This window comes from Rattus rattus, chromosome 4 (assembly GCF_011064425.1).
Source record: "Rattus rattus isolate New Zealand chromosome 4, Rrattus_CSIRO_v1, whole genome shotgun sequence".
NCBI classification, from domain to species: Eukaryota; Metazoa; Chordata; class Mammalia; order Rodentia; family Muridae; genus Rattus; species Rattus rattus.
In genome coordinates, this window is record NC_046157.1 from 36,472,692 (window position 1) to 36,761,049 (window position 288,358).

At 38.6% G+C, this 288,358-nt stretch overlaps 1 protein-coding gene across 2 annotated transcripts; it reads right to left on the bottom strand.

Annotated features, from left to right (window-relative positions):
- Positions 1-44,060: 44,060 nt before the first annotated feature.
- On the bottom strand, positions 44,061-238,146 carry Alcam (activated leukocyte cell adhesion molecule). 2 transcript variants are annotated; one of them, XM_032900289.1, is made up of 16 exons: positions 237,505-238,146; positions 93,851-93,951; positions 90,321-90,540; positions 81,723-81,787; positions 80,464-80,551; positions 79,819-80,001; positions 75,844-75,971; positions 73,786-73,918; positions 69,026-69,138; positions 66,446-66,581; positions 66,204-66,337; positions 62,920-63,052; positions 61,076-61,114; positions 60,659-60,776; positions 48,399-48,510; positions 44,061-46,604 (listed from the first exon to the last, which is right to left on the bottom strand). In XM_032900289.1, the coding sequence occupies exons 1-15, from the start codon at positions 237,575-237,577 to the stop codon at positions 48,423-48,425; spliced, it is 1,752 nt and encodes a 583-aa protein (XP_032756180.1). In that variant the 5' UTR covers positions 237,578-238,146; the 3' UTR covers positions 44,061-46,604; positions 48,399-48,422. The 2 variants fall into 2 exon arrangements, with proteins under 2 accessions (XP_032756180.1, XP_032756181.1); XM_032900290.1 differs by lacking the exon at positions 61,076-61,114 and having other exon boundaries at positions 237,505-238,145.
- Positions 238,147-288,358: the final 50,212 nt, after the last annotated feature.

Sequence of the window (288,358 nt, forward strand, 5' to 3'; positions counted from 1 at the left end):
TAGATAATGAATGGGCATTTTCTGATTAGTATTAACATCTGTTCTTTAAAATCTTTGCATTTGTAATCCCTAGATATGACTTAGTGTATATGGTGGGGCAAACAATGGAGATTTAAAGTAGGAAGAGCAGCCATATAGAGAATAGTTAAGAGTATGGAAGTGTCATTGACGAGTAAATGCAAAGGCCAGCAAATCATCAGGTCAGGGGTAGCTGCCATTATGAGATACCCTATTCAGGGAACTCATTCTATAACAAGAATCAGAGCAAAATGTTATGAAGTTAATTGGAACCTGCCAAATCTCATATGCCATAATATTCATATCCCCTGAATTCACACACTGAGATGTGTGTGTGATACACATTAGTAATTCCACACAATAAATACTGCATGTTACCACTTCATAACTACTGCACATGCCCTTAAGACTTCTGTTGGTGGCTGTTCATTGTATGCCTCTATTCTCTCCAAGTACAGCCTAAGTATTGCCCCTGTGAAGCACGTTCTGCCTTCCTCTGTGGGCTGACTTGAATATGCCATCTTTATCATACAGCACCAACATTATGATCAACCATGAGGTTGAAGTTACCTCACATTTAAAGAAGCACAGTTGCTTCATGGCAAATAGACCAACTTAGTAACAGGTTTCCAGTAAGCGAGCAACAGTCCCGAATTGCACTCGTAGCCATCTAGGTAAAAAGACCTCTCTTCCCTTTACCCTTGTTTCTTCACTCAAGAACTACATCATGAACAAAACTATTAACATGATTGTTCATGCTGCCTTAATTTTCTTTAGACAAAGAGCAAATAATAATAATTATTATTATTATTTAAAAGCTATTTTTAAAAATCACTAAGATTTTAAAAGCATTCAGACATACTGGGATTCCTTCTCTATTTGACCAAAGCAAAATAAAACTAGAGGAGAGACAGCAAGTATTTGCCAAGTATTGCCACCATTGAAGGGTGAGACTTGATCATATTCCCTTGGGGCCCATTGAGCTTCAAAGGCATTGAGCTTTGAACCATCTAGATAAGGTTTCAACAAGGCGATCTGCCAGACCCATTCACCCAAGGGGTTTTATGATGTGTATCAGTGAGCAAGACTGAACAGCTTCATGACAAACATGCATGTGAGCTTAGTGTCCATATTTGAAGACTTACTACGTAGACATTTTGGAACAAAATCCAAGTCATACTACAGTAGCACATATGAAGGGGAAGGAATACTCCTCCCTTTGTGAAGCTCTTCTTGCCTTTTCCCAAACCCAGAGAAGCAGAAGCATACAAGTGATGAGGGGTAGTGAGAGAAAGGGGTAGATCTTCACTCTGCTCCTATGTCCTGAGTTGGAATAGTAGACAAGGCTGCAGAAGAGTGGAAAGGCTATATTAAATTAAAATACAGATGACTAAACAAGGAACCATAGGATCAAAATCAGTGACTGGAGAACAAATGAACACCATTCCCCATGTTGGTACTCTATCAAGTCAAAAGTGTAGAGTGAATACTGGACAGCTTGTCTCACATGGGCATTGGAGATAGTCATTTCTTATAAGAGTTACCTAAAAAGAGGCTTGCCCTGAAAGATGCTATGTTCTGGGCAGCTCCATTTAATTTCTCTGGATATATTTTTCTCTGACAGTGTCAGTTGTTTCCAGCCCTTGAGGAGAAATCCTAGTTGATCTCTCCAGTCCCTTAAGGGACAAGGAAACTCCTTCATCCCTTTTCATGTCAGGTAGCAGGTCACAGTCTACCTCATCTCATTCCTCAACTGCAGTGACTTCTCCTCCTTGAGTGAATTCTCTCTGCTTTCGCAGTTAGCTTATTTATGAAATAAATATGGAGACCATGAAGTAAAACAGCTGGTTACCGAGAGCATCAATGATCACCCTGTAATTACTCTCAAATGGTACCTGTCTCCCTAAAGAACCATTTCAATTGAAGATGCAAGGTATTTTTGTAGAAAATAAAACTCAACCGCAAGTGCCTAGGCCTAAGGCTATTCAGACATGAATCAAAACTAGCAGTGCCAGTATACTTATTCATATAAATGTTTAATCAGGTGCAATGCAGAATGTCTACCTATCTGGAATTTCCTACAAAATGTGGGAGGAAAAAAGTGGTTGACAGCAAGACTAATGTATCTCTATTGGGCACTTTAATCTACACTGACAATGAATCATTTATTCAGTAGTTGTGGCTTAGGAAAGTTTATATTTTGCTTCCAAAATTCTGAAACTCAAACCTGTGACTCAGACCCAATATTCGTCATTCCTTCCCTTTACACATGGAGGAAATGAATAATCCAGAGATTCCCATGAAATGCTAAAAACAGACGAGAGTAGATCATCCTCTATTGTTACGTTTATTAAGCTTATCCCACACATTAAACGTGAGAGTGAAGCCCAGAGAAATGATGTAAGAACTAGATACTCTCTTGACAGACAAGAAATGAAGTTGAGAACGAGTGACCTTTAACTGCATCATAGCAGGTGTGACTGCAAAATGGAAGTATATATTTCTTTGTTGAAGCGTGTATCTCTTCAAGTATATTTTGTTAATTGGTCAGCAGATGGTAAAACGGACACGGGCAGGTGAAGAGGTGCAGACAGCACCTGTGGTAAACAGCTAAGGTTCTTGAAAGCGGGGATGAATCGTGCTTCATGCTAATCAAACTGGCTTACAACCATTGGCCTTTCAGCAAGCCACTTGGAGCTTGTAGGGACACCTACTTCAACATTTTTATTTATTGTGTGTCCAAAGAATAGCAAAGGGAAAACATGTTTCAGTCTACAGTTTCTCAGCAAAAGGAAAATCATCTTAATTGCTTCGCTCAGCGAAAACCTAATACAGAAAGGGGAACAAATATGTATTCTCACAGGTTAAATCAGAAAACATCTGTTTCATTTGTGAAGCTTTATTATGTAGGCACAGAAGCACTTTTGGCAGCTGTGCCATTAATCGGTAAGAGGCTATAAACTTGTCACGGTAAGGACACTGCAAATTCAGCTTGAATACAGTTTGCTTTTCACATTAATGACACGTAAGGACACTTGTGCCTCTCATCATCACTTCAGAGCTTTGAAAAGACCAATGCGCTTGTTCCCATCTCAAAGGGCCACTGGCACTTCAGCTCATGACCCATCAGTTCTTTGTGGCATTAACCCTTAGATTAAATTCAATCAGAGTTGAAGATGGCTTCAAGAGCACTTACTTCTCTTTTAAAGATCACATGCATTCTTTCCACCTGGAAATTTCAAAAGTAACCAGACCCTCCACTGTTGATTAAAATCGGCCCAGATATCAATAAGGACATTCGAGCTTCATTTGCTTAGAAGGATTGTCAAGATGTTTGCTCTAAAGTAGACTACAGGAAATATATTGAATCTCACAAGAGATCCAGGACGGTCGATGGCCCTTGCTCACTTTGTGCTCACCAGCTAAGGTAAGCTCTAACATTTGTGTTGGATACAAAAATTGCTTCACCTTGAAAAAAATTAGCATATGCCACAAACCCTTGGTCTTGTGAGGATCCACAGGTAAACTTAAATAACATCACGTGGCTTCACCCACAGTCCTTCATATTTTAAGAGAATAATATTCCTAAGATGAAGAGGCAAGAGGGCTGAGAGGAGGTACCTGGCCATCACTCATGATCATAAGAGCATACCAGCCACCCTAGTTGCCAGAGAATTCCATAGTATTAATAAAATTTGCTACCTATTTGGGGGGCTGACTAGTATAAAAATAACTAGTCTGCTCCATTCAGTGAACTCAAATCTAGCTAAGAATCATTGCCAGAAGCCATTTTAGCACAGGGACAATCAAAAGATCACATGGTCCTCTAAGAAGCCTTGGACTGGTAAGGAACTCACTGGAAAGATGACAGCACCCTCTGCGTCCTGTTGCCTGAGGTCAAGAGCTACAGAGGCCCCAAGTATGCCTGGCAAGAACTAGGAGAGGTCTCCTGAGGAGCTGATGTTGCTATGCCTCAGTTACTCCTCAGCCCTGTGAGGTTAATAAACATACCAGGAAATAAGGATTTAAAACAGACCCATTCTCAAGTAGACGAGAATGTGAAGCCAACATTGTCTTCAAATACTATATGATTATTTTATATAGTAAAAAGCCAGAGTCATGAATACTCGAGTTCATGAAAATCAAACCCACTAATGACAATCTTCTACCCTGCTCTGAAACCAAATTATGTCGAGTAAGAGTGAGTAGACATATGAAATAGTCACTGAAATAGCTTACAGTAAGTTTTGCCTGACTGCAAAAACCACACATTCACTACTGAAAAGCCTAATGTAACAACAAGCCATATATTTCATGCAGGCCTCCCTACCCATCTACTGATGCTGTAGAAGCTATGCCTTTTAAGTGTTTCATTTTTGTCTAAGTGATCATGAGTATCTTCCCCTCACACTGAGGTTGTCTGCTCTTCTAATAGTAGAAGAGACTGAAGACTTGAAATACAGCCATTGTTCCATAGTCATGAATAAAGGCTCTACATATTCCAGCCCAGCCGAGCCCTGTTGCTCAATGAATGTGGTTACAGTTCTCACCTATCCATACATCTCCTAACAGGATCAAGAGAAAATGTTCTTTAAGCCTTTGGACTGAAGGTGTTTGTATAAATCACATTAACATGGATAAACTTGCATCTGTAAACCAAGGAAGGAAGATCATCTGTGTTCTTTAGGTCGTGGACCATGAGGACCAAGGCAACCATGTTGGTATTGTGTGCTGTTACACACACAGTAAATAAACAATTAAATAAACAAACTAATAATGTAAAAGACATAATAATAAGAAGGACCACCAAAAAAGGAGTTAGGGTTTTGTTTTGTTGGAAGAGTAATTGATTGACACTAGCTAGTAGCTCCCGCTATGACTGGGAATAATGCAACTAAAAATGGGCTAAAAACATCTGAAAAACAGGGAGCAAGGGAGACTTAGCAACTGCCTCTCAGAACCCAACATAGGAAACTACTGTGTACAATTACACTTAAAACCTAAATGGAGTGGTAGGTTCTTGAACTTAAATATCCTGTCAATACAGAATTTTTAAAGCGAGAAAGTATGCACAAATAATAGTAGATTGAGATTGAAACAGTAACTCAAATGCCCCCATCTGAAATATTTCCAGGATTTGATGCTTTTCATAACGAACTCCAAAATACTAGTTGAAATAGAACTGACCCCAATTTCCAAACTTTTTCTGAGCAAAACAAATGGTCCTGAATGCACCATAAATACTGATGGCCGAAAGTTAAAGAAACTGAAAGAGTTGTATACTGACTTCAAAAGTCTACAGACTTTTGAACCCACAGAACTTTTGAAGCACAGAACGGAGAACCCAAAATGAGCCCATGTTAGTCTATCTAATCGATTTTGGTAAAATGTACAATGGAGGGGGAAATCTCCATAAGAAAAGTGCTCTGTAATACTAGATATGAAAAATTGTAAATGTGAAACTTGTACACAGAAAACTGTACACAAACATCAACTAAATGTGGATCGAATACCTGCTTGCTAAGCTCCCATATATGAAATCCCCACAGGAAAAGATAAAATAGGCCCTTCAACAAAATAATGTAAGCATTGATGTTTTACCTAGGACCCTAAATGCATAGAAAACATGTATATTCATACCCAGTGTTTGTACCCCAAAGGAAATTATCAATATATTTATGAAATAATATGGAAATGACTTTCAATTGATTCATCTGAGAAAGTATTGGCATCCAAGATACAGAAAAACAATTTGCGATGAATATGGGAAAAAAATAGGCAGCCATAAGCCATGGGCTATGTAAAGACTTAAACAGACACTCCCTAAAATGACAAAAAATGGCCGAAGTTTATGAAAAATGTTGAACTCACTAACAAAAGCAAGGTAAATCATAACCATAATTATGATTGTAAAATGAAATCCTAGAAATGTTTTGCAGTCAGCATATGGAGCAGTATAGATTCCTAAAGGGAACTAAAAGTGGGGCTACTATATAACTTAAAAATCGTTGTGTAAGGGGGTTGGGGATTTAGCTCAGTGGTAGAGCGCTTGCCTAGGAAGCGCAAGGCCCTGGGTTCGGTTCCCAGCTCCGGAAAAAAAGAACCAAAAAAAAAAAAATCGTTGTGTATAAAATCATAGGAGGCGAATTATTATACTCAACCTACCTTCTAATGCTTAGTGGATATGAGAATACATTCTATGTTAGTATTAAAATACAGTATTTGTGCATCCTTGTCAGGTACATTATGCTTCCAATAGCTAAAGTGTGAAACCAACAAAGATGGCATTCAGGGGATGATATATGTATGTCACTATTATTTGATCAAAAATGAAACCCTGTCCTTTGCAACAACATACATAAACTTAGATCTCATCACATCAAGTGGAATAAGCTGGCCACAGAAGGACAAATACCACATTTCACATTTGTGGGAATTAGTAAGGCAATGATGTAGAAGAACTGAGTGACATAGTGGTCAGAGGAAACAGCAGGAGAAGTGGGGGGGGGGAAATGGAGACAAATTCAATATGGGTCCCTGACACAGAGCGGAGGGAGAGGTTCTTATTTCCCTATGGCATTGGAATTAAATTATAGTTTAAAACTACCCTTGAGTTTCCTTTAAAGGGCTAGAAAAATAGGAGATTCCCAACACAAAAAGCTGATTAATGTTTGGAAACAGAAATACTTATTACTAGGATTGGAGTGTTACAGGTTGCAAATGAAGTACTGGATTGGCATAATGCAGCTAATGGGAATGTGTGAGTGCTTTATCTCCAAATGACACAGAATATATTCTTACAGCCTTTAAATATTTTACAAGGAGCAGGAAGCAGACCTTATCACTGATTCAGTTTTATTCTCATTTCCCCAACTTCGCTTATTACACTCTTCCCACATTTAATTCTGTCCTGGGAACCTTCTTCAAGAAATTTAATTATCTAAGTTGGAAAGTTCCCACCAAGTTTCTGGCCCCTTAACATTATTTTGTAATTTTTCTAAAAGCCATTCCACTAATAACTTTGTTGTTACATAAAGCTATACCATGCATCTTCCCTCAATGAACTGTGGCTGGAGATGGACACTATATGTTGAGCCACAGTGACAAGTGATGGGATCTCCAGGACCCACTCTCCATCTACATAAGAACTTTTTTTTTTTTTTGTTCTTTTTTTGAGCTGGGACCTAACCCAGGGCCTTGCGCTTCCTAGGTAAGCGCCTACCACTGAGCTAAATCCCAGCCCTACATAAGAACTTTTGACTGATGTGTCCTACACTTTTCCAAATCCAGACCTACATGGGAAAAACATCACACATAAAGTTGTTGCTCAATTGTAGTTGTGAAGATCACAAACTTAACATTTATTTACCTTTAAGAACTCGATAGCAAACGAATGTCATATGATAGAGATTCTTAAATCTACCTTGTGATATCCTTTCAATAATGCCCCAGAAAGCTGCATTTAGACCTCTAGTATACTTTTTGACTAAACTTCAGCGACGCAGGGATATGGAAGTTCGCGCGGTTTCATGCAGAATTTCTTGGCGGCCTCTTAACCAACTTTCGGCTTACCACACTGCTGACTTTCATGTGTTATTAGGGAGATTAACTTTAAGCACTTACTGGTTTCATTCTGAGCGAGATGAGTGACCTTTTATTTCCATCAAGGCAGTCAGCTTGCTCTAAATCCGTTGGTGTTAAATTCTGGAAACCTAAAGATTAGCCAGTGCCTCCGGCTTTGCACTCTCGCCTGTTATCTTAAGGCTACAAAATCTCCCTGGTTGGAGAAGCCAGTGGAGCCCATGTGCCAAGAGCGAACTTACTGAAGAGACATTTTCATAGATAGAAAGACCTTGAAAGGCCTCCAGAGGGCCGTCCTTTCATCTCCTTGACTCATTTTGTCCTTAAGAGATAGGCATAGAGTGCTATGCAGACCCAGGCATGCCTGGATTTCTAAGGGACCATAGACGACAATGTAAAGTACTTATGGCTTTTTTTTTTTAGTTATACAAATTAAAATTGAAGCTTATTCTTGACATCTTGTGAGACAAGATCACATTCAAGTTCTGTTCTGAATGTTTAGACACAAGTTTCCTCCTCTCTCTCTCTCTCTCTCTCTCTCTCTCTCTCTCTCTCTCTCTTTCTGTGTGTGTGTGTGTGTGTGTGTGTGTAGAGAAAAAGTTAGAGTCTAATTAGCTATAGATCAAATAGTATAAGATTATGTTAAAATTTTAGCCCAAACTAGAAGTTTAGTATGGTAACACTTATAGCTCCATACTTTTCCTTTTGGGAAGGCAACCTTTACTGTTTAGGGGCCCAAAAGAAATGGTATCACTCAAATAAAGCTAACTTGGGAATTTGGAATTTAATAGACTGGAGTACTTGCACTCACCCAACAAAACTCCCAATGAACTATCATTATTTGCAAGCTTTCATGTTATCTTTAGAGATAGTTCATTGTGAATTAATATCTACATCAACTGTACGTGTGTGCTATGGGATGCATTGTATGAATTGGTTGTACGGAACAATACTCTGTAATTCTGAACTCTGCTCAGCTATTGTTATTCATAGTGACTTAGAGAGATGAGCAAACTAGTCATTACTTGTTTACTGGTCTGTAAAAAATAAAAATAAAAAACTAGCACTGTGACTCTTTTATTTTAAAGAACTTGGAAACTCTAATTGTCTTGAAGAGTTAGGAAAATTTGGCAGTTCTGAATCCGTGGGTTACAATATGATGTATATCATGTATTTTTTCTTCTGCTTCCTCTCCACCCAGTCCCTTCCCCTCAACCACTCTTCCCACCCCCACCTCCTGCCCGCCCCCTCATTCACTCTTCCTCTGTTTCTTCAGAAAAGGGCCAAATTCCATAGATATCAACCAGCCATGGCACATCAAGTTGCAGTAAGACCAGACACCTCCTGATATATTAGCGCAAGGCTAGGCAACCCAGTAGGGGAAAGGGTCCCAGAGACAGGCAACCAAGTCTGAGACAGCTCCTACCCACACGGTGAGGAGACCCACAAGACTATCAACCTACACAACTGTAATATTTTTTCAGAGAGCCTAGGTCAGTCCCATGGAGGTTCCCCGATTGTTCAATCTCTTTAAGCCCAGGTTAATCAATTCTTTAGATTTTCTTGTGGCGTCTTTGACCCCTTTGGCCCCCTCAGTACTTTCTTCCCTCTTATGTGAGATTCTCCAACATCCGCGTAACGTTTGGCTGTGGGTCTGTACAACTGTTTCCATCAGCCATTGGGTGAATCCTCCCTGGTGACACTTAGGCTAGGCACCAATCTGTGAGTAAAGCAGACCTATCATTAGGAATCTTTTCATTAAATATTTTTTTTGCCAGTCAGATAGTTACAATATGATTTGTACCAGTAGCAAAATTACAGTAGCAGCAAAATAATTTTGTGATCGAGAGTCACAATAGGAAGATCTATTAAGGGGTCACAGCTTTTGGAAGGTTGAGATGCAGTGCAGTTTGGAAGGATGGGTTGCTTTGTCCATTATGAATGGTTGCTTTAGTGTATGGTTGGCGATTCTGCTTCTAAGGGAGAAATTGAGCCATTGGGGGAGAGTGACTTCCTCATTTGAGTCATCCCCTCCCAATCAATCAGCACACAGCAATCTGCTCCTTAGTTGCTGTTAAACTGTGGCAGCCTGCTGTGCCTGCTGTCTTGATGCCGCAATTACAGCGGGAGAACAAGACGTTATTATCAATCACTGGATGCCGAAGTGCTGACAGGGCCCCGAAAGGAAGTAAATCAAAGGAAATAGAAGGAAAGGCAGGGAGACAACCACACAGAGAGCAAGGGGATGGGGCATGCAGGAAATAGATAAAATGATACTCTGCAGGAGAGCAAAGACATGTAAAAAGCAAAAACAAATACAGCACCAAAAAATTTGATCTGCGATCAAATTTTATTTCCAACAGACACATTTGGAAGATTTGGCACATTTGATTAATATTGATGAACAAACCCTACAGAAACTGAGAGGCATCATGTGAGGCTATAATTTAGTTTGCACTGCTCAGTCACTGTTTAAGCCAGGTCTACTATCTAGCAACCAAATGGAAAGACGCCCTGGACAGTTTAGAAGATTTGCCAAGCATTCCACTGAGTTCCTTTGGTGTCATACTGTCGTAGTTCATTGTCCATCGCTAATAACACATTACAACAGGCTTGGCAAGTTTTACCACAGAGTGGCTTACTCTGCCCCAGGTCCTAGACATGTAAACAAACAGGAAACATTTGGGTATAGCTTTTTTAACAGTCAGACTGGGAGGCAATTCTGGCACCACATGGCAAGGGACAATGGGTAGATCTACACGTCTCCTCAGGGTTTCCCGTCTTATTAAGTTATCAGCAGTGAGTAAAGGGGCTCCATGCTCCTGGCCTTTATCTTTTATGAATTTATCCCAAAAGGCACACTCTCTAAACACTGCGGTGAGGTTAAGTTGCTGTTCTAATGTCTTGAAGTAAGTATTCAATTTCAACATGAACTTTGGAGGGAATAAATCCTATTGAAACATCATACGAGGGGAACGTGCATCACTAGTTCTGATGGTGGAGTCAAGGACAGAAGTGTGATCAGTCTTTCTATTGCTGACGCTTAGCACAGGATAGAGCTACTCGGTTACCCAGCCTCCCCCACTGCCTTAGAGAAGTGCTTTTCAACACGCTTTTTTTTTCTGGAAAAAATCAAACTCAGGAGTTTTCTCTTCTTTAGTGCTCCAGCTTAAGAACATCTTTTGGCAATATCTGCCATATCATGGCTCTCTGCTAGGTAACACGCAATTAAAAAATAAAAATAAAGCACAAAAGCAAAGCCAACTGTGGGATGGAAAAACACTGGAGTCAAACGGCACATGTGTAAATGACTGAACTGCACATGATGACTCTTACAGCTTGGATCTTAAATATAGCCCTGGTTCATGTACAAAAGCCTTTTGGTGCCCAGCCGATGATATATGAGAAATGGTGGAAATGTTGGGAATGAGGGTCTAGTTGCAGAAGATGGTCACTCTAATTGTGCCCTTGGAAGCATATTAGGATCCCAGCTCCTTTGTCTATCTTTCTTAATGCCTGTCCACCATGACAGGAGTATTTCTTCTCTCTTACACAGTTTTTACTTTGCCATCCTATTTGACAGCACATCCACAATGGCATGGATAAGCTACTATGGAAATAAATCTCTGAAACCATGAATCAAAAGGGGCATCTACTTCTATTAAACTGATGTTTTCATAGTAATGGGCTACTCACAACATCAACAAAAATAATAATTATTTTAAATTAGTGATATAGAAAGTATGAAATAAAAACATGCCATTCTATCTCCTTCGGTTCCAAGCTCACAATATTCAAACAACTATGAATAGAAAATATTCTTTAAAAAATTTAAATTGCATCTGTACTAAATTTGAACATGAATTTTTAATTGTTCCTTTGACCTAAATAATGTAACACAGATATTTAGATTGCATTAACATTACATTACAAAATCTACACATTGCTTAAAAGGCACAGGAGACCCTTATGTAAGGAATTTAAGTGCACATTTTTATATCCACTAGGACCCTGGAAATAGTTTCCTTTAGACACTGGTGGACAACTATATAGTAAGCACTTCTAATAGGATTTCCTTTTAAATTATATTTTGTTAGAATATACTAATTGGACACACTGAGTTTTTCATTAGGACATTTCATAGAAGTATATAACATATTTTGATCCTATTTACTCCCCTAATTACATTCTCTTGTCCCCCTCATTCCTGCTGCTCCTCTCCCATTCTTACCAGTCTTTCTACTTCCGTAACTTTTTGTTGTTTTTATTGTTAATTGGTTTTGTAGCTAATGAGTTTTTTTAAAACATTGCTTAACTGAATGTGGGTGAGGCATTAGCAAAAGTATAAACAGCTTACCAGTTACCAGGTGTAACTTAGCAGCTACACCATTGAAGAACATCCCTTCCTCTTCCCCAAGGGCCATTAACTGTCAATAGCTCTTCTGGGAAGGGAGGGACCATTAAGACTCTCTTCCTTCCATGATGGAATGTTGACTGGCTTAATTTTATGTTTTATCATGGATGCTTTTTTTGTCTTGATGTGCAACAGCAATAAGATGCCTAAAAAATAGGAGTTCAAAATACTCTTCCCTTTCCACTGGCTCACGTATTCTAATTGGTCCTTCTTCCATGATTCTCTGAACTTTGGATGGAGTGACATTGATGTTCCATTTGGGGCTTAGCATTCAACAGTCACTTATTCTTGGCACTTTGACCAATTTCTTCAGTAACCATGGCCAAGTATGAAAAGAAGTGTACCTAACCAAAGCTGAGGGCAGTACTAAATATGACACGACCAAAAATATTGGAAGACAATTTGGTAAGTACAACTTAATCCATCTAGAAAACAACATTGGTAACTTCCTTTGTGGGGCCTATCTCTTGCTCAAGCTTTTTGTATTTGAACAGGCTCACAATACCTAACCTGGATATCTTCTTGAGGAATGGATCTTTAGTCCAATAAAAAAGCAGTTAGTTATCCACAGAACATGCATGCATTGGATGTTGTACTTGGGCTAGTTTTGTCCAAAGATTGGGAAGGGTAGGGTCAAGGTAGAGTCAAATGGACAGTCTTGCAAGGATGAGAGACCACAGGATGAGACTGGGCCTGAGGGCTGGATATGGCATGAACGGGATATGGTCAGGAGTACATAGGCTAGGGTGGAGCACATGAAATGTGATTTTAGTATGGAAAGATAATATACTGAAGGTCAAACTCATGTATTTCTTAAAATTTACAGTGAAGGAAAACTCATAATTCATAGGGAAGTCTTCTATAACTGAGTGCCGGGTGTTAACCTGTTTTTTCTATCTTCTATCTCAGGTGAGTAATAACTAACAAAATAATTGTAAAACAGACCACGCTTATACCAATATACTTGTGCTTTTTAACATGATATATTTTACTTTGTAGACATGAAACTACTTGCCTTCCCCCTTTAGAGGCCTGATGATAAAAATCTTCTAATATAAACTCACAGCAGATTATAAGGGGGGATGTATATAAACATCTCATCATGGCAACATTGAAGGATAGTGAGTACCAATGAGTGTGTCAGAAATGTGAATGTTTTTTTCATAGGAATGAGGGATATGGAGAAAATGGAGTATTTTAGAGGAGGTTTATGGTCACAGAGAATAGCAGTGTTCTGGGCTTTAGGTATAGTTCTGAATCTAGTATTTTTTCTTATTGAATATATCCGTCTTTCCTAACTGATAAGATGTCAGGGAAGAGATTCACCACAATCAATTGTCATCTGGGTGGCTCTGTGATTTCAGGGAGACAGGAAACACCAGAAAAATCTCTTCGCTGACCTTACTACTCCCTGCTTGTTCTCTTTGGAATTCAAAGCAGTTAATTTCAAGATGTCATTTGCTAAACTCCAATACTATCAACAGAATATTTTAAATGGCAAATGGAATTTTGAATATTACTACATTTCAACTGTAAGATCTATGTGCTAGAATGGTTTTTCATAGATGAATCTGAAGTTGCAATATACATGAAGGATTCATCAACCCTAGGACCTGAGTCACTTATAATTGAAGCAGAACAGAATTTCACGCCCTCCACTGTCTACTCGTATATACATAAATGTTCTGGTCTTTGGTTTGGTCAATACTTCTATAATACTCATTGAATACCTAAGGTCAAAAACTGAGCTGGAAGCAGAAGATGCACCAAAAAAAATCTATACATTTGTCATAGATATTGTATTTGGGGAGGAAAAATGTAACACAACCAAATTAAGTACATTACATCAAAGATATAGCAGAAATGAGAAATAGGAAGAATAATATAGTAGGGGATGAGATAATGCATTTGTCTCTAGATCAGCAGAAATTTTAGAACCCAAAGACAAAGAAGACTAAAATGTCAAAGGTGGCAAGTTAGTGACTACTTAATTGAAACAGGAACTGATCTCATGTATCCATAGTGGGAAGACATTACACCACATAACATGGCATTTAGGATTAAGTACTGTCAGACCAATTATCTGATCCAGTGACCTACGAAGTATGGTTTAACTTGACTAGGTCATTTACCGCCAACACAGTCCTATTTATCTTCTTATGTGGCTACACATTTCTCTATAACCAGAATCCAGTTCACTTATAAAAAGCAAGTATCATTTGATCCTCTTAAAAAAAAATACCTTTCCTATTTTCAGTATTTCTTCAATGGTTTTATTAATCTATTCTTTGACAATTTCATACATGCATGTCTTCCTCCCTTCTCTACTAACTCATATTCTTCCTCACATCATGTCTGCCTACCACTTTCATGTCTGTTTTGTTTTATTTTTGCTTTCTGACCCAGTGCATCTAGCTAAGACTACCTTCCAGACATGGGTTATGACTTGGTCTACTAGAACATGAGTAACTCGCGTGTGGCTACATTACTAAAGACAGTGACTTCCTTTCTTCTAGTAGTCCTGACATGACCTTATGTCTGCTTCATAGATCAAGACCCCATTAGCTTCCCTCCCATCTCTGACTGAATGTTTACTACCCCAATCTTATGCAGGCTCTTATGCAAACAACAGCAGCTGTGGTGCGTTCATGACTACAATAGTCATGTTGCACCCATATGATAGCAATTGAAAGCTCTTCTCCTATTGGTTGAATCAGCAATTTTGTTGCTTCCTCCTTATCTACAGTGTCCGCAAAGTCTTGCAGGGAGGTTGGTATGAGTATCTAGTTTAATGCAGGACAATTATCAGTGAGTTGTGCCAGCACCTTCTCGGGCCATGAGTTTCTTCACTAACTGTTGTTAGCTGCAAAAGAGATGCTTCTTTACTGAAGGCCAATGACAGCACTAGTCTGTGATTATAAAAATAAATATTGTAAGGGCTATTTTAACAGCATATTCATTTACTATAACAACAGTTCAGCCCTAGGGCCTATGGCATCCCCAGCAACTGGCCTTTGATCGGATCCACAGCATCCAGCATCGACCAAGAACTGTCTCCCACCGAGCATGCCTCAGATCAAATTGAAAATCAGTGTGTTGTCCCAACAACAGTTATGTCACCATAAGCATGTTTTCTTTTTCTTTCTGACAACTTGAAATGGTAGCATGTAAGTCCTGAAGCTGGGTGAAAACCTTCCCTAACTTTTCTATTCTAGCTGTCTGCAGAGTAACTTCCAGAATCATGAAAACTATTCAGCAAAATAGAAGCTCCCAGCTCAATTCTCTGTATTCTACTAACAAAATATATGTTGTCTCCAACCATGGGGTTATAGCATACAAATGTAGAAGACAACCAATTCCAGTGCACATAACATTTAAGGTTTCAATGACCTTTTGGGCCTTATTTATCAATATATCTCACTCTTGGCACGGGAGTTTACATTTAATAACCCAAGTGTCTTTATTTTAAGTGTTGTTTTCTTTTAAAAAATTATCTTATAAATCAATCAGTTTCCATATGATGTCTCATCACTTATTAGTTTAATTATTAGCCTTAAAAACATCCTATATTCTAATCCATTATCCATCCCAGTCATTATTTAAACTTTACCACCCCTAGAGTTCTTTATATGTTATAGCATATGTATTGAACAACACTTAGCCTCCTTAAAGCCTCTGCCATGCTTATTCACAATGGCCACTTTCTCATTTCAAGGTCTTTCTCTATTGATTTTCCAGTTTGAACAAACAAATTAAAAATTTGAAGTTATGATCCACATATGAGAAGAACATGCGATATTTGACTTTCTGGACCTGAGTTACTTTACTCAGAATAACTTTTCTAGTTTTATCTGTTTGCTTACACCATTCATTTATTAATTTCATTGCTATTTGTAAATTAATAAAGTCCCATTGGGTATATGAACCACATTACAATAATGTTTAAGAGAAAAGAGCCTAACTGTGTTGTAATTTTCCCTGAATCTTATTGCAGTACTGAAGCATCTTGAGCCATTGACTAGAATATTGTAGAGTAGATAGATGGATACCCATAAAAGTTCTGTCTATGATGCCTTGGAAATCGACCAGGAGGCCTAATTCATAGTCCCATGGCCTTGACTAGAATGTTTGAATCTCACACTGAGTTGACCTACAGCAGCACAGTTATAATTTGGATGGAGCTGTCATTTGCGCATGTCTTTTGTAAATAACCACATAGTCTTTTCTGATTGTATTGGCCTATTATGACCCTCAAAGAAGCCAAAGGAGATCCCTGCTTATTCAACTTTGTTCCCAACAAGACAAATAATCTGCTCTCACATACTTTGCAGACTTAAACCATAAGGAGCAAATTACGGCTCCACTCAACCATCATCTCAACTGGGCAGAGCATTCTACAGATTGTTCCAGGGAGGTCCTGTGACTTTACATGGAAACCTGTACTTCCTACCCTGATAATGGGCACTTGTATAGTTCATGAAATACGGTGTTCCCACCCTCACATAATTCATAAAAACCGATAGGCACATTATATCTACAGGAAGTACATCATGGTCAGAGCTGTCAGGAAATACTTCCCACCTAAAGAAGCTACATCCTAGGCAGGTGATGTAGTTTAAGCCATCAAGATGCTTTTGAGCATCACCAAAATTGTTTATAGTTTAAGAAGTTACATAGCTATTGATACTAAAACATTCATACGGTACCAACTCAACTCTATCCAAACAAACATGAAGAACACATCAACAACAGTCTAAACCCAAGGACAATCAGCAAGACTCTCACAATCAGAGGCATGACATAGGAGGGTGCTTCTTTTTCAGCACATCTTATAATAATGTCTCAATACAAAGCACATGATTTGGTCTCCCACTTGGCTCCTGCAGCACTTGATAAGTAGATTGGTACATAAATAGGTGTCAAATTGGTGTCCTTATAGTGATCTAATGAGTGGGTGATCTTAATCACAAGAATCAACAGAATATCTTACTTTATAAAATATCTTACTTTTAGGAGAAGCAACTGTCTAACTTTATGTTAAAACAAAAACAACAACAACAACACCCAGAGGACAGAAAAAGCAAAATTGTGTGACACTCCCAATGGGAAACGATAATTATCTAGTGACAGTTCACAAAGTAAGGGAAGTTGAAATCTTGTCAAAAAAGAATCCAAAGAATGTTATTTAAACAGAATCCAAAGAATGTTATTTAAACAGAATCCAAAGAATGTTATTTTAAAAAAAAGATATAAAAGAACCAAGATTCAAAGAAATGAAGATGATTCATGACATTAATGAGAAAGCTAAATAGATGATAAATAATAGATAGATGATAGATATATAGATAATAGATGGATTCATAGATATATAGGTATGTAAATATTGATACAAATATAACAGATGTGATAGATGATAGGTAGATATGCATATACATAGATGATAAACAGAAAGGTGATAGAGAAAGAGATAGATACAGATAAATAGATGTAGATAGATGATAGATAGGTAGATAAGATACATAGATACATAGATAGATAGATACATATATGAGAAATATATAGGTGATGTGCCAAGTCCTGCATGGCCATGTGGAAAGGACAGTATAAGGTTTCCCACACCTGAAGCATTGCCAGCAGGACGGGGGATTCTACAAGTGTTGACAGTTGTTATGGGCACAGGACTTTTTTTTTATATAATAATGTACATAATTTACTTTATGTCCCTCCTTTGGAAAACATTCTCCCTGCCAAAGTTAATGACTCTATCATAATTGAAACAGCAGGAGCCTAGAGGTCAAGTGTGTATCTTTGCTTTTCAGAAAAAAAAAAAAAAAAAAAGGTAAATGCTGTGACCTTCAGGACAGCCCTTTAGGCACTGGGAAAGGATTCTGAAAGCATGAGCTTAAAAATATACAATTTCTCAACAATGCAAAATATAAGGATGAAATATCAATTGTATGAGGGCCTTCACTGGCTAAAAGAACAAATGCAGCTGCTTGTCAGAAAGATATATATGCAGGCAGATTCCTGAGTTCAAAGTCAGCCTGAGACAGAGTGAGTTTAAGGCCCAGGTATGGTGGGAATGTTAATTTCAGGAGGGGATCTAACCCAGCTAGTAGAGGATCCCACTCAGCTAGCTTATGGTCTGTGCTTACAAAGATAGTCATATCTCTGAGTTTAATTGCTATGTTTAAAAAAATATGCTTGCTGCATTTTCTAAGAATCAAGGGGCTAGGCCATATGATGCTAATTCATCATATAATCAAAGGGGAACCTGGAGTGGAAGATTAAGTTTAAATGCAAATAAAACACAAGGTTTTTTGTCTGTGAGAGCTGAGCTATCTAGATGAGCTGGTTGGAGAACCAGCAGGAGCAGAGCACAGGGATGTCAGCTTGTACCCATGATTGACTTCAAGTCCTTTCTTTCACCACTCCCAAATACCCCTTCCTCAGGAATCCCTCTCCAAGCAAGGCTGGTCCTTGGCAGTAATAGATGATGATAGATAGATAGATAGATAGATAGATAGATAGATAGATGACAGAAATAGATAAGATAGATAAACAGATGATATTGATAGATGATAGATAAATAGATAAATAGATACATATATGATAGATAAATGATAGATAAAAAGATGATATATAAAAAGATAGATGATAGAAATAGTTAGATAGATGATAAATAAAAGGACAGATAGATAGATGATAGATAAAGATGATATGTAGATAAATAATTTAGATAGGTAGACAGATGTGTGTGTGTGTGTGTGTGTGTGTGTGTGTGTGTGTGTGAAGATAGATAGACAGATAGGACTTAAAGAAAGGAAACTGAGAGAAATGCTGGAGAAATGGCTTAGATATTAAAAGAACTTGCTCCTCTTCCTGATAACCCAGGTTGAGTCCCAAAACCAACATGACATTTCACAACCCTCTGTAACTTCCAGTTCCAGGGTATTTGATGCTTTCTTATGCCTTCAAGAGGTACCAGCACACACGTGGCGCCATATGGCACACAGATATGTTTGTAAGCAAAATACATATATACATTTAAAGAAAAAAACTGGCCAGACTCAAAAAGGTAAATACTTCCTGCTTTCCTCACATATGCAGGATCTAGATTAAAGTATGCGTGTGCACGTATGTATGCACATATGAAGAACATAATATAAAGGTAATCATGTGAGGAAAAACACCTTATGAAGGTGGAGAAGAGAATATATTGACATGTATGGTAGGAAAGCAGATTGAGATATTATTTGGTGCAGGAAAGGGATCCATAAGAATGGGAAAGGCATTTGGTAATGGAATGAAGATGATGTCACCAGGTCATGAATCTAACTAAGGGAACAGGTAGATCAGTACAGAAGAAAGTGAGAGAATGCTGAAATGACAATAAATTCATTTGAAAATGACATGAGGAATTATACTTATCTATTTATACTTTACCTACCAAAAAACCCTATAATACATGTAAACATATAGAGTTTAAATAAAATTTTCTCATCTGGACAGGCAATGCTCCCTTTAAGAGCCAAAGAAACTCGCTAATGAAAACCCAAACAGGCATGAAAAGCCCTCTTTTTAATTGTTGGTTACGGTTTTCTAAAAGATCCTCTCTAAATTACAGGCTATTGTCCTTGATTATCCCCAGAGGTAGAAGCCAAGTCTCTATGACTGAAGACACCATGTACTTCTGGCATAGTGACTAGAAGGCCCTGAATTAGAGCTGAACTGAAAACCCCACCCCACCACCCCAGAGGACTAGCTTTCATGACACTGGAAGGCACCATGCAAGCTTCCGAAAGAGGGAAGCAACCGACATTCCTATCTCGTGTAAGCATCCATGATTCACCAAAGAATGAGATACCAGATTCAAATAGTATGTAAACGCAAAGATTGTTTTATTCTCCAGAACTCCAGCATGCTGGGGTCTCCCCATTACCAAGATAGAGAGACAACCAAATGAGCTTGCAGGCTAGATTTGAAGTACCTTAGGGGATTCTGGAGTAGGTGACCTCTATCTTATGCTATCTCTAAGGGCATTCCATTACTGGGGCATGGGGGTTGGACATTGTTACTGAGGAAGTCTGGGTTAGGTAACCTTTATCTTACTCCATCTCTAGGGACATTCCATTACTGGGGCATGGAGGCTGGAACCTGTTACTGGGGAAGTCTGGAAACTTGTTGATCCATTGTTCTTGCTTCAAGCTAAGTGGGTGGGCACTTTCTAGTTTCTGACTAGTGGCCTGAAGCCTGGGGTTTTTTGAAGCCTGGGGTTTTTATAACTGACTTGCCTAGACTTGCCTAGTTCTTAGAGTTATTCTTCTAGATTGCTAATTTTAAATGGAGTTAGCCTGTCTCAACTACCTATAACTCTTATGAACTATAACATTGAACACCATGGCACGATAACCATAAATTGCATGCATTTGAATATTGGTAATAAGCAATAGTTCTCTAATTGGACTCAGGACCCACTCAGTAAGGAGGAAATTTTGCCTGCTACTGGAAATCTAGCCAGCTACCCAAGGCTAGTGAAATCATGAGTTTTGGAGGAGAACTTATAGCTGCCATTATACTAAGCTAACATAACTTATAACTACATTCTAAATATTTGTGTTTATACCCACATGTAAGTGTACTCCTTAACCACTATTTAGGAAACTTCTCTTAGCAACAAATGGAGAAAGCATTGCAGAAAAGCACAACCAACCAAAATGTACATTTTTGGAGCCTACTCCCCATGGATATATCTGCAAAACAGCCCTGTACCTAAGATTCATGCATCATTGCAGAAAAGGGAGTAGAAAGCTTGAAGATCCAGGAGATCAGAGAGTTTTCTGTGAGACTGTGTCTCCTACTATTATCAGAAGCTACACCCATAAAATCCCATCAGCATGTCTATCTAACCTTGAGCTTACCAAAGACAACAACAGGTTACAGAAGCTGCAGATCCAGTACTCCAGACTCATAGACTCTCATTACCTGGTCCAAAGACCCAGGAACTCTCACCATGTCTCCTGAACACAGTTGCATTTGTGTGTCCTCACCTTCACCTGTTGGGAGATTTCACATCCCCCCACCCCCCACCTTTGAATAGCAAAGTTCTTTTCATTCCTTAACCAGGGTCTTTTTTTTCTCCTATGAATATTCTCACCCTTTATCCTCAAAACATCCCTTCTTAGTAGTCTGCATAGTTACAATGTCCTGCATAATAATGACTACAATGACTTTATTACTTATCCTGATCTTCTTCTTCTTCTTCTTCTTCTTCTTCTTCTTCTTCTTCTTCTTCTTCTTCTTCTTCTTCTTCTTCTTCTTCTTCTTCTTCTTCTTCTTCTCCTCCTCCTCCTCCTCCTCCTCCTCCTCCTCCTCCTCCTCCTCCTCCTCCTCCTCCTCCTCCTCCTCCTCCTCTTCTTCTTCTTCTTCTTCTTCTTCTTCTTCTTCTTCTTCTTCTTCTTCTTCTTCTTCTTCTTCTTCTTCTTCTTCTTCTTCTTCTTCTTCTTCTTCATTGAGGCTGGCATTGAACTCATGTCCTTATCTGAAACTCCTGAGAGAATCATTGTGCTCTGCTTTGCATTTGTGTTCTCTCTGTATCTTGATTGGCATTGTTCCACTTATGGCCAAGCATGGTACAAGTCATAAAATTGGATCAGAGCATATGTTTTTAGAAAGGGCAATTAAATGCAGAGGAATATAGAGATTCCAATTTTAATCTGAATGGGGTCTTGGTTTGGTATTTTGATTGTTGGTTTGTTGGTTGGTTAGTCTATATTCTCTAGTTTTCAGATATTGCAAATGTTCCAAATGCCATTTATTTGTAATCTACAAAAATCATCGCATGCAGAGAAAAGCTATTAAATTACAAAAGTGATATCAGTAGTAAACGGCTTCATGTAGTATGTGGTAGAAGCAGGGATCAGATCTATTGCCTTTAATGATTATGCCATTTCACTTATGGCTGTGGTAAAAGGAAAATACACTTGAATTATTAGCAAGTAGAACCAGAGACATATAATGCAAATGACAATGCTAATCTTATAAACATTGCATTAGACTTAGGTCTATGGGGATGAAATTGATGGTCAATACTGTAGCATTTCGGATACATTTTTTCTTATTAGCATGACAATGAGAAACAGTGAGGAGTTTGAGTCCCATTTTAATTGATAAGCAGATCACTTTCTGCCAAGTATTGAGCTCTAATGGCCCAAGGTCTGCTCACTTTTGCAACATCGTCTGTGTGCAATTGAAATAAAATGATCAATTTGTCTTTTAAGCACAGCATCTGTGTTTTGAGGGCAAGTTGAGAATGGAAGCAGAAATCAATTTCATGGATGGAATCTCAGAGGGGTGCTGGCTCTCTCCCTTCGGGAAAGTTCTCATCTCTGAACAGAAGGTAGCTTCCAGAATAGAAGAGAAATGATAGATAAATGTAAGTTGGTGCCCAGCCTGTGGTGTAGCTTTAATTGAATAATAATAATTGATGTAACAGGATGCAAACCTAGAGATCACTTAGTAGAAAAATACACCGTGACCTAAGAAGAGCTTTAGCTACTCAGCGTTATTCAATGAAGGAGAAAGAACTCTGCCATTTGATCCTTTCACTGACTGATAGACCGCATTGTAATATTACAAAGAAGGAAAAATCTCCTTAGAAAAGAATCCTTCTCCCTCTTCTAGGCAATAGCTTTGACAATTCTCTGGGCTTTGTAGTATGTACAAGTCCTTACAAGTATTTGGAGTGTTGTTCTTAATGAATGCATACTTGGAAAATAACGTTCCAGAACATTCATACTACTATACAAATGTACACACACACACACACACACACACACACACACACACACACACACGATGAATATAATACTACAAGACTACAAGATATGATCTGTGGTAATTAGATGAGTAACAAATGAACAAGACAATCAAAATATGAATATCAGTATCCCAGATGATAACTCTATGCAGCAGCATAGTTTGGTAAAGTTCCATTGACACTGCAGATTTAGGATAAACATATTTTCTCTTTCATTTCACTTCAGTGATAGAATTCCCACTCAGTAGATGCATTCCTTGCCTAACACCACTGGACCATGCAGACAACTGTACCTCTCCCCCAACACTGCACGTAGATGAACTCACTTGACTTCACCCTCATGAAAGGGTAAAATTCTTGATGATTTGAGTTATAATTTCAAAAATCACCTCAGTTGCTTGTCTTGGCCATTAAAGTCTTTACATAATGTCCAGGACACAAAAATGTGACCAAAAAGATGCCCATAATTGCCACGGCTCCAGGGTTTCTTTTGTTAGGGATGATGCTCCTGTTGGGTTCCATGGTAATAGACAGCCTGGGGGCTAAAGCATAGAGAATATGAATCTCATATGGTAAGCCAACTTGGATTGAGAGCTGTAAAGTAGGGATGTGGTATTTAAGCTCAAGAGATTCATATAAGAAATTAATGGTAAACATCTAGGGAAGGAGATAAGTGAACAACCACGACTTTGTCATTTTCTGGTAAATCTCCACTGTAGGAGTCTTTGGTCTACACAGGAGGATGTTATGCTTGATTAAGTGAGCTGTAGTCCCAGACACAACTTCCTACTCTGAGTGATTGTTGGCCACTCATTATGTCCTTCCAAGTAGCAGCTGGTGTCAGTTGGCACACAGTGTCCCCTGGAATGTTCTGTAAGCAGATAGGGGTGCCTTATTGCCCGCAGTCAACTGACCATTTCTCTGGAGAAGAGAAGAAACTCAGATCATGTGTGTGAGCTGACACTGCTAGCCTATTTAAGATGTTTCCTGATGGGACACATATGGTCACAACCTTAACTGGCTCATTTCCTGCAGCTCCATGATCTCACACAGACCTAAAAAGCCCATTGTTACATCTGTAGGTTGTAAATGCACTACCGTCTGTGCTTATCTTTAAAGCCAACTACAATCTCAATCAATGGTCAGGTTTTCAGACAGGATATTTCCAGTCATACTCAAGATTTAAAGTATTGACATTTACTTTTACTCTTTAGTTCCATGATTCTAACGCATCATATGCTGTGTCTCATCCTCCACAGAAAGTGATTTTTGAGGCAAAATATAGCATGTGGATATGGGTTATACTGTGTGATGTGGTTCTTGTTATCTATGTGAATTTACATAATGTAAGCCTCACTTCTCTAATTCTAACATGGAGGTAATAATACAAAAGAGCAATGGATTATTAAAGTTTTAGTGACAGAACAATTGAAAATACTTATCATATAAATGGTACACAGCACTGTTTAATATTCTGCTACTCTTAGTGAAGGGCTCTGGGAGGTCTTGTCCTTCCCACTCCCCTCTCCCTTGCTAAAACATCAATTACATTCCTAAAGCTAGCCTGCCAGGTCTGTTCCCTTACTTGACCTCTTTGTTATGCTCCACTCATTCCTGTGGCTGATCAAGATCAAAAAAAAAAAAAAATCTCCATTTGGTTATCCTAATTAACATATCCAATCAGCACTCACCAACCCATCCTAGCTCATTAATAGAGACTCTCCTCTTTTCCCTCTTAAAATTAACACTTACAAACTATTTGCTTTTTCAGATTAAGCCACCTTGACCCTTTACCTTGGTTAATAAAGGATCTTTTTGTGTTGGGAAATTGGTATTGGAGTGTGGTCTGTGTCTAATCCGGGGTTCAGAGGGGAGCACGCACAGTGTGCAGGTGCACTGTCGGCCCCCTATATCTTCGGCAGAAATTCTTACTCTAAACGTTTGGCCTGTTTTAATTCTGTCTCTGTCCCAGCCCTGCAATCTGCCTGATGATACCTACCCTTAGTAAAGTTGACACAACTTTAGAGGATCAAGTAGCTGTGGAAATATCTCCAGCAGTGTTAATTCCCTATGCCCGGATCTTGGAGGCGGAGCCTGAATGCATGGAGCCTCCCTATGGAGGAGAAATCACATCCTGACAAAACCACTAATGGTAGAAAATACCAGAGCATTTCCTGGATCTCACTGGGCTTCCAGACCTGATTAGGCTCAGTGAGGGATGGCAGAGTTGAGCTGTTTGTCAGGTGACTCTGTCTGCCAGCTTCTTGAGAGAACAGGAGAGTCAGGATGGCGAGTGGGACAATACCACAGCACCATTCATCCTAACTCAAGAGAGCTCACTGCTGGCTAGTACTCTTTCAGAAGAAAATTTCCATTCCTGGAGTGTAGGGATTGGGAATTAAGCACATCTGGGTGGCCAGAGGATCTTGTAAATCCATGAACTGCTGAACAACCTGAACAACAGCTGTAAGAGCAGTCTGAGCAGTACCTCACCCAGAGGGCTACAGAAGCCTTTTGTACACAGGAGTGGGAGTTGGGGGCGGGGTGGTGGTGAGGGGGATGCGTAGCACTCACAGAGAGGACAAAATCTAGGACCAGTTGCTACAGGAGTGCCACAGAGTCCTCCTATTGTCTCCGTTTACTGGGTTCTTTCTTTACAATGTTTTACAGAACGTTTTGTGGTTTGACTTGTTGCTTGCCGTTTAAGGGCATAGTTTGATCCTAAGGTGAGAAGGCTAGGCTGATTACATGACAGGCTTCACTTTGTCAGTTAAGGAGACGAGGCCTACATCTCTGCTTCCAAGAACTGGGCAATTGCAGGCCATTGCTGGCCTCAGAAGCTACTCCACCTTGCGGGAGGCAAGGACAATGGGTCAGCAGCAGTTTCCAGACTTCCTCAGCCAACAGTTTCTAGGAGCCCGCAGCAAGTATCCAGTCCCCACACCCCATAATGGACCCAACAGATTAACATAGAGGTCATCTACCCCGGAAATACCCTAATGACTTAAAAATCAGGACTACAACCTCACTTGGGTGTCTCTCCGTCTTAGTAATGGGGAGACCCAGCACGCTGGACTTCTGCAGAATAAAACCCTCTTTGTGTTTTTGTACTATTTGAGTCTGAGGTGTCATTCTTCAGCGAATCACGGACTATAACAAAGGAACTTTTTATTCACCAGAGTTTGTGACTGGGGTGGACTAAGGGTGAGCTAGGGGACACCCGTCCTTGGAAGCCAGAATGTGCTCTCTTTTGGTTCTGCTACAGATCCGTCCCTATATCTGGCCATGAACTCCAAATAGTATTTTGAGCATGATCCCCAGGCTGTCCCAATCCTTTCAGAAATGCCACCCTGCAAACCCGATTCACGTAGCTTGCACTAGAATCTAGGAGCAAAAAAGAGCCCTCCCACACAGGCATGGGCTTCTTCCTGGCTTGCTTTTGTGAGTTTTATGTATAACTAGATTCTCATGAAAGACTAAACTGAAGCTGAAACATTAATACAAGTGCTAGGCATTTCAGACAAACCATCGAAGGGTGGTTGTGTGACAGTCATTTCTAATTATTGATAATAACATTTTTATTACTGTGGCTCTTTCCTTCTAAGCAATCTTTGGTTTTAGGGTGTTTTAGAAGTCCTCTGCTATTTGCCACAGTTTATTTATTTAAAACCGAGCTGAAATGATATAGAAATAAGCAACCAAGCTTTCTTTTTTTAAAATTACGCTTAACACGCTTTTGTATTGTTGAACTTTTATATTATCAACACTGAATACCTTCCTGTTCTAGTTGAATTATATTTACTCACTTAAAGGTTAATTTCAAAGCTGTAAGTTCAAAGTAATTAATAACTACCAACAAATTCAGTAAGACTGAATGTCAGCTTAGGTAGGAGAAAGAAAGCCATACACAGAGCAGAAGCCCCAGCCTATTCTAATGCACCACTCTATAAAACATAAATTATTTTACTATAATTAATAATAATAATAACAATAATAATAATAAAGGATAAGGACTGAAAGTCAGGTAAGGGCGATTCAAGGACACAGCAATTGTTTACATCATGACTTGTCATGGTTGCCTGGTGTGACAAGTGTGTGCTGTGGATAAAAAGGATCCACTCCAGCTCTGTCTTTTCCAAATGTTCCCTTTCTCTGTTCTCTGTGGGTGCCCCCTCATCCTGCTTCTCTCTCTGTCCCCTCTCTCTGTCTTACGGCTTTGCTCCCATTTGTCTGCCTATCTACACATCTACTTGTCTGTCTCTGTCCCTTTCCAGGTGCCCGTGTCTCTCCCTTCATCCAATAATCTCCTTTAAACCTGGTCTGTTGCAAGGCATAATTTTCCAGAGCACTCCTTGGCACGGGCTTGTCAAAGGTACCCCACTCATGTCATTATATTTCAAAACACTGAGTGTGATCAAGTGAATAAAAACTATGAAGTAAGAAGGATAATAGTTCTATTTTTCTTGATAATTAGATCATAGAGGCTAATCATCACAGAATGGAAGCCAACAGTAAGCTGAAACTAAGGTTTTGATGATGAACTTTGATCAGAAAGTTCCTGAGTTTCCATGAACTCCCTGAAGTAATCTATAAAACTGGTGTGCTTGTGCATATGTTAGGAATCATGATGCAAATCACAAGAAATGAGCCAGAACAATTTATCTCAAGGGAATTTAAATAAATGAGAGGTGAAAACCTGGGTATCCTGGGGAAGGTGGTGTGGATCTGGAATCACCAACAATAAGAAAACTGACTGGTTAGCTATGCCATCTTCCTTGGGTTAGGCTCTATGTAGTTTAACACAATCAAATAGCTTCCTTATATTTGGTACCTTGACTCAGTTATATCATCTATAGTAGAGAAAAGCTAAAACTGATCTTTTTCAGGTCAAAGATCATCAAATGTATACAACTCCTTCTATCATGGTTAGAAAGCTTCTATTGTGGCCAGGAAATATCTGGGATAAGAGATGTGATCACATGTAAGATGGGAAGTACAAACCCTTCAGAGAAGCATAAAGGCAGCCATGGTTGGCCGTACACATTGATGATCTCCAATATAAGGGGAACTGAGGCAGGAGGATAGTAAATTTGGACTGCTTGGGGCACATCATCAGTGAGTTCAAGGCCAGCCTGTGGTAAATCTGTGAGACACTGTTTCAAAGTAAAACTCTATAATAGTAAGAAGGATGAGGGTATAGCTCAGCACGCAAGTGCTTACCTACTGTACTCCAGGTCTGGGTTCAATCCAAACAGTGTGAAAAAATAATAACAGTGATTCAGCATTGCTCCATGGGAACAAAATTCACACATAGGGGCATTTTGTGAGGATTTTCTCTCAAATTTTGAAGTATTCATACATACTCTAGATGAGGTAACATATATATATATATATATATATATATATATATATATATATATTGATTTGAGAGTTTAAAAGATGTTCGATCATGACAGATACTTGTTAAGATTTCTATGAATATGTGCTTGTTTCCTTCAGTTCCATGATGATTTAAAAAAAAAAAGCAAAGTGTGATTATGTATAAACTTCAGACGTCAGTTAATAAATTATCAGTATTAAACAAATCATTATTATTCCGATTGCATTTCCAGAAGAACACCGAGGTTTAGGAGTTCTCAGAGTACTCTGTAAAGCTGGATAATGCTGTTTAACAAGTGCCAATTAAACCCAACAAATATTTGAGTTGTTTCTGCAAACGTGATTTGAAATGGCCAATGTCAAAAGGTAGTTGTAAGGGAAAAGACCTCTGTTAAGTGTGATGGTTAATATAATAATGTCGCTAGGGTGTGGGCTCCATTGTGTGGTCACTCCTCGGTGTTTGGATGCAATTACATCTAAATACATAGCTGCAAGAAAGTAGTGAGCCACACTTCTCATAGTGTGGCCAGTGTGGTAAGGTGTTCTTCTTCATAAGAATCAGTGCCTCCTGAAGATTAAAAAACAAAACAAAACAAAACAGAAACCTCGCCCCAGTTTCTATCCCACAGACACTGGATTCTTCCCGAACTGCTAGCCTGCTGGCCTTCTCTACAGATTTTAGACCTATTAGTTCCCACAACTGTAAGAAGATCTTGAGCCTTTCATATTTTCTCTCTGTGTGGGACACCTGCTGCTGATTGCTGTGACAGAAACGGTGAGTTAAGCACCGTATAAACACAAGCTTTATTTTGCCTTATTACTTTGGAAGCTCCAGTACTATTCGTTGGTTCTGTTCCTAGTGAGGCAGCACGTCATGGGGTATCACATAGCAAATAAAAAGTGCACTCCATGAGCTTTTGAATCAGGGAGACAGGGAAGAGATAAAGGGAGAAGGAGAGTGTTGTGCTTTATTAAAAAAAAAGACTGGGCTGTGTTTTGTAGAGAGAAGTAGGGTGAGGTGGTGAGGTGCGAGGGGTGCCTGAGGTACCAGCTAAAAGGCCAGGAACACGTGGGGAGGCGGGGGGGGGTAAGGGGAGAAAGGTAGAAAAGGGTCTGGGAGAGAAAGGAGCCAGTGAAGGGGCAGAGAGAGCTAGGAGGGGCCAAACAACCACTTTTACAGCAAGCCAGGGCTACCGGACTGTTGCCAAGTAACTGTTGGGCGGAGCCTAGAAGGATTGCCAACAGACAGAGGGAGAAAGGGAGAGAGTGAATTTAGGGTTCAACAATCAATAAGGGCAAACCCCATTACATCAGAATCTCAGCCCTGACTCTCAAAGATGCAGCCACTTCCTGTGATACTCTGTTGAAAATGAGACAATGAAACTTTTCAGTATCTACATTGTATCTCTGTCAAAAATCTTAGAAACACAAAGTAAACGAACTGACTAACCAAAACCAAAACCAAACCAAACCAAACCAAACCAAACCAAAAACAAAAAACAACAAAAAAGTTAAGAAAGTATCCAATACCCAAAGTTAAAATTATCATTATATTGACTGAAATTAGCATAAGAAAAGTTAAAGGATAAAACTAAACTAAGAAATATGTCCTATATATTCAAATAGCAAAAGTAAATATTGCATTACTTGGCAATACTCTGTTTAACTAAGTTAAGCAACAAGTTGAGATCTGAAATGTGAACTTATACTCATCCTTTTCTTTGTCTCTTTGTCCACATAAATGTTCCAGTAGCAATGAAAACCCATACGGTTTCTAAATAAAATTTTTCAATGAAAATATCCCATGATAGTGGTGAACCAGCTGATTCCAGCAAGGTGTAGGTCAGTAAATGAAAACATAAATAGAATATAGACACAATATCATCATAGGAATTAATGATTCTTCTAGAATACTGGTTACAAAGCACAAGAAAACAAAAGAAACTGAAATTAGCATAACTAGAAATTCAAAACAAACAACTTACCGGAGTTAAATACACAAAACATAAAAATACCATTAGTTCCTGTGAGTCACACAGAAAAATTTTCCTTGGTCATTGTTTGGAGCTCAAGAGATGCAATTTCATTACTGCCTAAAGGGATACAAGAAGAGGCTAACACCCTCAGGGTCTCTTCTGTAGAAACTCCTGTTTGAGATGTTTCAACAGACGTGCATTATTTTACATACCAAAGCAGTCCTGGCCTCCGTGCTCTCCTAGTATCTTTCATTCCTTACCTGGCATACCCTTACCCTAACCCTGAACTTCCCAATCCAGGGACTGGGCTGTCCTTCCTCTAAAGCCTCTTCCCTACATAATTCAGACATTTTGGTCTTTATCTCTCTTCCTCTCTTTTTTTTTTCTCTGCCTGATCATCCTTTTTCTGTTTCTCTCCCAACCTCTGGCTTGAATTGGCTCATTTCTCTTGTCGTGGAGAAATAATCTATCAAAGATAATTAAGTAGGGTGTGTGTGTATGTTTTGCGTATGTGTGTGTGTGTTGTCTGTGTGTGTTGTGTGTATATGTTGTATGTGTGCCTTTTATATTTTGAAGAACCTCCTCTAATATGTAGAGCAAAAATAAGAAAATCATCACTATTCAATTTCTAAATTATGAATGCATCTGGTCAATGATGACCAATAGTTGCTAAACTAACAGTGAAAACACTGGTGAGAAACACCTTAATTAAAGGATAAATTTGCCAGCGCTTTGAACCCCATATCTAACCGAGCAAGACAATTAGGTATTGCAAGCCTTCTGATAGGGTCCAAAAGCAGTAGATAGACAACCTCCTCTAAGGCATAATGCACATTCGTCTATGTAATCACACCCAAATCCTTCAAGCATCAAAATCTACCTACAACTTTACAGAGACCACAGAGAGAACAGGGAGAGAAATGAGCTGAATCTATAGTTCTGGGCTGAACTTTCGAGTTTGACCTGAGGAGAGATGGGGCAGGGGCACATTGGAAGGGATAGAGTCACAGTTACAGAGAAGGAAAGTCATTTCTGTGGCAACCCACCTACACTACATACTGGATGCCCTGCGATATATTACCAAAAGCTGTGGAATAGCAAACGGTTGCAAAAAAAAAAATAATTACTGTTCATAAATAGTTTTCAGAGATCGGGCGGTAAGTTTCTGGTTCTCTCTCGTATCTACAAGAAGCCTGTGTTCAGGATTACTTATGTCATTTCAGAAGTGAAGAACGCAAGGCACCAGGAAAGTGTAAGAACTTCCTGGGAGCACCCAGAATTTCCACAATCCAATGCCAATGAGTTCTCTACTTCAGAGTAGCAAATTCACCAATAAGAGTATTATTTCTATTTCTCTGGTTGTTCATTCATTGTGATTTGTCCTTGACTTGTTCTGCAGACTAGAATGATTTAAATTTCAACAACTGTAAGACTCACAACTATTTCATATACCAGAAAGTAAAAGCTGTCAATCAATTTATAAACTGTGTTTCCTATCTAGTGAAAGAACTCCACCAGTATTATTTAGAAACCCATTTTCAAAATGTGAGACTTTTTCTTTGTTTCCCAGATTAGCTCTGAACTCCAGATATAAGCAATCTTTATGCCTTTGTCTTCCAAGCAGCCCTATAAGTATATACCATTTTTACATGGATAGGTATGCATCTTTAGACATATAATACTAATATCTTCCTTAAAATAAATCAGAGTTGCAGAGTAAGGTTCCTAAGAATTCGTGAACTTTTATAATCCAAACTATGAATTTCCTACCTTGCTTTTCATGCAAAGCCATCAAAGTCTGAGTTTCTCTGCACGTTGTACCTTGTCTTATCAAAGGTCTCACTATATTTGAAGTCCATTAGTCCTAGGTTCTTCAGTCAATTCTACAATGAAATAGAGGTATTTCACCCTTGAGCTCCATACAGCTTGCACAAGGCAATAGCATCCTCGATTTCACGTGCAACATACTCAAATTGCATTTTGCAAGTTTCAATGCTGGAACTTTTGATATTTTCATATAAAATGATAGCATTTTCATGGTGGCTGTCATCAAAGAGAGAGGTCATTGACCAGAACTACTGTCTCAATTACAAAGATGATGAGATGGAAGCATGAAAAATGATTGCTTTAAGATTGCTGAAATATTGTTGCTGGAAAAATTGGCTAACTATCGGAGGCTGGTAGAAATAGAATTGTTAGTAGATTGCATGGCTGACACTCTCCAATGGGAACCACGCGGCAGCAATGCACTATGCTTTACTACCTTTCCTATTTCCTCTCATCTTCTCCTGCTCATGTTCTAGGAGTATCTGTTATAAACCCAATATTAGTGTTTAGAGATCTTTACAAAATAAAACAATGACCATAGGCTGAATAGTTGGCTCAACAGTTAGGGCATTTGTTGCACTTGCAGAGAACCTGGGTTTGATCACAAGCACTATTTACAGCCATCTAGTAATCCGGTTCTAGAGGATCTGATGCTCTGTCTGACCTCTTTGGATAACAGGTACTCATCTGGTGCATGTACAAACATGCAGGCAAAATACACATGCACATAAAATAACTCATTAATCCAAAAAATAATTAGATGAGGATTATATTCTCATGGTATTAGATTTTAAAGAAAGAAGATTTAAAATTATATAAATGATTACTGTGAAGTGGAAGACATTTTAGATGAACAGTTTAACATAAACAGGCTGACCATGTTAAAATATGCAACATTGTTTTAACTACTAACATATTATCCAGAAAGTTCATGTTTGAGTTGAAATTCCTGTGTTCATACAGTACCTAATTAGCTTATGTGTATGTATGCTACTTTTAAAAACCAAACTACAGCTGGAGAGATGGCTCAGTGGTTAAGAGCACTGACTGCTCTTCCAGACGTCCTGACTTCAAATCGCAGCAACCACGTGCTGGCTCACAACCATCTGTAATGGGATCCAGTGCCCTCTTCTGGTGTGTCTGAAGACAGCTACAGTGTAAACTTATATATAATAAATAAATCTTTAAAGGAAAAAAAAAACAAACTACAGTGGAAACCATTGTTTATAAACTATTTTGTATTCTTCAAGGTGAAAGAGAAAAATGCTATGTCTGCTTAAGATGTTGACAGAGGGGTTGGAGAAATGGCCCAGTGGTGAAGACAGAGGTCTTGAGTTCAACTCCCAGCCACCACATGGTAGCTCACAGCCATCTGTAACGGGACCCAATGTCCTCTTTTGGTGTTTGTGAAGACAGCAACAGTGTACTCATATACATAAAATAAATCAGTAGATCTTTTAAAAAAGATGATGACAGAGAAATATGGAAAGATAATTTACATAGAAAGTGAAGGATAAATGAAATTTATAATTATCTTTTTTATATGTCTCTAGGGTGTTGTCTGTAGCCCAAATGACCTTTCATCTTAAGATGTGTCTTTTTGGCCAACTAAGCCACCTTGACTGGCAGTCAAGTGTGTTAGAGATTTTGCTTTTCCTCTGTTAAACCCTCGGAGAACAAAAATGCATTTTGAATACAGTGTTTCCCTGTATTCTTCTATGGAGAAAAATTTGTTATTTTGTACAAGAATATTTTTTCCTTTGCTTGATCTCTCATGGTAAAGAGTTTGTCATTCCTCCGCAATTTAAATTTAAATGAATTGGTGAGCTCACTTTGGTTTGCCTCTTTCCCTCCACTGTCACATACAATAGTTTGCATTAATCAAATTAATAATAAGGGATTAAAGTTGCTAGCTTCTAGGGGAGGGATGTGTCATTGGTATTAATATTTGCATTTGGAATGATTGTCCTTGCGTGTTAATTATACACTGTCTGGAATTAAAGAGATGTTGAAGGAAGGCGATTTTTACTGCGTGTTTTTTTTTTTTCTTTTTAATTTTAAAGGAGATCCAATAAAGGTTGAATTGCATTGTAATGTCTTTTCTAATCAAACCGGGCATTGACTCAAATTGACTGAGACAACAAATCCTTTAAATCTACTATCGGCAGCAGTAAGCACCCGGATTTTATAAGGTTGTTTACTAAGTTACGTATCAAGTCACGATAGAGGATGGAGTCCCTTGCAAGCTAGATTTTGTAACATCCACAGTATGAAGATGGTCTCATCAGTTACAAGGTTCATTGGACGATTACGTCATTGACAAGCTGGTTATGTCTGGAGAAAATAAAAAGAAAGCCAGAAAAAGATTAACAATGACTTTTTTTTTTAAGTCTGCTGTCTCTTATGGATGTCATATCTCAGTCGTCCACTTTTCCTTTTTTATCGCTATCTGAAAATACAATAATGTGATAAAAATAACAATTGTTTTACTTGATACTGTCTATATCTGGACTTTTATTTCAAATAAAGACCCTTAAGCAGAAGTCGGGCTTATTTTGTATTCCTGCTCTGTGTGGAAACCCCAGCTGGCCACATACATATGAATCTCTCCCGGATAGCACAAACTTTAGTCTCATGAAATTCTGAAACCTTCGCTCGCTTCGGGAAGAGTCCCAGGCTGGGTCCTAGTCAGCGGCATCGCTTTCAATATAAGGGAAGGTTTTGCTTTGTCTGTTCTGGTCTAGGTCTCTGGCACAAATAGGGAGCTTGGCTATGTTCTCTCTGTACCCTTTCACCCTTCCTTTGTGTCTGAAGCTTCAGTTTTCTATGAAGAGAGCCTGGGGAGTGCAGAAGGAAAAGAGAAGAAAGCTAGGGAGATTCCTATTTACTGATGCCTTCAAGGTTCCTGCCCTGGAAGGTTAAAGCTGCTTCATTCAGTTAATTTTTTCAGAACTTAGAACACAAGGTGATAGAGTTACTTAGAATAGAATCCAAAGGAAGCCAGCAAATCAACTGAAAGAACCAGAACAAGATTTCATACTGTGTTCCACCATGAATATTAGCTGCTTTGAACCTTGTATTACCACATGATTGTTAATTGCAGCAGAGAGAAGAGCTGAGATAGGCGCTGGATACCTATGATGAAGACCATGTTGTGAGATCTTTACCCACAACAAACTTTGCCAACAAACTTTGCCATTACCAGACAACAGCACCTTAGACATGACTTTAGATAAAGTCAAGATTGTCCGTCTATTGAAATCATTCCCAGAAATAACTTTGAAGAGCTAGGCTTACATCAGCACAAGAATTAATCCACTGGAATAGTCACTACCATCAAATCAGCAGTTTACTGACACTGCCTCCCACTATGGAACCTACTTTCGCTAGAAGTAGGCATCTCTTTTTCATGGTAACCTAATGTGTTCTTCATAGTGAACTCTAGAGCCGCTTTCTCTTCCATGTGTGCACACGCATTCTTTTTTATTGAAATTTTTCATGAAACATATTCTGGTCATGTTTTACCCCTCCCCATCTCCCCACACACCCTTCCCACTTTCCTACCTAGCCAACTCCGTGTCCTTTCTTTCTCTCTTGCGTTCAATAACAGAACAAACAAGCAAAGAACAAAGCAAAATAAAAACAAGCAAACGAATCAACACTACCCCCACACTCCACTCTACACACACACACACACACACACACACACACACACACACACACACACACACGGGGAGAGAGAGAGAAAAGAGAGAGAGAGTCCAAATTATATATGCAAAAGACCAATAAGACAAAAAAATGTGTAAGGAAAACAATTTGAAATGAAACATACACCAAAATACCACTGAATTTGGTTTACATTGGATATCTACTACTGGGCTTGCAGCCTACCTGGAAATGTGATTAATATTCTCAATGAGAAAGAAACATAGCCAGAAAACGATTCCCAAGGCCACTCTACTGTACCCACAGATCAGTGTCTTGCTCAGCTGTCAGCAGAGAACCTGCTTCTTTTTCAATAATTTCTTGTGTTTTTTTATTGAAACTATTTTTTCATGCTTATATTCTGATCATAGTTCCTCTTTCTCAAGTCCTCTGAGAACCTACTCCCCACCTATCTGATGCCTTTTTTCTCTCTCTGGAAGAAAAGAAAACAAACCAGAATTTTTTTTTTTTTTGGTTCTTTTTTTTTTTTCGGAGCTGGGGACCGAACCCAGGGTCTTGTGCTTCCTAGGTAAGCGCTCTACCACTGAGCTAAATCCCCAGCCCCACAAACCAGAATTTTTAAAAAGAAAAAATGCACAAGAAATATTCATACACTCCCCACCTCCAAGCAAGTAAAAAATAAAAACAAAGCTAAAACTCCCACAGAAACATAAAACTGTAACTATAGTGTACCAGCAAAAGTCTCCTAAAGTAAAACATGCCCAGACAAAGCATATGGACCAAAAGACTCCAAAGGTGCCTTACAGTATATTGTGTGCTGTCTACTTCTAGGCATGGGGCTACCCTTAAGTGAGACTCTGTTGGAGAAAACTAACTTTCCCTTGGCAAGCAGTTATCAATTGGAGATAGCTTCTTGGTTATGGGTGGAATATCTTGTCCACTTCAGTCTCTTAGTGCTCAGGCCCCATCTGGCTTGGCCCTGTGCAGGACCTGTGCATGCCGTCACAGTCTCTGTGAGTACACGTGCGCATCAGTCCTTTTGTGTCTGATGTCCTCTCCTTGATGTTTTCCATCCCCACTGACTCTGAGAATCATCGCCTCCTCTTCAGCACAGTTCCCTGATCCCTGTGTGGAGGGGTTTCATGAAGACTCCCCATTTAGGACTGACTGATCGCCCTCTTTTCCCTCACATCATCATCACCATTATGATATTTAGGATATGGTATAAAAGGCAGAATATTTGAGTATTTTGGGGAAATTTTGGTGAGCGTTTACCCATGGCTGGGCATGTTTTATAGCTCCTTTACAGCTGTTTGTCTTTTCAACAGTGCTATCCTAATTTATTTTCACCCCTTTCTTGGACCTTACCACTGCATGCTTTATAGGACGGGAGAGAGGTATCTGATGTGTGCAAACCTAAGGAAAAGGTCAATGAAAGCAAGGAGAAAAATTAGGAGTTTTCTTGCACGATCTTTTTGCTTCACGTTTGGATTTAGTGGTTGGGGACCCGAGTGCTTGCTGACTTGTGTGATTGTCCTAATGACCAGTGGCATGAATTACGGAAAACCTAATTAGGCCTTTTGAGCTGAGAATATTTTTCGAGACACTGACATTTAGTGAGGAGTGTGGTGTCAGCAGAATATCTGTGCTGAATATAATTTCTAATTTGAGGAAAGGTATTGGCATGCAATTATGTAGGCAGATAAAAAGAGCAATTATACAAAACTATCTTGAGTGATGAACTTTGGAACAATGGGAAAGGACAAAGGCAAGTCACAAACCCTACTATCACAGACTTGTATATGTAGACAGATCTCTAGATAGTTAACCGGTAGGACTAAAACTGATTTTAAATGTTAATTCAAAAGGATAATAAGAGTCTACTGAAGGTAAGGGTAGTAAGTCCTTGTTCCAGAATGTTCAGAAAAGAGGGGAACATTTTCAAAGTACAAAATGACTCATCCGTATGGAGTCAATTAAAATATACGTCAACTTTCTAAAAAGTATAGTTCTGGTAACTTCCTGACCTAATAAGCAAACCAGGAACTCAGTTGACCCTGAAGGTAGATTCGAGTTAGCTATTACTGAGCAACAATAGACTCAGATCTCAGTGACCTAGAACACTAATTAATTATTAACGTACCACACACATCTGTAGGCCATCTGTGAGCCAGGTTATCTGCATTGGGCTCAGATGGTCTTTTGTGCAACTCTCATGGTGTACCTAACCTGGTATAGACCTTTGATGTGCCTCTCCCACCCCTGAGGACTCAGCTGGCCTTTCTCATGTAATGACCGAAGCACAAAGAAGCAAGAGGAGAGACTTGGTGGACACTTAGACTCAACTAGCCAACCACACATGATTTTATTGGCTGAGGCAAATCACTCTGGTCAAGGTTAGGAAGACAGGCTCAAGTCCTTCTGAATAGGAACGATAGTGTCAAAGAAAAAGATTATGGACAGTGTAGAGTGAAGAATTTGGACATCCAGTACACAACATGGAGCATACAAACCCAGAGTAGAACTTTCTGCAAAAATATTGAAATTGGAAAGGGGTCTTTTGGATTCTGCACAGAGTGGTACAGATGAGAAAGAGCAATACTGTGGTAGCTTCTTTTTAAAAGATATTGTGAACCAGGGACAAACATCAAAGACTGTGTAGGCTGGGGCTGATGATGGGATTTTTGTGCTTCATCCATGAAGGCCAGCATTTATCAAACGTTCAACTAATTGTGGTTATAAATTCACATGACTTACAGCTAAAATCCCTGGTTAATTGTGAGACTCAAATCATAACCTGAGTTCCCATCTCTCTAAACCTCAGGTGCTCCATTCTGGTCTTTCATTGATAACGTACAAAACAAAGCATTTCATTTCATTTGTACCAATGTGATTTCCCCCACTGGATAGAAAGTTAGAAATCTTTTAACTTAAACTTTAAAGTTAAGATGGCAGCTGGAAAACAGACACCCAAGCACCCAACTGGCCATTCCCACCCAAGTAGGAAGGCGGGAAGAAAAAAAAAAACAGTGAAACACCGGCTGCAGGAACCACCATAATGGATGAATGTATGGTGAAGTACAAGTCAGAGAGATGGGAGAGAAAGAGAAGCAGAGGGGTTCTTGCTCTTGGAGAAAGGCGGAACTGGAGACTCAGTGGTGGTGAGCTAAAGGCAGATATGAGGAGGCCCTGGTGAAGTACTGGCCTGGGCTGCCACCAAGAGCCTTGTCTTGGACCTTGGTCTTGCTGCAGCTGGGGTCTGTGTAGATGTTTGTGGCCCAAATTACCACCAAGGGTCAAGCAGATGTCTGTGGTCTGGGCTGCCACGAGAGACCAAGTGGGTATCTGAGGGCCATGCTGCTGTGAGGGTCATGTCTATGATCTTATGTCAGTTGGGGTCTAGGTTGATATACCAAGGCCTGTGTTACCATTAAAGGCCGTGCAGATATACCTGGCTTGGACTGCTGCCTCAGGCATTGTGTTCAGCTGTCCCTGTCCCTCACTGGCCACCACAATCTGGAATGCTGGCCTTATTCCTATTTTGGGCAGCGTGGTAGAGGTGACCCTGAGAGCAGGGAAGCTGGGAAGTCGTCTCCAAGGACTTGGGAGAGCTGGCTCCATGCCTCATATACCATGGGGTGGTGTGGGCAAGGGAAAGATGCCCTCTAATACCTCTTGCCGAGTAGGATGAGCTGTGAGCTATGATGACAGGTGAGCTATCCCTAAGGCCATGAGAGCAGAAGAGCTGGCTCTGCCTTTCACTGACTGTAGCACTCAGGAAAATGGGTCCTGCAACCCACCTGGGTGGCACAGTAGAGCTGTCCCTAGTGGCAAAGTCAAGGCTCCCACTCCTTAGTGGTTGTGGCACTGGATGAGCAACCTGGAGCAGTACTGGAGAACTCGACCTGGTGGTGTGAGTACAGAAGTGGGCTGATCAACTCAGCAACCTCCCATCACATCCAGGACTCTGAGTTGGTCCATCCCTAAATGAATTGGGGATTGGGGTGCATCACAAAAAATTTACAAAATTTTGTTTTAAAGAGTAAAAGAATTAAAGTTAAAAGGCAATTATGTTGATGTTGTTTATCCCTTCCTTTTCTTCCTACCAACCCCTCCCATGAATCTCATATAGCTCCCAGAAATCATGGCTTCTTTTTCTGTGACCCAGACCCAGACCCAGACCCAGATCCAGACCCAGACCCAGACCCAGACAGACAGACAGACAGACAGACAGACACACACACACATACACACACACACACACACACACACACACACACACACACACACACACAAATAAATTCAACCTGCTCAGCTTACTAACTGTTACTGACATGTATATAATTTTAGAGCTGGCCACTTGGTATTGGATAATCTATTAAAGGGCTCATCTCTGGGGAAGACTATTTCTTCTGATGTCAGCATTCCTCAGTCCCTGTAGTTCTTTGTTGAAGAGTGGGGCTCTATGAATTGAAAAGCAGATATTCTGCCTCAACACACCCACATATCCATAGCCCCCTTCTAATAGTCATGATCTGATGCAATTGGACTGAAGCCACATAAACTACTCTCTATCTGGGTGTCAGGTGACAACTGGACAAGCACGCTAAAGGTATTAATAGAAACACCACATCTTCTGTGTTTCAGAAACCTCACAAAACAAGACATTTTTTTTTATTAACTTGAGTATTTCTTATATACATTTCGAGTGTTATTCCCTTTCCCAGTTTCCGGGCAAACATCCCCCTCCCCCTCCCCTTCCTTATGGGTGTTCCCCTCCCCATCTTCCCCCCATTGCCGCCCTCCCCCCAACAATCTAGTTCACTGGGGGTTCAGTCTTAGCAGGACCCAGGGCTTCCCCTTCCACTGGTGCTCTTACTAGGATATTCACTGCTACCTATGAGGTCAGAGTCCAGGGTCAGTCCATGGACTTTAGGTAGTGGCTTAGTCCCTGGAAGCTCTGGTTGCTTGGCATAAACAAGACATTTATTAACCAGTCAAATTCTTTGTGTACCAATAATAATTATTATTGTTGTCAGTAAGACAACAAGAATATAATACTGTGGTGGTGACAATTGTGGAATATGTATTTGATTATACAGGCAGTTTATTCAAGAAAAATCAGGGGTTAGGGATTTAGCTCAGTGGTAGAGCGCTTGCCTAGCAAGTGCAAGGCCCTGGGTTTGGTCCTCAGCTCTGGAAAAAAAAATCAAACCCAAATGAATGGAATAGTAGCAAAGCCACTGTGGGAAACCTTTAAGTTACATTTTTCGAAAAAAAATTCTCCAGCCAGCAACATGTGGGAAGATGAATTTGTTGTTTGCCTGAAGCTGTTATAAATGTGAAGAAAAGCCCATTATTATGTAAATGGTGTGTATATAACGATTAAATATGAAAACAAGGGCCCCTAGATCAAGAAAAATGGGAGGGAGATTACTACTGTAAGTGAATCCAAAAAGTGCAAAATAATAGCCATTTCCCTTGAAATCAGAATCAATAAATGATGCTTTTTTCCCATAAAAGACTATTTTAAAGCTAACAGTGGACAGACTATTAGAGCAAGAGGGAAAAAAATCACCAAAAGCCTATTTTTATCAGCTATTTTGCCTTCAGGACACCATAACACGTGCTGTTTAGAATATAAGACTTTTCCAGATTGTAACACCTTGTAGTGAGGCCTCAATGATGTTGAGTCCTCAATATTTACCGATCGTTTAGGGCTTACACACTTGTGTTTACTTGTGTATATTTCATTGCAACTGCTGGCCTTCAAGTAGCCTTGGACAATTGTGGAATGCCAACCATGAAAGGATTAGGAGAGGCCAAAGAGATGGCTCAGCGGTTAAGAGCACTGACTGCTCTCCCAGAGGTCCTGAGTTCAATTCCTAGCAACCATATGATGGCTCGCAACCATCTGTAATGGAATCCAAATGCCCTCTTCTGGTGTCTCAAGACACCTACAGAGTACTCATATACATAAGATAAATAAATAAATAAATTTATAAAGAAGTATGTTTATCTCCATGCCTTTTCTGCTTCCTATGTTGTGATCATTCGAATACAAATCCTTTTTTTGATAATCAAATTGTGTTTCCTCATCCATACAATAGTACTAAAATGTTCCCTCTCCTCCTCCTCCTCCTCCTCCTCCTTCTTTCTCTCTCTCTCTCTCTCTCTCTCTCTCTCTCTCTCTCTCTCCTCTCCCTCCCTCCCTCTCTCTCTCTCTCTCTCTCTCTCTCTCTCTCTCTCTGTGTTCACATACATGTTCGTGCATATCCATAACTGAAGCCATTTTCTCTCATTCTCCTGGCCTTCTGTTGCAGAGGAAAACGTTCCTAAGAGAGAGCTAATAAAAGGAGACAAGACAAGTAACCTGAGCACGGGATGCGCTTTTGAAGTTCTATGCCCGTCCATTTGTTTTCTAAGGAATATTTTTGCATGGAAAAGGCATTTATAAGGAAAAATGAGGAAGGCAATTTGGGGGGAAATGAATTGGATTTGAATGAGGATGATGAATTGGTGAAGACAGAGAAGCAAGGGAAAATGAGCTCCAGGTTTCTGCCTTCATGTTTCCCTAATAAAGTGCATTTTTAGGAAGAGTTTTTATAAAGGAGCTCACATAAGCCAGCCATCCTACCCTTAACTGAACTGCGTTCTTTTGTAAATGCAGGACGTGCATAACGCCAAGTACACTGCACCCACTTCAAAAGTAAAGACGCCATTGGTATCGGATTCTTAGACTTGGGACTTACAACTTGGGACTAACTTTTTCATAAATAGCTATGCTTTCTGAAGAAAATGGCACGGCTTTTATTTATTGACTTAATTTCAATGAGCATCTGATATTTAATAGAGGAAGCATTGGGTATTGAATGTTAGTCTGTTCTTTTGGGAGTCTTCAGAAGTACTGAGAGATGTATACTTCCATAAAAGAGGTAGTAAGTATAGGATGGGTCCAGCCTGCCTTTTGGAATCTTGGCCATAAGTAGTGTGTCAATGCTGCCCCCAACCCAAACATTCATTTTGCCCCCATCTGTGGGCTTAGGATAGGATCATGTCTATTACGATAATGAGAGAAAAAGCCAATAAATAATGAAATAATACATGTACTTCATGTCTGTCTTATAGCTACTTAAATAGGATGCAATGTGCGTGTTTCAAATGCACTGTTGAATGGGGAGCTGAAGAGGCAGTCTTCTCCAGGGAAGAGCACGTTGAATGATTGGCCCTGTAAACACACATACTAGTGACGTTATACAAACTGAGCCAGTTATATTTAAGAGTATGTATGTAAATACATATTCACATGTGCATGCAATAATGACTAGTGAAAAAAGAAGAGGCCATGAGTTTGAAGGAGAATGTGGAGGGATATATAGGAATAAAGGGAAGGGAGAGATAGCACTACGCTAAATTGTAACAGAGAGACAAAGCATCCAAGTGCATTTCACTTACAGATGTGAAGGATTACATGATACCGACAATTATGGAGCCATCTTAAAATAATCTCTTAGGATCTATCGACTGATATGTCAATCACGATCTTCCCATTTCATTAACTTGAAGGAGGGTGTTTCCAGAAACTTTGAGATTTACCAGTAGTAGCCTGGATCAAAGCATCAGGAATCCATTTTGCAGAAATGTGCTGCTGGGGGCCACAGACCTCACCCCTGAGCTTCTAGCTGGGAAGTGAGATGTGTGATATTATCGGTGACTGGCGAGGGGATGAGTGAATGGCCTCAAAGAAGCTGCTCCAGACTTTGGTTTTTTTGTTTGTTTGTTTGTTTGTTTTTTTGTTGTTGTTGTTTTGTTTTTTAACTTTTGGCGATACAGCTTTACTCTGTAGTCCATGCTGGCTCAGAGATCATGGTGTAGCACAGATTAGCATGGACCTCCTCAAGCACCTGCCTTAGCCTCCCAAATGCTGGGATTATGTGCTTGTGCCATGGCCAGTTTGACTGTCCCCAAAGCATTCATTGTCACCTCTGATGAATATAAGTAGCTCCTTTTATTGGAAAGACAGCACATTTCTGTGAAAAACCATGCATAGATGATTTCAAATGGTGATCTAAACAGAGGTTTAAAAAAAAAAAGAAAGGAAAATATGCCCTTAATCAAAAGCTAAGGATAGTAACCTGGTACCGTAACCCTAAGAGTGAAGACAGGCACCTTTAGAAACTCCTGGGTAAAAACTCAAGGGAACTCCCTCCAGGAAGAAGTCCCGCTAGTTTTATTCTTTTATAATCCATTTTCAGAGCGATGGACAATCACAACAACATTTCCACCTTTTATTAAAGAAAATCACTTCTTGTACATGAACATCCTGTTGCAGTCAAGAGGCAGACAGCTATGAGGGATATGTGAAGACATATTTTTTATTTTTTTTTTTAGGCATAAAGGGGTATGTTAATCCATTGCCACATACAATTCCTATAATTACATATAGGGGGTGAACCGTGAACCAGTTAGAAACCTGTATCTAGTTGCCAACGAGTGCCACTGGAGAAAAGAAACTCCACAAGTTGAAGACTGGGAATTAGCTTCCTTCCAGTGTGACGCGGTACACGGAGGTGCTCTCGAGCAGAGTGAGCTTCCTCCTTTTGCAGACGCTAATGCAGTAGTAGCAATCAATCTTGTCCTCTCTTGTAAACATCTGCTGGTGGTCCAGAGCTCTGAGCCAGTCATGCTGCTGTCTAGGTTCTAACAGCTGTTTGTGGACTCAGTCACCATTGCAAGTGAACACCTTACCCGACTAGAAATAAACATTTTCCCTGCTCTCCTGATGCCCCGTTCCTTCTTTCTGCAAACACATCTTAGGAGTAAGACTTTAAACCTTTGATCTCCCACACCAAAAAAAAAAAAAAAAAAAAAAAAAAAAAAAAAAAAAGAAAGAAAAAAGGAAGGAAAGAAGGAAGGAAAAAAAAAGACCAACCAAACAAAAAGAATTAACAGGGAACTAATCTCACTGCTCACTGTAGTGTTCATGGCTTATTGTGGAAAGCAGGTGTTTAAAACTTTTAGAATTTCTTTAACAAAATTCTAAAGAGAAAACAAAAAGAAATCATATTATTTACAGAGATATACTGAATGGCGTAACCATGCAAAACAAAGAACTTTGGTTTGGTTTTGGTTTTCCCTTTTCCCTTTGGTTTAAATATTGATCAAGATTCAATTTTTTTTCTTGCCTAATAAAACTTCAATAAATCAAAGTTTAGAGGCAAAATAACGTTTTCTTCCCCCTCCCCATATTTTATATAGCATGGAGTCTAATAGAATATTTTATCTGTTTAATCCATACCAATGTACTATAGGAAGCTTTTATTAAACTGAGACACTACTGCTCAGATATCATATGGTTACAAATGTACAACGACACATCTCTCAGTATGCAGAAGTGGCAAGACGTTATCCCCAACCTCGAGCAGAGATTAATCTTTGATTAGTTTCTCATCGCCTTCATAATAGCTTTATTGTTTGAGTCTAAAAGGAAACACCATATTTCCTTTCCCTCTCAAAGAACACAGTTCTATACCTGGAAATCTAATAGGCATATTTTTTTCTTTTCTCAGTTAAAGTTATACACATAAATCTGGGACAAAATTGCGGTGCAGTGTGGTCCCAGAACTGAAGCTTCCACCTGAAAGACCAAAGTTTAAAGTCTAGTCGCAAGTCGCTACTGGCCCTTATCCAATCTACTTCAAAAAGGTCTCATGTACAACACTACCTCCTTAAAAAGTACCTCAGGCAGAAAACATGTTTATAAAGTTACAAATCTGAATGTAACTAAAGATACATAGACATTTTATTATTACACTTTCATGTACTGCTTGATAAATTATGTACCAGTTAAAAACACTAAATTATCTCAAGGTGCATTCAATATCTGTAGCGTAGTTAACAAAAACACACACGAAAAAAATATATATTCTATATTCTGTGGAAAATAACACAGCTTTAATAATGACCACTGTTAAAAATCTGCAATTCTGACTGATATCTCTTCTTTTCTTTTCTTTTTTTTTTTTAAGGAAATAAGTGTCATTTTAAGGCAGTGGATAACCCAAAGGATTTAACACCAATTTTAATTACAGTGATTTACATTGTGATCTGTGACTATGGGGATGCGAGCTGTGATTTGTTTCCACCTTTCTCTGACATATTAGATATTCTTCTTTACATTTTCCTTAATTTTTTTAAAAACAGAATGTAATTTTTTAGCAAGTGTCGTTAAGTAAAATGTTATACAAACTCTGTGTATGTCTTTCTCAGAGAAGATGAAATTGTCAGTTTAAAAGTATCATTCACATGTGGTGTTGCCGTATGTGTTTGTGACTCGCTTCGGGGAACCCGTTGGCACATAGAGACCATCATATCTTATGGTGCTCCTGACTCTCCAGATTTAAAAAAAAAAAATAAAACAGCTTCCGATTGGGCAAGATCCGTGTCCCAATCTCACAACTGCCACCTTTGGGTTTCAGATCCTCACAAGAAAGTTTGGGGCATTACTGATAGCAATCAGAATCAGAACCGCACCTGCTCAGACTACCCATATAAACAATTGAAATAAACATTACATTGTACATCCAATTAACAGCCACTCCCAGAACAAAGCTTACAGTGTATAAAAATAGCTACGTAAAAAATTTACATAAAAGGCAAACTGAAAGAAATCCTCAGTGCAGACATTTACAGAAAAAAAAATCAAACGAAATACAACATATGACCTATTATCATGGCTGCCAAATCTTGTTGTAATTTTATAACTTTATTTCATTGTTTTACTTGAGATAATTCTCTAAGATCCCGGGACAGCTTGGTAGGATGAACATCTTAATACTTGAACCATGAATTGCTGTCATTGTCTTTGTATATGTCTTAAATACAATCCACGTTCATGCTTCAATTTCTTTATATGTTTTTTTCTCTGCAATGATGAAAAAACATAAAAGGAGATAAGTAAGTTACCATAACAATCATTTTTCTTCCATAAACAACAGATCCTTTGTACTAAAAGTGACAATAATTACATCATAGAGGGGATTGTTTAAAGAAACCTCATGCCCTGGGTCCACCTATAATCACAGCCCTATTCATTTTATGAAATAGTTTTGGAATTCATGACTCCTTCATTTCTTCTGTCCTCACTCCATTCTTCCTCCTTTGCCCCCTCCCTCGTTCTGTAAGACATGGCTAATTCATATAAAGTTAGGGGAATAAAGATGTTTCACGGCAACATTTCATTACATTTTTCTTCAAATTTAAAATTCATCTATCCCTATAAATCACTGTCCAATTTGGGGACTTGTCTTCAGTTTTACAGTGAGATGGAACTTAATCCAATTTTGAGGGAAACAGAGAGTTGAGAATCAGTAGATTGCTTACATGGAATTGAGGAAAAGAGGGTAGAGAAGTGGAGAGGAAAGGGTAAAATTGCTACTAGGTATTTGGGTCTCACTGAGCAGAACGGGGGAATGAAATCCATTCTGATTCCTCAATCTTTTTGCCCAGCTGTCAGACTTTACGCACTGACCTTACTTCAATTATCCTAGATTTCTCTCCTAGGTACAGCATTCCGAAGACAATTGTTTCCCATGTCCACCATCTTTGGTATGAAATTAACTCAAATGACTCATTCAGATTGTAACTTGTGGTTAATGTATATTAAACCTAAAGTTCACAGAAGTTGGGCTTTTTACATGTTGTTAGTAGTAGCAGTTACATCCACGAAACACAGGCTAATTAATCCCAAGGGTGACTTTGTTGGTGTCAAAGGGCACAAAGAAGAATGGTAGAGTTATATTTGGTGATACTATTGAGTCATACACCTTTGTGGGGCAGCCTTAAAAATCATACTGTACAGTTAATAAATGTGAATATAAGCAACTTTCACAGCACTCACACATATATTATGCACACATATGTGAATATGTAGGTACTTGTATGCATACATACACCAACATACTATACGTGTACCCTCAAGAAGACAGCCTGTGTGTGTGTGTGGAGTGGGTCTGTCTGTCTCTCTGTGTGAGTGTGTCTGTCTGTCTCTCTGTATGTGTGTCTGTCTGTCTGTCTGTCTGTTTCTCTCTGTTTGTGTGTGTTTGTGTTTGTGTGTGTGGGTGGGTCTGTCTGTCTCTCTGTGTGAGTGTGTCTGTCTGTCTGTCTCTCTCTGTGTGTCTGTGTGTAAGTCTGTCAGTCTCTGTGTGTGTCTGTCTGTGTCTCTGTCTCTGTCTCTGTCTCTGTCTCTGTCTCTGTCTCTCTCTCTCTCTCTCTCTCTCTCTCTCTCTCTCTGTGCACTAGCTTGTCAGTCTTTTCATTAAATTGACTTGGGAGATAGCCGTATAAATATACTCACAATTATGCCACATCCTTAGATTAAAGTATTTATATATTAAAATTTATTCTAATGGATTTTAAAAATAAATTTAGAGTTTGTGCTTACTGAACCCAAATACCAACTTAGAAAATAAAGCCTCTTCGTACGCAGCTAAATTTTTGGCATTAAAAAACAAAATGCAAATAAGATGCTAAGAATCTCAAAAGTGGGTTCCATTATTCAGTGGATAATAATTATGCAGGGGAGGTTATGGATCCTAGGAGGAGCCCACTAGGGAGCTCTAATTAAGAAGTACCTGCAGGTGAAGCTTGGGTTTCATCCCCTAGGGCTTCCCCACTTCCTAGGAGTGACTTCTACAAACAGCCCCCCAATTCCACTTACCAGGACATCTAAACAACTCCTCTCTTAGGCTTCTGTTTTGTGATTGTTTTCTTCTAGCTTTTTATTCTCCTCCATATTACCAAGGTCCTTGTTTACATGTTTTGATGCAGTTCTACAAGAGAAAGAAATAAATATCTCACAGTCACTCAAAACAAAACAGTGTTCTAGTTTGAAAATATTTCTGAAAAGTAAGGGTCAGGATGGGAAATTACAGATCTGTAAAGATTGGCTGAGAACAACACAGTGGAAAGAAAAAAGTAAGTAAGTCTTTAAGTTGAATAGTATTAGCTAATCTTGAATTCAGATTTTACAATTTTGTTGCACTCTGGCATAAGTTGGGCTGATTTTCCTCATGCTACCAGAGAAGTACTTGTTATCATTTCTGATCAGATTTTTATTCTTGGTGTAAAAAAATATTTTGATGTGTCTTCCTTATCCCAATAAACATGCCTTGCTATGAATTTCAACAGGCCCAACGCAATGAACCAAGCCAATGATGGATGAAAACTCTAACTAGAGGGCCAAATTAAGTTTTTCCTTTTTTCTTGTTTATCTCAAAATTTTCCATGCCTCCCCCAAATCTGACTAATATAAATTATAGATATAAAGGTGGAGAGGTGGGTTTGGATGATTTCTCAGACTTTGAGTACATCTGTGTATCTGTGAAAAAGTACTATACTGAACACATAATACCCACCCAAGCCAATGCACCTATCTGAGGAAAATTTGGTGACTTTTGAAAAACTACCTATATAAATATAAATAGTACTGAATTCAAGAAATCAAACAGTGACAGACCTTTACATTCCCTCAGCTACTCCTTCCTCCCCAAGGAGCCATAACTCAGTTTCCACAGGATAGATTTAGCTGTTCATGCAATTTATAGATTAATAGGATCATATCCTACCTATTCATTGGTATTTGACTTTTTAGTGAAAGTCAGCTTTAAGTCTGTTACCTGACTCATTGAGGTAAAAGAAGTCTGTGGGGTAATGGATCATGCCAAGAAACTTGGTAAGGTTGAGTGAATTTAAAAAACCCGGCACCCACCTGAGGACCATAGGAGTTTGCTTGCTTCTGACCAGATTCCTGGCCTAGAGCAAGTGTTTTACTTATATTTTATCCACAACACATAACATAATGGATGGAATATGGGTGGGAACAGAGCCATTTATTCTATTGCATTGACCAATCCAACACACTATACTTTAATGTCCACCTTCTCATCTTCCTGACATTATCGTCACATCATACTCCTGTCGCATGTGGAGGAAGTTAAAACTCCTATACTCTATTGACAGAACTAGAATGATATCATACTCCATGATTTCAGGAGCTGCTGTGATCATTCAGACAGGGTATCCCGAATATCCTATGAGATATTAATCATATATATTAATAACTGCAGTTTTTGTACAGTCAAGAAATCATGGCAATTGAGAGAACACATCTCATAAAATTATTGCTTTTATATTTTGATATTATGATATAATTATATCATTTCCCCATTCCATTTCCATTCTATTCTAATGAGATGCTTTTTAAATGTAGAGTTAAATGACTGAAGATAAACAAAATGAAAAATGCAAACTTATAAAAATACAACGTGGTTAGTATAGCTGTGCTAATATCAGACAATCGGAAACTCATAAGAAGGCACATTGGTAGGCTATATTTTATCTGCAATAATAAATTTTGATACATCAAGAAGACATACCAATTAAAAGGCTATGCACCTAATAAAAGTAAAAATAAAAAAGTAATATAAAGTAAAAATTAACAGAACTACAGGGGTGAATAGATAGAGAATAGAATTCAATATCTCTTTCAGAATAATCGAACGGATGGTTAGATGAATAGTGTGTGTGAGCATGCAGAAGTGATATGTTCTAGGCTACCTCTCTGCTCACAGATATTTTAAAATATTAAAACATAAAAGTGAGCACCTCAATTTTCCGCTGAGGGGGTGGGAAACAGGAATAAAAAAGGTCTGTGATTTCTAAGAGAAGAAAATCAAATGAGCTGTCTTCTCTGATCACATGGGCTTCTTGCCAGTAGGCACTGTCTGGACTGTGTTTCAAAAATGAGGGCACAAGCAAAGCACAGATCTCGGGAAAAGTCCAATTTGGGGCCAGAATGAAGTCAGGGGACTTACTGGAGACAGGTGAAACTATGTAGAAATGAATATAGGGAATTCATAGGGGGCGTTCCTTGATTCCTTGTCTGTCTATGACATCGGATGTGCCTATCCTAATGGCATTTAAGATGAACCTTCAAAGGTATTAAGCCAATTCATAAATAGTTTGAATGTGACTCTAAACAGAAATCAGTGCATAACAACAAAGCGCCAAAGTGCACACCGACTAATAGAAAATTACTGAAATTAGGTAGAACAGACGTCATAGTAACTATGTGAACCTGGGTGAATACAGACTCAGTAATTAAATTGGCAGTCATGCCTGATAAAAGGGGGAATTAAAACGTTTTCAAAATTGTAAAGAAAAAGATGTATGGGAACCAGGAAATTCTAAAACTAAATCAAACACCTTGAGCCAAACTGCAAAATCATTGTGATTCATCTGATAAGCTTATTAACACCTCGAGCACTAAGATAAAAAAATTACTTGAAAAAAGAATATAACTATAAAAATAGTTCAATAGAAATTCTAAAATGAAAAAGGCAAAGCTTTGTGGATGTGTATGTGTGTGTGCGCGTGTGTGTGTGTGTGTGTGTGTATGTGTGTGTGCTTGCAGGTGAATGCATGTGGAGGCTAAAGGAAAACCTGGATGTTTCTACAGAAGTACCATTACCTCTGTCTGTCTGTCTGTCTATCTGTCTAAGCCTTTCACTGGTCTGGAAGTCGAGACATCTTTAAATTGTTCAATATTCTGAAGATTGAAGGCTTGAAACTCTCTACAAAAGAGAATATATCCAAAGGAACTGAAAGTGGAAGACTAACATCATTCTGAAGAACAAATCTGTCAAATTTGAAAACCTTCCTGTCAGCAGACGTGAACTCCGGTGACGTCACGGTTTTAGACTGCAGCGGTGGATCTCAAACTTCCTCATGCTGGGCCTCTTTACTACAGTTCTTCATGTCGTGGTGACCTCCCAACCACAGAGTTATTTTCCTTGCTACCTCATAACTGCAATGGTACTGTTCTGAGGAGTCCTAATGTAAGTATCTGATGTGCTGGGTGTCTGATATGTGCCCCCTATGAAAAGGTCATTTGACCCTCAGAGGTGTCATGACGCACAGGTTGAGAACCACTGGACTAGAGTAAAGTGATACCACAAACATCTTAGATCCATTTAAACTTACTACAGCTCTAGAAGGAGGAACTGAGAAGGAAATTGAAAAGGATACTGCTCATTATTCTAAGAAACAATAAACTGGACATGGTGGAACACAGCTTTGATCTCAGAAATAGAGATTCTGGGGCAGAAGTGCACTAGGCCAAGATCAGCCTGTGCTACACAGTGAGATCCTACTCTAATGACAACAAAAGAAAAAAAAATGTTGGAGCAAAAAAATTTAAAAGATTGTGAAGATTATAAATATGTTAACATAAGAAATACCCTAAAATACCATTACAAAATATGTAATGGAAACACGAAAGCACATGCTTGAGAATTTCTCACATTACGCAGCATATAATTTCATATATTGGAAGACACATAAAGGACTAAGATGATTTAAATGGTTATTTTTCACTTGACCCCGATCATTCCAGAAGACTTCACCCATCCATCACAAACGCACTTTTGTTTCAAGTGCTCTCAGGAATCATTTGAATACAAACAAATCCTAATGTAGTTCATACTAAAATGCTTACAGGAGCAGACAGTGTTACCAACAGTAACCAAAGTTATATGACTAATATGTGGGACTCAATAGACCGCTAGTCATGTGATCACAAAGAATGCACTTAGGGATTCAAAAAATATTTTAAACCTAATAAATAGAAAAACATGATATACTGCTATGTACGGAATGTACGTAGCACAGTGGTGGGCTGGAGCGATGGCTAGGCAGTTAGGACCACTGCCAGCTCTTGCAGAGGACCTGGATTTAATTTCCAATACCACATGGTGACTCACAACCATCCATAACTCCAGTCTCACACCATCTTCTGATCTGTATGAGGACCAGGCACACACACGATACACATATACACGCATAAACAAAATACCTGTATATTTAAATAACTAAAAATTAAAAACAAAACACTTAAATAATAAGTGGTACATTACACCGTGTGATATTGGCGCTTTAAATGCTGTGGTATGAAACACAAAAGCTTAAAAAAAAAATCCTTGTCCTCTATTTTTATTTCAAACACTTAGGGAAAAAAGAGCATGTTAAATCTAAATAGCATAAAAAGCAATGGAAAGTGAAGAACTATCTACGCATGAAAAGAGCGAAATCGAAGGAACCGGGAAAGGTACAATAAAAAAGCCAATGGGATTTTAATTTCCATCCTGTTTACTTTATAGGTGGTAACAGTTGCCCGGAAATTCATTGCAAATTATGTGAAATCATAAAATATGAAAGAAAAGAAAGAGGCGCCAAGATGAGAGTGCTGAAGTGATTTTCTGGAGGGAAGTTACAGTCCTCGGGACGATTCTGGGCTTTCTTCAGTGTGCCAATCCCGGGCAAAAGCAGATGGAGTCATCCTTGTGTGACGTATGGGAAAGGGGGCTGCCACATATAACACAAAACTTGAAGTGTCTTTATGGAATATGTGTTGGTCAGCTTGAGATCGATGGCTTTAAAATTTATAAAGGGATAGGAAACAAACCAATAAAGAAGGGCAAAGAGATAGAAGTTAACAGCAAGGACTTCATGTCTTAGTGCCACTTGCTGACACTGTCACCGCTACCTCCAAGGCCAAGTGCTTCACACGAACGACGCTGTTTATTCTCAATACATTCCATTTTTACAAGGAAATCAATAAGCCTGTCTGCAGTCACACAGCTGGCAAGTAGCAAAGGCAGGAATCAGACTTGGATCTAGACTCTCTACACAGTGCTGTCCAGTTGTGCTACCCTGCTAAGCTCTACTACTGTCAGGTAGGCTGATGGTAGCGTAGGAGGAGTGGGAAGAAAGGAAGGAGGACACCGTTGAGTGCATGTGTACAGGTAAGGTTCACACACACTTTAGTGAGAACTTCTCTCATCTTTAACAATTTTTATTTTATTTTTGAGTTTATAATATAATTGCATCATTTCTTTCTTCTCTTCCTACAAAATTTCTGTATGTCTCTCCTTAGTCTCTTCCAAATGCATGGCTTTTTTTTTCATTAGATGGAATTTTTGAAATATGTATCTTTTAATCTTGGAAAGTTTCTAGAGATTGGAAAGAATTACATGGTTTAGATCTCCATTTCCAACTAACAAAGATAAGATTTTCTTTAAGTCACTCTCTTTAGTAAAGTATATACTAATTGATTTGAAGGACAAAGCACTTCTAAAGCATTTGTCCTTTGTAAATGGATTAATCTATAAATTACAATCACTTCTTGTATTCAATATTTTTTCATCAATAACTTTTTGGTAACTTTGGTTGTAAGAGAAAATTAAAATCATAGAATTTTTTGATATATATTTATTTACATTTCAAATGTTATTCCCCTTCCTGGTTTCCCCTCTGGAAATTCCCTATCCCATCCTCCCTTCCCCTGCTTCTATGAGGGTGCTCCTCCACCCACCCACCTACCCACTCCCGCCTCCCCACCCTGGCATTTCCCTACACTGGGGCATTGAGCCTTCCCAGGACCAAGGGCCTTTCCTTCTATTGATGTCGGACAAGGCCATCCTCTGCTATACATGAGGCTGGAAATCATGGAATCTTAATAAATGAAGATGGGAGTGGAAAGAAACTCTGGCTTAAACCATGAAGGGTAACTTGTGAGGCAGAGAGGGGAAGCATGAGCTTCCTCGGTGTCCTGGCTAGTTTTACGCCATCTTGACACAGATAAAGACATCTGATGAAGGAAACCTCAACTGAGAAAGATGGCTACATGCAAACCTGTAGTGGTGGATGCCATGCAGAAGGATCTGCATTGGGTTGGTGAGCTTCCTGGAGATAGCTCACTCTTGGACAATTTTCCTGCAGATAAATATGAAGATAAACTTTCATAAAAAATAATATTGTCTAGGTGAATTAATGATTTTACAGAACTCCTGATTTGATTTAAATAGTTTTAGGAAGATGGGGGTAATTGATAGAAAATTTAAGTAGATGGTTTAAGTTGTTTTGCCAGAAACATATAATAAAGTTAGAACTAAGAGCAGAAAGTCCTCCCTCCTTTGTAGAACAGTAAGGGCTGCATAGGTCAGTGAGCTTCCATGCATCGCGGTCACATAATTGTACTAGGAAGAGAGACGTAGGCTTGGGGCAAGTTAATGATCAAAGGAAAGATTTCATTCTAGGTTGGGTCTGAGTTCCTGGATTTTGTGATCTAGGGATGTGGTCACAGGCTTTGGTGTGCATCGTGAAAAGGCACGGCTGTGAACAAAGACTAAATAATTCTGAGCACGGCATAGAGAATGGGTGTTCAGTCTAGCTGAACAAAACTTCAAAACTAAGATGTAAGATTGATTATCTTTTTCTTGGTAAATACAAATTGTTGTCAGGTAAGCATAGGAAAAAACTTGCTACTATAGACTTGGCTTGCTTAAACTTCGTTAATCAGTGACAAAAGAATTGTTGCTCTGGAGTTAGGATGAATTTGTGGAGAGAAAGCTAGACGGGAAATGTTTACTTAGGTATGAGTTTCAAAGGAGGATTACACAATCAATAATCCTGTTGTAGTTTCCTTTCATGTAATGAGTTAATCTTTTTTTGAAGAGTATGCTTTTGTGATTGTTTTTTAGAGAATATGTAACTTGTGGTATGAGGTAACCGTTTTCTTCCAGAGAACATTGTTGTGGATGCTATAAAAAGGTTAAGAGAAAAAAAATAAAGTTGTTGGAGCCTGTTGAAACTTTGCTCCATACATCCATACACCAAATGTATATAGGAGCATGTATGCACAGTAGTTAGAGTTTCGCTCCATCCATGAAATGTGAGTATGTGTATATATTTATATATGTAAAATGGCTGGTGTTTGCCCATTGGAGCATGCTTCGTCCACCAAGTGTGTGTGACTGTGTGACTACTTTACACCATAGCTGACCCCACATTCCTTCCTTGGATCACTGAACACATTGTTAGAGCTGGTTTTGATGCTATTTTCTTAATTAGTGATTGATATGGGAGGACAAAGCCCACTGTGGGTGGTGCCATCCCCAAGGCTGTGGGGTCTTGGGCAAGCCAGTAAGCAGTTCCCCTCCATTGCCTCTGCATCAGCTCCAAGCTCTAGGTTCTTGCCCTGTTTGGTTCAGGTCCTGGCTTCCTTTGATGATAAACAGTGACTTGGAAATGTAAGCCAAATGAATGCCTTCCTACCCAAGTAGCTTTGGTCCTGGTGCTGCATCCTAGCAATAGTAACCCTAACTAAGATAGTGAGCATTGGTGTCCATTTTAAGTTATAAGATCCTGAACATATCCTTCCTCCTAAACGATCTCGTTCTCTATAACAGAGGAAAGAAACAGCGCACACAGATGGTGTGCAGTTCCAACATGAGTGTTCAGGAGAAATGTCTAGTTGAAGAACAGATCCCAACAACTGAGGTCACAGAGCTGTTGCCAAAGGCCATATGACTACTAGGCAGACCAGTCTAAATCCACATCTCATGTCGCATCTGAAAATGCAGTGCTGTGAAGAATCTAAGGATGTGCTTTTAAGAACTTCTCAGGAAGCTCTTTCCAATGATATCATTAAGTGATTACTTGGTTTTAGAGTTCTAGGAAAGAAGGTAGAGAGATGATGTGTGCTTCCCTCTATGGGTGGCTTCATTTTAGCAATAATTTAGGTGGGGGTGGGGGAGTGGGAAACTGAAAAGAGGTTCTTGAGCATGTAAAGTCAACAAATACAGCCTAATGCTGCGAGGTATCATTAAAATAAATAAGTAACCCTAGAATTTTATGTTTGTATAACAAAATACTTCATACTAAAATGATTTAATGGGTTTTATAGTTTTCAAAAATAGGCATGCATGTGTCCAATGCATGCAAAACCCTCTTAAAGAGAGAAGAAGTCTTAACTCTTCCTGACCGCAGGGTTAAATCCTGTGATTTATATTTTATGCTATGCCTAAAATATACCACATAAAGGTGCCAAAGCTGTGAGTTTCAGGGCAGGCACCTCGGCATTGGAAAATTGCCGCTGCCAGCAGACTGACCATTGACTCCTGTGCAGGTGATTAGGGGCATAGCCAAGATGATACTTATTTTCCCCTCTTCCCTGGTCCCAACTGTCAGCAGAATGAGTCTGCTCTTGGGTCAACCTTAATGAAAAAACCAGACGTGGAGGAGAGAGCGCTAATCCCAGCTGAGAGGGGGCAGCAATTTCTTGACTTAGAGAACAAACAGTGGGTTTATGGCTACCGCTGTCAGATTGCTGTCCCTAGACTTTGAGACTGTTCTGAGAAATTCCTCACTAAAATAAGGAATGTGTATATCCTCTGCTTTAAAGAAAAAAGAAAAAAGAAAACATCAGGAAAATAGCCTTCCCATTTCAGCTAACAGTGACTACTTGGACCTTACAGCGAGCAGAATATTGGAGGATAAAAATGAAGATAAAAACCCTGAGTCTGCATGAAAACAAGAAGATCCTATTGCACTCCACAGCATGACTGTGTCTGTTACTGTTCTAATACTGATAGAGAAAACAGCCTGGTTCACGGCAGGGAGAGATATGCTTTCCTTACCTTGGAAAAGATAACGAAAACAACAATGATTTGCTTTTTTCTGAGAGCTTCATTTATAAGTTTACACAATACAAATCCTAAAAGGCACCTATTTCTTTCTTGCTACAGAGGTAGATATTGAGTTTGTGAGATATTAATAACTTCAATTTCTTCCAAATACACACGGATCCAAGGTTACTCATGACAGGGTCAGGTAGTTATAGTTTTCCTCACAAACACACTGTGATCTTTTAAAAATATAAATGCTCTGTTTTGACGTGAGTCCTTCCCACTGAGGCTTTTCGGGTCAGAACGATATTAAGAGAGGAGCCCTGGCTCTGCACTTAGTGGTCAATGCCACTGTAATTAAGAAGACAGGCCAGCATATCCTCTTCACCCCATTTCCCTTTTCCTTTATGATTTATGATTTATGGTTGGAAGGAATAACGGGACACTTTTTTTTTTCTTTTTCCTTCTGGATGCTTGCCAAATTGTAAGTAGAAAAAAAGAAAAGGCCAAAGTTGGATGACCCTGTCTTTTAATGCAAATGGAGAGGCCATGCCAACCGCGAATGTGTGGCATGTCCCTTCCTGTGGCACGATGCTAAATGTACAAAGGCAAAGTCCGATGAGGCATCTTAATCGAAAAGCAGTACTACTGAGGCCACAGCGTGCATATGAATTTGTATAAGCATATAAATATATAAATGAATGTTCTCTTCAAACCCACTTGGTAATAATTTTTCCCCTTATCTTTCCAATGATGTTTACTGTAACTAATTCAAAGAACATCCCTCAGATGTTGCTAAGCCTCCACTGCTTTGCTAAGTGCATTGCAAAAAGCTGGTCTTAGAGACTGAACTGAAATCTCTCACCTTGGGTCTGCACTTCCTCTGCCAGTATCTAAAGGGTTTCAACACTCACTCATATAGCAAGAATGTCAGCTTATTCCAGAGGATCAGGCAAGGGATTGAAAGCATTTAGAAATCTGAAGCATCCCACACATTTTTTCAGAAAAGTCTCTTTGCTACATAAGATGAGAGCTTCTGTTATTATGATTACCGATGATATTAAGTCTATCAAATTTGTTACACGTTTCAGTTAAGTAGTAGTCAAGGCTGGACCTTAACTTAAAGGGAGTGCTGGAGGCTTGAATTAATGACAATATTAAAGAAAGTGTCCAGCATTTTTTTTTATCTGTGATTTGAATTTGCGGTTGCCATATGGTAAGAGTTAATGTAACACAAGGACACATTCCTTTTAGTTATAGAATATCTGATGTCTGATGAGCCATTAACAGAGTATGATTAAGATGTTGAGGGTTCTCTTAGGACTTGGAATTCATTTACCCCTAATGCAGAGGATCAAAGTCCATGTCTCAGCTTGTTTTTCTGATACAGAGACTTTTGTGTCGTTTTTTAAATAGGAAGTCCTAGAAGAAGGAATGAAACCTAGATCCTAGGCTTTCAGATGTGTTTCTCATTGTGCATTTATGAGTTGGGATGTATTATTGATCATAAAGAAACGTTTGCAAATACAGGGAGAATTCGTATAAGATTACTATATTACTGTATTAGAATACTACTTCATGGCAATTTTGCATTTCTTCTCACATGGTATAAGCACTCCTCTTTAGGTTTTCCATAGATCCCCTACCTGTAGCTCTATTGGTATATTTGGAGGTTAAATGTTCATATATAATATTCATCATCAACTGCAATGGCTAACTTTATATATCAACTTGATTGGGCCATGTCATATCCAGACATTTGTCATACTGTATTCTATTGTGTCACTGGGTGTTTCTGGATGTGATGAACATAGTTATCAATAGACCTGGTAAAGCTGATTGTTTTCTCTTATGTGTGTTTGTCATCCAACCGCTAAAGATACCAAGAGAATGGGAAGGCTTAGCAGGGAAGGAGAACCACCTCCAGCCCCAGCACTTACTTTGGAACTTGTTCTACTCTCTAGGCTCAGGCTGAAACTCTGACCCTTCCCACTCTCCATCCCATTGGGTCTAGATTGAAACTTATCCCATCGGTTCTCCTGGGCCTCAGCCTTTTGGACAGAGGCTCGAGCTGGACACCTGTTCTCATGCACCTCCAGGTTCTGGCTTAAAGATCTGGAGACTGCAGCTTCAACGACCATGTGAGGTAATTCTCCACCCTGCCTCTTTCCCCTTCCTCTCTCATTCCCTCGTACATACTTCCTGCCTTCTATCCCACCTATGTCTGAACACACATTCCATTCTCTGAGAAAGTCTAACCAACATACCACCTTTCCCAGCTGTGTCTCCCTGCCAGGAAACTCCACTCAGCTCTGGAGCTCACACAGTTAAGGGGTGAGATTAAGATTATGTAGGTTTGAGTTCACTTCATCTCTTTTACTAAGATGTATGTCTTGATATTTTTAGACAGATTAATTCAGACATAATAAAGCATAAAAAAATAAGTTCCAGATTGGTACTAGCTACAGATATTCTGTTGTGGAATATCTGTGTAGTTTATTCTCTTAGAAGAGGTAATTTTAGAGTCCTTATCTGAATCCAGGATTGTGTCCTAGAGTCACCAATGGGACTTTCGAAGTTCCAAAAGGCAAGCCAAACACACAAATAAACTAAACCAAATCAAACCAAAACCAAAATAAATAGTAATACAAAATTCCACATTCCACTTTTCCCTTCTGCTGGCAATGTAGTCACTGTGAACTCACACACAATGTTATCAGCCTAATGAGGAGGATGTGTCTGTCTTACAGAAATAATGCGTTTCTAAATCTTGACATGTACTTACCAGTAATCATCATTAGCTTCACCAGATACTTACTATAAGCCCTGTTAGAAGACCTTAAAGGCCCATCCTGCATGCCGTACTTTATGATTCTAATCATTTTTAATCTACCCTTATCTAAAGTGTTTTAAAGGCATTTGTAGTATTTTATCTAATCAGTGTTTTCATTAGGGCCAAAGTAATGATTTTTTTCCACCTCTTAATTAGGTTCTTACATGGGATAAAGTCATTTAACTAGAACATAGATGATCTCCTCAGTTCAGTGGCAATTTTATTTCTGGCCAGTTCAGGCACTCCTCAGTCACAGGTCCCGGACTATGGACCTTCTTTGAACTAATCTTTATGAACTTCAAACAAAAACTTTAAAATGTTTTACATGTAGGTCATATGTGCTTTAAAAAAAATTACCTAGGTAGAAAACAACAACAACAAAAATAACTGGTCTCAGAACGTTGACTTAATGTTAAGGAGACATGAGCACAGTCCAGGTCACATCCTCGATGGTTGGTCCTGCACTCTCTATGAAGTAAAAGAAAATATGGTGTGCTCCATTTGGTGATGTGTCCATATTAGTCTAGAAATTATATCCACAGCAGGGGCAAGCACACTCTGCATGCTGGACTGGTTCAGGTCGGAGGCTATGAAGAGCAAGAACCTTTCTGTACAACTTACTTCGATTTCTTCATGTACAGCCAGTAGACGACGCCGGCGACGAGGGCGGCGAGGAGGAGACCAACCACAATGCCCACAATTAGTTTGGCCTGGTCATTCACCTTTTCTCTGTTTTCATCTACGACAAAGAAGAAAAGTCCGTGTAGCTATAGCCAGTGCTACGGAGTTTAAAAGGAAGTTGGTGTTGTGTTGACAGATTGTTAATGACAGCTAAGGATCACTACTGTGGTTTACATGCAAACTTGTGATTTTTTTTGAAGGGTAAAGTTTATTCTTTAGAATTTTGACTATCTTGTCTCATTTGGTATTGAAATTCAAGTCAAATTTTTGGACAGCTAAGAGAGTCACTCAGACAAGGACACTTCGTAAGTCTTGAGCTGATAGTCAAGGAAGGAGAGTCTGTGGCATAGTACCTACCACTTATATCGTCTGCCTCATCGTGTTCTGGAATACTTACTGAAATGAAAAATGTTAATATGAAATTAAAAACAAAATCTGCTGATAAATGAAAGACACCTTTACCATTATAGTATGATGTAATAATACTTAGATAAAACAGCTATTCTAGAGCTAAGGGTAAAGAAAAATCACACTTCGTACAGCAAAAACTTCCCTACAATGTTCGTACAGAGGAATTAATCTTAAGGACAAGAGTTAAGAATACACGTGTTTTAATGTACTAGAGAAAATTTATAACCAACAAGCTGCGGTATTTATCTAAAATCTATATTAATTCCCTACTGTCCGTGTCTTTCACTAGAATTTCTTTTTGGGAGGAACAAGAAGCCCCTGTTCTTAATCTATAATACTGTGTTTCTCATCTGTGCTCGACTTTGTCTGCCCCTATTTAGGAGAATTCATTTCCATTTGTTGGTGTCGAGGGTTAGTAATGACGTCCTCAAATCAGGAGTTGGGGTTGAGGTTATACGTAGGGTGCTCTGGGGATTACATCGTCCCCTATATGATATTTGCCAGACTTCCAGGTTGCTGATTGTGCTGTGGTTTTAGGTTTCATTAAAACTCAGTGCGCTCCTGGACTATAGTTAGATTACATAAATATTCTTTAGTGTGCCTAGGAATGCATCAGAATTCTCCGTGGTGTTAGATTACAATTCACTCCTACATTCTTCATCTTAAGTGCTCAGATAGGACAAAGTTTGAAGATGATTGCTTTACATATTGAGAAAGCTGAACTATCTCATTCAACAGGTTAGTGTTTAAAAAAAAAGTTCCGTTAAAACAAAAGAATAAGGCTGGGTTCTCTCTAGGTAGTGCAAATCAATACCCAGTGAATTGCATTGTGAGAAGTCAATGATTGTATTTTAAAGTTAATTTTGTTTAGCTCTTCTCTCCAGCTCATCCACTGGGCCTTTATATTCCAGTAGAAATGTGAGGGACCATTATCTTTTGAAAATGTTTTGTCCTATAAATTCCTAGCCATTACATTCAAAACATACCAAAGTAAGGATTCCAACTGGTCAAGAAATAAACATTTGGCAGCAGGTCAGTTAACATCCTGTGTAAAAGTGAACCTTACTCTAGGTCAGTCCTGGTTTAACGTTGCCATGGTAACATAGCAATGGGAATAGTAACGGGCCTGAAAATGGTATCTAATTTTCCAATAAATCATGGTTTTCAAAATGTTTTCTCTCTCTCAAAAATATATAAGCTAGGATTTCAATATTGACAGATACTTTAATTTTCTCTAAGATGATTTCACCTATTTTCATTATGATTCAAAATCAATGAGAGAAGGGAAACTTTGCAACCTGATTTGTATTAATTCTTGTAACATTTTTGTTACCAATTTGTTAATTGGCCTAATTTGTGGCATTTCTGTATAAAATAGGGGTAGGATAAAGATATAACAAACTGTAATGCAAACTAATGGGAGAACTAAAAATTTATTGATTGTATACCTTTTCCAAAATTATTTTAAAATAATCATGGAATTCTCTGACTCTGGATCCATAGTGTGGATTAAGTACGGGCAACTGGTTTCTTATTTTCTCATCCTATCCTGGGAAAAGTGTCTGAGTCCTAATATATGAAGTGACTTAAACTGTGAAGACAAGGGTAATAGAAAAATGGAAACCAGGAAAAAAGAAAACAGAACCTCATGGCGATGATATCAAAAATGCCAAACAAAAGCGTGAAACTTACCATGATGCAGTACAGGGAGATGGAACTGAAGATGTTAAGCTAATGAAGAATAACTTCAAATTTTCTTACAGTTTTAATGCCAGAAATGAAATACTCACTCGCAGAGACATTCAGGGAGTTTACTGTTCTCTCCAGTTGGTTTTCTGCTGTGCAAGTTAATGTAACATTCTCCTCAGGGGAAATGATAATTTTACTATAATACCTGCCATTAATATAAGGAGACTCCTCTGTCTGGAAGAAGAAAGGAGAAGAGTTTAGAGATGGAGATGCATTTATGAGTCTGGGAAAGAATAGTGGTGGATGCCACGGGCAAGTGCAATGTCCTACGGTCTGTTTTTAAGGGAGTGTGGAAACCATAGATAAGGACCGTCCAGGTCATCTACAGCTTTATAGTGGGCAGAAATGAGATTAATAAAGCAATGATGGCATCTCACTGTTTATGATTCTTTTGGGAATTTTAACACAGCAATCAGCCCCCCTCCCCCCACTCCCATAGATGCTCAGTGTCAGTTAAATTTTTCATGATACTTGTTCCTAAGCATATTATTAATCTTGTTACCTTCGGATGTGTTTGTGAATGAGGTCAGTGGTTTATTTTTTTTTTGAGGGGGGTAGACATGTATCCTCTTATATCAATTCTCTACAGAGGGCATCTATTCTCTTATCTCATATCTCTTAATCATAAGATGTTACATCCAAGTGCAATATATATAGGATTTGTTTTTGGGTAAATAAAACTATTTGTTTCTCTTAGACTTTTTCTTTGTCAATAAAAAAGGTGGATCTTTCAATGATGGCTTAAGTGCTTTTGGTTTTTCTGAGGTACAAATCGGGGTGTTTCTGAATGTGATACACTCAAATGTAAGAAACAATGCAACAGTTTTGATTTGTATTTCCTTACTAGGAACATTTCCTTAAGTGCTTCTCAGCTATTTCTGTCTGATCTCTCAAGAATTCTCTGTTTAGATTTGTACCCCATTTTTGAGGTTCTTTTGTTTTTTACTTAACAGATTTTTCACATATATATTATGGTTTCCAAGTTTGTATTTCTATGGGACCTTTGAGGTGAGAACGTATGTATTTATATGTTTCTTGTGCCTTTTCTTTCCCATATTCCAGTTTGTTTTTATCTTACTTTATTTCTTTTTAATGCTTGTTTGTTTTCAAATGAGAGAAAGAAAGGGTATGATTTCAGTGGACATGGGAGTAGGGAAACCGCAGAAACCGTTAGAACATATTGCATGAACATAGTTTTCAATAAAATAAGGAAAAATAAAAAAATAAAGGAGTGCACATATTGCCTGAAAAGTTTTGAAAATATTTTTAAAACATTAAAAAGGAAACAATGTAGTTCGGTCATTCTTAGGATTAGACACAAACACAATGCAACTCAAGCAAGTACGACTTCATACCCTTTCCTTGGTCACTTATTTTGACTATATCATCTGTTTTTCTGTCGTGGCTTTGTTTTTTAACTGTACTGTATGTGTCTTGAGGATAAGTGTGCAGTAGCCTCTATTCCTGGGAGCTACCTCATGGCTGTAAACTACCAGGTTCATCATACCTTGGAGGGGGGAACAAATAAAACACTATGAATGAACCAGCTCAGACCTAGAACAAGGAAAATAACACATCGTCCCTCAGGCCAGACTCAAACCTTCTCTGTGACAATGAAGAATAGCATTATTATTTCTATCCTGTGGATGCATGTACCTGCTGTATTCCCTGAGTCTTTTGGCTTGCTACTTCAGTCTTTACAAAATATACTTGCTTATTTCTAGCACGTTCTTACAGTTTTATATTCATTCATTCATCAGATTTATATTTTTATATTCATTCATTCATCAGATTTTCATTTTTATATTCATTCATTCATTCACTCATTTATCAGATATATGAATACTTTTTAAAAGTATACTTTCCAGGAACTACCGGTTCTTATCAATCACACTTACCACTAAACTAGAGAGATTAAAAAAAAGTAGTGTAGGAAAGTAACTTTTATAATCATTTAGCATTTCACTTTTAGCATTTGGTGCTAAAAAGTATTGCTGCACATTGTCAGCAAGTCAAAACTTTATTCCAAATAAGGAATCATGCATCTTCTCATGTTTGATGGCCTTCTTGCCTCTCTGTGCTCCGGGGCATGGGCTTTTTACCAGTGTGTCTTTAATGTATTTAACCCAGTCATAAGTCATTGGCTTCAAGCGGGAGGGGACTGCACCGAGGAGTCCCATTGCTTTAACATATGCAAATGTATTTGTATGAGTCCCAGGCAAGAGCCCGGATCCCTCACTCATGCTTAGCAAATGACATTATATGAGCTGAGCTAGTGGTTCACGTTTCCACAGAGGAACATGTTGTAAAACTTAAAATTAACTTGCTTCTTTTTGCTGTAAAGGTGTCTGCTAAAACATTAAATGGAGAGTCTATGTCTGTGAACTGGTTCTATGTCTATGACTCTTCAACTGGTTCTAATGATCGAAGGAGACATGAGGACCACTACAGAAAAAAATTTAACGTTATATTAGTACACCAAACATTGATAAGAGGGATTAAAGTTCTGAAATCTCAGCAAACAATTGTTTTTTTTCTCTCTCTCTCTGTCTATATTTCTCTCTGAGTGTCTGACTTTGTATTAAGAATGAAATATTCAGGGGTTGGGGATTTAGCTCAATGGTAGAGCGCTTGCCTAACAAGTGCAAGGCCCTGGGTTCAGTCCCCAGCTCCGGAAAAAAAAAAAGAATGAAATATTCATAGCATTCATAAGCTGCAATACTTTGTGGCATCCAAAGTACTTTACCGAGACTACAGATATTAAGTTTAGATTGATGTCCTCTATTGTCCAGGAGGGTATAACCGAGATGCTACACTTGAGGCAGCCTTCTTCTGGTCCTAGCCCTGTGACGAGCAGACTAGAGCATGTATTTCCAAGCAGTGACTATGTTGGTTACTATTCATAGGGCCCAGGTTCAATAAGGAATAGCCTTTAAACACTAAACAGGCAAAGTCAGGGCATCTACTTATAGTTTGATGTCCAAGTTTGTGGTTCAGAAAAGTGTACATATAAATGATTTGATTACTTGTGTCTCAGAAATTGATGACCATGGAGAATCACCCAAGTTTAATTCTTTTAAAAGAAGATACCACAGCACAGTATTCTAAAAAAGTTTTCCATGGGTCTCTGATTGTAATTTTATTTGAGGAATGATCTCCTTCAGAAAAAAATGATGATGTCGGCAAGCACTTTCTCTGAGCTTTTGTTGCATATTCTATGCTCGATATTCAGGATTTTATATTCTACATTCCAACCAAACCTACCTACATTTCAAGTATCTAAAGAAAACTCAACTTAGCTCAGAGCAAGAATTAAAATACTTGCTTGGTTTATGACGCTTCCACTGCCGGTAATGGTCCACTGTATAGCTGGCTTTGGAAACCCTTCCACATGGCAGATTATAGTCTTAGACAGTCCACTGGGGTCAGTTTTCTTGGTCATTTTGATTTGAGGTTTTCCTGAAATATTATTGCAATTAGAATCCTACTTTGGGAATATTAAAAGCAGCCCGATATCAAATTCTTGAAGAGCAAAATAATTACTGCTAAATCATTTCATTTCAGTACCTTCTACGATGAGCGTCAGCGACTCCCTTTTCTTCAGTCCCTCAACCTCCTGCAGAGCAGTTTCACAGACATAGTTCCCAGCATCCTGATAATGAAGACTAGAAAAAGATGGACTCGATCGGAGCCTGATGTTATCCTGGTGAAACACATAGCACCATTACTTCAGGGGGGCACAACAATATTTTACTTATTACAGCTTTAATTACTGTGTATGACATTGTGTGCATGCGCATGTGTGTGTGCGTGGTATATGTGTGAGGTGCACGTGCCTGCATGTCTGGTTGAGCACACCTGTGCATGAGTGTAGCATGGAGACCAGTGTAGGTCATCTGGGGTTTCCCTCTACCACCTGCCCCATTATTGCCTTGAGACGGGATCTTTCATTGAACCAAAATCTGTGTCTGGATCCCAAGACTGGGGTTTCAGACACTCCTTGAAGTATCGGGTGGGTGCTGGGGATTTATTCAAGGTCCTCATGTGTTGAATGAAGGTGAGTTCTTTCTAAACTAGTTATGTCACCTCACCTCACAATTGTGACTTTAGCTGTATGTGTTCTATAATAATTAAACCTAAGATTATTCTGTGGGTCTTAAGAACCTTTTGAGTCAGACAATGTAGAGCTATAGTGCATAGACCCCTATCCTAGTGTTGGTAATTTGGAACAAGTTCATATTTTCCTTTATATGGAGGATGAGGTCTTCTTTTTACTGCATCCAATTGTTTTGAGGGTTAACTAATGAGTAGTACAATAGATTTACATTGAGCAAAAGTCTTAATCGTCAGTTCCTACTACTGTGTTAACACTCACCCATAAGCATGGAACAGAAACAGTGCTGGGCGAAATGCTCCACACTTAGTTTAGCTGAATGGCTGTCAACACTGGAGTTTCATTATAAAATCACAAGAACATTAGGAAAAAACACAATCAGTAAGAAAGTCTTACTACTCCAATTTCAAGAAAGAAAGGGAAATTATATCTTTATTAGAAAGTTACTTGACATCATCAGAAGATAATCATATTTCCAGGACATCAAATTAAAAAGCAGCTAATATGACCAGAATTCTGAGATTGCAGGTCTTTGGATCTAGGATTATCTTTTGTCTGCTCCCTCATCAACAAGTGTTGAGTAGGGATGTTGCTTAGCAGTACCGACATTAGTGATTAACCAATAACAGGGACTGCATTTCATGTTTACTGTAGCAGACTTATTTCTCAAATAGAACACCATTGTGTTTTGTACAGTCATTGACTGCTCTACATGCTTATAAATCATTTACCTATTTGTTAAGTATCATACATAGTATACATATTAACTAAGGGTGATGACGAGCGATGTTGTAATCATTTGGGAGAAGAACATTTGTGGCAAGGTTGTAACCAAGAGAAAGTAAAGGAAAATGCTCGAAGAGTGAGAGGATGCTGCATGTGGTAGTGACAGATTCAATTCCAGAACTCAGAAGCTGGAGGCCAGCCTGGTCTACATAGCTAGATTGAGGCTAGTGAGTGCTACATAGTGAGACCTTGCTTCAGAGAGGAAAGAGAGGACAGGAGGGGAAGGGAAGGAGTGGGAAAGACAGAGAGACAAAAACAGAGACAGAGATTGGGTGTTTATAGTTTTATTTGTAGTATATTGCTTTATACAACAACAATTTGCCCAGAAGTCTTAGTAAGAAATTTCTTCATGATTATTATAAAGATAATTTGAACTCCTGTGTCAAATGACATAGAGATTTATTTTCTCAGATTTTCTCTGGTTAGCTGCTCCTGTCCATTTTATACTCTGAACGTTGGGAAACAGTAGCCAATGATGTAAATGGTGATTTCATGGTCAGAAACTTCTGCTTTAAGGATAAGATAGACTCAAAACGCCAATTATATACCCTCCTTTCTCATTCTAAGAAAGAAATATTGGGCCTCAAGTCACACTTTATTTTAGAGTTATGTGACTACATGAGCTTACACAGGGGACCCCAAACAAGACTTTAGAATGTTCTAGTTGTTTCCTAAGGGCTAGAAGTGAAAAGATCTTTCTAGCATCAAAGACCTCACAATTACAAAGAACCATCTTTTAGTGACTGAAACTTCCAAAGAGGAAGAAGGCATGGGCTTGAGCTTCTATCTTACTTGTGAGGTTTCTGATCGATCTGGTGTGATATCATTATAAATGATGCGAAAAATAATCCACAGCTACATTTTCCACAGAGATACTACAGCCAGGATGTCAGAAAAATGTCAGCTAAAATCAACTCTATAAGGTTTGTTCTTAAAGTATTTAATTGTCTGTGCTTGTGTGTGCATATGTGTGTGTGTGGATCCCTTTTCAAAATATGCTTTACTCATAAAGCAATGCATCACACTGTGCCACAGCCCATCTATTAACGACACCATGGTGTGACTGAATGCCTCTACAAATTACTGTGATTTGACAAACGCTAGAAAGGAGAGGATTGAAAGGGCACATGGATGAGGGCATACAAACCAAGCTGAAATATCCATATTGAGGTGTGAAACAAAATACAAAAGGATGCTTCAAGAACCCATGCTAAGGAGCAGGACAGCAGTGGAAGACCTGGACTTACCTTCATCCACACCACAGTTGCGTTCCTACTTGCAGATATTGTGCAAGACACAGGCAGGGTATCACCGATCTGCTTGGTCACTTCCCCACTTGGGTTTAAGGATAAATCCAAATCTGTGAGACAGGAAAAAATGTTTGAAATGAAAACTACCAGAAAGCAAGACAGTAATAATATTTTGGATGTGAAAAAATGGAATAAAAACCAATACCACATTTTTCATCTATACCTGAAATATTAGAATTGACTTATATGAGTAAAGAAACTAGATTGGAGAAGATGCAGCTTAGCCTTACAAGGTAGCATTGATGTCAGCTTGGACAAGCATGTGGTCGATCTAATTGATTTCACATTGATTTTCTGTTACCGTAACGATGTTTGGGGTGGATATAAATATTTCTTTGGGAAGTATCGCCTTAAGAAAAACAAACCAGCTCACTTCAAGAAGGAAATAAAAATGAGTAGATAAATATTATAAAAAAAGAGTTGATAAGACATAGCAGTAGAAAATCACACATATTTAGACAGCAGGTGATAAATGGAAAAAGTATCAGATAGTGTAGATGTTTCTTCAGAGGAAATTGACAAATAGTTGAATTATTTCTGAAGTGCTCTTCCATTTTCTGTGCAGTTGAAATTTTGAATAAGACCTATTATTGGGTATACTTTCAACAGATAATTTTAAAAATTATATAGGATAAATATGTCTAAGGATGTAGAGCCTTTCAGGTAAAAAAATGACTTTTAAAATGTAAACTTCTAATATGTCTTGTAGGAAGAGAATGCAATTCAATGGAACAAATAATGTCATAGGGCAACCATGTTCTAGGCACGATGGAAGCTCTCTCTGTACACGAGTGCTGACTTGACATAATAGTGTGCAGGTCCACGCACTCTACCACAGTCCATCGCCCATGAATTCAGAACCTGGTATCAAACTGATTACACATTCAGAGATCACTAATTACTTGTTAACGTCTTAAGTAATTCCATTAGCAAAAACTAAAGGAGTAAAGAGAACAGAATCAAGCTGAGTTTCAAAGCAGAAAGGCTTTGTATAATAGACACAGTATTGTCATAGCCTCCTGACAGCTAAGTGCTTTGGTAGGTGGGGATCTAAGGTCAACTTTTCCACATGGTCAAAATAAAAACCAACAAAAAAATGAGAGTGATCATTAGGCTGTTCAATGTTGCATCATTCGGTACTGCTATCTTAACTCATAGAATGTATATCAAGCTATAGAATTAAGTCAAGGCTACAAAGGTTTTTGTGCTTTTTGTCTCTTTCATGATTTGGTTGCAGCTTGCCCATCATTTTCTGTGTCATTTTCAAAAATAAATAAGTATGATATATGGATGTGTACATATAAGTATGTATGCGTGTGCACTTGTGTACATATGGAAGCCAGGTGTCAATATCAGTTGACTTCCTATATCATTCTCCACAAACCCCATCCTATACTCTTCTCCCCCTTCCCCTTTGCCTGTATGAGGGTGCTCCTCCCACTCCTGCCTCACCACTCTAGCATCCCCTATGCTGGAGCATCAAGCCTCCTAAAATTGTCTGTCCTTATGTACCAGAGGCTTACCATTTTTCTCTATACTGGCTGGCCAATAAACTTCAGAGATCTGGCTGTGTCTCATTTTCCCTACCCACCCTCTCCAGCTCTGGGCTTACACACTTCTACCTATGCATGCCTTTTTCCTTGGTTGCTGCGGATTGGAATCCAAGTTCTCACAATTGTGCAGTAGGCTGAGGACTGACTGAGGCGTCTCCTGAACCCATCAGTGTTAGTCTCAGTAGTTGTCTTTGCTGTTGAGCAGTATCCATCATGGCCATGAATTGATTTTCTCTATAGAGCCACAAGACCTAACATATCAAGGCTCAGAGGAGACATGATTATTAAAGGAGTGATTTAAGTATACTTTCTAGTTTACACTAATATTAGCAGTGAACCATCTTGTAGAAAAAGTGGTTTTGTTAGAACGTGTATGTTTATTACATTTGTATGAAAATTGTAAAAAAAAGAAAAAAAGAAAAAAAGGAAACTTAGGAGCCTTTTCTCACGGAGTCTAGAACCTGTCAGGGAAAAGACTCAAGTCTGTAAAGGATAAAGATGGACTCTGAAGGCTATAATGAAGAATTTGTCCGTAAGATGGGGCAGAAGCTGTTTCAACAGTGACTCAGGATCTGTAGGAATATGGTCACATTGCGAGGTCTGTTCTGCATCCCTGTGTATGCACTGGTGCAGCTTTTCTACTGACCTACACTTTGCCTAAATTTTATGAGAAAAACAAGGAGCTTTTGTAAAACAAGGAGCCAAAAATGGGCAAGATATAATTTTCATGCATTTAATGGAGAATAAAATGAGGATGAATATTATAATTCATTAGCTCATAAGGAGATAGATATTCAGGCTTTAGAAATCAAAGTTATAGTCAGTCTGTCAAAACCAGAATACATTGGAATCTAATGCAATGCACCGGAACTCAATTACCTTTCCCGGTACTTTCTTTGATTTATTTCCCTGTTACTTCTTATCATTGAAGTATGATGTAGTTGCCACCAAGTCTTCTTCCTTGGAATGTGTGGTCTAGCCATCCCTGCATGTTCTACCACCATATGCAGGATAGCTCTCCCCTCTTTAGAGCCTGTGTACTCAACATCTCTTAAACATAAGCACATGTCTAAGGATCTGGAATATTGGTAATTAGCCTCAAGATATGATGGACAAGGATATCAGAGGACTACTCGTAGACATTTGTATTTGTTGTGTGTATTCCTTTGCTTTCCTTCTTAGAACAGGGTTAGATAAATGGCCCCAGGACTAACTGGTCCCCAGAAGGGAAAAATAGCCCTATTGTTCTACGTAGACATCATTGTTTTCGCGCTAATGAGCTCCGGATGGCAGACACACTCAAACCCGTGAGCAGGAGGGCAGAAGAGACAACAAACGGGCTTGGCTGTTAACAGTTTTCACCACTTCACTGTTCCCACAGGGCTCCCCAGGGTACATGTGGAACATCAATCAAAAGCAACCATCTGGTCGCATTCTTGCTCACTGTGCCCTCCTGTGTCTCCTTCCAAATTTTGCTTCCATGCCTACATATTTTCCAAAGTTTGAGATAGACAACACAGCACCATGTGCTTAGAGCAGTTTCCCTGAAGGTTTTCTGGTCTTGCTTCCTTCTTCTCTTCTGTCTAATCAAATTTCACTCCAATTGTATGGGAGCTCCATGCCCTCCATATTGCTCTCTGGTGATAAGTTTGGACAACTGCTTGGTGTTTGTCTCCAGGGGACATAGTCAAGATGGTTAGCTCAGGTCCCTTGCTTAAAGCTTACAGATGTTTCAGTTCCTCAGAGCCCCTGTGCTGCAGAGGACCCTTTACCAAACATGCAGGGCATTCTCTCTGATGACCTTCAATAGCTTTGCTTCACTACTGTTCAACCTCATTTAACTAAAAAAACAAAACAAAACGACCACCTCCTGTTCTGCTGGATTACAACCGCTCATTTCTAGGAGAAATCTTTCTGACTGCACCGTTGCGTGAAGGGTTCATTCAGCCTACAGCCCCAAATAAGTCTCACAGTTATCCAAAGCAATGTATGAATTCTATTCTTTCCAGGGGGTCATGGCAATAAAAGAATAAATCATTACTTTTAAGAAGCATATGATATGTTAATACTATGAGCTTTCGTGATTTGCAAATTAATGAACTCAAGGTTCCGGGCTATTCTTTTTCTGTTTGGTAGATTGCTCTATTTCATTGTTTTGTGTGGAGGAGAGGTTTGCCTGCATGTATGTGTATGTAATATGTGTGCCCTTGGTGCTCTCTGATGTCAGAAGAGAGTTGGATTCTCTGGGACTAGAGTTACAGGTAGTTGTGACCCACTATTTGGGTGCTGGGAATTGAACCTGGGTCATCTACAAGAACAATAAGTGCTCTTAACCCCTAAGCCATCTCTCCAGCCCCCTACATGGCTGTTCCTAATAGATCACTCCTGCTATCCCATCATATTCTTGGAGACTAAATATAATTTTGGAGTCCCTGGAGTCCTCCAAGAAGATTAAAATTTAACAAAAGGTGTCACTCAAGGCGATTTTGAAGAGGTTCTCTTTCCTTCAATTCACATAGGGTAAACTCAGCTAATAAATGGCCTGTAGTCACCTCACTTCGTCTTCCAGTGCTGAATCTATAGTAACTCCGTGTTGCCTGAAATGACTGCTAATATTATTCTGTTATTTAAAAATGAGATATATAATCTAAATTCTTTGTGGTAAAATGCAAATCCTGTTAATATCAACACTATATAAAAAGAGCCTGAGGGCACAGCTCAGTGACAGAAGGCTTGCTTAGCATGTACAAAGCCCTGGGCTCCATTTCCAGAACTGCATAAAATAAATTATGTATATTATACATACATATATTTATATATTCTGTATACATATATTTAAATATATAATGAGTTATTTAAGGTTTATATGAAAATTACTTAGTGTTACAGTTGACTGAAGACATTTAGAGGAAAAGGTTTTTTTTTTTACCAATTACAAGTTGGCAGTTCCCACTCTCATGGAAGGATTCAGTATCCTAGTGGTTACCTGCAAGAAAGCTCAGAACTTTTTCTGATGGTTTTAACAGAGTGCTTAGAAAAGTTAGCCAGGTTATATTATTAAAGGACATTGAGGTAAAGCAGGTCTCTAGGAGGTGACTTACATGAACTGTGATGGCTGTTGAAGCCATGGAGGAGGTGACTTACAGTGAACGGTGATGGTTGTTGAAGCTGCCATGTTTCTTTGGTCGATGAGTGAACATTTGTAGTCCCCGGTGGCATTGCGTCTCACGTCTGTCAGTGTGTAAGTGTTTGAGCTTCTTATGCCTTCAGCCTGCCCCTTTAGATGGAGGCAAAATGTCAGATGGTTACGTTTGGTAGCTACAATGAGAACGCTTACAATTCTTGAGGAAAGATGCCATTTTCTCAGCTGTGAGAAAAAGGCAACCAAATTTCAGATAAGACATGAACAATTAAAATCTGTTCAGCAAAGCTTTGAGAAACAATTCATATTTTGGAACTGAATTTTAAAGAGATATTTCATATTGTGTTGATGACATCCGTTTTCTGAGAGTATAGAGTTAGAATTTTAAAGCGGGTATTTAAGATATCCATTATCATTTTTTTCTGCTGCCTTATCTACATTGACAAAAAGACTTGAGAAATCATAAAAGAAAACATGAATTCGGTCTTGGTATACATGCCTAGACTTGCGGGCACTCAGGATTTGAAAGCAGGAGGATTGCATGTTTTAGGAAGGCTGGGTGGCATAGTGAGTTCAAGGTCAGCCTAAGCTGTGTAGTAAGGCTATGCAGTGACCATGGAATGGGGGTGTAGATTAATGGCAGAGAGCTTGCCTGGCATGTGCAAAGCCCTTAGTCTCACCCCAAGTATGAGGTAAAGGGAAGGAAGGAGAGAGAGATGGAAACAGAGTAAAAGAAGAGAGAGAGAGAGAGCTAGAGATAGAGAGAGTCAGAGATGGGGAGACAGAAAGAGAGAACAAGAGAGATAAAGGGAGGGGGAACGGGAGGGAGAGGGTTAGGGGGGAGGGAGGAAGGAGGAGAGAGAGAGAGAGAGAGAAGAGAGAGAGAGAGAGAAAGAGAAAGAAAGAGAGAATGAGAGAGAGAGAGAGAGAAAGAGAGAGAGAGAGAGAGAGAGAGAGAGAGAGAGAGAGAGAGAGAGAGAGACAGAGAAACAAGCAAGCAGATGGGTAAGGCAGCCGTATATCCAAACAGCAGTGATAGACAGAAATGAAGGAAGAGAAGAGAAGAAGGCAAAGCAGTAAAAGCCGGAAGGAGGAAAGTGATTCAAAGAAAGGAAAGGAAAGGAAGGAAGGAAGGCAAACACAGATGCCAAGAACAACGAAGAAAAGCAGCAGACACGATATCTAAAGCTAGAACACGAGCTCGGCTCTGTCAACCCTGATGGCCAAAGTGAAAACTCGATTTCAAAACGTTTCACTGTAAACAAGAAAATGTTAGTATGTACATTTAACAGGGGACAATGCTGTCTGCCAACATTTTAAAGAAGTTCTTTCTAACACACATCTTCTAAGTAATGCCTTGGGTGATACTGTGAAATACTAGCAGTCATGTGAGCAGTAAATTCATAATTTTCCCACGATTGAAGGAAATTCAATCGAAATTCAATCATGCATTAGAGCTCCCCCCACCCCCGCCGGAAGAGGATGGTGGAGAGGCTGCTCTTCCCGTTAGATCCCCCATCACTAAGAATGCAAATATTTAGAGGACTTTCCCAAAGGATCCTGCATGCAGACCGTTTCTTTCAATGACGATTAATACTGTGATAAAGAGCCCACATGATTATTCCACGAAGCAAGCTAAACTACACAGCTTCAAACGATCTGCGCATGCTCAGAGACTCCGGTGGGCGGATCCACATTAGTTCTTTGCGAGCATCTCTTGATTTTTACAGTGATCTACTTCTGCAGAGCAGACGTTATGTCTTATTTAGATGATTATACCCTGAGCTTCTGCAATCATGGTTTCCTGTGGTTGCCTCTTTTTCCTCTTTGTCTCTGAATTCTCTAAACATTGAGAGAGAGAAAAACCCAGAGGATTGGTGCCACAGAAGCTTCAATGGCCATTCTACAGGTGGCGTTTTCTTTCTTTTTCCATTCCCAAGAACAACACTTTTTTTCCTCACTTAAGCTTCCCAAGTACATACAATTGTTAATGTCAGTTAGAAGCCAGACAATAGGACAAAATGATAGTAGTCAGGTTCAACTAATGCTTAAGCACTCACTGGTAAGTAAAACATGAACTCCTCGGGAGGTGGGTTGCCATTCCCCAAGCACTGAAGGGTGATGTTGTCCCCTTCTTTGATGGCATTTTTTGGTGGCAGTACTTGTATTGTCACCTGCTCTGTAGGATCTGCAAGAGTCACAAGCAGAAGTTAACCATTTTTGTCAAGTACCAAATTACTCTGTGCATACAATGTAAATGACTAAATTATACACAATTTTCTCAAGAAGCTAGTAATGGTAATTACTTAAATGTATCTTTTTATGGAGGGATTGAAGTTAATAGCCACTTGCTATACCAAGTACTAATCTTGGTTAGAGCAAACTACAAAGAACTGTGTTACATAAAAATCAATTTCTTCCTAGCAAAATGTCTTTAACTGAGGTGGCAATGACTGTAATTATTTTATGTGTAAAAGACCAGTAGAACAATCTCACCGTGTGACTTCATTATAAGGAAATTGAATGGTGTTATATGAATCTTATAGCTGAGAAAGACTAAATCAGGTAGCAAAGTCACTAAAGCTACTGGATAGAATTGCACTCTTACTATAGAGTAGTAAAAATAGAATGAAGAGACATGAGCTAAACAATACCAGCAGTGTTTTTGGCATGCAGGAGAATATATCTACATGTAAAACATAACTATGGGGGGAGACAGAGACAGAGAGAGACAGAGACAGAGAGAAAAACAGAGATAGAGGCAGAAACAGACACAGAGAGACAGAGAGAGACAGAGAGACAGAGACACAGAGACAGAGACACAGAGAGAAAAACAGAGACAGAGACAGAAACAGACAGACAGAGAGGCAGAGAGGCAGACAGAGAAACAGAGGAGGACTGGGATTGAGACTGAAATTGCTATATAGTTGTCAGGATCACAAATATGTTGTCATTTTATCCTGCTTTTAGAAACAAGTAAGGATATACCTTCCATTATACCCTGGTTATTTTTTTTGCAGAGTAAATAGAGATATTGAGCATTTTAAAAATACACATTCCTACCCAACACTCAAGTGCCAAATGAATGAAATGTTCTACACATTGGGACATTATCTAGTAAACAGGATGTAAAAGGAGGTAGTGATGGCTTTACAAATGTTTGAACGTCCATGCCTGCTTTACATTGCTGGACAATGCCATGAAGGATACATTTTGAAACTGTCTGATTCAGAAGGATAGCCAAAAATGAATAGTGACTGAGTTATTTGTCTGTTTTCAAATTTGCGAGCAAATTCTCTACTTACAAAAGCCTATTTTATTATTAGCTAATAAAGTGAAGCTGACGAGTTGTGGTTTTAGAAACACCCTCCATTTCTTGCAGCCATTTATGTACCTCCTACAGTTAAATGGCAGAGGAAAATTTAAAACAATTGTTGTACATTGTCTCTTTGACACTGATAGTCCTCCAGCCAGCAGGCTCTTGTGGAATTGAAGAAATGAATAACGCTTGCTTTTGGCAAGCCCAGAAATCTGTCATTTCTGGGTCCCCCACCACCATCACCACCTCTTCCTACTCTTTCGTTTTTCTTTCCCATTATTTGATTGTACACCTTAATTGTATGAAGCAATGGGACCCATCATACGCTTTTCTGTAAAAAGACTTAAATCTTTTTGAAATTTAATGTGGCCGTTCCCAGAGTGTGACACTGGCCCATCTCTGATCAAGGCTGAAACTAGGAGAGCCAAAGCCACTTCCTCCTCGATTCCAACTTTCCTTCTCTACTCTGCTTTTCAATCTGTTCTTCACTAGAGAGGTGAAGAACTAAGGTGTGATCACAGGATCATTGTGACATATTTACATTTCTATGGTAGTATTCTGGTCTGTCACATGTAACAAAACTGATGAACACTTGTGGTCCTCTTGTTCTGGACTTCGGGTTTTACCCTGTTTCTCAGTAATAAGTCATCATTCTCTCCATCACTCTGACTTTCTGGTTAGCCTCCTCAAGCCCACTCTAGCCTACTCTAAGTCTCAGTGGTTTGTGCTTTAGTGTATTTTACATTTGATTCTCCCCACTGATTCACACTTAGCACTTTCCTAGGCTATGCCCCAATTAACCTATACTCAAGACATTGACATCAATTTTATTTGCCCCCTCACCCTGTGCCTTCCTTTTGTTCTCTATAATTCTATAAGTATTTCCTCTAAATTAGTTTTCTAAGACAACTATTTGACTATTATAATGATATTCAGATTCCTTCATACTTTTCCTACACATAAACATTTGAAATGAATACTCCTTTAGAATACATGGTTATATGGAATTTACATCAAGTGAGATGGTTGTGTTTTCCCACTTTACATGAATCCCTGCCAATATAGTCTATTAATTTTCTTCCTTCTACCTATTCGTTCACTTGTCCTTCCACCCAGGTAAAGACTTGATAGTTGGTAACAATTCACACTGTTACATTACGTATCACAGGAAGAGTAAAACAGATGTGTGAGCTTAAGAGGCACCTAAGGAATTAATTCCTTCCAGAGCTGTGTTTTAAAGAATAAGTAGGGGCTTGCTACATGATAAAGGCAAGGCACGGAGAATGCGTGGAAATGGATGGGGATTGAATTCTCCCAGAGGAATGTGAACAACAGACAGGTATGAAGTGTGTATCCTGCGGAGATGAAGGTCGACACCCAGTGCATGGTGGTGGCTGACACAGACTCAGAGAAAGCAGCAGCCAGAAGCAGGGCGATGAATCTGAGCATTCTGAGGTGTCAGTGAAGAAGGTCAGTCACAGCAGGAATGCTACAGCTGTGGGTGTAGAAAGAGATTTCCGGTGGCAGCTTCATGGACAGTTTGTTCATGGTGAGCAGAGAGAGGTAAACAGTAGTGAATTCCATTTCGTCAACTGTTGCCCAAAACACTGGAAACAGGGACGGCTGGGTGAAGTCAGTACCAGAGCAGAAGTCAGATGAACACAGACACTGGAGTGGAGGAGGACTAGTGCATCACTCTGAGGCCCTCTCAGGTTGAATTCTCCCATCCATCTTTCTTGAGTGTTTTCTTCTATCAGTTAGCTCTTGCTCTTCTCTGAAGTCCCCCTACTGCACTGCTTTCCCATCATTAGTAATATTACAATGTTATTTTTTTTACAACAAATTCACCGTGAAGCATCTCTTTACATCCACTGGGTTGTTGTACTTGAGTGACGTCCAGTAATCTCTGTACTAGCCACTCCTTCATATTCCACTAATATTTTCAAGAGTCTCAGAATCACTGTCTTTGGAACCTGACCTTTGAGCAATGGCCCTTCTGTTCCTGTGGCATTTGTCACTTGCAACATCACACTGACAAATTCCTTCTGATGTAAGTGTCTTGATTCTCAGCTGGAAGAGTAACCTCCTTAAATGTGCTATGTTGTATTATCATCAAGAGGTTCGATAGTGTCATTGTTGGCTTTTTCTTGCCAAATACTCTCCCCACACGCCTGTGGCATTTCTGTGTCAATCTCATGCATCTGAAGATTCATCCAGCAGCCTGTCTGTCTTCCTGGCAATCACACACACACACTAGTTCCTTCTGAAACCAAATTTCACAAGTCTTAGTATTCACCTTAGTGATACTAAACTTAGGAAGTTAACCAGTCATAAAGCAGTATTCTCCATTTTTCTTTTGATCTAGGAAATGGTAAGGAGGCATTAAGAATTCCTATAAGACTCACAGCAATATGCTATGCTGGAGAGAGTTGGAAGGAAATGGTCAAGTTAGAGGACAAATCTACAAGGAAGATAACACCTCAAAGAGTACCAAACACATATTCATAAATGATATAGTAAGAAATGGAATCTATTCTTAAGTGGTGAGCAGTTTATTTTTCTGTAGGTTTTCCAAGGAAGAAGAGATAATTTGTATATCAGAGTTTTGTGGTGAGGATTGACAGTAGAATATTAAGAGAAATTGAATGAGGATTTTGAAGATTTAAAGTATTTGAATAGAATTTCTAATAGATAAAACTGTAACTTGGTTACTTACAGTAAATATCAAAGATTGCTTGTTCAGAATAAATTGTTTTCTGGCCCGAGGGTCCATAATATGTCACAGAACAGGTGAATGGCATTTGTATGTCAGACTTGGTTGTCTTGTACTCCAAGGAGGAAGTCATGGTATACAACTGAGTACCTGGATCAATTTCCTTTTTAAAAAGTATGGCCACCTCTAAAGAAAGTAAAGAACATCGATGATAACATTTTTTCACTAGAAAAATCACAATCCATAATTAAATATCCCAACGCCCTTGAAATGTGAGTTCGTCCTTCTAATTGTATTTAGCAGGAGAGAAAGCTGATACTCAGGGAGGTAAGATGTCATTTCAAAATGGTGAATCAGAGACATAGGCAAAAATAGAATCCTGGAATCCCATCTCCCACTCAATTTAATTAACTTCCAGAGCATGCCATATATAGAAATATTCTATTCTGCTTTTGACTCTTCCACACAAAGGATAAAATGATGTCTAAAAAAATTGCCCAATGAGTTAAAGGGCACTTAATCTAATTGAACCGTAGAGTTGTAAATAAAGAAAGGGACAGCATATTTGATTCTGGACAGCTGATAGAATGACTAGCCTATACAATATACAAATAGTTCACAGGAGATCATTGTCTGCCCCAGACTCACCTCCATCAACAGGCTGTAGCACTTTCCCGTTCCTGTACCACGTGATGTTGCCGTCTGGGTAACTGTCTCTTGAAATGCAGTCACCTAACTGAAACATGTAACGGAAAATTTCCCCACTTTAGTTTCAAATCCTTATTTCAACATGGAAGCCACAGAATCTCCAGCCAAAGATCTTCAACCATTTATTTTCCAACTCTAAGAATCACCCCACGAACCTTATATAAAACTAATGCTTTGTATTAAATATTAAAGTCACGCCCATTTTGAAATGTACAATAAAGCTTCCCACTATGCATAAAATCACATCCACTTAAAGGCATTACCAAATTCATTTTGATGCTATCCGTTTTTAATGTTAACTAAATGACATTATAACTATATTAATATTGATTATTGCTGTGGTTCATAGATCTTCAAATGCAAGAATCACTTAGTGTTAAAATGTGGCACCTCTCCAATTCGATTTTCATTTCACAGTATAAATACTTGCCACATTCTATAATCCTCAGTTCAGTCTTCGAGTGAGGTTTTAACTATATTATTCAACATTTGTCAAATACTGGGTAATAAAAATAAGTAGTACTCAAAAACACTTGATCTTGTGCCCTACACAAACACAAAGGAATATCGAGGTATTTTAGTTAACGAAGATGAAATTATTATCCAGTTGATGTGCTCACAAGTGGGACTCCTATTTACCTGCCTATTAATTTGACTTCCTCTCACACCTGTGATTGTATCTGCTGTCTTTCCCCATGCTCTTCAAGCTTTCAGTGATTTACTTTAATAAAGTCTAAGTGTTACACACAAGTCTTGATTAATCTAAGAACTTTTTATGCCTCCAAGTTTATTTCCTAGTGCCCTCTCTTGCCTTGAATTTTCATGCCCAAACTTTCTGAAACACCCAATGCCGATGTTCGCCAGTCAAATCACGGTCCCTCACATCAGATGACTCTATCTAGTTAGAAAGCCTCTCCCATGTTTGGACTGTAGGAAATCCACTTGCTGTTCAGTGATTCTAGCAAGCATTTGGTTCATTCACGAGGTTCTCCTCATGAGAAACGACTGTGCCTCCTTCCACATATCCATTGTCGTGAACAACACGAGTGGTCACATTACTCACACTTTGTGTTTCTTCCCTCTCTGACTGGAACTGAAGTAACCATAAGCAAACTCCACAAGAGCAAGCACATCCTGTTTGTCCGGACATCTAGGGGCACCTAGATCGAGCAAAGCAGATAACGAAAACAACTCCTCACCTTTTTTAGCTGCTCTGTTTCAAGAAACGCTGCTCTGTTTACAATTTCAGGTTTAGATGGTTGCTCTAAAGTTAAATAGAAAAAAAGTTTAAGTAGACTGGAAGAGAAGAAGGGCATGCCTGATTATGAAGGAAAGAGTCCTTATCCTCAAGGCAAAAGCACAAACAATACGGAGTGGATTATTCCCAAGCATTCTAGATTTATGGAATACAGTAATATAACCTGTGAAGTAAAGTATTCGCTTTATGACTCTAAATATTGTTTTTAAGAGCTTATAACTCCTTTGAATAAAATATCTCCAGTGTTCTCTAGATGTTTTATGAGGTGAATCTAGGTTTGATGATAAGCATAGGTCAATGTTCTAATTAGGATACATTATTTCTAGTTGCTAAGCATGGCTACTTTCTGCTTATTAAGGAGAAGGCCTCCAAGTCATTAGTTGATGTTATGGTGCATAAATCCAAATCACAAAGATTTTTATAGGAAGCCCAAATTTCTGAGGCTTAAGCAGCTCTAGGATCTCCAGGAAAAATTCCACTGGTCTCTACTCTATACCAGGTTTTTAGGGGATTCCTAAGCACAACGAAGCGCAAGAAACATGAGTATAAACAATTGAGAAAGCCGTGCAGAGAGGCTCACGCCCCGATTTCTCAAATGAATCAATGCATATCTCTTCTCTCGTCCAGTGAAATTATGAAAATATGAGAACATCTTTCCAATTTGGGAATTGAGATGGCAGACAAAGAGTGGGTAGAAAGTTCTACCAACAAATTCTAGATGTCGCGTCAGGTGCAGTTGATTAAAATTTCAGCAACGATTTCTCAAACTAATTTAACTAATCATACTTCTATTAGTATATACTCGTTGTTCAATACGATAGAAACTTTCTTTGTGACATTTGCAAACAACTCTGTTATGGAATCTGATCCCGCTTACCCCATTGTCATCTTCTGTAACCCCCACCGGTTATTTTCCTTTTTCTAAATAGTACCTTCTGTGTCTTAAAATCTTATGCTTTTAAGTATAGATTTCATGTATGTGAGAAACAGCACTCCTCTTTCTTAGTGTACCTTGTTTTGCTTAATATGATGACCTTGAGTTTTTCCATTTTCTGCAAACACAATTTCTGAAAAAACTAACAATCTATATCTATATCTATACCTATATCTATATCCATCCATCTATCTATCTATCTATCTATCTATCTATCTATCTATCTATCTATCTATCTATCTATCTATCTATCTGATTGTCAAGTGTTGGTGGACACCTGAGCTGAATCTACAATTCACCTAAGGGTATAGTGAAGTGATCAAAATGGTTGTTATGTACCTTTGTTGCATTTTAACGTGAATTTCCATTGAGTTCACACCTAAGGATGGCACAGTTACATCCTATAGTAGTTCTGCTTTCAATTCTTTGAGAAACCATCATTCTGATTGTCACAGTGCCCTAATTTGTATTCCCACCAGTTTTACTTAAAATTTTCTTCCTTGTAGCCATGAGAATTTATTGTATGATTTCTTAAAACAGCCATTCTCACCTCAATAGGAGAGAATCTTAATGTGGTTTTGCTTTTGAATACCCTCATGGCCAAGAAAGTAAAATCTTTTAACCTAATATTTATGGGCAGTTTGTACTTCTCAGAACTGCTTATTCTGTTTGTCTAGTTATCATACTAGAGTTTGGTTTGGGTGTGTGTGTGTGCGCGTGTGTGTCAGTGTGTGTGTGTGTGTCAGTGTGTGTGTGTGTGTCAGTGTGTGTGTGTGTCAGTGTGTGCGTGTATGTGTGTGTGTATGTGTGTGTCAGCGTGTGTGTGTATGTGTGTGTGTATTTTGAGCTTTTTACATAGTCTCAATATAAGATGTATATTCTTCTAGTTTTCTATAAATAATGAGTTTTATATTTTACAATCAGATCATCTAATCTGGGAATGGTGGCACATGTCTTTAATCCCATGACTCCCAAGGCAGAGGCAGGTAGATTTCTGACTTCAAGGCCAGTCTGCTTTACAATGCAAGTTCCAGGACAGCCTGGGCTAAACAGAGAAACTCTGTCTCAAATATCAAACAAGCAAGCAAGAAACAAACAAGAAACAACTCAACTGTTTGCAAACCCACATTAATTGGAAAAAAAACTTGATGGGTAATTTTGTTAAATTTTACTACTTTTCAATTCACAAGTAGTTTAAAGAGGATATAAATAGACTCATTTATCCTTTATAGTCAAATTATTTTCATTTTATATACACATGAAACTAATTATTTTTCCATTCATAGTTTTAATGTTTATATTTTCAAATATTTTTGATTTCCACACTAAACTAAATTGACTTTTGGATACTTACTACTCAACTTGGAATTCAGTTGAAAAGACTTACCTAACCAGACTATATAGTAATAGAAGACAAAAACCTTTTGAGTTACAACATAGTTATCACTAGAATGTATATTTAAAAAGTTACATCTCTTAATCTAAGTGACTAAAAATTAGAAAAAGTTAACAAAATTTCCTCTCACAATAGTGACTAGTTCGTGGGAACATATAGTATGAAGTTAAATCCTTTTGCATGTTAGTACAACTTAATGCTGCCAGCATTTTAATGGAATACTACAAATTAAAACTGAATTATTGATCAAACATTGACTTTTGCTTAGAACCCATGCTATCAAAGACAAACATTTAATATATTTGAGAAATGAATGCACCCAGAATATTTAAACAAATGAAAAGTCTTGGATCTTAATTAAATAAAGCAAAGTTTCTAAGACCCAGAAGCAAGCTCTTAAGTGACACCAACCTTTAAAACTCAAGAGACAGAACATGTTAATTAATTTACTTAATTTTTAAAAAACGTGTCAAAATTAAGAGAAATGAAAAGACAAGTGACATTTAATTTCTTCATCAGTAGTAATATGTTTGGAAAAATAAGGAGTGGTTTGCAAATCACACAAATTTAGGGTTTTAATAAAAACTTACTGGGTTATTTTGCCAAATTTTACTACTTTTCAGTTCACTAAGTAAAACAAAAAAATTTCATATTTACTTCCTCTTACTATGTAGAAAGTCTAACTCTTATTTCGTATTAATCCTGGTGGTCCTTTATCAATAAGGCATTATCACAAATACTGTTTGTATGCCAAATTTATAAAATACTTTGCATTAATTATTTCTAAAATTCATCATTGTTTTACTAAATTTAAGCTATAGAAAACAAAAGAAAAAAGAAGACCCAATGAAAGGGTGCTTAATTTTAGTCCTTAAATTTTTATTCATCTTTTCTTTGGAAAAGTCACTATGAATTTTGTGATTTAATGACAATTTAATAATAGCTATTCTATTTCCTTGAGTTATTTTCTCATAGATTCTTGCTTCAAATCCTTTGCATTAACTACATTTTTTGTATGTAATTTTCTTTTATATTAGCTTGCAACAATCAATGGATATTAGTTGGAAGACTATTAAAAGGACACATACTATTTTAGCAAAATTGCATATCGATTCCCAAGTAGTGTTTTTGTAAAACGAATAATTCATGTGAATTATGTCTTAATATGATTCAAGGATTCATAACCAAGGATAAAATCAAAAGAAAAAGCAGCACTACAAATTTGTTTACAGCTTTAATTTAGTCAAGTTGACTTATTTAAAATTAAGCCAAAGTTTACCTCAGAACTCTCCTGAGTAATCTGTCTAAAATTTTTTACTGGACCACGTATCAACTATAGAATTATGTCATAGTTCATATTTTCCTTCTTTGATGGCCTGACTTAATTGAAGTAGCTAGGAGTATATTATTGTAGGGACAACTGTGGTGGTACATTAGAAATTATAGGGCAGGAAGATTTTAAAAACAAATCATGTAAGTACCAGAACAATACAATACAATACTAATACAATAGTTTGTTGCATGTGTAGGTTTGTGTGTGTGCGTGTGCACAAGCATGTGTCTGTGTGTGTGTGTGTGCCTATTTGTGTGTTTCTCTGTGTGTCTGTGTGTGTCTTGTGTGTCTGTGTATCTCTGTGTGTGTCAGTATGTGTGTGTGTATGCCTATTTGTGTGTTTCTCTGTGTGTGTCTGTGTGTGTATGAGTATGTGTGTGCCTGTGTGTGTTTGTGTAAGTATCTCTGTGTGTATGCCTATTTGTGTGTTTCTCTGTGTCTGTGTATGAGTATGTGTGTGCCTGTGTGTGTCTGTGTGTGTCAGTGTGTGTGTGTCTGTGTGTGTGTGTCAGTGTGTGTGTGTCAGTGTGTGTGTGTCAGTGTGTGTCATTGTGTGTGTGTGTGTGTCAGTGTGTGTCGTGTGTGTGTGTGTGTGTGTGTGTGTGTGTGTGTGTGTGTGTGTTTAGGTTTTGGCATCATGTGTCATATAGCAGTCTCTATAACAATAGAATACTATTCCAAGCCTGAAAAAAATGATTTCTTTTTAACTAAAGACATCACAGGCTTTCATTAATATGCTTTGAACGCGAACCACAAACGACTAAAAGCTAAGCTAGATATAAAATGCTGCATAATTCCCAGGGTTTTGGAAACAGAAGCTTTGTTTTGTAACAGGTTTTTCTGAGAAGAAGAAACTGGTACAGAGACAAGGACTGATCAGGAGTAAATGTACTAAAATAGATACCTGAATCCCTAGCTCTTACTCTCAGGCTGTGTAGTTAGTGAATGCTATGAATATTGATTTTCAGAAAAAAGTAGACATCAATCAATACCTTACTAAAAGTTACAGTTTGGGCACCCAGCCCTGTCATAGACAGATCAAGATGTAGTTCTGGGTAGATTTGCTCTTTATCGTCTAGGATGACCTTGCCTTACTCTATAGACCACACACAGACTACTCAGTCAAAGAACAAGAAGAGACAAGTGCCCTGGCAGGTTTGTGCAGGGCCGAGACTCTCAGTCCCTGTTTACAATCGAATTCCTAATAAGTTACCAAGCAGTTAAGCTGGTGCATCTATGGAAGAATGTTATGTTTGTTCTCATTGTGTTGGGAAATGTTTTTATCACTAATTTTTTTTTTAGTAATTAAAGAATCAAAGTGACTTGAGAATAGTGATACATGTATGATTTCAATACTTGGAAGATGAAAGGAGGAGGAAGAATTCAAGGACTGCCTTGGCTATAAAGCATGTTTGTGGAATAGCCTGGGCTGTATGTGACCGACCATGTTTCAGTCCCCTTGATTTATCTCCCCCCTGCCAAATGGAAGAATAAAACTGTAACACAGTTTAGGTCTTATTTGTTAAATAGCTCATTTTCTATTTCTTTCCCCTTGAAAAACATTTCTTTACTATTTTCTGGTTTAACAATTTCTACTGGAGGGAGGAGAGATTCTCAATTTTCCAATTCGATGAAGCATTAAGAGTCATATCCAAGTAGGACCTGTGAAATTAGGTGTGGAGCCAGCATTGGCCAACCCCTTGAAGAATGGCCCCACTGTACAGAGACCCAGTCCTGGAGACAGGCTTTCATCTAATACCAAAGCACACCAGCAGAGCAGAGAGAACTGGAAAATTAAGACCAAAGGTTCACCAAGAGCTGCTATACATCCTTAAAAGAGCAAGATTGGTCTTTTTATGTTCCCCATGCTGACTCTGAATTTGGACTTGACCTCCTAAATGTCTTAGGCTGCTTTTCCTTTTTCTTTTCCTCAAATAGTTATTGCAAATAACGGAAACACCGAGAAGGATTCTAACAGCTTGAATAGAAGCAGCTCCTTACCATGTTAGACCCCGTTCCTTAGTTCCCGGACAGGGCTCTAATAGCAGTAGAGAGCATCCATTCCACTCAAGAGGCTGTTTTAACCCCAGGCAGGTGAAGAGACTTGCCAAGGTCAAAACTTAGTGGCAGCCCAGACAGAGCAAGGTCTTCTGGTGACTAACTTACAGATTTTTCCGTCACATCAATGACAGCCATTTGGCTCTCTTGGCACCTGTTTGACCTCTGAGCCTTTTGCAGTCATTGGAATGAATCTCTGGGAACTTTCTTGCTTCCAAACAGTTTTATTGCTCTCAAACGCGCACTAAATGCAAAGGCAGTTTGATTTTGATGCCATTCACGAGCTAGTTAGTGGTGACAAGGCACGTTACTCGCTTGGACTGGGGTTGGCTTGTGAATATAATTTCTTACATCAGAGGTGTAGGTTAAAACAAAACAAACAAACCTACATTGAAGGTAAAATCATCAGTCAGGCCCTCTGGCTTGAATAAAAGCAATTTGATTTTGCTCCTGGCGCTGGCGCTGGCAGCCTGCAGACGCTGATCTGAGATTGGCTCATATGAGCCACACTTGATGCAGGGGTACATGGTTCGCGTTGCTAGGTGATTCAATAGAGGGAAACAGAGGACTGATTGATGAGCACAGTAACTCCTAAGTGACTGAAATATACACACGCATAGGATGAAAATCTGCCTGCCACAGCTGCTGCCCGATTCACAAAATGTGGCCTGAGGTAAATTCCTGATTCAATGAAAAGAAGCGAGGTTCCTATAGGATCTTGCTGGACTGCCACAATCATCAGGGTTGTCATTAGTTTTCTTAGATTTGGAGGGGCTTTCTAGGCTTCTCAGATGCAATGCCATTTCCAAGACTGTGTAACTTGCTATGTAAATTCTCTCTGGCCCACAGCCTGGAATGCAAATTCTGTTTCTGAGAATTGCTTTGTTTTCAACAGCATTCAAAAGAGCAGGGGGCCTGGGTTCTGGAGGTCTGTGGCACATGACTGTTTTAAGCACAACAGAAAGCTTCTGCACTTTAAAGTAACTTACAAATTTTATTAAATTAAACCAATTGGATTTGTACTCTTAGATATTTACATAGCGATATTTTTTTAAGAAAGAAAACTTGGGAAATGTCACAAATGACTCTTATAATTATGAATCGGAATGCGGTTGACTTGTTTGGGTACTACTGTGATGTTCGATAATTTCAAGACAATTTACAGAAAACTGAAGATGGCAAATTAATTCACATAATGGTTAGAGTTATGAGTTAGCCTACCCACATTCTTGGTATTCAAGATATCAAAGCCTATGGGAATTTTTATAGTTGCTATTCTGCTTTTAGGGGAAAAATGCCATTAGCAAATTTACTGTCCATCTCTCTAATGAAAGTAAAACAGAAGAAAATAAGAGAAAAAAGAAAACTAAAAAGCTGACATGGCCAATGATAAGTTTAGAACACTAGTTCTTCATGTATCCTAGGGAAGAACGCTAGGCTGGTAAACAGTTGGGACTGAACTTGATTAAAATTATAATAGAGAAGTGTAGATGACTTCTAGAAAGTACCTTCTAACCTAAAAGGCAATCAACTGAAGCATGTACTACACATTTACAAGGCTTTTCTGGAGAACAAAGGTTTCCTCTGACAGTGTTAGTACTCTTTGAATCCACATCCTGAACCCAACAGAGCTTTGAAGTCTACATAAATACTTAAGGGACAGCCCTACTTAGCTGCATAGGTTATTAAAGAGAAACACGAAAAATCCATGGTTGTTCACTCCAGTTGGAGGCCTCCAGGGTTTCTTTCTTTACTATTTATTTGAGTCATTTCTAGGAGCTGTCAAACCATCAGAAACAAGATTGGGAGAGTGAGAAAGTAAGATCCACCCCCCTTTTTTTCTAATTAAGCAAGACTGATATTCTGAAATATTTAAGACCTGCTTTTTCCTCTGCAGTTTCTAAAGCACTATGATGTAACTGAGGTGGGATCTTTTATTTGAATCTTAAAAGAAGATCTCCCTTAATTATACATCGCAAGGCACTCATTTGCTGTTTGCTATTTGCACAGTAACATTAACTATATATAATTAGGTGAAGTTACTGTGTCATGGTAACTATAGTAATTACGTCGAGTCTCTTCTACTAGTCTCTTTTCTTCTAACCCTACCTTATCTTTTTGGTGTATCCCTCCCTCTGTAATCCCATGCACATTCTCAGTGTGGTGAGTTTTATTATTTTAGGGAAATGTTATTAACCATTTTAAAAGGTTAAAGACTAAACCAATAAATGTTGAAGGTCAGAAAATACACACCACACACACACACACACACACAAACACACACATACACACACAAACACATTACATATATGCATGTACACAAATCAAGATCGTTAGCTCATAGAATAGCTTAAATTTGTATTTTTTCATTTTATATATCAAGATGACAATTTTATATGATTCACTCTAACATTTATATGATATGCATGAGTAGGTATATATCTTATATTTATATAAAGATTACTACTTTTTTTCCTTTGAAAAAAATCAATGGAAGTCAGAGGGCATATGACAGTTGTCAATGGCAGCACTTCATATCCAAGGGAAAGTTACATGGCAAAAAAAAAATCCAACCAACCAACCAAACAAACAAACAAACAAAAAAACCAGAACATTGTTCCAACTCTTCACTGTTCATCTCCCATTAATGCCAGACGTATCTTCCTGCTAGCGGCATGCACAAGTAGTCTAAAGAGCTCTAGAAACTCCCTATGAAGAGGCATTGCAGAAACTCAAGCCTCCCCCTGGAGAACACCTTCTAACACCAGCCATCACTTAACATCAACCCCACTTAACAGTTTTACTGCAGTCTACTTACTGAACACCTTGACCACGGTAGGTGCCTCAAACACGTTGTCCTCGGTCACTAGCATGCACACAAATCTCTTTTCGTCACTGATCTTTGCATTGTTGATAGACAGAGTGTAGTTTTCTGAGAGGCTCAGTCTGTCCTTGTACTCTGGTACATCATCATACTGCACACTTTTCTTTGTAGAAGATCTGAATGCAATAAATACTGGGGACCCATCAAGCTTTTCCTAAAAGTTAAAATAACAACATTGAAAATCAACATAATTCATGTATTTCAGAGCCATATTATTCCCTTCCATGCTCTTTTATATGGAATTTTGTTGCTGGTGGTGTTGAAACGCGATGGTTTTTAGGTACCAGAATCACTTAAATCTTTGATTACGGAAAGAAAAATCACACTTCACATGGAGTGAAACTGTTGGTTCCCTCACAGGTTCATACAAATGGGGGAAATGAAAAGACCGAGCTCTCAGAGTTGGCGCTCAACTCACACCTGTGGGACATCAATGGCTGTTTTGAATGGGTGTGATATGGTCTTGTTTAATATACATCTAAAAAATAGATAAAAGACAAACACAAAAATAAAAAAAAGTTCAGAAAAAAATTGCTGAGGTGGTCAGTCACACAGTTGAGCTTGATATATGGCAGCTCTATCAGAAGCATTCGTTTCTTTAATTCCCACATTTTAAATGTTCATATCTGACACCTGGCCTTGATGTGGTTGCCCTTTACACCATGTACTCAATTTTCATGGAGGAACGACATTCACCCTGACAAACCATCCTTTTCACTAAACAAGACTGAGATTAACCACTGAAAACTCGAGTGTTGCACCTAAGGTTTAAAATTGGCTTTGAAAGATTATCCTGAAAACATCAATGTAAGATGTAATCTGGCATGGGGAATGGTGCCAGGAACACTGGTCCATATGGCACCTTTTCCCCTCTGGTCTCACAAAATTTCCCTTACCTAGGGAGCAAGTTAGTCTAAGATAGGGGCCAACTATTCCCTGTTATTTTCCTAACAAAGGTTTTGAGAACCTAACGTATGAAGAAACATGGTTAAAGGCTAAGCAAATATTAATATTCTATAGAAGCTTATTAGTTTGATTGGTTTCATTTTAAAGTAACTATTAGTTTTGATTGCCAAGATATTTTTTTTTTTAGGAACTCAAAAGTTTTAGTTTCTTATGTATATATGCACATATGTAAACATATCAAGAATATTTGTCTTAAATTTTTAGTCTTATCCCAGTTTAACAATACAAATACTTGCTTTAAGTTATTCCTTTATTGTGGGATATATGTTATCAGAATACCTTAGGTTTCCATACTCATTCTCTTGGCAAAAAATAATAATTGTTAATATTTTAGCACTTAATTACATGCCAGGTACTTACTTCAGGTTATCTGTGAAGCGATTAGTGGTTATAACATTTATAAAATACTTGTAAATTAGATTTATATATCAGTCTTACTTGTAGATTAGCCAATGAAAGTCACATTTTGTAGGATGACTTCTTAAGGTCCCCACCAGTAAACCTCACTAGTGCAGAGATTTGAGAGCAGCCTGGCTGCCTTTAAAGGACACTGCAGTAATTCTGACAGTGGTGAGATTCCTCTTCTGTATCAGTCATTGTGGTAGATATTCAGGAAGAGGTTGAGGGAGGGGTAGGCTGGGGAAGGGTTGACAACCATTGTCCCCACCCAAGGGGAGTCTACAGTGATGGGGGAAGTCTAGCTCTCTTCTCCTTATGTTTGCTCACTTTCAGTTTTTCCAAACATTCTGCTCTTCTTCCAGCTGATTGCATTAAATTAGAGCATGCACAGTGTTTCTGCAAATCAACGCTGACTTGAGAGTCACTCAAATGCATCTCATTAAATTATTCCTGGAGCTTTGTGCTTAACTAACAATTTGAAAATAGCCATTATTGATTGGCTTCCAGCACTACTGTGTCAATTCAGCTTGTGTGGAATCTGGTTCCTACGTTATTCTTAAGATGTGCTTTTCTCTAACACGAGTTCATTTTTCTCTCAGTTGATTCCATTTAGTTTGGTGGTCAATTTGTTCCTTGAGAACATGACATGGTAGAGTCGACGACTTGGAACTTGAGGATTTTGAATAGACTCTTTCCTCAACATCGCTCTTCTGCCTTTACAGAGAACAAGGAGTTCAGAATGACCTTGAGTGACCCGATAATGAGCACATACTAATGACACAGTAGGATGTGTTACCTACTTATCTTTTTTTCTGACATACATGCACGGCGTGGCTGGGTAGATGAACCCCATAGTTATAGCTGCTGACGTCTTAAGTCCGTACTTAGCAGTCAAATACTGCTACTGCAAAGTAGTTCGTTATGAATTAATCACTTAGCCCTCACACACTGTGAGGAAGATATCTCATTTTCATAGTGAGAAAATATGCTTAATTCACCTGTCAACGGATGACTCCATTGGTCCAATTTCAGAGCTGACTTTATAAATGGCCACGACTCTTTATTCCTTGAGTGTAAGCTTAGGCACTTTTGACAAACTGTATTTATTATAACACTTTTTTCTAATAAGAGATATTTTAGGTAAAAAAATGTTTGTGGTCAAATAAACCTAACAAATTAATCCGATCAAGGTCTCACACAATTCACAATACATTTAAACATAACTACTACTCTGAGAAATGTTGTAATAAACAGTTAATAAATCACCTGGTAACCAACAATGTTCTCCTTATGCAAATGTCTGCAAATATTCAGGGACTAGGGAAATATGCTATTGTATTCCAGTAAGTATCTATGTACTTGAACCTTACTCACTGCCACAAGTCCCTTGTGACCCTGCCTTGGGAAACTGGACCACAAAGACCCCGTCTGTTGATCTGTGTTCAACATTAATCTATGTTAGCTTAGCTACCACCGCCACCTTCCAGGATCTGTACTCTCCATTTCTAGACCCATTTGCACAGTTTTATGAAGAACCTAAGTGTAAGCAATGGATAAGATCAGCAGTTAAATGTACAGTTGATCTGTGATACCAACACAGAGAAGACTCAGCAACAGAAACAAAGTTGCTTGCCAGCTCTCAAGGGAAATTTGAGTTCTCTAGGTTCTTGGATTCTAGGTACTAGGCTCTCTAGGTTCATCTAGCCTTTGCAGTAGCTGCACCACACAGAAACTAGTGAAGATGAAATGATCTCCTCCATAGAACTGTACTCTACACTCCCCTGAGAGTATTCCAGAACTCTGCCTTTCCTTGTGCCTCTAACACAGATGGGCGGTTCAGACATAGATGATCTATGACTTTTGAGTTATTTGTTAGATTCATTTAAAATAGCATTAGTTATATAAGCATGGGTTTTATCAACATATTCAATGCATTACATTTTTATATAGGTATGTACAGAGAAATATTATCATTATGTCAGTATTATATACTCATATATTCTCAGAAAATAAAAAAAAAGAAAGAAGGAAAGAGGGAGGGAGAGTTTTATTTTAAAAAACAGAGGAAATTCATCAAGCCCCAGGAGGCTCATACTTACATATTTCCATTTGCCAAACATGAGGTTCTGAGGTACATCCAGTCTGCAAGGCATGATAATGGTATCTCCATATGCTGAGTTGACAGTGTACCATCCGAGGCCTTAGGGCAAAAGGGAAAAGAGATCATGAGAGTTGTCCTGAAGCTATAGTCGAGGAATGCAGGAGAATTTACAAGCTGATTATGGCCTTTGCTGTATTTACTAGGAGTATATTTCAGAGAAACACGAAGCTGTACCAAAAATAGCATGCTCAGAGACCTCAAAATAGTTTGAAATACATTTTCAGGGAACCGATTATCAAATTTACCTCTTACAAAATTAAAATTAGGTGTCGAGGTCTAAAAAAATAGCTCAAGTAAGAACAAAACTCAACTTTATCTGGATGGAGAAAAGCTAGCATTCAAGTAGCTGATTTTATAGACAAAAAGAAACCCACTAAATTTTAACTTCTCATAATATATTAACATGATAAAATTATAATACAAAAATCCCGTCCTCACAAAGAGATATTCACAAAGTGGCTAGCTGTTGCATTAGGGCATCAATCTAATTTATAATGTTGTTTGTTAGTCTGATACAGAAGAGAGAAAGAAACAGGTCATTTCATTCTTTATTCAGCTAAGTAATAAAAAATTAAAATGTGAAAAGAATAATTTTGATTAAAAATGTAAAATGCGCTTTTCATAACCATGGAGTTCTGAAAAACCTTAAGGCTTCACAGGCAAAGAAAAACAAATACCTTATATCCTTCCCCCAAAAGGACCCTGTGAAAATACAGTAATAACCTAGAAAGAGGAAGTTGGAAGAGGGAAGGGTAGGAGGGCGATTAAAACAAAACGAACAAACAAAAAACAGATAAGAGGGAGAATTTCCAGTCCTGGGGAGCACAGCAGTGTGACTATAGCTCACAATAGCTTGCCATATGCTTTATAAGGAACTGGATGAGAGGAGCTTACATACATGAAACTGTTATGAAGAAACAGAAGTGCCTGTTACCCTGATCCCATCGGAACATATAGATACACTACATCCTACTCTGTAAATACATAACTCATATGTGCTTATTAAAGAGAATATCACTGTGATGTTTTCATTGGCAATAGTGGCAAGGAAGCATCTCAGATACTTCATCTTATTAGGCTTACAAATCTCTTTAAGGTTGAAGAAACCCCCAGGTGAGAATCCATTAAGGAATGCCATAGGACCGAGCATGAAGGGGCTATTTTTCATCTGCAGGGGGAAAGCATAAGCAGATGTTATTTCATCCAGCAGGTGGTGCTAAAGGGCAAAGCTAAGGCAATCTGCGACACTCAATAAATAAAACCATCTTGGGACTTTCTGAACAGGGACCACTGGTAGATGGATGGTAACTTTCACTGTTACCCATTAACTGTGTAGTATACAATAAAAGCTTTACACCGAGATAGAAATCACCTACGTTATTAAGTGAGGAAGGTGACCAAATTCCTATTCTAAAATTCAATTGGTCAAGAGGCGGCTCCTTCTCTAAACATGTCTCTAGGAACAAGAATACATGGAGCAAATGGGTAGCACAGACTGTTTAAGCACTTTTTACCACTGTTAAGACACAGGATACTATGCAGAAGCCGCAAGACTATATTTTCATTTGGTATTTTAAAATAAAAGAATACATAAAATTGTTCATCATATAACCATTATCTGTTAAACTTTCCCATATTCTGTTCCTCATACTGAAATTATAACTCCCTTTGACATTAAACTATCAGATGTCAGAGGATCATAAAAGAACAGATGATATTTTATTCTTTAGTTTTCATTTCATATATTTTGCAATGAGAAGGATTAAACTCAGGGCCTCAGGCATGCTAGCCAAGTGAGCACACCAGGTCTAATACTGGACGTTCTTTTTTATTTTATCATCTTTTTAAGAATTGAAAATAGATTTTTTTCCTCTCATACAATACATCCCAAGTCCAGTTACCCATCCCTCCACTCCTCCTAGCACCCCAACCTCCCCCAGATCCACTCTCCTTCCTTTACTTTTTCGGAAAGAACAGGCCTCAAACCACAGCCAAACAGGACAAAAACAGATCCAACAAAGTGAAAGCTGTCACACCAAGGCTGGCCAAAGCAGACCAATAGGAGCAAAAGAATCTCAACGGCATGTATACTGGCTTCCGTGGTGAGAGGTCCCACAAAAACACCAAGCAAACACCCATAACATATATGCAGAGGACCTTGTGCAAACCCACGCAGGTCCTTGTGCTTGCTGCTTCAATCCTTGTGGGCCCATGTGAGCCCTGCTTAGTTGATTCAGTGGACCATGGTCCCTTGGTGTCCTCCAACACCTCTGACTGCTACATAACACTGGACTTTTACATGTGTGATCTCTGACACGCACACTAGCATTGACTGGACTGCTCTAATCAAGACCCAGCTCTGGTTTTCTGCATCAGGTTCCTGCACGTGGGAATTTTCCCATGCATTTTGATTTGAGGCTAATCGTAGATACAGACCAACAAAGCCGCAGGAAGCCTGCGATTTCACCTTTTCTGGTAAAGCACTTGAGGGCAATGAGGAGTTGGCATCTCACCTTCGTCTGTGTCAGGTTGCTCCCTGTTAATTGGCTCCTGATTAGAAGGCGTTTTTAGGAAACACCTTCTTTGACAATTGGTGCTGATTCCAAGGTGGGGAGCAATGCAGTTTGCAGAGCTTGGCATCCCTTTGTGTGAATCCTTCATAAGGTAAAGGGGAGTAAGCAAAGGCCTTTTCCAAAATGGCGGTCATTGCTCTTCCCAGATACTATGTTTCTCTCCTACCCTTATGGAAGCTTCATGTTGTATACATATGCCAGAGTTTGTGACAGGTTTTAAAGCTGCATGAAGCTGAACTGTATCTTGTATTATTGCCACGAGCAGAGCACAACTGTGGCAAAGAACACACATTTTCAAATTTAGAACGTGATGACATCCTTTCCATTTTAATTATCTAATTAATGTATTTTGAGATCAGAAATAACTTATGACAATGGAACCTTGAGATATTCTTATTGCTTCCTCATATTTTAAAGGCATATTTTGCATGGGTAGAGAACATGGATTTTATCCTCTTAGGTTATTTACTGTCATGAGGAGGAAAAACAAAGCCTAAAAATAAACACAGTTCATAGTAGTTCATGGAAGCTTCTCCTCCCTCTCCAGTGAGATTAAGAACTATTTCTGCTTTCTGCTTTACAAACGATACAAGAACATGCCCCTTTCGTCTCTCGAGACCTCAAAGCAAAGAGTCATTGCTTCACTTGGTTTGAAAACTCCTGGATCTCATCGTGTAGTGACAATGCTAAATTGAAATCAGCTAGGACAGAACTCTGATAAAAGAAGAAATGCAAAGAAAATAGGACACACGACAAAAACAGGATGGTAGAGAAGGACCAACAGTCACAGACAGGATCTCTGTTCCATGGGCTCAGAAAAGGATAAGTACATTGGACCTCATGAGGAGCCATAACAGTGCTTACCTGAGAATCAATTTTCAAGTTGGCTACAGTCATCAACTTGCTTCTAGTAAGTGCATGACTTCCTGGTTCATCTGAGTGAATGATGAAAAGATGTGCCTCTGTGGGAGAGCTGAGGTGTCTAACCTCCTAGAGATACAGTAACTGCCAAGGCCATGGCGATTTGGTGGTGAATTAGTGTCCTAACTCCTACAGATGTCTAAATCTTTGAGAGAAAGGGGCAGCAAGACCCAGAAAAACCCGTCACCCTGTGTGATTCTGTTTACGCCTTCTGTAGAAGAAAAAGACTTTTATCTTTAAACTACCAAATCTGAAAATTGAGTTCGGCTTACTGGAATTCTCCTGCAGTTTTCTTCCTGTAATAGTCATTAACTAAATTATTGAATTTTGTGCTCTACAGGTTATTTGGCACTATTAAAGCTATAAACCCTTTGTCATGTACTCTTTCATGAAGAGGCTGAACATACAACATAACACAGTAGACTGTGGACGTGCACAAAATGCTTGCATATGTACATGCATATCCATGTGTATATGTTTTTGTGCCTGAAGGTGCATCTGGGTGTGAATGGATGTGTATATCTGGATAAAGGACAACCTCATGTGTCTTTCTTCAGGTGCCATCTTTTTATGATGCCAACATCTCTCAGTGGACTGAAACTAAACAAGAAGAGTAGACTGGCTTGTCAGGGAGCATAGGGGCTATACCGATCCCCATCTTCCTGGTGCTGATATTACAAATGCTCAGATGAACCATGGTACCTAGTTCTTCCTAACTCAGGCTCTTGTGCATGCAGGATAAGCACTTCACCAACAGCATTCCGTCTCTAGCCCATTATGTGCTGGTATACTCAGTCCATGTCATGTCTACACATGCAGTTTAGCTGGGTTAGAATGGTCCCTATGTAACGTGCCCTACCGATTCAAGACACTTTGCTGAATACAATAGCTTGCAAAATGTCCTGACATAAAATAACATAATTTTTATGTCTGAGAAGCAGTGTATAATTAAAGCACTTTTTATAAAGTAGTATTATCCAACAAGCAAGCAAACAAACACCCCAAAAGCAAAACAATAGAATTGGAAAGAAAGTAAAATGTAATAAACAAAATTTAAAAAAGGCCTCTTGACCAAATAATCCTGACCCATAACATATCAAGAAACTGAGTGTAAAATGCCCACTAACTATAACTGTGTTTTTATAAAGCAAACAGTATGAAGCATGTATCAAAAGAGAAATACTGAATTGTAAATTAGGTGAATACTTTTGACTTCCAACAGAAATAATCATGAATGTAATGATTTTTATCATATTGGTGGCAAATGACTTTTCTATATAAATGAATTCTAAAGGTCAGAGTAATGATTCTCTTTGTATCACTGATGGAGTTCAGACTCCTCTCTCATATTCTGGACAGAAACAGAAGAGTATAGAGGACAGAATGAGACGCAGACCCAGTATACTTCTGCATGCTCTAATTTAGCACGTGTAATTATTATTTGTTACTCTGATATTTTAATAGCATCATTGTCCTTAGAAGCACTCACTGAGCTTTGAAGCTCTGTGTGGTGCTATGAAAGGGCTAAGCTGAGTTATAATGGGTTCAGAGCTTGCGATGTAAGAACTAAATCATAGTTTCACTGAAATTTCGCGCTTAACTTGAACAAATTGCTGGGGTAGGGATTAGGTAGAAAGATGTTTGTTACTGAAAACTTCCTTTGTGCTTACTTGGTTGATTGTGATACGTAACTGTGCTGATACTCTTCTCTACCATAGCAATACTGGAACTGAGCAGCTCTAGATGATGTGTAAATACTTTGTGATTTTAGTGTATAGCAGTTTTGGTAAATCTGACATTTTAGGTTAGAGCTAACTTCATTATAAGAGAGACTGGACTCTGTCTTTTGAGGTTCTTGGGGCACCTCTAACAGTACTCTTCTTCCCCCTCTATGAAAATTCAAAGCCTATAGAAGTGATAATTGTCATTTCATACACAAAATTACCCCAAACCCTATCCACTCAGAAACTTGGGTTGATCTATAGCTATTGTTTTTTCCATGAAACTATTTTTTTTTTTTGGTCTTCTATATTTGGTTGTTTGTTTGAGAGTCTCTCTGTATAACCTTGGTTGACCTGAAACTTGCACTGTAGATCAGGTTGGCCTAAAACTCAACAATCCATGTGCCTCTGTCTCCCAAGTGCTGGGATTAAAGACTAAGTTCTGTAAGGCAAAGGACACCATAAATAAGACAAAATGGCAGCCTGCAGAATGAGAAAGATTTTGACTAAGTCTACATCTGATAGTGGGCTGATATCCAAAAATGTATAAAGAACTCAAGAATCTTGGCATCAACAAATCAAATAATCCAATTTTAAAAATGGGGTACAAAAATGGGCTACAGATCTAAACAGAGAATTCTTGACAAAGAAATCTTTAATGGCCAAGCAGCACTTAAGAGATGTTCAAAAACCTTAGTCATCAGGATTATGAAAATCCAAACAGCTCTGAGATTCCAAAATCTTAGCTAAGATTTAAAAAACAACAGATAGCTCATTCTGGAAAGGGTGTAGAGCAAGGGAACACCCCTCCATTTTTGCTAGAAGTGCAAACTTGTACAAGCACTAAAAATTTGGGGGTTATCAGAAATTTGGGAATAGATATACCTCAACTCCCTGGTATACCACTCCTGGGCATATACCCAAAAGATGCTCCACTATACCACATGGACACTTGTGCAACTATGTTCATAGCAGCCTTATTAGTAATAGCAAGAAACTGGAAAAACCTAGATGTCCCTCAATTGAAGAATGGATAAAGAAAATATAGTACATTTACACAATTGAGTATTAACCAACCATTAGAAACAACAGTATCATGAAATTTGCAAGCAAATAGATGGAACTTGAGAATATCATCCTGAGTGAGTAACCCAGACAGAGAAAGACAAACATATGTATTCACTTATAAGTGGATATTAGCCCTGAAGTATAGGATAACCGTGCTATAATCTACATATTCAAAGAAACCAAATAACGAGGAGGGACCAATGGGGGGCACTTGAGTCTCTCTAAAGGGAAATACATTAGACACTTGGGTTGGATGGAGGGAAGTGACTGGATAGGGAAGGGGTTGGGAATGTGAACAGGAGGGATGAGGTCTGGGGAGGATGGAGATAGAGAGTACTGGGAAAGACAGCTGGATGTTGGAGTACTTCTGGGATGAGCTAGAACCCTAGGACAATGGAAAACCCCAGGAATCTATGAGGATGGCCCTAGCTAATACTTCTAGCAGTGGCGGACAAAGAGCCTGAACAGGCCATCTCCTGTAACCAGGCAAAATTTCTAATGATTGGGACACCAACCCTGTCATGAACCCTTAGACCTATGATTTTTCCTGATGACAAGACATGCAGAAATAAAGATGAAGCATTAATTGAGGGACTGTCCGAACAATGAGTAGCCCGACTTGAGAACCATGCCCTGAGAGAACCCACTGTGACACTAGTAATGATATTCTCCTCTGAGTGGAGACAGGAGCCTAGCGTAACTGTTATCTGAGACAGCAGCAGATGGGAACAGATACAAAGACCCACAGCCAAACATTGAGTGGAACTTGTGGATAGAAGAAGTCGTAAAGGTAAAGAACACTGTAAGAAAACCTAAAGAATCAATTAACTTGGGCATAGAGGTACTGAACTGTCAAATAAGAAGCATGCATGGGTCCAAAGTAACCTTCTGAACATATGTAACAGTTGTGCAGCTGGGTCTCCACATGGGACTCTTAAAGCAGGAGCAGATGCTCTCTCCGACTACATTGTCTACCTTTGGATCCCTTTCCCCTAACTGGGCTGCCTTATCTAGCATCAAAAGATAGATGTTCCTAGTCTTACTGCAACTTGATATGTCAATGCTGGTTGATATCTGTGGAAGACCTCCCCTCTTCTGAAGAGAAGGGAGGAGGTATATAAAGTAAATAAATAACTTAATAAAGAAAAAAACTAGACATGTGCCACCTCCACCCACCAAAACTGGCTCCAATGAAACTGTGGTTTTCAGCGAAGAAATTTTTGAAGTAAAATAAAATCTTAATGTAGGACAAAATAATGACTGAATTCAGGTGGAGGGATAGAGGTAGAAGTGGCATACAGAGACACTTCCTTTCCACCAAATCTGAACTCCCCACTTATTGCTTTCCAGTGGACTGCAACTCTAGGATTTGATTTCCAATCACTTTATAGAAAAGACAATTTTTTAGAATTCACAAATCAAAGACAGCATGGATCATACCACTAATGAATTATAAACCATACATACCATACATATTTTGTTTAATATAACAAAATATCATAGTTCTAATGGTAGAGTGAAGCTCACATTTTGAAAGTGCTAGCTAACCCTACTATTTTATGATTTAGACATTGGTAGTTTTTCATCTTAGAATTACTCTGATAATCCTTTACATTGAAGAAGAATTTAAGATTTTCTTCACAGTTATATATATATATACACATAAATTAATTGTCAATATATACATACACGGTCAAATATGTGTGTGTGTGTGTGTGTGTGTGTGTGCGCGCGCGCGCGCGCGCTCAGGTGTGTGAATTTGCAGTGGATGATTGATAGAGTAGAATAGTTGATAAAATCTAATGTCATTTTGACAAACAGAGTGAAGAACTTTTCCCTCCCTTCTTCATTGTTTTTGTCAACTTTCCTTCAATTAACTTGGGAACTTAGAAATTGAGTTGGGTCTTTCAATATCAGGAAACCTTGCTCAAAGTTGACCTTCAGTGTGGCCTATCACAAATGTCACATCTTATCACTCACATACAACTGAATTATGCCCGTGAATAAGAAAAATAGCAATTTTCTCCTCCCTTCCCTCTCCACTTCCTGTAATTAAAAATATGTCACAGTAGACATGTTAGAGTAATGATCAGGCCACTGTGGAATAATACTTGAAAGGAAACGATTATCCCATTAAACTATAAATTAGCATTAGTACTGAGATTGTATTTTAAGATGTATACTTTTCATTTTCACCTGCAAAATTGGCAGTTTATAATACTCTAAGTAGTCATCACCTCATCAGATTATAGGTCAACATAATAATCCTTGTTATGTGACAGGACCACGTAAATGAAGTTCAAAATATTATATTGGGACTTGCACTGCTGTGCTGACATTACCATTTGTCTACCTGCACATGTATATCATAAGGAAACATGGACTGGCCTGTATTGCTAGGCAATTTGGGATTCTTTCACTATTAAGGGTAATGACCTATTGCTTCCTCTTTTTATTTTTTAGCATTCTTTGGAGCCATCCATTCTGACTGATTTTTCCATGCATCTTTCACAAGGCCTGTCTACTCATATATTAAGTCAAGCATCAAGTCTATTTCAGGCAGAATGCTAGGTGTGCTTTGTGATCGAAATAAATAAATGAAATAAGGGGGCTGCTTCCTTAATACGGGTGCATAACAAAGCCTGTGCTACAGGAATGTGAACAAGGAATCCCAACAATGAGCCTGAGGATATTGCTTAAAGCTCCTTAGAGGAAATTCCACTGGACTGGAACAGTAAAAAGTTTTCATAAGTGGGAGATAACAGACTGCCTCAGAGGTGCATGAGGCAGGGCAGCAAGAAGTGCTGGTGGAATTTTTGGGGTCACTTAAGTATACAATCATATTACCTGCACATAGTGATATTTTAACATCTTCCTTTCCAATGTCTATCCCTTTATCTCCTTTGTTGTCTAATTGCCCTGGCTAGGACTTTAAGTACTATATAAAATAGGTAGGGAGAGAATGGGCAGCCTTGTCTAGTCCCTGATTTTAGTGGTATTGCTTCGAATTTCTCTCCATTTAGTTTGATATTGGCTACTGGTTTGCTGTATATTGCTTCTACTATGATTAGGTTTGGGCCTTGAATTCCTGATTGTTCCAAGATTTTATCATGAAGGGGTATTGCAGAGAATTCCTAAACCTGATAAAGAATGACAGTAAAGAAGATGGATATAAAATTCACTCAAACAAATCAGTAGCCTTTCTCTACCCAAAGGATAAACAGGCCGAGAAAGAAATTAGGGAATTGAAACCCTTCATAATAGTCACAAATAATATAAAATACCCTGGTGTGACTCTAACCAAGCAAGTGAAAGATGTGTATGACAAGAACTTCAAGTCTCTGAATAAAGAAATTGAGGAAGATCTCAGAACATAGAAAGCTCTCCCATACTCATGGATTGGCAGGATTAATATTGTAAAAATGGCCATCTTTCTGAAAGCGCTCTACAGATTCAATGTAATCCCTATTAAAAATCCATCTCAATTCTTCATAGAATTAGAAGAGCAATTTGCAAATTCATTTGGAATAACAAAATCCCAGGAGAGTGAAAACTACTTTCAACACTAAGAGAACTTCCAGGGAAAACACCATCCCTGATGTCAAGCAGTATTACAAAGCAGTAGTCATAAAAACTGTATGGTATTGGTACAGAGGCAGGTAGATAGATAAGTGGAATAGAACTGCAGACCAAAAATGAACCCACACACCTATGGTCACTTGATCTTTGACAAAGGGGCTAAAACCATCCAATGGGAAAAAAGAGCATTTTCAACAAATGGTGCTGATTCACCTTGCCATCAACATGTAGAAAAATGCAAATCGATTCATTCTTATCTCCCTGCACAAAGCTCCAGTCCAAGTGAATCAAGGACCTCCACATAAATCCAGTTACAATGAAACTAATAGAAGAGAAAGTAGGGAAGAGCCTTGAACACATGGAAACAGGGGAAAATTCCCTGAACAGAGTACCAATGGCTTATGCTCTAAGATCAAGAATTGGCAAATAGGACTGCAGAAAATTACAAAGCTTTTGTAAGGCAAAAGACATTGTCAATAGGACAAAATGGCAACAAACAGATTGGAAGAAAGATCTTTACCAATCCTAAATCTGATAGAGGGCTAATATCAAATATATACAAAGAACTCAAGAAGTTAGACTCAAGAGAACCAAATAATCCTATTAAAAATGGTGTACAGAGATAAACAAAGAATTTCCAACTGAACAATATTGAATGGATAAGAAGCACCTAAAGAAATGTTTGATATCCTTAGTCATCAGCAAAATGCAAATCACAACAACCCTGAGATTCTACCTCACACCAGTCAGAATGGCTAAGATAATTAACTCAGGTTACAGCAGATGCTGGAGAGGATTTGGAGAAAGAGGAACACTCCTCCAATGTTGGTGGGATTGCAGGCTGGTACAAACATTATGGAAATCAGTCTGGTGGTTCCTCAGAAAACTGGACATAGTACTACTCAGTTATACCACTCTGGGTTATATATGCAAAAGATGCTCCAACATATAACAAGGACACATGCTCCTCTATGTTTATAGCAGCCTTATCTATAAGAGTCAGAAACTTGAAAGAACCTAGATGTCTTTCAACAAAGGAATGGATACAGAAACTGTGGTACATGTACACAATGGAGTACTACTCAGTTATTAAAAATAATGAGTTCATGAAATTCTTAGGCAAATGGAATGAACTAGAAAATATCATCCTGTGTGATGTAACCCAGTTGCAAAAGAACACACATGATATGCACTCACTGAGAAGTGGATATTAACCCAAAAGCTTAGAACACCCAAGGTACAATTCACAGATCACAGGAAGTTCAAGAGGAATGAAGACCAATGTGTGGATGCTTCAATCCTTCTTAGAAAGGGGAGCAAAATTCTCAAGGGAGGAAATATGGAGACAAACTGTCGAGCCAAAAGAAACACCATGCAGAGACTGCACCACCTGGGGATCCACCCTATATATTGACACCAAACCCAGATACTATTGTGGATGCCATGAATTACTTGCTGACAGGAGCCTGATATAGCTGTCTCCTGAGAGGCTCTGCCAGAATCTGACAAATAATACAGAGGTGGATGCTCTGAGTTAACCATTGGACTGAGCACGGGGTCTCCAATGGAGGAGTTAGAGAAAGGACTGAAGGCATTGAAGGGGTTTGCAACCCCATATGAAGAACAATATTATTAATGAACCAGACCTCCCAGAGCTCCCAGGAACTAAACCAACAACCAAAGAGTACTTATGGAGGAACCTATGGCTCCAACTGCATATGTATCAGGATGGCATTTTCCGGAATTAATAGGAGGAGAGGCCCTTGGTCCTGGGAAGGCTTCATGCCCCAGTACAGGGAAATGCCAGGGCATGGAGGCGGGATTGGGTAGATAGGTGGGGGATCACCTTCATAGAAGCAGGGTGAGGGGGGAAAGGATAAGGGCTTTCCAGAGGAGGGGAAATGTAAATAAATAAAATATCTGAGAGACAGAGAGAGAGAGAGAGAGAGAGAGAGAGAGAGAGAGAGAGAGAGAGAGAGAGAGAGAGAGAGAGATATGCTGGTGACATGGCTTTGTCTCTTAGGGCAGACTCAATTTTATTATTATTATTAATTGCCACAGAACAGATCTTTAGTTTTCACAAAGAACACGTCCTAACGCAGGCACTTTTCCAGATTCACAAATCATATAAGGCTTCTCTAGTATAATGAAATGAGATAGTAGAGATTGTTACTTTCTTTCTTTTGTTAGCAGCATTTGCACTGACATTTTATTGAGAGCAGGTTAAGAATTTTATTTAGAAAAAATCCAAAATCAATATTTAAGAAATCATTTTTGTCATTATGATAAAATTATATAATTTTCCCTTGCCTTTCATTTGTCCAAACTCTTCCACATAATCCTCCTTGCCCTCTCTCAAATTCATGGCCTTTTTTTTCATTGATTTGCGTTGTGTTGCATGTGCTAATGCACACACACACACACACACACACACACACACACACACACACACACACTACACATTCCTAACATTCTTAAATATAACCTTCTCACTCTCATAATACCATTTCTATGCATACTTTTCAGAGCTGACCATTTGGTGTTGGATAACCAAGGGATGTGCTCTTCCCTGGGGAAGTGAAGTCATGGATCTTGCAGGAGATCTGCAGCTACCCCCTTACTAAAACAGCATAATCTCTAACTACTCTCTCATGTTTTTGTCCTTGTACTCACAGTAGTTATCACCCATCTGAGAAGGAACTTCTTACTGCGACAAAGTCCATCACAGAAAACCACAACCTATCATGGTACAGAGTTGGGGAGCCCAGTCTCAATGAATACACCAGAAAGCAATCCCTTCACCCTTAGAAGGTTCAGGAGCATTGTGCAAGATGGAAAAGAAGAGTCAGAGGTTCAGGAAGTTTGTTGTAAAATTATGTTTTCTAGGTATTTCAGGAGCTATACCCATGAAGTTTTATCAACACGACTGCCTAAATATGAGCTGAAAAGGATACCAACATTAGCAAGCCAAATTGAACTGGGAATACAGGCAACTAAGGAATGCTCACAGAGAGACACCAACAAACAATCAAACAAACAGAAAGTAACTTGTGGACCATTCCTTTATTGAGAGTTATCTTTTGGACTTTCAGTCCAGAAATTTTTCTGTACTTGTCATAATTCCTTAATTTGGGGATCCATGAATAAGATTTAAGACATCTGTAAGTCCTCTTAAATAATATTCAAAAATATGTTAGATTATGAAATAGTAAAATGTATATTTTATAGGAAGAGGACGTAAATAATAAATTAAATTGCCAAAGGTAACGTAGATGAAGAATAGAAACTTGAAGTTTGCTCTAAGCTGAACAGAACTTAGAGAAGCACAATTATCTACATAGAGATGCCTAGCATTTCCCTTCCTGGAAATCTGTTCTACAACAGCGTGCACATGTATGTACAATCATACAGAGCAGCATTACTACAAATGCTGGACACTGAAAGAACAAAAATGTGGATTAATATAAAAGAACATTTTTTTAGACAATTACCTCTATGAACACCTTGGGAAGAAATGAGGACACATATAACATTTTTCTTCATTATGTAAATGTTTTTGTTTAATAATTTAAAGTAAACAATCATTAATTTATTTATTGAACAATGGGTAGTCACTTGGTGCCAAGTGCTGCTGGAGGTGAGGTGTTTGGACTTATGTATTTTAAATCCATTTTAAAAAAAGGATTTTAAGAAAGGGAGAAATTTCCATTTTATTTCTTCATTATCCTGACAGACATTTGATGGCAATTCCAGTGTTTTATTTTGAAATTTTCTGAAATATTCTAAAGTTTGGAGAACCACAGTCATAATGTTTAAGCTAGCCTAACTGTGTGTTATACATGTGTAATCCAAGAATTTGGGAGATGTATCTAGGAGGAAACAAGTTACACTGTAAGTTTTAGGCTACCCTGGGCTATGGGAGATCCAGTTTCAACCCTATCCCCACACAGTGTACAAGTTGAAGTCCATGTATACAAAACTGAGAAAAATCTGTAACATCAATTAGTCCACATCTTTTCTAACAGATGTGAACTTACTTTTGCAATGTTACTAATGACTCTAATATCTTGGTATTTTTTTTTCTTTCTCCAGGAACTCCATACATTGTTTTGTTCTGAGAAGGGAATTGAAATGATTGTGTTACAATGGGATCTTTGTTTTACAAGTCATCACTCATTCTTAAGAGATGAGTTTTTGAATAAGCAATAAAAGCCATGCCAATAGACCAAGGTACAGGTTCTTAAACAGTTGACCAGCTCAAACACTTAAAAATGTTTCTTGCTCTGATTCTTTGTAGGAAGAGGTATACAGTGAGCCAAAATATTTAGATTGCATATATAAAATCTAAATTTTATTTTAAAGAAAATTCCCACAATGAATGAAAACAAATAGAAGAAATTATTGTGTTTTCTTTTTTTTGCATTTACTCATGATAAAAGTAAAAATTATGTATGTGAATTAGAAACTTATGTGAATTGGTTACAGGCTATTTTTTTTAATCCATCTAATTATTTAGACTTGATGATACATCTTTAAGACTGCATGAAAAGATTCTCTGCTCAGAGACTTGGCCCATATAATGAAAATAATGAACAAAATCTTACTTTTCATTTGTCCATTCCCTCAATTCATTTTCTCACATTAGATTGTTCCTGTCCAGGGTTTGTCTGTTTGTTTGCTTAACTACTTGAACTAAAGAAAAAGTGGAAAAAAAATAAACTTATTTTGAACACTCCCTGGGTTTAAATAATGCAATCATTTAGGCATTATCTCAGCAGGAAACACCAGGTTAACTATTAGCATAGTATCATTGCTATGCTAGTGGATAGAAACCCTGTAGAGTTTACCATGTAAGTAATTTGAAGTTGTGGATACACTTGAATTACTTTAGCCAGAAGAATAGCGGTACTGTATTCACACAAACACAACCAACAGAAAGCAGCCCTAAGGCTTCACAAAGGACTTTAAGTACATCATGTGAAGTAATGGAAACTTCTGGAATTTAGGCAAGTCTGTCTTCAGAAAGAGTTCACAGCTATTATGACATGATTAACTTTGTTTTCTTCAAATATTGCAATACCATGACAACAAAGGACATCTTGATAAGAGAAAGTCAAAGGCTTCCTTGATAGCTAAGTCAAACTTCCAAACAACAAACTTCTAATAACCTTAATAGTTCTTAATATGCCTTAGAAAAAATATATCCCAAAGAGTTTTAAGCAGTAAGATTACCATTGTTGTCAGACAGCATTCTCTAATAAGAGCTTGTTTTGTTGTGTTGCAATAGCATTTTTAGAAAGGTTCAACCCCATTGGAATAACAGACATAAAGAAGTCAATTTTATTATTACTAAGGCTAACGAGTGGATTGATGGGGCTTCAAATAAACTTAGTAGATTTCTGCTTCTGGGTTGGTTGAACGATCTGTTTTAGGATACTGCATTTTGCATATTTCACATTAAGCATGTAAGTTAGTTTGAGAAATGTCTACATTGGTTGAAATTGATCTTTCTTGTTTTTTCCTCATGCATCCCAATTCACATTTTCTGTATCTCTCTTAGTTATAGAGCTGTGTAATCAAACATGATAAATCACAAAGTTTAAAAGCTATTTATTAAGTTGATCAACATAGCTGATGAGACTACTTGATGATTCCCAAACTAAGATGCTTCTAATCAGTATATATCAGGGAATTTTTCCATGTAAGTTAAAGTCTTAGGAAGAAAATTACATTTCTGTGACTTTTTTTCTATTCCTGATAAACCAAACCCAAATTATTTTCAGTTTCAAGCATGACAGAAAAGTGTAAAGTGTGTCCAAGATATGTTTTTGAGAAAGATTAAAAGCACAAAAAGGACAGAACCCCCCCCAGCATTATACATTATGAGAATTTATATGTAGTTGAATTCTTTTTTTTATCTTAGGAGATCTTCGTAGCCTCAAGGACTGAATGAGAATGAGAACAGACAATGTCCATTGTAGCTTTTCTACAATGTAGCTCAATCGGGCAATACTAGGATGCATGAACTTAGAGATATAATGCTGACATCTATTAATATTTTAACAATCACTTTTCATATATTCCATTTTCTCTGACACTCATTATTCTTAATTGATGAGTGGGAGGAAAAGTGGGAAAGAACAAGATAATTTAGGAAGGTGAAGAGTAGAATAGGAAATAGAAGAAGTTCTATTGAAAGGTAATTTTATCGTTTGTAAAGGTGTCAGAATAGAGAAATGCTGTAAGATGGGTGAAATTTGCCCCTGAAGTTGCCTCCAGCTTTGAAACTTTTCCTTATTCCTCAAAGCTTTAACTCTTTGCAAACTTCTTCTGGCCCCAGAATCCAGGTCTTGTTCATAACTCACACGTACCTGTCCTATGATTTCAGAGTGACTTAATATTCTCTCCCATGAAGAATCTTTGGACTCCTGGCTACTATAGACAAGGCACCAAAACAAAAGCAAAAGTAGAGAAAGGAAGAAATTTGGAAAGTAAAGAGGGCCTACAATCTGTGGTTGCAGTCTGATGAGCATGTAGACAGTGCTATCAAGCCCCATCTGTGATTTCTGCTTACCAGGCCATGCCTGCCTTTAGCTAGATTTCTGTATAGCAGCATGGCATGCACTATTTGTCACCAGTTTTGATGTCACATACCAAAGTTGAAAACCTGGCAATATAAAGAATTCATATTTTCTGCTGTTATTTAGGGTATACTTCTGGGGTGTAGTTGATATAAACTGTGCACCTCCAATTTCTACCATCAGGAAAGGCTAACTTACCAAGTTGCTATGTCTGTATACAAAATATGTATGCTAATGCCACGTTTTCACCTAGCTCTACTTAGTATAAGGCTGAAGAACAAGGATACAAAGATGGCAAGTTCATGAGAAAGAGGTTTCTCCCATGTCGACGACCCCCTTGCTCGCTCTTCAATGTTCCATGACACCTCAGTTAGAGCACTTTAGAGGGCTTTCCCTTAGCCTTCTGCCCCTGTTTTCAACCTTGGGTTATATTTACACTGTTGTCTGATGATTACTCTAAGGCTATGTTTCCTCCTTTATTTTCACACAGTTGTCATCAATATTTGACATCTGCCATGGAGAGCACCTCAACTAAAACATGGGAGAAACCAGGATGCTGATGATGATAGTGTTTTGTTGAAATTAGTAGGGTAGGTGAACATATTCTAGAAAACTACAGTTTCAGTATAAAATAAGTGAGGGTAAAAATATATCAGTAGAATTAAAATTAAATAATACACTCACAAAAGTAGTTCAAAATAGTTGAGAGGTTTGAATGTAATACCCAAAGCCATTACACCCATAAAGAAAACAGAGGTGAGACATTCTTGATGTTGGTTTTGGCAAACTACTTTTGGATTTGACACCAAATTCCAGGTAAACAAGCCGACAGGATTATATTAAACTATAAAGTATCTATCAAAAATCAGCCATCAGGGAGAAAACCTTTGTAATGAAAATTAATTCTAAGATTTAGCAGAAGATATTTTAAACATTATATTTAGTACAAGATTAATATCCAAAATTTAAAAAGAACCACCCCTCTAAAAAGACCCAACAATTCCCTAATCCAAAATCCAGAAGTGATTCACTGTACATTGTAAAGAAAATGGTAAATTGAAAAAAGGGGAAGAGGCTACAAATAGACACTTTGCCCAAAAAGACTTAGAAATGACCTGTAGGAACATGCAAAAGTATTTAATGTCCTAAAGAAGGGAAATGAAAATCAAAGCTACTAGAAAGGATATTAACTCATATCTATATAAAGTGTACTGATAACTATAGTTAGTAACATTATTTTTTAAAACTGTATTTTATAGAAAGAAAATTTACAGAGGAAATATCAGGTATTCTTATCACACACCAAAACAGTAACTAGTGAGGTGATGAAAATGTTCATTGGTTTGAAAACAGAAAAACATATATATATTTCAATGTTCTGCTGTATCAATATGTACAAGAAAGAACATATTAAATAATCCTAAGGTATTTTAAATAATTAGTATGTAATTTATCAGATTTTCTAAGTTGTAACATTCTCATGCATTGCAATTTTATTTACTTTATGATTTATTAATTAAATAATTAAGTTGCATCAAGTAACATCTTTTAAAAATATAATTAATCAACTTTCATTTATTCATTTCATATCCTGCTCATTGCTCTGTTCACAGTCACCCCTCCCACAATCCTTCCCTTCTCCTCTAAGAAGGTGGGGAACCTCCTGGATATCCCCCACCCTGGCACATCAAGTTCCTGAAAGGCTAGATACATCCTCTTCCACTGAGGCTAGACAAGGCAGTCCAAGGAGAGGTAACAAGTTGTGGGGTAGCCCCCACTCCAGATGTTTGGAACCCACATGAAGACCAAGCTGCATATCTTTTATATATGTGCAGGGAGGCCTAACCCCAGCCTGCATATGCTCTTTGGTTGGTAGTTCAGTCTCTGAGATCCCCAAGGGTCCAGGTTAGTTGACTCTGTTGGTCTTCCAGTGGAGTCCCTAATCCCTTTGGGGTACGTAATCCTTCCCCTTATTCTTTCATAGGAGTCCTCAAGCTGTGTCCACTGTTTTGTTGTGGGTGCCTTCATGCATTGTAACTTTAGGGGAGGAGTTGTCATCACAAAAATCCTGTGAGATGAGCAAAATTGCTTGCATAGCGAACAAATATGCCTAAAATCTACATCACAAAGCCCAAAGACTATACCACCATCATCAAACCAGGGTAAGGTATATCTAGAGTTCAAAAATAAAAGTTCAAGTTTCCCATTGATGCCAGACAAGGCCATGCAGTTTTTGGAGTGGAAACTGGGAAGGATGATAACATTTGAAATAACATTTGAAATGTAAATAACCAAAATAATGAATAAATTTTTTAAACTACAAGTCTCATATTTAACAGAGAATAATTCAATGTTATTGATCCATTTTCTCTTATGGACAATTAATTTATACCCTTCAAAGGTATTTAAAATATATACTTATTTGCAGATAGTTTTGAAAACTATGGATGTAAGAAGTTAGAAAGGAATTTAGTTATTTCATGTGATCACATTTCTCAATGGGATGAGTATATTTGCCAGTAAATGTAAGTCTTGCTGCAAGCAGTTCATCTAATTAGAAGGCAAGACAGAGCCCTTACCTGATCAAGCTTTAGACATCTTCCTAACAGGAATCAGAGAACTGATAAGGCACAGGAATGTGGAAAATACAGTCACTGAACAGAAGATCCTTGTATGCATTTGTAGCACTTACATCACCAGAGACAGAATGGCTGACCACCAGGAAAAACCCTGTAGGATCTAGCTTAGAATTGGAACTAGAAGTTTCCAGTTTCAAAGCCTACTGGTATTCCTGTGCATCTAAACTACTGCTCACGATCGTGCCTTTTAAATGACTTGAAATTATATGTGCTCACATGAACATGTACAAACCTTTCATAGAAACTTTCGTTTTAGTTTCCCACACTGGGAAGCCACCAATTGCAGGAAGTATTAAATGATCTGTGTGACATCTACCCAGGGGCACACTACTCAACACTGAAAAGGGATAGGCAGTCTTCTGTGGAAAGACATAGAACAACCTGAAATATACATGGGTAAATGAAGGAGGCCACTTGGAGAGGCTGTCTATTTATTGCACAAAACTGCCGCGTGACTTGCAGATAAGACAAAGCCAAGGAGAAAGTAATGAGTAGATTGGTAGTTGATCACTAGGTTCCTGGGAGGATGAAATGAATGACCAGATCAAGCAGTGGAAAAATTTTTTAGGGCACTGAAATTCTTTGGACACTGTAAGATACATATATGCTATTAAATATACATCAAAGTCCTAAATGGTTCAAAAAAAAAAAAGAGAGAGGAAAAACTATGTACCTATGGACTTTAGTTAATAGTATTGCAATGATATTGGGTCATGGATTTTATCAAATGTGCCACACTAATGTGAAGCTGACCATGAGAGAGAAAAAAAGGTAATAGTAGAGTGGCTGAAAGAAGTTTATGAGAACCTTCACTTCCATTCACGTTCTATACGAAATACTTGATCAGGGTGAAAAGTGATAATGGACATAATTCCTTTATCTTTTGAGATATAGTATATTTGGAGAGTCTGACTTAAATTCTTTTACTCTGGGGAGGGAGAGCTCATCATAGATGAACCTAGTCCTAGCTGCTGAACTTGCAGGCAATGAATGTTGACATCCAACAGCATCCAGACCTATCTGGTGGGAGGGGCCTGGTAGTGCTCTCTCCACTGCTGTTAGGAGGCTGTTTCCTACACATTACCTATCCCACTGAGGTGATAATAGATGCACTTTAGATTTCCATTTAAAAGAGACAATGTCTTTGCAAATCTACTCCTGGTTACTGCTTAGGGAGATAATGACACTTGAAATTCCCCTAACTGGATATTATAATATTGCCTCTTTGGCACTGCTATTTTTAACAGCTTTTAAAGGCAATGGTGTCATTTAGGTTAAATAAAAGTTCACTGTTTCTTACACGTTCAAAGCATGCCAGGTTATAGATATGACCTATTAAGAGTTCCAGGAAGGACTGCAGGTAATAGCATGTTTTGTTTATGAATCTCATCAGGAAAGAACTAAAACTTCCCCCAGGAAATGATTCACTGCAAACCAAACAAACCACACACAGAAGAAGAGAATGCTTGGACCCTGCCACTCTGAAAGATCCAGTGGTGCTTTTCAAGTTACCTCTCATCTATCTATCTATCTATCTATCTATCTATCTATCATCTATGCACTATAAAATTTTTATTCTGCCTCAGTATCTCCTATGTTCAGAACAGATAAGAACATCCCTCATATAGGTTAAAGTCTTTTCTAAAAGAATCCAATTCTTAACTTATAAATCTGATAATCACTGTATGTCTGTTAATATGTAAAACAGGAAATGTCTTCTAGGTCATTAGTATGTCTTCAGAGACTTGTTTGTGTACATATCTGGTTTTGTCCCTAATTTTATTGTTTTCTTTTATTCAAAATAGATATTTTCCTTGCATAATAAATCCTAATTCCAGGTTTCCTTTTCTTCAACTCTTCCCAATTCCTCTCCACCTCCCTCCCATCTACATCTACTTTCTTTCTGTGTCTCATTAGAAGACAGGTTTCTAAGTGACAACAATGCAAAATAAAACTAACACATCTCAGTTGGATAAGACAAACCAAATGAAGAAAAAGAGCCTGAGAAAAGGCATAGACTCAGTGACCCACTGGTACGCACTCTCAGAAGTCCCATAAAAACACTAAACTGAAAGCCATATTACATACACAGAGGACCTGGTGCAGAACCACGCAGGCCTGGAGCACGCTGCTGCGGTCTCTGTGAGTTCACATCAGTTTTGCTCGTAACGATTATTATCTTGATGTCCTCCAGTCCCTCTGACTCTTAAACTCTCTCTGCCTCCTCTAATGTGGTCTAAATTGAAAGCTTGGGAGACTTTCCATGAAGAAATGCGTAGCACAACATCTCTACTAACAGCTGTCAATTTGAAAATATGTTCTATGAATATAACAGACTTGAATCTCTGAAACATATAATCGTGGAAGTTTGCTATTTTCTCCTAAACCTTTGTAACATTAAACAATTTCTGACACACACACACACACACACACACACACACACACACACACGTGTGTGTGTGTGTATATATATATAAATATATGAAAATATGTCTAAAAAGGAAGCAGAGTAAGTGTATGTTAAATTTAATGGCATTTGTTGACGTGATAAAAATATTGCAGTATATGTCATTGAAATGAAAGACATTTTTATTATTGATCATGGTAAATATTCCTCAATTCTCAGAATTTACTGCACACACTACTACAGAGATGCTTGCTTATCCATGCTAACCATTGCTTGGTTTATAACAACAAGCAATTAGAAGCAACCTAGATGTCCCCCAGCTGATGAATGGCTAATGGAAGTGTGGTACATTTACACAGTAGAATATTATTCAGCTGTTGAAAACAATGATATAACGAAATCAGCAGTTATATGGAGAGAGCTAGGAAAAAAATCATCATGAATGAGGTAACCCAGTCCCAAAAGACAAATACTACATGTTTCCTTTTAAATATGAATGTTAACTTTTAACTTTTAGTTGTGTGTGCTACAAACGAAACACGTCTCAATGTTAAATATCGAGTAAGGAACCTGAGGAGGAAATCTCCCAAGAAAGGAGAAACAGAATATAGTGTTAAAAAAAGACTGGGTATGAAGGGCTGTGGAAGAGAGGGGTGAAGAAGAAAATATAGGGAGGAACAGAAAGACTAAAGGCTTCTTGAAAGATATATGGAAGCTACAATATAGTATTTCAGTTAGATATACTGTGCCACCAAGTAAAACCTCCAGTTCCAGACGCATTACGTTCTGTTGAGTCATTGGCCAAGGGGTTGTCCCATGGACTCCTCAAACATCATAGGTGGTTGCCAAGGCTCTCAGATGCTTCTCACAACCTGACAGTAAGCCCCTATTTCTAAAGGCATCACTTACACACATCATTGAACATGGAGAAGTCGAGCTGGTGCACAACTAGAAGCTTCGTTCCTCCCGATTATCATCCATAGTGAAGGGAAGTACTATGCATGCTACCGGAGGAGAAAGGTAACAATGAATATCACCCAGATACAAGTCATGAGAGCTAGAACAGAGACCTGCCTGAGAGATATGCTGGTGTCATAGTGGTGCAAAGGGTGTGGGAGTGACCTACTTTGTTTTGATTGGATTTAAGGACCACTAAAGGAGGTTACCCATATCAGACAATACTAAAGTGGTCACTGACTTGGAAAACCCCACTGCTACCATTAAGCAATCTTAGCAATCATAGCAATTAAAGGAATCATAGCAATAGAATGATTACTAGTGACATTCTGCTATTCCCATAGATCAGTACCATGCTCGACCTTCATCAGAGAAGTTCCTTCTCAGAGTGGAGAGAAATGAACACAAAGGCCTACAACTGGACAGGATGCAAACAAATGAAGCATTCAGTCCTACATGGGATGTTGTCATCAGAGTCCTCCACTCAAAGCTCAATGGTATCTGTGGAAGAGGAGGCAGAAAGATTTTAAGAGACAGAGGTGAAAGGTAACTCAAAGGTAACACAACACGCGGATACATATGTGATCTCCCAGAGACTGTGGCAGCATGCACAACAAGGTTTTCATGAGTTCATGGGTTCAGGGCCAAGAAGGTGGTTCTAGATGAGAGAGAAAAGAGAGAGAGAGGGAGAGGGAGGGGGGAAGAAGGGAGGGGAGGGAAAGGGACAGAGATATTGAGAGAAAGAGACTGACAGAAAGATAGAATGACACAGAGAGAGACAGAGAGAAAGAGACAGGGGGAGAGGTGTGGGCTACGGGTCCCACCTCTAACAAGTTGCTATCTTGAATTGATACCTTTTGGCAACAGGAAAACTAGTTTTCTTCAGTTCTTCAGTGGAATTTTATTAGGTATATTAGCCACTGTCCAGATCAGGAACCATGCTGAGAAGTAGTTGGCCAGCACAAAACAAACTCAATGACTTTTTTAAAGTAAGCTTTTGTTTTGTCTTATTTGGGCATTTGGGCATTTTGCATCATTATCATCATCATTATTGTTGTTGTTATTATTATTATTATGTGTGTGTGTGTGTGTGTGTTTGTGTGTGTGTGTATGGATGTGTGTGTGCATGTGTGTTTGAAAGAGAAGGGGTGGGGAAAGGTGACATAAAGTTGGGTGGGTAGAGAGATGGAAAGGATCTGGAAAAAGTTGCAGAACGCACTGTAGACGGCCACACCAGTCAAACTGCACTTGCAGCTAAAGCATGGTCCTTGCGCTCAGCATGTGTGGACCTGTACCAAGCTTCATTCCACACAAGCCAGACAATCTCTAGTAGTTACTTAGCCAGTGTGTATTTATATAGTCTGACTATAACATTAAGGCCAATGATGGTATCAAGTCCACAATGTTATCACTAATGTACAGATAACTATGCATTAAGTTTTGTTAAGAAGTAATTGTCAGGCACCATGTCCGCACTAATTGCTAGCCACTGTACCTGCCTGGCTTATATTTATTAGGGTAATAGAAACAGTGCACCCAGCATTGTAGGATGAGGGACTGATGGACAGGATGCAGAAGGCATTGCCCCGAAAGGACCACGTGTATTGAGTCCTCTCAGATGAAAACCCCATCGGGTGGAAGAAATCTGGATGAAACTCAGTGAATTGGGAGCACAGGTTCTCATCTGTACAGCCAAAGCTGGCTGCGAGTTGGGTCTAGTTAGAGACAATGGAGGAAAACACACCTGAGAGAAATCTGAGAAAGCTATCTGGAAAATGGTTAAAGCAAAGCTTAAAGAATTTAGATTTTCTTGACCTCTTGCTCTTGCTCTCACCTCTTGTTCCTGCTCTCCCCCTCTCCACATTCTCCTCCCCACTCTTTCTCCATGTGCTCAAGGTCATCCTCTCTCTCTCTCTCTCTCTCTCTCTCTCTCTCTCTCTCTCTCTCTCTCTCTCCCTTTACCCTCCCCTCTTCTCCCCTCTCTGCCTTTCTCTCAATTCCCTTCACCATGTTCTGAATAAACTCTATTCTATACTATAAAAAAAAGAACTTAGATTTTATCCCACAATGACTGTAGAGGTAAGGAAGGGAATGGTGAGTGATTTTGAGGATAGCAGTTATGTCCACAGGTTTTTAGCACTTGATAGTTATTGTTACTAGCAATGGGGAGCAAACACAGCTAGAGAAGGCCCAAGAGTTCCAGAGCCCCGTGCAAAACTTCAATTTCCTATATAATTGTGAGGAAATAGGGCAGTGGGGACAAATAAAGGTAGACATAGTGAATAAAGAGACAGGATGAATGTTTTCAAAGTAAAATCGGTAAGAGTTTCCGTACGTCTGCTGACTCCTCAAGCTCCAAAGTTCACATTTCCCAACATAGCTAAGTACACTGCTCACTTGAAGAACAGCTAATACAGAGCCTCTGTGGGAGTGTACCATACACAGTGTGTGAAATCACACACTAGCTAGGCAAACAGGAATGCGGACTTTTGTGTTAGTTCTTTGGAGAAGCTTGAGACTAAATACGCAGAACAGTCCAAAGCAAATATTAACACGGGCAACGTTAGGTGCCTGGGTTTCTAAATGAAAATTGTTAATGTAAAATGCTTTAACACCTTCAGGCCCTGTTTATTGTGTGCTTCAGATTATGGAAATAGGAGAACTAAAATGGGGAATTTAAATAATTCCCTCTCTGTTTTTTTTTTTGAGCTTTGTGTGTTTACTAGTTGGAGCATTTGACCAAGGGGCCACAATTGAAATGCACAAAAAGCCCCAGACTTTTGTCCTTGTAATTTATAGTTATTTTCCTTTCCTTCTAGAAGTCTCTAAATTAATTGGAGCATCCGGTGTTTTGAAAATGCTTCTGTTTAAATGGAGGACACCGCAAGTCTCTGATGTCAAGTGTAAAGACCTTGCAGGAGTGTGGCATCTGTACTCCAGTTCAAGGTGTCATATGACCAAGATAGTTGCCAATGACAACTGTTGCCAGCCTCACTTGCTAGAAATCTTCAAGGGTAACATGATGCAGAGTGCATTTCCTGTATGGAGAGCATGGAGCGGTTTATTTTTGTATCTCTAACAATGTCTTTGGAATGTTCCTTGTAACTGAGGCTTAGAGTCTAGTCTGTTCTTGGGTTTCCGTCCAAGCTGCACAAAAGGGTAATTGAGCAAACTGTGCTCTGCTCTGCCTGGAAGTCAATCCATCTGTCTAACCTGCAGCTGCCTGGCTGATGGCCTCTCTTCCATTCACCAACTTGGTCGCTTTTGTATGCTCTCCTCAGATGCCCTGTGCTTGAGAAGTGTTTCCAAAGCGTAGCATCAAGCACCCACCATGGCAGATTCTGACTCTCTTGTGTATGTTCTTTTCTGAAATGTCTGCCATTGAGGTTGAATAACAGATAAGATATCTTTATTAGAAATCTACCATAGGGGTTATAGTGATGGTTCAGTGGTTAGAAGCACTTGCTGCCCCTTCAGGGGACCAGGGTTCCAGTCCTAGCACTTTCACAGTGGCTCCCCACTCTCTGAAACTTTACTTCCAGGAATCCATCACCCTCTGCTAGCTTTGATTGGAGGCAGGCGTGCACTAGGATGAACACACACACACACACACACACACACACACACACACACACACACACGCACGCACATCTGTAACACATACATACATGCAGGCAAAACCTGCACACACCAAAACCTGAAATCTTCCCAGCAACACAACAGGAAATATCAGTTGTTAGCCTACAGTCGAAAAAACACCGGCATAAGAGAGCAAACAAGCAAGGTTTTCTCATTAAATACTTGCTTCCTTGCAACACAGCTAACTTTTGGTTTACAGAACAGAAAGCTTAAATGTTCTCCAATGCACACTCCCCACTATGAGGAAAGGAAAGGGTTAATATTCTGTTGAGATCTGATACTTCATTGCTTTTGTTACCTTACCGTTACTCCGCTGACAAATGCTCAGAGTACAGTATGTCAGGCTTCTTAGTTTACCATAGGAGTTTCCTATTAACAGCTTAGTAATGCTACTGAAAGCACATTAGTTTGAGTTTCTAATTGGTGCTGTATTTAATATATATATATATATATATATATGTATATATATATGTGTGTGTGTGTCTATGTATGTATGTACATATACACACATAAATATATGTTTGAAAATAAATATATAAATTAATAAGAAAAATAGAGTATATATTCTTTTTGCTTATTTGTTTTTCATGTGTGTTTGTGTGTGTGTGTGTGTGTGTGTGTGTGTGTGTGTGTGTGTGTGTGTGTTGAGTGCTTTTGTGTGATGGTTCAACTAGCAGAAGTCAGTTCTTTTCTTCTACCATATGGAACAGGCTTAGGTGGTCAAGCTTGGCACTGAGAACACTTATCTGCTGAGACATCTCAGTGGCCCTGACGGTGCATCTGCTGGCTTTGCGCTTCCTTTAGATTGATTGTCACTATCTCTTACAAATTATTAAACATTTAATTCCATTGCTGAAGCATAGCGCATGGTTTGGACGTTAGCAAGCCCCATGGTTTTTAACTTTTGGATTGCCTTGTGAGGGTAAGAGCACGTTGGAGAAAGTCCTACCACAAGCAGAAGACCACTGGGTCTCAAACGTAAGGAGACAGATTATTATCTTCAGAGCCGTCGCTGGGGACAATGAAAATTTGACTTCACATTTCAAAACTACACAGAATATTTAATTATTCAGGACCATGTAGCTATAATTTTCAAAGAATTTAAAATGTAGCCTATCTTTTGTGTCATTTGCATTTTAGTTCTTTAAGGGGCGAGCACTTGGGCAAGCTACAGGTTACACGTTTTCCTGATGTCGAGTCAAACGGCATGATGAGGATGTTTCCAAGTGCATAGTCTCTTCAACCAATATTTTGCGGGCTGGAAAGGAGCCTTACCATGATAACCCAGTCATTCCCACGAGCATGTACTAGGCTACAGATCTGGGACTACCTTGGAAACGATCAAAGTGAGTAAACCCATTCACTGATGTTCTGAGAAGCCCACCCAAACAGGATTTGGAATTCCTGTGCTGTCTCTGACCCGATCTGTTAATCTTTTCTCTCACAGTTCCTGCCAGGTGTCAGTCATTCTGGCTAATGATATCCACTAACATCTGCCAGCAGCTCAGAACCTACAAAGTACTTTCCCATATATCGCTCCAGTCTGTTCCCTCACAGTCCCTCTCCAATTTGCCACTAATGTGCCAGGCCTTTGAAAACAATATAATCAAACATAAAAGAGAGGCTATTTAAAGAGTAAACAGACGCCTAGTGAGAGGCCCCTGGAGTTTCCTTAGAACAAGGCTTAGTTCACGAACATTAGCATTTATTTTGGCTACTCAGACATTTGTGTTTCCCAAGGACTCTTGGCTATGCCTGGAATGGGTGAGGTTGGTAGATAAGAAAATGCTAGCTTTATTAAATATTTTTATTATTGTGCTTTCAGAAGGGCTTGGAAATTAATCATTGTACATTCAAGTGAGACATGACTTAGAGTTTATTTAATGTAGGTTGCTCACTGTATAATTAAAGATGTAGAAGACTAGAAAATCTTAAGTGTTGAAGTCAGAGCTCAGTCAAGAAAATGAATCTTTCAGCTCTTAGTCTCATATTCTTTCCATTAATATTCCCAGCTTGCAATCTTCTAAGTTGCCTTGATTTTTTAAAAGTAGTCCTCATCGGGAGGTTATTTAATACTTCCTAGGGGCTGCTTAAATCTTCAGGTGATACCAACTCTCTCTCTCACACACAGACACTCATACAAACACAAACATACACGGATATACACACACAAACGTGTAGGCATGCACACGTCCCCACACACATGTAACTGTGATACAGCTTACTTTGTAAATAAAGCCCTATAAGAGATTATTAACAATAGTATCTAAGGATACTCTTGCTTGAACAATTATAACAATGTGCTGTCATAAGACCATCACCACTACTCCTGTACTGATAAAAATAAATAAGTGTTACCGAACATAAATACTAGGATATGCATAGAATGACATTCTTGCATTGAGACAGCATTGCTGCACCACGCAGTGTGGATACTGTACACAGCTTAGGCGTGCTATGCACAAGCAACGGTCATGTCCTGGGTAAGAAGGAGCAAGATAGCTCAAGACTTTACCATGGTGCTCACCAATGCAATTTAAAGTTTGCGAATTGTTTGTTCCTGAAAATTTTAACATGCTACATTTGAATTTCTATGGTCCATGATTAACTTTAACATGGGAAACCGTGAATAAGAAGTTGTACTCTCCCAAATATTGGAATCTTTGACAATGATGTCATAATGACGGCAACGCATTTCAAGTACAGTTGTTACCATAAACAATGAGGCCTGTATGAAAATTACCTTTTATTTATTGGCTATTTTATTTATTTACAGTACAAATGTTATCCCCCCTCCCGATTTCCCCTCTGGAAACCCCCTATCGCACCCTCCCTTCCCCTGCTTCTAAATCACCTTTCTTACAGCTGAACTGCTAACGTCACCTCAGTATTTTTTTTTTCATATGTCTTAAAATTAGAGAAGTAATAGGGAAAAAGTTGAGTTGAAAACATTTCACGGAACCATCCACCGCACACAAAATGTAGATCATGGAAATGCAGAAGCCTAAAAGGGGAAAGAGGATGGGCAAGAGTACAAAGAGAGCGACAGGAAAGGAGTTCAGGTGCCCTGTGAGTGCCGTGCTGGAGGAGGAGGCAGTGTCTTGAGTCAATGATCTTCTCCCATCACTGGATGTAGTTGGTGGTTAAACCTTTTATTGATTTTCTGGCTGGGAAGGAAAGGGTAGTAAGATACGTTCCGTCTGTGGTAAAGTGGTGGTTTGACTGCAGAGCTGACGCTTGTTCCTCCTAATACTTCCCTTTTCATTCACCAACAGAGTCAGCAGGCATTTCAGTGCTAAGATGAGGGCCTGATCTAATTTCACATGTAATTTATTTATTGGAGCTGAGAAGAGAGTGGAAATCATTGTCCACTCCAACCGTGAGTGCACAAGAACAAATGAATAGATAGCTTGAAATTATGCTCAATGAATCGTCTTGAAATAAGTTTAGTTCCTGCAACGTTAATGCCAGAGTCTTAGCATTTTATTACCTTACAACTTGGCTCATGCTTTGTATGTTTTTAAGTTAAAAAGAAAAAAAAAAAAAAGATGGCCATGGTACTCCATTTCTGTAACTGCAGCCCTGGGGAAGCAGAGGCAGAAGAACCCTTGGGCTTGATGGCCACCTAGACAATTCGCCAAATGGGTAAACTCAGTGAGAGACCCCGTCTCAAAACAGAAGGTGGACCAATTTTTAGGAAGCGATTTGACATTGACATCTGTGTATTCCACACTAAGACACACAGATATGAGCATGTAGATACATGCGTACGATGCACACCGAATAAACTTTAAAAAAAGTAAACTACTTTTTACCTTGGGTAGTAAACTTGGCTTGAAAACTTGCATGCAGACTCATGGCATACTCGTCAGGATTTGTGATTGGGAGGGGAATTGTGTAGATGAAATTCTATCGTGAAGCAATGTAAAGACCATGGTGATAAATTCCCACACAGAATTTAGAAAGAACCTTAGAAAACTTCAGTTGCAGCGAGTCCTAGGACAGCAAGCCATTAATGAAGACCTTGTGCAGAGGGCACAAGTGAAGGAAACTTGCACTTCCCGACCTTCGGTGACGAGGTTTGGGAACAAAGCATCTGTTAGATGAAGCAACTGGGAGTTTTTTTAAGAGATAGGAGGCATATTAATTTAAAGAGACCGAAATCCAGTAAAACAACAACAGTTCTAAAATTATCATTGTAAAATCTGTTTTCCATGAGGACTCTGTAATTGATTGGATATAGAATGAGGAAGAGCGTGGAAGGAAGAGTGGGTCACGTGTGAATCTGTGCACTTCTAGGCACGTTGTCTAGAGTCGTGTCATCTCTCTGCCAGAAGCAACCTGAGCAAATGGACTTGTTTTTATTTGGCATCCTTGCTAATGCTCATCCCACTTAATAATTTGCATTTATACTCGAGAACACGATAATATCAAGTAACTACAGTATCATCCGTGTAGACTGCAGTAAAAGAATAGGAATGAACACGTATGTAGGATGGACATGACTTGTTTTATAGACCATTTTTAAAGGACCAAATAAATATTTTAAACAATACAGGGTTTTAGACATCAATACATGTTTGGAAGTAATACAATATTAAAGTTACCTGAGGAGTTTTTTTTTTTTTTAACCAGGAGTTTGGAAATAATCAATAAAAAAAATAACTCGTCATCAGGTTAATGATACATACTTTCTTTTTGAGGCAGGGAGCAGGTTTCTCTTCATAGCAGCCCTGGTTCTTCTGGAACTACGTTGTAGAACAGGTTAGCATCAAACCCACAGAGATTCGCTTGCCTTTGCCTCTGAGCGTTAAGGCAAATCAGGCACCACCAGGCCGGGCTTGCGATGCACACCTTCAATTCTAGTACTGGAAAGTCAGAGGCAGATAGAGCTCTGCGAGTTCAAGGCCAGTCTGATCTACACAGAGAGTTCCAGGCCAGTCGTCAGGGCTACGCAATAAAACCATGTCTCAAAATAAGCAAACACAACAAAAACAAAAAACAAGAAAATACTCCCTCTAAGGAAACCAGTCTAAATACTCATGGGCTTATTTACTAAATCCATTAATTCTATTGTAGGAAAAATTCTGGACTCTTCTCATACTTTTATTCTCTGGTTGCTATAACTTGACATTATAATTTGACTTTGAAACTTTTTTATTTATCTTACTAGTACCACATATACCATTTTTCTTTTTACTTAAAATACTTACAAATTATATGTAATGTGTGTACATGTAAGAGGTTTTCTACCTCTTAGATATTAGATAAGTTGACTATGAAACTTGAAAATTCTACTTTGTTTTGTTGTTGTTTCCTTTGCGGGACAACAGAGAACAGTACTTCTCCTCACATGCTAGACAAGTATTCTACCACTGAACTACACCCCCAGTCCACCTACAGTTTTATGGTTATTTAAGCACTATATTTCCCTGGTACACTTTAATTACTTTCACTAACTCAGAAGTGGGGCAGTGTTGGTGTGCTGTTAAAACTTCCACCATTCATTTTCCTGAAGAAAAGTGAGAATTGGGAGTTATATATTACTAAGCCAACTCATGATTCATAAGGTAAAGAAATCCTTGGAGGTGTTAACATTTGTTTAATATGAAGAAATGGGCAAGGAAAATGATAAAGCTAATATATGATATCCTATAATTTTGTGTTACATCTTATTCATTCATTCTATATGTGAGTTTGTACAAGCACGCCATGTAACTAACACTTGCAAAGATCAGATAACAAATTTTAATTGTTGGTTGCCTCTTTCTACTATACAGGTTCTGAGAATTAAACTCAGATTGTCAGCCTTGGGAGCAAGCGTCTTTATGTGTAGAACCGTTTTACTGGTTCCCATGGTTCCCATGTGATTTGCAGCGACAGCATGATAGCAGTTAGGTTTCCAACTTTGAGAAGCAGCACTGTGACTCTTTTCTACCCTGTGACTTCTGAGTTTCCTACATGTGACTAGTCCTGAGTCGTCACATATTCATCTTTGGACAGCTACCTAAAATCTTATATACTTTGTTTTTATGACCACAAGACACAGATGGAGGAATAGAATGTTACATAGATGGCTATGAACACAATCTGATGCTTCATTAAAAAAAGTCTGGGTTACAACTCTGATACTTTTGACTTCTCATCTATATAATCTCAGGCATATATTAAGCACTATTTGTCTTCTTCACAAAGTAAAAGTAAGAGTAATTATACCTGTATTTTATCACTAAGTAGATGATGAATATAAGAAATTAGTCTCCCTTATACATGATAGCTGTTTTAAGAGGGATAACACTGTCTTCCTTTCAAACAACAGGACTCAAAAAATGCTGCTGGCCAACAACATGGGTTCAGTTATAAAATCTTATTCTGAAAAGAGAGAACACTCATGAAAACGGAAATTGCAGTCCATTTTGACTGAATAATTTGGATAAACATTGCCCATGTTCTAACAAATGTAGGCAACAGGATGGTAGTCAAGAATATTTATTTTTAATGGGATTTTATTTGCTAATAACCCTTGTCATTTTTACCTGAAAAACAAAAACCAGTCCCTCCATACTATAATATCTGTATAGAAAATATTTTCTTTGAATATACATACATTGAACGGGTCCCCATTGGAGGAGTTAGAGAAAGGATTGAAGGAGCTGAAGGGGCTTGCAACTCCACAGGAGGAACAATACCAACCAACCAGAGCTCCCAGGGACTAAACCACTACCCAAAGAGTACACATGGACAGGCCCATGGGTCCAGATGCATATGTAGTAGAGGATGGACTTATTGGGCACCAATGGGAGAAGAGACCTTGGTCTTGCCAAGGCTGGACCCCCTCCCCACCCCCCAGTGTAGAAGAATGTCAGAGCAGGGAGGCAGGAAGGAGTGGGTGGTTGAGGAGGGAGAACACCCTTATAGAAGAAAGGGGAGGGGGATGGTATAGGGGGTTTATGGACAGGAAACCAGGAAAGGGAATAACATTTGAAATGTAAATAAAAATATCCAATAAAAGATAAATTAAAAAATAAAAAAGAAAATATATGCAATCTCAAACTATTGCAAATTAGAGTGGTGGAAAATTTAGAAATATATATTCTCCTGTAATAATAGAAATGCTTAACAGACATAGCTTAGCATTTTGAATTATCTGGAGAATGTTTCTCTTCCATAGAGTCTATAGATAGAAACCATTTCTTGTCCACAAAACATTCAGTGAGGTTTCTAAGTCCTCCTTTCATCACCAGAATGAGTCATTGTTTGGAGAGAACCCTCTCAAGTGTTCCTTAGTCCTGGTGAGAAGTGCACTTCATCTGAATTCCTCTCTTTAAAGTTTTATCCACTAAGAACAGCTTGAAAGTGTAAGGGGAACAGTAGAGAGGAGAAAATCCTGTTTAGTTCCTTTCTTGTTTGTGGCCTATCTTACCTTAATTGGATTACTCCTTATGGTTTTATTTCTGTAAGTCCCATCCTACGTTGCCCAGTCCCTCCCTGTTCCACATCCCCAGGCATTCAGATGTGTGTAAAATGAACAACAAGAATTCTAAGTTCTCTGAGCAGAGTGAGCAGCAATCTTGTCTGGAGGGAACTCTTCTGATAACAAAGGACCTTGCAATCTTACTTAAAGATAATTTTTATCAACTTCAGTCACTCTGTTCTGATAATGGGTTGAATATCAGGAATGTCAAGAGGCCTTTCCCGGTGTGGCAAGCCAGAGCAGGCACATGATGCTTGCAGTGAGTGTCACACCACTTCTAGTAGAGCTGTAGATGTTGAAGGAGATAGGAAACCAACATTTACACTGCAGTGTGGACTAGCTCAGATTTCAGAACGGTCTGTTCAGTGCTAGCGTTTATAGTACCAACTTCCCTCTTCATTTCTTTCTATCCCTTTCCTGTCTTGTATACACTGAATAAGGCACAAAGCTCATGGCAAATTACTGGAATAGAGTTGAGTCTACTGGAGTATGGTCATCAACTAGTTACTCTCTTTCTTCCCTCCCTCCCTGCCTCCCTCCCTCCCTCCCTCCCTCCCTCCCTCCCTCCCTCCCTCCCTCCCTCCCTCCCCTCATGTTTCTTTGTTTCTTTCTCTTTTTTTGTTTGTTTCTTTCTTTTTTTTTTTTTTTTTTTTTCCGGGGCTGGGAACCGACCCCAGGTCCTTGCGCTTGCTAGGCAAGCGCTGCTCTACCACTGAGCTAAATCCCCAACCCCTTCTTTCTTCTTTCTGTTCTTTTCCTCTGTGATAATAAAAGTCAAAACCATAGTCTCCTGTTGTCTTACAACTGTTCCATTATAAACTTTATCCCCAGCCCTGCCTTTCCACTTAGAATGACTTGGAAATAATAACATAAAATGGTATTACATAACAAGGAGGAACTGTAGAGTTTTAGTTTATCTATAAACTGAATCCCTTGGGCATGACCTTGTTTATTTATCTTGTGAAGTTACCATGTAGTCTACAATGACAAATATTATGAGTTAAACAGAGCCACAGTGCATTATGCACTTGAGCATTGACTTGTGAAGTGTTCTACGTGTGTAGAAAACCATTTACTAATCACACTTCTCAATTTGTCTTCTTGAAAGTGCCCCCACAAGAAGGACTATTTTTAAAACATGGATTTCTAAAGAAATTTGAAGGGAAGCTATCATCACTTCTGTTAACTACTTGAAGTTTATAATTAACAAAGGTGTTTATGCTTTGACAACAATCTGTCGCTAAAAGTTAGGAGAGAACATGAAAGAAAAAGCAGCCCTAGTTTCACTTCTCCTGTAAAAAGTTATGTTATTTAACTTAAGACAATACTACAATTGTTAATGCCTTCAACACTTATTTTGATTAGATACCTATAAATCTATTCTCAGATAACAATTTGTTTCCAACCGTAATGGTAATTTAATATTTGGTAATTTTAGATATAAATTGTTTCTGAATGTTTATGGTGCAATATGTCTTCTACTTTGTCTTGAGCACTTTTAGTGCAACCTCAGTTTCTTCATACAAAATAATTGTTACTTATATTCTAATAATTTTTCCCCTTTAAAAATAGGTGTTTGCAAATAGAAACCAACAGCCAGATATTATTGAAAGAGGGAGGGAGCTGGGAACACTCAGTCCTAAGTGGGAGATCTTCATCAAATCCTATCCCTTATGGTTCAGAGAACCCTGCAGGAGAGAAGGCAGAAAGATTGTTAGAGCCAGGATGGATGGAGGACACCAAGGAAACAAGGCCTTCTGAAACAGCATGATCAAAGCACCTATGAATTCACAGAGACTGAGGCAGCATGCACAGGGCCATCATGGGTCTGTACCAGATAGGGTGCAAAGATGTGAGAGGTAAGAAGATACATGCATCTACTCTTAACCTTGAAGATCACTTCCAATTGATAACCACTTGCAAAATAAATTTTAGTTATTTCCCAAGGGATTTTCACTGGGGAAACAAGTTACTCTTAAGAGTAGGCACATGCCTAGCAGTAGAATAAATGACCAAAATAAAATGAACTCAGTGGCATCTTTTGAGGCCTCATGTCTTATAATGTTGTGTCAAGATTTTTTTCTTTTAAAATTTTTATTACACATGAATATCTATCTATCTATCTATCTATCTATCTATCTATCTATCTATCTATCTATCTATCTATCATCTATCTATCTTCCCTACGGGTCCTTTGGTCCTTTGCATATATATTATGGCTTCTAGTTTAGTGTTTTTATGGGATTCCTGAATGTGAAAATTAATATGTTTCTGCATCTGTATCTATTTTCTGCACCCTTTCTTGGGCTCTTATCCTTCTGTGTTATGTTTTGCTTTATTTTATTAATATTCTGTAGAAGCCTGCTGTTTTCTAATGAGAGACATAAAGGGTAGGAATCAGGAAAGGAGGGGAGATGGGGAGGAATTGGGAGGGGTAGAAGGAGGGGAACCCATAATCAGGATATGTTATATGAGAACATAGATATTTTCGATAAAAGAAAAATAGATAAATAAAAACTAAAAGTTGGAGTTTAACAATCATATTCCCTGGGCTCATTATGGCAATTTCTAACCAGGATTCAACTTACACATTCCCCTTTCTAAACATTCCTATCTTCTCTATCTGTGCTGAAAATTCAACTTTCATCCTGCTCTTTCTCTCAGTAATCAAGCTAAAATGATTGTGGTCTTCAGTTCTTATCAAACGTTAACCTGCTCACAAAGAATCTAAGACACTGGGAGCCTCTAGTGTTTTCAAGGGTTTCTTCCTGATGTGGAATGTGGTCTCATGTGTTGTGAGGAGCAGACAAGGTATATTTCATCAGCTCTTCACATCCAATAACAGAGATGGAGTGGTGTTATTTTCATGACAAGGTTATAAAATGAGAACTCCCAAGCAAAAGCTCTCATTATGAGTGAGTAAATGGGGACATAAGGTATGAAAGAGAGCAGAGAAGGATCAAGAATGAGACGATAAATATTTGAGGCACAGTAGCCTTAACAATGAGTAATGCATGTCTTTCTCAGGAGGGCACAAACTCAGCTTCCTTTGTTCTTTCAGGAATGTGTTGATGATTGAATGAAAAAGAGGATGGATGAGACTTTTAATGACAAACATCTCTATCCATGGATCAGTGCCTTGCCTAACTATCATCAGAGAAGCTTCTCGCAGTAGATGGTGGTTAACACATTGATTCACAACTGGTCAATGCACAGAGAGTGAGAGTCTTTGGAGGACAAGGTCCAAAAAGGATGTCTTTATAAAACCTCTTCTCTCAAGGGTCAACGATCTATGTGAAAGAGGAAGTGGAAAGGTTGTAAGAAAGATGACTCCAAGCACATAGTGCTGTTCAGACATGAGGATTGATGCACACATGACCTCACAGAGATTTATAGTACACACCAGATCTGCACAAGTACGAACTAGATAAAATCCCAGAATAGAAAGGGAAAGTAAACAAAGTCCCTAACCAAGGTTTTGTTTTGTTTTCCAATTGATACTTATTGGGGATGGAAAAAGTCAATCACTTTTCCTCAATGAAATGACCCTTCAAGGCAGAAGCCATGCCCAGACCTATTTGGCGAACACAAAATAAATTGCAGTTTTGTTTTGTTTTTGTTCTTGTTTTTATTTTTAGTAATCATTGAGTTTTTGCTTGGTTGGTTTGATTTTTGTTTTTTTGAGAGAGAGGGAAAGTGTGGAGTTAGATAGTAAGAGTGTTGGAGAAGATCTAGTAAAAATTAGAAGACGGGAAATACTGTAATAAAATGCATTGCATGAAAACATGATAAAGTAGAAAGGGGAAAAGGAAAGAAAGAAGGGAGGTAACAGGCAAAGAAGGGAAGGATACGAGGTGAGTACATTCTGATAAAATACAGTATATTTGTGGGATGATGTCATAGGTGAGGCAGGTACAAGATTGAAGCCTGTCATTGGACAAGAAGGAAGGATGGGCGGGAGAAAAGTTTGAGGGAAGGGGAGGAGACTAGAAGGAAAGGGGGAAGAGAGGAGGAGACTGTACAAGATAGAATGAGGTTTGTCATTGGATGAGAAGGAAAGATGGGCGGGAGAAAAGTTTGAGGGAAGGGGAGGAGACTAGAAGGAAAGGGGGAAGAGAGGAGGAGACTTCAGGGTAGCTGCCGAGAGAGGACACGGAAGCCGATGTTAAGATTCCACGCTGTACCTTTACAGGTTGGTATGAATGTTCTTAAGGGATGGATGTGTGCAGGGCTTTGTGTGTTTAGGTGGGCAATTCTATCTTATCAATTGGATCAAATGTTATTGTGTTGTGTGTTCTTTCAGGTGCAGATTTAAGTGTAAGAGAGTGTGCAGCGCTAGTCTGCGCTGCTGCGGAATTGGGATGTGTGCCTCTGGCATGATATCTAGCAGATATCTTGGGGCACTGCGGTGCCAGGTCTAGTGCGGGCAAAGAAAATTATTTTAATATAATTTTACAACAACATATATTTTTTTATACTGTAGATAACGAGAGACTGGTGACATCACTTCTATTCTTTCCTCATAAAATACTTCTATATCATTGAGTTTGGGAGAAAATTGAAAGATGGTGATTTTAATATAGAAAATAAGACTACTCTGAAAAATACCTATAACCCCCTCTTCTTAGAACTTTTGGATTATTTTCAATTTTCTCACTTTCTGGCGTCAATTGTTAGAGAGGAAGTTCTTCTTATCTACAATAAATCAAATGAAGCTAGAAACGTTAAGTGTCTTAGAAAAATTGGAAGGTTTTAAACATATGGTCCTAAGGAAAAGTGTCCAGGGATTAAATACTTGGTTCATTACTTATAAACTGAGTCTGAAATGTTATTTCTACATAATCTGTAGGAAATATAGCTACTTATTTCTTAGGGTTGTTGTGAGGTTCAGATGAGTTCATACAAAGAACTTGGCACAAGGTCTACTGTATGTGAATGATCAGTGCTGTAACAAACCACAAACCATGCAGTAACTCAAAAAAAAGTAAGCCAATTGTCCTGAAGGGTCTGGAGGTCAATAGTCTCACATGAGTCTCATTAGGTGAACTCAAGGTGTCACGTGGTTCATCCTCAGCTCTTGAGGCTCACAGGGGATCGTTCCTTAATTCTACCCAAAATTTCAAAGTTGTCTGACTCTCTCGTCTTTAAATCTTATTCCTCTAGTCTCCAATCTAGGACCTAATTTTATATCTTTTCAACTGAGGGCAGAATGTTTTCCTGTTTTTAAGTGGTGGTAATGCCCAGTGGTCTAGATAATCCAAGATATCTACTCTACTGCAATGTCTTTATCGATAATTACATAACAAAATTTCTTGAATGTGTAAAGTTCTATTTTACAGGTTCTAAATCAAAGCACAGACATGACTGGGTAATATTTATTGTCTTCATTAGAATGTCATCATCATGGGGTGCCAAATGATTGAGACTTTTTGACATTACCATGACTTTTGCTATTTCATTGGCATTAGTCTGAACATACATCCTGAGTTTATTTTATTTTTACAGCATAGGTGTTATTTAATGACTTTCCATCGGCACATTTCTCTGACAATCAGCAAGTGACTTGAAGGCCTTTAGACAAGGTCTGTCAGCCAGCGGTGTTTATTTTGCACAGTGCTAAAACATAGTATTTTCCTTATTGAAGTGCTAACAATAGTAGTATAGAATTTATAACCAATGTTTACATAGAGTTTAAAATTGAATTAAAAATAATATGAGAACATCGAGCTAAATTATTGAATTTGCATAATCAATGAAAAAAATCAAACCAAAATTTTATGGTACATAGAAATTATCCTAAAACATATTAAGGTAAACGTTTCTAATTGTTAGGATACTTGAAATGAAGTAAAAATTTAATTTGCAATAAAGTAAACTTTTAGAGCCCCAATATTAAATTTTTTACTTATTTTTCTTTGTGGCTTCTTATTTTCTTTCCTCCTTGCTTTGCATAGTTCTGAATTAATATAATTGCTTAGTGAGAAAACAACAATCCGAGGTGTGAACACTTAATCTCTCTTCTAATTTATCACAGTGCTATATTGCTAATGCAGTACTATAGTATTTCTTTAGAAAGAATTTATATCGTTTCAAACGAAACATTGAAATATTTTATGACTTTTCTGGATAACAGTTTGACAAGGTCTACCCACATACCACAGTGCTTACTTTCAATCTACCTTTAACTGTCTTCTTAACTAACCTACACACACCACACACACACACACACACACACACACACACACACACACACACACACACACACACACACAGTTGTACCTCAGCACTTTAAGGAACACTGAGATCAAGAGGGTTCTGCGTCATAAGACTGACCAGAACTGCCTCTTACATACATTTATTTTGTGCCATTAAAGCAATTTGATCTATCATGGTCACTTGACATCACTCTTCTGGTACAAGGCATCTGCTGAATGTTTGAGAAAGGGTTGTGACAAAGGAGCTAAACTCTATGGCATCTAGGAAATGTGCGATAATGAAATCTTGTCTACAGTGCCTAAGTAAGGAAGGGGTGGGGAACCAAGGACCTCTCCAAAGAGAAACACAGGAATGAAAGGACTGTTTCAAGTCTCGTTTCTCTAAAGGGCTTTGGTAGGTGAACAGAGTATCTTAAAATAGACACCACTGCTCAATCAGAGTAGCATCAGCTGAAGGCAGCAACACTTCAGTCACTTTCTAAAGTGTCCCTGGTGTGGCTGGAATGTGATAAGCAAAACGGTGAAAGCTGGGGTGACCCAGCTGTGTGCATTCAAGTGATACACGGAAAGTGCGGTCGAAGGAAGTTTTATGTTTTAAACAGTAGTAAAAATTTTTGTATCTATTTCTGCACAGCATGAAGAGAATCAAGTTCACATCATCTCAATAAACTAAATAAAATCATGCCTAAATGTATAGCAAATGTGTGCATTTATTCATCTATCTATCTATCTATCTATCTATCTATCTATCTATCTAATTTTTTTTTCTGGGTGATGAGATGCTCTGAAAGAGAAAATTTTCAAAATAACCAATACACATCCATTCACTGGGTGACAATTTTTCTAAAGGCATTGAACCCTTCATTGACTTCTTCACCAGACTAGGCAATGGGGTAAGCATACTCTATCCTGTTCTTCACTAGAGGGAATGATCGCTTTTGTCCTGCATTTTTGAGAACATATGTCTTGATACACAGCTAGTTCTGGATGACTATACTCACCAATGCCAAATGTCTGGAATTTCAAAACATACAGTACACACAAATTTGCTTTTTCCCCTCAAGTCATCAAAAGGTGATGTGCACGGCGGTAAAAAAAAAGCACAGTAGTGCTTACTGACATCACAGGGGTGCATGTGAGGAGTGAAATCGTCAGCATTTCCTGACACCAGATCCGACTGAATCACAGACACCTTGTATGCAAGTCAAGCGTGAGAGCTCTGAATTAGAACTCAGCAGAAGCACAAGCAGAAGGCTGAGATGGACTGTCTTTACTAGAGACATCATGGTTCCATTTTATTGCATCGCATTTTCTCCTTTTGATATTCTTCAGTCCACTCTCAAAGATCTTTTTTAAATTAAATTTAGCTTTTTTTAGTTATTCACTTTACATTCTGCTCACTGCCCATTCCGGATTGCCCCTCCCACAGTCTTCTCCCACCCCTCCTCCCCTTCTCTCCTGAGTTGGTGGGGCCCCTAGGTATACCCTCTGTGCTGGAGCTTCAAGGCTCTGCTAGGCTAGGTGCTTCCTTTCCCACTGGGGCCAGACAAGGCATCCCAGCTAGGAAGAACATATCCCCCCGTACAGGCAACAGCTTTTGGGGTAGTCCCTGTTCCAGTTGTTCAGGACCCACATGAAGACCAAGCTGCACATCTGCTACATATGTGCAGGGAGGCCTGGGTGCAGCCTATGTATGTTCTTTGGTTGGTGGTTCAGACTCTGAGTGCCTGCGCCCCACCCCTGTTTTAAAAATACTTTGCTGCTAAGTACGGTTTAAATAAGCTACTATATTCATTGTTACAAATGCATCTGCTATCAGGCTTGCTTTTGTCTTGAATCAGATGTTTTCAAGACATTAAATGGCATATGATACTGTTTCAGTCCAATCCCTTCTTTGTGCAAAATAGGAAACAAATCCTGGTAAGTCAAGTGTCTCATTTATGATATTAATCATATACACTCCAGTGTTTTAGGTTCTCTTCATATAGGTCTATATATTCACTCTTATTCAATTCCTTCCTCCCTTTTCCTGCATCCTCTCTTCTCCCATTTACATAGATAGTGTATTATGGATTTAGTCTATGTTCCGTCCAACATGTGTAGACTGACAACCTTTATTAAAGCTCTGATTCATTATTGGCTTACATTTAGTTTTGTCTTTGCTGAAGGAGCACGGTATAAGCCAGAGTTTGTTTCCCTCAGAGTTCTGGTCCCATTTCTGCCTTCACTTCCCTTTATACTCAGGTTAGAAGTAACTTTCAAGCTCTTTGATCAGTGTTGGCTCAAACCAGGCACTCTTTTAACCTTTCAACTCAATCTTTTCCACCTCTATCACTAGCTTTCCCATGTGGATTTTGTTTTCTAGCTGTGTCTTTAGAGTTACATCTCTGGGGTTCAGAGGAAACAACCAGTCAAACAACCACCAGCAGCACCGCCAAAAGTCCACTGTGTACCCTCCCTGTCCCATAATACTTTAAAAAGTACTGATGTTCGTTATTGCAGAAGTAGAATTGTTATGAAGCCACAGCTTCTACTGAAAGAAACATGCTTGAGAAATCTTTTTCCCCAGTACATATTTCATGAGGTCTCTTTGAGCTCATAGATTATTAATCTCTTCGCATTGTTTTCTTGAAACATCTGTTTAGAAGATAGAGGAACATGGGAGAGGAATACTTCATTCCCTAATTTCATACCCATCGCAGAAATCAGAAGCTGGCACTGCTGAATTGAATCTCAGTGTAAGGCTTCTCCTAGCCTATACTCTGATACAGGCCCAGTGCTTATCAAGGGCAGAGACTGCATAAAGACCTAAGCTTAAACCCAAACTCATCTGTAACAAGGAAAATTAATTTATCTGGGATCTCAATTGGCAAGAATTCTATGATTTTTTTTTCATTTTTTTTTTACTTATTTATTTTATATGTGAGATTACACTGTTGCTGTCTCCAGACAGACCAGTATAGGGCATTGGATCCCATTACAGATAGTGACAAGTAACCATGTGGTTACTGGGAATTGAAGTCAGGACCTCTGGAAGAGCAGTCAGTGCTCTTAACCACTGAGCCATCTCTCCAGCCTCCTGAGGAAAACTTCTTTATGAGGATCTGAAAGTTAGACACCGGTGAAGGAAGAAGGAGGGAGCTCTGGGGAAGGAAATCAGAATGGACTCAAGGACACTTCACATGGTTTGATTTAAATAATAATTAAAAATACAACTGGTTATTTTGTCTTTGAAATTCATGCTTCCTGAATCTTAGCTAGTTTCCCAAATGAAAGCCTTCCCTATTTTTAGAGCATATAGATAAAACTCTTGCAAGACTAGGCAGAAATTCTCTTGCTTCACTGGTAACCTACTTTGAATCTTAGCCTAGCAGAATAATAACTGAATAAATAAATATGTAAGCATGTTGTATGCTGTGTTTAGAGAGATAGTATATGAGCAATTCACTACTTTAAATAACCCAATTTTAATTCAAGTAGTTTTAAAAATATAACCTATACATTTTAAAGCTAGATTTTACGCTACTAATTTTAATAGAAAATAAGCATTGAAAGATACATGGAGGTTATTTCCTGAAGCAAGCTTTTCACCTATATATTTAGAAATTCTTTTGGACTGGTTAATTTCCAGAAGCTGACCTTGCTAAATGTCCCTTATCTAGAACATTCATTTAGCTGTCCATAAATGTCTCCTGCTCCACTATAAATCATATTCTACAAAACAATGCAATTACAACAGATGTGCACTCTCTATGCGGCACAAGATGAGATTTTACAATGATGCAGAGTGACACATAAGAAAAGGTGAAGTGCTTTCCGTGAAACATGAAGGGCCTGGGTTCAGACCTGCAGCACCCAAGTAAGAAGCCAGGACTCTAATTTCAGCACTAGAGGGGTCAATACAGGAACGTTCTTGAGGCTAGCTGGCCCACCAACCTTGACCAACATAAACCTTAGCTCTAGGTTCAGTTGAGGATCTTTACTTAAAATAAGGTGGGAAGTGACTGACAAAGACAGTTGATACTGATTTCTGAGCCCATGAACATTGTGCACATACATGATACGTGTATACACATGCATATGAAGGCAGACACATCACACACAATGATGTAGAATGCACCCTTTCCTTATTTAAAAAAAAAAAAGTTCAATGAAGTTTGTCGTGTAACTTGTTCCCTTTCTACCTTCTTTCTTTAAGACGAGTGATTGAGTCACACAAGAATTATACGAAGACACAATCGAAGCTTGTCGAATGTCCATTTGGAAGGTAAAAATATACAGGGCTTTATAAGCTAGTACAATAGATTTATTCACAGAAGAGCAATTCATGTGAAAATTTGGTAAGTGCTATAGTACCTCAAATAGCCGAGTACAGTAAGCATGCACTATGCAGAAAATGCCTTTTAGAAATCAAGCTGAGCTTTAGAAGTATCCATGACGCCGATAAGCTGTCTATTCAATACACCGGACTGATGTCTCTCCCAGTAGGACTATCACTGCCATGACAGCTCCGTGGGATGCTGGTTTATGAAGCATGAGACGATCAAAGCTTCCATCTAAAGACTTTAAATTTAGACAGCTTCAAAGTTACTAAAAATAGACAAACCCATAATTTTAAGGACTTGTTAAAAGTTCTTGAAATCTCCCCAATTTTGTACATAATAATTTCCTAATACAAGTTTGACCTTGGTATGAGTCTAGCAGTAGGTAAAAATTCAAGAGAGAAGCCCTTACTAGTCTGATTTTAGAGATGATTCTTTTAGGCAAATTGATATAATTTGTGCTAATCTATGCAGTTGAGCCCCAGTTTAACACTGCATGGCGTTATTTTGGTTCATTATAATTGCATGCTTTCTTTAAATCGCCCTTCTAGGCTATCAAATTAGCATTTATCATTAGGGTGCTTGGTGGTAAATCAATGCTACTTAAAAAAATATATAAAGTAGCTCTTTTAACTTAAAAATAATCATGTGTGGGTAACTTCACATTGCTCAACCTAAAATTAAGGTTAGTAAATCCATTAATTTCATTAATCTCACAATCATTCAACAGCATAGTTAGGTGGACCACCACATCTAGGAAAAATGACACTTTACCTATTCATCATTTTTCTGATTTGTGCAGGTGTGTGTGTGTGTGTGGGGGGTGTATGTGTGTCTGTGTGTGTATGTGTATGTATGTGTGTGTATGTATGTGGGACTGTGTATGTGTGTGGGTGTGTATGTGGGAGTGTGTATGTGTGTCTGTGTGTGTCTGTGTGTGTATGTGTATGTATGTGTGTGTGTGTGTGTATGTATGTGGGACTGTGTATATGTGTGGGTGTGTATGTGGGAGTGTGTATGTGTGTATGTGTGTGTGTGTGTGTGTGTGTGCATGTGTGTGTGTTGCTTTGACTCAAACCCAATCCTTTATATGTATTAGGTATACATTATTTCATATTCCTGCCTTTCATCTTACTTGACTTGATCATTTTAATTTTCTTGTTTTATGCAATATCCTCTTCCTGTCCCTCTCACACACTCTCTCTGCCTCCTATGATGCCAAATGACACCCCCAAACACACACAAAAATTGTTACCTAAAAAATAAGGATTACCTACTGAGATTTTTTCCCTCAACTTTAATGTACTATTTACTTGAAACACTTATTAACACCACCCTCGAGGCATCGTGGTAGAAGGGCTTTTTCTACCAGGATCAGCGTGTGCCTAAATGTGCATGGGAGCAGTTAGTGCATACCATCACAACTTTTTCTCCATGCAGCATTAGAGATACAGAACTTGGTGTCGTCAAAATGCATTTTTTTTTATTTCTATCCCCATATGTGAAGCAAATCTAGCTAATTTCAATAACTCAAGATTTACTAGGTAAAAACAGAACAATGAAATCGAAGCCGGTGATTATATTTTAATTTTAGATGATTTTAGAATCTTTTCAAGATTGCAGCCCTTTCTAAAGCAGTCATTTCTGACTTGAATGCTTGTCTATGGGCCCAGTTTAGAATATTTGTTTTCCTGAGGTATGAACAGGTCCCAGCTCACTACCCTGCCAATTGCTTTCTGGCTGAGCAAAGACTTCGTTATGGGGGCCATAGCCACAACATCTGTTTAGTTCACATGCTTCTACTGAGATAATATTAGCCTGAGCGCCTGGGGGTAATTGCTTCCATGTACAAGGCCTTCAGAGTCTCGTGCTCCATCTCCTGCCATCTCACTGATATTAATATTCACATTATCTTCAGGTCTTCATGGTGAGAATCCCTGTCTGAATGTCACATAGATTTTGCTTAAGACTTTTGCTTGGTCATGTACTTCTCAATCATTGTCCCCACAGAAAATATGTAGACCCTTTTGCTTCAGGAGATCATGTTTTAGTATTGACAAGTTATGTGATCTATTGACCATTTAGTCATCCCAAGTTATCGTAATCTTTTTGTAACGATCTAACTGGCAGTTGCTTGTTACCAATGCGCCCATTGAGGATCTCTTCCATTTCTTTCCCAGTTCCTGCAGAAGAGAACTCATGGACCTGGCAGAAAGACACTGGCTTGGCCTTCCTCGTGCACTATCTGGGCATGTTTTTATATGGCTGCTTTTCTTATACAAAATGTGAATTTGACGTTTGATGGCTGTTTATTTCCTGAGATTGCAGCGGATCAACGGTGTCTTCCTGTTTCCAATATTGTATGTACAATATTGGAACAGAGAGGGAACGTTCACATTACTTGATCAATTCCTCTCATTTTTACCTTAAAGTAAGGAAAAGGAACAAAGGGTGACACTGAGTGACTTAACAATTCACCACTTAAAATAGTCCGCCTAATGGAACTGGGTTGGCACTCAGCATGTGGCAAGCTATGAACTTAATAAAAATTATTTCGTTTTTGTACGCTGCACATCTCATCTTTTCTTGGCTTCATCTAACCCTTGTTTATAAGCATTCTCCATTTACATGTCCTACTTGTCCTTCATGAATTATGTTTACCTTTTTGTGTCTGTTCTTGCTACGTGTGTGTTCATGTGTCTTTGTGTGGGTGGGGGTTGGGGTGGGTGCATGCACATATCTCTATGTCTGTCTGTCTGTCTGTCTTTCTGTCTCTCTCTCTGTGTGTGTGTGTGTGTGTGTGTGTGTGTGTGTGTGTGTTTGCGCAGGCCATTGGATGACGCCAGGTATCATGGCTCAGATTCTGGGAACATTAGTGATCTAAGGTCTCTCATTGAGTCTGGAACTTGCCAAGTAGGCTAGAGTAGCAGCCCAGCATCCCCCAGGAGCCCAGCATTCTCTTCCTCCCCAGTGATGGAGTTGTACATGTGTGCCCTCACACTTTACTTTCGTTTTAATGTGGGTTCTGGAGGTCGAGCTCAGGTTCTCATACTGTCAAGGCAAATACTTTCCTGGCTGAGTCATCTCCTCAGCCCCCCTTACCCTGTCTTAGTGGCCTGCCTAGGGTGACATTAGCTTTATCATTTTCTGTAGGTTTCTCTCTCTGTCTGTATGAGCAACACCAACAATAAACAGGGACTCTAGAACCCACATGTGCGCTTTTTATCAGTCCTCTCACTTGGGCGTTCCCAGGCATCTTAAACTCAATCTAGCATTCTAAGTGAACTAATATTTCATGTTCCTTTATATTCTCCTGCTACTGTCATTGGTGGGTTTTTTCTTTTAGATTTTCTAGTCCATTATTAAATTTATCCATCATTAGAGGCAACCAAACAAGGGATGTTGGAATACCCCTGGATTTGTCCATCACCAACAGCCCTAGTAATGGTAAGTTCAAAGCCGTCTACTCTCCTTTACTGATGCCTATCATGTGATCAGTCATTCCCCAATTATCCCACAGGGCACTTTAATGCCTAATATATAGTAGGTACTAAACAATTATTTCATTGATGAATAAATTAATAAAAATGAATAAATGAGTAAGGTGTTCTTCCTGACGTCACCCTGTTCATCACATAGCCACATATCTCCTGGCTCCACTGTGGAGCCTGCTTGTCTACGAATGGCATGTCTTCATTCAAGCCAAAGTTTCAAGATATGTTTTTAAGGATAAAGTTCTAGATATAAAAATGAAATTTATCCTCTAGTTGTCTACGAGTGCATTTAGATTTACTACCGGAACAATGAGAAATTTAATGATTTCCATAATGACCAATCTACCTTTTCTTCTTCCAGTTAGCTATCAACTCTTGAAGCTCAGTCTTTCCCTACGGGACCTCAGTTCTTTGTTCTGAATAGTGAATGACTCACAGAAAAATCCTGACTACATATTTTAGCTATAAATCATGAAAAATCCAAATAACCCTGTTCTATCAGTTTTATATAGAAAGTCATAGCAGGAACAATGTAATCAAAATGAGTCACGTATTTTAAAATGAAATATAGGCTGTACAAATACAACAATAAAGCTACGGATTAACTTTAATCTCAGATTTATTGCGATATATGCCCCCATTCTGGCCTGGTCTCAACCATGTGGTTGTATTGAAAATGGGCAAGCTCCTCTGATGATCTTAACATTACATATTTATCTTGAAAGGCACAAATCACATACTGACAATTTTAATGGCTCAGCTTTGCCTAACACCTTCTCTGTGTTACCTCAGCGCTTACTTGAGAATTCACAAACACTTTCCTTTACAATGTTAATTAACTTTGGGGAAAAACAACCAAGCTTTCACCGAGATTTTCCTAAGTTTTATTAAAAGTTCTTTTCAATATAAGTTTATTGTCATGAAAATGGATTTAAGACCTTTATGTAAACCAGAAATTTCAGGTATAATTCATTCAGTAGTGAAGAAGCTAAGGCAATTCTTTTATTGGAGCTAAAGATCCAGTTGATCTTTAATATATTGACAACTAGCTCAATGCTACCTTTAAGACTTTATAAAGAATAAGAAATATCCATGACAAAAGAAAACATGGCTTTGTGGTTTTCCATCATGAAAACCTCTGTTGTCTGGAGACACAGGTCAGTAACCAGCATGCTAGAGGTCATGGGTTTGATGCCTTACATTGGAAAAATCAAAACATAAAATAGGAAAAAAAATTACCTTTCATGTGTAGTTACATGAAATTTTCTTTTTCTTCTATTTGTAAGATGTGTGTGTGTGTGTGTGTGTGTGTGCGTGTGTGTGTGTAATTAAATCACCTCTTCCATCCCTTCCTTTCTCCCCCCAAAACCCTCCTACAAACCTGTCTAGCTCTTTTTCAAATTCATGGCCTCTTTTTTCATTAATTTAAACTAGAAAAATGACAATTTATTTCCTATTAAATGAGCTGCTTTATGCATTTCTGCATTCACCACATTAAGATATACTGCCTGCTTTCTTCATTTCCTTATTAATTTTTAAGTTGTTGTACAAGGTAATGGGTTTCATTATATTTTTACACAGGCATGTTTCACCCTTTATCTTCATTTATCTAACGCATTCCAAGAAATTCTGTAAAATGAAAGCACTCCCTGAATCAGATTTTTTTTTTTTGCAAAGATACCATGTAAATTCTGTCTGGCTTCTGGACTTGTATAGCATTATTCGTCCTGAAAGAGATAAAGACAACCCACTAATTCAGAACTAAATGCCACTTTAATCCACTTTGTGGAGTCTAATGCTGGTTATTGTATCTCTAACATGGTAACCTCTAACCAATGCTGTAAATGGTCCCCACACACAAAGAGAGTGTAAACTACTGCTTCCATTAGTGGAAGATGAAATTATAGTTATTTCTCATATGGGACAATGAGTAGAAGTCAGCTACAGGCAATCTAAGTCTGGCCTCATCCTCTTTGTGTAAAGATGCCAACGTCTGATTATAGATTATAGGCTACGGTCATAGACTTAGTTGGGGGGTAGGAAATCAGCAGATTTTACTGTTGTATGTAAAGTCTAAAAACTAGTGACATTGTCATTTCTGGTCTTGTCCAGTAAATAGTATTCAGCAATTTTGTCTTAACTTTTTGGATAAAAGACACATACCCCTTTTCTCTCTCACAGCTGCTGATGCTTCCTATATTTATAAATAGTCTTAGCAGAAGAAAAAAAGAAAACATCCCCAAATCTCTCATGCCTCAAGGTTGTGCTTCTTCAGGCCTTTCTGGGGGGTCGGGAGAGGGCAGAGACTGGAACGATGCATTGCCATGGCCTGAGCACAGACCCATCCATCAGACCTCGGGGCTTTGCTCTCCTCTGCCTTCTTTGCACTAGAGTGGAAACAACAGAAAGAACCCCCCCAAAGCAACTCCGTTGAATTACTTTGTAGAACTCAGGTAATAAATGACACAGCTTGTCTCTCTAGTAAGCACTTTCCAACACGAATACATTGTGCCTAGGAAATACATTTTATGTGAAATTTTATTTCATACACACAAGGGGTTTAAATACCAGCATATAAAAGTGAAACGAGAAAAGGAAGCAAACACCTAAAGTCAAGCTTTATGCTGTGCTCGGGGAACAGCTCTTACCCTGACAAGTTCTTTTATATTGTATATTAGCCTAGCCTGGCCTTGAAGAATCTCAGATGACTGTCCTGCTGAAGCCAGGCTCAGGGAGGATTTGGATGTGAGCTCTGTGATTTTCTGTTAGGTCAAAGGCTCTTAATCCTACTCGTTCCAAACCACATCTTCAGACCAATTTCTGATTTCACAGCATGCACACATATTCTCTCCTCTCCTCTCCCTCTCCCTCCCTCTCCCTCTCCCTCTCCTCTCCCTCTCCTCTCCCTCTCCCTCCCTCTCCCTCTCCCTCTCCCTCTCCCTCTCCCTCTCCCTCTCCCTCTCCCTCCTCTCAATCTGAAAGTGATGGTAGAGAGGAATGGGTAGAAAAGATAATGCTTGAATATTTTCTCAATTGGGAGAAGGACATAATTTTGCAGCTTTAAGAAACACAGCCAACCTATGCCAGGTGGGGTGGCTTGTGTTTTCACTCCAACACTTGGGAGGCAGAGGCAGGCATGTCTTTGAGTTTAAGGCCAGCCTAGTCTGCAGAGTAAATTCATCCCAAGACAGCCAGAAATACAAAAACCTCAGGCATTTAAAGTTCAATATGAGAACTAGAAACTATTACCAAACATTTGAAAAACGAAGAGAAAAATCTTGAAGTAAGCAAGAGGCGATTGATTTGTTGCTTGGAGTCCAGTAATGAGTCATATGACTTCTGTTTTTTAATTAGAAACAACTGGTGCAAGAAGACAGACATTCAACATCGCTATAGAAAGGAAGAAAGTCATTTCAGACAGAATTATGTCGAGAGAAAAAACATTCTATAGAATGAGATGCTGACATTTGTTCACCATTCTGAGGAGAACTGATAGCCAAGAAGCTCCAACTTCAGAAGACAATGGCAGGCATTAGAAAAGATAATTAATTAAGTGGTTGACTATAAAAGTTACTTCTTTTTGATGTCTATATATGTAGTTGAAACCTGTTAGATATGGGGCGCAAGACAATAGACATTCAATATTCTTGTGCATTTTTTATTTATACAATAAATGCATGGATGTAATGAACAAAGGGCTCCCTGGATCCTACTTGGTCAACACAAGGGACAGTGGTGTCACTTACTGAGGTGGCGAAGATGGAAAAATAAAGATTTGCAGAAGGGGCCAGAGTGTGTGAGACATTCATAGGAAAAGCATAGGTGTATAACTCAATATACAGGTGTGGGTGTTAGAGAGAGCCTTTGATGCAGGGGTATATGTTTGGAAATCATTAGAACAAAACCAACAGAAGCCAGGTTTGTGACTGCAAATGCCTAGAAAAGATCACTACCGAAATATGTCATATGATACATGATACTCTGGACTTCTATTCATTAGCGTATCTGACTAAGGACAGTTTCCAAAGAAAGTGCATGATATCCAGTATTGCTTCCTGTGGAGTTATGACATTTCCAGGACTGCTTCCCATTTGGGTACATGATATGTAGACCTGCTTCCGGTGTGGGTACATGATAGGAAGGACTTGTAACTCTACTGATATGAAGAACTTGGCTGTTTCAAAATTAGATGTTTAAGGGTGACCAGCCAAGAAGGCCACGGATAAGAGATGACCCCATATTTGTTGCAGGCAAAAATAGAGGCTTTAATAGAAAAGATCAGTAATCAGCCATTTGTAATCCACAGAGAAATCATGCAAAGCAAAGATGGAGAAAGGTCAGTGCCTTGAAGCTGCTAGTGCTGGCGGTTTTGTGAAGGGCTGAAAGTTGACCAAAGCAGATTCTAGTCAAAGGGAGTGCAACCGTGATACACTTGGAGCTCAGTAAACTGGAAGCCCCGAGTTCACCTCTGAGCACAAACACAATCAGAAACACAAAACAGGCAAATGAACAAAACCCCTTCAAGATGAAGTGTGTATGGACAATGAAGATGTAGAAGCCAGGATGATCAATGGCTGCCGACACACTGTCTGACCAGAAGAAGTTGTAAAGAGGTAGCCGTGAGAAGTGTAAGGTAAAGGAGGGACGTGGGACCAGCTTCAGGATACTTATCTCCAAGTGTGATGGTGTTGTTTAGAGGATCTTGTTTAGAGAGCGAGTGGGCAGAGAAACAAGGACTGTGGGAGATTTGATTTATTTCACCTTTAGGTTCATCCAATGAGAAAAACTTTTAGCAAAAGTACTTTCCCTTTAAATTTATGCGAACAAATGTTGTGCTGAGCAGGACATTTGAAAGTAGCTATCCTTAATCCTGAAAAACTTTATTACTAAATTATGTGTATGATTAAGTCCTCCTTATTTAAAGCTTATGCCTCAGTTAATGAAAAGTTATAGATATATTTTATCTAACTCAGCAAAGGCCTCTACAAAATGATCCAAACTTAGCTTGAAAGTCATTTTCAGCCAGCACCCAACAGAAATGGGTGAACAGAAAACATCTTGCAATTTAATATTTATTTTTGCAAATTTTCCTGAACAATGTCACCTCAGAAAAGATATATTTTTTATGTAAATCTCATTTTAAATTTGACCAGTATATAAACATAAGTCACTGGAAGGGTGTCGTTTATTTATCTGTAACGTCTCAAATGTACTCTTTCAGTAAACTGTAAAGACAAACACCAAGAGACTTTGTTTGACGGTTGAAATGAAACTCGAAATTAAACCCTAGGCTTCAAAACACTGTCCATGTAAGCAAATACCTTACAGGAGGTAGGTGGGTGAGGCTGTGTCTTACAGCTTCAGTGAGGACCAGGGAGGAGATTGTGGCTAAGCTTGTAAGGACCACACAGAACCTTTTGAGGTGAGATGAATTCATCAACTGCATCTTACCCACTGAACGGCTATCACTGTCTACAATTCATCTGCTGTGGGAATGTTCTTTAAGTTGACAGATGAATACATGAACTGGCTGGAACCTCTAAAGCATTTAACATGTAATACTAGACAAACACACAAACAATTAAATAAATGAACCTGGGAGACCCAAAGTGACTGGAAAACGGTAATTATATTTTAAGTGCGAGACTTTCCCTATTTTTTCTCTTACTGCCAATAAAATTTTTCCCAGACAAAATGTATACTGATTTCCGTTTCCAAGCTCTTCACTTCCTTCCATTTCTTCCTACTTCCGGTCCCATTGGATTTAATTTCTTTCTGTCTTGTGTTACAAAACACACAGGCTTCTAAGGGATTATAATATAATACAATTTGTATGATATAATAAATATATAATTAATATAATACAATGTTGAAACAAAAACTAAAACATTAGTACTGGCTAAAATAAACAGAAGAGAAGAGCCCAAGAGAGTGCAGAAGAATCAGAGGTCCACTCATTCTCACACTCAGGAATCTCAAAGAACATTAAAGTGGAAACCATGGTTCAAACCCGTGCAGACCTACACAGGCCTTTTGCATGCATTCTCAACCTCTGTGAGTCAACATGAGCTTTGATCACATTGAAGGTCTCCTTGATCCCCTCGATGGCTCTTACTTTCTCTCTGCCTTCTCTTCAGCAGATTTCTCAGAACCCTGAGGAGAGATTTGATGGATCCAGCCCATTTAGGGCTGAATGTTCCAAGCTCCCTTGACTCTGAATATTGTCTGCCTGTGGTTCTCTGTATTTGTTTCCATCTGCTTCATGAGGAAGCTTCTCTGTTAATGGCTGAGCAAGGAACTGATCTATGAGTATATCAAAATGCCATTAGGAGCCATTTTACTGCAATGAAAAATAGTATTTTCTAAATCGTTGTGTGTTTATGGTGAGCGAGCATGTGTGTGCTTATGTGTGACTGGGGACACAAAACGTGTCACAGCACACCTGTGTAGGTCAGCAGAAAGTGCCTGGTGTCCATCTCAACTCTCTACCTTATTTTAGAAGGGGTCTCTTTGTTGTTCTTTGCTATAAAACTAGCTGCTGCACAAGTTTCCAGGAATTCTTCTGTCTGCTCATCCCATCTTGCTGTACATCCCTGGGTCTACAGAAGCTCCTCGACCTAGCGTTATGAGGGTTCTAGATATCTACACTCAGGTCCTCACTTATTAAGCAATGGACCATTAAGTCATTTCTCCTGCTGTAAGGCAGTAATTCTTATAGCTAAGTTATAGTGAGTGTTTACAAAAATAATTTAAATACCTGGTTATTCATTGTCAATACGTTCAAAATTCTTATCAATGTAGTTGATGCACATCGTATGTTCATAAATATGAATCTCTTATGAATGTGAGAGAATAATGCTGCTTCTCTATTCTTCTCTTAACCCCCCCACCTCTTCACAAGAAAAGGATGACATCTGCATTTATTCACGTGTCATTGAAAGCAGGGTTTCTTAGCAAATTAAGCCAATTATAAATGAAGTTACATACGGTAGCTGTAAATCTCTTAGGTATTACCCTCATGTTCCAGGAACAGTTTAATCAGCCTGAACATCCTCCCATGTAACCAGAGAAATACATTAGTAGGAGATTTTCCACATAATACCTTCATCCAGTGCAAGAACGATTTTGTTCAACGAGCCCATGCACAAATGCAGGAAACTGCCTCATGCATACCACACAGAGGAGTTGGCATGCTGAGTGCATGCCAGCCAGTCTGTTCAGTGCCTAATTACATCTTTAATTCAAATGTATGGGGGGAGGTAACAGAAAAGCATCAAGATTCCTGTAACAGTCTACATAATCTATTTGATGTTGTTGGAAAAACAGCACATGCTGCGGGTAATTGCCAAAACCCCAAAGGATAATTTCCCAATTACTGACAGTGTAACTAAATGCTCCCAAACCTATAGGTACTGATAGAACCACAGGTATATAGTGATGAGGATGGAGTTACCAGTTATCTGTCCATTGCCATTTAAAAGCAGCATTTCAAGCTTTGGAATAATTGGATGCAGTAGAGACTTACGATGGCAAATGTCTTAGTGTTCTATCGCTGTGGAAAGACATCATGGCCACAGCAGCTCTTATAAAAGAAAACATTTATTTGGGGTTTGTTTACAGTTTCAGAGGTTTAGCCCATTACTATCATGGTGGGATCCTGGTGGTACACAGACAGACAAGGTGCTAGAGGGTAGCTCAGTATTCTATATCTGGATCCACAGGCATCAGGAAGAGAAAGACTCTGGACTTGGAATGGGTTGGGGCCATTCTTATTCAAACCACCAGTCAACATAGCTTAAAAATGTCTCATTATAAAAAGCTGATAGCTAGTGGTTAATCTGAGCTAAATGTCTTTCCTGACCCCTTATTTAAAGCCAGCCTTTAGTCCTAACACCAGAGTCAGAGTCAGAGTCAGAGTCAGAGTCAGAGTCAGAGTCAGAGTCAGAGTCAGAGGCAGAGTCAGAGTCAGAGTCAGAGTCAGAGGCAGAGGCAGAGGCAGAGGCAGAGGCAGAGGCAGAGGCAGAGGCAGAGGCAGAGGCAGAGAGAGGCAGAGGCAGAGGCAGGCAAGGCTCTCAGTTTTTGGTCACCCTGGTCTACAGAGCAAATTCAAGGACAGCCAGGGCTACATAGAAAAACCCTATCTTGAAATACAAGACAAAGAAACAAAAATCCCGAACCACTATTTGAGGCAAAATTGTATATTCCATTTAAATGGAACATACCATAAAACCTTGTGATAGAAGTCCTATGTGCACCCTCCCTTGTCATGATATATGTAGTGAAAAACATGAGCATTTGGACAAATAATTCCATAGCACTATACTTTCTGACAATTGAGGTCATGTCCTTTACTTAGCATTGGTCATAATAACTGCATATTTTCACCCAGCTATGTTCATGAGTTTGTGAATAAGTTTGAAGGGATCAATAGCTGGGTTTATATGGTTTATATAACAGAAAATTGACCCTCACTAAATACAGAACGTGGAAATGAAAGGGACAAGGGAGGTAGAGTTTATGATGTTCTGACTGCACTAAAGGCTCATGCAGTACATGTTATGGATCAGAAAGTCAGAACGAGCTGGGGAAAGGCTAAATACTTTATTATTATTCTGTTAGATTGTTTGGGTATAAGCTAATGAAAGAAAGTAACCTATGAGCCTATGCCATTTTAGTGAAAAACTGGGACAAATAAGCCAGCATTGACTCAAATTGAAATTATTATTGGGTTAATGTAATGATATCCTGCTCTGCTAACAGCTCTATATCTTTAATATACATTGTCATGAAATATAATAGCTGTTTAACATAACTGTAAATATTCTTATTTATATATAGCCCTATATTATATTAATCATTTTTCATATGTTGTTTCACTTAGTCACCCTAAGTATATTTAAATGTTCTAATTTTCATCATGGATGAGAATGTTTGGAACTCATAAGTATATTAGATACTGTTGGGGGCAATAAAGCAAAATAATAATAATTGAGATCCCATGGTTTACTTGTTAGTATTTGAAAACTGAACTCTGCAAATTATTACTATGCTAACTCTTCAGTCATCTTAATCTGCACAACAGGAATGTTTGCTGTCCAGAACAGTGAGCTAAATGGATGAATCTGTTCGTATTTTACATCATTTGCTTCTCGGTTTCTAAATTCATGACCAATATGTCATACTTTGTGCTCCTTTGTCCAGATAATATAAAAAAATAAATGGATTAAAAGCCTATGAGGTCAATAGAACTAAGGGAATCCTAGCTAATGTACCACTTCTTGGGAGAGCTAAGCCACTTGAAGACGATCAAAGCAGCCTGTCTTGTAACTGATGCCAAGGACTGTATGATATTAAGTCGGATTCTGAAAGATTTAAGTTGAGCATTGGAACTCCTTCTGATCTGTCTTCTTCCAGAGAAATATAATACAAATTAGGAAATTAATTCTTAGTCAAGGAAACCATCTATGTATTTCCTTTCCAAAACAGAATAATTAACCTAAAGACATTAATCCATAAAAGAATGAGCCCTGGGAAAGATTAGTCCTACACCAGGGTGATGATCCAGTCGCCATGGAGAACATGAAGTGGGTGTGAAACCTGCTGGCCAAGCGTGTCTGTTCATTCTAATTCTCATAATTCAGCAATGTCTATCGAATGTTATCCTGCATATAGTGATAGAACTTTCCCAGATGATGAGCCAGATCCACACCAACTCTTTCTAGATGAGGGCTAATAGAACTATAAAAATAAACTTATATATTTAAGACAAAACATAATCTAATCCTAATTTATTTAACCACTAAAATAGATTTAAGCTGAAAAGTAAAATAAAAATAAATATTAAGATTATCCCAAATGTTTGGTTTTATAGCACATATTAGATAATATTCACTTCCACATATTATACGTAATTTTAAATAATCATAGTAACTAATATCTACTATCTGGACACCTTTAAGCTCATAGGGACTAAGTCATAAACCAAAGACCATACATGGACTGGTTTGTGGCGCCTGCTATGAGGACTGCCTTTTCTGGCCTCAGTGGGAGGTGACATGCTTGGTCCTGTCGATGCTTGATACCCCAGAGAAGGAGATGCTAGAGGGGTGAGGTGGGATTGGGTGGGTGGGTGGGGAGCACCCTTTTAGAGGTGAATGAGAGGGAGGTGGGGGGTGGGTTCGTGTAGCCTTTCAGAAAATGGGGATAACATTTGAAATGTAAGTAAATAAAACAATAACCCAGCCAGAGCAGAAGAACCAGAGTGGTGGTGGGGGGTGGGGCTGGGAAGGGCCCTTTTCCGGGTGTAGAGGCTGGTAAAATAAAAGTCTATTTTTACCTTTGCATTATTTTCTGACTTAGTAATTTCATGTGAAAGGAAAAAAAAAAGCTTCAAAAACCTAAAAGGTATGGAAAGAAAAATCCACACTAGTGTTATCCAGAAGTTGTTTTTCTTCTCTAATAGAGTTATTTTATAAAAGGGCACAAAGTGAATCTCTCTCCTGTTAACCATGTAGAAATGCTACACATTAGACCTCAGATGATGAACTCGGGTTAACAGCCCAGAGGATGATCATTCTACGATGAAGTAGCCTGTGTGTAGGAGCTCTTTAGATTACTACATTTTTCCCCCTAAGGTCGATTCCCTTTACTTCGACCTCTTTTTCATCTGCTGATCTTTTCACAGAAGACTAATAAGGCTTTTTACAGCCAAGAGGTTCTTAAAAAACTCTGTTTTTCCTGTCTATAAATTTCTTTTTCCTTTGATTTTTTTCTGTCCTGTTAGCAAACCTAATTAGCAATATTATATGTAAACTCTGACTTACATACTAGAACATAAAGAATCTTATTCCCTATACTATCAAATTCATCTATTTCAAAATAAGCAATATTCTAATTTTAAAAAAGCAGAAATCAATAAATTGTTTATATGTGTGAGAATGCAAAGCTCACATATGTTCCTGTGTTGTCCTTTCTACTTTCATTTTCTGCTGGACAATTAAAAGTTTCTTGTCAGGACAGGAATATAGCATAAAATTCAATGAAGCCTTTCATACAGCAATGTTTTGGTTGAAAAAAACCTCTATACAATAATACATTCTACAATATTCAGAGAATGGGATGTTCTGGCCATTGAATTTTCTCATGAACTTAAGGCACACAAAGGAAAAACAAATCCTATAGTTTTATTTTAATTGTTCTTAAAAAATCTTCTGAAGATGATTTAGTCTCTTTCTTGATTTATGAAGCAGAATCTATAAAGGAGAGTAATCATTCTTGAAGAGAAAAATGGCTTGAGTCAGAGTCATCATTATTAGCAACATTTATTGTAGAGTTTGGGGATGGTGGGATACATTTGTGTTTATGGATCCAACCCTCTAAATAAAGAGTATTTATCACTTGCTTTCTTGTGTAATTTCTCTCTTTGCTTAAAATCTGATGAAAGGAAATTACAGTAAATTTACTCATAAAGCATTCACACTAACCTTAGAGGTAACAGAGAGGAATTGTTTTGATCATAAACACTAATCATTTATTTTCTAAGTTATGAGAGATTCCTTCTGTACTAATGAAGCCATTTCTTGATACTTATGTAGAACAGACTGCACAAAAAAATTCATTTACCATAAGCATCCTTTTGAGCTATTGATTCATCAATCTCAATGCTTCCTTTTCATTCTGGTGCTATTGTTCAGGTGTGAGTTGTCCTTTGTGGAAGGCTCGTTTCACAGAGTGGTGGTGGTGTGGCTGGACTTGTAAGAGCCTAGTGAGAGGCCCTTGAGTTATGGAGAATATCTCCCCCTGGGACCCCGTGTTAGCCCCCATGAAAGCTACTGTGAATGAGATCCTGAGGCTGAGTCCTGAGTTGTTCTTATACTTCCTGCTCCACAGTGTGGTATGGATTCCCACATATGCTCCCACAAGTGCAGTGCCATTCTTCATAATGTACTCGTCACGGTAAGACAGCACTAGTTCCACACCCTTGAATTCCCACAATCATGAGCTAAATGGAAGTGCTCTCTTTATAAAGTAGCCTGCTTCAAAGCTTCCACTGAAGTGAGGAAAAACAGGTTCATGTACAAGAGCAGGAATGAGAAACTTGGAGGATATTTCTACAGTACGAGGGCTTACATTGATTCCTAACGTAGAATGCACAGAAGGTGAATCTCTTACTCCAAGGACAGGTAAGGGATGGTGCATACTCATAGACATTTTCAGGGTTTTTGGTAGTAATATCTTAACCCACTGTGCATAAGATATTTAAATTTCTGATGGCAACTGAAAAGTGTGGAACTTTCCAGTTTAAATAAAGGCAGCAGAACAAAATTTTAAAATCACTCTCTGAGCTTTTGTTACACAGCCACAGTAAAATATATGTGAATCACTACATGTGTATATGACATATGGTATCCATGTTATTATTATTACTCATTATCTCTTATGAAATAAGAATTATTATTTATTTACTTATATGTATATGAAAATTGAGTTCAGAGAGCACAAGTTTGGTGGAGAGTTTGTTACAGTATGAGATGAAGATCACTCAGAAAGTCAGCTAAATGGTCTCTTCCTTTTTGCTTTTAACCCTCTGGCAACATTATTAAATCCAATATAGTAATGGAAGTATTAACTAAAACAATAAGATGACGGTAAAGAAGATACAGATATATCAGGAAGAAGTCCAATATCTTTATTTACAGATGATATGATTTATCTACATTAGACCCTACACAGATGTCACTAGAAACTCTCAGAACTGATACGCACTTTCAGCAAAGTGTCAGGATGGAAAATAAACATTCACACATAATCAGTAGCCTTTTAATCTGCCACCAACAAGCATGGTGAGAAAGAAATCAGGAAACACCCTCTTCCCTTCACTGTGGAGAAGAAATAAAACACTTGGAATAAATATAGCCAGAGAAGTTACAAGATCTTTCACAATGAAACCTATAAAACACTCAAGAAGTTATAAAGATGCAAAGGCCAAAGGCCTGTCATCATGTAGTGAAACAAAGATTACTGAGAAAATGGCCACAGGACCCAAAAGTTATCTACAGATTCAACATTATTCCCACCAAGTTTCCAATGCTATCCTTCACAGGGATAGAAAGAGAGAATCCTATAATTCATTTGGAAACACACAAGATCATGGATAGCTAATGGAATCCCAATTGGGGAAAAAAATCATGTTGGTGAGGAGCTGGGAAGTTGAGTCAGTTGGTAATAGGCCTTGCCTTGGAGACTGATGACCAGACTTCTAGGCTTGGAACTCCCTTAAGTTTCCTTCTGATCTCCATTCTCCCAAAGGCATGCTTATGCTTCTTGCTCAAATTTACAGTAAATAAAAGTAAAAATTAAAAAAGAAAATGTTGAAGCTACCACCAACATTACAAGTTAGTTAGACTACTGAGACATAGTATTAAAAAAAAACAACAACAACAAAATAACCCATGGTATCAAAACAAACACAGGCATGTAGAACCATGGAACAAAAGACACCCACATAAACTCATGCAGTTCCAATTAGGTGAGTGCTTTGACAATAATGCCAAAAAATTACATATTGGAGAAAAGATGGCCTCTTTAACAAATGGTGTTGGGAAAACTGAAGCCATTGTATTGGGAAATGTGCATATCTTCACGGTAAAGAGTGAAACCAGAGCATTGCGCTTTCTGCTGACTGCTGACTACTTTTTGTGTACCATTTGCTTGGCTTTCTTTCTTCAAGTTGTGTAAATAAAAGTAATGCCCTAGTGTCAATGGTTTACAAAACAGAACAGGGAATCCTGTGCACCTGTAGAGAAAGACCTAAAGCCTTGAGGAGAGCATGGAAAGAGGTGAAGTAAATGCTAAATAGAAACAATGCCAAACTACAGGACTCTGAGCTATCAAAAAAAAAAAAAATCCATCTCGGAACAGATAATTCAGTTGTGACCTATGATGGTGGGATGAGTATGGAATTGTGACACAGCGCAAGCGCGCGAGAGAGAGCACACACACACTCGAGTATACACACACACAAACACACACACACACACCTACCCGCACCCCCCCAAGCTTTGTTAGAATCAAAACAACAAAATCTAATGTTTGTTCAGTAATGCACAATATCCAACTTATTATTCAAAATTTCTCCACCTGTGGTAAAATTGAGGCATTGCTGCCCAAATTTGTTGTGAGAAAAATTACCTAGGGAGACTATCATTCCTGGGATCCATAAGTTCCAAGCAAGCAAGGGTTCTAAAGCACTTTTATAATGGCATTTAGGACAATAAAATTTATATTTAAAATAAATAAAAGGATGATGTCAGAGAAATTTTAAAAGGGAATCAAATGGAATTCTAACACTGAAAATACAATGCCAAAATTTTAAAGGTTTTCAGTAGCACTTGTCCCACTAAACATCAATACATGTAGATAAAGCAACTTCGTATTTTTATACAAACACATAAAATTAAACTGACCATTGTTTTTACATACATTAGATTTGTCATTAATTATGGTCCCCTTCAAGTACAGTGGTAAGGAATTCTTTCTTATAAGGTAAGAGAGATGACCTGTATATCATACACATATATTGGTGAGGTTATTTTATTTTATTTATTTATTTTTTTCACTAGAAGGCTGAAAGATGGTTCTTATTTTTGAATTTTTTTTCACGACATCTAAATGATGGATGATAGCCAAAGTTTCAGAAGCCTTCTGACCTCAAGAAAATAAAACACAGGACTGACTATAATTCTCTGGAAAGGTATGAAGCAATAAAAACCACTCATTGTATCAAAGCATGACTTTCACATCAACCAATGAACCAGTGGCTGATCAGCGGAACTCCTTTTAAACTTATCCTTATTAAATGGAAAATTTGAAGGCATTTTTAGTACCCTTTCAAATACTTTATAACATAATGTGGTATCAGGAAAGGATGGTAGAAAAATGCAAAAATTCTGGCCATAGGTTCTGACCTAACTTCAGGTACATACTCGTTTGAATCAGACATTTTCATTTTCATTTGTTCTCACACACTGCATACATAATTCAGTGATGAAATTAGTGTGTCCACTGCTGCTCATGCCTGAATCTCCTACCATTTTTAAACTACTTGTGCACCAGTATTACACATTACCACTATTTTTTTCTGTCAGTAAGCATGAAAGAGATTCCTTAAATGTGTTTCGTGAGCCCCTATCATCCCAGCAATACTTAAGGAGAATGATGAAACACGAAGAAAGAACTTGTCTAAGATCTCCAAGGCAGTATTGGGAATGATGTGTAGCAATAGGTGTTGCAATGATACTCAGAAAAGTGAGATACTTCGTATCAATTATGTATGACCTCAATTTTAAGTGCTCTTGCCACACCAAAATGTGTATTTTCTCTTTAGAGTGTTTGAAGACTCTAAAGTTACAGAAACCATATCTAATTACTCCTAACAAGGTTGAAACTTCATCAAATATCTTAAAATACCTTCTTATAAAAAGATGTGAGAATCTGAGGATGGAGAAGAGAGCGCTGAAGCAGTGATGTTTAGATATTTATTACATGTGAGTTGAAATTATGGACACACCATAGCAGGAGATGTGTGCTTACTACGATAGCCCCTCGCCCTGTACTGAGAAGCTACTGACTGTTAATGACTGTTTTTGTGTAGGTGTCGTTTTCCTCATATGGCGTGGCCACTGGTGGAGTGCTTGGAAAGAAGAAGGGCATGATGGGAAGGAAAAGGTGGTAACAGAATTCAGAGTGAGTCAATGTTGCCACGGTAAAACTGTCAAAATGAATAAGGAGGAGCAGGAGGAGGAGGAGCAGGAGCAGGAGACGAAGATGACATTGTGTCACAAACGTGTAGGAATCAAATTAACTGAGAATGTCACCTTCTAAGTCTGATCATAATAGGAGAAGTTAGAATATTATTAGATAAATATATACAACACACTGTGGGATAAAGCTTGTACACTTTGTCCATTTCCACAAGCGATGCAATCAATCTTCAAGGCTAGTTAGCTACAAAGACACGTGTCTAGGTAGATTAGTCACTATTAGTTAAATGCATTCTGGTTAATAATGTGGTGAAATGCCATGTTTGTTACTTGTGGTGGTTTGAATAAAAATAGTCCCATAGCCCCATAGGGAGTAGCATTATTAAGAGGTGTGCTATTGCTGGAGTAGGTGTGACCTTGTTGGAGGAAATGGTCACTGGGCGTAGCCTTTGAGGATTTAGATCTCAAGCCACACCCTGTGTGGTAGTCTGCTGCCACTTTCTGCTGCATGCCTACCGGATGTAGAACTTACAGCCCCTTCTCCAGCACCGTGTCTACCTGCATGCCGTCATGCTTTCCACCATGACAATAATGCACTAAACCTCTGAAACTGAAAGCCACGCCCAATGAAACACACATTTCCATTCATGCGTTGCTGTGGTCAAACTACAGCCCAAGATTCTGATCTGTTGTTGTAAACATATAAAAAATAAAAATGCTCTCTTTTATCCCCCACTAGATCTAGCACTGCAGTGCCCCAAGATATCTGCTGGATATCCTAAGCCTCAGTCAGCAAAGCGTCTCACCCGCTCTGCTCCATCCCATAGCACACTGCTGAAGGCCTCTCTCTGAGCCTGGCAGCAATCTCTCTACCCATCTAGTTCCCAAGGCAGGTTGCCACCATGCCAGAAGCACACATCCCAACTCTGTGGCAGCCCAGACCAGCCGCTGCACACTCTCTTAAATCTGCACATGAAAGAACATACAACACAATTTTGATCAAATTGATAAGTAATTCCCCACCTAAACATACAAATCTAACCATCACATGCTTACTATGTAAATGTTTTTGTGCTAAACACAGTATTTCCTAGAGTTTTTTTTTTCTCCATCTTTAATTTTTTTTTTTTTTCGTTCTTTTTTTTGGAGCTGGGGACCGAACCCAGGGCCTTGCGCTTCCTAGGCAAGCGCTCTACCACTGAGCTCTCCATCTTTATTAACTTGGGTATTTCTTATTTACATTTCGATTGTTATTCCCCTTCCAGGTTTCCAGGCCAACATCCCCCAACCTCTCCCCCTCCCCTTCGATATGGGTGTTCCCCTCCCCATCCTCCCCCCCCTTACCGCCCTCCCTGCAACAATCCCTTTCAATGGGGCTTCAGTCTTGGCAGGACCAAGGGCTTCCCCTTCCATGGGTGCTCTTACTAGGCTATTCATTGCTACCTATGCGGTTGGAGCCCAGGGTCAGTCCATATATAGTCTTTGGGTAGTGGCTTAGTCCCTGGAAGCTCTGGTTTTTCCTAGAGTTTCTTGAGAACTCCTCTGCTAATCCATGAAAACTCTCCCTAGAGTCCCAATGAATATTACACTCATTTTACAAATGGGAAAAATAAATTCTGAGATATGGAGTGACATTTTCAAAGCTCCATATCTACTTAAATGGTGATGTCAATCCCAGACAGTCTCAAAATCCATATCCTTGTTATTGTACCTGAAATTTTATATAATGGCATTTATTTCCACGAACTAGTTTCCGATGAGCTCCTTTGGTTTTAATCACTTCTCAGAAGGTGACTCCCTCTGTGGGATTCACTCTATCCTGCTAAATACAAACTCTAACTCCTTGAAACCGTTAAGAGTCAGCACCAGGACTTCTGACAGGCAACCCCACAGCTAAGCTTCTAGCATGTGAGGCTGCAAGGCAGGTATCTACTTGTTCATTTGACCAGATGTAGACAGAATCAATTCAGGTCATTCGCTTCTAATTAATATGTGCTGAAACCATGTCCTGAGCACCCTGCCTTCATAACCTTTTCATTCCACATGTCTAAGGACACCAGACCACAGATACCTCTTGATTAAACTCTATGGACAAGTTCACCTTTGAGCTTCATGTGGTAGGTGAAAAAGAATGGCTTTGAAAACTAATGGAGCTGGGGAAAGGAGGCTTTTTTTTTTTTTTTTGAAAAGTGCTTATGTACTTCTTGTGAGCCTGCAGAATATAGTGAAGCCATAAGAATTGAATAACCATTAAATGGAATTGTGAAGATGGGCAATGACAGCGAATACTTTAGCTGGGTCTCTGGCCCCCATTGCTGCAATGTCTGCTATTTGAACTTAGGAACATAGCCGCCCAGGACTATTTATCCATGCTTCCTTGGAGAATGTTCAAGTTGGCCAGAGCTGCCCTTATTAAATAGACAGAGGACTGTAAATGAGGGAAATCCTGACCTACGAGGGCAAGAGTTCCCACCAAATGTTGAGGAGTTAAGAGAGCACAGCAACAGAGCGGGAACAAAACGGCAGCTGTCGCCACATTCTCTGAGCTGGAACATCACTACCAAGAAATAAATAGTAAAAGAAAAATTAATAAGAAAAAGTTCGAAACTGAACATGAACTGCTTTGGATTAACGAGAAAATGCAAAACCCTGTATTTTCAGAATTTATGACAGTCTCTAAGCCAGTGTTACTTTGTTAGTGAAGGGACTGTGAGGTTGAGTTTCTAAGGAGCATGCAGAATCCATTTCAGTTGATGGGCAATAGTCAGGATTCTGGTCTAGTCTGCTCAGAGATCTATGAGTTTTGTAAGAAACAAGAAGCTACAGAAATATCTCACGTGTCTTGAAGTATCTCATTAATAGTCGTGTTTACATGCTTACATATAAGACAGTTGGAATAGCCTGAACATGAGAAGAAAAGCAACAACAGACACACCAAGTGGATGAGAAAGACCAGAGGCTTCAGTCCTGGCCAAAGAGCTGCAAGCATTCAAGGAATGCTGATAGCAGGAGAAATAGTCTCTCCCAGGGAGAGTCATATCAACTGATTATCCAATACCGAATCTCAGTCCTGAAAAAACACACACATGCATATACGTGTTTGCATGTAACCACAATTAATGAGTAAAGAGATCATGAGTTTGAAATGCAGTAAAGAGTGGGTATGATAAGGTTTGGAACAAGGGAAGAAAAGGGAGAACTGGTGTCATTACTTTATAATCTCAAAAGTAAAAGAAATAATAAAAGAAAAATATTGGGGGTGGAGATTATAATAAACCATTTCCTGAACACACGAAGATTATCGCCCATGTGTTCAGATGAAAAATAGGGTGAGTAATGCTGTTGGTTTTACAGGATCAGTAATAAATAATCTAGACAGACAAGCCTCCAGGCAAAACGGTGAGGGTTCAGTTTGGACTAGGTCAGCCTCTACGGATGCTTGTGAGAGAAGATCTAAAAACTGGGTTAATGAAGGGTGTAAGAAACATCTCCTACTTATTAATATATTGACTTTAAAGTTTCCAGCTGAACTATAATTGCATCGTTCTCTCCTCCCTTCCTCACATTCCACCCAACTATCTTTCCTTGAATCCCTCCAATGTCTTTCCATCATTTTCAATTGAGGGTCCTGGAGTGTAGAGGAAGGAGACAGTGAGCTAAGAATCGGTCACTCTCTGCTTCCAGCCTGTGAATGTGATTAGCTGCCTCAGGTACCTGCAATCAAGATTTGGGCAGCATGCTGTGACGTAAACAAATCCTTTGTCTCTTAAATTGCTTGCGTTTAGGGTGTTGAACACTAACCAATAAGAGCACAGTCCTTCTTTGCAGGTGAGGTGAGAACCGAAAGATGATATGTTGAGACACACGGATCCAAAACTACCCAGTGTCTTAGAGATTTCCATTCCTTTGGTCCCCACCAGTCTGCCCTCCCCTTCCCACGGTTCCCTCAGTCCTAGGTAGCACTGCACTGTGGTCATTTCCTGTGCCCACTCGCTCATGAATCATCTCAGCGACGCATCGTGTCTTCAGATTTCCCTGCATCCAGCCCCTAGCTCCTCGAAATTTTCTGGAGAAGAAAGTCATGTGACAGTTTTGTCTGATGCTTTTGTGAATGTACTTTTCTACTCAGAACACTTCCGATAACAGAGATGCTTCTCCTCTGTGAAACTGTCTCGCTGCCTGGGTCATGTTTGGTTCCTTCCACGTATTTCTTTGCCACAGACTCTTTTAACTGTGCTCAGTAGCGGTTTAAAGCAGCCTCCTTTTCTTTGGGAAAATCATCTCACCTCGTCTACTAGGTGACCCTATATTTTCTCATTTCACTCACAATCAATGACTCTAAACATGGGTGAAATTATTTCATTTATAACATAGGGACCCAACCTTTGGTGATAGAAACAGAACTATTCCTCAAAGACTACAAGCTATGTATCCCAAACAGTATTCTTAGATGGAACCTGCTTTCCGCTCCCAAACAATTAACTTTTAAAAACTTCCAGTGTTGGGGTTTTAACCATCATCTTCCTGGGCCTACAGTTGTGGATATAAAAAGAATCCTTACATTAAAATCTCATTCACTCAGAAAGTGAGGTTCCCTCTTAGAAAACAGAATTCCCTATAAATGTTGAAACATTTTTGGTGGTACCATACACATTCCCCCAAAGTATAACATATTTCATGTTTTTCTAAAGGCATATACATGTCCAAAGGTCATGCTAGTTTCTAATGTTCCTACCGTTACAAGACAGAAAATATAAAGAGATTGTGTGTCTCCTCATTCAAATACATTTAAAAAGTTCTTAATGATTGAAATTGTCCTAGAATAACAAAAACCCTGTATGTATCTGTAGAAATGTCAGCTTTCTGAAATTTCTCACAAATTTCTTCACCTACAAAATAATCTTTACACAGAGTGTACCTGTTTTGAAATCAAGATCATAATAATACTAAAACACAAACATTAATATTTTCAACATTGCTCCGCTATACCGCCTTCCTTCGTCAAATGTCCCTTTGGGTAGTTCCACTGAAAATTTTGATGAAAAGAGTGAGATAGTTTATCAGGATTTTCTAATTTAGTTGGAAAAGAAAAACATATTCAAGTATCCATGTCCAGTCTGGTGCCCGCTCCATGCCCTCTACAGCACTGTTGTGAAGGTTGCAAGATCAGTTCTATGAGAACAACATAGTTCACAGGCAAAACATGGGGGGGGTGAGCAACTATTTTGTAGACAAATTACTGTGCTTATGATGAATGAAGATACCTTTTTGTTAAAAAGGCCTTTCTCAAAAGGGACACAAATTTACAAGTTGTCATTCATCAAAATAATGTCATTTACAGACCCTGAGAACCTATGTTATCACTGATGACTAAATGGCCTCTGAGAAAACAGCTTAGTAATAAACAACACAAAACAAACAAAAAATTTCTGCATAGTGTTGCTTTCTCTGACATAGTGTTGCTTCCACAGCCTCTGTACCTGAGGTGAAAGGCTATGACACCTTCACTGTGGAAATAAAGAGGACACAGGCATTGTATCCAGAAAGCAACAAGAGATTTTTAGAAGCAAACACACATTTCAAGTTCTAAGAAGAAACTATTAGATTACCCTTTTCATGAACAATCCTCTTTTACCTTACAAGCCTCAAATCCACATTTTTAGAAATTATAAACTAATTCACAATAATGTGTTATATTTCATAAAAGCACCCCTGTAAAGGTTCATGAACTTACTTATTATCAAAATTTCTATTTTGGATGTTTTAGAACCTGACAGGAACGGAACTGTATGTTTTTAGCATAAGACTAAAGCTTACAAGGCACAGAAATAGACAAATTAGGTAGCAAATTCATGAAGATAAAAATTCCATCAGAGCAGGCAGTAAAATAAACGCAAGACAGTCAGCAACGGGGAGAAAACCACGCTAATGGCTGCGGTCTGAGATAATGTTGTGCTGACACAGTAGAACCAGGGCTGCAGGAGGTGAAATATGACTAAAATCCAGAGGCTGGAATCCCTTTTGAGTATACATTTTTAAATCAAAGTATTAAGTGAATATTGACTTTTTTACCCCCTTTCATGATTGAGGTATGGTTTTCAAAAGGTATGCAACAATAAGTCTATGTCAGTTATGAAGAGGCCGTTTTGAAAACGAATATTCTGGACGATCGCATTGACACTTTATTTTTCTTGTACATATGGATCTGATCTTTCTTGATTTTCAAGTTCAACTGAGAGAGAGCAGAGCTTATATTCTGTGTGTCTTGGAAACATGCCTGGAGAGCAGGGCTCGGAGAAATAGATGGGTGGCGTAAGCTGGCAGCAGCAGTTTCTGAATGGAATGTGATGCACTGTAGGACTTTCAAGTCCATATTTCTTACTAAGTTGCCTAAACTTTCCAGCTCTTGGCACACCTTTCAACCGTTTAATCATATTTTAAAAGTAATGCAAGACTCGAGATATCAGCGTAGATGTTTTGCTAACTTTATACTTTTGCAGACTGCTGTGGCATATGAATGAATGCTTGGAGCAAGTTTCTCCAAGTACAGCTAACTCACATTGATTGGTCAGCTCAGTAATCACCTTTTAAACAAATTATGATGTGCACTCTGGATCATGTATCCAGTGTCCTTTGTCTATATAATATGCTCAATTGCAAACTTGAGGTAGGTGCCATATTTGAGAAAGATGTTACCTACCTTTGATATAGCTGAAAGGCCATTTAAACTGTGTGTACGTACTATTTACTTCTCTATAAAATAAAGTGTAGATGTTACATATTCAAGGGAGTTTCTTCGTGTATGCCAGTACTGATTTTCCGAAATCTGATATTTTTATTTTCTCTACCTCTCATCTTTCTAAATATTCATATACTTTCCTATACAAGTGTATATAAGATCCAAGGATGTGAATTATTAAAATATTACCAGGCTGATTTTAATATGTTCTGATAAGTATCCATTCGATGACAGCAGAAGATAGGATATGCATCTGGCTGCTCCTACTTATGCATAATTTATGCAAACATGGCATTGAATTATTCTCATTTGCTTTCAGAATGTTGGACACAAATATTTGATATGGTACAGAATTCCCATTTAATAGTTCATTTCTTCAGGATTCCAGAAATTCTCATGTAACTTGATCTCCTATAACATGTTAAGCATGGTGAGTGTTGCTGACCATGTCCTCAAGTTGGAATAAAGTGAGATCCAATCAATGTCTGCACGTAAGAGAAAGCATGCGCATGAAATCAATCTGATATCTACTGCGAGGTTCGAATCAATGCTGGGTACATAACATATTTTATAAATATTTTCTAAGTAAGCATGCAGTATATCTTTTTGATTGGAGTCAGATGGGAGACTGGAGGAGGCTAAACAATGCCCTGTGGTAGAGTAGAAAGTCTCCAGAACACTCTTGTGCTCAGGTTATGTCATTTGTGCTCTGTTTACATTATAATTGTTATTACTTCTTCTTTGTTTATTCCAGCTGATAACAACCCGACCTTCACGTTTCAGGGAAATCCCCACTTCAACATGGAAGGTGAACTAAACCTTTGCACACAAGTTCATCCAATGACCTTCATTTCATTTCGCATCAAATGAGATGGTGGCTTATACTGAATTACTTAACATATTATAAACCTTTTAAACACTATAACCCAGCGGTTTTATCAGCCTGCAAAAATAAATTTATATTATATGTATATTTTATTTGGTCATCATACAATTGTAATTCTTAATTGAAACAGTCACACAGTATTTTTTGAAACAGTAATTTTGTAGTTTTTCCTAGAAAACAACAACAACACCCTAAGGTTAAGAATCAGGAAGCACGTGGTTTTATTTTTCAATTATGAATCTGAGTTGAATAGTTACTGTAGTATTTATCTGGAGACCTCCCAACCTTTCCACATCTGGCTTCATTTATTTATCCTTTTGCACTCTGTATAGATGTGAGTTTTAATTGTTCATAATATATCATATTAATGTACCAATTTCAATATATACATGTGTGTTTCTCAAGACTCAGCTATGTTACTCTTGACCATATACCCAAAAGATGGTCCATCCTACCCAAGAACACTTGCATAGTCCTGTTCATTGAGGCTTTATTAATAATAACCAGAAACTGGAACACTCCTAGATATCCCTACTAGAAGAATTGATCAGCAAACTGTTGTACATTTAGACAATGGAGTATTATTAAGCTGTTAGAAAAATGAGATCATGAAATTTTCAGACAAATGAATAGAATTAAGAAAAGAAAAACATCCTGAGTGAGGTGACACAGACCCAGAAAGACAAATGTGACATGTATTTATGTATAAGTGGATATAAGCTGTTAAATAAATGATAACCATGTTAAAATCTTTAGATCCAGAGAGGTTAGGTAAAGAGGGAAGCTGTTAGAGATCTAGGAATCTCTATGGTTCAGAAATAGAACAGATATGGGTAGACTGGTGTAAATGGGATGGGAGTGAGAAGGAACAGGTAGAGGGAGATGGATGGATAGTGAGTGCCCAGAGACGTGGATGGAAGTGTGGGTTGGGAGCAGAGCAGCCTTTGAGCTGCAGTGTGTAAACCTAATCCTGTGGAACCTTCTAGAATCTGTAAAGGTAATTTTAATAAGGATTCCTAGAAACAGGGGATACAGAATCTCAACTGCCCATCCCATAGCCAGGTAAGGCTTTTAGTGAATGGAGTGGGTTGCATATAATTGAGTTCTAAGGGGGTCCCATGGAAATCCCCAAACAACCCAAGCTGAGGCTAAGAACTAGGGTTGTCCTGCACAAACTGACAGTGAGGCTGAATTGCCTAGGATACAATCTACACAATTTACTGAACAGGGCGAGGTCATGCTGGTAACTACAAGGATCCTTCTCCACTAAGTTCTAGCCCCTTTGGTGCAGGAAAGTACTCTGCAGGCTACCAAAAGAGAAACGTGGACACCAACCCAGCCACAAAACCTTTGACTTGCAGTTTGCCCTGCCTTAAAATCATGCTAGGACAACGGTGGCACAGAACTTTTGGAAGTAGCCAACTGATCTTGGATTTGACTTCAAGTCCATTCCACAAGAAGGAAGCCACAACTGACACTGTTTAAGTAGCCAAGAACAAGAGACTTGACAGCCCAGAGACCTAGGGTAAAACCGAACAATATGCATGTTAAAAAAAAATCAATAAAATGTTTAATAATTACATTCTCCTGTATTCATCGATCAGGGCTGTTTTCAGCCATTATTGGACAGAATTCCTTTGGCAACGTATGGAACTAGTTCTAGAGATCAACAGCCAGAAATTATGCAGAAAGAGAGGGGGGGGGGGGGGGGAAGGAGAGGGGGGAGGGACAGGGGGAGGGGAAGGGAGAGGGAGAGAATTGGAAGAATCTATCAAATCTCTCCCCTCATATCCCTCCCCTCAGTGCTTAGGAAAACCTGTGGAAGAGGAGGAAGAAAGATAGATTGCTAGGGTCACAGAGGATGGAACACACCGGGCAAACATGGCCTTCTGAATGAACTGAGCAAGGTGCATATGGGCTCCCAGAGACAGAGGCAGCAAGCATAGGGTCAATACTGGTGTACACCAGGTCCTCTGTGTGTATATTATAGCTATCAGTTTAGCAATTGTTTTGTGACTCCTGACTATGGGAACAAGTGAGTCTCTGACTCTTTAGCCAGCTCTTAGAACACTTTTACTACTGTCTGGTGGCTGTGTCCAACTTTGATAGGAAATCCTTTGCTTCATCTTACTATATTTTTTATTGTCATGTCTAGCTATTATCTCTTAGAAACAGGCTCTTTTCTAGTGAGACAAAAAGCAAGTGGACCTGGAGAGGAGGGGCAGTAGGGAGGAACTCGATGGAGTAGAGGGAGGGGTAACTATAATCAGGATATAATGTATGAAAAAAATCCTATTTTTAATAAAAATACACATCTGTGCATACACATAACATGAAAACACAAACACCCATGCAAACACAAACATAGATACAAACATGCATGCATACACACTCCAAACAAGTTACAGATCCCTCAAAAATATCTTAGAACTGTAACTATATTTCTCTCAGGCATTTGATATTTGAGAGTAATACAATTTTTACATCGTTGACTCCCATTTCCTATATATCATCAAGATAGAATTCAAAGCACATGGATGTTACACCTCCTGCTTCTTGAATTTCTTTCTTTTTTGTTGGACAATCAGAAATGAGAGAGCCATCGGACTCCTAGTTTCACATGCCTATACCTGTTCATTTCCCAGGTTCTGTCAAGTCTCCTGTCAGAAGAAGTGTGAAGGGAAAGGGTGTGTGTTTCCTGTACTGTTTTTCTATTGCCTCTGACCCCAGAATCTGTGCCTGATAAAATTTTGACACAGCTCCTAACCCCTGCAGTGAGGATTATTGTCCTCAAATTTAACACAGATTCCTTATGAAGCTGTTTCTCTTTGGCTCCAGATGCTGAAAACTATTGTCAATTTACAGTCAATAGTGAAAGAAATGTACAACCCACTCACATCCGTGAGCCTGCAACGGCCTTTTGAAACATTTACAACATCTAAAGTCTGTTGGGGAAGAATTTTGGCACCAGCATGTCTGGCTCGCAGCCCTCAAGACAAGAAGCATTTTGACCTGTATCCTACTTGACTTTCTCTATTAGAGGCAGGACATGTGAGGAAACAGGAAATCTGTGCAGCACTTTTAAAGCAATGTGGTAAATTATAAATTAATGAGGGTTTAGTATGGGAAGGGAATAACATCTGTAGAAGAACAGATTTCATAATGACAAAAGGGAAAAAGGGTTCCCTTAATAAAACATAACCTTTCTGCATGCCCAATCAATTCTCAATTAGTCACGGCATAGAGAGTGCCCACCACTGTCCGTCAAAGTTATCTCAATTGACTGTTCCCCTCCCACGCTGTTTTGAGTCTGTCTCCTCTTACCCAGGGTGCTCCTTGAGTTGTGTTCTGAAGCATTTCTTATGAACCTTCCCTCAATTAGAAAACCCATTAAAATGTGCCTATGGCATTTCCGTCTGGCAAGCTTTTACCACCACAGGTTGCTGTTCTTTTTTGTCCAATCCCAGTGATCAATTAGAATGTTGTATAAGCCGAGGAGAGCATCTAAGAGGGGAAGTTGTCCTACGAAGCTAACCCATTCTTTCTGCGTGGCTCTTAATAATTGTACAACGAAGTAGACACCGTTTTTTTAAACTTTCAAATACATTACAGGAGAATTTGTGATGTGTTTTTTAACCCTCAATAATTACAAACTGACTCCTCATTATGCACAGAAAATTTACAAAACAAAATATAACACAGGAGAGACAACCGACTCTCCTCTAGCTTGTGATAGAATTTTAAGGTAAAGTAAAAGACAATTTTTAATCATTAACCAACATTTTGGCTTGGATCATCGTCTAAGCTGCTGATGTAAAGCAGCGAGTCATCTAATAATCTCGTCAGTGGACATCATTAATTTTATATCTGCTGTTGACCACTGGCATAAGATGAGCAAGATGATACCCATTCTGACCCGTCTCCTAGGTAACATGCGAGCACCGTGGTTTAATGGTAGATAAGTAGGGAAAGCATGTCTGTCTGAGTAATATTCTTTGAGAGGTGATGTGATCCCCAGATGAGGAGACAGATGACTATCTCACAGCAGTGCCATTTCAGCAGTACAATGTAGCTTGTGGCACAGCGGAACAAGAAGACATGAGAGGATTCAAAATTAAAGAATTTCTGAGGCCTGCGAATGGGTAGTGCTGACTTTCATGGATTCAGGGAGAAAAAAAAATCATGTCCAGTATCTACTCTGTCATGTATTCATAAGACGACCCTCCGGGACCAATGGCAGAGAGTCTTTCTTTTAATTTAGGTAATTTTAAAATAAGCTACACTTTGCACATCCAATCTGCATTGGAAACTAAAATGCTGAGTACATAATTATCCAGAAAACATACATGAAAGTTGATGGATTAATCTCCCAAAGCAAAATCCGATCCCAAAATACAAAATCAAAACAACCATCCAAGGCAATACTTATTTTTGGCATGCTTAGTGGCATTTTTATATATGTACTTACTGGAATAGCATCTACCCTTGGCCCACATAAGGGTACAGGACTTGGCTGGCTTTTTTTTTTAAACAAAAATCAGTGATTTAGCCAGTCTTACAGGTAAACTGCATGTTTTGTACTTAGGCAATAACCTAAAATTATGAGAGTTTAAAGAAATATTAAGCTTATTATGTCCCAATATAGATTCTGTGCTGTGTTGAAATAGCTTCTTAGACTTAGTGAGGATCTGCAGTCTCTTCAAATGGGTCGACGTCTTCAAGTTGGAGATTTTGAAAAAAGACACTGTGTAGCTGCTTGCGTGTGTGTGTGTGTGTGTGTGTGTGTGTGTGTGTGTGTGTGTGTGTGCGCGCGTGCGCGCGCGTGTATGTCTGTGTCCATGCATGTATGTGAAAATTCAGTGTACAAAAAGCTTATAAGTTAGAGCTAAGGTATTTGTTTTTATATTTATTATAAATATGTCTAGCCACTTTCTTCTACATTTTCCTAGCTTTCTTTTACTCACTCAAGTTATATGTTTTGTTTAACTGTGATTTTTCTTAAATTTCTACCAGGTTTTGAGATGCATGAATAGATGTCAGATAGCTGCTGTCATTAACATTTCAAGATGACTCAACAAATGTTCCTGGTGTGTGACGTTAGTATGGTGACGCAGACATCACTCAGTTGGTCCTATGGCAAAGAAGAAACTCCTGACAGCATCTTTCAGGAATGCGTGAGGAATTTCTGAACTGTGGGGGCTGGGAGTGATCCAGGAGGAATGGACAGTGTGTAAGTGTGATAAGATGTGCGGGCACAGAAGGAACACCAGTCTGAATACAAAGATTTACATCCCACTACTCCGCCCCGTTTATTGGGCTACTGCTCATGTGTGACTTTTCCCAACGTATCTTATCACATATCCTATCCCACATATCCTATCCCACATATCCTATCCCACATATCCTACCCCACCCTACAATCTTAGCCCACACATACCTTATCAATTATACTTTATATACTTATGTCCTAGTTTCCTGTAGACCCACAGGGAAAACAGAGAAAGAAGTCTAGGAAACTTGTGCACAGTTGCTCAATTGCTTTTACTCAAATTTGAATAGACAATCATCACAACTTTGTGATGATGCTTTTTGTCAGAAATGCATAGAATCTGATTCAAAAGGAAGATTGGACCTAATACATTATTTGTAAAGTTCAATTTAGTAAATAATATCCTAGTGGCAGTTTGCATCTTGTTGACAGTTTGTAACACAGTAAGCCACTCCACTCCATGTATATACGTGCTTGCTTGTAATTTGACAATTTCTGCATTGGATTTTCATATTTTAAACTATGACATCTATAACTATTTAAATAAATGAAACTTCAGAAAGATCTCAATATACAATTATAAGGTTCATCAACAGCACTTTACACTGAGTTATGAGCTCATGCGTCGTTGTCGTTGTCGTCTTCGTCGTCGTCGGCGGCGGCGTCGGCGTCGGCGTCGTCATCATCATCATCATCATCATCATCATCATCATCATCATCCTTTTGTGCTTCTGTTATTGTTGTGTGCTTTGGCCTGTATCTTAATAGCTGGATGTAACAGCATTAAACCAGGATATTAGGAGCTAATAAAGCTGTGATTTAAGTCCCGGGTATCATAGGTGGCTGTTTCATATTCAGATAACCTACAAGGAGCTAAGCATTCATAGAACTTGTTCTGCAACAGCTGATGGCATTAAAGGAGGATTAAATGTTTCCCAGAAGGCAGTAAAGGCATAGACCATAGGTTTCTTCAGAGACCTGGGTTTGTATCACACTTCACCCGCTAATGAGTGCAGGGTCAGAGACTGGTCTCCATTCAATCAGTGGTATGTTTTAAATTCTTCATCTGGAAAATCAGGAGAAAACACCCTGCTTAATAAAACGTTGTGTTCTGCCTTGAGGTATCCAAGAAGAGCCAACATTCTCCTGCTGCTTTGTCTGTCCTATTTCTCATTAGTTTCGACCCATTAAAAATTTCTGACAAATGTAAATCCTATAAGGCTGATTGGTTTGATTAACCCGATAAAGAAAAAGGAAGCCAACTTCTTATCAACCTTCACCTGACATTGACATAAAGTCTTTTTGTAGCCCAGTTCCTGGGTTTTGTCATCTGAAGCGGGGTGAGAAACTGCTGTGAGGATGAATAGGGTCGCAGAGCAACAGATTAATTAAGCAGCGCAGGAGCGATATTGAAAGGCAACTGATTAATTGAACATTGAAGCCATCTAATCAAATAGCGGACACAATAAATATGTTTCTTCAGAGATAAATTATGCACTGATTAGCATATTCATTTATACACTTGATTTAACTCCTTAGGTGCTTTCAGTTCTGCCTGGCTGAAACTAGCCACCAGCTATAGATTCTCTTTCAAGACATTCTAAACATGTCTGGGAAGAACATGCCTGCATTCTTTTCAAGATTTGAACAGAACATTCCTTACATGGGCAAACATTCTGTTCTCCAGTTCTCAAACAGTTGAAGAAATCTTCCAAATGTTCCTGAAGTGAAGCCCAGCATGTAAGACTAATCAGAATGGATAAGGAAGGTATTTTATGTAGCATAGAGTTGAGGGGGGGAGGGAGGGGGGGAGGAGGGAGTGAGGGAGGGAGAGAGAGAGAGGAGTAGAAAGAGGAGGAGGAGGAGGAGGAGGAGGAGGAGGGGGAGGGGGGGGGGAGAAGGAGGAGGAGGAGGAGGAGGAGAGAAACATACAGAGATAGATAGATAGACCCAGGAGGCAGACAAATACAGGAAGGCAGAGAGACAGAAAGAAATACAAGCACACCGACACAGGCAGGCAGACAGACAGACACAGGCAGAGCAGCTACCGATGAACTACCAACATCAAGGAAGCATGAAGGCAGTCATATGTACAAATAGATGTTTTGTAGCATGAATCATGGCCACTGGAAGCTTCTTCAATGTGAGCTTACAGGGGGAGAAGAAACACTGTAGCTATGACGTCTCAGCTACACAGAGGTTAGATCTTACATCTCAGGTTTTACAAGCAGAAAGAAATCCAGAATCTAAAGCAGTTCCCTCTCTGGAACTGTCTTCCCTTTCACCTAAACCGAAGCCCTCCTCCACTTGTAACACAAGGCCATTGCCACAGCTGTGCAGCAGGATGAATAGCAAGAGCCTGCCCGCTGTGTCTGTGGGTGCTGGTCATCAAAGGGGGTCTGTCACCCTCTCGTCCAGAGATGAATTCCCTGCCAGCTTGCAGAGCCATAGCTTCTTGGGGGGAAGGGGCATAAAATCACAGAGATAAGAAATCTTTTCTTGTTCCACCCCTGGCAGTCCTGGCAGTTTCTGGTCTTAATGTAGAGTCCATACTGGATTCCTGTCGTTAACTCTCTTATAGAAACTCGAGCTCTACCTATGGGAGAGCTCTCTGGGAGATGGCTCTGTGAATGGCTCTCAGCCGCTGATGTCATGTGGAAAATGGGATGGAGCCATGGTTACTCATCTTTCTAAGCTGGAATTGACTGAAGGGCCCCATCATGTGTAGGAACAAGATATTATAGTGCTGTCGGTGGGGAAGAATTGAGAAGATTAAGGGCTTACTTCTGCTAGATGCGAAAAACTGCAAGGGACCTTTTAATCTATATAGGAAATTATATTCTTCTCGTAGCTTAAAGGTATTCCAAAAAGGCACTCACCAGCCAATGACACGCTGCTCCATTACAGACTTTACAACTTCTATCAAGTTAACAATCCAAACAGTAGACTTCATCCTGACACATTCACACGATGTACATTATGTACTTTGTCCCTTTTCACATTCTCTTTACCCTTTCTTGGCTTTTTAGAGATGTTTACCTTTAGGGTTTTATAAATGGTGTAAACATGGTAAAATGTATACGTGAAAATTACACTAAACTGATCAAGGGAAGACATTAAGTGGGAACGAGATGATCTTATCACTTTTATGGTCATAATTAGGCTAGCTTCCAATGAACTTTAGATAAATAAAACTATTTTTTTCTTTTTCCCCCCCAAAAAACTATTTTTTTAAAAAAAAGTCAGGATAACATACTGTTAGACTGCAATCCTAACTTCATTTCTTTGCTTGTTTTTTAAGTTTTTTTTGAGATTATAATTACATAAATTTACTCTTCCCATTTCTCTCCCCACAGCCTTTCAGGTACATCCACCCCAGCTCCCACTGTCTTTCAAATTCCTATCCTCCTTTGCTTTAATTATTGTTAGATTTTTTTTGTTTGGTTTGTTTGAGCAGTGTTTTCATTGTTTTTGTTTCTGATGCAGACAAGTTTATTTTTCTTCTCTTACTGGTTATTTTATTTATTTACATTTCAATGCGCCCCTTCTGGTTTCCCCTCTACAAACCCCCCTGTCCCATCCCCTGACTCCCATCCCCCTCCCCTTGGCTCTATGAGGGTGCTCTCTCACCCACCCACCCATTCCCACCTCACTTCCCTGGCACTCCCTACACCATGACATTGAGCCTCCACGGGACCAAGGGCCTCCCCTCCCATTGAGAGCAGTGTTTTTTATTAAAAGAGTTCATGGCTTAAAAGTACAGCTGTGGAAAATTAGAGATGAGGCTTCAAATACAGAAGTTGAATTTAAAACCTATAATTAACAGAAGCACCAAACATCTAATGTCTTCTTCCACATGCATTTTACATATTTCTCAGGACATTAAAAAGAGAAGAATGATTACAGTTTTGCATTCTTTGGCTTTCTTCCTTCCTTCCTTCCTTCCTTCCTTCTTTCCTTCCTTCCTTCCTTTCTTTCTTTCTTTCTTTCTTTCTTTCTTTCTTTCTTTCTTTCTTTCTTTTAATGTAAAGATAGCAGGAAGGAGTACTGGACCTTTTATTGGCAAACACCAGCACTATTTGTTAGCAAAAGTGAAGAACTTTTCAAAAAGATGCTAAAGCTTTCAAAATTATATTAACAAAAGCACAGCATGAATGTGATTCTCTCTACAGGAGGCAACTTGTGTACAAGAATTGTATTGTCTTAAAATTGCGAAACACTCTTTTGCACTGAAAGTATTTTTTAAAGCACTGCCCTATTAGATAACCTCTGTAGATTTTATGGGGAAAATAGCCTGTGCGTGTTAGCTACTCACCTTTCACAGGACCTGGATAATCAGAAAACACATCCTGGCTGGATTCCATGGATGATCTCAGTGCGATTTCTTCCATTTCTTTCGTGGTTATTGCTCTTTGAGCACATTATGATACAATCGGGCTGAGACTATAGGAGACTTAATCTTAGTCTGCAGGCTACAGTAGTAAGATAAATTCACTTAGATAAATGTCGCATACATTATATATCATTTAAATTTGCAATTGTCTCCTGTGTGTACATGGGATGTAGAAGTCACTACACATTTGCATGATCATAAACAGGCATGTATGGGATTTCTTTCTTTGGATGTTTCCAAATGAAAGGTAACTTCATATTTGTTGAGGGAACACATGTTGGTATCATAATTTATTGGGATTTAAATCTTCCTGACGGATCGCTTAGCTAGGAGATTTCTTATCTTAAACAAGATATCGGAGTTAGGAGATAAAGAACCCACAACACAAGTGCTTTCTAAAAGCCTATCTAAAACTTAAATAAATTACCAGGCGTTTTGGTTTAATTGGAGACATATGTTTGTTTTTCAGATTTGAAGGATTTGGGGAGGAAGTGGGGGGGACACCCAGTCTTCTGAACTCTTCATCCATCACCTCTCCATTTGGTCAATATTTCTGCATATTTATAGAAGTAATCATTGTGTTTTATAACAAAGAGAATGAAATGCAAAGGAAACACGACCCCCTCTATTTCGAAATCTAGTAGAAGTGAAGCTTCTTGCTATACGGAAGGTGTTTCGTGCTACTCTGTCAAATCTTTAAAAGGTCCTTTTAGAAACTATGGATGGTTTTGCTTTGTTTGAAAGGTATCACATGGGCACAGCACTGAGGCTGTGTTACAGAAATCACTCAGGTTTTCTTTATGGTCCACATCTGTTGACATTGTGACAGCAGTCCTTAAACTTCAATGTGGATTGGAAGAAAGCCGGAATCACAGGAATATTTGATTTATCTCTTCAGTACCATGGCAGTACGAGTTTTGAATTTAGTTCAAAGAACGAAAACTATACCTGGCCTGATTTGAGAATAAGCTTGTTAGCAAGTGTCTGTACGAACCCATTGGAAGCCTGCCTTAGTCTTTGAAACAGCAAAGAGCTTTTGTAACGGAGTGACCCAATGCTTAAGACAGAAGTGTGTGTACCCTCGAATTATCATCATTGCAAAAGCAGCTGTACTTATCAGGTGCCATTTTCTTTATTTAAAATATCTATTTTTAAAACTCCAGATAGATTTTTTATTGATGAATAATTAGATCCTATTGTAGACCTGCTTTTGTAATTCGATATCTTTCGAATAGCTACATTTTAAGTCAATGATTCTCAATGTTTTTCAGCTTTCAGGAAACTCATTTGAACGGCCCCTCCATTCAGACCCTGTACATTGGAAAGTCTGTTTTTCATACAGTAGAAATGAGGAGCCAAGGGAAAGCCTCCTGGGATTTGAAAACTTGCTGAGGTAGAAACACAGTTATAAAAAAGACTTTCGGCATGTTCTTGTCCCCGTGTGCAAACTGGTATATAAATGGATAAATTTTAATTTCACTTTCTAAACAGTACATAAAACATCTTATTTTTATGTGTGATATTTGAGAAGTCTACACTGAAAAAAGGAATCAAAATATTCTAAAGTGGAAAGAATCCACTTGTATTAAGCTGAATCTTTTTTTCTTGACATAATTTATTTGACAGGGGTGTGTGTGTGTGTGTGTGTGTGTGTGTGTGTGTGTGTGTGTGTGTGTGTGTGTGTGTGTGTATTTTCAGACAGGGCCTCACAGTAGAGCTCAGGCTGTGCTGGAATTCACAGCAATTCTGCTGTGACCTCCCAAGTGGTGTTTACAGGTATGACAAACTAAGTCTGGTTTAACAGCGTTCTGATACATTGGATGTTTCTTCCCATATGAGGACATAATTTGTTCATTTTTCCCAGAATTACTGATATAAAAAACAAGCTGTTTTTCAAATATTCCTTCTTCTCCCCACCCTCCTTGACTACGCTAAGCAACACAGAAAAAATATCTTCACTAATGTATAAAAATTTAGTTGCCCAGCATCTTGCAATACTTCAAAATATTTTAAAAAAAGATTAAGTTTATTCTACTTAAGACAAAGAGTCTCTAAGAGCAAAATGTTTCCTAATGGCTTACATCTGTATCTATGAAATAGAACAGGGTACAAACCCCAAGAGAGATCAGTTCTGCCTGGATTCTAACCTCATCGTATAAAATCATAACCAACCTACATAACGATTTTTTAGCATCTTTCCCAAGATATTCAGAAACACACGGAGAAAAAAGTAAAAATGATGATGTCAAACATAGTTTGTTAGTTTTCTTTTAATTCTTGAAAATAAATACTAAACTGTATTAATCCAAAGGCAATAGCAGAAACAACCTCTATGAAAGTCAGCTCCCACCAAATAAATGCATCCTCCCTCGGGGCAACCCCTATGGAACAATAGAGCATTCACACACAGACACTTCAGAACAACTGGGCTTTTAAAATGACTAATTTGTTTAGTTCATTATTTTACAGGCATATTTCACTAATGAGATGTGCTTAAGTCTTTCTAATATGAAATATATAGAAATGATTGGAGCGTATTGAGAAAGGAACATATTTGAGAGATGACTAACTTGTTTGGAAAGAACAGACAGGAGGAGGTGAGCTTTGAGGGGGTGGAATACCATTCCTCTTATTGATCTCAGGATGTTTGAGAAGAAACAAGGTGAGGATACAGAGTTGAGGTCAGTTGTACCTTTAAAAGTATCAAGGGAGGGACCTTGGACGAAGTGTTCTACAGTGGGGAGGGGGAGCTTGTAGAATCCACCTCCAGCACAAGGGAGGGCATCAAGTGAGGGATGAGGTTACCATCCCACAGTCAAAAGCTCTGACCCAGAATTGTTCCTGTCTGAAGCAACTGCAGGGAGAAACATGGAGAAGAGCCTGAGAGAAAGGAGGTCCAGTGACAGGCCCAAATTGGGATCCAGCTCAAGGATCCTCTGGGCCTTACACTGTTAGTGATGCTGTGATGTGCTTGCAAAGAGGAGCTAGCATGGCTGCCCTCTGAGAGGCCCAACAAGCAGCAGAAAGAGTCAGATACAGAAACTAACACCCAACCAATGGCAGAAGCCAGGGACCCCTGTGGTTGAATTGGGGAAAAGCAGGAAGAAGCTGAAGATGAGGGCTGCCCCATGGGAAGACCAGCAGGCTCAACTGACCTGGACCCCTGAGGTCTCTCAGACACTGAGCTACAAACCAGGCAGCATACACCAGCAGATATGATGCTCCCCATACATAAAGCCTGGTCTGGCTTTAGTGAAGATGCACCTAGCCCTTGAGAAACTTGAGTTTTCAGGGAGTAAGGAAGTTTGGTGAGGCAGAGGTGGGGGGTGGGGACATCCTGGGATGGGGAAAGGTTCGGGATGCAGACCTGGAGGGGGGATGGATTAAAAACAATATCTTCACACAGTGCTGAAGAACTACTGCTCACCCACGTGTTTCTTCCTAAATGTCTGTAAGGCCTTTTTCTTACAATTGATTAAGGCAAAAGGAAGTTGACAGGGAACTAAGGAGCTATTCATAATGAATAGGGTGGCCTTGCTTTCTTTCAGTCAGTCTTCTCTCTTCTAAGAAGGAGAGCAGGAACCTCGGTATTTCGCCATAGTTTCATCTATGGGGAACTTCAACCATGGAAGCAATACTCTGGGATCTATTAGTTAACTGGGTTTGCTAAGTTATGTCTAAACAGAAAACAAAGTGAGCACCTAGCTCAGAGCTAAGGGAAAGCTAAAGAAAAAAACGTTCCAAAGACTGATAGGATTCCTTTCCATCATGTCTGGTCCAAGTGTCACAAAGCTTTTGCAACTGTTTCAATATTTGCACCTCTGTTCATAATCATATGAATATGATTGAGGCACAGAGCCAAGCCAAAAATCCAGACCATGTGATTTCACATTAACTCAAACCAAACAATTTATAGTACATATTCTAGAAAAAGTTAAAACTACCATAGACACTAATAAATTCAGAAATGTCTTTCACCTTGGCTGCTTTTTCCTCTACCTTTGCCTTCCTTTCTTGTTCCAATGCCCTCAACCATTTCTAGTCTCTCAGCCAGATTCACTAACATCTACAGGACTAGGGCACCTAAGAAAATCCACACCCAAACTCCACAACATGAAAACACTTACCACACATGCGCACACGCACACACAATCCCCCCACCCTACACAAAAGACGGCATAGGTAATTAAGAAGAAAACCAATGTGATTATTTGACGGAGGTGATTAACTGCAAGGGTGAATTGATTTAACTCTGTTTGCTTTTAAGCGAGGCTTATTTGCATGAACGTGGTTAGTAACTGGAGATTCAGGGCTTGGACTCTGCAAACATCTTCCCCAGGGCATCCTGGAGATAAAAGCCAGAGACTCCACCCTTTGAAGGTTGCCAGGAACAACACCAACTTTTGCTTTTTTTTTTTTTTTTAATTAACTTGAGTATTTCTTATATACATTTCGAGTGTTATTCCCTTTCCTGGTTTCAGGGCAAACATCCCTCCTCCCCCCTCCCCTTCTTTATGGGTGTTCCCTCCCCACCCTCCCCATTGCCGCCCTCCCCCAACAGTCTAGTTCACTGGGGTTCAGTCTTAGCAGGACCCAGGGCTTCCCCTTCCACTGGTGCTCTTACTAGGATATTCATTGCTACCTATGAGGTCAGAGTCCAGGGTCAGTCCATGTATAGTCTTTAGGTAGTGGCTTAGTCCCTGGAAGCTCTGGTTGCTTGGCATTGTTGTACATATGGGGTCTGAGCCCCTTCAAACTTTTGTTTTTAACTGAAGGTTTCCAGTCTGGTGCTTCTGAGATACAGTCTCTGAACAGGGCCATTTGTTCTCAACCTTTGAGATGCTACAGCTTGGGTTTATTTTCTCAGAACGCGTCTTCTAACCCACTCTAGCAACACTCCAAAATGTAAGCAAAATAAAAACAAGCCAGGAAAGTTCATCCATGCGACTCTCGAATGGACAGTAGACAACTTGTTCTTCAACTTCAGGTTGATCAAGGTTTGTTTATTTCTCCTGTCTCAGGTACTCTTATTGGAGCACGGAGGAGAGGGCTCACCCTGTTTTGTTTTGTTTTGTTTTGTTTTTTTCTTGATATGTCAGTCCCTCATTTCACACAATGGTTATGGATTTTGTTCCCTCTTCTCAGTCATCCCACTGAGCTTCTCTACTGCTGTGTTTGCTTACTTCTTATTCCATGAAGAGTATTTTTAATCTCACCAACTTTATCTTCATTAACTAATGCAGTTCTTGCACATATCAAGCAGCCTTTTCATGCTGCTGAGTAATGAACAACTGACAATTTCCTACAGATAAGAAATGACAATATTTTGAGATTAAAAAGTACCTAACACAAGGCCATACCTTTACATGACTTTTGGATACAAGATGACCAGTCATAAGCCATCACCAAATATATAAAGTTCAAAATAAAGGTATTAGATAATAAAGAAATTGTCAAGTTTCACTGAAACTTCAACTCAACAAAATGCTGAAAAATAATCTCTGAGGCATAAATTTCATGTTCACTACCACTGTTAATGGAAACTTTGGTGTAAATTTCATGTGTACAAACAAAACCAATGGGCATCCTTCAGTCATTCATGAATTTCATTCATTAAACATTGTCTCCTGTGTTTAAAGTGTCAGTAAGGACATAATTAAGAAATTATTTCTATATAGTTTACTTTATGACAGAATTTATCCACATTTTAGACCTAGTAGTATGCTTGTTATATTGAACTCTACAGCTAAAGAGGAAATTACTATCATTATTATAATTGTCAATGCTACAAGTTGGACATTTTCACTAAAGGTATTGACTTACGTTCTGAATTAAATCAGTAATGTCATGACAGGAAAGAAATAGCTTACAGATCTAAAGATACTCATTATTCATTAGATTATTTTATGGTAAAAAATTGAAAACAAAATTTAAGAGGTAATGAAATAAAAGTCTTTTTAAAGTACTAAATAACCACAAACAGAGACATATTTTTTTAAAAATTTTAAAAATATATTGGTGTATAGCCATACTCGTTGATAGCATGAAGATTTCTCAAAACAAACAAACAAACAAGCAAACTAATGTGTGATCAGCAATCATATTGCTGGGTACTTATTCAAAACAAAACAATGTGGCTACCATATTTATCACAGCACTATTAGTAAGACATAAGCTGTGGAATCAGCTTAAAGGTCCAGCAGTGGATGAATAGACAAAGAAAAGAGCCATAGCCTATAAAGGGTTGAAATCCTTTTATCTACCACAAATGGGTATACATAGGCATCATGTTAAGTGAAACAATGCAGATACAGAAAGAGAGCCAGACACTTTTGAGTACAATGTACACAATGCTTACCTCAAAGAAGTTAAAGATAGAACTGAGGTTACCAGATGATAGGGAAAGTACAGGAGGAGAAACCAGAGAAGAGCAGAGACCAGAGAAGTCTATTAAGAGATACAATGTTACAGTAAAATACAGGGAATAAATTCAGACATCATGTTGCACACTAGAGTGATTGCATTCTCAAAATAGCAGAAAGAGGACTTCGGATATCTTCATTACAAAGAACTAAATATTGAGGTAATATGCTGGCTACTAAGCTATTTCATTATGCAACAGATATATGCATATGAATGTTTAGATACATGAATCTACACATCACATTGTACCCTGCAAATACATATGATTATGATGGGTCAGTCAAAATGATTTTTTAAAGGTTGATAAAACAAAAATATTGAATGTTCATATTGAATTTTAAGGTTTAAAAGAGTAAAATGAGGTTTACTTTTATTCATATATTCATTCCCCTTTCAAAAATTATTAGAAAAAGGTCATGTAGACAAGATAAACTAATCTAATTTTCTTTTTGAGTTATTTGACACTCAGCTCTCAGTCACAGGAACTTAGACTTCAGTTTACATCTTTAACTTATGAAGTCATAATTCCTGATATGCATTCTCTGAAAATGATTAGCCGAAAAGAGAAAAAATAAAATCAAAATTGACAAAGGGAGAGCAGGTTATAGTCTACAATGATTGCTAGGGATTTTCACATATCTTTATTTAATACAATCTCAAAGTCAAGAAGAATTATTGGTAGACACAAACACATGGGCTATTTTGCAAGGTTGTACCTAACAAACACATAGGCAAAGACATAGCTATACAATGGCCATTCTTTATGAAGCTTCGTGCCTGTGGATCCTGTGGACACTGAGACATTTTGGGAAAACATTGCATCTGCACGGGACATGACATGTGTTACTGTCATTATTCCCTAAGCAGTGAACAGATATTTACATAGCAATTCATTGTATTCGATACTATAAGTAAGCCAGAGATTACTTTTTCTGGACAGGAGGATTGATACAGGTCATGCAAACACCATGTCATTTTATATAAGGGACTTAACCATCCATGGATTTTGGTATTCGAGTTGAAAGTGTTTTTAGAACAAACTCCCTTGAAATAGAGAGAAATGACTCTACGTATTACTGGAGAAAAATAAATTACATCATTAGAATGGCTTGAAGACATACTAACCGAACTACTGATGATTCTCATACATTCAAATTGAAATGTATCCATCCCCACATTTCTCCCAAATTTTGGTCAAAGATCAATAAGGTCAGGAAGAAATATCGGAGGTTTGACAGACGCAGAAGTCTGTTCTCCTGAAACTACTTTTGGTCCTGTGGCTTAGTCTCCTTCAGAAATCGAAAATGGGCCACAGAAGTGATTCCCTCTGCCTGGGGTTGAGTTTCTTCTGCCCGGAATATTTGCTTCCTGCTCTCACTGTGCCTGACCTCTGCAAGTCTAGAACAAAACTGCTCCACTTTCCCTCTTTAGAACACAGGAACCTCAGAATTCCACGCGAAGCCTACATTCTTCACATGCTCAGGTTCCACTCATTGGTATTACTTTCATCCCAACTGAATCAGAAGCTACTTTAGAACTGAACTATGTTTTATCTCCATGGTGGTAATTATCATTTATTGAGCTCTTATACAGCAGGAACATTCCATATGGTTTTCTATATATGAAAAAAGACATCACCTATAAGGTGTTTGGTGGCTGTCTTATTTTATTTATGCTTTATTTTATTATTATAATGGACTAAAATGTATTTTAATTCCATGAGCCATCCAAAAGTACAATTGTCCCACCAGAGATTTCAATCCAAACTGAATTATTACAACAAGCCTATAATATATTTATAGTTTAAATGAAATATGAGGTCTACCTATGGTCCTAGGTTGAAGTAATGATTATAAAATTATTGGTTCCTAATGACCATGAAATTCAGATTGCTGCCCTTTATCCTAATGCCAGTCATGGCCTTAGATACCAGCAAGTGAAAAGACAGTTATTCTCCTTTTAAACTTGAACTGGTCACTGTGAATGGTTCTCCAACTACTTCACTTAGGCAATGAGAGCAAAGTTAATGGCCACTTTGGAATTGCTGTATATCCAGTCCTCATTCCTTGTTCCACCACAATAGAAGAATATTTCAGTATGATTTTATACATTGTCATCGCCTATATCTTTGCTCTGATGAATCATTCATCAAGGGATTAAGTATTTGAATTTCTTTTTTTCATTTCAACACTAGCCGGTAACATCTGAGATAATATCCAAGTAGTTTCAAAGAATAATAACAATTTATATGTCATAAAGAATATATTTGCATAATACTAAAGTCCAGTCATAGGAGAGATAATAATTTTATTTTTATTTTAGTTCTGTGTATGGCTATGGGTACACAGTGCAGATATCTATTAAGGGCAGAGGTATTAAAGCCCTTTATGAGCTGTCTGATATGGGTGGTGGAAACATGAATCCTGAGGGGAAGAAGCACTCTTAACCACTGAGCCATCTCTTCCCCCTCAACTGTCATGATATCAATCCCTAAGGCAGACTCTTCCTTTAGGATTTACACAAGAACTTTTACCTCACAGGAAACTGCATGCACACGCTATTGCATTTGCAGGGATTTGTTGCGCTCTTCTGAACAAGTTTTGAAGTTTCATCAGCAGTAAAACAAGATGCTGCACGTCTCTGACACAAAGATAAGTAAAATGCCAAGACATTATAATGTTGAAAGCTAATTATTATCAGAAATTGTGGAAGTTATGAGATCTCAAATGTGTTAAATTAATCATAAACCACTGTAAGACTATAAAAATGAAAGATTCTCTATCAAGCTCTAAAGCAAGAGATATTTCGTTGCAACTTGAAGCTCATACGTTCAAGGCAGTGCTTCCCCACCTTCTTAATGCTATGATCCTTTAATACAGTTATTTCCTCATGTCATGGTGGCTCCCAAACGTAAAATTATTTCCATTGCTACAGCATAATTATAATTCTGCTTCTGGTATGGAGCACAATATAAATATCTGTGTTTTTCTGGAAGAGATTGAAGGGGCTCGAGACCCCATATGAACAACAATGCCAAGCAACCAGAGCTTCCAGGGACTAAGCCACTACTCAAAGACTATACATGGACTGACCCTGGACTCCGACCTCATAGGTAGCAATGAATATCCTAGTAAGAGCACCAGTGGAAGGGGAAGCCCTGGGTCCTGCTAAGACTGAACCTCCAGTGAACGTGATTGTTCGGGTAGGGAGGCAATGGGGAGGATGGGGAGGGAACACCCATAAAGAAGGGAGGGGGGGTTAGGGGATATTGGCCCGAAACCGGAAAGGGAATAACACTCGAAATGTAAATAAGAAATACTCAAGTTAATAAAAAAAATCTGTGTTTTTCAGATGGTCTTAGGCAACTCCTATAAAACAAAAAATGTTCAAGTCCCTCTAGGGGGTTTGTGACTTACAGGTTGAGAACCATTGTCTTATGGGTAAGACTGCTTAGTTTAAAAATGGCAAGTATACTTTAAACCATGGCATACAGAGAACGTCACATTGCAAAAAGGGATAGGTGGCATCTTTATTTACTAAGCAGTTCTAAGTTTAGACCACACCTTTTTTTTTAAAAAAAAATTATATGTTAGCCGGATTTAACACTAAATGTTTTAAAGATGCGTTTTCCTGCTCTAATTTCTGAGCACTTAGGAGTTGATTCAGACACGTACCTGTAAAAATGAGTGGCTTTACCTTTGCAGAGGATACTTAAAGAACGCTATTTTATATTGGTCTGTAGTTTGAAAGTGCTTTCCTTGCACTGTAATGGAATTTTAGGGCATAGCAGAAAGCATCTTTTTATGTTAATTTAGATACCCTTTCGCCCCTACGGGATAAAGCAAAATGAGATTTCAGAAGAGCTTATTATCCTAGGAAGGTGGTAAACCTATTAAGAGAGTAGTTCCTAAAATTTTAGAGCTAATCAGAGGGTCTTCCCACTCTGGTACCGGGCTCATCAAATATGGGTGAGTTAATCACAATATCTTTGCCCATTAGAACTTTCTTTCTTTTTAACCACTGTGGATGAATTGTCCTGATGCTTCAACATTTAAGAAACAGCTAGAACTTCTTTCACAAAGAACTCATAGATTTTTTTTTAATGTTTTATTTTTATTCACTCAGAAAAGCAGAAAAATGTATCTGTCGAGGTACTAACAAGATCACTAAGGAATCCTCATTTTCAAATGTTCTGGCCGTGGGGACTGTGAAGTACTGTGGGGTGGTGGAGGAGTAGGAGGATAAAGAGAATAAAAACTAATTTTATCTTCTGCCACAAAGTCATATTATTCTCACAGAAACACTTAGTATTCAAGAAAGTGAGAAAGGGTTTCTAAAGAACCGCTGAAGAAATCTTCAAAAGGCATACGAGAAATCATGTTCCTGATGAAATTCAAAGATTGATGATCTATATTGTAAGGGTTTTAAAATTCTATAACTACATCTTTGTCTTTAGAGATTTGGTGTCTAATATAGACGATATTTAGCTGTGAGGAGAATGTTTTAACAATTTCAGGTAATTTTGTACTTGCTTGTCTTAGTTAGGGTTTTACTGCTGTGATCAGACAGGACAACCAAGGCAACTCTTTTTTTTTTTTTTTCCGGAGCTGGGGACCGAACCCAGGGCCTTGCGCTTGCTAGGCAAGTGCTCTACCACTGAGCTAAATCCTCAACCCCAACCGAGGCAACTCTTATAAGGACAATATTCAATTGCGGCAGCTGGCTGTCAGGTTCAGAGATTCAGTCCATTATCATCGAGGTGGGAACATGGCAACATCTAGGCAGTCATGGTGCAGGAGGAGCTGAGAGTTCCACATCTTCATCTGAAGGCTGCTAGCAGAATACAGGCCTTCAGGCAGCTAGGATTAGGATCTTAAAGCCCAAGCCCACAGTGACACATCTATTCCGACAAGGCCACACCTCCAAATAGTGCCACTCCCTGGGCCAAGCATATTCAAACCATGACAATGCTGAAAAGTATTTGGCTACAAATCAAAAATAAAATAATCTAGCAAAGCCAGACTATTACTCACAATCCAGTAATTCACATAGTATAAACAGTGCATGGACTCCGTCAGGATTCTGCTTTTCCCAGCCCAGTAAACTATGTGAGGCCAAGGATTTTGCCTATGTATGACATCTGGGTCCTTAGTACATTGGACAATAGGAACACTCAAAACATACTAAGATCATAGTGCTTCTAAATATGTATACATATGAATAACACTAAACGGACTTAGTAGGTTTATATGTGGAGGTGTTCAGAGAGAGAGAGAGAGAGATAGGTCAACAATGATTAAGATGAAGTAAATAATTTGAGAGAAAATTTTGGGGCATAGCAGTTGGAGGTGGGGAGGAAAGGGTTAAAATAGTATAAAATAAGTAACTTATGTTTGAATCTTCAAAAAAATTAAAGAAAAGAAGGAAAGAATAGTTCTTCTTTTTTGATGCTTGTTTCTTCTTCCTCTTAGAAATGGGTTACCTAAAACTAGTGCCAGCCCAGCAGTCACCCCTGGGATCAGAAGTCTAGAACAATTTCTTCCTAATACTCAACCTGTGCAGATCAGGGTGGGTGACATATTGGCCTCTAGCCCAGCTAACTCGAAAGTAAAGTCCACCATGCAAAATGACCCACGTTGCTGTCCATGTGGGCACGTGGCCTATTTCATACCTAGCAGATGGGTGAAGAACTTTTTACTCTAACTGTTAAGAAAGAGGCTTACGTAAAGTTGCTTATATAAAGCTCCTTACATTGCTTACATAAAGTTGGCCAGTGGAATTTTTGTTCTGTGTGACCCTCTAAGACATCATGGAAAAACACACTGTCCAGGTAAAGGGAAATCTAGCCAGATGGCGGCAAGCAGTAGTCCATCTTGCCATCTTACAAACTCCATATTCTAGGATATAGCCTTTCTCATCATTAATCTGAAGTTATGAGAGATGCATAGAAACCAAACATAACAACACATAACCAACTGTTTGATTTCTTTGCTTTATATTTAAAAAAAAAAAAGGTTGACTGGCCAAATGTAGGCTGCTGTCATTATGCAGGTGAAGGTAGGTACAAGATAAAATGAGGTCTGTCATTGCACGAGAAGAAAGGGAGGTGAGAACAGGTTTTAGAAGGAGAGAGAGGAGAGAAAGAGAGAAGAAACATGAAAGCAGACTTAAATGATCCTCGCCATGCATCTCTACATAGATAGAGGTTGTTTAAGGGATGAATTTCTATAGGCAAATTTATCTTATCTAAGTGGGCTGTCTACATTTTTATCAATTGGTTGCAAATTAATTGTGTAGATGTATTTTACATTGAGTATTTGACATAAATCTGGTTGTTGGGTTACAGTCTGGTGAGTCCGTTTCCACTAGATTGTTGTTAGTGTGAACAGAGTCTGTGACAGGGAGCCGTGCTAGGCTATACAATGCTTGGGGCTAGCGTGGTGTGGGGCCATGCTAGTATGGCCTGAGGAATGCTATGTGTGTGTCAGGTGTGGTAACAACCCGACAAAGGGACAGTGTGTGAAAGCAGCTGACAGAAACAGCTAGAGTGCAAGGATCCGCAGGAACTGGTCATGTGCATTTATTAATTACACCGCAACAATCGACTTCCTTTTATATTTGTTAAAGAAGAAGAAAAAGTAATAGTAATAGTAGCAGTAGTAGTAGTAGTAGTAGTAGTAATAGTAGTAGCAGCAGCAGCAGGAGTGGTGGTGGTGGTAGTGGTGGTAGTAGTAGTAGTAGTAGTAGTAGTGGCAGTAGTGGTGGTAGTAGTAGTAGTAGTAGTAATAGTAGTAGTAGTAATAGTAATAGTAGTAGTAGTAGCAGCAGCAGCAGCAGGAGTGGTGGTGGTAGTAGTAGTAGTAGTAGTAGTAATAGTGGCAGTAGTGGTAGTAGTAGTAGTAGTAGTAGTAGTAGTAGTAGTAGTAGTAGTAGTAGTAGTAGTAGTAGTAATAGTAGTAGTAGTAATAGTAGCAGCAGCAGGAGTGGTGGTGGTGGTGGTGATGGTGGTGGTGGTGGTGATAGTGGTAGTAGTAGTAGTAGTAGTAGTAGTAGTAGTAGTAGTAATTTGTACTCAGGTTTGAAACAGAGTCCCCCTTTTAATAACCCACCTAAGCTATTCATATTCTAATTCTAATAATTTTTGCCCTCTATACAATAATCAGCAGCAGGCCAATGTTGAGTCCTGCAGTAACAGTTGGAAGGAAGGCTTTCCTTCTTCTCATTTAAGTTTCAGAAGAAGGAAGAACAGTCATTTCATAGCTTTGGATGGTAATTTCATCTCTGTGTAACGTTCCAACTGTTAGTTCAGTATTGCTGACTGTGGGAGTGAGGTAAGTTAAGATCAAGCCTTGGTTTTCTTGACCAACAGAAGACAACCTCGGACATGCTTTAGGAAGGGAAAAACAATGAATTCCACAGAGAGTTGGAATGTATTCGTTCACACCTGCATTTTACAGTTAAGACAGTGAAGGGATAGGTCGACACAGTGTCAGGATGCGTGGCATAGGCAAACACCAACCTGACAGGGCACATTGTGACTTTGATTAGTTCCCACATGCTGCTTCTTACAGAGGAGTTTTGAAATCACAAACAAAAGAATTTTAAAACACGATCGGATCTTAGATTTCTAGTCACACGTGGAAAACCAAATTAATTTCTCTGTCCCTGTGATAAGGCGTGAGCAGAGTGGCAAGGAATTCTAAAGTGTGTTCCACTAAATAAGAGCTAGCTAGACAGTGGGTTCATTAGCACCCTCAAAATCCAATATAAACTTAATCCTAGAGTTAAGTCATAAACAGCTTCATTTCTGTAGAATTGGTTATCTTTTAGGTTGATGGAACATAATTTATCTAATGCTTCTTTGGTGTCCTGACAAATTTAATTTATCCCTCCTCACTGGTAGGAACAGGTCTATGAATTACTTTAGTAATTGCCCAAGAGGATTAAAAGGCCAATGTAGAATACATTTGCATATATTAATATATGCAATTTTTACTGAGGGAACCTAAAGTCTGAGACAGAATATTCCCTACAATATATTTTAAAAATAAAGACAAATTATTCTATGCTAAAGTCCAATTTAAAAGAAACAGATGTTACAAAGCCAGCTTCCTGTTAAGTGGAAGTAAATTTCCTCCTAATTTATCATAAACACTAAAGAGATAAGAGAACTAGTTAAGATGAGATGCGAGTGCTTGAGAATTTCCCCCAAATTACACTTTGTTTTTCTCAATGTTTCCTCAGTTTGGTATTAATCATAAAAACAATTGACAGCTATACTACATAATGAGAGTGTGTGTCCAAAAAAAAGTGCCCTTTGAAATTTCCTGGATGAAAGACTTGATGTTAATACAACATATTATTAATTCCATGAGTATCATGTAACTTAAAGAGAAACTCACTTATATGAATCATAAGGAATTCCTCATGTGAATGTAACTGTAGTCTTATATTTAAGGGTGGCAAATCTTACAATTAAGAGCTCCGTGTGTATTTCCTTTAGAAAAGGAAGTACTGATCAGTACTCAGTAGATCAGTAATTACTGATGTTGGGTAGATGGAAATGAAGTCCAAGCTACCTCTATTGTTCTGACTCGGTTTCTTTCCTAGCACAGACATAGAAACAGTAAAGGGGACCAAGTCTTAATTCTAGACCCACTCCAATGCAGAGAAACCCTGTCAGGAAAAACCAAATGTGTGTGTTTATGTGTATGTTAATGGTTGTAATAATACTGATCTGTAGCATTTGCTGTGCTCATATTATGGAGAGACTTTTTGTTCTAGGATGAAAAGGGCAGCAGTTGGATCATTAGATGTCCATCTCACAACTTAAAGACATAGTCTATCATCCAGTTTTTATATATTATGCATAACATCAGTTGATGAGGGGAAAGCTGAGCTCTGTTTAAAAGTTGAGACTTGTCCTTAGCCCCAATTCTAGAGATAAGGGAGGAATTTGGTAGGTGGACGTGGTTCCTATGAACGCATTCTATGTAATGATCCCTTTAAGCACTTGGGACAAGCACATGCTGAATTATTAGAATGTTTGATTGAACCAGGGAATGTTTTCAGGGAAAAACCGCACAGTGAACATCTATTGATCAATTTAGCACATTTCATCTTTATGTTGGCCATGGAGGACTGAGTCATTGTTCATAATATCTGTGACAAGCATCTTGAGTTTGCAGTGGCAGAAATTTATCTTACACTGTGGCATGGTCATTATAAGCTATAAGCACAAGTTTCCACTGTCTTTGCAAGATGAAAAGGTGGTGTGTAAACTACAGCTTAATGCCCATTGTCCTGTGTGACCATCTCTTGAAATACTGTGAACAGAGTTCTCCAGAATAATATACTTGAATATATTTTTAATGCTGACATCAGTTGATAAGATTGTGTATATTGTGTTTTGGGCCAGGCATAGTGCCTTTAATCCAGCACTTGGGAGACAGAGGCAGGTAGATAGATCTCTTGACGTTTGAGGATAGCATAATCTCGAGAGCAGCCAGACCTCTTCAGAGAATTCCTGCCTCAAAAATTAAACCAGAAATAAAAACAACACAAAAACTTAGGTGTGTTAATCCTTATAATAACAAATCAATTTGTTGGTTATCATTTGCTGTGCTCATGTTATGCAAAGACTAATTTCATTCTAGAATGAAAAGGGCAGCAAATGGGGAAAACTTAAATAAATTAACAGAAGTGGGCGTCCTGGATGTCAAACTATTAATGAGTTTGTTGTATGCTAACGATTGTTCTGTTTTAGCATTTTATTCATCTTTTAATTCTCATTAAAAATTTATAAGATAGACATATTACTTCTAATGTAGAGATGAATGAACAACACAGGCTTGAGACGTTTGTGAGGGGGAAAAAAATCTAAACTTACTCTATAAAAGATGGAGATTGGCATCTCTACCGAAGTTGACAATACTTTGACTCCACTATGAAAAGTTAACTCTTCTACAGCTGCAGGGTCTTTCTCTACAAACCACTACCTCACTCATGAGCAACCGTTTAAGAGCCTTCTAGCAGACACTGTTTCATCTGGGACAGTATTTAGAATATAAAACATAAACATTAAGCAATGCTTAATTATACCTTAAATATTATTTTCAGAAAAACATTTCAGTTTGAGTTATTTTACTTAAAAAAAAAAAAAGCAGATTTGTATAAGCCTGAATTCTTAGAGGCATCACTCAAACTCTACAACATCTGTTTTGCAAGCTGTATTCTCTGTAATCGTTCACAGTTCTGTTTGGCGAAGCATTTCCTTGGGGAGCTTTCTATATGCAAGAGTCTCCTCTTTCCTGAATATATGCCGAATAATAGACTGCTCTTGTGTCTCGTTCTAGTCCACATGCGTGTGAGATGATTCATATGACTGAGTTGAGTCTTCAGCCTTACAGACCTGTTCGTTATCATATTTCAAGTTCTGCTGTTTGAACTCATTCATATGGAGAGCCGATGCCTGTATTCATTTGCTAATATTTCACTAGACTAGAAGATGTGTGTAGACTTGAAAAGTAAACCACTATTTTATATTTCTAAGTGGTTTGGTCATCGGTTGGAATAAAACTGCTCCTGAACTATTGTTGAATGATAACTTTGGCTTTTTCCACTTGCTATCACAATTAATAACACAACAAAGTGAACACTGATTTCAGAAAGAGTAAACAGGCACACGAGAGGTTAGACTTTCCCCCATGTATACCAAGTCTATTCTTGGTAGATTGACCACTCCATTGAACCCCTACTACTTTTTCCTTTTTCTATGTGCTACATGTGCCATGAGACCTGGTTCTTCTTCTCACCCTTTAAGAGATGAGGCATAAGTCATACTCTATTGCTGAATCTGGGATCATCTCTGCCTTGCGTTGCCTACTGGATTGGTAATAATCATGACTATGATCATAGCACTTTCTTTTTTCTGCTCACTCCAGCTCTTGGCTATCTCTACGAAACTATGCTCAGGCTGCCCACAACCAGATAAGGGGCAGCCTGGACCTGACTGGGTCCCACCAGCTGTGAGACCGAAGGCATAATCAGCACCAGCTGGCCAAACCTGACTGCAAACCCACACCACCTTCTGCCTGCTACACATAGATCATTTAGAAGAGCCAAAGTCAACCAGATATAGCTCCGGTCAGTTGATCCTCATGCTTGCAACCAAGATTGATGGCTGCGAATAAGCCCACATGACTGTGGCAGTATCTGTTTTAACCTCCCTCATCTTGTGTCCCACTCTCACCACTAGTGTAGGTGACACTCTCCAAATAAGGATCAGATGAATATTGATAAAGAATGATTTCCTTCTTAAACTAAGATGTAATCCATAAGCCAATTTCTCTGATGAGATTTACTTTAAATGATAATTTACTGGATATCAATGATGGCTTTGTAACTCTGCCAGGAATTTTACATATGAATAAACCCCTCCAACAATAACTTGGATGTTTAAGAAAGCAAGTGAAATTGTAGTAGTGAACTGAAATCCTACCTGTAAATATCCACGACCCCCTCCCTCCCACATTATAAATGATTAAAACTTTGAGTGGAGAATAAGTAGACCTTCCACACAAACTAATTACAATAGATAGCTTATCCTGAATGGATACAGAAAAGGAGGTTCATTTACACAAGGAAATATTACTCATCTATTAAGAAGGAAGACATCCCGAGTTTTGCAGGCAAATGGATGGAACTAGAAAATATCATCTTGAGTGAGGTAACTCACACCCAAAAGGACATGCATAGTATGTTCTCAGTAATTAGTGGATATTATCCCAAAAAAGTTCAGAATACCCAAGATACAGTCCACAGAACTCAAAAAGTCAACAAGCTGAAGTACCCAAGTGAGGACGCCTCAGTCCCATTTGGAAGGCAGAAGAAAGCAACCACAAGGCGGGAGGAAGGGAGAGACAGGAGGGGGAAAGGGGATGGGGGTGGGGGGAGAGAGGAGAGGGGAACATGATCTGGTATTGGGTGGGGGAAAAGGACTGAAGCCCTGAGGGCCAGCAGAAAGAATGAAAACAGGTGACCGCAGGAAGAAGGAGGTTGGGAGGACCCTCTAGAATGTACCAGAGACCTGGAAAGTGAGAGGTCCTCAGGACTCAAAGAGTGGGGGGACCCTAGATGAAACGCCTTACAGGGGGGAGAGGAAACTTGTTAATCCCACCTCCAGCAGAAAGGCAGGTCATCAAGTGAGTGATGGGGTAGCTCTCCCACAGTCAAAGCTCTGACCCATAATTCTTCCTGTCTGAAAGAAATGCAGGGATAGAAATGGAGAAGAGCCTGAGGAAAAGAAGGTTCAGCAACAGGTCCAAAGTGGGTTCCAGCTCAAGGGGAGGCTTCAAGACCTGACACCATTACTGAAGCTATGGGGTGTTCACAGAAATGGACCTAACATGACTGACCTCCAAAAGACCCAACAAGCAGCTGAAAGAGTCAGATGCCAATATGTGAAGCCAACCAATCAGAACAGAAGCTGCTGACTCCTCTGGTTGAATTAGGGAAAAGCCTGAGGAAGCTGAGGAGAAGAGCAACCCTGTAGGAGGGCCAGCAGTCTCAATTAACCTGGACCCCAGAGATCTCTCAGACACTGGATCACCAACCAGACAGCATACACCAACTGATATGAGGCCCCCAACACGTGTACAGCAGAGGGCTGCTTGATCTGAAGATTCACCTAACCCTTGAGAGACTTTAGGCCCCAGGAAGTGGGGAGGTCTGGTGGGGTGGTGGTGGGGTGTGGTGACATCCTTTTGGAGACAGGGGAGGAGGTATGAGAGGAGGAACAGTTAGAGGGTGGACCAGGAAGGGCATAATGACTGGAATGTTTAAAAGATCAAAGAATAATAATTTAAAAATAAATAAATAAAAGAATTAAAAGGCCTAAGAAATGAAAAATAAAATACTGTGTCCAAAACGGCTGGGACTCACTCAGTAAGATGCTTGCAAACACAAGATTACATTTCTATACCCAGCATCCAAGTCAAAGCAAGGCATGGTGGAAAACATCTGTACTCTAGTCTATTTGAAGAAGTCAGGGGATGATAGAGACAGTCAGATCCTCAAAGTTCATTGGCCCATGAATCTAACCAAGCCATAGAATTACAGGTAGTGTGAGAAATTCTGCCTCAACTAGTAAGGTGGTGAGTGAAAGTAAAACATCCAATAATGATCTCTGGCTTCTTCCCTTCAAACACTCACAGTTGTGCATGCACATATTTGTGTATACACGTGCATATACACATACCCAAAAATGAAAAGAAACTATAATGTTTATGAAAATGTGTACCAAGAAAAACATATTTTCAATAGTCACTAACATCTACGGGTTCAAGGTTTCAAAGGACTGATTACTCTTAATGAATTTCCTCTATACTGTGGATTTGTTTAGTGCCCATTTCAGTGTCTACGTGGGATTATTTGGGCTTTCAGGAGTCATTTAAAATTTTTCAAGATTTGATTTACCTAACTGTGCCATGCCAAAAAATAAATTAACGGAACTACTGATTATTATATGTAAATAAAATAAAATCGCAGTTTAAAACGTGATAGAAATTTCATGGGTGAAATCAGTTTAATTCCATGATGCACTTAAATGAGTAGAATCCATTCGGTTTTTTGAAATAACATGCAAATTGCAGCATCGGTTGGCTTTTGCTAACGGTGTCTAAAATTATTATTGGATATCACTTCTTGTCACACACACTCTCTGGAGAAGATTAATGGTATGATCACAGAGACACCAGCTGTTTCAATACTGTTTTGTATTTACTGTGCTAGCTTAATAAACTACAGATTCTCTTAGCTGCTATAACCTCTTTCAGCTAGAAACCTTCCATGGATATATTTGTGTGTAGATAACTGTTTTAACACGAGGCCATTATCGCGTAGCATTTAATATTATAAGGGAAAATTTCACCATTGCCACAGAACAGCAGTCTGTTCCTATTTCAGAAGCTTTTAGACAGTCTGGGACATCAAAAAAGCATTGGCACACATATCTGAATGATAACCGAAACAGGTGTTGGTGACATTTAATAAAACAAATCTCTCATTTTTTTTTTTTTTTTTTTTTTTTGCTCACTCTCTGTTTGGTTTCCTAGGACTCTGTTTGGCAGTGAACGCGAGTGTATTTGCTCCAGGGAAATTCTTAGATTATCAGAGTCTACTGACATGGCAACCCAAAGATGGATCACAGAAACTGTGCCTAAAACCTAATATTAATTTCTAAGAGGATAAATAGCGTTTTTGATGGCAGAACTAGGATTATCAACAACTAAGCCCTGATATTTATGTGGATTACATGAGCTCAGGCAATTTCTGTTTGCAGAGTCTAACCATAGGTCGTAGTGGGTCACATTTAGTCTGGGATTTTGTCTAATTCATACAAATGTCAACTAACTTCACCTACAATGTTTCTTTTGCGTTTGCGTAATGTAAGTGAAGAAATGTAACTGAGTTATAGAAAGAAGAGTGGTTTCTTCTTCTCTTCAAGGCTCATGCCTATGTCAGCTCTATACCACAAGTAAACTTTAGTGTAGTGATCACTATATCATTTTTTTTCAGATGGCCTTTCTACAATGTTCTAATTTTTTCTGTCAATTTGCAGATATTAGACTATCTTCATTTTTCAGAATGGCCCTCACACCAACATATAACAAACTTTAACACATTAAATTTAGGAAAAGACATGTGAAATGTAGTATTTGATTAACCTTTCAAAGTGTCAGTTATGAAACATTTAATATTGGGGATTATCATGCCTATCTTTACACAGTTATTTAATGTTTAATTCTCCCACTGGTGATATAAACAGAAAATTAAACAAAATCTTTGCTATGATGAGTGTATTATGTGTTAGGCATTTAAAATATTTATAGAATACTCAAAACTGTTCTCCCAATGGTAACCCACTGCTTTGTAAAGTAGAATTGCTCAAAAATGTTTTCAGATAGTGTTTCAATTAAGAACAGGCAAAACCAAAGTTAAGAAGTACGAATCTCATACCTGCATGGTTTTCTTTCAGAGTGTATTTCTTTGATGGGGCTAAAATTAATGTGAAACATTTTCTGTCTTTTTAACATGACTTCTTAGATCTTTAAAAACTTAGGCAAACCACTAATAATGTAATTAGAAGACTGTCTGATCATATGTAGTAAGTTCTGGAAGCTAACATAACATGAGGAGGATCCAAAGTTCACACAGCTAATCCAGACCACTTTGAGCATTTGGATACTTAATTTAAATGCCTTGATAACAAATGAAGGAGCTGAAATAATTTATTTTCTTCTTCAACAATTTTTTTCTGGTCATTTGTGTAGGGAACATATGTATCTTAGATTTGATTTCTACACTATCTTATTTTAAAGATACAGGTTTTCTTGAAATTATTTGTCTGGAAACTTACTTTGCATATATTTTTTAACTATAAGGTTACTCAGAAGAGGGTGTATATTGAGGGAGAGGATTTATAGGGGAAAGGCCAAGCAAGAAGCTTCCAAAGCATTCTCCATAGGGAATGTTGGAGCAAAGGTAGTCTGTAATCTAAGATGGTGGGAAGTGATGGAATCTAAAAGACAAGGCGTCCTTGCCTTTAACATCATAAAAAAAGGACATGTTATTTATTCAAGAATGGCCAGGAGCATAGAGACTATGCCTCGGGCAACTGTCAGACATACCAAGTGACATGGGTACAGAGCCTTGATTCTGAGGAAAATCAGGGCTTTCCTATCCCCAGGTACCTCTTTCTTTCCATCTTTCTCAATGACAATTATTAGTCTGTGGCAATAAAATAGGTAAGTAATGACAACAATAAAAGCAGAGACTAAAGGAAAGGCCCAGAGACTGTCCCATCTGGGAATCCATCCAATATGCAGCCACCAAACCCATCACTATTGCTGATGCTAAGAAGTGCTTGCTGACAGGAGCCTGATATGGATGTCTCCTGAGAGGCTCTGCTAAAGCCTTACTGATACAAATGTGGATGGTTGCAGCTAACCATTGTTCTGAGCACAGGGACCTTAATGGAGGAGTTAGAGAAAGGACTGAAGGAGCTGAAGGGGTTTGCAACCCCATAGGAAGAACAGCAATGTCAACCAAAAGAGTACACATGGAGGGACCCATGGCTCCAACTGCATATGTAGCAGAGGATGGTATTGTCTGGCATCAGTGGGAGGAGGAGTCTGTGAAGGCTCATTTCTCCAGTGTAGGAGAATGCCAGGGAGCTGAGGTGGGAGAGGGTGGGTGGGAGGGGGAGCATCCTCATAGAAGCAAGGGGAGGGGGTTTGGGAGATGGGAGGAACTGGGAAAGGGGATAACATTTGAAATGTAAATTTATAGAATATCCAATAAAAAAGTTTTCTGAAGGTCTTGATTTTTAACTGATATATAACTACATATTCTTACATATTCTTACTGTTTTAGGTGAAGTTTTGTTCAGTACATACATTGTGAAAAATCTCAGATAATTAATATAGGTATTACATCTCTAAGTTACCATTTTTTGATGTTAGAATGTTTTAACGTTTATTCTTTTAGCAATTCTGAAACATAAAATACATTATCCTCAACTGTGGCCACTGGTCAGTGCAGCTAATCAGTGAAAGGTTTTCCTCCACTCTGACTGCATCTTTTAACGTTTGATCAACACCTCCTCATGATTTCTTGTTCTTTCCCCAACTTCAGCCTCTGGTACCTTATCTCTCTTTTAATAAGATCATCTTTTTAAGACTTCACATATATGTGTGTTAACATTTGCTATTCTGTGCCTGGATTGCTGTTTTTAACCTAGTGTCTTCCAGTTACATCCAGGTTGTCTCAAGTAACTAATTTCCTCTACCATGGCTTTATACTACATACAACATTCTATCACTCACACACACACACACACACACACACACACACACACACACACACACACACACACACACACAAGATTAATTCATTGTGTGTGTGGTGCAGATGTGTGCAGATACAAGCCCATGTGTTCACACATATACATGTTTGTGTTCATGTGGACATGGGGTGAGGACTGAAGTTGACATGAGGAATCTTCTAATAATTCTCTATTCATGGAGGGAGTTGCTCACTGAAGCTGGAGATTTCAGTTCTAGTTTTTGCCTCCCGCTGGGCCATCTCCCCACAAGTGGCTTAATTTACTTTTATTCAACAATGTTAAGGGAAATATTATGTTCACCCCCACAAATATTGCAATAAGAACAAAGGTTATTTTTATATGTATTCACTATATTATAACAAAATAAAATCCTCACTCTAAAGACTTAAATTACATCCTCTAATACAGGAATGTACATTTTGTACAAAAATTCTCTCTCATCCTGCTGTTTCAGAAAACACCCTTGTGGCCAGTTGTTTCTTTCAGTGCTAACAGTAAGAACTTACACCAGAAGATTTCAGTAAAATTATACGACTTAACTATATGCCATGCTGTAAAAAGAAATAGCTACTACATTTTCAGAGCATAACTTGTACCACTCTTAGTTATGAATTTAATCATTTCTAAAAGGAATATCCAGCGGTTGAGCTGTCATTCCCTAGTGTACGGACTATGCTCACCCTGTCTGTCATTCATTTTCTTCACTAACTATTTTATGTCCCAGAAACTCTTTAAGTGGCCGAAGAACAAATCAAGTACATCTGGCATAATTTCATAATTAGCGGTAATTTGAACACAAATTCTTTAAAAGATTGCTCTATTTTATCATTGTTCAATATTCTTCTCCATAGTGCACCAAGTAAAACCCTGGTGTGGGAACACATACCACAACAAACATGTTAGGATAACAGTTACAGCCCACACAACAGAGGGAAGATGTTTTCTCTGTCGTGTGTGACCCGGAAGAGTGTATTTTCTTTTAGCCCAAATCTACAAAATATCTTATGGAAAATAACACATTCATAAGTAGCAGATTCATTCATTGCTAACCCAATGGTACACAGACTCAGATAAATTGAAAAAAAGTCAAGCAATTTTCCCGCATGAACAAATGGCCATTACCTCTAGAAGTAATGTAGGAATAAGTAATTGCTTTAAAGTGTGTTTATATAGAGAAACCAAAGTCATTCAAAACTGAGAACCTTCCCCAAATAGGAATAAGCATGCATCGACCTCATTGTTTGTATTTTTCAATGAGTGTTAGTTTGAAAAAAAATACGTGTCTTTGATATCTGGTGTTTTAAATGCTATGTTCAATACAAGGATGAAGCCGATTTATTACAGACCGTAAATCACAACAGGCACCATTCTCCTTTTTCATCAATACCATCAACTTTCTTCTCACTTCTATATGGCCCTGTCCTCCATTTAGTTCACACAGCAAGGCTGATGGTAATAATTGAAGTCTGAACTCCACACTAAGGCTGTCTGAAAGGATTTCTTCATCTACAACCAAACAACTCTTACACTAGAGGACTCACCGTTACATCTAATGGAAGTAAAACTCCTAATATGTGAAATCATTACTTTCCATGGAGTCTCAGCAGCAGTTCTATGCATATATTATAGACCATTTACTCACAGTTATCAGTCCTAGAAAGATAATTCTCTATTATTCATCACTATAATCCATCATTGACTTCACAACTTAAAATAAAAACAAAGAGTGGCGAAAGTTTCTATTCTCCTTCTTCTATACTCTGTGGGAGGTGATAAATTCTTTGCTTTTTCCTTCCTCTTTTGAACAAATAAATGCAGCGTCTGCCTCCTGTATTGCTTCCTTGTTTCAGTTCCCATATCAGTGTGTCCACATTGGGGCTCAGGCTCAGAGAGCCTCATAACCTGTTCAGAACTAGCCCTTTCCACAATCTATCTCACGTAAGTATTTACTTTGCTCTATCCCAGGCTTTTGATGATCTGGTGCTTGTGTGGAATATGGTAGGATCTCTCTGAATGATACATAGCTTAAAAAGTAGATGGGATTAAAAGATAGTTGTTGTCTGACAGAACACATATTTCCCAAAATTCAAATATGTAATTTGTATAATACACCCAGTAAATTAATTTATTCACCTCGATTATGTAGTTAGCTCTTCTTTTATTTTTTAAAGATTTATTTATTGTTTATTATTTTATTTATACATTTGAGCATTTGGCTAATAGATATCTGTGGACTATTGTGTGCATTGTGCCAGCAGAGGCCAGGAGTGAGCATGAGATCCCCTAGAAATAAATAGAGTTACAAATAGTTGTGGGCCACTTTGTGGGTGCTGGAATTGAATCCAGGTCCCCCCTCAAGGGCAACCAGTGCTCTTACCTATTTACCAGCCTCTGTAATTAGCTCTTTTTCTCTGAGACATGTAGAGAACAAACATTCTCAGAAGTAAACTGAGAGGAAGCCAGAACAAAATATATCCTCGAATTTCTTTTTTGTTTGTTTGTTTTGTTCTGGTATTTGTTTGTTTATTTATTTATTTATCTATTTATGTATGTCTTTACTTATTTCATGCATGTGGGTACATTGTCACTGTCTTCAGACACATCAGAAGAGGACATCTGGTTCCATTACAGACGGCTGTGAGCCACCATGTGTAATGTGCTGGGATTTGAACTCAGGACCTCTGGAAGAGCAGTCAGTGCTCTTAACTGCTGAGCCATCTCTCCAGCCCCTTGAATTTCTTTAATTGAAATATAGGTTTTTAAACATTTTTATCAGCAAAATATAAGAATGAAATAAAAAACGTTATTTCTATATGCATTGAGAACTTTTAAACATGGGCAGTTTGATGATTATTTTTTAAAGAAAAGAACGTAGATTTTTCTATGTAATTGTATATGTGTGTGTGTGTGTGTGTGTGTGTGTGTGTGTGTGTGTGTGTACACAAAAGGCAAACGTTTATTAGGGTAGTCTTTCCTCCTCGCATTTGTTTCATATGATTTGTGCAATGAGAGAATATCGGCTTCTCTTTAGAAGCATGACAACCCAACTAACCTAGTCTTACCCACACCCTCTTAAAGAGCGTGATATTTGACAAAGACAGCCACAGAAATCTATGAACTCTCCCTTCTGGCTCTTCAAGTTTTGCCTCTCCGGTGGGTACATGCATTCTTGAGTGACTTTGTCCATAAGTTCATGAGTGTGTGTGTGTGTCCGTACATGATATTACAGGTACATGATTGTATGCAAAGAGGTCTCATGCACATAGAGGCCAAAAGTAAGAATTTAGTGTCTTTGTCAATCGTTAGCCACTCTCAAACATACAAGCATCTTTTTTTTTTTTTAGATTTTGAGACAAAAATCTATCTATCAAAGGCTCATCAATTATTCTAGGCTACTTATTCATAAATCTCCAGGGATCCCCCTGTCTCTGCCTCCCTGGTGCTGAAATTACACCTGCATATTGCTACAGCCCCTTTGCCTGTGGTTGCTAGGATAGAACTCAGGTCCTGGTGACTGTTGCAAATCCTTCAGTGATTGAGTCATCTCAACCACAGGGAAATAAAAATTTTCACAGAAATTAAAGGTAAGCAGGTACCACAGTTTTTGTCAAAGGATTTGCAGATGCTTTAGTCTGTCTATGGAGTCTGCAGCATACCCCTTTCCTTCCATTAAGACAGACCACTAAAATCAAGTAGGAACTACATTCTAACTATTTATTGACATGACTCAAAACCAGTCCTATGCCAATAGACTGTTCAGTGGTTGTGAGAATTAAAACAAATGTGATTACCTAAGGACTCTCCCCGGGTCCAGCTGCAGATAAATCTGCATTCAGTACATTCCTCAAAGCATTAGAAACAAGAGGACCTTTACACTGAATATCTTCCATTTACATTTTTCAAGATAGAAGCTATACAAATAGCTTGTCATCCTCTTTCTTTTGGATTCAGAGAAGTATAAGGGAAGTGGACAGAACAAGGGCCTTATATGCGTAGGGGACTGTGCAAGATGGCCCATACGTATACAGCCACCCAATTAGATAAGATGGATGAAGCAAAGAAGTGCAGGCCGACAGGAACCGGATGCAGATCTCTCCTGAGAGACACACCCAGAATACAGCAAATACATAGGCGAATTCCAGCAGCAAACCACTGAACTGAGAACGGGACCCCCGTTGAAAGAATCAGAGAAAGGACTGGAAGAGCTTGAAGGGGCTCAAGACCCCATATGAACAACAATGCCAAGCAACCAGAGCTTCCAGGGACTAAGCCACTACCTAAAGACTATAGATGGACTGACCCTGGGCTCCACCTCATAGGCAGCAATGAATAGCCTAGTAAGAGCACCAGTGAAAGGGTGAGCCCTTGTCCTGCCATGACTGAACCCCCAGTGAACGTGATTGTTGGGGGAGGGTGGTAATGGGGGAGGATGGGGAGGGGGAAACCCATATAGGAAGAGGGTTAGGGGATGTTGGCCCGAAACCAGGAAGGGAATAGCAATCAAAATGTAAATAAAAATACTCAAGTTAATAAAAGATGGAAAAAATGTAAATAAGAAATACCCAATTTAATAAAAATGGAAGAAAAAATTTAAAAAAAAGATGTGGTACATGTTTGGTTTATAAAACTATTATTCTAATGCTAAAGAATGCTTTATTAACAATGCTTTAGACATGACTTTATTAAAAGATCCAGTAGCTAAGCACCTTATGCTCATCAGATTACACCATCAAATTTCTTTCTAGTATAATAGTATACATTTATAGTATAATATATATTCTAATAGTATAATATATAAATTATACTATATATAACATATACTATATATAATATATTAGTATACTAACTAGTATATTAAAATGGATAATAATAAAATATCCTGTAGGATTAAAATAATTAAAAACTAGAACCTATAAGTCCCAAGTAATTCTTATTTAAATTGACCTGGCTGCTGCTCATTTAATTTAGCAGTATGCTGTAGCAAAAACAAGCTAAAGAATGTTAGATTGGCCATGCTTTAGACGTGAATTTACTAAAAGGCTCAGGGGTCTGCAAATTATATTTGCATCTATTTTAATATGTTTTATGAACAATGACAGTTACTACTCATGCACTCTTGGTTAATAGCATCTACTTTCTTTTCTAATCATTTTCTTCTTTTGCCTTGTATTTCAATTACCCTTCCAACGTAAGTCTCAACTTTGTTAAGTAATTTCACTTTACTTATATGAATGAAAAATAAAATAAAATAAATGCGAATGTGAAAGACAGAAGAGACAGAAGAAGAGAGAGAGAAATGAAAAACCCTCAGGGGAATTCCTTCTAAGATGTTCGACAGGGCAGCTTTCTCTATGACAAACTTGGAATGTTTGCCTTTTAGTCAAATACACTGAAGAGTTTAATGGCTGCTCACCTTTCTGTCTACAGTTCTATAACAGTCCCAGAGTGACGATTATATTTGTGCCTATACACATTCAGAGACTTTATCTCCATTTTAGACCTATCTATCTTTAATATTCATGTCTAGGATGGCGAGTCGATGAGCTGTGTCAGGCATCCAGCTACATTTGAAAGTCAAAGTTCCTTCAGAAGAATGGCCTTGGCTCCCATGTTCACTCTGGGCACGTAGATGACATTGCTGTGTGACATCAAAAATACTTAACCACTATCATTATTATTTTTGTAGGGACCAGGAAAATTTAATTTCTAATAACTACTTGCTTGTCTTTGTTACCATATTCTGCTAAATCAAATTAGTAGCAGCCACTTCAACTGGGAAAGTAAGATTTCCTTGGGTCTTATATTTTCTAGTTTGTTAACTTAAAAAAAAATCCTATAGGAAATTTTACTATTGCCTATTTTAAGGCTTAAGAAAATCCAGCACTTTATATTCATTCCTTCCTTGCCTCTGGACTTAGGTTGTGAAAATGAACCTTGAAAGATCATTGACTTATTATGGGTTGGATAATGTAATCTGGGACATTGCCTTCCCCAGCTGTCAAGGTGAAGGCAGTGACATTCTCACTGGAATCACATCCTCTTTTTTTCGTTAGTGTTGTACAATCACGAGTGTCCCCCTGATCCTTGCATCGTGTTTTCATGTGTACCGGCCATCGCTCACAGAGTCTAGTCTTATTAATCAAATTACTCAAGTACCTCCATGAAAATACACAGCATCAACCTGAATGGAACTCAGAAGTCATAGCTGGAAAGTTCGCACATGATGTGGGTGGTTTTTTCTTGTTTGTTTGTTTGTTTTTTGTTTTTTGAAACTCCGTGACCTTGACATCACTATAGTTTCCAGGAGTTCAATAAGGAACACCAACTTTAAACTGTAAGGTCACATTATGCTCTCTTCCAGAGAAAAATGAGAAATAATTTGTTATGTATATAAAATATAATAACCTCTACAATAATTATGCAACTCAGAGGCCCAATGCATGCTCTGGAATTTGATCTGAATGGAAGGTAGGAGGTATTGATTGTTCAAAGAAACCCAGGTAGGGAAATCAATCAAGGAGATATTTATTTGTAGAAATATTCTGAATAGGCGGATAAATGGTATCTGAGAAACAATCTTATACTTTTGCTGTTTAAAAACACAGAACCATCGCTTCTCGGCCTTTTGGCTAAGATCAAGTGTGTAAAAACACAGAACCAGGGAAAATGCCATTTTGTGGCTAGCAGCTCTTGCTTTCTACTTTGAACGAACAACTAGGTAACTAAGGGAGCTGACATTACTTTAGTTGGAATAGGGCATATTATTGGGTCTTAAGTTTATTCTTTGCTAAAAGTCCAACTTTTAGCCCCTCATGTGTATTCTGAGGTTAGTCTTCTAATCCAGCTCCCCCTCACATTGTGAGGCAGGTGAGATGTGAGGCACCAAATTAACTTCGGAAAGCAAAACGAATAGAAACAGAGACTTGCAAAACATGATTCAGTTCCTCACCACATTGGTGTGCTGCCTCGGGATGCTGGCCTTCATGGAATGGATGTGGTCTGTCAATCACTACTGTTTGTTGTTGATAATGTTGTTTTGTTTTTGTTTTAATCTCATGATAGTGAGTGCAGGCTGACAGAAAGAAGCTCATTTGCCTGACAGCAGATTCAAGGAAAGGTGCATTGTACCATATTCAACCTCTCCGCCGTTTCTGAACAGAGAATCCACTTCAAAGCCTTCTGGACATGTAAATTCTTACACTGCTGCCAGCTAGGACACAAAATACACCATGCAGGAAAATGAAAACTCATTTAAAAACAGACAGCTGGTAATGGTGGTATTTTCATAGGAAAACCAAGAGTAAGACCTTTAACCTCATTATTCTGGTTCTTACCTTTTAAAAGACAAGTTAGAGACACTTTAAAAACATGCAGGATTTACACAGGCAGTCACATGTGCTGCGTTTACAGAACTGTGTGTGGAAGAATGCACACAGCCACACAGTAACAGGATGTCAGGATGAAGCCTGGTTCCTAGTCAGGGTGAGTCAGCACAAATGCAGTCAGTCCACAGGTCAGGCCTCACAAGCAGGAAAATGGCAGACAATCTCTTGGCACCAGGAGGTCAACTATTTCCCCAAATCATTGCAAACATCAACAACAGCAACAAATCTACGAAGAAAAACATGATAATGGTCTCCCCAACACTAAAATGACTCATTAACAGACTTTGATAGAATACTGACAAAAGCGGGGGAGGGGGTGTGACACTCCAAAGAGAAGATACAATGGGGTAGCATGACATTTTCACCTGGGCGGAATGGGGTTTTTTTTTTCAACAGAAAAACTGTGCATATAAATGGAAAATAGAGGAAGTAACATTTATAGAGAACTCATTCTGAAAAAGCTAACTGTTTTGCATGTTTACTCATTTAACTCTCACAACAAAGACAGAGTATAATTATCTCACTGTTTCCTGCTCTAAGGAAAAAGCAGACTAAATAATGTGCTCAAAGTAGTAGAGTAATGAAGGGGTCAAGATGAAATGAGAGACGGGGTCTGAAGGGAGAAGTCAGTATTCTCATTAAAGTCCACTCAGTTCAACAACTGTATTGTTTTGAGTATAATAATTCTATATTAAGTTGTATCTATAGTTTATATTTGGTCCAAATTGGTATTAAAAATAAAATTGTCTCTGTCTTCAGAGATCTTATGCCTCAGTGTAGGAGAATTCCAGAGTGGAGAGGTGAGAGGAAGTAGGTAAGTGAGTGGGGGAGCACCCTCATAGAAGCAGGGGATAACATTTGAAATGTAAATAAAGAAACTATCCAATAAAATAAAAGAAAGAATCCTCATTATAATAACGTGTAGAATGCAAAAAAAAAAAAAAAAAAACAAAAACAGAAACAAAACAAAACAAAACAAAAAAACAAAAGACACCACCACCAACAACAACAACAAAAGAATCCTACATTGAAGTAGAAAATACAAGTGTGTGTGTGTGTGTGTGTGTGTGTGTGGTGTTAAACTATAGAGTACCACAGGATTAACAGTAGGATAGAAGGGCTGAGATGAAGAGAATGGGAGGTATCAGAGAAACTTTCAGAAAAGGTTGCTAGACCTCTTGAAGAGCAGCTAGGAGCTCAAAGTTTCTTCCAGGCTGAAGTGAGGTGCACAGAGGCATTCTGAGAGTGGGTTGGGTGACAGTGGGGGCGGGAACTGAGCCTTGAAGACAGAGATGGCAAAGAGCAGATGAACAGGAAGGAATTAAGCAAAGAGAAAGAAGCACCAGGAGTTCTAATACAGTTGGTTTCGATAATTCTATGCTTTAGACTAGAGGTGAGAGGCAGTTGAAAATTTTAAACAAGAAGTCACACCATTAGGTTTGAATTTTCTAAAAGTCTGAAATCATCATTTATTAGTCATAAGTCATGAAAGAGAAATGTGAAGAGATGAGCTCTCAACCAGAAAAGTTAATTCAAGAAACGACGGTGGGTGGGCAGGGAGTGACGGCAGCGTAAATAAGCAAGGCAGAAACGTTGACATGCAAGTGTTAGCAAGAAAAAAAATGAACAGCACTTTCTGTATGACTGTACATAGGATATAACGGATGGAAGCAGGTGGAAAATCATTTAAGAGAATGTTGTAAGGCCAGGTACTACTGCATACTTGTATTCCCAGCTCTTGCAAGGTTAAGTCAGAAGGATGGTGAATTCAAGGTCAGATAAGCCTGTAATACATAATAAAACCCTGACCTGAAGGTTGATTCGATGATATTCAGATAAGTAACAACAACATCATCATCATCATCAACAACAACAACAACAACCAAAAAAAAAAATAAGAGTCTGTTTTTTAAAAAGGTGAACATGTCAAACTGGACAGCAAGAAGTCCATGAGGTATCAAGTCCCCCCAAAGAACCATAAGCAGCTGAGTAAATTCAGGAGTGGGAGATGGAGCCTCCAGAGGAGAGAGCGCGCCAACTGACCAGTTGGTTAATTGTCCAGCACCAAATGGTCACCACTGACATCGTAATACAATGAGTGTTACATGGTCTCAACAGGTTAAATTTAGGAATACATATGCATATAATGACAATTAATGAAAAGAAAAGAGGCCTTGAATTTGAAAGAGAGCTGGAAAGGGTTTATAGGAGGGTGTGGAGGGAGGAAAGACAAGGGGAAAAATAAATTATGGTTCAAAATTATACAAACAAACATGCTATAAAAAGAGTAGCATGTGGCTGGCGAGACAGCTCAGTGGATAAAGCACTTGCTGGGCAAGCATGAAGACTAACGTTCGGATTTCCAGCATCCACATAAAAAGGAAAGTATATGTCACAGCCACCTATGCCTCCAGCACTCGGAGGCAGAGACAAGGGATCTTGCGAGCAAGATGATTAACTAGATGAGGTACAAATGACCTGTGAGAGATTCCGTCTCAAAAAATAACTGATTAACTATTAAGGTACATCAGAAACTGGCATACATACATAGCTAAGTTATTACATATATATGATTATAGCTCAATTAATATACCAATATATAAATACATGAATATAGTTCAATAAGAAACATACAGAAATTAGACTCTTATAATGTTTTAACCATGACGCCCAAGGCCAGGAACACAATGAACAAAGCTAAAAACAACCAAAGAAATAACAAAACCAACCATGCGCAGGTTCAGTGAGCTTGGATCATAGATTTTCATCTCTTCTGTCAGCAATTAAGGATTCATGCTTCTAAAGAAATGAAGTATGAAGTACAACTTGTCTTGAGATCTGCAATTCTATACACACGTATCCCAGTCTGTGTTTGTGGAGTGATTAAAATAAAACGAAAAACTCCATGTAGTTAAAGATAAGCAAGAAGCACTAATAGCAAGTTCCTCAGGACTAGCTCTGATGTGGGTAATGGACATTTTTAAAATAGCTTTATTGTGTAAGAAACGGCTTTGTGACGAGGCCAAAAGCCATGGTGAAGTCAGCCATCAAACCATTTACAGGTTCTCTTTGAAGCCATAAGATTGGACATTTTGAGTTAAACTGAATTATACATTTTTTTTTTGGAACCTAAGCCTTTTTTTCCTCTTTTGAGCCCTTTAGTTCTCTTGAAGTAATCTTACAGATGCATGTCAAATTTTCTGTGTCTCTTATATCTTTACCAATGGCTAGCCTTCGATGCAACAATAAAGGGACATTCCTAGACTTTGCTTAGAACGCTCATCTTTTAGTGTCTGTTACTGTGCTATGCTTCCAAATGTACTGCATGCACACATTACACACTGGCATCATAGGCATCTCTCTTATATAAACAATGGTTCTTTTCTCTCCTTTGCTCCAGGAAATTTGATGTTTTCCTAGTATATCCAAAGGAATATCAAAAGGCCTTGGATTTAAATCTTTCTTCTACACTCTTGTATTTGTCTACTACTGCACTGACTTCTGTGTCTTTTACAAATAAACGCAAAATCACACAAACACAGATGCACAAATACATCTTGGATTTCATTTCCGTGAAGAGCGTTCTAAGCATCCTCAGATCTAATTTGTTTTCTAGACAGCAGAGCTTCATGCTGGACCAGAGACCTCTCCAGTTCATCCCACTTACAGCGAGTCTTTCTTTTCTAATCTCATAATACTTTAAATGCACACATCTTTAAAGGCTTTTCATTGCTCTGGTTCTGTGAACCAGTGAATGTTAAGCCACAAAATACCAGAACTGTATCTAATTTATTTACATTTTTCTTATATTGGGCATGGTGCTTTGCATAAGGAAGGCATTAAATCTTCTAAATTGAACTAAATAATATTTAATAAGCGACATTCTAGGACATGACATACCATCTTGGGCACAAGTGCATGAATAAACTAATTTACTGAGCCATTTTGTTTTTTTAATCGGTACAAATTTTCCATCAAAAATAATGTGTGTATTAAGTTCAATTCATGTTTCTTTTTGCTTTCCTTCAACAAAGAATTGGAATGACAAGGAATCCTATAAGGATCAAATACATATTGCAATAAAGGGGAACTGTGAACGTATTACTTAGTGACTAACAAGAGTCTTCTGTGTTAATCATAGCGATCACTAACTTGGCTCTATCCACACTTCCATGCAATGTACTAGACAACCATCAGTTTTCTTATATTACAGATGACTCTCAAGGGTAGGAGCGGATTAAGTGACTTATTCAAAGATTAGAATGATATGAAAATGTATATAAAGAAAATGGATAGACAATTTCATATATGTATTCAACAATCAATTCAGGCAGAAATTAGTGCTAGAAAGAAATACTTGCCCCTTTATAACTGCCTAGCCTTTCTTAGCCTAAATTACAGGGTAATGCTTTCAGATTTTCATTTAAAATATGGTCTTCATTGATGCATATCACACATTGTTCATTCCGTGAAGCACTTAATACATGAATTGATTTCATCCTCACAAGTAGACTGAGATATCTTTAACACATTTTACAAGAAAAGAAACAAAACAGAGGTATCATATCTAAGTTAAATGTGTCACCAGGTTAAGTAATGTAAGAAATGTGATTTACAATGTTTATTCAAGAAAAGATAGATTTCCTAACTTTGTGCATGAACTCACAGAATTCAAAAAATATAAATATTTGAAACACTAAATTTATCAAAATGCTCTATCATTTCTTAGCATATGATTAAGAGTATGAGATTTGTCACCCTTTGCTTTGAAAATTATCTTTGGAAAAATTCTAATTATTAACCTCATTAACATACCTACCAATTGACACCCGTTATATAAACTTATACATAGCAGATACACATGAATGTAGACTCCACAATTTTATTCACGTGTTCTTATATTATTTTACCAACATGTTGAGGTGGAGGAATTTTCTCAAATGATACAACAAGCGCCATTTGTTTTGTGCTCACACTGACTTCAGCAGTGTGTCAGTCACCTTACCCCTGAAGAGGATAGCACTTGAGACTGTCAGTCATCTCAGACAAGAAACAATTCAGGGTTTGCAAAAGTCCAATTCTGAATTACAGATTGTATCTTTCTTAAACAGAAACTAGACCAGAGAATTAACATTTACGTGCATTATATCAGATGTGCGTATGGGTCACTAAGTTTACTTGTTTAATTAAAAAAAAAATCTATCTTATTTTACCTATAACCTTAGAAGCAACATATTTGCATCAATGTTGAAAACAGTGCATTTTGGGTTAATTATAGTGATTCAGTTCAAGCATTATCTACCATATCCATTCCCAAGGAGAAGGGCATTGGCTTCTAATATTTTTTGACCTTCGTGTTCTTTTGTTACAGTCCTCAAGGTTGCTAAGGCATATCTTTGAGGAAACAGGGTCCAATTATATGGACTCGAAGATTCTTCCCTCTCTTCCCGAACACAGTTCCGAGATATTAAAAAAATTAAATTACTTTATAAAATTATAGTGAAAAAGGACTCTGGAGGCTTATTCGTTCCTTCTGCAGGCTTTACCTTTATCATTCACTGTGGAAGCTATTAGTTCTGCCATTAAATTTCTCCAGGGAAAAAGATTCCATTTTCTTCATAGCAGCCTGTTTTAGTTTATAAAGATGTCCTCACTGCGAGTAGACTTTCCCCTTGTCTTGTTTCATCATATCGATGATGTTGGTATGTGATTCATTCGGTCGATTTTTATTATTTCCATCTTTCGGTGAAAAATACTGTCCTCTTTTGTGTTAGCTTCTACTTCTCTCCTCTGTTTATGAAACCCATAACACATAGTGACTGCTATGCTCTCTCCGTTATCCTGGAAGCTGTCTCTGCTGGAAGATGCCGAAAGAGCCTTTGAAGACAGTACTGCTAAGAAGAGCTCCAGTAGCTCCAGTCAGGTGACCTGCCAGCACCTCTAACCTGTAAACACCACACATTCGCCCACTGGCCTGTTGCTGCATTTTGATGAAATTTGTTCTTAATGAAGATAGTTCCTAAAATAAAGTGTCATGATAATGAAACCATTGTGGGGATTAGAAGAATTATATCAAGCAAACATATTGGAAGGATGCCTAGCACACAATCGATCATATCCATTGTTTCTGATAGCATGGCTGTTATTTCTCCTCATCCAGCTAACGTTGGTTTGCTGCTGCTGTTATCTATGGTATGTAGCTGCTACTGATGTCTCTGCCCCTGGGAGTAGTTTGCTCCGAGCATTAGCACTGGGATTTCTGCTTCTTCTGTACATGCCTCTGTTTACTCTCTGATTAATGCACTTTTCTTCTACCAAGTAGGACGTCCAACTGAACTAGAGTTTTGAATGTCTCGTGGAATTGGGAGATGCCTCCTCAGAACTCCCAATTCCTCGTAATTGTATAGTTTGACTGACTGGATTTTCCCCTCTTTCCAAAATCTTGAAGACAACCACTTGACAAAGATACTTCAACAAATTTATTCAGATCGGAGGCTCCAGGTCTCTGGCCCTTCCTTTTTCTCCTGAGATCACTTTCTGACAGGCTGTCATCTTATAAGCTATGCATTAAAGTTTTCCATTAACATGAATAATTGAAAGCTTGTTATAACAGAAATATCATTCAATATTGTATGATGATAACCAACCCTATTATTAAGTCAGGAGAGGAAGGATACCTGAATATTGGGAATTGTCATGATAAACAAAATGTTAAGATCCATTTATAATGCTATAATGAGAAATATTGGGATTTTTTTGGACAAATATCAGTGGACACTGAAAATTATTAACTTCTTTTCATAATAATTTGAATCTTTAAAGTGGCCCACAATCATTTTTAGGATTCGATCCTCACAGAAAGCCTGTGTGGTGAAGAAGGTCTTCCTCTAGCGTTTTTCACCCAGGAAGAGTCTGAAGCAGGGTGAAGAGGCAGTTTAACAGTGGTCAAAATGTAATTAGATTTCTCTGTCTAGAAGTTGCTAGCATGCTGTTAGGCCAATTGAAGCCTGTCTGTCTCTGACAGGCAAACTGAATACAAGAGTTAACATTTAGATTTCTTAGTGAATCAACAGCAGATCGCGCTCCCAAGTTTGCTGAGTCTGTTATCAGTACTGTGGGTAGAAAAACATACATGTACCCTCCTCCTCTGAACACACATACAACACCCTCAAAATTGACATAAACCCATAAATTTTGAACCAGCTAATCCTCTGATAGATTTTACAGTAAATGTCACATCACACCTTTTCCTTTTTTTCCTCTACTAAGGACAGCATGTCTTTGTGGTTTCTGTCTCAGCCTACCCAGCCAGCTTAACCCATTTTACAAATTCTGGGTGACCCAGATCTGCAATCTTGGAGACAGACCTTGCTTATGGTAAGGCAAGGCATTCCCATAATATCCAAAGGTGACTATTAAGGCATAATAACACCAGCATTTTTAAGGTTACAAACATCAAATTCAAAATCCTGTGGCTACCTCTATTTTGTAAACACATATCAATGTGAGTATGCATTCCTTATACCCAGAATATGTCCTGTAGGAATGAAACCCAATCTACTCTCTCATGGGAGATGGTGATGCTTCAGTATAGGTTCCTGAGTTGTAGCATTCACAGCATTCTGGTGACAGAAAGTGGCAGTGGAGGGTCCCCGATGCGTGGTAAAGAAAATGCTGTATAATGACTCCCAGCACCGTACATCACAATTGCTGGGAACTTAGAACTTCCCTGAAAAAATAAATTCCTGAAAGTACAGATCTATCTGATCTAAATTCATTGTATTCATACGGTTCCCACTGACAGTGCATGACATAATTTTCCCTTGTGGTAAGGACAGGGAATTCTTATCACTGTGACAAAGTGCCCGACACACTTCTCAACAGAAAATTCCCATGGTGAAAGATGTCGCCGAAAAAGCTAACTGAGGGTTCTTAATCAACTTCTGTGTAAATTTTTGACTTGAGATGGGGAAATCTGGTAAAGTTCCCAAATTTTATTATAGTCACTTGCTTCTCATGACATCTGTCATCCCAGAATCACATGGTCATTGCTATTTCTCTATTTGTCTAATCTAAGTAGTGCTTCTTAGTCATAGCTACATTTCAGAGTCTGTTCCAAAGCTCCCCAAAAGTATAGACGGCAGTCCCAGACCTATGAAGTCAGTAACTAGATCTTTCTTCTAATTCTAGGCACATTTCCTGGAACCCACATGGTAGAAGAGAATCAAATCTAATGTCCTGTGGACCTTCACATGACCCCCATGGCACATACACACTCACATGTACACACACACACACACAAACATACACACACACACACACACACACACACACACACTGCTGTGTTTATAAAAAGATAAAGAGAGGATATGTCCTGGGTTTTGGCACTAATGTTGCCTTTATGTTTATAAAAAGATAAAGAGGGGGTGGGGTTATGTTCTATGGCGGTGTGGTGAGGTATGGAGAAAAGGGGGTGCCTCAAGAGATCTAGGCTGAGACCTCCCTTCCACCTGAGGGACTAGCCATATGATGGTATAGTGTAGAATAGAGTTTATTAGGAGCATGAGGAGGGGAGTTAAGAGGGTAGTAGGGCAGAGAAAGAGAGAAGTAGAGAAGAAGAGAAGTATAAAAGTAGAGAGAAAAAGAAGAGAAGAGAGAGCAAGAGAGCGAGGAGGGGGCAAGCAGCCTCTTTTATCTTGTTAGGCACACCTGGCAGCTGCCAGGGAACTATGGGACAGAGCATATCTGGCTGTTGCCAGGTTACTGTGGGGGTGAAGCTTAGACAGAGTGCTGACACACACACCACACACACACACACACACACACACACACACACACTTCCATGGAGTTGTTAAGTTCAGCAATCATCACTTTCACCTACTCTTACCAGCAGATATTGTATAACACGTTTAGTGTGCCATTAGCAAGGAACTTCACATTTTCTTCAGTGGTTCACAACACATTTGTAAGTTTCCCATGATTCTATAAATTACCCATCATCCGTGTTCCTGCAAATAATTATATTTGACCTAACATCTTCACACGCGGAAAAGAAAGTGAAGCATAATTTCAAAAGAACAGTGAGTTCAGCAGGATTGAGAAGACAAGACAGGGTAATGAGGGGTAAATATGATAAAAATCATTTAATATATATGTATGGATATACCATAATGGAGTCCACCATTATATATGATAAATAGATGTAGACAAAATACACTTTAAAAATAAATTTTACAAATAGCTCTTACCTACTTGGTGAAATAGTATGTTTTAAAATGTAACCTGTTATTAATTCTTGTGGACTTTCATACATACATACAATTTATTTTGGTCATATGTAACTTAACTCCTCTCTCTGACTAACTTAGATACATCACCCAACATCTCAAAACCTTACTCCATTGGCTATAACCCAGCAAGTACAAATTGTGCTGCCCAGGCACTCATGTACAGTTCTCTGCACTCTGAATAATTGTGATGTGTGTGTCATATATATGTATTATGACTATGCATTTATGTATGTATTTTTATATGTATGTATCATATACATGTATGTATATTTATGAATATAAGTATATGTTTTCGTATACACTATATATGTATGCATGTTTACGAATACATGTTTGTGTGTTTGTATTGAGGAAGTTTATAGTGTGCTTCCATATGGCTCTTTCAACCATCTTTAGTGTTTTCCCTTTCTTCACCCCTCCGACAGCCTACCTTCTCAACCATCACCCAACTAAACTGCCCTCCCCATTACTTTTCTTTCCTTTTCATAGCACACATTCTAAATATTCAATATCCCCATTGTAAGACATACATTACTTGCCCTATTTTACAGGTGGAAATCAAAAAGTCAAAAACCTGAATCAAGCGTCTCCAATAAATATGGCATGACAGTGAGAGCTGAAACTGGTCATTGCTCTATGTAAGGTATCTAAAATGAACAGGTTAATATCTCTCTGCTTGACCGTGGACACGTCAACCCCTCCATATTCACACCTCCATTTGACTATTCAGTGCTGTCTAGGCCTGACTCTTTCCATTTCTATGCATTCCAACAGCCTTTTGCCAGCTCTGATAACATGGTTAAGACCTTTTAACATTCCTCTCTTTTCCGTATCATGACTGCAAATGTCTGTTACAGAAGGGCATTAATAAACTTGTTATGTAAGTGTAATACATTATGTCAGATCAGTTTGGACTTCCTGAACACCTTAACCAATGAAATTTAAAATTCAGTTAAAACATTTGTATCTATAAATGACAATCCTTTAATTTGCTACTCAGAAATGAAATAAGACCTAGAACATTTAGACACTTGGATGTCAAAGATAGTCTTTAAAACGTAATTTAAAAAAACAAACAACAAAACAAGAATAACAAGAAGAAAACCCTATATCTATTCGTAGTGGCAGAATAAAAGTTTTCAAATACTTCCAAACATGCTCTAAGAAATACAGTCCATCATAGTGGTGAGGATGCAAAAGAATGATATTTATTTTCTCATTCTTCCTTTGGTTATTTAAATTTGCCTATAGTATTTTATTGTCTTATACAGCACAACGTAGTTACTCCAGTCAGCTGCTATGATTTAAGGAGAGGAGTAACGTGTGAAATCATCATAACAGTAAAGATTAAAAATGGGTTGGAGGCTCTATTAATTGCCAGAGTGATTTTTGTATGGGCCAGGCCTTGGCTTCTATTCCTAGCACTGCAGTACTAGGAGATAAATAAAAATAAAGATGATAGTAACAAGTCATTGACAGAGAAGTAGTGGCTGTGAGGAAGAGAGTGTGGAGATCTAGGACAAGTCTAGTTGCTCTTCAGAACGTTTTTGTACAAAGGGATGCAGGCTGTCTGATAAGCAAGTTAATTTTAGCCAGAGAGTGAGAGTGCTCTGTGTTCTCCAGCCCAAGGCAAATGCTGAAAAGGAGCCAAAGTTTAGCAAACAGAGTGAGTCTTGTTGTCTTTGTGTGAGCAGTTCGTTTTAGATTTTCCAGGGAAGACAGGTTTTGCACTGTTTTGGTGAACGGGACAAGACACCCTAAAACAGCAGTCCAAGATCCACTAGCAAGATTTAATCTTAAATCATAAAATGCTGAAAAAAATATTACAGACATTGACTCAGTATACTCTTTGGCTTCTTTCTTTAGATTTATTACTTGTTTGTTTATTTGTTTGTTTGCCTCAGCTAAACCCAGTAAGAGACTGAAAGGACTGCAGAGCGTGAAAGTGAGTAGGCGAATGAGAGCATGTCCATGTGACGGCCTGTATGTACTGCCTATGGAAATTCCTTATTAAGTTACTGATTTTAGCCAGCTATTGACATGGGTACTAACTAATAACACTCTGACAAATTCTATAGCATAATTTTTTTTAGATCTTTAATATTCAATACGTAAATTGACTATTGCTATGGCAACAATGGACTAACCCTACCCAGAAAGGCAACAGGCATTCAATTTGCTTTGAAGCTAAAAAATAAAAATAACTTTTCTAGAACTTGAAGTACATTTGTTTTTTGAAATAAAAAAGGTGGCCAGCCACAAGTAGTACTCTTTTTTTTTTATGAGTCTTTTTCTATCTCCATTTTAATGGGCTTTCAAATGAATCTTAAAAGAAACTCACATTTGGCATTGCACTCCTAGCCACTGAGAGCAAACTGCCCTTTGTCATGTTAGAGTCATAAACCACAGAACTGGGACTAAATAAAAATATGAATGTAAAAAAAAAACCAAGAAATTACGTTTACACATCTTAGGAGGTATTTTTTTTTCTACCCTGTTCCTTGGCAGAAGTAATGTTAAGAGGCAATTCCTAAGTACTAAGAAAAGTGTAGATGTGAATTAATAGTTATCGGAAATTAGTAAATGTGACCGACTTCCTTATAAATAGTGTTCTGAAACATGCTGTGGCTAATGGCTTAGGATGCAAGAGATAGGACTAGAGCGATAGCCGTAAAAGAGGCTTTCATCCCAGGGAAATAATTTACACACTCAACACAAGTGCAGTCATTGCACTGGTGTGCTGCTATCCATCTTAATTATCGCAATAAATGAACCACTGGCCATTGCACTTAAAAGACTATGGGACACTGGATGTTTACCCAAAGATCAGGAAGGAAAGCTTTATGTCACAATCAAGGGAAGATGAAATTGGAAATTAGACTACTAATCTGATGAAATATTTTTTACTGAGTAAACAAGGAGCCTTTGGCATTGAAAATTTTATCCACTCGACCTTGTAAATTTGTCGATATTTTGGTTTAAGTCATACAGTTTGACCGACATGCAGAAATCAGATTGGAGTCATGAAAAATTATTTCTCTTATTGGCAATAACTAATCAGAAGCGGTTGTTGTAGGCTTGGCCTGGTAGAGTCTCAGCAGATAAACAATAGTGTCCCTCCTCACACAGCTGCTTTCACAGTGTGGGTCCAGGACAAGCCTTCTCTGCAGCATATGGACAATGCTAGAAATGCAAATTTTACACCCCCCATGCCAGAAATGGGGAATCTGGAACTCTAGGGGCTGGGCCTAAAAGTCCATTTGAATAAGCATTGTGGTCATTCTAATGCATGCCCAAATTTGAGAACTACCAGACAACCAAAACATAAGGTGCCTAGAGAGACATTCATTCTTCATTCTTTTCTTGCCAATATCTGCCCCAGTACACTGGCTGACTCTAAGTAGTTACTAAAAAGAACATGTAAAGTACTGACCTCATGTCAATTTCAGTAGATAATTCCAATCATTGTCCTGGGTATTTTCAACTACCTGTAGATTATTAATTTAACACAAAAGTTTTTCAGCTGTCTTAGAGTCTTTAATATAAATGAATTTTTATGTACAGTTAGAGTAAAAATTAATTTATCAAAAATATTATTTATAATACATTAACTGGATGAATAGTGTTGAATTTTTATGTGGGTGCTTTTGGCCTCTTTGCCATTATTGCAAAATTGATAGGATGGTTCCTTGACAAGGTAGAAGTCATGAATCATGGACTCAGGGACCTGTTATGCTGTATCTCTGACCTGTTAGTCTCTATGACTAGCATAAGTTTGAAAATTTACTGACTTAACATTTACAATTTTTATTCCTTATTATTAATTCCACACAATAATTCAACATAATATGCAATGGTTTTTTAATTACACATAAACTCTAGTACCTTGGATAGATTCAGTTTGCACGTCACATATATGATCTGCAAAAACCATGGTTTATTTTCCCAAGGCAATGTTTAAACAGAATGAGCAAAAACGAGAAACTTGATGAATGAACTGGGATGTGTCTGTGGGAAGTCTCCACTTGCATTTCCAGCTAAAAGCCGGAAAAAGTGGTGCATAACGGGTAGTGCGATGGCCATCCTCATCTCTCAAAGCACTTTAGGAGACGCCCTGTAGTTTTGTTTGCGTTAAAATCCACTGAAGAAAATGGGTTGGGCAGAGTATTACCTTTCATCTCTAGCGTCTCTAGCAAGTGGTAACTTGATACAACCTAACAAAACATTATTATAAAAAAATTCATTAACAATAGAGGGCTTGATGACATAAATTAAAAGTCAGATTAGACTCCACAAACAGAAAGCATACAGACCCTTTAATACCCTCTCAAGGTATGTATGTATGTATGTATGTATGTATGTATGTATATGCATATATGTATACATAATATATATATGAAACCACTTCACATATTATTAAAAGAACTCTAAAACTATTAAGACACTAATACAATCTCTTTTCCTTGAATGTTCTCTGTGGAGTAGGGCACAGAACGCACTGTGCTCTGTGTTGTCTGGTTCTACTGCTGAGAACTAGGCCTATCATAACAGTTCGCTTCACTTTAAGACTTAATCAATCTTTTTTTTTTTTTATTTCCATGTTCAACCCTTCCCCTTTAGCTGGCCTCTTCATTCTTTCTCACCCCACACATGGTTATTGCTGTTACTGTTGCCCTTCAAATATTCCAGATGTACAAACTCCTCCTAGCTACGCAATCTAAACACTAAATACACTGTATTTCCGTGGCTTCTTCGGCTGCTGTACTCCTGAATACCTGGAAATCGACTCTAAGTTAGGGGTAGTGGTTGCCTCATAACTGTCTGTTAAACTGTTTTTTCTCCCCAGTTGCCCTTTCTTTAGGTTTTTTGAATTTGCCTAGAAACCTGCCAGTTCTCGGAGCTTCCTTCCCAGTTGTTTGGTTTTAACCAGCACCTGACTCATACTGAGCCAATCAGAACCCTTCCCCTGTGACTTTGGAATCAGATCTAGGCAAAATGTGTCGGTTACTTTTCAGAGTGGAAAGAAAGAAGGTTAATTTAGAAGTGAATAGCTGTCATTTCCCCTTAGGATCAAGGTGGGATCGCACACTGGGAGAGCAAGACAGATGAATAAAGAATCAAAGGTTACAAGGTAGGAAGAGGAACCTGATGCTGCTCCTGCCCTGGGGACTGATTTGGTCCCCAGACCTTCCTTCTAGCTTCCATAGCATCCCTTGCTGGTATGTCTCTTCTATTCTCATTACCGTAATTACAGTGAGAAATTACAAAAACAAAATCTGTGGAACATGGTCAGTGCTATCGAATCCATATTTTCCTCCCCAGTTATGAGATGGCTACTACTTCTGACAAGGCCATTGTTCTGCGTCCAGGAGAAACAATGGCTAGCTCTGTAAGCTGTAGACTACGCGGGATGATTCTCCAGAATACAGACAATGGCTCGATGTAGATTTTTTTTGGCCACAATTGATATTAAGGTGGGAAAGGAATGGCACCACCAAAGACCAATGTTGCTACGATAATGAGTCCATACAAAGCCAAGGAAGCCCTAGTGGTGTGGGCACACCCAACTGTGAAATATGAAACATTATGTCTACGGGTACATTATGGAATTTGTTTGATGTCTCCCTTGTGCTGTTTGTTTGTTTGTTTGTTTTAATACTGACAAGCTCTAAAATGTTCTCTTCAGTTCAGGCTTTTAAATCAGCACCGGATGAAGGAGTCGCAGGAACTCTCTGGCACCTCAGTAAGTGTTAACTATCCCAATAAAGCAGAGACCGCTCCGTGTGTCTGCTGAAGGGGGATGATGGATGGAGAGAAGTGTGGGTAGTGGGTATTTATCCAGAACCGTGGCCAGTGTTTTCACAGACTGGGACTGTGTGTTCTGCAGCAGACTCAAGCCTCAGGACCGCTAAGCTGACCTCGGCTCCCCACATCCATTTTCTGTATCCCTATCTGAGATATCAACTCACAGGGAATGCCGTGGGCAGCCGTGGAGAAACAGTGGAAGACACACAAGCGACCTACTGTCCCCCAATATCCTACTTTTAAGTTTCTTCAATTATCTAAGAAATAAATCCGAATTTTCCCCATCCTGTGTATGTTTTGCAGGCAACCTCTTAGCATTTTCATTGCGATTACAACAACAGCTGGTCACTGACACAGCGCTGCTGAGAAAACACACTGACCTGTTCTGTAGAAAACACAGGCATTTTGTTTAGCTCAGGAGCGGTTAGACTCGTTTTGTGATTTGAACAGATTCACAGTGCTTTGGAACCCATGCAGCCCAGCTCATAACTTGGAGGCACCTTTCACTTGAATCAGCCCAGTTCCAGTACATGATGAGTGACGTCACTTAGAGCACTCTGGGATAGCTCATTACCTGCAGGCAGGTGTTTGCTGTATTTTTAAAGTTTTAAGAAGTACAAGTTTACATCTTGTCTTAATTTTATCATCTTTCTTTCGGGTATATATGTGTATTTGTCCTGTTTCTTAGCTGTTTCTTTATAAACGTGCTGACATATATTTTAAAGTCTAATATCTTTCAAATTAGCTTGTCCCTACCTGTGAACAAAATGTCAGACACAAAAGAAGGCCTGGAAACCAGGAGAATTTGCTAAAGTACATTCTAAAAGGATCGAAGCGATTCCCTAGATTATCTATCACCCGAGAGCCATTTCATAAGTGATGTTTCTAAAAGGTTCCAGAGATGACAGCTATGCAGAGACTGAAGCCTTTTGGAGCCTCTCTGCATCTGATAAGTTATGCATACATTCCATATGAATTTAAAACTAAAAAAAAAACTGTAATATTGTTGTTATGGCTGTTCCCTGAGAAGTTCTAACCAGCCCATGAGCAATACAGGCGCAGATACCCACAGTTTCTTCTCAAGAGCCCTTGCCTATCATCACCTCACAGGGGAACCTCTTACATTGACCTGCTCTTCTCTCCTTGGTGATATCTTGTCAGCTAAATCTCTATCCACAAATCTCTTAACCAATCAAAAATTAATCAAAGCAACCTCATCTTGCATGATTGAATTCTTTAAATACCTATGAACACGGGGAATTACTTCAATTCGGTCTTCAAGTTTTGTTTTGTTTTTTTTTTTAAGTCAGAATGCTAACATGTGCCATAGAAAAGAAAGAAAACGGAAATAACAAAAAATGTGTATGATTGTCACCAAAATCTTTAAAGGATCGTATCTACATGTGTCCCATTTTTCTTTTTATATTTTATATACATATTTCTTTTTATAATTTAAAATAAGTACATTAGTCCTAGAGACAACATCGCTGTCTATACTCTTGGCAGTAACCTTTTAAAATACTTTTGATATTTATAGTTTTTTAAAAGAATAGAAAATTTTAAATAACACGATGATAAGAAATATTTTAGAATTAAAAAAAATACTTATTCCTAGGGATCCTTTGCAGAGCAAACATAACTGTTCTGTGCATTGTATATGTGTGTATATGTTGGAGGGTGGATTTGTACAGGCAAAAATGTAAGGAATTTGTTTTGGAATGTCCTCCACTCCTTATCTGGTATCATCACAGAAAGGCACATAATTCTGCCGCTCTGTGTTTCTTACTTTCTATAGTTTAGTAAATAAGAACAAACGTAATTATAACCACAATTTTCTACTTGGGTCCCCTTCTTTTCTATTATGGTTGAGTACATTGAATATCTAACCTCCCTTTAGAAGGCCTATTACATTAAAGCATTCTCCTTAAGATGTTAATAGCAATGGAGATACAAACAACAATAGGCAGCATCCCCAGGCTGGTCCTAATCGCCTTCCCTTTGCTAATCACTTTCTAAACATTATCTCACCTCCTTCTTTCAACAAATGTCTCCAGTAATTACTATTATTCTTTTCTCTGTGCAGATAGAAAAATAGGCTTAGAGACAGCATGGGGCCTGCCCAGTTATGTAACTTATTTTAGATGTTTCTCTTTCTTTTTCTCTTAATAGAGTCATTTCATTCATACTATGTAAATCCTACTTTTTAATGGAAATAATTTTTCATGCAGTATGCTCTGATCACTGTGTCTGCTTCCCCAATCTCTCCTAGAACCTCTGCCTCACCCCCATTCACTCAACTCCATACCCTCTTTATCTCTTTCTTTTGAAAACATTTCCCAATGCAGCCTCTTGAGTTTAACTCCTTAAGAGTCAAGGTCCATAGGGTGTTGTGGAAACCATTTTGAATCTAATTATTAAGTTACAAATGAACCCCCCATCTACAGCTAAAATGTACTAATAGGAAGTACATGTTTCTCATTCAAAATAAGTTTTCTTAAGTAAGAATTTCTGTAATCATAAGCCTTTAGGTTCAATGACTTCAAACATCAAGGCACATCTGCAGAATTAGAAACCGTAACCTTCCATTCTTACTGCTTTGTGGGTAAGGAAAACCAGTCCCTGCTCACTAAATTTTATCAATGTTTTTCTTCTTTCATAGGAATTTCTAAGTTGAAAAAAATCATAAAAGTCTTTACCTAGAGTATGCTAACATAGAAAATATTGCAGACAGAAATGTAGCTGTCATTTTTTTACAGTATTATTAAAAATAGTGGTGACTAGTCTTTCTTTGAAGCACATCAAACTACACCAAAGGACTAGCTTTTGCTTTCAGCGGCCAAATGGATTTTTTCCTGTTATCGGCCATTTATTCTCCTTCCTCTCCCTTCTCCAGAGCCTCCTCGTTGCAGACAGGTATTATGTTTAATTAGTTGGGTTGTTTCTCTGCAGCCCAACACCAACTTCTATAGAGCTTTATTTAAATTGTGGAAAATGCAATAAAGCATTATGAAAAAAAAATGATTTAGCTAGATGTAGAGGCACACGCTAGTAATTGCAACTCTAAGGAGATTATGTAAGAACACTGTCCAGGCTAACCTGGGCTACACAGCAAGCCCCCAACTTAAAGAGCAAAATGACAAGTCATTAAAAACATGTAGTTTTGGCAATGGTATAAGGAAGAGCTTACATTGCTCCTTGTCTAACCTAATTTCACACTCTGCTTGTGACATTTTTTTTATTTCAATATTTCTATTATTTTATTTATGGTCCACTATCACTTGGGATCCTAATCTGTAAAACTTTACATGGTTAGCTCTTAATAATGCATAGTTATGAGGACAAATAAAGCGCAAATAATACGGAACAGAGATGGTGAAGTGGTTATTTTCATACGGCAGAGAGCAAAATCACACAATTACCACGGAAGGGAACCAAGTAGGCTCCAGTCTAACATCACCATTGAACAATACTTAGAGAAAAAATACACAGTGACTAACCCGACTAAGTACAAACCCTAAGCCGAGCCCTTTGTTCCTTCTCCAATCTTCGATGTCACAGTGTCACCAATCACTGAGTAGCCAGGAAACATCTAGGATCCAGACTCATTTACAAGCACAATAGCGATAAACCAACATTCACTTTACGTGCTAGTTAAGCCACTGAGTAATGAGGTACATAGAATGTTTGCATAAGGTCAGTTTTCTAAATTTCTCTTTATTTTATTATGTGTGAAAAAAAACCTTTAATAGTACAAATTGCGGTTCATGCATATGGACACGGAGTCTGCACTTAAGTCCCTCATCTTGAAACATCTAAAGAGGAAAAGCAAACCGATTGGGCAATATTTTCAGAAAGAAAAATAAACAAGAAAAAGTAAACAAAGACGACCTTACATTTCAAGTGTTTGAGCTTTGCTTCAAGGTTTCTTTCCTTCTTCTTTATCTCACTCTTTCTCTTTTTCTCTTTCTTTCTTGCAGGCAGAAAGAATTCTTTATTCTATTTCTATTTCCTCCTGACATTCCTGTAATAACCTCATTTGGAAACACTGGGAGTGACTACTACTTACCACTATGGAAAGCATAATTACTCCCAAGTTATTCTAGCTACTCATGGAGAAATCAACAAACTTCTATTTTAGAAAGTAAACTGCGGTAAAAATACGAGGGAAACTAACACTTTATCGGCTTGAACTGTCATCAATTAATATGACTTTAAGCACAGGCAGATTGAAACTTGGAAAAAAGGACATTCGTTGGGTAATTTGCTCAGACTATTTTTGATTGCTTTGGGGTTAAAGGACGAAGTTTGGAATGAAAGCGTTCGGAACTGTAGACACTGAGTTTGACCAAGAGCAGAAGGGTATCATTTCTTCCCTATCTGTTCTGCATAAATCTGCACACAAGTGTGCCTACCAATGTCTCTAGCTTGATAGTGAGGAACATAACTTGAGTTTATATGAAACTCTTGTATTTTAAAAGAAAACTCCACCATTCACAAGGGAACACAAACAGATGTTTGCTCTGGGATGACAGGTCTCTGAGGAATTAAGGTCTAAAGGCCAGAGAGAAGAATCATGGGAAACAGAGGGAAGAGATAAGAATATAGTGCACAGAAGATTAAACAGTCAGACAAAGACTGAGTGTGAGGAGTAACGCTCTTAGCTCCTAAAAACGGATTTAACTAAGTTCTATTTATGAATACCCACCCCCACTAGAGCCTGCACCCAGACCCTAGCCTCTGTTTAAGCATTGAGGACTACCCCACCCACTGTGAAGCCACCTCAGAGCAGACAAAGGCAACTGTCCTAACCAGACAGCCTCTGTTCACTGAGTTATCCTGCCAGTTATTTTGCAGTAAATATCAAATATCATCTTTCAGCAGAGACAAGACCTCACTGCCTATCTCAGACAGACCATAAACCTGTTCCTTCCTCAGCATCTCCAGTGCTGGGACTATCGGCCTTACCCAGCATGCCCTGTCTTCTGAAGGTTTGTTGATGAGTCTTCATTACAATTCATTTGAGAATGTGACATCAGATTTTTTCCAAATTATATTTTATTGTACTATATTTGATAAGCATTAATGGTAAATGTTTTTATGTGCCTACGTGACTGATTAATTTGCTCACGAAATCTCTGACTCCAGCAAGTTGTCCTCACAGGCAATCACACTTGTATTTGGATGCACACACACACACACACACACACACACACACACACACACAGAGGCATGGCTATACACACTCACATGTACATGTGTGCTTACACACAAAATAAAAAAATATAAAATAAAACTTGAAAAAAGAGAAAAACTTGGAATTTCACATTATTTGTATGAGACAGAGTCTCACTATGTAGCACTGGCTGTCTCGGAAATCTCTATATAGACCAGGCTAGTCTACTACGATGTATTAGAGACCTGCGTATCTCTGTCTCCCAAATACTCTTAAGTTTTAAAAGAATTTTTAAAACTTTCCTAGATTTCTGAAGGAAACTGTACCAACAGTTATTTTTATTCATATGAGAATATATATTGTTATTTAAAATATGCTTCTGCAGCAGTGAGATGGATAAGTTATTAAAGGAATGTGCCACTTGAGTGTGATGACCAAAACTCCACATTGACAATGACATGGCATGATGAGAAAACTGATTTCTTTCTGTTGTTTTCTGGACCCCATGTATGACATGACATATGATTTCTCCTCTAGATAAATAAATACAAACATAAAGACATGTCTTCTTTATTACAAAGAATTGAGTTTTTTTTTCTTATTCAGTTATACAGGATACACTGAATAGAGAAAGATTATGAAACCATAGTCCTTGTCTCCAGGAATCTGAAGACTCTTGAACAAAGAGAAACAAGAATAGATAGGAAACACGCAACAATGAAATGAACTTCAGGACTGCAGAAGAAAGGAGGCTCAGGGAGACTCTTTGGAGGAAGGAATACCTCACCAGCTGTCCTAAAGCTGGAAACAACACATTCAGTGAAAGGATGGCTTATAGGAGGATGGGAGGAATACTTGCAGCATAAGAGGCCAGGGGTGTGTGTAAACAGCCCTGAGAATGAAAGGGCATGATATGTTGTTCCAACATGGATTCCAAGGACTGTGTAAGAAAGTCTTAAGGACCATAAATGCTAGGCTAAAAGCTCGCCTTTACCCTAACTATACAGAGAAGCCATGGATGTATTGTCAGCAGACAGCACACTAGGATTCAAGTCTGGTATCCCTCTGATGGCAGTAGAAGAAGGTGTGATTAAAGGAAGTTTAGAATGACATTCAGGAGAAGTCACACTGTGTTTGTTCTGTTGAGTTTCTTTTATATTGATGTCACTGTACTCCACTTTAGGCTACAGAAGCTACTCAAGTCATCCTTTGAGCGTCCACACATGAGAGCTCCTACCTACACACCCGTGACCTAACCAGTTGCTCTCAGACACCGTGAACAATAGATTATAATGTGTCTTATTTGTAGCTTTCATTTTAAACTCAAACTTAGATGTCGTTCCAGTTTTGCAATCCAGTGTTGTTTCATTATCGGATAAGAACTCTATCATAATGACAGGCTATTGTAATTAAAGAATAGTCTGGAGTTTGCACATTACTTGTCGATGGTGAAAAAAAATCAAAGTTCTGCCAAATAAATGATAACCAGGAACCTACATTCAAATTCCATTTATTGTATGGGAAAAAATGTGAAGAGCAACAGTATAGCCAACAGTTTCATAATTCATTTGAGTAACCTGTGGCTTCTCTTCTTTGTACCGGTGTGAGCACATCAACTGTATTTGGAAAGAAAAGTTTAATGATGAAATACATAAACAGTCTTCACATTTATTAAGAACTCACACCTCGACAACCACAGGATTGAATGAGCTTTATGTGTAGTAATATTTTATTATCAATTCCAACTGCTCTACTGTGTCCAATCCCTTCAGGGGACACATGGTCCTCACAGCATCGGCAGCTTTGTGGATGGGGTAAAACAACTCACCCGATCACTCAGTTGGGACAGTAAAGCATGGGGATAAAAGTCTCACGGCACAGTGTTTTACAGAAGCCACTTTCTGAAATTCGACCTTGTAATGGAAGACACAATCATATGAGCACTCGCCTTATAGAAGTCCAGTGTAAGTCAGGAGTTTGGAGGCGACAAAAAGAATCTACATTTCCATGTCCCAACCCGAGTAATATCTTCCATTGCAATCCAGTTACAAAGTAAATAAGCAGACAGGACGATAGACATCCAGGGAGCAAACTACAGCTCTAGGGATGCACATTAAGGGAGTTTTAAAGAAAATAAGAAAGCATACAGATTGGGAGTAGACCATTTCCATGTAGAAATCTAGAAACTTAGAAAAAGATATATTTTTTTACTAGTCAGTTAGATCTGTTCTAATTGAATATTTGTCATAGATCATTACAGAGATATGCAATAATTTTGTCAATAGCAAACAACTCCTTCTTTGTGCATTGCTATATCCTTCCTATCTGCTACCTGCAGTAGATTCCTCTGACAAATTATTATGTACAACAAAACCTGTTAACTAATTGAGTATTAAAATCGTATTAATATTAGAAGCGGTTGTTAAGTACTAGTAATAAAGGAGAATAATGCTCAACTTTTATTATAGCTTTAATACTATTCCTGTAAATGGAATGCAAACCATTCGTAACAATTCAAACTCCGGTGTGTGTCGGGCCTGGGGAAATGCCGGATCAACTCATTACCTTTTTGAATATTCACATTAATTAAACTTGGTAATTACCATTCTCAACTTACAAATGAGAAGACAGACAAATGCTAGAAAACTAGAAAACCATGTGAAAGCCTGACCACAGGTACACAGCTCTCCAGCTTTTTAACAGAAGCCCAGTCTGGAAGGCATGGGCACTGACTGTAACTAGCAGAATGGGTGAACACACAGTGTTGATCATTATCGCCCACACTGGGAAGTTACTGTGCAAGGAGTTCTAATGCTTTCCCTCTGAGAGTTTGGATTAATTTTAGAACACGCTCCAGGACCATACTGTGAATCTCAACTCTCTGTCTTTCAACCCCCTCTCCCCTTCTCCTTCCCCCTCTCCCTCTCTCCCTCTCTCTCCCTCCCTCTTCCTCTTCTTCTTCTTCTTCCCCACACCCCCCTCCTGCTTCTCTCAGCATCAATTAGGCCACCCATAGTGTATTGTATCTACAGTGAATGAACACATAGATTTGGAAACTATTTGTGTATGGAAAGGCAGTGTCAAACACTCATAAGCCACACAAGTGACTTCTTCTGAATCAACTTTCAGGCCAGCCAAACCGATTCTACAGTTATGAACGGAGGAGAACATGGCTGCCAACTACAGTTTAGGTTCTGGAAGCTGAGAGTTTTAGGAGTTAGGTGTCAAATTATATGTAAGGAACGATGATTAAAACACTCGTACAAATCAGGTTTCCCTTCATCAATTTTGGCTATGTAAAATGCAGTTAGGCAAGAATTTGTTAACTTCTGTTCTCTCTACATACATAGTTTATGTGTGTCCATTGCTCTTATAACCTTATTTTTCCAATACGTTTTGAATATATGAAATTACTCGTTGTTGCTAAAAATCTGGCAACAACACAATTTCAGAAGGAGCATGCTCTTTTAAGAATTCTTTTAGAATTTCTCTTCAAATAGTAAATGTATTATTTAACTGAGCAATTCCGTTCTAACATAATGGTTCCTATGGGAAACTAAATCTGGTAGATGGTCACATTATAACTACATGCATACTGTTTTGGTTTTATGTGGGGTGGAGCAAACATGCCAACCCAACAGAGTTTCTTAATCTTTAGACTGTGTTGATAAAGAAAAAGAAAAAGAAAAAGAAAAGAAATGAGCAAACCTGTAGATATGAGTCTTTACTCCTCCTAAAGGAGGAGGGTGTATATGCAAATCTGTGCCACTGTGTGAATACTTGGAATTTCTGAGCCTCACACTGGTAAGCAAATTAGCAGGTTGCAGGGAAGTATTAAACAACCCCAAGAACCCCTCAGTATCTGTGTCAACTCTTACTGCTTTTTTAGCTTCACGGAAAAGAGACAGGTACCACTTCCCTCTGGGACTGAGAGCTGCCTCCTTCCCCCCAAGTCTCCTAATTCTACCTACCCTCTTCCACTACTGGTTTTGCTTTGGTTCCTTCTCAGCACGGGCTTCAGATATCTCTTCAGAATCTTTTCCAAGTGTATCCTGACCTCAGCCAGACCCAGCTGCTGTCATACAAATGGCTCTCTACATTTGTGAATGTTTGCAGCACCTAGCAATCCCTCTACCTCCAGTTCCATCCTTTGCTCAGGCTCCTGCTTCCCAGAGAAAATAGTGCTAGTGGAATGGCCTCTTAGCTGTTGAGTAATTAGTTCACTTCCTCACCCTAGAACGTTGGTGCTTCCCTGTGCACACTCCAAGGACTGGGCGATTATTGGCTATTATAAACATTGAGTAGTCACATGAGTTCTGAATTAGGATTGTCCAACAATGTGACTTTTGATTAATAACAGATTCCCAGATTCCTTATTAACAGATCCCAAACTAACCTGTGCCATTACTTTGACATGACATAGCATGGGTCTTGGTCTCTGTCTCTCTCTCTCTCTCTCTCTCTCTCTCTCCCCACAGGAAACTTTCAGTTTTCTTATTCTAGATTAAGATTTTAAAGAGATTATTTTTAATGAAAACATTGGTAAATCTCTCTGTGTATCTATCACACACACACACACACACACACACACACACACACACACACACACACACATTTGCTATGTTGGGTTGGAATGTTTGCTCTACTCACCTCAAAAACCTAAAACCAAAAACAATATGCATTTAATTATGTTGTGACCATCTTACCAGATGCTGTTTCCCATATGAACCATTATGTTAGAACTGGAATTGCTCAGTTAAATAATATATTTATTGTTTGAAGAGAAATATATATATATATATCATAGAGTAAGCATATAGACAGAGGCGTTAGTAATAATTTTGCTCTGCTAGTTAGTTTTGTGCTACTATAATGAAAGACCGGGGGTAATTAACTTCTAAACAGAAAAGGTTTTGGATCAGGGTTCTGGAGGTTCTAGCTGGAGTTCAATTGACTTCTTTGTTTTGGGCCTGTGGTGACACAGTACTTTCGTGGCAGGAGGACACCACAGAACACTATGAGGCAGGGAGAAAAAAGAAAAACAGGAGGAAAAGGACTAAGGCAAGAAAGATGCTGAAAATATGTGCCTCGAGTAATTTTTAAGGGCTTCAATTAGGGCTCCTTTTCCAAAATGCCATCACTTATCAGTATTGCCACCCAGAAGACAAAACCTTTTAAACACAGTCCTTTGGAGGATACTCAACATGCAGAAGGGAGCAGATGGTCCATAAGACTTGTTAGCCAAACTTCAGCAGTCAAAAGGAGTCGACTGAATTTGACTGTTACAACACTTGCCTGTGAGTGCCGGGCCCCAGGTCTGACTCCCAGAAGCATAAATAAAGGGGAAAAAAAGACATAAAAAAGCCAATTACTGGCTCATTTCTAACTTTAACAGTCCACAAACTTATGGAATGTGGTAGAAACAAGTGAGATAAAATCTGAGAAACTGACGTTAAAAATCAGTCAATTGATTGGTCCATGAAAACCATAGCCAATAGCATACGCTATGTCCATTCTGTCTTGGTTACTCCAGAGGTCATGGTCATCCTATTAGTAATAGATGTATCAATCTCAGTGACACTGAAAGGTAAATAAAGATTACCTACAGAAGCACAGAAGACCACAAAGTGTGATATAGAGCTGTAACAGGAACTTCCTGGAGAATGCTAGTTGACTGCCTGTCAAGAGGCTGTGCGCTTTCACGGTTTCCTTCTGCCCCCACAGACAACTCTTCTTTCAATATGGTTATATTTTCTAGTTTAATACCCAGGGAGCTATAATATACCTCTAATTCTGAGTCTCTTTAGGAAGAGAATATTTTCAACTCATGAGTGGGCGGTGAGGCTTCAGACAAATGTCTGCTTATGGCTTTCATGCAAAGAAGAAAAAAACAGTTCAGAAGCTTACAGGTGTCTCTCTGTGTGGAGGACTAACAACCCCACAGAAGAAGATAACATGTGATATCGTAAACGTTCCTGGTCAAATCAGAGACAAGTAATAAATGCATATTTTATTACAGTGGGGCAAAGGCCACAGCAAAGGTAAGCGCTGGGAAAGGGTAATGTCGAGACACAGTTTGGTCATTGCGATCCTGATTTAAGATAAAGGCAGAAATTCCATGCAAGGATTTACAGTTCTAATGAGAGAGCCTAGAGACCTGAAAGCTACTCCCAGGCTGAAAATCTCTACCAGGCTAGGTGCAACTCAACGGTACAGTTCTCTCATTGCACACAACATGGAAAGCTCTTTGTTTGATTCTTAGAACTGAAGACGGCTACACCAATTTGTGAAGTGAGAGTCTTTGGATGTATGTCCCTGAAATGTTGAATTGGAACACCAGTTGATGTCTTAAAAACAAATTAGATAACCTCTCTGTTGACATCATCGCTATAAAGTTCTTTTAAATTAATCTCCTCTGTTATTTATAAATTTTTACATTGCTGGTTGCCATTGTTTGCAGTGACCTTAAAATCCACTACATGCACTACTGTTTTTACTGTAATGTACACAGCCTTTAAAGAATCAATCTACCAAGCTGCCAAGCCAACTTAGATCAAGAGAAAGGAATTTCCTTTTTATTTATTCACAGAGTTTCACATAATGTAATGGAACCAACTTACTAAGAAAGTGGTCCCTTAGTGAAGACAAAATCTTACCCAATCTGGAAGGTGTGACTTTGCCCATTTACATGAGTGACATGTGACTGGAAAGTTGAAGGTTCAACGAAATAATATGGCTGTAGGGTGTTTTCCTTGTATCTGGCAAAAACCCATGCTATTTCTACCAAACGAAACAACTATAAAACTTAATTGGGTCTAATGCTGTTTTAAGTCTTCTATCTTTACTTTGACCAAGTCTTCACATTATTTTTGAAGAGACACAGAAAGCAGAGAAGAGAGTGGAGACTCCAGTGGCACAGTTGAGATCTAATTTCTGAATTATAGTTTCACCACATAGTTTGGTTCCATTACGTTTCAATACAATCATTCCTTAGAAGACCAGATACAGGCATGCTCATTAAGTACCTCAACTTAAAGTCACATTAAATAATCCTTTCATTAGAACTGCTATGCACTGCCTGTAACTCTGATTTCCTCTTCAATGCAATGGGTAATTGAGAACTGACTAGATAAATAAGAAGAAGCATTAAAAGCTAATTTCATTCTTGGAACATACACTACAATAATGGGCAATGATAATAGGTTACCATAAAACAATTACTGAATATCACAGCATTTTGGAGCCATTTTTTTTCCTGAAATATACGCTGCTCTCAATGACAAAGACTATAGAGAATACAAACTTTGTGATTTAAACACATAATTAGCTAGATGAAAATATTTCTAACTCTAGAAATAGGTAACCCTTTATTTATAGCAAAAATACTTTAGTAAAGGTAGGCTACAACTTTGTCAAATAGCATATAATAATCTTATGTATATATATATATATATAATAAATATGTATATATAATAATATATATGAATATATATAATATAATCTTTATATATATACATTCATAGGGAAATGAAATTGCTGCTCAAATAAGAAAGTAAATAAAAGAAGAAATGGACACATTTCCAGCCTTTTTAGTCATTATAAATAAAATTATAAAATCAAGAATAAAATTATCTGAAATTTGATAGTAATAATCAAACAACCATTAATTTATCATCATCCCCAAGAAAATATTCTTGGTGGTTTTTGCTATTTCAATAAATGATGTAATGCTTCGTACATCACAAGAGTCTTACGCCAGCAGTGGCATGGAGCTGTGTGAACACTTAAAAACATAGAAGAAACTTAACCCTTTGAAGGGACGGAATCTACTCGCCCATACGAAAGCACACACTTTTACTTTTATCATAGGGCTCCTCTACGTCTCACTTCCATACTTCCGGATATAAATGGCATGTGTCTACTTGAATTATGGAACCTCTTTGATCCTGTTTGATGCTAAACAAGTGGTCAGAAGAGAAAGAGGTGTGTCTGGACTATGCTCATAAAGCATTCAAAATGCTACCTTAAAAATACTGCTGTTAAACACCAAAACCACGCTGACAACTCAGATCACTCTTGGCTTCTGTAAGATCTGGGTTTAATGAGAATTGGTGGAATTAAAAAGAAAGGCCTAAGAAAACAGAATGGAAAGATATATTTTAGTGCCTTTTAATAAAAACGATAAAGTCATCATTGGAAGGGATTAAAATGCTTTGTTAGCAATATGCTAAAGGTTTAATATAGCACATCGTACAGCTAACAATTTCCAAAACGCAGTTCTAGGCAATGATTAATCTCACTACAATCAGAACCAGGCGTGACATAAAAGGAGAGTTTTGCAGCCGGGGAAACAAACAGGGACAGCAGAGTAACTCTCAAGGTCACAGCATTCTTCGACGGCACAGGTAAGAATGGAACTCTGGAATCCCAGCTTGGACATAAATAGGAAGTCAGACCACTGAGTGGGCTCCAGTTCACTGCCCACTTCTTAACCAGCCAACAATAAATGCACATTTGCATATGAATTGCTATTACAAAAACAGTGAGCTTGGATATCCTAAAATGTCAGAAATGTTGGGAATTAGCAATGCAAAACGGTTTGGATTTCTATAGCTTTAACAAAATGACATGAACGACGGTGGTGCGTTCCAATCCCTGTATCATATGAGCATCATTAGTTTGAGTAGAACCAAATTTTGTCACAAGGGCATTCCTTCTAGCAACAGCCAGTGTTTACCCCTAATCCTAGAATCACACATGCAGTGGACAGCGAGGCCGATGACTACACCACCAGTTTTTCTAAGATCTAAAACCTTTTCCACTCCTAGGTGAATGGTAGACTAATTTCACTCTGTCACATTTTTTTTAAAAAATTGTTCCAATTGGACCTGGAAAAATAAGCCTAACACATTTTTATGAGTTCTCTTATAAAAGTAGAAAGGCAGAAATCTATCAATTGGGATACACACGGAGAGCCTCCTAGCAATACAGTTGAGATGAATTTCGACTGGGAGAGTATGAGAAACAAATGATTGGGGAATGAATCTGCCAGGGTAAATATCTTTACCTTAATACTAGAAGCAATGTCTGAACTGGAGGAAATCTCAAGGAATAGATTCACGGTTCCCCCTTTTTTGTTTTCTGTTTTTTTTAAGAAAGCTGAATCCCCAAAAGGTTTCTTGTCTTGTCCCAATGCCCGCATGTAGACCTAGGTCCTGAGCCAAGCCTAGAAAAGCAATTTGCTGCAAGCAGTTCTCCATTACATTATAAACTGCTCTCGGATCAAATCAATCAAGCAAACAACAACCATAGCGGCCACGAGGCAGTTTGTACTTGGAAAAATTAATAAAGTTTAATAATCCCGGGTGAATAATCTGAAAGGACTTGATTTGAGTGACCGCCTTTTTCCCCATCCCTGTAGAGCTAAGTTGATAAACATGGCACCGAACTGAGAACGGCCTTGTGCATCCTTGAGTCTTAGAGTGAACCTTGTATTCTGAGAAATGGAAGAGGGGGGAAAAAAAATCTCAGGGAGGGCTGTGCTTAGAGGGCTCAAGGGAAGAAAGGGTTAACCACAACGCCACTCCTCCTTGCAAATAACCAAGGAAAGCTTTCTTTAAAGCAGTACAAAATGTCACCACAGGCTGACGCTCTTTCTACGAGAATAATGAGGTTTTTGCCACCTAGGATGCTGAGTACATACTTCGCTGCCTTTATCATAGTCAGATTTTGTTGAAGTCTTGACTCCCCCTCCTTTCAAAACAGTAGTTATACAAGAGGCCCCAAACCATGGATGACTACTGTGGGGACGATAAGTCAAAAGACCTGGGGGAGCAGCTTCTGGCCTCTGGCAGCTGAGACAGACTTTAAAACCGCTCTAGAAATGAAGCGAGGCAGCCTGGAAGTGAGTCCCACGGATGAAGCCAGGCAACACTTCCCTCCCAAGGCTCTGCTCTGCAGAGGACACTGCAGGAGGCGCACTTCCAGCCTAGGATTGGCTGTGTCTTTAGTCACTGTGCCTTTAGAAACTACAATCTTTTCATTAAAAGCACACTGACTTTCCGTGGAGAAGTTTGCACAACATCAGCGCAATCATTCAGGGGGAAAAGCGAATTGGAGGGTTTGTGGCTGGCGACCGTGCATCAGCAGGCGCGCTCCTGCAGGAAAGCGCCCAGCTGGTGGCTTGGAGAGGAGCCTGCGGGGTGCTGAAAGGACCGCCATCAGGTCTGAAAGCGGAACCTCTCCCCTCCTGGCAGTTCTGAGTGAAGAAAAACCTGTTTTTCGACCGGGCCAACTGAAAATAAATTCCAAAGCAACCGCAGGAAAAGGTTAAACAGCTATGTGCTGCAGTCCGGGGGTGGGAGTGTAGCTAGATGACAGCCTCAGAAGCAGGTGTGAGAGGGTTAAAGCCAACACCGGAGATGGGCGTGTGGATTTTCACATTTCACAAACTGGCCGTCTTCCCGTGGGTTCCAAAGTGCCCTTCCCCCATCCTATACTGGGATTCCAGAAAAAAAAGTGAGACGACACTGTGCAAGACTAGAGGTGCCCGTGGCTCATATCCCGAGTGATTTCACTCTGCCCTACCTGCCTTAAAATCTGGTTCTCTTCAGGCGTCAGGGTCCCCGCCCCCAGAGCCTGAGATTGGTCATTGATATTTTTTCCCAGCCTCAGAAACAGTAAGTTCATTACCTCACCCAGAAATGTAACTTTGATATAGAGATATGGAGAAGCAACCTTCCCCCACTCTGACAGCCACCCCCTCCCCAACACACACAAAGCAGCGGCTCCCAAGCCCTGGGGATCTCAGGCTCACGTCCTCCTTACTTTCTCCTCCCTAGGAGGATTCAGAGTCTTTCAAACACTCCTCTGTGGCTTCAGATAGCCAACAACTGAAGAGTGTAGAAATAAAAGAGGGGAAAGAAAGGAGACCTGTTTTCCTCCGGAGAGAGAGAGAAAGAGAGAGAGAGAGAGAGAGAGAGAGAGAGAGAGAGAGAGAGAGAGAGAGAGAGGGAGGGTGCAGCCAAAATAACAGGGAGAAGTTTAACCCAACTATCCAAGAAACAGGGGAAATCAAAACTTCAAAGATTAGATCCTCAGGCTCCTCAGGGAAAGTACCTGCCACATGGGTGAATGACTGAGAGTGCTTATCGGGCGGGCAGGACCGGGGCATGTCAACCAGCAGGCCAGCTGGTGGACCCGGGTCAGGATGGCCCCTGGGCTTGAGAAAAGGGGTTCCCCACGCAAGACATTCTGGTTGGTGGAATTTTGTCGTTTTCTTCGAGGACTCACTCTAGACGTGAGAGCTGAGGCACTACACTGGGTGTGGAAACCAAGAAATCGCTCCCTTCAAGGCTCACAAACCTGGCTGCTAACCCAGTCCACGCTGCGTGACTCGGCTGCCATCAACTCTACACTAGCTACCCACGAGACAATGCAGCTGCTATTTCAGTGTTGTTGTTATTATTATTTTTTTTAAAGATGATCAAAGCCCTCCTTATCCCCTGCCCTGCCTCCCAGGTCTTCACATTATGACCAAGAGGAAGTTACTTAGGGGATTTATCATGACAAAGTGCAGGCAGTTATTTCACCTCAAAGCCCAGCAAAAGGAAACTGCTCTGAGTGCAGCGAAACGTACTTTGATACCGAAAGACTGGAGGGACCGTGTGCGGGGGAGAGAGTTCAGCAGATCTTGCCTGAGGGCTCCTGCACCCTCAAGCTAAGCCTCACCCAAAGTTCCTGGAGATGTGCTTAGTTTTCAATCTCACTGCCCAAACTTGAGCAGACCAGTCAAGCCTAAAACGTGTGACACAGGTGACTGTTCCCAGGGACAGATCTGTGTCCCCCGCGCGCCTTTATGGCTCCCATACTTCGCTAAGCACACGCTAGAGCGCACAGCCCCAGGCCACCCAGGGAACCGCCCCCGCTCGGTAACAACCGCGACAGTGGGTGCTCAGAGGCCAGAAGCTTACCTGGTCTGAGGACCGCGGCGGAGATCAAGAGGCAGAAAACCAGACGGCAAGAAGGGGACCCTTTAGATGCCATATTCCTCCTCCTAGAAGGCCACCGACAAAGTCCACGCCGCAGGAGGGGGCGTCGTCCCCGGGCCCGCGGGGCCCGCTCGCTTGTGGGTCTCGCTTTAGGGGGACAGCGACTTTTTTTTTCCAAGACACACGATCCCCCGGGGGCTGTGGCGCTGCGCCGTCGGGTCTGTGCCACACGCAACTTTCCTCCACGCGGAACCCGCAAGTCCTCCCTCCCCCCTCCACACCCTCCCTCAGCGTCTTTGGCTGCTACTCCCAAGGCGGGCGACCCTCTTATTCCAGGAGACGCTTCAGTAGTCTGTCAAGGTAGACGCGGTTTCTTTTTGGCTGCGGTCTCCGAGGAGTTTCTCTTCTTGCAAAGGAGAGGATAAGAAGAGCAAGGAGAGTTGCACGGCGCAGGGATCGCCCGGGACCTGAGAAGGGTCGGCGGGGCAGCGCCGCGGGTCTGGACCGTGGGTCTCCTCAGGTGGCAGCCGAGGCAGAGGCTGTAGCGGCGGCAGCTGGAGCAGTGGCGGCGGCCGCGGGCTCGGGCTGCTCTGAGTGGAGGACGGGAAGGCGTGTGTAAGCTGCCTGTCTCCTCCTCCCGCTCTTCCCGCCCCTCCCGCTCCTCCCTCCCGCCCAGCTTCCTCGGCCGCAGCGCGGAGCAGGTGGTTGGAGCGCCGATCCGCAGCCTAGAGGCGCTGCAGGACCAAGTCGGAGACTGAACCGAGCTGGCCGCCCCTGGTGGGAGGAGAGCCTGGTGCCCCAGCCCCCGCGCTCCGGTGGGCGGAGCTGCCCTTGACTCCGCCTTTCAAAGGACACACCCGCCAATGAGGAGCGGGCTTCAGAGCAGGGGGGCGGGGGGCCAGGATTCGCCCTGGACTGGCTCTTGCCAGGGGGTTCTCAGCGCCCCCAAGACACACGATCTGAGACATTTGCTGTCCGCCCAGCCTGGCCACATAGCTGTCTTCTTACACTCCGAAGCCCAGTACACTGGCTCGCTCCTTAGGGATTTTCTCCTCAGCGACGGTACTCCTTCACCTTCTGTAGAGTTGTTGGGGCAGCTCAGTGGTAGGTGAGGAGCTCACCTTGGGTCCTCTTGGACTAGGACTGAGGAGGTGAAAAAGATGGAAATTCTCCACCCGGAGGCTCACGGAAACAGCTACTGGTGGTTGAGGATAATTTCCCCCACTTTTAAAGAAGGTTACTCCTCGAATTCGCCGTCCTTCTGTTCCCCTAGTCCTGGTTGGCGCACACTTTATCAAAGCAAATCATTTAGTCAAATATCCAGTACCAAAAAAGCAGAAGAGATTTTTGTGCTTCCCTTTCGCCCCCATCTCCTTCCCAGTGAGAATTGAGACTCTAGACCATAACACAGGTCACCACACTGATTTTCCAAACGTCCCTTTAAAAAAAATAGTCACGTTTACTTTTAATTAGGCGACGATTTTAAGTTACAAAACAAAATCCAGAGTTACTCAGATTAAAAGCCAATGCCTCCTGGCCCTTTCCAGAAAACCAGGCATCTAGCAGATGGACGGGGCTTCTCAGGCAATTTCTAAAGCTTGAACCACCTCCCAGGCGTAGCATACGGAAGCCGTGTCGCTTTCAGTTCAGGCAGAAAGCATGAAGGAATATTTTCCTCTAAAACACCAGGGTGGAGCTGTTGGGATCCTAAGTGGCTCTAACTCAGGAATGCAGGATCACAACTCTTATACCCGCAGCATAATAAAATCCCGGTCCCTGAACCACCTCGCAAGGACATTAAATAGTCTTTGGTGCATCACCCGGTCACCCCCTGTGGGAAACCAGTCTCCAGCCGGGAATGCTAACTATCCTCACCCGGCTCTGTCTTCAAAAGATTGGGAACCACCAGCTACTTGCGATTGGAAATGGTGGTGTCTAACTATGCAGCCAGAAGCTTCGCGTACACACACACACACACACACACACACACACACACACACACACACACACACACACACACACACACACAAATGCGCAAGCGCACTCCCAAACACAAACTCGGATCTTTATCCCTTTCGTGCTTGAAATTATTAAGTTCTGTCTTCAGCTGTGATTTTTTTTTCCCTCAGCGCCTCTCTGTCTTGTTCTTGCGTTTACAGTATTAGAGGATAGAGCTCTTATATTTTTCCTCTGAAATTCGTTTTTCCCACATGGTTTTAACATTTACATTTCATTTGCATCTTATGAATCAACAGGGAGGCTAAATGCTAGGAGGCAAATGCCTGTTAACTCTGCATTCGGTGCACAGAGCTAAAACGCTTGTATGCTCCTGGGAACTCTATTAGATTTCCTTTGGGGATTTTTTTTTCTTCTAACTGCAGCTAGCCTGAAGTTGAGTGTTTGGGAACAAATCATTCTAACTGCGTCTCTCCTGGATTTTCTGACTATATGACTGTTTTGAGGTGAAACCTAACGTAGCATATAGCGCTTAAAAAAATGGCAAAAGACGGAACGTCAGATCCAGGGCTCTGACTGTGTCTGATGAGCATAGTCAATTCAACCTCTCTAAGCCTCACTGTCTTCCTTTCGAATGGGGATATCAGTTGCTCAAGACTCATTGGATTGATTATTCTGAGTAAATGAGATCTCATAGGTCACTGGCCAGCCACAGTAGCAGGTGCTGGGCGTTGGGAAACAGACAGAACCTAGGGAAATCATTGATTTGCACTTTGTGAGTGACCTTACTCAAAAGTCAACCTCTCACAATTAAATTGCGATGACACATTAGCAAACCACTGTTCAAGATACATCATCTAAAACAATTACAGAATTTAGCATGCACACAGTTCTAAGCAACTAGCTATATATGCATGCATGTACTGTGCACACCAGATTTATGCATAGATATTTGAATATGTAGCCAGTTATCTTCAGAATTTCCATTAGAGAGGAATATATTCTACTTTAGGAAAATGTCTTGGTAAACTGCTCGGAATGGAATAATAACTCCAAAGGCAATGGTTCATATATAGCTACCACCACAAAAAGTAATAGGGGAACTGTTCTATATTAAATAAAATAATAAAAGTGTTAAGATAGAAATCTAGCAGAACAATGTGGTAGGAGAATAAAAACAGAGGAAGAGACACAAACATTATATTTGCTAGAATTTGGAAATGATCAGAGGTCCTTAAATGATTTCAATTAATTAGCCACTTTTACTGAACACTCATGTTAGACAATTATATGACATTTACATGAATTATATGAATTCATCCTCTATTACATCCCATCAGTATTTTACTTACAAGGAACTGAAGGCCAGAATTAGAAGTACCTTCCTCAAGGCCACACAGTGATTCCTAGCACCAAAACAGCTAGATTTTTAGATCTGAACCTCTGACTCTAGTATTGAATTGCTGCCTGCCTTGCTCATTGGATTTGTATTGCAGTGACTTTATACCTTTGGGAATATGGAGTCTCCATTCAAACATAAATTCTTAGATCTTCTCAAAACTTTAATAAAATCTGCTATGGTCAAACACATTTTTTTTGAGGAAATTAATAAGGCAGCGAACAGTATGTGATTGTGCAAGGTAGCCCTTCGTGAGAAGTCGGGGAAGGGAAACCTTGTCTAAGGAAGATGGTGTTCATTCATGAATAAGGGCCAAGAGTCAGAAGTGAACAGGGGGATGTGAACTCCACAAAGCAGTTCAGTAGGAAGGCGTTCTAATTTTGTTTATGTTGTCATGATAAAATACCAGACACAGAACAGGGAGAAGAGGTTCAACCAAAAATTTCAGATTATGATCCCTGACTGCCTAGAAGTGAAAACAGTACTTTGAAGCAAGTACAAGCCAGTTGCAGCATAAGAAAAGAGAGAAATAAATGTATCCATATTTACTATTCAGCTAGATTTCTCTTCATATATAATTCAGAAACACTGCCTAAGAAAGAGGGCTGCCCACAGTAACCTGGGTTTTCCCACATCAATTACCAAGGATGACATGTTCCCTCATAGCCAGCTCATAGAGCAACTTAATCTAAACAACCCAACCTCCTCTAGAAATCCCTCATTAATATTCTTTTCAGATTATTTTATTAAATGTAGTACCATCACAGGAAAGAATTTGTTTTCTTAGAATCTAGGAAACAGGTGCTGAGACCCCCTCCCCCTCTCTTCTTGGTCCTTAAAAGGAGGGAAGCTGTTAGCTGATCAACATCAAGGACGTTTTTGTGAAGATCAAAAATATATGATATTCCAATGACCATTGTCAGCTTAGCCTTGGCTCCGAGTGTCCTGATTGGATAAGGTAAAAATGAATAATGCTTATGTAGTACCTAAACATTTTATATTGTCTAAAACATAAGAAGAACTTTCCATTATAAAGTATAGAATATTTTATCATCAGTCAGGATAGTATATGCAAAGGAAGTGACCCGATAGAAAGACATTTCGTATTTAATACAGAACACATTTTCTATCTAAGTTCTACTGAGATCAGAACTCAGCATCCCATCAGCATCCCACTTCCAAGGATCTTTTCCCTTTATAAAACCTATCCCATCACTATGTGGCAGCATTCTCTGATGAGTATGTATGGATTTAAAGAGGAGAGGAGACTTTTCTCCCCCAGCTAATCAGAACTTCTTACTGTAGATGAAATGTCGACAAACATAGTCTGGAAGCTGGAGAAAAGTGTTTCTCACTCTAGTATATCAGAATGGTTTGGGTGTCTTTCTATTTTTTTAACCAAAGGTGTTTCCAGTCCAAGGTAACAAATTTGATACACATCCTCATAAACCCTATTTGTGAATGCATTTGTCTAGGTGTGTGATGGCTAATTTTTGTACCAATTTGGCACAGGCTAGAATCATCTGAGAGAAAGACCCCCAATTGGGAAAAATGCTTTCAAAAGACCAGGCTGTATGCAAGTTTGTAGGGTATTTTCTTAATTCGTGATTAAAGTAGGAGGGCCCAGCTTATTGTGGGTTGGGTTGTCCCTGAACTAGTGGTCCTCCTATGTGCTGTAAGAAATCAGACTGAGCAGGCCATGAGGAGCAAACCAGTAGGCAGCACTGCTCCAGCACTGCATCAGCTTCTGACTTCAGGCCCCTGCCTGGTTTGAGTTCCTGTCCCGACTGCCTTGGTTGATAAAGTGTGATATTGAAGTGTAAGTGAAATAAATGATTCTTCCCCCACCCCAAGTTTCTTTTTGGTCATGAGGTTTCATCACGGCAATGAAAACCTTAGCTAAGACAAGTTGTATTTTACAAAAAGATTGTAGATCCCACCAATAATTGTGAATGAGTGACAGGTGGTGAAGAACTCTTTACAGAAATCCTTGACAAAGGATGGCTATAAGCTCTCAACATGAAAGGGAGCTCAGTGAAGTACAAGCTGACCATTCCTAACCTGACATCTAATCCCCTAAAGGTTCCCTCACAATTGAACCTCATTCAGGGCTAACATAAGGCAACAGATAGAGAAGAGCTTATACCTGACCTCAGAAGGCAAGTCCAAGTCAAACACAGTAGCATCAAAAATATTATCTAAACTTTCAGGATGTACGTGCAAGACACTTGCGATGGGTTCAAGTGAGTAGGAACTCATGGGCAAAGTTTGAATCAACTTTGATGAATGTATGGATTTTGTGCTGAGACCTTCAAGACAGTTCTTTTTAATATGCAAATATTCTAAAACAAACAAACAAACAAACAAACAAACAAACAAACAAAAGTGCTCCAAAATTCAAGACTCTTGGTACTAAGCAGTTTATACAAGGTTATCTTATATATTTAATATGAAGGGCCAATTTTGGGGGGAAAATGATAGAAAAATAATTTGTTGTCCAGAAGAATAAAACCAAAGAATCCAGATATTGAATTAGTAAATTTTGTAAGTGATGAGACAAGGGTCTGAGCTTATTATGTATGGAAGAAAAACTGATCTATAGGACTAAGTTGGGTTTATTTTAACTATTAGGAGATATAAAAATTCGAAGAGTCAGAAAGACTAGATCTATATACAACATAAAACTTCTTTGTTTCTGGATTCCAAGGTTTTTTAAAAAGTAATTTATTTCTCAAATTTCTGCAGATATGTACCGGGATTAATTGCTATCTGTCTTCCTATGACATATTCTAATGGACTTAATTACTTCACTTCACTTTTTAAAGGTAACCCTGTTCATTAAATAACTGAGATACAGCTGTTCACAGCCTCAGTACTTAATAAAGATACCACAGCAGCACAGGAGAGCAAAAGCTGTCAAAGTCCTTGGTAAACATTCAGTTCTTTTTGCAGGTTGCAGTGTGTTCAACGTTAGGTACAAAAGGACACGAATAGCTATTTCAGCACAGCTCCAAATCCACTTAGTCATTTTCATTCCTGCCTCAGACATGAGGAATGGGGAGAGTCCTGCAGAGCCATTCAGCTATGGAACGAACACACACCATATAAAATGAATGTCAGAAACTCGAAGTGTGTTAAACACCCATAACTCATTAGTGTTTTTACTAAGGGCACAGAACTGAGTTAAAAATTTAACACAATGTGGGAGTTTCTCCTCAAAGGTTCCTTAGTGATTTTGACTTTCCACTGAGATCAACATCTTGATTCAATTTGAGACTACAGAAAATGACTCTGGGTATGTACAGAAGTCCGAAGCCTGATGAGAAATTTCAAACTCACTGGAGTCATCTCTATTTTTTTTTTGTCATATGCTAAAGCTTCCTTTATTCCACAAAGTCACTTACTTGGATGATACCAATTAGACAAGTTATAGTTCAAATATATCCTAATCATTTATATTGTTTTAAAAAAACAAACAAATCCTCATAGATACCATGGACTTCTGTAAAGTCATATTAATACCAGGCTTTGGCAATCCATTCTGCTTTCCTTATAATAAGTAAGATATTTGGATTTATATGAGAGTATTAAAAATCCATTCTTGGAAAAACTTGCAATTCCCGAGTAGCAAAGACTTTTTAAGTATCGAAACAAGATTGATAATGCTGAATCAAGGCTCATTGGCCACATAATTCAAGTGATTATATTTTTAATTTGAACATTCTATTTTTATTGGTTATTTGGAAATTTCACATAATGCACCAGATCACGTTCCCTTGCCAGCCCTCCTTGGTCCACCCACCAAGCCTTGTAACCTCCCCCAAAACAAAATTAAAACAAGAGAGAGAGAGGGAAAACAACAGTAGCAGCAGCAGCAGCAGCAGCAACAACAGCAGCAGCAGCAGCAGCAGCAGCAGCAACAACAACAACAACAAAACAAGTTCAATTTGTGTTGCCCATATACTCACTTGGATCACAGTCATACTCCCAGTGGCCAGCTCCTTGAAAGAAAACTAAATCCTACCACACTCCACAACAGACAGAAGCCATCAACTGTGAAGAGCTACAAGTCAGTGTTCCTATCATAACTTTTAAGAGTTCTCTTCAAACAGGACTGTAGAATGTTTTCTTTCTTTCTTTCTTTCTTTCTTTCTTTCTTTCTTTCTTTCTTTCTTTCTTTCTTTCTTTCTTTTCTTTCTTTCTTTTTTTTCTTCCTTCCTTCCTTCTTCCTTTCTTCCTTCCTTCCTTTCTTTCTTTCTTTCTTTCTTTCTTTCTTTCTTTCTTTCTTTCTTTCTTTCTTCTTTCTTCCGTCCTTCCTTCCTTTCCTTCCTTCCTTCTTTCTTTCTTTCCTTCTTTCCTCCTTTCTTTCCTTTCTTCCTTCTTCCCTTCCTTCCTTCCTTCCTTCCTTCCTTCTTTCTTTTCTTTTCTTTTCTTTTTTTTTTTGGCCAGGGAAGGGTGGGGTTAGACGAGAGCGGTTGTCACAGAAGCCTTCTGTGCCTCTTACTCTCAACCTTGGCCCACAGTCATCAATACCACTGCAAAATAAGCTCTTTTTTTTCTTTTTTGTCCCCTATAGTCAGCAGCAGCGTGGATCATGGAGTTCCTTGTGAAAACCTTGAAAACATAAAGCTGTTTAAGGCCATTCAAGAAATTTAAAAATCTTCAAAAATTATTTTATAACAGAACTTTTTCCTTCTAATATACATTGTTTGGCATCCACATTCCCATTCCCCCTTACGTCCACTCAAATCAAAGTGATTCCTTCCTTGCTCCTGCCAGGGCTCTTTCTAGCTGTCTGTCAAATGCACACCCCAGGGATCTTGCACTGGGCGTTTCTATTCCTTGGAAATCTTTCCCCCAGAGTAGATCACTCTGTTGCCACCATTAAGGAATTTGCTCATGTTTTGCCTTCTCATTTAAGTTTTCCAACAACAACTATAAATGTTTTCAACCTGGATCCCAGGTCCTTCATATTGTGTTTCCTGGTTTGGGTTTCCCCACAGACTCTATTATCATATAGGATAAAGGGTATATTAAGCACTATTTTGATTGTTATTATCTGTTCTGTTATGGGAGTGAAAGCTCAGGGAAGACAGAGGTTTGCTTCTATTTCATTTACTGTCTGAAGCAGATAACACAGAGTATGCTAATGATACTATTTGACTAATGAATTCAATAATATGTGAATGAAGAAATAGATCATTGTGCAAGTTACTTAACAACCAGATAATTGTGGCTCTTCTTACCGGATTTTGGTAGGCAGCCTAAAGCTTTACTTCGTTTTGTAGACATTCCAAGGCTCTCCAGAATAGCTAGAAAAAGCACTGAGAGGCACTGCCTGCCTCATAGGACAGAGAAAGTAATACACATCTCAAGAGTCAAAGAAGTTACAGACATTCTGCAGCTTTGGGTATCCCTGTTTAAATGCAAATGTTAAATGCTCTTTCAAATAGAGCACATATACAAGATACCCTGTCACTTTTAAGTTAAAATTCCCGGAATTTAAAAAAAATTGGGATATATATCAAACAGCATTAACCAATTTTAAATATAGCACATCTAGCCAAGTTCTTTTTGAGCAAACATTCTGCATAACATTCAGTATAACTTTTCACCAAGGCAAGATTATGCATTCAGTACCAATATCACAAGGTCTACAGTCTTAGGACAGCATTGAAGATTCTAAGCCTTAGTGTTCTTTACACTTTATAAGGAGTAAAGTTGGTACAGTTAAAATTCTGAGCAACGTATTCTGCAAACAAGGATGACTCATAACCTATTCGGTTCACAGTGCTATAGGACAAATATTTAATTTTACTTATTGTCCAGCATTTTGAGATTTCTTGCAGGTACTTAATAGGTTTACTTTTCTTCGTAAGGGCAGGAGATTCACTTAATGATTGTACCTTAAGGTGAGAGGCTTTGAGACGATGCAGTGCATATTAAGAGGTCTGTGCAGACAAAGATGTGAATATAGTGAACATATTTCCACCGACATGACTAGAATTAGTTACTCGGTCTAGCTAACTTACAAGAGACAGAGGAGAGGAACTTTGACCAATGATTATGGATTTATTTTTACTATAACTAGTTAGCAAACATCTCTAGGCCTGAGAATGATTTCTCTTGTGATATAGAAGAGATATCTGCTACTTTGCTTTGGTAAACACGGGCCAAAAACCACTTGAAGAGCAAACAGTTGATTTGGATTGAAGGTTACAGTCTATCATTAAGAGAAGTCAAGGCAGGAACTCAGAAACTTAAAGTACTGGTCATGGAGAAATAATCCTTACTGGCTTGCCTCTCTGACTTGCTTGGTTACCTATCTTATGCAGTCTAGACCCACATCCCAGTGATGGCACTGCCTACAGTGGGCTGGGCCCTTCTATATCAATTAGCAATCAAAGAAACACCCTTCATAGACATGTCCAGAGGATACTCTGAGGCGGCAGATTCTCCACTGAGATTCTCTCTTCTCAGGAGTGTCATGGTTTGTGTTATGCTGATCAAAGCAAAGACAGCACACAAATAAAAAAAAAATGAGTCAGTTCTGTCCAAGAATTAACAAACTAGTTAGACTATCTCTAAAAATATACTTCTCAAATTCTTGAGACTTGATATTTCAAAGGGATCTCTCTCTCTCTCTCTCTCTCTCTCTCTCTCTCTCTCTCTCTCTCTCTCTCTCTGTGTGTGTGTGTGTGTGTGTTCATTCCTTTTTTGTCTTGAGATTTTTAAGGCTAAGGCAAATATTTGAGTTCAGGATTAAACAGGCATTCATTTTATCAATTCGCCCAGTAATGACAAACGGTTGGCCAGGGGAAACCTGAGAAGAGAAGGAGGAGGAGATGACATCATTCAGCACTACAAGAAGATAGATTTGGGTTACTTAGATCTTCCCACACTCAGTACTGAGCCACATATTTTCATTTCTCCTGGACTACCTACCTTCCATAGATGCCGGGATATTCATAGTAGATTTGAAAACTCTCAGCGGTTTATTCAACCTTTTCTGATCCATACTAATTCCTGCTATGGATTGGAAAAAAATTCCTATGCTGATTTGCCCTTTCAATTCAAAGCAATTAACATCTCTTCTGCCTGTTTTCTTTTCCAACTTAATGTCATGTTTTCCTATGTTCTCTGAAGGTCGCATGCTGAGTTAAGCAAGAAAGCCATGATGATTTATGCGATGGCATCAAGAATAAGTGTGTGGCGATCTCTGTGTCAACCAGAAGAAATAAGGTACACTAAACTTATGTCCTGCTTATATTTCAATGATTATTAGGTCCAGTAGACCTCTTTATCCAGATTGCACACAACAGAGCTTTTTGATTAACAGATCAAGAAAGCAAGGACACACAAACAAAAGACAAAACAGGAAACAGGAATACTATGCAATCGGGAAATCTACTTTTGCATCCTTTCATCTAAATGAGTGGGGCAGAGGAGAAGCATTATATGAAGGTAAGGCTAATGTCTGCTCCTGTCACTGTCATATGCACCAGCTGTATGTTGTTACTGTCTCTACAACATGTGAGATGAAAAGACAAAACGAAAGGATTTGCGAATGTAGTTCTTTCTCCTACATACAAGGACAGTGCTAAATACATTCAGTTTTGCAGAGTAGCTTTGGAAGGTTGAGAACCAAGAAAGCTCCTTTCAACTTCATTGGCTACATTTTTTCCTGAGGCACACTTTTAATCAATATATTACCTTCAACAGTTTGGTGTTGTCCTTGCCAGAGGGGATAAGAAAAGCAGAAAAATAAGAACAAAACCCTACAGAAATTCATATTGAGCTAAGCTTTATGACTCACGATTAGAGTAACTTCATATGCTGTCAGTTTTAATAGTTATTAAAAGGAGAACTTAGCACAAGTTCTTTCTTTATGTCTTGTGCTTTTTTATTTTAATATTTTAATTTACATTACAGTTGTTATCCCTTTTCCTGTTTTCCCCTGCAGAAACCCCTTTATCTCCCTCTGCTTCTATGAGGGTGCTCCCCCATCAATCCACCCACTCCCTCCCATATCCCCGCCCTGATATTCCCCTAACACTGGGGCATCTAACGGTAACAGGACCAAGGGCCTCTCCTCCCACTGATGCCCCCAAAGGCCATCCTCTGCTACATATGCAGCTGGAGCCATAGTTTCATCCCCCTGTACTCTTGTGATGGTGGTTTAGTCCTTGAGAACTCTGGAGGGTCTGATTGGTTGATATTGTTGTTTTTCTTATGGGGTTGCAAACCCCTTCAGCTCCTTCAATCCTTTCTCTAACTATTTCATTGGGGATCCTGTTCTCAGTTCAATGGTTGGCTGCAAGCAACCACCTCTGTATTTGCAGGCTTTGGCAAAGCCTCTCAGGAGACAGCTATATCAGGCTCCTGTCAGCCTGCACTTCTTGCCATCCACAATATTGTCTGGGTTTGATGGCTTTATATGTAATGGATCTCCAGGTTGTGCAGTCTCTGGATGGTCTTTCCTTAAGTCTGTGCTCCAAACTTTGTCTTCATATTTTCTCCTGTGAGTATTTTTGTTAACCCTTTTAAGAAGGTTTGAAGCATCCACACTTTGGTTTTTCCTCTTGAGCTTCATGTGGTTTGTGAACTGTATCTTGCATATTCCGAGCGTTTGGGCTAATATCCAGTTATCAGTGAGTGCATAACTTATAGCATTTCTAGCTCCATCCATTTGCCTATGAATTTCATGAAGTCATTGGTTTGTTTTTTTTTTTTTTGGAGCTGGGGACCAACCCAGGGAGTGCTTCACCGCTGAGCTAAATCCCCAACCCCAAGTCATTGTTTTTAATTGCTTAGTAGTGTAAATGTAACACATGTTTCTGTACTAATTCCTCTATTAAGGAATATCTAGATTCTTTCCAGCTTCTGGCTATTATAAATAAGGCTGCTATGGATATAGTGGAGCATTTGTCTTGTTGTATGTTGGAGCATCTTTTGGGTGTATGCCCAGGAGAGGTATAGCTGGGTCCTCGGGTGGTACTAGGTTCAATTTTCTGAGGAACATCCAGATTGATTTCCAGAGTGGTTGTACCAGCTTGTAATCCCACCAACAATGGAGGAGTGTTCCTCTTTTTCCACATCTTCGCCAGCATCTGTTGTCACCAGAGTTTTTGATCTTAGCCATTCTGCTGGTATGAGGTGGAATCTCAGGGTTGTTTTCATTTGCATTTTCCTGATGACTAAGGATGTTGAACATTTCTTTAGGTGCTTCTCGTCCATTTGATATTCCTCAGTTGAGAATTCTTTGTTTAGCTCTGTACCCCATTTTTTAGCAGGGTTATTTGATTCTCTGGAGTATAACTTCTTGAGTTCTTTGTAAATATTGGATATTAGCCCTCTATCGGATGTATGATTGGTAAAAATATTTTCCCAATGTGTTTATTGCCATTTTGTCCTAATGACAGTGTCCTTTTTGCCTTACAGAAGCTTTGTAATTTTATGAGGCCCCACTTGTGGATTCTTGATCTTAGAGCATAAGTGATTGGTGTTCTGTTCAGAAAAATATTTCCCTGTGCCCATGTGTTTGATGTTTTTCCCCACTTTCTCTTCTATCAGTTTCAGTGTATCTGTTTTATGTGGAGGTCCTTGATCCACTTGGATTTGACCATCATACAAGCCAATAAGAATAGATCACTTTGCATTTTTCTACATGCTGACCACCAGTTGAAACAGCACCATATGTTGAAAATGCTGTCTTTTTATCCATTGGATGGTTTAATTCCTTTGTCATTTCTATTCCTCTGTACCAATATCATGCAGTTGCTTTTTGTTGTTGTTGTTTTTGTTTTTTTTTAAATCATGATTGCTCTGTAATACAACAGGAAGTTAGAAATGATGATCCTCCCAGAAGTTGTTTTATTGTTGAGAACTGTTTTCGTTATCCTGGGTTTTTTGTTATACCAAATACATTTTCAAATTGCTTTTTCACCCTCTGTGAAGAATTGAGTAGGAATTTTGATGGGGATCACATTGAATCTGTAGATTGCTTTAGGCAAGATGGTCATTTTTACTATATTAATCCTGTCAATCCATGATCATAGGAGGTTTTTCTATCTTCTGAGATCTTCTTTAATCTCTTTCTTCAGAGACTTGAAGCTCTTGTCATACAGATCTTTCACTTGCTTGGTTAGAGTCATAACAAGGTATTTTATATTATTTGTATTGTAAAGGGTGTCATTTCCCTAATTTCTTTCTCACCCTATTTAACCTTCGAGTAGAGGGAGGCTACTGATTTGACTGAGCTAATTTTATATCCAGACACTTTGCTGAAGTTGTTTTTCAGGTTTAGGAGTTCTATGGTGGAATTTTTGGAGTTACTGAAGTATACTATTATATCATTTGCAAATAATGATATTATGGTTTCTTTCTTTCCAATTTGTATCCCTTTAACCTCCTTTTGTTGTCAAATTGCTCGGGCTAGGACTTTGAGTATTATATTGGTAAGTAGGGAGAGAGTGGGCAGCTTTGTCTAGACTCTGACTTTAGTGGGATTGCTTCAAGTCTCTCTCCATTTAGTTTGATGTTGGCTACTGGTTTGCTGTATACTGCTTTTACTATGATTATGTATGGGCTTTAAATTCCTTATTTTTCCAAGACTTTTACTATGAAGAGGTGTTGAATTTTGCCAAATGCTTTCTCAGCATCTAATGAGACAATCATGTGGTTTTTTTTCCCCTTTGGTTTGTTTATATAGTGGATTACATTGATGGATTTGTGTATACTGAACCATCCCAGCATCCCTGGGATGAAGCCTACTTGATCATAATGGATGGGCATTTTGTTGGGTTCTTGGATTCTGTTTGTGAGAATTATATGAGTATTTTTGCATTGATATTCAGAAGGGAAATTCATCTGAAATTCTCTTTCTTTGTTGGGTGTTTGTGTGGTTTAGGTATAAGCATAATAGTGGCTTCAAAGAATGAATTGGATAGTGTTCCTTTTGTTTATATTTTGTGGAATAGTTTGGACAGTATTGGTATTAGGTCTTCTTTGAAGGTCTAATAGACCCATCTTGTCCTGGGCTTTTTTTGGTTGGGAGACTTTCAATAACTGCTTCTACTTCTTAGGGTTTATGGGACGGTTTAGATGGTTTATCTGATGCTGGTTTAACTTTGTTATCTGGTATCTGTCTATTATCTGTCTAGAAAATTGTCCATTTCATCCAGAATTTCCATTTTTTGTAGAATATAGGCTTTTGTAGTAGGATATAAGAATTATTTGAATTTCCTCAGTTTCTGTTGTTATGTCTTCCTTTTTCATTTCTGATTTTGTTAATTTGGTTACTGTCTCTGTTCTCTCAGGTTAGTCTGGCTAAGGGTTTATCTATCTTGTTGATTTTCTTAAAGAACCAGCTCCTGTTCTTAATGATTGTTTGTTCAGTTCTTTTTATTTCTACTTGGTTGATTTTAGCCCTGAGTTTGATTATTGTCTGCCATCTACTCCTCTAGGGTGTATTTGCTTCTTTTTCTTCTATAGCTTTGAAGTGTGCTGTCAAGCCGCTAGTGTATGTTCTTTCCAGTTTCTTTTTGGAGGTACTCAGAGCTGTAAGTTTTCTTCTTTTTTCATATATTGTGCTTTCATTTTCATTAAATTCTAAAAAACCTTTAATTTCTTTCTTTATTTCTTCCTTGACCAAGTTATCATTGAGTAGAGCGTTGTTCACTTCCATATTTATGTGGGCTTTCTATTGTTTTTGTTGTTACTGAAAATCAGCCTTTACCTGTGGTGATCTGATAGGATGCTTGGGATTATTTCTATCTTCTTATATCTGTTGAGGCCTGTTTTGTGACTGACTATATGATCAATTTTGGACACGGTACCATGAGGTGCCAAGAAGAAGTTATATTCTTTTGTTTTTGGATGAAATGTTTTATAGATATCTGTTAAACCCATTTGGTTCATAACTTCTCTTAATTAATACTGTGTCTCTGTTTAGCTTCTGTTTCAATGATCTGTCCATTGATGAGAGTGGCGTGTTGAAGTCTTTCACTATTATGTTTTAAGGGGCAATGTGTTCTTTGAACTTTGGTAAACTTTCTTTTATTAATGTGAGTGCCCTTGAAATTTGGAGCATAGATATTCAGAATTCAGAGTTCATCTTGGTAGGTTTTTCCTTTGAAGAGTATGAAGTGCCCTTACTTAACTTTTTTGATAACTTTTGGTTGAACGTCAATTTTATTCGATATTACATGGCTTCTCCAGCTTGTTCCTTGGGATCGGTTGCTTGGAAAATTTTTTCCCAGTCTTTTATTCTGAGGAAGTATCTGTCTTTGTTTATGAGGTATATTTTCTTATGTAGCAAAATGCTGGGTCCTATTTACATATCCAGTCTGATAGTCTATGTCTTTTTATTAGGGAATTGAGTCCATTGATGTTGAGAGATATTAGGGGCCAATGAATATTATTTCCTATTATTTTTGTTGTTAGAGGTGGAATTATGTTTGTGTGACTATCTTCTTTTGGGTTAGTTGAAAGAAGATTGGTTTCTTGCTTTTTCTAGGGTGTAGTTTCCCTCTTTGTGTTGGAGTTTCCCATTAATTATCCTTTAATGGCTGCATTTGTGGAAAAATATTCCGAAAATTTGGTTTTGTCATGGAGTATCTTGGTTTCTCCATCTATTGAATTGAGTGTTTTGCTGGATATAGTAGCCTGGGCTGGCATTTGTGTTCTCTTAGGAGCTGAATGACATCTGCCTAGGATCTTCTGGCTTTCATAGTCTCTGGTGAGAAGTCTGGTGTAATATTTATAGGTCTGCCTTTATATGTCACTTGACCTTTTTCACTTACTGCTCTTAATATTCTTTGTTTGTTTTGTGCATTTGGTGTTTTGACTATTATGTGGCAGGAGGAATTTCTTTTCTGGTCCAATCTATTTGTAGTTCTGTAGGCTTCTTGTATGTTTATGGGCATCTCTTTCTTTAGGTTAGGGAAGTTTTCTTCTATAATTTTGTTGAAGATATTTACTGTCCCTTCAATTTGGGAATCTCCCCTCTCCTCTGTATCTATTATCCTTAGGTTTGATCTTCTCATTGTGTCCTGAATTTCCTGGATATTTTGGGTTAGGAGCTTTTTGCACTTTGCATTTTCTTCAACTTCTGTGTCAATGTTTTCTGTGGTATCTTTGCCAGAAATCCTTAATGTAAGTCATCATTTGTCTTCTTTTTCTGAAGAAATGTTGATCATTCAGGATTAGTATTCTTAAAGAAGTATCAGCTAATTGTCCCAAACTCCTTTTTCTATTTCTTGGAAGCAGAGGCTGTTGGCTCATCTGCCTATCTTTCTTAGAATAACAAAGGAATCACTGGTCAAGCATTCACTTTCCATTTCTATTTCTGGAAAGATTAAGCCAGTTCTCTGACACTTTGCCTCTAAAACTAAGGCCCATGCACTTCCTCTTCGAATGAGCTGGATGTGCGTGCAGGTTGGTACTCCTGCTTTTAGTTATACATGCAGGCAGCTTGGAGAACAACATGGTATAATATTTTTTTTCTCCTATAGAACCTGGAAGTTACCAAACGTTCAAAATTATTCTTGTTTGTTTGTTGTTGGTTTTAGTTTTGAGTCCTGGTCCCATGCAACTGATTTGTATTTTGACTGACGAGCAATGCAGTGCTTGTGAGCCTGAGTCAGGTGAAGGGTAAAGTTTCACCCACTCCTTTAGGGTCTGTGCAACATGAATAGACTTGTTTAACTTATGCTTGCCATGCTTCTACAGTAATTTAAAACATTTGGACCCTATGGTACAAGAAATCCCATAACAATGGAGGTTCCCCATTCTGATCTTTTGGACCTCATAGAGGATGTTTGCATTATCTGTGTCACTTGCTGCATGTGGCTATCACATGTGTTTTCTATTTTCCTTTTTCATAAAACTCTAGCTCTTAAAAGTGGTCATCACAGTTCCTTTCTTAGTGGATCCACATTAAGTTCATTTATGACTTATGTAGGTGACCAGTCAGGAATCCATGGCCAGCAGAACGTACTGAGCATATATAAGAACAATGGAAACTAATGGCTACAACACTAGAATGTGAATGAATAAGAATGTCTAAGGTATTGAATTAAAAATATTTATTTATTTTTATTATATGTGTGTGTGTGTGTGTGTGTGTGTGTGCTTTGTCTTCATGTATATCTATGCACTGTTTTTATGTCTTGCCTTCAGCAGCCAGAAAAAGGCATTGGATCCCATAGTACTGGAGTTACAGATAGTTGTTAACCATCTTGGAATTAAACATCGGTCCTCCAGGGCTGCTAATTTCTGACTCTCCAGGATTGTAATTTAAATATGTTTATTTGTGTATGTGTGCATATGTGTCTGCATATATATATATATATATATATATGTGTGTGTGTGTATCACATCTATTTTCACATACATATGTATTTACACACACATGTAAAGGACTGAGGACAATATGAAGTGTTAATTTTTCTCATGCATCATCTTCCTTGTTTATTGAGGTAGGGTCTTTCACTGGCTTGGGACTTGTTTCCTGGCCTAGCCAGAGAGCCCTTTGGATCTCCCTGCCTCTACTTCCTCAGTGCTGGGAATAAACTTCTAACAACATACCCAAGTTCTTTTTCTTCTCCTCTTCCTCATCTTTCTCCTTCTTTTTCTTTTAATATGTGTTGCAGGTTTAAACTTAGTTCCTCATGTAATTTCTGTGAATAAAACTCCAGCCACTATACTTGCAAAACAGATATTTTACTATGAGGTGTTCCTACCAGTTCATCGGTAAGTTCTAAGCATAGCACATAGCATGACAACTGCGAAGTTGTGATGAGGTCAACCATGCTAAAGAATACTAATGAGTGGCAAGTAGTCTCAGCACAGAAAGTGACTTTGGTTCTTCTTCAATGGTTGAGTACTTGGCTTCAGTTTGCCTAACCCCCATAGGGAAATGATTCCTTTTAAGTTAAGGAATGCAGGTTAGAGTTGTAGCTCAGAGGTTAGCATGTGCAAGATCTCCAGCACTGTAACACAGTTAGAGGGAGAGCGGGTTTTCCTTAAATGCTTTTATAGTCTGCCAGAATTCTGGGGCATACCTTCAGCATTTCATTCTAGAAACAGATAGAAGCTTCAATGCCAATATTCTTTAGAGAACAAAATCCTTCTTATTCCTATTGTTTTCATCTTAGACCCTCATCATTTCCTACATTTATTCAAGATGCTCAGAACCATTGTCCTCCTATTGGGTGCCTTTTTTCAATCTAGAATTCTACTCATCTTACGATCAGCAGACAAAGGGGGGAAAAACCTCCACAGACACACACGATCATTTGATTATCTCCTGAAAATAAGACAAACAACAACAACAACAACAACAAGAAAAACTTATGCTGGAGTAACTGTACCTTCCCCCCAAAATCCAGTGCAAGTAAATGTGTGAATATAGTGAATGATTTTGCATGCTTGAATCTAGTTTTTCCCATCCTTAAGAAGTCTCTTCTTTCATATATTCCTTCTCAACCACAGATTCCTACCCCTCCTCTCCCCCAGCTCCAGCCCCCTTCCACCTATGCTCTCCCCTAGATCACTCCTTCTCTATTTCCCCTCAGAAAAGAACAGACTTCCCGGGGATATTAACCAAACAAGGGTTTAACAAGTTACAAAAAGACTAGGCACCTCCCCTTATATCAAAACAGAAGAAAGCAACCCAATGGAAGGAAAAGGTTCCTAAAAGAAGACAACAAAGTTAGAAGCAGCTCCCGCCCCCACTGTTAGATTCCCACAGGCAAGCTTCATAACCATAACACACATTTGTATATATAATTTTATCTCTGCCCTTCTTTGTTTTTGCATCTTAACATTCTCTCATGAACTCACTGTTTCTGAAACATACCACGGCAGTCTTTCTCAATCATGCCGTTGTATATATTATTCCCTCAACCTGAAACATACCTCCCACTCTCATGCCTTTGTTTGCTTGAGATGTTCCTACTCAGATTTCAAAATCCACCTCCCATGTCAATTTGTCTTTTAAGCTCTTCCTGATTCCCTTCGGCAATGTTAGTCATTGCTGCCTCTTTATTTCTACAGCTCTGGCACTTAGCTCTTTGATATATTTATCTGTTTACACGTCTGACTCCTCCACTGAAACAGCGACTTCTTAGAAGGGATGTGCTGCGAGCCTGGAGTCAGACTGTCTCGTTTACCAACACCTGCATCAACACACATTAGATATATGAGTTTGAGGCAGCTGCTCAGCTTCTTTAATCCCCAGTTTTCTCACCTATAAAAACGAGCTAATATCCTACTGTTCTCATGGGATCCTTCTAATAACAAAAATGGCAAAGCAAACGTAAGGCTTCCACCAAATGCCTGACATATATTAATGAATATTAATAGACGCGATGATGATGACTCTGATGGAGGATATAGCAGGGCAGTGGGAAGAGAAAGGTGATGCCAAGGAAATCTCACTTTTATTTTTAGCTCCTGGACCAATTCCCAGTGTCTGGTACCTAAGAAGTGCCTGATGGTTGCTTATGGAATGAGTGGTTGGTAGTACCTTGTGTGACCTTAGAGCAAAGCCAAAATAATTAAAACTAGATCCTTTTCTATATCAGAGTCAACAGCATTGAATTAAATTTTGGAATGTCAGAACTTCAAGGGCTGTTTAAGGGAAGGAAGTAAATGAGAAAGAAAGGCAGGAAAGTGAGGGGAAATAGCAAGAATTATTTAGAATTGTAGAAGACTGGCTATGATTTGCTTTTTCTCAGCTTTGTCTCAATGTCTTGGTTCCTTGATTGTCTTTATTAAAGGTAATCACATAGTATTTTTTTTCCTGATATATGGCTTCATGTCTTAAAAGTGGCCACACTTTATGGAAGAACTTAGGTCCACAGAAATTCAAAGCTCATCTCTTTTGAAGTGCTACGGTAGCCTGAAGGCAAAACAGCAGCTAGGTCATGTCATGGAATGTGAGGGATAGGCCTTGACGATGTGTGTTCCTACAGAGGGAGGGAGGAAGGAATGATGTAATCTTTATAAGGGACACACACGATGCCTAGAGAAGGACTAGGGCCTTTGGGAGTGGATGTTCACATGGCTAGCCTGTCTGTGAATCATATGTGCAAATGAATACTCAATGCACAAGACAGAAGAGAACAACTGAGACAGACCAACCAAGATAGATTCTCTCCATCTTTTAAGACCACAAAAGATATAAGAGATAAATAGAGAAGAACTGATTCAAGAATAGGGTAATAAAGAAAGTACTCATCTAAATTTCAAAGAAGAACTTTCTAAAAATTACATAATGAATGCTCTCTAGGAAAGTTCTGGCTGATTCCTTGTGGAGCTTAGCACGGGGAAAAGAGAAAAACAAAAGCAAAAACGACAACAACAACAAAAAATCAAAATGACCAAAATTTTTTTCCACTGGTCTTTCTTTAACCCCCTTCTTTGACATGAATCTTTCTTCAGCATGGGAGTCTACAAGCAAAAGTTTGTTACTGCTGATGTTTATGTTTCCATTGGTACCCAGAGCCCTGCAATCTTCAATGGCCAATGCAGCTCTTAGCTTCTATTCAGCAGATCAAAGTCATATTTGAGCCAGTTAAGAAACAGGCAAACAAACTGACTGTCTTCCCTCTCGTTCTCTTGACTTTCCTCAGTCCCATGGCTCCTCTCTATCAGCCTGTCACTTGCTGTCTCAACAATAGTAGGAGGGGCAACTGATACTTCTGAGCAGTTTTCTGTGTCTTCAACTGTCCTTCCTCTTCCTCTTCCTGATGACCAAGACCACTAAACCTCAACCAGAAGTAGACAGAGCACAGAGTTTGGCTAATGTCACAGGCATGTTTGAATCAGTGTCTGGCTGCTAGAGAGCAGCACTTAGCATTGTTCTTACCAATGATGAGGGTTTTTGGAATGCTGGGTCAATCACTTGGGCCCAGGAGAATCATGTATCCTGCCTTTGTGTAGAAGACAGCATGTTATAGCATGGACCATCCAACCCATACTGTGACTTCTTTCAAGGGAAAGCCCACAGCCTGCTGGGCAATCATTTTAGAGAAGTAGGATTTACCTACTTAAAAATTTCACAGATCTACAAACCAAAATACGCAAGTAGAGGCTTTTTATTTTCTCTCCACAGACAAGGAGTTCAAGGTTTTCCCAGATTTCAAGCTTTTGTGTGGAGATGTCCTTGATACCCTTCGTATTAAAAACAGAAAAAGGAGGTCATATCTTCTGGATAATATTTTTTTAGAAATGACCATTACATTTCAATGTAAAAGACATAATCTTACTTTTGACTGGAAGGAATTTCTCACGAAACAGGAATGTGAAATTCTTGGAAGACTGCTATAAGAATTCACTCTTTGCGAAACTAGAGACAGGATTGTAAACTATAAGGCAGTATGGCTGAGCTGACTTTGTGAAGAAAAAGACATGTTCAGTCTTAGGGCTTCTGGGGGACTGTTTTATATTTATCAAGAATTGTTGAGTTGAGGCATAATTGATACATAGAAAATTATTGAGCTGATGTGGGAAACAAAATCATAAGAAATCCTTGGGCAATTCTGAAAAGGAGCATTTAATTCTCTGTCACTCAAGAAAAAAAGAAGCAGTTCAGCTCTCAAAATGTATCCGCATTATTCAGTCAGACAATAAAATATAATCCCCATTCGAGCTATTAGAGTAGAGCTCCGGGCAGCAGTTGGGATTTTGACTTGGTTAAAGCAAATAAAATACTGGAGAAGGAATGAACTCTAACTTGTTGAAACTTGGATTTGCAGAAATATAAGGCAGCTTGGAGAAGATGAATTCAGGTAGAAAATGACCTTTTTATTATGTTCAGGAAGGCATTAGAATGTCAGGAGAATTGCAGGAAAGAAATTTATTACCATAAGCAGAGTTGACAAGTTCTATGTTGGCTAGTCTTTTGGACATAGAAGGGAAAACGCACATTTGGAGAGGTGAATGAGAGAGATTTTCTTTGTCTTCATTAATCCAGGGAGACTGAATGGAGAGAAAATGTGTGCCCAGGACTGTTCACAGGCTCTTGGAAGCTTCTGAGTACGCTGTTCTTAGGTTTCAACCACAGACATACTTACTCTTTTAGTCTGATGGTCTCTCTAGATGGGATTTATAAAATCAGAGTTGAATTGGACCCAATGCATATAAATCCTTACCACTAATGGACTTTTATCTTTATGGAAGAATTCTCTATATGTTTTTGTTTATGTGTTTATTTCTCTGTGTGTGATCATGTGAATGAATGCTCTAGACAATTAAAGGGAGTTTGAGAATCATATTAATCATATTTTATAGTAAAATGAAATGCCATGTTTTGCATTTTGAAGGCCATGCTCAAGTTCAGTGACTCATTTGAAATCCAGGCCCACCTCAGATGACAAAGAGGGCTAATATTAGGGTTTACATGGCAGAGATGAGGAAATGAAGGCAAGAGAAGGGAAGTGACTCGCCCAGCATCCTCTTCTCACTGTGGAGAAACTTTCATGGTTCTTATGACTCATGAGCATGAACTACTCCCACGTGGCTTTGAACACATCCTCTTTTCTTGAAGGTTTTATTTCTTTATTTTCCTCTACAGATGTTTAGTTGAACTTCTATGGAGGTTCACCAGTTTTTCCTCTCTTATGCATTCTTCTTTGATTCTTTCTCTCATGACTATCTTAGCACAGTTTAGATCTTACATATCTACGTACTTTTTGTACCTTCTTGGTGCAGAGAATATAGCCAGTGCTTCTAGGAACTGATTTCTGAGAAAGAGGGTGAAATATTCTGTTTACCCTATTACCCCCAATTCTTAGAAAAGTGAAACAGTAGTAACACAGTTATTGCTTCTTACATAAATGCACTCACATGAATAAAGGCCTAAAATCTTCCATTGGATCTAATTACTGTGTTCTTGACACTAAATTTCAAAAGGGAGTCATGTTACTTAATTATAAAAAATAAAAAATCATGAGATAAAACCATTTCAGGGCCTTTGACCCTTGATGATAAATGGCATTCTTCTCTTAGTTCCTTCTTTTTTGGGACAAAACATGTGACATTTGGAAGCTCATTTTAGATCACTAAGTGAAACCTTGGCTAGTCAGGAGTATTTTGTATGTTTTATATTTTTGCTACTTCCTACTCTCCCATCACCTCCTGTATGAACAACCTTCAGGGAGTGTCCTTTGCCTACAACTTGTCAGGAATGTATTTTTCCTGGATAAATGCCCTGCATCTAAGATCTTTCCAGACATTTTCTTCCCTCGTGAAATTTCACCTGTCACCTTTTGCTTTCTGCCTGTTTTTTTTCTTTCCTGTATTAGTTTATGCATCTGGAGAATACATTTTCAAATTGTTAAAACCAAGTAGACTCAGAATTAGAAAGCCCCATAGTAGAGTTCCTCTCCTCCTGTAAGAAATCTTTTTACAGCACTGACAAGTGAGGAGCCAGGCGGGTGAAAATTCAGACTTTGGACAGAAGACAGATGTGATTTCTGCCTTTTACAAATTGTATGACTTTGGGCAAATTACTTAACCTCTCCACGCTCCACTCCTTTCATTAGAGAATGACAAAAATCTTTCACATCTTGTAGGGCCTCTGTGAGGATGAAGTGGGAAAATGCAGACAAAGCACATTGAATAATTCCTTGTCAGTTGTAGCATTAATAGATATTAGCCATTACTGGTAATTTCCCTGATAAACGATCTTTCAGATTCCATTTCAATGTCCTCAATATTGGGGAAGGAGACTTTTGCATTCTTTAGTCATCCAGTTCTTTGGGAAGATATATGGTCTAACTGGTATAAGGCCCTTTGTAATTCGTTGAACCCTTCTTTATAGCATCTAGCCATTGTCTCTGGTGTATACTCATGTTGGTGTATCTATATCTTATCTATTCCACCTAAGTTTCTTAAATTCCTTACTTTTTTAGGGATTATAATGTTTCCCCTCTGTCACACATCTGACTGACTGCCTTACCTCTTTAAGATATCTCCCAATTAACAACCCATTGTTGTTTGATGATCAAACCAGAAAGAGAATTATTGTTTCCTAAAACCTGGCCCTTCTGTTCTTTAGCAAATGAACAGAAGCTAATATCTCAAGATGTTTTAGCAAACTTTTTAAACACTTGGGTTCATGTGTAGCTTGCCAACCACCAGTCAAAAAGTCTTGTCTTTTACTCACGAGTGCTTTGCACCAGGTTCAACCTGTTCCTCACATAATTAAACAAGAGTGTATTCAACAGCAAAGTTTAACTTTTGTTTCTTTGAAATCCTGCCAAGGCAACTTCTGGAGACAATGTCTTTAGCCTATCAGCCCCAACCTTTCTCTCCTCTCAGTACACAAGAGCGATGATATGCATATGGAGTATAATTACCCAGAGGCACACCTGTGAGGACGTGTGTGTCACAGAAGCCAGTTGTATCTATTCTTTGCTCATCTATGAAAATGCACATCAGAAAAGGGAGCAAGTAAATGGTTGACTAAATCCAAAGGCAACAGAGTGTGAAGCTCTTAGATCAGCCTGGATGAACATCTCCATGATATCAGGGTGGGGAAGACCTTATTTGGTACCCGGAAAGAAAGGAATCACAAATAATAAATTAAGAATTGGAGATGCTTCATTAAAACAGAACCATGAAGATGCCGTAAAGAAGATGCACATGTGTAATTATTAGCAATCTATAGGGTCTACCAAAGGCTAGCCTACTTGCCAGAATCCTAAAAACCTCTTGAAAGGTGTTAAGAAACAATCAGATTAGAAAGTTGGATAACAAATTGGGTTAAAGCATGGACGTCACAGAAGAGCTTGGGTCAAACAAATATCACATGAAAAGAAACCAGTCAGAGGAATACCCAATGAGATAGCATTTGGCACAGGCAGGAGCTGTAAAAATAAAATGACTAACAATAGCAAAAATGAGCTAAGAGGTGCCGTCATGGTAACTTCATGCACCTGCAGTGGGAGTACAGATTGATAGAACCCCATTGGAGTACATTCTGGCAACTCCTACTCAAATGAAACACACGCATGACCAACATATTACAGAAGAGAAGCACAAACAAAATGGAATGGTGGTGGGTGGATGGCATTTGCTCACAGATGCACTCTTGTGGGAAGGTTCCAGTTTTGTGAGTGGCTTCTTCCCCAGGGTCATCTAAGGATCAGTGATTGTTCCGTTTCAGGACTTGGCCAGTCTCTTATTTTAGGCTATTGTCTAATTCCGCAATAACCTCAAGCCTAACTGTAGGCACACTATAGCGTATAGAAAGATAAACAAATATACAGAGAGCACAGATGTCTATGAAATTAGGAGCTAGGAGTACATTTGCCATTCACTTTGCATTTCTACTTCATCAACTAAGACATGGTTTCATGGCCACAAGTGGCTGCTAGAAGACAGAGAAATGTTTTTCTATGGACTGCAATTGCATATATATGTCCATGTTTTTCTATAGACTGCATATATATATTCCGCCAGAAGCTCTAGGGTTCCTAATGGGGACATGTGATATCCATGGTTTTAGTGACAACAACAATTACCAAAAACATGTAAGTAATTCACCTCATCAAAAATGAAGAGTGTATTATATTAAAAAAAACCTCAATGATAATCAACACAGCCAAATTTTCACAGATATTCTAGAAGAAATCATGTCAAGGGCTCCATTTACATAAAGTTAAAAAGAGCAATATTTAAAAACACAATACTTAGAAATACCTGTGTGGATGGCAAACTGAAGAAATGTAAAGGAATAAAATCACTCATGTCAAGATCATGAGTAGCAGACTTGCGGGAAGACAGGAGGGGCTGGCACAGAGAAAAGAATTTGGTTGTACTGTCATTGGTTTGTTGTTATGTGAGACGTGAGATGTCTGGTGAGATGGCTCAGAGGTCATAGGTTCAAGTCGACAAGTCTGGTGACCTGAATTCAATCACCAAAACCCACCCGAGGAAAGGAGAGAACTGACTCCTGCAAGACGTCCTCTGATCTCTATGCATGCATGTCATGTTTGCTTCCTAAATATTTTGTCCCCAAAATTCACATAAGGAAAATCTAATCCCAGTAGGATTATATCTAAAGTGGAGGCCTTAATCACTTCATGGGGACTAGTTCATTAGAATCATCTCGAGTGGGATTAGATCTTCTATAATAGGAGACTTGGAGAGCTCTCTTGTTGTATGAGGAAATAATAACAATGTAGTCTGAAGGTAGAAGGAAGCTTTATCCTAAGCCTGTCTATGACCAAGACTTCCAGTTCTGTAGAAAAATAAGAAAATTGAATTGTTTGAAACCACCAATCTGTGGTGTACTTAGATTTCGCAACTCTAGCATGCAAACCTTGCCAGTATGTTCAACCCCTTAAATGTACTGTAGTTGTATAGTCCGACAGTAAGCTCTTAACTTCCTTCATCTCATTATTAAGAATCTTCTTAAGACCATATAGGCCCCATATATTTATCTGTAAAGTGGGAATTTAAACAGAATCTACTTTATGAGCTTATTGTGGTAATTAAACAAAATAATATATAATTATTTCATACATGCCTATCCTATAGTGGGGGCTCTAAAAAACTAAAACCTATACTAATAGAAAAATTTCAGTCAGCAATTGGTTAAGCGTAAAATATGTAGAATTGTAGCACATTGCCTGTCTACATGTAGTCTTTTAAAACTTGCTACATATTTGCAAGATCTAGTTCTGACATGTGGTGGCCTTGGCATACAATGGGCATGCAATAAATCTTAGCTTCCTTTTATTTTAAGGTATTTGGAATCTTTGTCCCTGTTTTCTTTCAATGTATTATTATCCGCGAGTCTAGTAATTAGAGTCAGAGGTTGTAATTAGGAGGTGCGCTATCCTCGCAGAGACAGTCTCTCTACTGCACTGTGAATATTTTTTTCTGACATTTTCTGTTTGGATTTCAGACTCTTAAGTGGTCAATGATGTAAATTAAAATAATATAAATTAAATGGAATAGCTACCCACAAACTTACAGTGCTGTGATGATGTGTAACGAGAGAATAGCCCTTTTCTCTTTCTCTCTTTTCAATTTCTTCATTTGGAGTTGGTTTACATGCTGCACCCGAAGACTCCAAAGTAAATGCTTAACATGCCTTTGTCTTGCAGCTTACGTCTGATATTGGGAACTAGCTGGAGACCTCTCAGAGCCACCATTGCTGAATAATGTGTGTGAGCAAGCTGGATAAGACCGATTTTGGTAAAGAAAACACTGAGATGAAATTAATGAGACTTCTTGCCCACCTTGTAAAGTATCTTTGAAGGCATTTGCAGATTGGAGTCCCGCACATAGTACAGGTAGCATGGATAGCTCTTAAATAACACGATGTCATTGGCGAGATGGCAAAGCAGTTAAGAGCACTGACTACTCTTCCATAGGAACCTGGTTCAATTCCCAGCACTCAATAATAATTTGTAACTATCTGTAACTCCAGTGCCTGGGAACCTGACTCCCTATTCTGGCCTCCATAGCCATTACATATATGTATGTCGTGGACAGATACACCTTCAAGCAAATGAACATGAAATAAAAAAAATGAAAATAAATGCTCTAAAATAATGGCCAAAGCTTTATATCATCAAGTTCTATTGACACCAGCCTCATGTAGCACAGCCATTTTAATTACTAAAATATTGAAATAATTCCATATCTGTTGCTAATAGCCACTCCTTTCAATCCTCCTAAATAAGTCCATCGAATCACCTAACTACTTGCCCTAGATTAACCCATAGGTAATACTTTGTGCTATTGCCAGTGCCTAATCGGATGCCATTCAGTCTGTTAATTATTTTGAACATCTTCACAGGTTGCCATACAGTATAACAATCAATTTCATGGCCCTCGTAATGCTTATTTGGACATTAAGCATAGGTAGTTTGGACAACATAAATAATTATATTTGTCTGATATGCCTAAACAGATATGGGCTTTTTGAGGATAACCAATTGCCTTGGGGTGTGTGTGAGTGTGTGTTTGTTTGTGTGTGTGTGTATGTGTGTGTGTGTGTGTGTGTGTGTGTGTGTGTATGCAATCACATGCTTCATGAAACAGAGTTAAGATATGGGTCCTATCAATAGACACATGCTCTTTTATTGCAGGATGGGGAGGGGGAAGCCTGAAGCATTGTAGAGTAATCACAACACATTTATTTATATGAAAGCATCACCAACAAACATTGCATGGGCTTCCTAGTTTGATAAAATAAGATAAACAAACCTCCAGCTGTTTATAACATGCAAAGCACAGAATATTTAAATCAACAGATGTATTAAGAAAAAAATCTTCTCAAATTCATTTAAGTATTTATGGTCCATTCACCTTCACAGTTTTCAGCTTTTCTGACTTGCACTCACTTCATTGATATTTTTATTGGTCACATAGCACTGCTTGTCTCATATCTGCCACTAAACTCCCACTGTAGTGTCACTTGCCCATTAGAGTTTCACTTTATATTAAGTGTGATGGCCAGCTATTGGTGTGGTAACTAACATGTTGAAGTTGAACCAGAAGATGCACAGAAATGTGAACACTGGGATATATGTGGTGGCTGTGACATTCGCCCATATCTGTCCTTTACATACATCTGAAATTGTATCTCTGATCCCTTTTGAGAAAGAGAAAAAGGGAAAAGAAAATGAAGGAAAAAAAACCAAAGCATTGTCAGTGTCCATGAGCCTAACACAGGATTTGGCACAGCATTGTACCCTGTCAATGGCTAATAAAGGGAGAACTGTTTCAGTATAGCATTCAGGGCCTGGGGTACTCATCAATATTTTGGAGTGCTTGGCTGGAGGCCTCATAGCAGCCATGCCAAGAGTGGTGTCTGTAGACTGGAGGACTCCATATCTCTTACACACTTATTTTTCAACTTACAGGAACTAAATGGTAAATGATATGCAGCTCTGGGCTCTGTTGTTAAAAGCTTCCTCATTTTCTAGAAAAAGCTCCTTTTAGAGCTATGGGGGGAAACATTAAAACAGAGATACCACAGACCATACCTGCCACTTCCCACAGTGCTAGGTTTCAGAGTTAGTGTAAACCAGTAAACAAGTGTAAGAAAATGGAAACAAAGATATTATTACATTTGCAGACAACACTGAAGTAAATTAGAACTTTGAATGACCTTGTGATGAAACGTTGGCTTGGTGTTCTAAAGAGGATGGTGCGTGGAAATTGCGGAGATTGTCAGAACAAACTTAAGAGTAACATTTGTCAAGCTCTATCAAAAATAAGCAAAGATGTGAGGTTTGGATGGACAGGAATATCATGCACCTGTACCTGATACCAAAAATGGCCACAAAAGGCTCTGACAGAACCATAAAGTGACAGAAGTCACTGTAAAGGTAGGGAAAATCAAAACAAAAACAATGTTTGCCAAGGTGTCTGCCTAGCAACAACCCGTCCCTCCTTGAACTCACATTACACATGGTTAGTGATCCTCACAGTCAAAGGTAACTATTTCAACACAACTTTTCTTTTGGCCATGGAAGACCTTTGCCCTCCTTTGTTCCTTTGCCCACATATTTCTCATCACAGGGTTCATTGTTAAATTGTTTGCTTTGGGAATTGTGTTCCTATTGTATGTAGATTGACAATGTTGTAAAAAGACTATATACATTCAGTCACCTTGTGTCTGAGAATAGACATTTGGTGCTTAGTCAACAGATGGTTTGTAGTAGCAATCCTGTGGAACAAAACTCAAAGCAGAATGGCATTAGTTCCCTATCAGTGCACAAGAATTGCCCTAATTGTTATCATTGTTTAAAGGAAAAGCAAACATTTGTCATCTCTGCTTTTGTAGGTCATGGTTTTAGAGTGGCACAGGTGAGCAACTTCTGTTTGCCCATGCTGTCTGAGGCCTAGATGCGTTCCTTCAACTGTGCCTCCCATATATGATTGACAGCTTCGCAGTGGATGATGGGAGGAGGGCTGTGTTTTTCCCTCTTCTGGTCTTTTCTTCATGTTGCTTGAACCTCATGACCTTGCTTTCTTCTCAGGGAGAAAATGGAGAGCGTGACGTGGTAGCTGTTGTGCTTTTTGTAACTTAGCTGCAGAAATCATAAAGATGCTTCTTTAATACTGAATTGGCAAACAGATAAGCCTTAATTGTTGGACAGGGAAATGTATGCAGAAAGGTATGAATATCAGGAAGAGATTATACTTTGGAGATCACCATGGGAGTGGGTACACAGATGGCCACAACTTCTGTGTACATGCTCCTGGGCAGGACCATGACTACACGTTGGCTTTCAAACAGGTTCTATTCATTAATATGTACTAAAGGGATCACATTTAATTCTAACTGCAAAAATGTGGGATTATGTCTCTCACTTGCAGGTAAATAAATGAAAGCTTACAGAGACTAAAGCAATTGAGATTAGGTTACATAATAAAGAAATAATTGAGTTAGGAGTTCAATCCACTGGTGTTATTTGGTTCCATATAAAAGAGTCAAACACCACACACACACACACACACACACACACACACACACACACACACACACACACACCCCAGAAAATTGACACCTAGTTATTTAAGTGATAAAAATTATCTAAATTTTGAATACAGACCTAGTATCTGTTCTAATGTCTGAGATGCTGCTCAAGAAGTACCTCCTGTGAGCTCCTGGAAAGGCAATGCTTCCAGCCCTTAACTACTGATCTTGAACAGATTCCAATAATCCAGCCAGAGCTTTCCTTTCTGAAAATTTGATTTAATTCTTAAGGTCTTAGACACCAAGTTACTTGCTATTTAAGTTTATAAAGCATTGATGAAATCAGTTTCTAGACAGTTTGCTTATGTATTAGGTATAATTGTCAGACCAATTAATTTCTTGCTTTGACCTGATTAGCATATTCTCCTTCTATAGGAAGTCATTAGGTCAGTTATACTGTTTGAGGTAACTTAGGCTATACTCCTATGACAATAACACATTTCAGGGTCTGGAAAACAGGAGGATTCATTCTTGTTTACCTATGTGTAACTCTTTCAAGCAAGGTACTCTTCATTTTAGAACAAAGGTCAAGGCTGATACTACTCAGATGTCACTTGCTCCCAGGGTATATATGAGGAACTTGTGCATCCTAGGCTTATGTAACATTGGATGCTCTTTGAAGATAAGAAGGTTACACATAAAATGTTTAAGGTCGAGTCTTGTCATGACCTCTGAAAATGAGGGGACACTAAGCTTACATTTTCATGGCTTCACAATACACCCTCTTATGCTATAATAACTGTCAGGTATGGGAAAGGAGATATGGTAAATCCCTCTAACACACACTGTGGATTGTAGCTTCAGCTTGGAGGAGACACAGCACAACCTCAAAATGGATAGTGCAGTTTAGGCTTCCAAGAAGAACTGGGAGTGCTATGTATGTAACAGCAAATGAAGGAGCAGGGGTGAGAGAGGATGATTTGACTGAATATCAACCTCACCTTATAGGCCTGAATCCAGTTGTATAAAAGGGGAATAGCTGCCTCTCAAACAGACTGGAATCTAGTTGTAATTTGGGAGTTTTCCTTCCAAATTTAGCAGAAAACATGGATACAGGCAATGCTCTTTGTAGAAATTTTGTTTTGTTTTGTTTTCAGTGATCAAGATATAATACTACCAGGTTTTAGGGAGAATCTCTCAGGTGATAGCTTTGGTGTGTTGAGTTGCTATTCCTGTTACAAAAAATGCTTACTTTTTGCTCTTACTGATGGTTGGAGTGGTAGATATGTAAGGTAATCATCAGAATCTGGTTTGGCTCAAAGAAAAGAAAATGTTTGTCTGGTCCTAGTGCTGATTTAACCCTCTGTCATTGTCTCACATCTACAGTGTATTTAGATCATATTTACCCCCTACTCTCATGCAACTCCTCCCAACCTCGCAACCACATTCTTCCCAACTTCATACCCTCTTGTTTTCCTTTCTTCATTGTAGTAAGCTGCAGAGTCCAGTCAGTGAGGCCTGTATACAAATTGGGGTAGTGTAGTGTTTTAATTGGACATATTTGTGTTTCTCAAATGTAGAGAAAGGATTCCCAGTTGATTACTGGTTTAACCATTCAAAGTAGTGGTTATATTTTTAAATCATGTATTTATAATATCTATGAAAACAAATCACTAATGGTTCATGCTGTAAGATCAACAATTGACAAATAGGACCTCCTGAAACTGAAAAGTTTCTGTAAGGCAAAGGAGACTCAATAAGACTGTTTTAGCAACTTACAGATTGAGAAATGATATTTGCTAACCCTATATCCAATAGAGGGTTACTATCAAAAATATACAAAGACCCAAGAAGTTATACTCCAGAAAACCAAATAACCCAATTTAAAAAATGGGGTACATAGATAAACAGAAAATCTCAACAGAGGAATCTCAAATGGCTGAGAAATGTTCAACATCCTTAATCATCAGCAAAATGCAAACCAAAAGGACCCTGAGATTCCACTTAACACTGATCAGAATGGCTAAGATAAAAAACTCAAATGTTAGTATATGCTGGTGAGGATATGGAGAAAGAGGAACACTCTACCATTGCTGATGGAATTACAAACTGGTATAACCACTCTGGAAATCAATTTGGCGATTCCTCAGAACATTGGAAATAGCTCTACCTGAAGACCCAGCTATACCACTTCTGGGAATACATCTAAAAAAATGCTTCACCATACAACAAAGACACATGCTACACTATGTTCATAACAGCCTTATTCATAATAACCAGAAACTGGAACAACCCAGATGTCCCTCAACCAAGGAATGAATACAGATGAATGTGATCCATTTATGCAATAGAATACTATTCTTTCAGATATTAAAATGAGGACATCATGAATGTAGAAGGCAAATGGATGGAACTAGAAAATATCATTCTAAATGAGGTAACCCAGACCCAAAAGGAAATGCATGGTTGTGCTCACTGATAAGTAGATATTAGCTAAAAAGAATACCCATGCTACAACTCACAGACTGTAGGAAGCTTATCAAGAAGAAGGCCCAAGTGTGCCTACTTGAAACCAATTTATAAGGGGAACAAAATAATAATGGGAGGCAGAGGGAGGGAGAAAATGGTGGGAGAGGGGAGGGGAGAAGGGCAGGATCAGGTATGGGGAGAGGGAAGGAAGAAGCCAAGAGGGCCAGGAGAATGAATTGAAATGTGCAATAGTCGGGGGTTAGGTGGCAGAGCGAATCTCTAGAACCTCTGGAAAGTCCCAGAGAGACTACCACGGCTCAATCTGATGACGTTTGCCAAAATGCTGAACTGTGGGGAGATCGAGCTGGAAGACACCACCTCCAGTAGACAAGACATTGTCTCCAGTTGTGGCAGGGGGCCACCCACCCATCTTTCCTGTCTAAAGGAAATACAGTGACAAAAATGGGGCAGAGATTGAAAAGAAAGCCACCCAGTGACTGTCCCAACTTGGGATCCATCCCACGTGCACACACAAAATCCTGACACTATTACTGAGGACATATTGTGCATCCAGAGAGAAGCATGACATGGCTGTCCTCTGAGAGGCTCTACCAGCAACTGACTGAGACAAATGCAGATACTTACAGCCAACCATTAGGTTGATGTCAGGGACAAATATGGAAGAATTAGAAGGACTGAAGGAGCTGAAGGGGAGTGCAACCTCACAGGAAGAACAACACTGTTAACTAACCAGGGTGCCTTAGAGATCCCAGAGACTAAACCAAATACCAAGGAGCTTACATGGGCTGGTTCCTAGCACTGGGCACATTGTAGCAGAGGACTGCCTTCTATGGCCTCAGTGGGAGAGGATAAATTTGCTTAATCCTGTGGAAACTTGATGCTCTAGTAAAGAAGGATACTGGTGGGGGTAAGGTGGAGTTAGGTGGGTGGGTGTGGGGTCACCCACAGAGACATGGGGTAGAGGGATGAGCTGGGTGGACAAGAAAGAGGGGAGACTTCTGGAATGTAAATAAATAAAATAATTTAATAAAAAACAAGCCAAAAATATTTTGTAAGACAGGTCATCTTCTCAGTTATTCTGAAACCATAAATGTTTTATTATTCCCCAAGGGGTTACTTTTTGATAAAGTCCCTATAAGATGAAAATATTGTAAATTGAAAGCGCATTTCCTACCTCTAACCTATTGAATCTCAGTAGCAATCTAGTATCCTCTAGAGTGCCACTTGCACATTAACACATGGCGTGGACAACTGGGAGCTAAGACCATGGCTGTTGTCTAGGTATACTGTCTCAAGTACATTTGCCTAGCCTGCAAAAAGGTCAAAATTCAAAACATGATGAATATTTTGATATGATAAGTATGTCTCACATTTGTCAGTGAAATCATAATCAAATCACTGTATGTTGGAGCCTTGAATAATGTTTAAGAAATGACAACCTCAATCTTATAATGTATGGTGTTCCTATTAATACTAAAAACGGTTTAAATTAAAATGGTATTCAGCTATATTTCATAATATCTTTTAAAAGGCAATCGTTTTCTTATTGCTTGAGGTGTTTATTACTTTAAATGGCCATAATGAAAAAAAGCAGCTTTGGCATAGTAATACTTGGGGGGAAAGTTATGGTGTTTAAAATCTATTTAATACTATGCTTTCTGCTAGACCCTGTGCCACATGATGTGATGGCATTTTCATAGAAATTCATGAACCATTTAGCTGATGAAGAAGATCAGACCCAAGAGTTTAAGGAATCTGTAAACATATAGCAAATAATAATAAAGTGCATGAAGGTCATTCAGGATATAAATGTAATTTCATTAATTATCGTGCTCATCCACTCAGTAAGAGAGCAGGAATGACAAACCACTTGGTTAAAAAATAATTGCTCAGTCTATATAGTCTATCAATTGGAGTCGATCCTATCTAGAGAAAATAAAAAAATAGAAAAGAAAAATTGAACAAAAACTAAATATATAAAGATCAGTGAAATACAGCTAATAGCTGTAGACTATTCGGAAATTAAATTTCATTGAAATTAAAATCCCATTAATCCTTCCCTAACTTTCAAGCTTTGATTTCAGAAACACATTATTATAACCTAGGAGTAAATGTAGCAACTTAGTTTAGAAATACTGATTGTAACAACTGGTAGAGATTAGAACATTAGAAAAAAATCATATTTTACTGCTGTGTTTTAATGCTTGAAAAACTGAGCAAAGGTTCTTTAGATTTGTTCTTAGAGATGAACAAATTAAGGCCATTATAGATTGTTTATTTTACTTGCTTACAGCAATGTGATAAGAAATAATCACTAGGAGGAAAAGAAGAATGAGTTACAAACCACATGGCAAATTTCATAAAATCACTTTCTTTCTCATGAACTCTAATGCCATGTTTATTTAAGTATCTGCTCATTGGCTTTCTGTAAATTCAGATACTAATTGTAGAATGTCTATAGACATAGATTTTCAAATATTTCTGTGACATGGATTGCTTAATGGTATTACCAACTTACCTGTATGTATTGTCTTCAATCATGGATAGACATATACATATAAATACACACACGCACCCACATGTGATCTGATGAGACAGATCTGATAGTTATTCATATTCTTAATTTGCAAATAGTGTGTTTTTTTTACTGCATTCATCTGCTCGTAATGATGAGTCAACTTTGTTCACCTCATCCCATCGCTGTATCATATTCTGAACTCTAATTCTTTGTTGCTTAATTATTTGTTACATTGTTATGGACAGTGGATGTTTCTGAGAAATATTTTTTTCTGATCTTCATAGTTTTGGTGACTAAAGTAATGAAGAGAAAAAACTCAGAGAAAATACAGCATCTTCCTAATTCATGTTGACGCTGTATACTTTAATACAATAGAAAATATGTAAATACAACAATTTATTAAGGGTATTTTAAGTAGAAAACCTAAGTTCAAAATAGTAATAATTTGACATCTCATTTTATAAAATAAATAACAAAGTTATATGGTAAGAATGATTTCAGACTAACTTATCCCATTGTTCTGTATTAGTGTTTTTGTTTTTTTCTTTTAGTATTTTATAAAACACAAATAATGATCCCTTTAATAAAAGGTAAAAATGGAGTAACACATATGTCAAGTATGATTCTGACACCTGTGTAATATTTTGCATATTTTAAAATGAAGTCACTAGTTCGTTTCTCAAAGTCTATTTCCCAGGCAGTTCAACAGATGGTTAGTAGTCAGTTTTAAATGGAGATGCATATTAAAACAGTTTAAATTATTAATATGCAATACACTTTTCTTTTGAATATGGAAAAAAACTGGATAGGGTGAGTTTCTTTGGAAACAAGGCTGTTGAAATGTCTAAGGCATTCAAGTAGCTTGATGGGAAGGTCTTTTTTATCAGCCAGACATGTAGCTAAGTGTTTTAAATTTTTTTTTTGAGATTGTATTTTAATTAAAACACTTGTCTCTTTAAACCCTTTTCTCCCTTTCTCTTTAAAATTCATGGCCCCCTTTTCATCAGTTATTTTTGCATGTATATATGAATTTGTGTATACATATACATTCTAAAATACAACCTCATTAATTCATATAATGTTACTTGCATGTATGCGTTCAGGACTGACCATCAGATAGTGGACAGCCCGTTGGTGTGCTTTTCTTGAGGAGGGCCACCTCTACCACCCACAGCTTTACTCAGTTGCCTTAAGCTCTTGTGTAAGGCTGAAGACTCCCATTTTGCCCCATCCAATTTGGCATGTTCAATGGGGTCATCCTTGGTCAGCTCCTATTTGAGCAGTCATGCTGGTGAGACTTTATGGGTATAACTTCTGACATTATTGGAGACATTATCTCATAGCAAAATCCCTGATGCTCTGCCTTTTACAATCTTCCTGCCCCCTCTTCTTCCATGTTCTCTGAGCCTTGAGTGTGAGAGTACTTTATAGATGTGTTCATTGAGTCTAAGTTCCATAACTCTGCATAGTTCATGTGTTCTCTTTTCCAAACAGGAATGCTGTGTGGAATTACTGTAGTAATCTCGTTTCAGAGCTAACTAAAATAAAGTCATGTATTAGTTACTTTTTTCATTGCTCAGATAAAATCAAATTAAGGAAGGGCTTAGAACTTGAGATTACAGTGCACCATGGTTTGAAAGTCATGACAGTAGGAATTTAAGGAACTTACGGTTGGTACTATTGTGTACTTTCAGTCATGGGTAGGGGAGAACTATCTGTCTTGTGTGTATTAAGTCCAGATCTTCAACTCATGGAACAATACAGCCATCATTTAGGATGTATTTTTCAACCTTAATTAACCTAATATAAATAATGATACACAGAAATTCTCAGAGATTTGTTTCAGTGGTCATTCTAAATTCTAACGTTGACAATGAAGGCTTAGCCATCAGAGGTCCCCAAAAATATATTTCAAGCAACTTACTGTAGGTCTAAGGGATGATAAACTTCAGGATACTTTTTTCCCTGCAAATGGATCCCTGCTTTAGTTTATTCCCAATGTCTTCTTCTGAAATATATTTAACCTGCTAATTGCTTGTGTGTAGCCTGTTATCTTTTTTTCGGAAGTTATTGGTCACACCTAATGTGGAGTTCTCCATTGGGGATGCTCACAAGGAGTGGACTTCTCTAGACCTAACTCACATATCGAGCTTATGTGTCACAGCTTTCACTTGGTAATTAAACTGTTGGCAAGAGTTGGTTTCTTACCTTTGATCTGAGTTATTTCCCACCACACCAAATCCATGAAGAACTGTGCTTTTATAATTGCAGGGTGGAACTGAATGAAAGGCAAGTGGGAAAGAGAAGATGAAAAATAATTTAGAAGGGTATTTTTCTCCTACATTGTTCACGACTTCACAAGAAAACTAATTTGGTTTCATAAAGCATATAAATTGTCTTCTACAGAGGTCATATGGGGAAAATACACCTTATAAAAGTCATTATATGAGTAAGAAGGGTCAGAAGTTTGCATCTCCCAATTTTCTGTCCTTGGTTCAATTTTAGGCATTGCCTGTGAGTTTTCTCTAGTTACAGTACACCATGTCATCTGGTTCACAAAGTAGTAGTGGGGAGTATTATTTAATATTTTGATTTTAATATTTTGCTTATTATTTTTTACTAAATTGTGTTACTGAGTATACAATTTGGGCTTTGAAAATATTCTTTTAAAGATGTCTATTTTAGTGACCACTAATTTATTGTAATCTTAGAATTTTTGTTCCTGAAACAAGATATTACATTGTTACCTTATCCCAAACTTCCTATGCCAGTCGATATTGACACATATGTGGATTCTTCACACCAGGACTCATTTGAAGAAGAAAGTTTACATATCACCTGATGAGAATGTCACCACTCACTAGGCTGAAATGCAAGCCCCTCTCACTGAACCATTTTTATTTATCCATTTACTCATCCAGTCACTGACTCATTCAACATTCACCTTGGTTTCAGTAAATATTTTAGCAGATGGCTCCAAAAGCAACAAGGTAAAAATTGTTATAAAAAATAAAGTATCTTTTGTAATACCTCTTACTTATTCTTCCCAGGAACGTATTGTTTCTTGTGATTTGAATATTTGAAAGTATCTACTATACTTAACAGAAAACTGACATGCCATGATAAGTCATTTAATTTTACAAAAGTTCCAGACTTATAGATGAATACCAAGAGCAATGTCTATGGGCAAGTCTTACTTATAAACCATATCTTACCCCTTTTTTTTAAATGAAACCAACATTCAAATAGAGGCACAATAATAGGACCCTTTCATTACTCTTTCAATTTTACTTTACATATGCTATGACATTAATTTACAATTTATGTTATATCTTGTTGTGTCTTAATAGAACATGGTTATAGCTTATAGTTTTGAAGGCTGTGGTTTCCAACATCAGTGTACTGGCAGGTCCAGAGTCTGAGGATTGCATCATCTCTGTTTCAAATGGGATCTGATTACTATGTTCTCACATGGCAAGGGGGACAAAAATCAGACCAACATAGAATAGAGTTTCTTTTATAAGGCAGTAATCCCACTCATAATGTTGGAGACATCATAATATTCCTTCTGAAGCCATTTATGCTTATTACTAGTATGGTGAGAACTAAGTTTTAATAAGACTTGGAAGAGATGGTCATATCAGCAAAGTTTAAGTATTTCTCTCATCAATGTGCTAACCAAGGCTGGTACATCTTAGATTCTGAGATCAAAGGATCTTAGGAGTGTTCAAGGTGGTTTGGCCAAAACTAGTTTAACTATTTCTTCTATTCTCCCATTTCTAACTATTTATTCATTTTTACTTGAACACTTTCTCATGACCCCAAGTAAAAAAAATACATGTACTTTGACAGTATGATCATATAATAATTTTTACTTTCAAGGTAGATAGTGATACAATACTCTGAAAACCATATGTGGTTAATGAACTCTGAATATTCTTTCAGCTAAACAGAGCATGCTGCAATACTATATAAAGTGTGAGTCCCAACTGGAGAAAGTAGATTACTGTAATTCTACGGGAAGAAAAGGATTTGAAACAGAAGTTGAACCTTTATTGCAGCGCATAATTACTAAAACTAAGCCAGAGTTGTTTTGTATAGGTATTGAGGACATGGTATATTGGATAAAGAACAGATGCAGAATTGAATGAGTGACTGAGAACATATGTCAAGAGGAAATTCAGAAAGAGCAGGTAGATATTGTTGGGAGCTGTTGATGTGTTGAAAAATATCCAAAAAATAAAAAGTCCTTAGATTGTCTAAACAAAAAAAAAACATAAGAACTGTATATTGTAATGAAAATAAAAAAGAATCTCTCATGCTAATTAAGGTCTCTGGTTCATTGTGTTTGAAGTCCAGTCAATAGCTCTGTATATTTATGATTGCTGATTATGCTTTTTGTCAACTTGACACAATCTAGGGTCATCTTGGAAGAAGGATCATCAATTGAGAAAACAGGCTATCAGATTGACTAGCAGGTAGGCCTCTGGGAATTTTCTTGTTAACGATTGATAGGGCATACTATACCTTCTTTGTTTAGAATGTCCTGGACTATATAAAAAAGAAGGTACAGACAGCAAACCAGTAAGTAACATTTCAGAGTTATTTTACAATACTCTGAATTAAGGATAGGTGGTTTCTGGTCAGCTCAAGCTGGAGAACCAGATGTATACTATAAAAGTCATTTGTTATATGTTGGAGCATCTTTTAAGTATACGCCCAGGAGTAGTATAACTGGATCATCAGGTAGCACTATGTCCAATTTTCTGAGGAGCTGCCAGACAGATGTCCAGAGTGATTGTACCAGCTTGTAATTTCACCAACAGTGGAGTAGTGGTCCTGTTTCTCCACATCCTTGACATCATCTGTTGTCACCTTATTTTTTGATCTTAGCCATTCTGACTCTTATGAGGTGAAGTCTCAGGGTTGTTTTGATTTGCATTTGATGACTAAGGAAGTTGAACATTTCTTTAGGTGCTTCTTGGCCATTCTATATTCCTCAGTTGAGAATTCTTTGTTTAACTCTGTACCTCATTTTTTAATAGGATTATTTGGTTCTATGGAGTCTAACTTCTTGAGTTCTTTGTATATATTAGATATTAGTCCTCTATCAGATGCAGTATTGGTAAAGATCTTTTCCCAATCTGTTGGTTGCTGTTTTGTCCTATTGACAGTGTCCTTTGCCTTACAGCTTTGCAATTTTAAAAGGTCCCATTTGTCAATTCTTGATCTTAGAGTATTAGTCACTGGTGTTCTGTTCAGGAAAATTTCCCCTGTGCCTTTGTGTTGAAGGCTCTTCCCCACTTTCTTTTCTATTAGTTCAGTGTGTCTGGTTTTATGTGGAGGTCCTTGATCTACGTGGACTTGAGTTTTGTACAAGGATATAAGAATGGATCAATTAGGATTCTTCTACATGCTGACTGCCAGTTGAACCAGCACCATTTGTTGAAAATGCTGTCTTTTTTCCACAGGATGGTTTTAGCTCCTTTGTAAAAGAGTCAGTGACCATAGTTGTGTGGTGGGTTCACTTCTGGGTCTTCAATTCTATTCTATTAATCTATGTGACTGTCTCTGTACCAATACCATGCAGTTTTTTTTGTTTTGTTTTGTTTTGTTTTTTAATCAGGATTGCTCTATAATATTGTTTGAGGTCAGGGAAGGTCATTCGCACAGAAGTTTCATTCTTGAGCATAATTTTTGCTATCCTGTGTTTTTTGTTATTCCAAACTGTTATTCCAAAGAGCTCTTTCTAACTCTATGAGGAATTGAATTGGGATTTTGATAGGGCATTGCATTGAATGTGTATATTGCTTTCAGCAAGATGGACATTTTTACTATATTAATCCTGTCAATCCACAAGCGTGGGAGATCTTTCCATCTTTGGAGATCTTCTTGGACACATGCTCCACTATGTTCATAGTAACCTTATTTATAATGGCCAGAAAGTAGAAAGAATCCAGATGTCTTTCACCCGAGGAATGGGTACAGAAAATGTGGTACATTTACACAATGGACTACTACTCAGCTATTAAAAACAACGACTTCATGAAATTCTTAGGCAAATGGATGGAACTAGAAAATATCATCCTGATTGAAGTAACCCAGTCACAGAAGAACACACAGGATGTGCACTCACTGATGAGTGGATATTAGCCCAAAAGCTCAGAATTCCCAAGATACAATTCACTGACCATATGAAGCACAAGAAGAAGGAAGATGGAAATATGGATGCATCAGTCCTTCTTAGAAGGGGAAAGCAAACACTCATGGGAGGAAATACAAGGACAAAGAGTAGAGCAGAGACTGAAGGAAAAGCTATCCAGGGACTTCCCTCCCTGCCCCCCAGCAGCCTCCAAACCCAGTCACTATTTCTGAAGCCAAGAAATGCTTGCTGACAGGAGCTTGATGTGGTTGTCTCCTGAGAGGCTCTGCCAGTGCCTTACTGATAGAGATTAAGACGCTTGCAGCTAACCATCAGACTGAGCATTGAGACCCCAATGGAGGAGTTAGAGAAAGGACTGAAGAAGCTGAAGGAGTGTGCAATCCCACAGGAAGAACAACAATATCAACCAACCAAAACCCCCAGAGCTCCCAGGGACTAAACTACCAACCAAACAGTACATACACATGGGGGATCCATGGCTCCAGCTGCATATGTAGCAGGGGATGCCATTGTGTGGCATCAATAGGAGAAGCCCTTGGTCTCGTGAAGGCCCATTTCCCCAACGTAGGGGAATGACAGGTGTTGAGGTAGGAGTGGGTGGTTGGAAAGGGGAGTAACCTGATAGAAACAGGGGGAGGCAGATGGGGAAAAAGTCATGTGTATGATACTTTGAGTTAAGAGTATATGGTTTCTGGTCAGCTTGAGCTGAAGAATCAGATGTAATTCTGAAGAGGCCAGCACCACTGAAGTAAACTTTTGCTTTACTCGAACAATTAATGCTGGTTAGCTGGAGTTAGAAAATCAGCTGTGATTGAGAAAAGACTGGCATTACTGAAGCCAATTCTTCTGGCAAGTTTTTCCTCAGTGTAAGCATACAGAAGCTATGGACCAGTTGGGGCAAGGTTGAATTTTAAGTTGATTACTAAACTTGGGAATAGCGGTATCCCCAACATGTTACTGGTTTTGGCAGCAGGGAGCTATAGGTTTAAGGTGTCGTGGGGACCGGTTGTGTTTGGCACTATTAGAAGTCAAGAGAGGCCATTCATTGCGATGGTGTAGCTCGTACTGCATGTGGAAATTCTAGGACTGAAGAGATGATGGAGAGAGTAAAAAGCTCAGCATGGGTAGCGATCAAAGTACAGCCCAGGTACAGTGGAGACCCTAGTATCCTGAGAATGCCAGGACAGACCCGGAGATGGTTGCCAAGGACAACAGCAGGTAGGGAATGGAGCTGGCTTGAAACTGAGACAAGCTGCGTGTGCTTCAAATGCCACAACCCAAGAGGCATAGTTTCCCAACCCCTTGGAGTCCTGAACATCACAAGCAAATCTCAGATGCCAGACAGTGAGTTATAGTCTTTACATTATACTTAGAGCTTGGTTTTGCTTTGCTTTGATTGCGATTATGCTTGGTTCTTTCTTTATAATAAGAAAAATTAAACTAATATTTTATTTTACAATGGGCCAAAGTTGAGGGATTTTGGACTTTTAGAGAGAGAATTTGGATATTTTAAGGGGAATGAACTTGTAATATTTTTGATATTGTGAATTTGATAATTACATGAGATCTTGGGAATCATTCAGAAAGGAAAATTACTGATAAGACACTGTTTATATTTGTGTTTCAAGTTAGCAAAACATCAAAGGTCCTGGTTAGTTTTTTGTCACCTTTATACATAATAGGGTCATCTAGAAAGGAGGAACTCTAAGCTTGGACTTTATGCAGGCCTGTAAGTCATTTTCCTTATTAATGACTAATGACAGAGGATCCAGCACATTGTAGAAAGTACTACTTCTGTGGACATAGTCTTGGGTTTTATAAGAAAGAAGGTTGAGCGATCCAAGGAGAGAAACCAGTCAGCCCTGTTCCTCTAGGACCTTTGCTTTACTTCCTGCTCCAAGATTCCTCTCTTGAGCTCCTGCCCTCACTTCCCTTCAACATACAGTATATGCTGTTAAGTGAAATAAACTTTTCTCCCCTAAGTTGGCTTTCAGTCATGCTGCCTTTATCATACCAATGGAAACAACCAAGACATTAATCATTTCTCACAACTCAGAAAGTAACTTTTTCCATGTATTTTACTTAAGGACAATAAAGCAAAAGGTGTTATAGCATTGGAAAGACAGCCAATGAGGAAACACATCTCCAACTGGCCTACCCAACAAGTGCACTGAGGAAGAAAAAAAAAAGCATAAAATCATCAAAATGAGAGATTGAGTCCATTTCTTTCCTAAATCAAGAACAAAATCAGATAATATGTGTTTTAACCTGGGGCAACAAAGCAGCAGCAACAGCCACTTCCTGTATTGCAGAGAGAAAGAATTAAATACATTTAGAAGAAGGATGAGAAGGTGGAATTGCGGATAACCAGCTTCATGCATCTGGGTGTGTTTCATGTTTTCCAATTTGACTCTGAGGAGTTATTTTGCATTATAAATTAGGAGTTATTTTTATCAAAACAATGTGTGGCTTTCACTCATACATTTTCTCCTTTAATTACAATTCTTTGTATATTGATGATAATCGACCTTGATTGACCAGAATAAATTAATGACATTAAATCGGTATATTATCCTAAATGTCCTTATTAAAACAATATCTTAGACAAATTTATAGATACAGTTCTATAATTTTGCTATAGATGTGTAATTAATTGATTATAGCATCCTTTCTTAGACACTAATAAAGATGTATCATATAGTAAGTTTCTGTAATTCTTGATTGTTTTTAATTGTTTTATTATCTTTAATCTTTTTTTTACATTCCAGTCATTATCCCCTTCTGTTCTCCCCTCCAACAGTTCCTTATCCCATCCCTCCCCCCAAACACATCTCCTGTTTCCAAAAGGATGTCCCCACCTCCACCCCACCCCCAGCCAGGCCTCCCCACTTCCTGGGGCCTCAAGTCTCTCAAGGGTTAGGTGCCTCTTTTCTCACTGAGGTCAGACCAGGCAGTCCCCTGATGTATATTTGTTGGGGACTTGGATGAATTAGTGTGTACTTCCTAGTTGGTGGCTCAAGGTTGAGAGACCTCAGGCTTCCTGGTTACTTGAGACTGCTGCTCTTCCTATGGGGTCACCCTTCTCCTCAACTTCTTCCAGCCTTTCCCTAGTTCAACCACAGAGATTCCTGACTTCAATCCATTGATTGGGTGTAAGTATCTGCATCTGTCTCAGTTAGCTACTTGTTAGAGCCTTGCTAGACTTCTGTCTGTAAGTACACCATTGTATCAGTAATAGTCTCAGGCCTTAGAGTTTCTCCTCGATATGGGTTCCAATTTGGATCTGTCACTGGACTTCCTTTCCTTCAGTCTCTTCTCCATTTATGTCCCTGCAGTTCTTTTAGACGTGAACAACTCTGGGTCAGAGCTTCTGACTATGTGGTGGCAGCCCCATCCCTCCACTTGATGCCCTGTCTTTCTAGTGGAGGTGGATTCTAAAAGTTCCTTCTCCCTACCATTGGGCATTTTGTCTAAGGTCCCTCCCTCCCAGGCCTTTGGTACACTCTAGAGGGTCCACCCATCTCCCAAGGTTGCATATTTTCATTCCTTCTGCTCTCCCTAGGGGCTTCACTCCTATTCCCCTCCCCAATACCTGATCATGTTCCCCTTTCCCCCTTCCCCTTCCCACTCCCACCCATGTCTCTCCCTCTCTCTTTGATTTTTTAAAAGACTATACTACATTTTAAAATAAAGCACATATGACAACTGCAACATAGCAAATATCAATGAATGAAACATTGTTAATTGCTTTACCGGCTAGAAATTGATTAATTTCATACACTCTAAAGGGAAATACTCAGGATATATATTATTATGTCAGAATATTCTGTCATGTTTTAGTGATATGAAATATACTGGAACTATGTTAATTAATTGTGATTATTCTTCTAGTTCCTTTAATTTTAAGAATCTTTTGGCTGTTATGATTTATCTCATACACCTTCTATGTTATTGTTTACAGTAAAACTTCTAAGCTTAGGACTCTGAACTAAGAATGAAATTGTGTCTGTGATGAACACACCCAGAAGATCAATGATGCTCCTGTGAATAGCACTGGTCAGCTTTCTCAACATCAGGACAATAATGGCAATGGGTCTGAGAAACTTTCAGACCAAGGAAAAACATCACCATCATTTTCATTTAAATCCCAGTCGTCTTACCACACACTGAAAGACTCCTTTTAAAAAGATCAATTCTTGAGGAACCATTAATGTGAAACCATTAAGGAGCTTATAAAAAAAAGAAATTAAAGGGCTATCCCAGAGGAGGAATCTTAGAAGCTATGGTGTGGCTCTGAAGGACCAAGAACATGAGGATTACACTCTTGGATAGCATTTTGAATTTTTTTTCCTGTGCAGTTTCCAAACTCACAAAATAGAAATCATACACTAGAGATATCAGTTCAGTTCCTGTTAGATTGGACTTGGAAATCAAAACATATCCTGCTGATGCTGAAGACATTAGATTTTGACATCAGTAACTGCCAAGTAGCCTAATGGCCCTCAGAAGCAGAAGGCTGCCCTGTGTGTTATCGGAAATGGGGAAAACAGGTCAGATCATGAGTTCCATGTATAAATAGATTGTCAATCTTAGGTAATATGACAGAGTTGCATGTCAACTCAACACAAGTTACAGTCATCTAAAGGAACTCAATTAAGAAAACACTTCCATAATATTGGACTGCAGATAAGCTGGTAGGGGCATTATTTTATTAGTGACTGATAGGGGAGGGTCCAGCCCATTGTGTAGGGTATCATTCCCAGATTGGTGGTCCTGAGTTCTGTAAGAAAGTAAACTGAGAAATCTATGAGGAGCAAGTCAGTAAGTAGTCTGTCCAGGCCTACAGGTACCTGCCCTGTTTGAATTCCTGTATGAATTTTCTTTGATGCTGAACAGGGAAGCCTGACTAACAAAGGGAGAGTAAAAATGATTTAAATCTTTTTAAAGATGTATTTATGTGTTTGAGTGTTTTGTTTGCATTAGGTGTGTGCCGCACATGCATGACAGTGCTGATGGAGAACAGAGGGTATAGAATTTTCTAGAACTGGATTGCGGATGATTGTGGTCCACCATTTGGGCGCTGGCAATTGAGTGCTGTTCCTCTGCAGGAGCAACCGGTGTTCTTAAACACGAAGCTGTCTTTCCAGCTCATCAAGGATGACAGCGACTATTACAAAACATAATATACCTTGTTAAATAACTTTTTTCAATTGAACCTTGTTCAATAACAGTTGGAGTTCCATTTTTCTTCCAGTGATAAGGCTGACATAGTACACATAGTTTATTAAAAGATCATAAAAAGCCCATCTCTTACCTCTAAAAGGAGAATCCTCATAGCTCTCTAAATGATCCATTTCTGCTAGGGTCTATATGCTGGACCAGTAATGGACTAGTCAACTGATGGAGATGTCATTGTGATGTGGTGAACATACTTTAATTGGTGAGCCCAGAGTCATCACTTAATCCTGTGACATAGAGGTGCAAAAAAAAAAAATTCCTCACACGGAGGAGAAGATGAAAAGAAGATAAAAGTGTTTCATCCCGAGTTAAACAAAATAACTAAAATTAAAAGATTGAACCATAGCATAAAATTATTTTCTTAACAATTAACCCATTAATTTTGTCCAGATTTTATTCCATGTGGAATTTCGCTGTGCTAAATAGTCATACAACCCTTTTCACCAGGGAAAGTATAAGTACAGACATCAATTTGCTTTGTAGCCTTTATCCTGAGGGCATTTGAAGTTGCCTCCTTGTGGTGGGTAAAACCAGCTCAGAGCAAGAGGCTTCAAAGGTACACCTAGCTGATTAGTACCTTTTGAATGAAGAACAGAAAAAAAACCAACACCAATTAATATCTTTCCCACTATTAACACCCTCATGACAATTAATTTTTTCTTTTTTATTGAATATGTTTTATTTACATTTCAAATGTTATCCCCTTTCCCGGTTTCCTGTCTATAACCCCCCTATTCCCCTTCTTTTATGGGAGTGTTCCCCCACCCAAACACCCACCCCTTCCTGCCTTCCTGCCCTGACATTCCCATACACTGGGGGGCACAGGGGTCCAGCCTTGACAGGACCAAGGGCTTCTCCCATTGGTTCTGGGCAAGGCCACCCTCTCCTACATAAGCAGCTGGAGCCATGGATCTGTCCATTTGTACTCTTTGGATGGTGGTTTAGTCCCTGTTGGTATTGTTGTTCTTATGGGATTACAAACCCCTTCAGCTCTTTCAATCCTTATTTTTAATACGAAGAATATTGCTCATTCTAGAAGGACTGATTGTAAAATAGTAAGGTATTCTGAAGAACCATGATAAAGTTCTTATCCATACACAGAGTGTAACCTGAGTGGGTCACTTGAGTTTTTGTTTTGTGCTTCCATGGACAATCTGGAAACATTCTCATGTATTTCTTGTCTTAGAAACAGGCTCTTTATTATCTGGTCACACTTCAGTGTTTCTAAGTGAGATTTGAGCCTTTCACATTCCACTGAGACTGTAGTGGCCTCCTTCTTGCAGAATCCAGAAGTCTTTGCTGTTTTCATTGTGTCTGTCTTCTCTGATATCTCTTCATAATGTTTTTCATGATAGGCAAGACTTTCTTCTCAGCAAATTGTTTGTATCAGGTCCATAGCCCTTTCTGGTCCATATTCCATTTACTCAAGATAAGGGTGTAAACAAAGGCTCAAATCACAAAATCATGGCTTCGTTCATCCCATTGCTGTGAAAGTTCTCTTTCTTATTTCTTCCTTCTTTCTGCTCTTCCCTCGTGTCTTCTTAATTACTTCCCTCCTCCCTCTATCCCTCCATCTTTCCTGTCTCCTATACGCTTTCTTGCTTCCTTCCCTCCTCACTCTTCCCATCTTTCTTCTCTCTTTTTCTCCCTTAATCTTTTTCTGTTTCATCTCCGTGAATCCAAAACATATTCTTTGTTTTTTTTTTCAACTCAAAAGTAATGCTTTAACGCTTTTAGTGGACTTTCTGTGGCTTATACACACTATGAAATACCTCCAATTCATACTGCTATTCCTATATGATCATCCTATCGGCCAGTTCCAATTGTATTACATCAATGTACATATGCTCTAAACTGACCTATAACCATGTTGTCAATATCATCCTCTTCAAACCCACCATCGTCCTCTGCCTCTGACTAGGGTCTCAGTCAGCTCTTGAAAGCTCTTTTTATTCTACTTCAAGATACAAATAACATGGTTAACCAAGTAGGGAAGTGAACAAGCACACTAGGTTAATGTGCTTCCAAGAGTATATCAGATATGTTGCTATCACCCTTTTCTGATACTTATTTTCCACCTTAACTGCAATTGCTGTTGCTTCTAGTTATTCCTGCATGTAATTGCTCCCTGTCACCACCTTGCATGCACCATAGACTCCTTTCACATGCACTGATAATGTACAGCACATCACATATGCAAACTATATTATTCCTAGAAATTATTTACCATATTCATTTCTCTTTGAATATGCTTTCTTCAGTGGACCATTGACATCTAAGTTTAATTGATTTTTCCCCACATTTTGGCCAAACATTTGCTTTTGTTAAATCCGATTCTTATGCCTCAACAAGCACTGGCATCACCTTGTGATGATGCTGTTTTCAGTTCTTCTTGCTTCCATAGTACACACCATATATTTACTCTGTGTCTTCCTTATAATCTGTAGTAGTATTCACCCTATAAGAAATAAATTTTCTAGTCCTCAAACATCCCAATTACTATCTCATAATTGTATGTATATTTCTTTCTTCTGAAACTATTTGCTTTTCACAAACCACAACCTAAGAAATAGATTAAGCATTCAAACCTGCGAGTTTGAAAATGACTTCCCCCTTGTAAATAGACACCATACTTGTCTATTTAGCCTTGTATTATATTTACACTTAAAAAATTAATGATTAAGAAGCGGTATCAAATAGGTGACTTAAATAAAGAAGTACGTGCGTGCATATTTTTTTTTTTTTTTTTTTTTGGAGCTGAGGACCGAACTCAGGGCCTTGCGCTTGCTAGGCAAGCGCCCTACCACTGAGCTAAATCCCCAACCCATATTTTAAAAACACCTACCAACTGTCTCCAAACTGATGACTGGAAATGTAAAGTTCAGACTTAAGACTTACATTACTTTACGCACCTCCAATTCTGTTATGATTGTTAACACTAATGACTGACACGTCATTAAACTACACTGTATTTAATTATTTTGTTTTTTTAATTAAAAACTCTCATTATATGCTATCTTTTTCATTAATTATTATTAGAGATGAAGAAACTGCATTTCAGGGAGGTTATATAATGAAGACATGGACCATATCTAAGAGTCTATGACCACATGCATTTAGAACTAATCCTTATCTACTGCCCTCTGCAACTTCACAGTTAAACTTAGTTGCTAAACACATATACCTCCTATTCCAAAGCAAATCCCAGCATATAACAGCACTCCAGAAATGAAAAATATAGGTTACAAAATTTACCATAAAGTCTCAGGTGGCTGAGTTCAAATCTGTAGCATTGTATTACCATTACTACTCTGCAGTGACTTCAGTTTATGGTGAGTCAGAAATCAAAGGAAAAAAGTGCACGAATAAAATCAGAATGAAAACATTTTGGAAGTCTAAATGAAAGGATGAAATGTATGCCCATTTATGCAATTATTCATCTAGAACATACTTTAGTTATAGTCAGATTATAAACATAATCCATATTCGTGAAGTCTTACTATCACAACTTAGATTTTGTTTTGAAATATGAGTTGTAGATTGGAACACCAATGGAAAACACAGGATTCTATGAGCCACTTGGCATGAGTGGAGTTTCCCATAAGATTAGGAAGCCTT

Bases quoted from the DNA above. Each gene is read 5' to 3' on its own strand.
- Alcam (XM_032900289.1), bottom strand. From the start codon at position 237,577: ATGGCATCTAAAGGGTCCCCTTCTTGCCGTCTGGTTTTCTGCCTCTTG. The intron at 90,541-93,850 runs GTAAGTATGAGC...TTTAACTTTTAG, and splicing joins TGTTTGGCAAATGGAAATAT to GAAAAGCTTGATGGGTCCCC. The intron at 80,002-80,463 runs GTGAGTCTGGGG...TACTTTCTTTAG, and splicing joins GCTACAGCCTGTTGATGGAG to AGGTGGCCATACTTTTTAAA.